Source organism: Sebastes fasciatus, chromosome 11 (genome assembly GCF_043250625.1).
Source record: "Sebastes fasciatus isolate fSebFas1 chromosome 11, fSebFas1.pri, whole genome shotgun sequence".
NCBI classification, from domain to species: domain Eukaryota; kingdom Metazoa; phylum Chordata; class Actinopteri; order Perciformes; family Sebastidae; genus Sebastes; species Sebastes fasciatus.
The window spans coordinates 22,496,730-22,779,489 of NC_133805.1; the positions used below are offsets into that span (position 1 = coordinate 22,496,730).

Here is a 282,760-nt window from a genome sequence, read left to right on the forward strand (position 1 = left end):
CTGTTTGCCTCGCTCAGAAGACATCCTTACCATAATAACACTACTTTAGGAGCAACGGAAGCCAGATGGTGGCTGGCGGTACCACGGTTTTGCACTCTGCGGCTTATGTTACCGTAAGCGTGTCAGTGAACGACGGCGGCCTTCAGGTAACGTAAAAACGTGAAAGGCTCTCTCTAGAGCCAGTGTTTGGTTTGTCCGTTCTGGGCTACTGTAGAAACATGGCAGAGCAACATGGCGGACTCCGTGAAGAGGACCCGCTCCCTATGTAGATATATACCGCTCATTCTAAGCTAACGTAAACACAACACTTATTAGTTTCAGGTGATTTTACACTAATGAAAACATAGTTCTGAATATTATATTCCATTTCTGCTAATCGATCCCCAGAAATGTTACACACTGGTCCTTTAAGTCACCATCTATCGCTGACTGAGGTAACACAATGATGACTGCGCCTATGGCCCACTGATGAAAGCCCCTTGCATTTGCAGTATTATGAACTGGGCTGGCGACATTCCTGGGAAAAATCACAAGCACCGATCTCTGGGAAATGAGATCCCAAAACACACCTGCAATTACTGCTTATCACCATTGGTGCCGCCAAACAGAAGGAAACAGAGATCTTCGAGATTGAAACTTATTACAGTACAAGTAGACGAGCTAGAAAGGTTACTGAAAACTAGCTAACTATTGCCTTCACATTTGCTCCAGCTTGTTTTCACCATGATCGTCTGACTGCTCGTGTTCGTTGCCCCTTTGGACCTACTTTAACAATGTTGCTGCATTCCAAGATATCCGCAAACACTTATAACTGATGGCCGGACCTACAGAAATAAATCCAGAGTTATAATAAACTGTAGTTTTCCTTTTAAAAACATCCCCAGTAGTATAGACTGTATGAAGTCTTATGTGAACTCTGTGACTGAGCACAACAACAGAGCTGCTTCCTCATGCTCCCCTGACCAGGCAGACCCTTTGGCTGAGGCGACCAATTAATTATAGACATGACTTTAAAACTTCCTGTTTTTCCCTCCTTAATTAAGCCAATCTGCCCCGCTGCTCTAAAGAGAGGAAATACCTCAAAATAGTTCCCAATTCCAGCACGTTCAATTATTCTGTGCCCAGCACAGATTACATCGGTCGTGTTAATGTACGGACCAACGATGTTTGATCACAGGGAAATTATGTCTGTCATTTCTTCCTGCTTCGCCCCCGAATAATGTGGGAATAGTGAGGAGAGTTGGTGCCCAACGTGGGCATGGATTACTAACTACGTGCCCTTAGTCAGGCCCATCCAACATCAATCTCTGCCTGAGATGTTTATTATTACACTCATGCGGTCACTTATTCTGAGGAAAGAGAAAAAAAATCCCTGATTTATGCCTCCACTGTTACCCTTTCCTGTCCTCATTTATGAAAACAAAATTCCAGTGAATTCCTGCCGTATTAACACTAAGCAGTTATGAGGTCAAGCTTTCACTTACACTGCACAATTCACAGTCCTCGCACAGATATTGTGCTGTTTGCTGCACCGTATGGCTTTGTTATTGTCACGTTAGCCGAGTAAAGGAACCTGAACAGAAACTTACAAACTGACCTTGACAGCAGACACACTTCATATCGCCCTCCGCCTTTTTTTTCTTCTTTCTTTCTTTCAGTTACACTAAATCTACAGCCAGTGTTCAAGAGCACCAAGTCAACTTGTGTTATCATAAATGCACCACACTTGTTGAACACCTGCCAGTGTTTTTCAGTGGCGCCCTTTTCAACTTTGAACTGAAACTCACCCACAGGCCTCACCCTCAGTGTGTTTTTCACTGCGAAACAGGAAAAAGGAGGAGAAAGTGAAGACGTACGTGGACGCAAAAGAATAGGGCTGGAGCATTTTAAAAGGGGGAATTTCTTTTGAAAAATCTGGAGTTTGGCCTAATTTAATAACAAAGCACAGTGGGAGGGGACAAATTATTTTGTTAGCCACATCGGGTGAATACCATTCATTGTTCTCTGCTGTGGTATTAGATCAGTGAGGTTGTAGATGAATCTACTGTGAGTGTGTACCATCAAAGAGTATTGTATATATACAGTTTATATATTATGAGAAGTATATTAGTATATGAGTATTTGATTTTATCTGTATTTATTTGGGATAAAGGCATCTCTGTGATGCTGATGTGTGTACAAAATGAGGGTGAGTGACAGAGAAGGTGCATTTCATTTTAAAGTTTTTCTCTTAAAGGACCAGTGTGTAACATTTAGGGGGATCTATTGGCAGAATTGGAATATAATATTAATAAGTATGTTTTCTTTAGTGTATAATCACCTGAAAATAAGAGTTGTTGTGTTTTCGTTACTTTACAATGAGCCGTTTATATCTACATAAGGAACGGGTCCTCTCTTCACGGAGCCGGCCGCCATGTTTCTACAGTAGCCCAAAACGGACAAACCACTGTTTTAACTTTTCCCGCTTGGCGTTACTCGCTCCCGAGTTAACCCCCGTCACTCCACTCAGCTGCCGGGGAACAAGTTAAGTTAAGTTAACAAGTAAACTAACTCTGTCTCTGCGATTCTCCAAATAACTTACACTACAACAACTGGCTCTAGAAAGGGCCATTCGTGTTTTCGCGCTTGGCACACAGGAGAAGTTTCAATCTGCAACCTCACCGCTAGATGCTGCTAAATCCTACACACTGTTCTTTTAACATTATTATGGTGTTGTGCCCTAATAAATGATGTACCAGTACACACTATAGTGCTATGACAATATCAGATTTTCACTACAAGATTATCGTGGCCTAAAGATTTCACGATAACGATATTATCGCGATATCTATAGAAAATTTGAGAAAAAAATAATAATGCTATCAGTGAAATTCATGTTTAACTTTGTTTATTGTGCGTTTTGTCTCTTTTTGGCAATTTAATTACACTCAAAATACGAGAGTAGGGAGGTGGAGAGAGAGTCTGTAACCATAACTGTATAATGATTTAAGAGGCTCTGGGTTATTTACAAGATATTATCACATGTGTAATATTAACATGATATCAATATTTCACTTTTAAATATCACAGTTATCATCAATACCGATATATAGCGACACTCATAGTACACACATACAAGTAAACTCCTTATAATTTTACATTTTGAATAAAAGTCTGTAAAATACAACACCATAATGGAAGTTGATCAAATGTGCATAATTGACAGTTTACAGCACTATTAACATGTATTTTTTTAGTGTTATAATATAAAATGTATTGAATGTGGCCTCCTTCTCCACATTATCAAGTGTTGGCTGAATCCAAACAACTTACCAGGTGTCTCTTCAGAACCATATAATTGAACTCTACTTGTATGAAATGAGTGAATCATTTGATTTTAATTATTAATTTCATTTATATATATCAACATGCTACTATGTTCTTGTCTATAAAATATGATTACAATATTATTTTCCCTTCTTTTTCAACGTGGACGGTCACAGATTTGGCTCTGTTATGGTTACATACGTAACTTAGCATAGCATTGTACTCATCAGCATCATTGTAGAAACATTCAACTGAAAAACATCTCCAGAGTCCAGTGAGGCCACAGAAAATATGAAAAAAAAGAACCTAACATAACCATCAAAAGTTATTTGGATGGGGACCAATAAAAGTTACATTACTCAAACATGTAATTTCAACCGTCTGTGGCAATGTATCATATTCATGCTCAGGTGATTTATTCACAATGGAACATGACCTGGCTTTCACATATTCGAGGTCAAGCAGATATTCTAAATTCAGCACACATTTTTGTTATTGTTTAAGGCTCCTGTTTTGTGACCTTACAGAGCTGCAGTGTAGAACTGCTTTCAGCTCTCTACAGTGATGGTGGTGGTGAGTGCATGTTACATGCTAACTTATCGACTAACTGACAAATACTATCAGATCCTGCTTCCAGAAAGCAGGTTAAACAAACCCCAAACCAGGCGGCAACCTCTGGGTCTGAAAAGTGAAGCCAATGCTGAAGTGCCTTAAACTTGCATTCTCTCTAACAGCCAGCAGGGGGCGACTCCTCTGGTTGCAAAAAGAAGTATGAGAAAATGAGCCTACTTCTCACTTGATTTATTACCTCAGTAAACATTGTAAACATGAGTTAATGGTCTCAATCGCTCGTTTCAAGTCTTCTTCAATACAGCATGATGTTCATTTAGTAAATTATGGACCCATTTAGAGTCAAATAGACGATAAAACAGGGTATGCATTACCTTTGACTGACAGGTCGCTACCACGGCTGGGGAGTTGTTCACATTTTCGTCTTACAACATTAACCCTTTCACAGTGTGTTTTCAGTTCATGAAAGTTAATTGTAACATTTTGGTCGCATTAAAAATGTTTTATTCAGCATTCGGTTGTACTTAGCTCCACCCTTTCGTGTCACTTATGGTTGCATAAAACCAAGATGGCGACGGTCAAAACATTGAATTCTAGACTTCAAAACAGCAGGTCACCGTGACTACGTCCACTTCCTAAATACAGCGTATCACCCAAACCCTTAACCTGAACTCTGTTGACTAACTCTATGATAGCAAACTCAGAGTTGTCACTAAATCTGCATTTTGGAGTAAAGTGGTGGGGTTTTGTTTTTGTTTGTTTGTTTTTTTATTACTGCCTTTTGATTATTCCAGAGAGCTCGTAGTAACATAACACGGACAAAAGATATCGCAGCTAACACTTGTGTTGGTTTCACATTGTTCCTAGAGTGGCTGAATTCCTGTCATTCTTCAGAGTCTGAGAAAGAAAATTTAAACACAGAGGAAACCGGCGTGCTGACTTATGACTTATTTGGCAAGATTAAGAGGATCCTGGCCTTGAATGCAGAATTAGTCAAGTGTTGAATTACAGTCATACTCCAGCGATTGTCACAATGTGTTTCTGCAGTACTCAGTTGCAATAGCTGACACCTAAGAATATTAATGTTTTTAACTTTACCATTACCATTGATGCTTTGTAAAAACCCTTAGATTGTGTCCCTTTGGAGGGCCACGCATTGATTTAGCACAATTCTGTCAAATTCTGAAGCAATGTTGGTTGTATAAGCACAGATAGAAAGAAATGGATGCCTGATTTGGTGGACTGGCGGTATGACATCATCAAAGAGGAAACCCAAGCGGGCCTACTAGCTGTCCTGCTGGAGGCCCCTCAATAAACAGGCTGGTTATCACATCACTAACATTTATTTAACCCTTCTGCAGAAGGTGTGCAGGGGAGGGAGCTGTTCCTGACTCTCTTTGGCTGACCCGTTACCAACCTTAGCCGATATCCTAAACACACACAAGCCCGTGCAGATTCATATACTAGTATCATGTAGAGACACACAGTTGCTGTCTTCTCTCTGCCATTAAGTGCTGCTCTCAAGAACATCCCCCCCAACTCCCTTGAACTCCACTACTCTCCGTCTCACTTCATCCAGTCCTCGAAGTTTGGCTGCTTCTGTGAGAGACAGAGGACTGAAAACACAACTTCAGCAGAGAGAAAGGTTGTAGGGTCAAGAAATGAAAGGATGAGAGGATGAAAGGATGAGGGGATCGCTCCTATCCCTTCATGCCTCACGCCCCAACTCCATTCCCTTCCCGTTTGCAGTGAGACAGTACATGCAGCTCTCTCCCACACATCTCCACATCCCCGCGCCAGGCTCTGTGTTTTCTTAATTCATTACTTAAAGGAAAGAAATGTAGCCCGTACAAAAATAAATACGGCTCTCTTGGATCAGACCATGTGTCATAGTGCGATAGCTCCTAGGAAAAGGCTGTTGTTTTAACCGGAGGAGGATGGAACTCTCTGGCTCTGCAGAGCGTCTGTCACTCTGCTCTCTGTCTCCGTCACACAGCACAGACCAGCAGCACCCTTATCGCATGATTTAGACCTAAATACATTACTTTAAAGTGGGTAACACTCAGCGGTGAAACCAGATTCACTGGGTGTCACTCCGAAGTTAATGACCTGAGACTGAGCTTTTGGTTTAAAGCAGTGATTTTTATATTCTTTACACAACTTTTTAGCAGCATAGTTCTAGGGAGGACAAGGTCGGTCAGTCCACCACTTTGTTCCAGACTCAAATATCTGAACAACTATTAATTGGATGGGTTGCCATGAAATTTTGCATAAACATTCATGGTACCCAGAGGATGAATCCTAATGACTTTGTTGACCCCCTGACTTTTCTTCTATTGCCACCATGAGGATGATATACGAGTTTCTTAGTGAAATGTCTCCAAAACTATTTGATACGTTGCTATGAAATCTGGACATTCTTGTTCCCCATTCGGGATAACTTTGGTGATCCTAACTTTTCATCTAGTGCCACCATTGTGTAAAAATTTGCATTTGTATCATATTATGTTATGCTGAAGTGTCTTAAACTTGCGTTCTTTCTAATAGCCAGCAGGGGGCGACTCCTCTGGTTGCAAAAAGAGGTCTGGTTGTATAGAAGTCTTTCAGAAAATGACCCTACTTCTCACTTGATTTGTTACCTCAGTAAACATTGAAAAGATGAGTTCATGGTCCCAATCGCTAGTTTCAAGTCTTCTTCAACACAGCATGATGTTCATTTAGTAAATTATGGTCCCATTTAGAGTCAAATAGACCATAAAGGTGTGGCTACCTTGTGATCGACAGGTTGCTACCACGGCGTTGTCCAAGTTGTCTGTGTTTTCGTCTTAGAACTTTAACTGTGTTTTTCAGTTCGTGAAAGTTAACAGTCTTAACATTTTGGTCACCTAAAAGTGTCTTAATCAACATTCAGTTGTACTCAGCTCCACCCTCCTGTGTCACTTCTGGTTGCAAAAAAACAAGATTGCAACAGCCAAAATGCCGAACTCGAAGCTTCCAAACGGCAGTCCACAAACCAATGGGTGACGTCACGGTGACTACGTCCACTTCTTATATACAGTCTGTGCCAAATATCTGCAAAACTATTGACATTCCCATCAACCTCAGCTACGTTGTGTTTAGCCAGCGCTAATTAGCAAATGTTAGCATGCTAACATGCTTAAACTAAGATGGTGAACTTGGTAAACTTAATAGGCTACCTGCTAAAAATCAGCATCTTAGCATTATCATTGTGAGCATGTTACATGGGATACTTCTATTTATATTTTCAAGCTTCAATTTGAGTATTAATATTTGGGATATTTGCATATTTAGGGATAGTTGTCCCTGGCATTTGAAAAACTTTATTCAATTTTAAAAAATATACTATTTTCTCATTAACCTGGTGTTATATGACACAACCGTGCTCTCATTCCCCAATGCCCTTAGTGTCGAGTGCATATAAATCCATAACGTTTGCTTTGAGTTTACTGAACACTGACAAAAATGGATCAAGATCGGGACATGGCCAATTATTTTTCTTCCAATTTACAGTTTCTCGCCATTCGTTTGAGAGAAACCCAAGCACTTGTCATTAAGAGTCCGTAGCTGTCTTCGTGGAGCGTTCACTTCGGGTGAGGTCTGTTAAATGGCCAATTGAACGCTCTGTCAAGCAGAACCTTCCTGTGACCCTAACGCACACACATGCACGCACGCACAAACATTTACTGCGCTGGCACAGTCCAGCACAATCCTTTGCTAGAACATCAATAGTTTGTTTATAATTAGCCCTGGCACCTCTTGACTACTTAGAGAGAGTGATTGTTTTTGAAAATGGCCCCTGGGGTCCTGTTGACTGATTGGCCTGCGGCGGTTTGGGGGGAATAAGGAGGGGGAGAATTGAGGGTCTGCAGTGTGCAGCAGTAGAGAGGGTCTGTTGCTGGCCCACAGTCGTAGGCTGCATTCCTCCCAAGCCGCTCTGGACCCTCGTCTGACAGCCACTCCGATAATATCCCAGTCAGATAGAGTCACAGGGGCGGCGTGTCTGAGCCCTGTTCTGAATCACTCAATTAGTGCAGCAGGAGGATGAGGAGGAGGAGGAGGAGGAGGAGGAGGAGGAGGAAGAGGGGTCTGAAATATCTTTGTTCTCCAAAAACCCACACTAGTAACACAGAGTAGCACACAACAGCATGAGCTCAATTAATAGCAGCGGTGTTTATGCAAAGAAATGCAGGGTGTAAATACAGTTTGTGTGGTCTTGTGGTGAACTCTCTGTTGGTGGGAAGAGGTGTGAGTGTGTGTGTGTGTTTGCGCTGACTCTGTTTATAGAGCGTAACATCACTTCACAACCTGACTCCACATGGGTGCCAACACCTGCTAAATAGAGCTATCACCCTACTATGAATTCAAAGATACCTGCATCTGAATGTGCTTGTTTAGGGGTGCATTTAGGGAATATATGCACTTTACGCTACCTTCAGTTTAAGGTATTATTTATTACATTAAAGTCACTAAAGGAGATGTATTAAATATTCATTACCATACCGTTGCATGAAATGTGCACTGTGTCAGGAAATTATGAGTTTTTTAGAGTTATAAGAATAATGATGCACAATAAGTTTACAAAATGCTTTAAAGCATACAGTATGTTTGGCAATAAGCAGGTTCACTTATTAGCTTTTTCTTCATCAGTAAATGGGGTTTGCTCTGTTGTCATGGAGAACAGTGAGTGTTTTAAAGATGGATGGTCTTCACTTCCTCCCACTGTACAGAAGTGAAGCCAAAATATCTTGCATACAGTAGTCCGCGCAGTAGTGATCGGGCGGTGGAGCCACAGTATCGAGGTCACCCACCTGAACCAATGGCGAGTCGAGCACGGCCGCAGCTCGTCAGCGAGAGAGACTCACGGTTGCAAATCATGACGTCTCAACCCCGATATTATAGCATCAAATAACTAATTAAAACCAAACTTATCAGAAAAATGAACACTTGAACATACATCAGCGTGATAAGAACTACCTAAAATGACAGAAACCCTCTTTAAGAAAATGTTATTTGATGTGTACTTTGACTTTTTAGTTTGGGCCATGTTCCATCCACTAACATGGAGGAGGCGGGCTACTAGGGGGTGATCTAGATGTTTTTTTGTTTTTTTTAGAAAAAGCTTTATTCATTTTTCAGGAGTTTACAAAATAATAAATTGGGGAGCTGTCCTGTCGTCCACCTATATATATATATATATATATATATATACAGTTGGTTTTAACACTGTGTGACACGACTAACGGGGTATCCAAAGTTTATAATTCTGTTTTATTACAACTGGGATCTTTTTTTTCACAGTATAAGCCATCTCCATCAGTTATCTTAATACTGCAAGCACCAAATGACTGCTGCATAAATTGGAGACTAAGTTTTTAATTTCCCCAGGAAACTTGAATTGTGATGTAGCAATTCTAGTATTTACAACATGCAGTGTCTCTCTGTATTTCTGTAGGGCATTTCTTATTTTGATATCAAATCGGTGAGTGGTTTCTAAATTTGCTTGTGTTTTGTCTTGCGGATGTTATATGAAGTTGCAGAACATTGAACTCTCTTGTCCACTGTAAAAATATAATGTAATAAACCACAATGATCCTTCACGTTCTAGATCTTGTAAACTGGATTTTTTAAAATTTTCACCAGAGATACATGTAAGCCGACGACACCACAACTAAGCAAAGACTAAGAAGTAAAACCATTTCTGGAATTGTGTGAAACATGCAGGAGAGTTATGGGAACAGAAACACGTGTTATAACTTAAATGTTTTGTGATTTTAATATCACAAGCAATTTATATTGATGTTGGATATGGTTTACATACTTTACATATAATGTGTATACTGTATTATGTTACTGACTTTTTTTTTCTCCGAAAGTTAGACTAATAATTTACAAGATCAACATCATTCAGACTCACAGATTACCAATCCTTTGATGAATATGTCTACTTTACCGCATTATGAGCAGCGTCAGTGTTTGTTGGCTCATTTTTCATCAGGCACGTTGGGACTATTTGGTTTTAAAGGGCCACGGTTTGATTTTTTCCGCTGAGGTGGAGGAGTGCTCTCACCCTGGTCTTCCTCTCAGCCAACCAGCCTTCTCCTTTGATTGTTTTCTTCATCCCCGCTCAGACTGGCTGCTCTGCCAGCCTGTGACCGACCCCTCACCTCCCGCTGACCCGTCACCTGCAGACACCCTGCGTGGCTGCCTTTGATGTGCTGTTTGCTCTTATGTACAGTAGGGGTTAATCACACACCTTGAGAGAGCGGCGTGGAATTCCATACAATGGGTCCGCTGGCCTGTGTTGTCTGAGGGTTAAGAGAGGGATTAGAGATTAAAGGGCAGCCAGTGTGTGAGGTAAACAGCAGAGGACAATATGTTACCTACTCCACGTTTAGTCAGCGGATGTTGTTGTCAGTCGACTTTCTTTCTACTTGATGTTTTTGACTGAAAGGCTGGTGGCTGCCAGGACTGTGTTTATTCTTTCCTTGTTTTCACTTTTCAGCTGGAATTTCCTGTAGTTGGATTTAAAATAAGTGGCAAGACAAAGGATATGTTACATTACTAACTGTCTTTAAAGGGCGGGTCCATTATTACCTCCGCCAAGGCCGAAGGCCTGGGAGGGAGGTTATGTTTTCACCGGCGGTGATTTGATGGTTTGTTGGTTTGTCCGTTTGGAGGATTACTCCAAAAGCCCGCGATGGATTTGAATGTTGTTTTTTGGAGGGGTGGGGTGTGGCACAATGAACAATCCATTAGATTTTGGTGGCGATCCGGATCATGATCCGGATTCAGGAATATTTTTAAGGAATCCCATTAGCCACAACATTAAGACCTCTGGGTATATCACATGCGCATTGTAACTGATGACGCGTTGATGACGCATGACCCCGCCTCTTTCCTTCAGAGAGAGAGACAGAGAGAGAGAGCGGGGGGGTGGGGGGACAACTGTAGATTTGGCGTTTTTTCACATTAAACTCTGTGAAATTACAGATGAGTTCGACCAAAGCACACTTGGTGATTGTTGGAAAGAGTAACGACGACGGTTTTTGGTGAGTTTTATTTTGTTTCTGTCCAGTTTGAATGAAGTGTTTTACGATGCTCCGCTACGTACAGCTGATCTCATCATAAACAAAAAATACACGTGGATGATGGCGCAAGCTGAACGGAGAGGGGAGCGGAGGTCTGCGCTCTCCGAGTGCCATTCTAGTTTTTTATTATTGTTATTATTTTTTAGCTTCTTATATCATTTATGTAGCTTCCAAGTGGTGTTCCTTATGTATTCAGTTCCAAACATTCAAATTTTAACCTTCAAAAAGGTTTTTCCCACTTGACCTGATGTAGGTTTCTGTATGATGACGCTGTACATATACTCTATATACATCCTTATAGCCAGTGTATTAACGCTACATACAGTCACATAGATGGCGGTCGGCTCACTCCCAGTTTGGAAAAGCAGACGGGAGTACCGGCACAGAAGTTAAGCAATGTACTGCTGTATGGACACCATGTTAGTTTGGATTCGAAGGTCACACAAAAGCACAATAAACTAACCGATTGATGCAGCGGTAGACCAGTAACTCCCGTGTTCTGCAAGGTAAAATGACTGTTTTTGTGAATGGAGTCTGGTCTGGTGGCTTTGAAGACAGCGATATAACGGCTTCAGTTCCCTGTCAGAAAGGTCTGTCTGATGGCGAGTTAAAGCAGTGAAAATATTCTAAATATAACGTATACTCAAACGGATATTGATTTTTTCAGGTGGCTAGAATAAGTTTTTCTGCTGCTCCCATCCACAGCCACTTTACCTCACCGTCAACCGGCCCTTTCCAACTGGGAACTGAAACTGTTTTATCGCTTTCTTCGAAGCCACCAGACTACATTCACAAAAATAATAATTTTGCCCCACAGAACGTGGAGGTATACATACAATCCCCACTAACCATTTCAGCTCTGTCCAAACTTCGCACAGCTAACTTTGACTCAGCTAGTGCTAGCGTTCGCATTATTGATAGCCTTATTGATTAGCTTCTGTTAGCGCCTGTTTGAAAAAAAGAAGAAAAAAAAAAAAAGAAAGCAGATGGACCCACCCTTTAATGGTGGTTGGCATCATTACAGCTGCAAGAATTGCCTCATATAAATGTACAGTAGCTGGCCTTAAAGGTGCATTCAAGGTGATTTTTGGCAGTTCTTATGTTTTTTGCATACACTATTTTCTCTGCTCCTTCTCTCTAACTTCCTTTTTCTCTTTTCTTCGACCTAAGCCATGAATTTTAAAGCATGTGTACTCATTTATACCGCGTTGTCTTTCCCAGGGGGTCAAATTCCGACGCTTTGTCACCCTATAGCAGTGGATGGGTCCAACAAACACAGGGCTTTCATCCAGGAGACTGCTGTTCGTGTTCCGTGCGTTAAGTTTCATTTTCACTTTACAATCAGCTGTTTGTTCGTGTCCCGTGTTCACAACGTCCAGTTACAAATTTGTAGTAATTTTAAGCCGAGTGGTAGTTAAGCATGAGTGTACTGCGACCAAAAACTGATGCCAAGGAATCTGTTGAGATAGCTGTTTCATATAGCTGCATTTCAGTAACGATTTTGCATTAATGATCAGATTTTTGAAATCATAAAAAAATGCAATAAAACCTATAAATCACACACAAAAACACATAAAAATAGTTACAATCACAAGCTCACAGCCTGAATGAAAGTAATACTTTATTCAATATTTCAAAACATACATGAGCTGTGGTTTGTGTCGAAGCTGCAAAGTTGTGGTGCCTCATAGTTTAACATGTTTTGATGTTATCAACCATTTATGGTAACCTTTTATCCAAACTAAACAAAGATGTCTTTCAGTGAAATAACCACCACAAATATGTCACATCTGTCACACTAATGTTCCTCTCTCAGTCTCGGAAGAGTTTGGGGGAAAAAACAAACTTCAACATCATTGATCTTCTAATCTGGGAAGTAACCCAACATGTTTATGATATTCATTCAATCTTTTAGCTTTGCTGCAGAAACTTGCTTGTGCTGACAGACGAGCTCGTAAGAACAGAAAACATATTCCCTGGATCGTTGAGCACCGTGCTCAGGAATGGTGTTGTTTAAACGTTAATTGTAACAAGACACTCCCTCAAGAACATGGTCATTCACACGTTAATTGAAAGTGAAGTACATGAGTTATGGCGTAACAATTTCTCATAAAAAGCGCCATTAATTTTTGTGACGGCAGAAAACAAACCAAACTAAAACAGTAGATATCATCTCTCGGGGCGATATCTGCAACACACAATGAATGGACAGTGAGTGTGTTTCCCCAGAATGGACTAAAGAAGATTCATAGCTAATCTGAGCTCTGCAGACCACCAGCAGTGGTAGAAGGACTCTGATCCTTAACTTAAGTAAAGCAACGCCTTAACGTGAAAACACTCCATTAAGTATAATTCTTGCATTCAGAATTAAATACATTTTATGTTGAAACAGCTTGAAGTGGAGCTAATTCAGATTTATATTAAAGAACGACACTCGTGTTTGTTTATTTTTGTCAGGTTTTAGCTCATGCCACATGTTAAAATGTTTGGTTTTAAAGCTTCAGTAGGCAGAAAGTTTTTGACATTATTGGGCAAAAATTCCATAATAACCTTTCAGCATATTGTAATTCAAGTGCTCTGAGAGAAAACTAGACTTTTGCACCTCCTCATGGCTCTGTTACCAGTCTTTAAAGAATCTAGCCCATGTCGGGAGACTTTGGCCAATCAGAGGTCATTTTTAGAGAGAGCGTTTCTATTGAGCGTTCCTATTGAGCGTTCCTATTGGCTGTGCTCCGGCTGGTGGGCGGTGCTTTGTATTTCCTCAGCTGTTCTCAACATGGCTGCCGGGTCACAAGCTTTCTCATTTTACATCTAAACAGTCCACTACAAGAGTTGAGGTGAGAAATAGACATAACAGTAACAGAATATTGATTCATATTTGATCAGCGCTGCCTAGTTTGACCGTTTCATCAGAGTTTGCGAGTGATAGACAGCCATAGACGGCTCAGATTACCAGTCTCATGCACTACTGTCAGGACTGTTTTATAAAAATAACTTATTTTGAATCATATTTGCTCCAACCTACTGCAGCTTTAATGCAATCCATTCATTTCTGTGTAGAGTAAAATTTTATCAGCAGACTCTTGACATTTACCACCTGAATTATGTTACATCAACTCTGCGTTAATAACAGTGACGGGAGATAAAAATGCGTCATGTGTCTTCATGATTCATGATTCAAAATTAAATGTGTTTCTGTTTGTCACTATCAAACAGGTCTGACATATTTAGGATGAAAAGTTTTACAAGAGTACAAAGATTAGTAAGCGTATATGCTTAATTGGTGTTACGATTATGAAAGGGTCCTTGGAAAATGTTCTCCCCTGTTTGAGAACCACTGATGTAACTAATATATGTGATGTACACTGTGATAGATTACACAAGTTAAGCAAGTTTCAAAAGTTGCTTATGGATTTCTGTCCTGAATCAATAGCTGCTTAGAGTGCTTTGGAAGGAATGTTATATTAACACACACATACTGGTGGTATGGTAATTTAATTAAATCTATAACGATGCATCATATTTCATAAGATAATCAGATGCTTTGCAGGTAAAATCTTTATCTGTAAAGTATGTATAGCCATCAGATAAATGTTGAGTAAAAAATAGAATATTTTCCCCTGAAAAGTATGTCAAAGTAAAAAGTAATAATACAAATGGAAATACTCAAGTAAAGTACAAACTTTATATTATACATGTCTTGACCCTGACATCAGACTGTAAATACTACATTCCCATAATGACATTAAGAAAAAAAAACACAACCTTCACACAGTGTTACTGTGACAGCAGCACGCTGACGATGAAGCCATCGTTTTTAGTCAAAATACCGCCAGTGCGCTTCATAATTTGAGGGTGAATCATGTTATGACAATGTTTACCTTGGACCACAGCCTCTCACAAGTTGTGCAATGCAACAGGAAATTCATACTGTTAGGGGACAGCAGGGAGTTTTTCCGCACACATTATGTCTGCCATTACATTATTCTTTTAGACCACAACACCTGATGAGCAGCGTCACTGAATTTTTCCCTCCCACAGTCCTCTTACAGTAATGTGCCTCCACGACCTTCAATAACTATTTCTCACTGACGTGCAGTGGGTGTGAGGGTGATGTTTTTTAAAGAAATGACTCGACAAAAATGTAACTTTTGCAAACTTGAGTCATATGTGTAGTCACTTTAAAAATGTTTATGTAAAATATAGTTTTCTTTCCAGTATGACATACTTCATGGGATAAAATAAACAACTGTGACGTCTGACCCTCATTTGTTCCCAACGCTCCACGTCTGTAGGTCGCGCCATTTTCAGACAGATTTTATGTCATCTGATCTTGGCATAACATGCAGCTATATTGACAAACTTCACTATATGTACACAGACTGTATATATAGATGAACGACGCATCTCCACTTCCTCCCACTGAACAAAAGTGAAGCCAAATATCCCGGATACAGGAGCTGCCATCTTGAGATTTTGACGTCATTTGGTGCCAGAGTCTGCGCAGTGGTGATCGGGGGGGCTGGAGCAGCGGTATCTAGGTCACGCCCACACACCCACCTGAGCCAATCACAAACCGAGCATGGCCGCAGCTTGTTAGCGTGAGCCACCTAGCTGCTACGTTAGCATCACAGTAGCCGTTTGGCCAGAAAGACACAACAACTAAACATAATATCTCTATAACTACATTTATGATCAAATTGACACGTTATATTACAAAGACTCGTGACGGTTATGGAAAGTTGAAGTTACATCTCCTCTCTCGTACAATTCCCGAGCCTCCGGCTCCACGACTACTTCACTCAGAGCAGCTGTCAATCATGACGTCTCAACCCCTTTTTATAGCATCAAATAACTAATTAAAACCAAACTTATCAGAAAAATGAACACTTGAACATACATCAGCGTGATAAGAACTACCTAAAATGACAGAAGCCATCTTTAGGAAAATTTTATTTGACGTGTACTTTGACTTTTTAGTTTGGCTAATGTCCCATCCGCTAACATGGAGGGGGCGGGATCTATGACCTGTACTGCAGCCAGCCACCAGGGGGGCGATCAAGATGTTTTGGCTTCACTATAGGGGAGCTGTCATGTCGCCCATCTTTATATGCAGTTTAAGGTTTTGACTGACACCAGAGTCAACAGTTAACTTTTTGGTTGGTGAGCTACTCCTTTAATCCCTTGCTTGTTGGATGTCATTTATCAGCTGGTGGTGGATAGGTGCATCTCTGAGTCTACACCTACAACCTACCTTTAGCTGTCTGGGAGCTTTTCTTGATGTCAGTGTGTTGCACAGATTTAAATGAATCCCATCTGGCTTGTGTAAACCATCTGTTTTGTTCTGTAACAATTCTCATTAATGTCTGGAAATGACGCAGTTTTTGAACTTTGTCATGTGTGAGCAAGAAGGGTCTGTTTTCTGTGCTTTGTGGGTGATGATGTTGTAATGTGAAATAGGTTGAACCACCTACCTTAAACTAGAATCAACTTTATTTTAAGTTTTGATATAAGACAGATGATGCTTTTGAGTTGCCACGCTGTAAATTTTTCTTGAAAAACTACGAGAGGAGTAAAAGTGTTGAGAGACATGAAGCCTCTAGTTTCAAAGGGAATTTCTGATGAGATTTCCGAGAAGAGGTGTCGGCAAGAGTCAGATCCTGCCTGTGAACGGGCCTGGCTGCTCTTTTCACAACGTCTTCATCCTTCCCTCCCACTGGAATCTGATGACAAACTAGGTTTAACCTCCCAGCTATGAGTAGCTGGGTTCAGCTTCTTATTGCTCTGTGTGGAGGAGTCGCTTGTCTGGTGAGAGATGAATTCTAGTGGTGGGTTATGATTCAGGACAGAAGGAGGTATGGATTTAGGGTTCCTTCCAGCATACAGGCGCCTTTAGTCACTGTAACAGACAGGGACATATGAACGCCTCTGCACATTTTAAATGTCAATAGAATGGGAAACAAATTGTGATTTCTCTTGTTTTCTGCATTATTACCAGTTGAATCAGAAAGTTGCAAACCTTAAAGGACCAGTGTGTAGCATTTAGAGGGATCCATGGCAGAAATGGAATATAATATTAACTAGAATACCTCGCCAAGGTGCGTGACGTTAAAAACAGATCACAGCTCACAGCTGGCAGTACCGTGAGGTGGCCGGCTTGTTATTAACACGGTGTGTTTCCATGTAACGTGTCGGCGGATGCCTCTCTCATTCAGCAGCCTTGTTATGTCTGTATAACGTTACACTACGTTGTCTCTCCTCCCATCATCTACTGCTTTTTTCTTTCTCACCGCGGACCGCCAGCAGCTCCCGCCGTACCTCGGATTCTCGCCACACATCCACACATGTATCTCTCTGCTCTCGGAAGGAGGAAGAAGGCGGGGTCATGCATCATCAGTTACACTGCGCATGTGTTATACCCTGTGGTCTTAATGCTCAGGCTGATCGGAATTCATATAAAATTCCTGAATCCGGATTCAGATCCGGATCGCCACCAAAATGTAATGGATTGTTCATTGTGCCACACCCCACCCCTACAAAAAATGTCATTCAAATCCACCGCGAACTTTTGGAGTAATCCTGCTAACAGACAGACAGACAGACAGACAGACAGACAGGCAGACAGACAGACAGACAAACAAACCAACGCCGGTGAAAAAAAACCTTCTTTCGAAGGCCCTTGGCCACCGTAGTTCTTCTATGCGCACACAGGAGAAGTTTCAGTTGGTTGCAATCTGCAACCTCCCTGCTAGATGCTGCCAAATCCTACACACTACACCTTTAAACATAAAGCCTCTTTTAAGTTAAACCTGCATTAGTTTATCATTTTTGGCCACTTGGGGGCAGCACATCAAGCTGTAAACACAACACTGACATATTCTCACCTTATAAAGTTGATATGCTGAACGTCTCACACATCCAGCACATATACGGAGCAACATTAGCATTTATTTTGAGTCGGGTTTCTGACACCTGATGAATGTAAGTCCTCTGTGAGGCTGTACTTGGGCATAGTGGTGCTTTGAGCTAAATGCTAACACATCTTAGTTTAGCGTCTTAGTATGTTAACACTTGTTAATTCAAACTAAACACTAACTACAGTAAGTTTTAGCTTCTAAACTACAAACTATGTATTCTTTACATTTATATTTACTATTTTCAAATGCATGATGTACAGTTTTTGTGTGTATTTTGTATTATAGTGCTATCAATTAGCAGACTCTTGCTTGATCATGTTGTGTAATCCATTATAGTGAACATCAAGTCTTTTGTTAATATCACTGCATGAGCTGTTTAAGCGCACATTGTTTTTGGGACATCTACATTGAAGTGCCTCTCAAGTACAGAAATAGAAAACAGTGAATATCTGCACTGGAGAAACAGTATATTATCATGATTGTTAGCAAAATGATTAGTTGTGATGTCAAGTGATTTGTGTTGGGTTGAAACATGCAGAGCTGGTATGGCCCTTTAAAGTATATACGTATACATGATCTGTGTTTACAGAGATCTGGCCACTGGTTTGCTGGTGAGATCTACATGACACTGGCCAGTGCACACTGGTTTAAATATAGTCTCAGGAGGAGATAAAAACAAGTGAATGCTCAATTATCTCTACTTCAAAGCAGCCAAATTGCCAATACTTCCCCATGACATTTCAAGTCGTGCCAGTTCTTTCATCTCAGCCCGTGGTCCTTCAGGGCCAGGCACTTAGACGGAGTCAGGAAGTCATTGGCACAGCTTGGCATACTGGGATGTCGGAGGCAAGGCACTGTATAGTATATAGAGACAACCGTCCTTGTTATTCAGCCTGTACTTTATGATCTAATGGTGTCTTTTTGTCAGGGTAACTTTCCTCTCAGCGCCACTGACTCTGAATTAACGACTCAAGACGAGAAGAAATCCTGTTGTATACTACCCCTGCTGGGAAAAAACCCTGACTATACAAAAACCTGAGCAGCTTTCTCTTATAGTCACCACTCGGTGCCACCAGCTACACTTTCACATGACAAATCATTCACGTTTCCAGCCTAGGTGTTTCCTCCAAAAAACATTTCACAGACAAAAGAAACCAAAAAGTGCTGATGTAGCATAAAGGATGGTGTTTTCGTAAGTGGTTCGGCGTCTCTGTCGCAAAGCCTGCCACGCACGACTATCCATTATCTTTTCGTGGGACAGGGAAAGTTATCTTGGGGACCTATTGTATGCTCGGTGGAGTTTTGACTGTGTGTTTGTGGCACCTCTACTGTGCATACAGGAGGTGTCGGGAGACCAGAGTCTGGGATCCCAGAGGAAAGTCTTGGCTCCAGGGGGCCTGTCCTCCCCTCTGGCCCTTAGTGGGCTGCTGGGGAAGCCAGGCATGGAGACAGTAGGATGGGGAGGGCGGAGGGGGGGAGGGGGCAGCGTAGAAGCAAATGAGCAGAAGAGGTGCGAGGCCGGCTCTTGCCCTCTCACTGACAGGATCTGGTCAATGTCCTGCCGCCAAGGGTCGCGGCCCAGCTTACGCACACAAACTTATCTCCAGTGCATCTGCCGGGCCGCCTGCGCAGTCAGGCTGTCTCCATAGCGGGCCACGAGCGTTTTCCTGCTGGGGGTGAGAGGAGTATGGTGGGAGGATAGAGGGAGGAAGGGAGAAGGGGTGGGGGGAGATGCAGGGGGGAGAGAGGAGCTAGAGGCAGGGAGGGACTGGAGGGGGCTCAATGTGAAACTGCCCCTGTAGAGGCCTGCCAAGTCGCTGAGCTATATGGAAAACACGAGCTGCCTCCAGGGTAACAGGACCACTTCTGAATTTCTACAAACAAAAATAGCTCCGATGTCTGGCTACGACCTCTCCGTTCTCTGGCCCTCGTCGTTCTCTGCGTGTCTGTCACATTCAAATTCCCACACGAAGACAAAGCTCATGTTCAAACCTAAACAGCCCTCGAGAACAACTTCATTTACTGTTGTGGAGGGGGAAAAAAGGGCACATAAATTTAATAATGTGTATGTGGAACTGAGCGTATTTATCATTCCTTCTCTTCTCTCGGACGGAGAAGATGACCTCTTGGTGACCAATCGTGTGGACCTCAATCGAGGTCCCTTTGGTGAGCCATTTCATCATTTAAACAGCACGCGATCCAATTCTCATGACCTAATGCGTTGTAGAATGCCTGAAATCTGCTGCTTGTGTTTTCTCTTCTCTCCCTCAACCCTTTCTCATCAACAGCAACAGGGATCCATAACAGGAAGCTGTTGGGACGAGGTGGTGAGCTCGCAGTGGAGACAGGACTTCAGATTGTGTACTTGGAAACACTTTTATAATGTCAGTAACACATCATTTGCTTTTTTGAATCGTTCTTTTCACATTTGTGTCTTTATTTGATAGTTTACAGGGGAAAGAGGGGTGTGACATGTAACAAGGTTCCCTCAGTAGAATCAAACCAGGGACGTTGCAGTTATATGTTATACGTCTTAACCACCAGGACACACCATCATTTACATTTTAAAGGTCCAGTGTGTAGGATCTGGCGGTATCTAGCGGGGAGGTGAGGAGATTGCAACCAACTGAAGGCTCTCCCGCGTGCCAAGCATGTTGGAGAGCGAAAACGCGAATGGCCCTCTCTAAAGCCAGTTGTTGTAAGAGTAGTCATTTGGAGCAGAGCCAGTGCTGAGTGTGTGTGTGTGTGTGTGTGTGTGTGTGTGTGTGTGTGTGTGTGTGTGTGTGTGTGTGTGTACACGGGAAGTGAGTGGTGAAGCGAGAGAGAGAGCAGCGGCGACGGGGGCATGTAACGTTAACAACTCCGACCCAAGCAGGAAAAGTTTACAGTGTTTGGTTTGTCCGTTCTGGGATACTGTAGAAACATGGTGGTGCATGCAACATACACTAAAGAAAACATACTTATTAATATTACATTCCATTTCTACCAATAGATTCCCCCTAGTTTTTATACATTGGTCCTTTAAAGGATAAAATTGAGGTTATTACACCTTTTTGTAATTTTGGCCCTCATATCTATTGGAATTGATAACATTGTACTCAACAAAATAATTACTGAGATCATGGGAACATGGTGACATTGCAACAACAAAGTCTGTCGTGGCATATAGGTACTACACAAACCAACAGATTAGTGAGATTACTTTATTTAGAGGGAAAACTGAAAATGAGCACACTCAAAATGTTGTGTAGTAATCTGTCCTTGCACAGGAAAACTATGTGCTTGCAAAACTACAGCAAGTATGTTAGGTCAAAGTTGAACGACAGAGTCTGTCTGTCTGTCTGTAAACTGTGATGGATGTTTACAATGGACAATTTGCATAATAATGTAACCTTTATTTTCTCCCCATGGGGTTTTGGTTTAAATCCCAATCGTATTGCCAGACAAGAACGGTGATATTAGACGATGCTGCCAAATAGAGCATTATATGCAACATCTGCATGGAAACTGGTTAAAGTTGGGGAAAGATGGTGGTGGTTACGGCACCGGATGCAAACTCTGGTCCCTTACATGAAAGTTAGACTTGCACTTGGCGCTGAACGTTGGACTTAAATTGTGAGCTCAGAACAATATATACGTAGTTGATCCTCTTAAAGGAACAGTTTATAGCATTTAGGGGGGATTTATTGGCAGAAAAGGAATATAATATTAATAAGTATGTTTTCTTTATTGTATAATCATCTGAAACTGTGTTTTCATTACCATAGAATGAGCCGTTTATATCTACATACAGAGCAGGTCCTCTTCACAGGGCATGTTATTCGCATTTTCACGTTTTCACATCTGCCACCATAGTTCTCCAACACGCTTCGCACACAGGAAAAGCTTCAGTTGGTTGCAATCTACAGCCTCACCATTAGATGGCGCTATATCCTACACACTGCACCTTTCAAAACCTGTATGCTCGTGTTCCTTTCCCAGTGTGGCTTCTTTTAACAATACCGGTGTTTCCGGATCTCAAAATTATTTTGTTAAGTTCAACGCTATTATTACCAATAGGAATGATGGTAATAGGAATAAAGGCCAAAACTACAGAGGTAAGACCCAAGTTGTGTAAACCAAAATTATCATTTAATGCAGCAACAACAGCTGAATAAATTACTTGAATAAACTTCTCAGAAATTTTTTTTTTGTGTGTATTTTACAGTTTAAATCATTAGTAGTGCCTAGATTTTAAAAAAACTAAAACGGTTTCTTCTGTGGTCTTTGGGTCAGTTAGCTTTAAGGGCAACGCTTCACATTTTGCCTGTAAAACAGAGCACTATTCCCCCCCCTCATACTAATTCTAAAGTCCCAGGCCCTGCAATAGATCCTCCAAGTCCTACATGACAGAACGCCCGACGCTGACACATGCACACCTATAAACCTTATATGCACACAACTCCCCTCATCTGCTACTCATTGGGTGCACTGTTAAAGCAGGACATTTAACACAAAGGTAAAACCGTGCGATGGGTGTTTACAAGGCAAAGTTTAGCCATGTGACCTCCAACGCTAAAACTGTCTGACAGTGACTGAAGGAGGAAGGGAGCAGCAGGGCGAGGGCCTGATTATGGCGTACTGCTCTTCAACCTTTAAACGCTCTTGATGTTAAGGCGTAAACATCACAGTAAAACGGAGCCGGTGGCGGCAAATTGTCTCTGATTTCACTGACAGAATTGTGAAACAAATAGGAAGTAACGTAAATGAGGAAGAGCTGAGTTTACCCTCCCATTTGCACCTCAGTTCTAGTTAGGATGGAGGTTGCAGGGAGAGAAAAAAGGAGAAGAGCGGAGGAGCGTCGACCTCCTTAATGTACATTCTGTTCTGCTTTGGCTGTGATTCCCAAGGTTGCCTGTCTAGCGTGTGTGTGTGTGTGTGTGTGTTTGTGTGTGAGTGTGAGTGTGTGGTGGTGCCAGGCACAGCGTTTCTTCTGGCTCACACAGTGTTGACCCTGCCCTGTACTCTCCTCCTACTATGGGCGAGGCTTGGTGGTGAGGCACGTAGCAACACTGTGCTTTATACTGATATGTGCATACACAGATAGGCCAACACACACACACACACACACACACACACCCACACACACACACACACACACACACACACCCACGCACACACACGCACACGCACACGCACACGCACACGCACACACACACACACACACACACACACACACACACACACACACACACACACACACACACACACACACACACAAACACTCAAAGGATAAAGATATTTGCTCATTGCATAAATGCATTTCAGAATTTGCAGAAATGAATTCAGTTTTGTATTGCTGTTTTTAGCGCATAGCAACAAACTCAACTGCAGTCTAGTTTCAGTGTGCTATCCGTGAACTAGACAATGGCCAGCAGGCTGCCAATCAAAACAGCGTAGTAGCTTTATTAATGAGGAGGTGTAAAAAAGTCAGCACGGGTCACATTTCTCTTCTACTTTATGGATTGACTGCTTTAGAAGAAGAGAAGACTTCAACTAAAAGTCTTTTCTTCCCTTCATCTCACCCCTCCATTAACATCACCCAACACTCTCCGCCACAGCTTTTATAAGTGAGACAAATATTCCCATGTGAAACGAGTTGCGAGGTATGTGAAGGTGCATTCCTGCAAATGTTTTTTACCCTGATTTAAGGCTTTCTTGCCCAAGTTCGAGCCCTGTTTAAAACCTCCATGTTCATGTGCGCGAGCCCACGTCGTCCGATCGTATCTCGCCGCCAGACAGTCCACTTTATGTCTCTCACCCACTCAATTCCAAATGAATATAAATGAGTGTTTTCATTGTGAGACAGAACGAAAACAGCAAAGTATGTTACCAAAAACACTGGCTAATACTCTTAAAAGGAGCAAAGTAGTCTAAAACAAAAACAAAAGAAGGAAATTCTTGCAAAAAAAAAAGAAAAAAAGAAGAAGTTGTGAACAAATTGTTTTTCATGTCTGCGTCTGCAAACTGCTGAAGAACAAAAGAAACATGAGGAAGCGCATTAACAGTAAAATAGTTAAACATTAATGTTCACATTGTACTCTATGAATTTATGTTTGTGTTTGGCATTTAGTTGCATCTTACAATAAGTGCACCAGTGAAACAGGCCTACATTCCTCGACTAAAACCATCACAAAGTGACTAATAGGGAGGAGTGCAAAGGTCAAAGCAACAGGAACAAGTCACTGGATGTGACATGAATTTGCACAAAAGCGGTTCAGATTTTCACGCACAAGACCAACTATAGATCCCGTTTTACTATTTAAAAGGAAATGTGAAAAAAAATAACTGACCTAATGTTCCCAAAAAGTGATTTCGTCACAACTGTGGAATCCTGAACGATGCCAGGAAAATGTCAGAAATATAAAGGAGGTTTTGAATAACTTTAACTCTGCCTGCCTCACGGTCGGACTGAAAGTGTGTGCTAATGTGTTTATAGCATCGGATGATACTGCTGATTACAATCTATACACATGGAGACATCTACAACAAAAATCATATGGATAATCTATCAATCATGATATCAGCTATAGCTAACTGCTGACTAAATTTACAAGCTGTCAGATTTAAGGCAGACGTCACAGAGCCTGCAATGTCTTCTTCTTGGTCTTACTATGATCTGAAGGTTGTCTCAGTGTAAATCTCCCAGTTCAGGACCTGGGCTGACCCTCAGAGTTAGCCTTTGTTTAGCAGACGCCTTGGCCCCCTTTAATCTTGTGAAGAGATAAATCCTTTGATGGACCTGGCCTGACTCAGTTGAAAGTGCTGCCCAGCCATCTCCATAGATCAACATAATACGGCATGTTTGATGTTGGGGGGCTGTGGCACGCGGGTGGGCTTTCTCTCCACGACCTATAACAGAGTCATCAATCCCAGGCCACAACCGCAGACCCCACCACCTCTCCACGCCTCCTGCACCCCCCCCACCCCTCCTCTAACTGTGGACCCGACCACAACCAGCCCTGCCCTCTTGACCACAGAGCACTAACACTCAACCAGGATAAGCATATCAGTGTGTGTCAGGCACAAACAGGCAGCCTCTGAGATGGCAAGCGTTTGACACACATTCCTTATTCAATATAACTGTCACATTTAAAGGAATAATTTGACATAATAATTAGACATTTTGTGAAATACGATTATTCGCTTTCTTGTAGAGAGTCAGAGTTAGTTGCCTGGCAACCTCCCCGACGACAAGACTCCGGGAAGTCAATGCTCCCGGCTAAAAAATAGTCCGTCACATAACCCCCTGTAAAACCATGGGCGGATTATGAGACAACGGGCCTGTGGGCACAGACATGCTAAAGGCCCCACCACGTCTCCTACATAGGAGCAAGACACATTTTGTTGTTGTCGTTTCTTGTCTCTTTGTGGGTTTTTTATGCCTCTTTGTAGTTGTTTTGCCCATGTTATAGTTATTTTATGTTTGTTTATGATCATTTTGTATCTCATTGTAGTCGTTTTGTGTCTCTTTGTGTTTTTTTTATGCCTTGTTGTAGTTGTTTTGCCCATGTTATAGTTATTTTATGTTTGTTTATGATCATTTTGTATCTCATTGTAGTCGTTTTGTGTCTCTTTCTGGTTATTTTGTGTCTTTTTGTAGTTGTTATGTGTGTCTTTGTAGTTGTTATGTGTGTCGTTGTAGTTATGTGTCTCTTTGTAGTCATTTTGTGTCTCTTTGTGGCCATTTGGTGTCTGTAGTTGATTTGTGTCTCTTCGTGGTCATTTTGTGTCTCTTTGTAGTTGTTTGGTGTCGCTTTGTGGTCTTTCTGTGTCTCTGTAGTTGTTATGTGTGTCTTTGTAGTTATGTGTCTCTTTGTAGTCATTTTGTGTCTCTTTGTGGCCATTTGGTGTCTGTAGTTGATTTGTGTGTCTTTGTAGTTATGTGTCTCTTTGTGGTCATTTTGTGTCTCTTTGTAGTTGTTTGGTGTCTCTTTGTGGTCTTTCTGTGTCTCTGTAGTTGTTTTGTGTCTCATGGTTGTCATTTTGTGTCTCTTTGTAGTTGTTTGGTGTCTCTTTGTGGTCTTTCTGTGTCTCTGTAGTTGTTTTGTGTCTCATGGTTGTCATTTTGTGTCTCTTTGTAGTTGTTTGGTGTCTCTTTGTGGTCTTTCTGTGTCTCTGTAGTTGTTTTGTGTCTCATGGTTGTCATTTTGTGTCTCTGTAGTTGTTATTATGTGTGTCTTTTGGGTCATTTTGTGTCTCTTGGTGGTCTTTTTGTGTCTCTTTGTAGTTGCTTAGCGTCTTTTTGTAGTGATCTTGTGTTTTTTTTGTGGCCATTTTGAGTCTCTTCCTGGTTGGTGTGTCACATGTCTCTTTAAGGGACATTTTGTAGGTGAAGGCCGGGGGGAGGGGGGGCCTGACACTTTGGGCCCCTGGAGACCCGTTCAGTAATCCATGTGTAAAACCACAACATGTTGTTTTTACCCTTTCGGATTAATCAAACAAGACATTATGTGTAAATCAGTGAGCTTTAGAGGTGCTGGTAGGTGTTTCCAGTCTTTGTGCTAAACTAAACTAACCTGCTCCTGACTCCAGCTACATATTCACACGAAAAGCGTCACTGATCTTTTCCTGTAACTCTCGACGGAAATGTGTATTTCCAAAAAAACAGTGCAGATTATTTCCTCATAATCTTCCTCCTGAGAGATTCGGTGAACTGTTGCCTCATCAACACTCCCTGGTCAGAAAAAACCCCACATTTTTCTACATCTTCATCATTTGTCACTGAACTTATTACCCACCATTTTCACTCTCATGAAAGTGAAAGATCCGTCTCACTGAGTACATCACTGGGCTTTATAAGTGTCGTCCCAAAAGCTTGCGATTAAACTGAGGTGAACTTCAGGGAGCTCTCTCGATTCCTCTGATAAGAGTCCGGTCCCATTAAGACGAGCTGTCCCCGTGTGAGAGCTCAGCGCCGGCCTCACACACTAGCTCTTATCTAAATCCCTCATCAACACACACCTAATCTGACCACGGCCGCTAATGTTGATAGATTTGATTCTCCACTGGGGAATATGGGAGAATTCAGTGTCACAAATCAAACAAACCATTTCATTTCCCCATTGTAGAGAGGGTCAGCTATTACGAACTGTATATTATGGCGCAGTTTTCTTGCTTGGGTGCAGTAGGCGCTAAAGGCACTCTATAGGTGATGCTGTCATCATGCTTTCCTGGCCCTGTATTTGTGTGTGTGTGTGACACATATGCATGCAAAGAGTGTGTTCCAGCGAGACCAACTAAGGCAAGCAGTGACATTAGCACCCCTGAAATAGCTTGGCAGGCATTTTAATTGCTTTACCCTGCAATGGCTCAAAATGTTATAAGTGCAAAAAAACAAGAGGGCGAAACCTTTCCCAGGCGTAGGAATACCCGAAACACTAATCGTACGTCACTGACAGGGACTTTCTGCCAGTGAGAGCTAAATTCCATGATTCCGTAATTTTAGTAACAATAAATACCTGAATGACTAAAATGTATTCCCTATTGTTGTCTCTGATCTTTGCCCTCTTCCTTCCACATTCTGTCCTCTCACCTTAATCCCATTTTTCTTTCAAGCTAATAATAACAATTAGTGCACGACTGTAAAAACGCTATAAGAGACTGCAGTATTGTGAGGGGAAATTTATGATGCATGTTGGCATGTTTGTCTTTAATCATTGTGAAAGTAATAGCAGAGTCATGTGCGCGAAGCCTCACAATGAGGTGCTGAAGTACTTCATGAGTAGGAAACTTCACACAAACACAGGAAGCTCAGAGTTTCTCATCGAGGGCAGGAGTCTTTGCTGCGGCGCTGCGAGGACTGATGGGCCGCTCAGATTAACTGGGGCCAAAGAACCTGCAGTTCCTACACATTATTGTTGCCCAGGCTGTCTGCAGATCTGCAGGGTATATGGTGCTGTTATAAGCAAAATGTTAAATGTAGATATATTGTATATATAGCATTCTATTTTGTTTAAATGTTGGCGACACTATCCTTGTACAAAAAGTAGTCAAGAATGAAAACATCTTTGGGTGTCTCTCTTTTGGGAACACAAGTGAAGTAATATTTAAAACAAAAAGTGACCCTAAAGATTAATCACCAATAGTGCTGTGTCTGTATATATAACATTACCATAACCTTAAGGATGAGTAACTAGAATAAATATCATCTGTGCCTCTAAACCTGTGTCAGTTACCGTATTTCAGCAATAACACACACTGCCAGGTGTTTTTGAATGTACGTATATACTGATATTATGATGTACATCCACCCAGGGGCTTTATAAACATCAGTTACTACATGCTCCTTTGTGTAATGCAGAAACATGCAGCAAAGTGCAGATTTGAGGTCCAACAGAGACCTCTAGTGCTAAATAAGTGCTGTGTTGTTGGCAGTGTCGGCTAAGCATGTTCATACAGTATACAAACAATGTCTATTTTCTTTTATTTTGTCTATTTTGTAAGCCCTATTCTGCAGATGAGGACATGGTGTTTGTGTTTTGGCTTGTAGGATAACCTCTATTACAAGCTATCTGTGTTTATCATTTCTCATTCTGCAAAGGTTTGGCAGCAAGTGTCCCATTATAGGAATTTAACATTTAATTTATTTATACACATATGATCAGATATGGTTACAGTGAAAATTTCCCAAATTTGATTTTGAGTGACTTATGATTAACTTTAGTTGTCACAACTATACTTGGTATTGATAGGCTCAGTAATAATTGCTGATATTGTCAGACGGTCAGTAACATATGAACTGACACAGCTGTTGAAAGTTTCCACTCTTCAGGTTTATAAATTAGAAGACGTGGTATTATTGAAAACGCAGACTCGATTGTGACAATTTGTCTTATATTGTCCTCAAATAATGAATATAAATATTAAACATTTCTGTAGCCTTCATACCTGTTAAAAACAATGTAATAAAACAAAATAATATCGGGACATTTGACAAAGCTCAGCTCACTTTACTTTACCAGAGTGTGCATCAGAGAGATTAAGCAGTTTTATTCTATTCCTGTGCTGATGTTACTGACTATCATGTGGACCATGGCTGTGAACTACTGAGTACCAATATGATTTCCCTTGTTAAAATCAGGAGTGTGATTGTGAATATGAACATATCAGTTTATCACAAGACAATTGGTTTTGAGGGCACAGAGAAGAGTATGCTCTCTGTGTAATGAGGTGGACATTGCTGAGAAACGTCTTCATGTCTATTTATGCAGTCTTGTGGCCCCATGTCAAGATCTAGTTTTAAGACTATTCATTTAGTTTATATTGTGCTCACATGGTGTGTAATCCTAAATAAAGTTGTTCAAATTAACACAAACTGACGCACAGAAAACCTAATAGAGTTTTTTGCAGTGGTTGTTTTCTGGGTTTAATGAAGAAGCTGCCATGTGTGTTCTGCTGCTTGCACTCAATCGCGCCTTAATACACAGGCTTACCGGGGCTTGTGTATAATTATAATAATGGTCCAAAATGATGTAAAATTGCATAGCTTTAGGTCAAAAACCCTTCAAATTTACTTGGGGTAGGACCCCAAGCCCCTACCGGTTCTTTGCCTGTGATGTTTGCCGGTTTTTAATTAAAAGACTGATCTTCTGGTGTTGCCGCTGTGCACACAACCCTCAATAACCTAGATTTGTCTTGATTTATAGTTGACGTATTGTCTTATAATGATGAGTTTCATGTTCTGTTTAATGAGGAGCAAGGCTCTCAGTTTAATATTTGTCACTTTCCATCGACGGGAGGGTTCTGAAAGTTGCAGTGGCATATTGTGAATGGTAAAGGACTTCAAAATATCTGTAGCCCCGGGGCCTCAAGTAACATCAAGGCGCCCCTGCTTACACTATACATTTTTTGTTCCGCCAGAGCCCCCTCACAGTTTGATCCGACCATGGCAGGGAGTATTTAACATCACTTTATTTGGAGAATGAGGCGAACAACACACACAAAAACAACTCAAACAAAGTTGTTATTAATTTGGGAAGTGTTGGGAACCTGATTATTTTTTTCTGTAAGTATGAACAAAATGGTCATTTTGTTTGGAATGATGATTGCAAAAAAAAGTGTGGAAAATGGACTCTGTACCTACATATGATTTGTGGTTGAGAGAAATGGCAAACCCATTATATCTGGGGAGATTTTATAATGAAGATAGAGGAGGTGTGTTGGGCAAGATCTCGGACCCTGTAGGCCTTCTGAAATTTGTTTCAAAGTGAGGACTAGTGTGTTGTGTCCAATGTAAAGCACTTTACTGTGTGTCTGTATTCCATTTTTGGTCATATACACGTTTATACTTTTCAAAGAAAACCTTTTATAAAAGCTTTGTATTTAATTTAATGATGACTGTGGTTATTGTTATTACCTAGGATGTGTGTCTGTTAGTGTTTTTCTTTTCATGTTTGTTTGTATTCCTACTATGCTCTCAAAAATCATAAACAGGAATGAGCAGTTTTCCCCACAAGGCTCTGAATTTCCCTTCTGGGATCAAAGTTTTATTTTATGTTATCTTAAATTTGAGAAAGTTTATACAATACATGAGTACATCCTCAATTAAAAAGCAAAAAGCCTGATTATCCCCCAACCCTTCATCAAAACGTATTGGCTATCCAACAACAGCATATATATTCCACTGCATAAGCTGCATGTGGTTGTCACCCAAAAAAACACTAGATGGCATATTTTAATGGGGTTATGCAAGAAAAGAAAAAAAACAGCACGCGCTGTGCATGTCAAGCAGACAGATGGCGCAATTGCTGCAGAGATGCTGACTTATACAGTTCAGAAAATGATCTATTTTCTCAAAAACAAGCAAGAGCCAGGCCCCATTCTGTCAGCACCCATTGATCAATGTGCACACACTGACTGCTCATTGGAAGCAGCAACAGCTATATTTCACCATGCTTGAGTGAAATCTGTAATGCAGAAAGCTGCAAATTGTACATTATGTTAAACATTTCTTATATAAAATGTGTTTTTCCAAATTGATGGGAAAAAATGAAAATGGATAATATTGTGCAGGTCAGACTATTTTAGAGACACTTTATTATAGGCTATGTCATTTTGGCTGTCAGAGAAGTGAGTGGAGGATTCAGCAGTCAGGAAAAAGGTAGAGAAAAAAAAAACACGTGTATTCCTGACTGCTCATTGGTCCATATGTTCCCTGTGCTGCCACAATACTGCACACACGTGACCTCCCTGTTTTCACCCCAGTTAAACGCATGTACTTAAATTAAAGTGAAATTAAAGCTTGAGTGAAATCTGTAATGCAGAAAGCTGCAAATTGTACATTATGTTAAAAATGTCTTATATTAGATGTGTTTTCCCAAATTGATGGAGAAAAAAAAAGAAAATGGATAATATTGTGCAGGTCAGACTATTTTAGAGACACTTTATTATAGGCTATGTCAGAGAGAAGCCAGTGGAGGCTTTCTGCAGTCAGGAAAAAGGTAGAGAAAAAAACACCACATGTATTCCTGACTGCTCATTGGAAGCAGCAACAGCTATTTCACCATGCTTGAGTGAAATCTGTAAAGCAGAAAGCTGCAAATTGTCATTATGTAAAAACAATCTTACATAAAATGTGTTTTCCCAAATTGATGGGAAAAAAAATAAATCTTGCTGATATTGTGCAGGTCAGACTATTTTAGAGACACTTTATTATAGGCTATGTCATTTTGGCTTCAGCAGTCAGGAAAAAGGTAGAGAAAAAAAAAAACACCACATGTATTCCTGACTGCTCATTGGTCCAAATTTTCCCTGTGCTGCCACAATACTGCACACACGTGACCTCCCTGTTTTCACCCCAGTTAAACGCATGTACTTAAAAAGACAGGCCACTACCATTCACCAACACAAGCACGATTAACACTATATATTTAATGTCAGCAAGGTAAGATCTCACTGCTGCTGCTGCTGCAGGAGGAGGAGGACTAGTTGGATCACTGGACGCTCCGGACCATGGCGGCTGCTACGAGCAGCAGCAACACATCCACAGCCACGCTGCAGATCAAGCACTCCAGCATCGAGCAGACGCGGAAACGCATCGACCCGAGGAGGAGGCAAGCAGCGCTGTCTTTTCTCAGCAACATTTCTCTGGATGGACGACCCGTGCAAGACGACGCGGACAATCAAACCGAGGAGGAGGAGGATGAGTCGTCGCTTGAGGCGGCTAGGACTAGACAGAGCCTGGTTTCTCCGGAGCGCACCGCGGCGGCTGCAGCAGCTTCTTCTGCGGCGGCGGCTGCTGCTGCTGCTGCTGCGTCGGCGGCTGCTGCCACCACGGCCGCCCAGGCGCTCGCTTTTGCAAACCAGGCTCTCCTTGCAAGCAGCAGTCGGGCTAGTTTCGGTACAGACACGGAGGGCGACGCTTTCATGCCCTCTCCGTTCTCCGCGGTGCCAGCAGCGACCAGAGGGAGGCTGCAGACCTACACTCAGGGAGTCCTACCTGCCTCTTACTCCAGACAACCCTCCCAGAACTACAGCCTGGTGGAGGGAGGACAGATAGCCAACTCTGCCATAGAGCTGCAGAGATCAAGGTAACTGTGTGGATGGATGTCTGGTGTTGTTTGGGGGACATGCAGTACAGTAGTGTGCAAGGTTGTCTGCAGAATCTGTCTGCACAGTCAGGCCATTAAAACTGTACATTGATGTCATCATAGCAAAGCAAATAAAAACGTACCCATCTTAGTTAGGAGACATAGGAGCAGTCAGTCCCCATGCATGTTTGGTTAACTCACTTATCAGTCTGCAGACAGCTGTCAGGATAGCATTTGTTTTCAAAAACCATGTTGCATATCCATTATGTTAAGCTAACATAGGATTTGTGTTGGTTTACATTCACCATCAGTCTACAGTAGCAGCCAATTTCATTTGTTACATTTAAGCTGGTTTCTGTGTGCATTTCACAATTTGGCACATGAATCGAATATCGCGATATTTTGTTATTGTTTATCTGTATTTCACCCTGCAGCTGGCAGCCTTTGTGGAGGGTGTATAGTGTTAAATAGCTGCAACATCTGATGATACAAGGGTACACTACTGATGATGCATCCTGTGCCCAATTGTCCTGAAATGTCACAACCCAGGCAACCCTCCAACTAACTCTGAGAACCCCCACCTGTCAAGTGTCAACCACTCTAAACAACAAGGGGGATTTCGTGGAAGTGCTCACCACATATTGGCACAGGGCCAGATTTTAACACCACGTCCTGTGTTTTTTTATTCTTTTGATTATTAATTAATAGTTTACATGCAAAGATGAACTCAGTCAATGCTTTATTTCATTCACAAAGAGATGCACTATCTCGGTGTATGTGTCCTCTCAATGTGATGTTGGATTTTACAGCGACTGTGATAAATGCAAATGCAGAACTGATTGCACTTTTTAACTCAGATTTTATGCATATGGTGGTGTGTTCTTTATACTATGACAGTTTTTCTAAAATTAGATTAAAAAAAAAACCCGCAATATATCGCCTTACTTACAGTATCGCGATATATTGAATCGTAACCCCTATATCATGATTACGTATCTTATTGCCAGATTCTTGCCAATACACATCCCTAATCAGTTAAATAAGTAAAGGCGTAAAACATAACAAACAGCTTTAATTTTGTACTTTAAATGCTTGTGTGTTGTTTCCCCACAACCTCATTAATCAGGGTCCTGAATGGATGGACTCTAGGAGCTGTTTCCTTGCAGTTTCCTTTTTGATGAAAGGTGCTTTCGGTTCTCAGTCTGAACACAGTCTGCCTGGATGCAACAATACACAGGAGCAGGAGGATAACGTTCAGCTGTTTGTTTATTTACTGCATGCAGGTGGTTGTAGCCTCGTGACTCACTGGTCTGCAGGGAGAGATACGTGCAGTATAGGAGCTGTAACCTAGTTTCCCCCAGAGAGGGAACTCAGCAGTTTCTTTTTTTACTTACTTGTGCACATACTCTCATGGTCATTGTCAAATTCACTAGACCTCAAATTATTTTTAGTGAATGTCAATCCAAAACCCTGTCCCTCACATGCTGTCTCCCTCTCCTCAGCGTGATGTACACATCCTGTAACTCTACACCCATGTTCAACTCCATAAACAACAGGGGCCGGCTTGCTGCTCCACGTGGATGGCTTTTATTCGCCCTCTCGGCCTACTTTGTCTTCACACTGGAGGAACAGGGAGAGTTTGGAGGGTCTAACCCTCGCCGCAGGACAGCTGTCAGTAGCAGTCGTCTCATGGTTCTCTGTGTCAGAACCTGCTGTCAAATCCTCTCCGCCCTGCTTTCCGTTCAGAGCCCCTCTCTCTTTTACCCGAATCCTCTCTTCTCTCTGCCGTCTTTGCCAGACTTCTCAGGAAGCTCTGGTTCATGGTGAAACACTCAATAAGCATTTAGTTCCCCTTCCTGACCTCATGGAAATTGCAACTATCAGCTTCCTAAAGTCTTAATCTGTACTCTTTTAATAGTGAAAGAAGTGCATTAGAGAAGTTAAACGAAACTCCAGATACCATTAATCACTTAAAAATGTGCTCTGTATTTCTGAGATAACACTTACACTTACTGGCGCTCAAAAAAGTACAAAACATCAGAAACACCTACAATGAAGCACGATCCATTACAACAGCATTACCTGCAGCTTCCAAAATGAAACAGTTGAAGCGAAACACAGAGGCTCCAAATAAAGTTAACGTTAGTTGACAAGCCAATCGCACCACAAAAGTTCATTTAGTAGCTGTTGGGGGAGTTTTCGATCATATCACACAATCTCCCTCAGCAGATGGTGTTTGCCCAGTTCTCGTGGAATAAAAGATGTTTAAATTTCCATTTTCCTGAGCACTGTAAGCACCTCCCGTTCGTGTTGGCATAAAAGTCCAGATTGAAAGTTCATTCTTGATCTTGGAAACTGCAGTCGACAGAGCAGTCTCACCACAAGGTCATTTATTAGCTGTTCTTTAAGCTTCAACTTTTGAGCCAACATGGACGAGAAGTCCTATAAGTGCTCAGAGAAATGGAAATTTGAAAATCTACAATTTCAAAGATTACGTGATACGATCGAAAGGTCTAGAACAAATACTGAATGGACCTTGTGGTGTTCTGTCAACTGCAGTTTTCAAGGTCAAGAATGAACTTTCAATCTTAAAGAGGACCTATCATGCTTATTTTCACGTGCATACTTGTATTTTGGTTTTCTACTAGAACATGTTTACATGCTTTAATGTTCAAAAAACACTTAATTTTTTTCATAGTTGCTGTGCTGCAGCACCTCTTTTCACCCTCTGTCTGAAATGCTCTGTTTGAGCTCCTGCACCCCCCACACCACTTCCCGAAAAGCCCCAGTCTGCTCTGATTAGTCAGCTGGTCCACTGTTGTGATTGGTCAAGCAAACCAAATTCTTCGAACTCTGCTCTATTCTGCTCAAACTAGCTTTGTTTGAGAGCGTGCCAAACTAGCCGTTATGCTAATGTGTTACTTGGTGAAATCACCATGTTGCGGAAGAAAAGGCGGGACTTTAAGCAAGCAGTTCAGGAGCAGTGTTTCTCTGGGGGAGAGTAACACCATTTGGCGTGAACCTTTTACATGCACAAAAACTATATGACACACTAAAGGAAAGGGAAAAAGCACAAACATAGGTCCTCTTTAAAGTGAAAATAATTTGGTTCAAATAGGTATACATTGTGGTAATGATAGTGTGAAGATGATAGTGAAAGCCGAACTTCTCAAATGTTAAACACAAGCAGCTGTGCAAGAACTTTCCCTGAGTGAAATACAGTCAAAAATTGGCCAAAACTATTATTTAAATCATAAACTGTGTGCTCAAAACATTCTCTGCCAACTTTTAGTTCTTGTCAGTTTTCAATGCTTTGTGCTACAGACGCATTTCGGTGAGTACCAGAAAAAGTATTTAGGGTCAACCCCCGGCCGTTAGCCAGAGTGTTGCATCTCATTTCTGTCGCTCAGTCGGTAAATCCAGTATGAAGTCGTTAAACCCCGACTGTACCCTGCTTTTGGAATGTGCTCCACACAAAATTAATTCTAATGTCGAGAAGTAAGCAACCTGTTGATGGAGCGCCGCCATATTCCACCGGCGAGCAGACAGACAAGCGTTCTGCACAGTGCCTGGTTTGTTTTCTGAGGGCAGCTGGTGGAAACGTGTCCAGAGCTCCCTGGCTGGGAGAGGCAGGATGCCCAGGCTTTCTGAGAAGCAGCCTGGCTCTCCGCTCTGTGTTTTCTGTCCTCCACTTCCTCTCCCAGAGGCATCAGAGACACACTCTCCCCTCAGACTTTTGGCCTTCAGTCCTGCTCCCATTCAGGAAGTCGCTGAGCCTCTGATGTGCTGCCAAAGTAGACTTTCTGATTCCAAAGCTGCTTTAGACCATATCCTCATCAGTATCTAATGCATGAAAATGATGGATGATTTCACATTCAGCTTTCCTTCCACTCCTCGGCCTTCATCCATCGTGAATCGGCACGCCAAGATCTGCAGCTTTAAATATAGCGAACCTATTACCATCTGGCCGTGTCTGCCTCAGGTGTAGAGCTATTTTCATTTCATCCTCTCCCCCATAAAACATATCCAGGTCTGTTCACGTCCTCTTTTTAAGTTCCCATCACCCATTACGTAGTGCAGAATGAGTCATGTACGTAACGGTATTTTAACAAGATTGTATTTAGCGTGAGGCAGCAGAGGCTGTGGCTGGAAAACAAGCAGCACAAGCCATTATAATGGTCCTGTGGAGTTTTGTGTGCGATCGGGTCACATACTTTTGGTTATGAGGTTGATTGTTGTACGCTGAGGTCATGGTTGGCATAATCACAGGATTATATAAGAATGCTTCATTTTCTGAGCTGTCAGCAAACACTCAGAAAAGCACATAAGATTTGACTGAGAAACCCACTTCCAGTATAAAACAGAGTAACAAGGGTCAGCATGTGTTTTTCTGTTCCTTTTCTTTTTTCCTTTTTTTTTTAAAAATCTGTTTTTTGAGTTTTCTTTAGACATGGCAAAGTCAGTACATCAAATGCAGAATATAGCAAGGCATCTGTGACAGAAAATAAAAACAGAATACAAACAACAAAAGACAAAGAACCACCCCATGCAGGTCTTAGTTACACAAAAACAATAATTAATTAAAGCCGCAAACAGCGATGTCCTTGCCGCTTGTGCACGTCCGGGTACTTGCTGGACGGCGGTTAATGCGGATGCCCATGTTGGTCTTAGGTGCACACAAAAAATAAGATAAATAATAATAATAATAACATATAAATATAATAATAAATAAAAAATACAAGAAAATGAAGTGAAATAAAGTATGTTAAGTGAAAATAAAACGGTAATGACAATAGAATTAGTTAAGTAGGTGAGCTGGGGAAAGGCGTACATTAGAGTAGGCCATAGGTAAAGAGGATCATAGGGAAGGAACGGTGAGGGTTCATCTCTCCCTCCCAACAAGCTCCGCTTAGAAAACACCAGCACGTGTTTTTCTTCATGCAGTTTCAAGTTGAACCCCGGAGTTAAATTTCCACATAATGACTTGTCCTTTTACTTACCCTGAAAAGCTAACATAACTATTTTTGTTCTGTTAGTTTCTGTTTCTTTAACTTCCTTTTTTCCCCCCCATTTATTTTTCAAATCTGCTGATACATCCCATTCTTACTCCCGGTGTGTTTGAGGCTGAACTGCTCTGACTGGATTTTTGTTTTTTGTTATCAGAGTAATCACATTTCCGTTTGGCCGGGCTGTATTTGTGTGAAGAAGCCCAGAACATTACATTTATTTCCCGCTCGGCGACTCTCCGACTATTTGTCCTGTGGCAAGCTGCCAACAGGGCGTACGTGTGAAACAGTTTAATCTCCACATCTAAATAGTCCACTTGAGTTTTACAGCGCCATTGCATGGCACTGCTGGGCGGGATTATCGATAGCTTTTTGCAACATTTTCATCGCAAGATATCTATGTATTTTGAAATATCTTAATGGTACATGGATTGCATTTATGAAGCAAGCTTAGATGATATCACTTGAGGCAACAAAAGCAGAGATTGTTTCAGAACAACTGAGGGACGCTTGTTGTTGCCCCTTTGCCGCTGATTTGTGCTGAGGCTTCTTTGAAGCTTCTGACCAGGCCTTGTTAATGTCAAACAGGGTAGAAACAGACTCTTCTAACCCTAGTTGGTAGGAGTTGTGTCTGAGACTCTGAGGTGAATGAATGGCCTGGCCAGTGTTTTTGTTTCCAGGATTTGTAGCGGCCTGGAAAACATATTTTGCATTAAAAACACATCCTGCTGCTGCTGTTCATCTACAGCGCCTGGATCAAAGTCCTCACAGATCAGCTGTGTCCTCACAGACTGGAAACATGCCCTTTGGCCAACTGGTGAATGATTTTTGAAGATCAGTGACAATTCACTGAGATTTAGACTGGAAAAATGTCACACAGAGTGGAGCCAGATGGCTACAATAAGCATTTATTTCTTCTTTGGGACCGATTAGGGATACAGTGTAACACTCTTTGCAGAGTCAAAGGACAGGTTTGGATTGTTTGGTCTGTCTTAATGCAATACACATGCCTGAGGGCTCTTGGTCGCTGTAATAATTTCTCCTGTCCATACTAGCTGTAAAGTGATCACGCCTTCACTGTAATAGATGTTACAAAATCTACTGTACAGTCCTCCTTTCCTGCAAAAATCCAGCATAGTATCGTGATATTTTGCGCTGCAGTATTGTATCAATACATGGACGTCAAGTATCGATCTTTTATTATATTAACTATTAACCCCTTAACAATCTGATGGCCTGACGGCGGGCCCGGCCGCTCTTCTGTTTTCCAGAGGTTGTAGCAGACTCAGTCTTAAAGCTAGAGTGAAGATACTGGTATCATATGAAACTAAAAAAGCCTAAGGAATCCATTGGTACCAACCATGTCATGTTAGCTTGGGGAGAACGCTAAAAACGCTCCAAAGTAACGCTAAATTTTGGCGAGGAAAAACTGCCACGGCCATTTTTTAAAGGGGCCTCTTGACCTCTGACCTCAAGATATGCGAATGAAAACTTTTGAGATGAACAAAGTGAAACGATGTCGACAAACTGCATAATTTGCAGTTGGAAAAAGGTACTAAATCGCAATATGTCGCAAAATAATTAATCGCAACACTGAGCATATCGCAAAAATCACAATAAGATCATATTGTGACTTAAGTATCATGATATTATCGTGTCGTGGGGCCTCTGGTGATTCCCACCTTTACTAGATGCTAACTTGGTTTCTGTTGTTTCATGCTAGGCTGCTGGCGCTCAGTGGGTCTGTCAGGGCTTTTGTGTTTTTTTGGGTTTTTTTTTAAACAGCTGCCTGCTGCATCCAGTGCACCAAAACAGTAAAGTTGCTGGCTGTAAAAACCAAAACAAAAGTAAATTGTAGAGCTAAGGAGAACTGCAGTGACGGGTGATAATTCTCTGTGGGTTCCATACTACAAGCGACATCCCTCACATTACACACCAGACATTTGTTCCATTATTCATCTAAAAATATTGATTAGTGCAGCTTTAGGTTAGGTCCTCAGTTAGAAACTCTTAATTGTATTCAGTTTTGGATTAAAGACTAAGATGAGGTGATTTTTAATTTCTCATTAGCTAAAGACAGTGCATTGTTTCACGCCAACGTCCCATTTCAGCTCTAGAGCTCTCTCGTTTCAGCTCTGTTTATCATCCTCCGTCAGAGGGATGATGCAAGCCTGACCATAAATCACATCATCCCACTCGTCTGACTTTCAGGCAGAGGTCACGCCCCTTTATTACAACCACGTCAGCTGCTGATTGTTCTACTCATTTGATGTAAAAATGTACTGTTCATGCTCTTTATCAGAGCTTTATGTCTCTCCTTCCAGTTTATGATCATTAGGGTCATAATATACAGTGCAGAAGGTTAGCCAGTATAATGGCTCTCGGTTTCTCGTCTGCTCCAGCGGTCTGGCTCCTCATGTAAACACTTATCTCACCCCGTCTCCTCCGGCGTACACCGCTCACTCAGCCTGTGTTGGTTTAAACCCTGGGAGATCCTCAAGGACGGAGTCATCTTTTGTTAATCTGTCCTCATGCTCTGTCGTTTATTAACCAGCCACTCGGCTTTACGCTCCGCTGTCTAACCCTTTGGCTGAAATGTTCAGTGAAGAGGGGACGGGAAGTGTCATCAGCTTGTCTTAATGCTGCAGGGTCTACAGCATTACAACACATGGTGAAAAGAATTGGATAGTCCGAGATGATAAATAGCATGCATGGTGCGAACAGACATTTGTTTTGCACTCTTTTATTTAGTACTTGATGACAGATGGACCCCTTGGGAGAATATGTCACATTTTTGTAATTTGACCACTAATGTGTTCATTTTCCACTACTTTTTAAATGCGCCCACTTTGTAAAGCTGATTGAGTTGGATTATGTTGCTATTGTGGTGCTTAACGTTCATTTACAACCTAATTTTGGAACAGCTCCGGCATACTTAGCCGTCACATGTGGGTTTGTTTCTTAAACTGGCAACCGATCACGTAAAAAGTAGTCCAGCAGAGTTAAGCCTGTTGAGTCGTGCAACAAAAGTGTGAAATAAAGGCCGTCTGTGACAAAATGTGTTACACAAAGTGCCTGGCGAGCCAGCTCGTTATCCTCTTAGCTGCTCTGATCCTGGAAAATTCTCTGTGATGTACGACGTAAGATTGAGGAGTGATGATTGACCACACAGGCACACAGTGGTGTTGATGGGTTGGCCATTACTCGACCGTCCAAGACTTGTTTTTGTAAATCAACCACAGAACAGAACGAGACGGGTGATAGTTTTACACCATTGTTTGACCTTTTGTTCCAATTGGCCTTCAGTGACCACATTCTTACTTTGTTCCAGGGCTTTGTATTAAACCTTAATGCTGTTTGAGTACGGACTGAAATTTGTCCGTAACATAGACTGTATATATAGATGGACGACACGTCTCCACTTCCTCCCACCGTACAAAAGTGAAGCCAAAATATCCCGTATACGAGAGCTAACATCTTGAGGTTTTGACGTCATTTGGAGCCAGAGTCTGCACAGTAGTGATCGGGGGGCTGGAGCCCCGGTATCGAGGTCCTACCCACACACCGGCCCGAGCCAATCACGAGCCGAGCACGGCCGCATGTTGATAGCGTGAGCTACCTAACTGCTACATTAGCATCACCGTAGCTGTTTGGCTAGAAAGGCACAACAACTAACAGTAATATCTCTATAACTACATTTATGGTTATATTGACATGTTCTGTTACACAGACTCGTGACGATCATGGAAAGTTAAAGTTGCATCTCCTCTCGTACAATTCCCGAGACTACAGTTGCGACTACTTGACAGCTGTCAATCATGACGTCTCACCCTCTTTTTATAGCATCAAATAACTAATTTAAACCAAACTTTTCAGAAAAATGAACACTTGAACATACATCAGCGTGATAAGAACTACCTGAAATGACAGAAACCATCTTTGGGGAAAAAAATATTTGACGTGTACTTTGACTCTTTAGTTTGGCCCATGTCTCATCCTCTAACATGAAGGGGGCGGGATTTATGAACTATACTGCAGCCAGCCACCAGGCGGTGATTGAGATGTTTTGACTTCACTTTTGGGGAGCTGTCATGTCGTCCATCTTAATATACAGTCTATGGTCCGTGACATTGAGTATCAAAGTGTATCAAAAGTATAGAAAGTTGTCATTGAATGCATAGTCAAATTCTTAGGTTTTACTTCCTTTGATCAGATCTTTGTCTAAACATCTTACATCTTTGTTTAATACTGATGCATAGATCAGTGTTACATATTTTTCAATTTAAAAAATGGATTAAATATGCAGTCTTCTAACTAAAGTATCGAGGAAAGAATTGTACCAAAAACTTGGGTATGGTAGCGGCACAAATGTTAAACATTTCCAAACAGTACCAACAAATAGTTTATCACTGGAAAATGAGTGATAAGTATCTCCCACGCTATCCAATTTCTCAGTAGTTGTATAAAAGTTCAGCGAGGTGGATAGCGGCTCTACCCACTTATTGACCCATTGCTTTACCCAAAGTAGGTAAATGGAGATTTGGGTTGAAATTCCCTGCACTGTCTGTGAATGCTGATACCTTGGGTGTTATTCTAAAACCTAGACTGACCTCAATTTGTGAGGAAAGTGGATTGATTTTCAGTGCCCACTTTGTTGTGCCATTTTAGTTATTGCTGTGCTGTGGAATTGACTTTGATGTAGTGTTGTGCCTTTTAATCAAATTGCTTTGCAGGGCCATGTATCCATGATCACGTTGAGGATTATTATCATTATTTTGCTAGAGTTAGTTCTTCTAAAAGCTGTTTTGCAGAAGGACAGTTGGTCCTGTGTTTGGTGTGATGATGTTTCTTCATAACTTGAACCTCCCACTCTGTCTGTCTTCGCAGACGAAGACTCATTTCTCAGCGCTCTTCACTTGAAACGCTAGAGGACATTGAGGAGAATGCTCCTCTACGCAGGTAGTAAACTGCACTTAAAAAAGCACTTTGAATTGCCCTGTTGTTGAAATGTGCTATACAAATAAAGCTGCCTTGCCTTGCCTTGCACAGAAATACCGTTCACATTGTCTGCGACTGTATTTGCAGTGCTCAGTGTAATGTATCCCACTGGGATTCTCTGTTTTTTGAGGTACTGATGTTTTGTGTTTGTTTTACATTTTAGATGCCGAACCCTATCGGGTTCACCCCGACCAAAGAGCTTCAAGAAGATCCACTTCATAAAGAACATGAGGCAACATGATATGCGCAATGGAAGGTATGAATGCAAACAACGCCATCCTTTAGTCAATACAAGTCCTCAGTGGATAATGGCAGGCTGCCCCAGTCAATGAACTGCAGTTTGGATGTTTCTCACATTACAAGCCACATCGTCGGCCAGCAGGCCCGGTCCATTCACTGCATGGCAGTCTGATTCATAAATGAAATGTAATCGATTGAGAATCCTGTTCATTCACACACACACACACACACACACACACACACACACACACACACACACACACACACACACACACACACACACACACACACACACACACACACAGATAGAGTATGATCTGATTTGATTTGATTTTAATCTTTATTTGATCACTGTTAAAACATTTTGGAAATCACACAATGAAATCACTACTAAAAGCTAAATCACATCGTGTCACAGCTTACATAAGCATGTAAACAGCACACAAATCCCAAATATATATTTACAAAAATGGCACAGTGGTGTTAATATTGACGTGTTACTGGCTGTGCAGAATGTAACCTAAGGAGAAGTTGTTGAATTTAGACCAGGAGACCCGGGAAGTGTTTACTGCTCTGATGATTTTCATCATCATCAATGTCACATTCTTGGGATTTGAAATGTAATAGAGTTAGATGTTTTTCATGGTGTTTGGTGACGCAGAGTCTAGTTCTGGTGCTTTCTCTGAGAAAATAGTTTTTCAGTTGAATTGTGTAGATGGTTAGTACAGAATCTCTTGCTTAGACAATCAGTGTATCATCTTGATAAGTTCCTCCTGTTAAATGAAGTTAAGTAAAGTTGTTTTTCCTCACATTCAGATCCTCATCTGATGTGGAATAACTTGTGAGCTGGATTTTCCACACTATTAAAGGGATAGTTCAGGTGTTTTGAAGCGGGGTTGTAAGGTACTTATCCATAATTTAGCACCTAAAAGAAAGGCCCACCTAAAAAAATCAATATCAGTCTAAGTGTACGCTATTAGAACTGAACTAAAAGTGAAATATATCTGTACTGTTTTTGTTAATGGAGTCTGGTGGCTTTGAAGAGAGCATAGAAAAGTTTCAGTTCAGTTCCCCGTCTGAAAGGGCTGTCTGACGGCAAGATAAAGCGGTGAAAATATTCTAAATATAGCGTACACTTAAACGGATATTGATGTTTTTTTAGGCGGGCCTTTCTTTTAGGTGGTTAAAATATGTTTTGCTGCCGGCCCCGTCCACAGCACTACATTGCTTTGCTCCCGTGTCTGTACTCCCGTGTCGGTTTCTCCAAACTCATAACTCATATAACCCCACTTCAAAACACCCAAACTATCCCTTTTAAGAACTACTTGTTGATTAACTGATGCTGAAATATGTTGTTGACTAGCGTGTTGTTTATATCCAGATGTTTATTTTGGTCCGAGTAGTAAGATTCATCATGTGTCTGCGAGTTGCAGCTATTTAAAAGCTTGAAGTTGTTGTAGTGTTACTTTAAAGTCTTCTGCCCTCTGTGCTCCTGACATCTGGGCACTGGGAAACATCTACTGTATGCATGTTTACACAAATATAAGGCCTTTTAGTTTAGAAATAGCATATGTTTCTATATCTTATATAGCAAAAATGCATCATTGTTGCCCCCAAACCACTGACTACACGTGTGCTACAATACAAAACAACACACACTCTCGTCTCACACAGTTTCAGCTCATTCTCTTCACTCTTATTTTTTACTGCACACTCTCTCCAACTTTAACCTGTGGAACGTGTCTCATAGATATTGATTAGCTTTTACCATTTTTTTTTTATAGGATAGTCCTTATCAGTGGCAGAAGATCCTTCTATAGTGTATTTTCTGTCCTGCCCTATCGAGATTGTAGCCAAGCAGGGTATGTATCCTACAGCATGCCGAACTTTGTAACCTCCTCCAGCCTGTGCTCCCTCTTTCCCTTTTGTTTTCTCATCGCTTTTTTTTTCCTGTGGATGTACTCTCCCCTGACTGGTGCATATACATCGCTATAAGGGTTGGTTTTGGTGGATGCATTTTTACCATAAAGGTTTGATAAATAAATAAACAGCGGGCTGGAATGGGCTTCAAAGGCTTTGTTTCATATATTGTTGCCCAGTGCTTGTTGCTTGTATTGCTTTTTCCCATAATGGCTCTGGTGTTTTTTAGCCACTCTTCCTTTTTTGTTCAAGTCAACCCATTTTTGTCTGTTGCAACTGTCGCTGGCTTTGCTGTTTAAGGCTCACTTTTCCCGGCGGGGTTCCTGTTCTTCTGACATTTAGTAAATTATTTTCATGTGTTGTTCCACTGGTTTAATTATCCACGATACTGGCCAACTGGAGTTTCCGCTGCGTGCCCTGCACACAGTCACGACAGTTTGTAATCAACCATTTTTGTTTAATCTTTGCCTCGGTGTAGAGTTTACATGTCTTGGTGCTAGAAAAGAAAACATCACTGGCTTTTCTGTAGATGATGCTTGTTTCATTTTTTAAAGTAACTCAGTATGTAATGGGAACCCACCTGACTTGCATAGGGATAGCTCTGGTACGGCCTTGGTTCGGACGCCCCCGAGTCACATGAAACGTGTGTGTTTTGGAGGAAGTGAAAGAGAAAAGGGGACAGATAAATGCCAGAGAACACAATGCACAGAAAGAAAAGCTTCACAACGGGGCTTAGCAAAGAGCGTAAAAGGCTCAATCCATTTGTGGAATTTCCCAAAGCCAGCCAATCAGTGCAAGGTCAAGGGTTAATAAACCCCCAGGGCTATCCAATACGCACGTTTGATTTCTCATTGCTGCTAATTGACAGTTTACACTTAGACTTTGGCTGGCTCAGTCAAGTGTTGTAACTGCAAAACAACATTTTATTAGACGACTGGGCCCTAACGGCTGATTGCATGTCGTTTGTTTTTTCTGTCTCTCTGTCTTTATGCCTACTATAACTACCGCCCCGTGAACAAAAATTGCCAAATTTTGCACTGCAGCCCGATAAGTTCCCAAAAAATGTTTTGGGGACATAACATGGAGACAAACCTCCTACAGTTACAACATTAAATAATTTAATTCATAGGATTAATTTGACATTTTGGAAAATACACTTATGTGCATTCTTTCCAAGAGTTTGATGAAAAGATGAAATGTCTCATATCTGTCTGTTAAATATGAAACTACAGCCAGGAGATGGCTAGCTTAGCTTAGAATAAAAGACTGGAAGCAGGGGAAAACAACTAGCCTGGTTTGTCCAAAGGTAAAAAAATGTAAAAAAAAATGACTACTATCACCTTTAAAGGCCTTTACTCACTGGGGGCATGACGAATTAACAACACAAATAACGCAAAATACGCACCTGTGAATATTATATATATATAGGGCTTTTATTGTGAAAGAACAGAAGGAGTGGATCTGGTATGCGCTACCTTTGTCAAAGTTGAAAGGAGTAATAAAGGTTGCCCTCCTGGTTCGGACAACAGAGCCTCTGTTGTTGTTGTTTCATAAATGCAGCCCCAACTCAACACATTCCGCACAACGTGATTGGTTGATGCCTTTATTTGCGATGTGAAAGCTCCGACATATCGACCTCGTTCCGAAAAAAAATCACTTTTTCGCTGCGTAATGTTTGCATTCTGTGTGAAAGTATTCATCACAAAAACAACAGTTAGAAAAAAATACATTGATGTGCGAATTAATCGCTTGAAAAAATCGCCCCTGGTGTGTAACAGCTTTCAAGCTGACAAAAATGACACCATTTGGTTTGGGCGTATGTGAGGGACTATTTCTTGGACGGATGCAGTCACTTCTCATGGTGACGACCAAGGCCTATGGAAAGGAGGCTGGGTCGCGGGCGGACATGGGTCTTGGGGTATGGGGTATAACACATGCGCAGTGTAACTGAAGCTGCGGTCGTGCGTTGCGATTGGCTCAATTTTGGTGAGTGCAGGCGAGATTTTACTGCGCCTGTGTTCTACCCCCAAAGATATGACTCGTGACCCAGCCTCCTTTCTATAGGCCTTGGTGACGACAAGGAAGTTACTGCTCTCGAGTGAAAAATAATCCCACACATTACCCTCTGTAAAACCACAACTTTTACACTTTGTTTTTTGTACGGAATAAATAAATAAAGAGATATAACGTGTTAGTGAGCTTTTTAAACCTTAGTTTGTCAGAGCCAGGCTAGCTGTTTCCCCCTGCTTCGAGCCTTCATCACTGATATGAGAGCGGTGAGTATTAACCATCTCATCTAACTGTTGCAAGAAAGCGAACAGGCGTCTTTTTCCGAGATGTCAAACTATTCCTTTTAGGGAACGAAAACATTAAACTTCACAGATTGTTTGATTGGGACATCTGTTTACGGGTCGTCACTGTCTCGTGACAGCTAGATGGTTCTGAGTTGAAAACCCCGCTGGGGTCGACTGGCTTTTCTTTGTGGACTTTGCATGTTCTCCCTGTCTTGGCATGGGTTTCCTCATATATTTCTCTGATCCTATAAGACATGCATGTTAGGTAATGCTCCTGGCGCTGGAGTGTAGTCGATGTTGGCCTCTGGGGTAAAAAGTTAGATGGGTCAAGTGCAGAGGGCAAATTTCCTCGCGGGGTATAATTTACCGATGTTCATAAATTTAGTATAATGGGTGAAGCTCGGGCAAGACTGCGGGGAATATTATTACAAGCCAGTCAAGCCAACTTTAAACTGTTTATGTGAGCTGTAAAGTATTTGGTAGTAAAGTCAGCAGGGGTCAAGATTCTTTTAGTCATTCATGATTTGTTCGCCTGCTGCTAGATTTAGAACCATTTGGCAGGGCATGATGAGCACTATGCATCGATCATAACACTACTAACATACAGATGTTTCAAGCCAGTGATTCCTATCCATGCATGTTACTAAGCAACGTCAGCTTTTTCTTATAATTTCCTCTCATTTCTCAGCAGACTGAAGCGCAACTATTTATTTTCTGGATTGCTTCTTAGAAAAGCTCTCTCCTTAGAAAGCTTTCCGTCTCTTATGTTTCCCCCCCTTTTTTATTTAATCTCCACTGTTCTGTGAGACGTCTACTGCCTGGGGATCTCCATGTCTATGATGCATCTGTCAACATTGTGTCCTGATGTGCCTGTCTGCCAAATAACACTGTTTTCATTATAACAGATTGAACCCACATGTCATCAAAACACTGTGAAAGTCATGTGAGGGCCCACTGTGTCATTTCTTCCATTTAACTGGGCATCATGTTAAACAGAAAGCGTGACAGAGCTTGGGAAGATAAGGGAGGAGTAGAAAAATAAGACTGTTGTGTTACCATTTAATGTCTGCTGGCCTTCTGAAATTTCACCACAATGTAAATATTGAGCTATAATAAGGCTGACGTTAACATTATACAAACACAGGTGGATATTTGGCTATATGTGTCTTCTTGCTTTGACATCAAAGCAAGCCCAAGAGAAATTCTCAGTTTTAATTTGGAAATACAAATGCCAATTCTGCCTTTTTTGTTTTGAGCATTTGTATTTTCCAACAATCTTTTAATCACAAATTTGAAATTGCTGGAAAGAATTTGACTTTGCTATCTATTATTCCGTATGTCAGAGTGTGAATAAAGTGGACTGCAGGCATGTAACCTTCTTTGTCAGTGCACACACACACACTCATTAGCCTCTACTGGCAGTGACCTAAAATCATCAAGTGAAGTTAAATCACAGCAGTAAACAATGTTTACTTTAATTAGTATATTTTACAATTTATTTTAATGCTATTATTGATATTGTGGTTTTATCCTCATAGCCAAAAATTCAAATGACATTTAGATATGACTTAATGGGCACACGGCAGCGGTGGAAGAAGTGCTCAGATCTTTTACTTCTGTAAAAGTAGTAATACCATAATGTAAAAATACCGTTACAAGTAAAAGACCTGTATACAACATTTTTTCTTAAGTAAAAGTACAAAAGTTTTAGCATCAAAATATACTTAAAGTACCAAAAGTATTAATTATACAGAATGTCCCATTTCAGAATCATATATATTATATCACTGAATTGTAATTATTGATGCATTAATGTGTTCATCACTAATGTTGCAGCTGGTAAAGGTGGAGCTACTACTTTATATACTGCTGGATAGCTTAACCTATAATAATACATCATAAATATTAGTTGATTCTATATGAATAATCTAAAAAGTAAAATATTGGTTTCCAAAATGTTGTGTAGTGGAAGTATAAAGTAGCATAAAATGGAAATACTCAAGTAAAGTACAAGTACCTCAAAATTGTAGGCTACTTAAGTACAGTACTTAAGTAAATGTACTTGTTACATTCCAACACTGGAACACAGTTTTTAATCTTGCATGTGATCGCCCCAGTTTACTGTACATTCTCGGCAGCAGTCATTAAATACAGAAATATTCATGCCAATACAAAATGTGTGCAGTCGAGGGCTCTCCCCTGTTTGCTCCACTGACACAGTTTACTCTCCAGCAGTTTTGTACTTGAGCAGAGCATTTGACCTTCTGCAAATCTCCCACAGCAGTATGGCATTTCAGGCATTGGTGTAGCAGCAGCTGAGTCTGAAGAGACCGGCCTGCTAAGAAAGAAACTGTACTCTCCCTCCATCCTTCCTCCCAAGGGGGCTCTTTATTTCTGATTGCCCTCAGATGCTCCCAAAGACACAGGCAATTACAGAAACTAGGCCAGCTGATGAGCGCAGATCGATGCAGGGCCTATCTGTGAGGTAGAGAGGTAGAGGTGAGCTAGAACAGGCCTTAGAGAGAAGGTTTAGGAAAGGGATAGGAGGTAAAAGAAGCTGTAGGAAGGTTTGTATGTACGGTGAAACTTCTAAAGGTCTTGTGCTCATTAGGGAAGTGAAGCTGGAAGGAGCTGGGCGTCAGCGGCACCCGTCAGGAGGCGTCAGTGCCAAGGAGATGGTGATCGGGCTGGAGGGAGTGGAGTTGGGAGCTGATGGAAAGGTGAGCTGTCAGCAGAAATATGCTGTGTGGAGGGGGAATAAGGGCTGTCACGACAGTATCATATTTTCACTACATGATTATTATGGCCAAAACAATTCACAAGAATGTTATTATTGCAATATATATATATATATAAAAATGGATTAAAAAAAATAAAAATAATGCAATCCGTCAAATTCATCTTTAAATTTGTTCATTGTGCGTTTTGGCAAATTAATTACACTCATTTGTGTGTGGGGCATTGGGGGAGGGAGACAACAAGCTAAAATTATTTAAAAGGCATTATTAACAAGAAAATATTTTATTTTTTAAATATCATGGTCAATACCGGTATATCGCGACACCCCTAGGGAGAATATAAGCATCTTATCATCATTGATAATCAGATGAATATAAGACAATATACTCACTGTAACTCTTAAAAAACAAAAAAAGACCTAGTTCACACAAAATAGAAAGTGCAAAACATATTGTAATGGGGTGTAATTTTCTCTGTGAAAATTACATGTTGTTCAGAGTATAATTAGTAGTATGTCTACATGAGTCTTGATTTACTCACATTCAGTGGTTTAAATGAAATTAACAAAGGTACCAATTACTCAACACATGAAAAAACAAAGTTACACAGAGCTACCACTGAGAGGAAATAGGAAAACTAAATGTCAGTTTAGGGGAATAAGAACATGTCAAGTATCTCAATATTATGTTGTATGATAGTGTATTGATTTTCAAAAACACTATTGATTTTTTTTTTTATAAATAGTTTACATGCAAAGATTAAGTCAGTCAATACTTTATTTTATTTGCAAAGGGATGCACCATCTCAGTGTATGAGCCCTCTCAAAGTAGTGTAAGATGTTGAATGTTACAGGGACTGTGATAAATGCAAATGCAGATCCCGCTGTTCTGACTGCATAAAAAAAGTTTAAAAAATGTACTCATATTTCATGCATATGGTGGTGTTTCTTTAAACTATGACATGAAAATTAGATTTGAAAAAAATCGCAATATATTGCCTATTTAACCCTTTATCATGATACCATATATATCATGATACAGGGTTATGATACATATTGTATCACCAGAATCTTGCCAATACACAACCCTAATTCAGTTATTGAAAGAAGGATTTATTGCACACACGGAAAACCCCCAAAATGACCAAGATAAAGTTTTTGAACACCAGTGCTCCTTCTCAACAGTTTGAAAAATAGATAATATATTAAATGTTTTTTTTCTCCCAGACTATCTTGAAGTTATTTAACCATGTAGCTTTTAATGTGCTGGACAAAAACATTTATGCTTTTGCTTCATAAAACTTCTAAAAGTGGTAGCTAGCGGTATAGTAGCTACATCCCAAACACATCCAGGGTTCAACGTGAATCTCTTTACATTTGTGGGTCAGAAATCTTCTTTTTTTTACTTGCCCCTATGCAAATAGTTTTATTTATTAGTGGTTATGAAATAACAACAAAGACTAAAGTTAATTGCTATGGTTAAGCTTTATGTTTATTTATCGAGAAGGAAACAAGATAATTCACTCCTTAGCTACTTCCATCATCAGCTCCGGAAAAAAACAATGTGTTTAATTCTTTTATATCGGGAAAGTGAGTTGCTAGATTTACTAGCCTGACGTGGCATTTGACTTGCCCCGGGCAAGGGCAATCCTTATTGTTAAGGCCTGCTTTCCCCTAAAATATTGCTAAATAATACTGAACAACTATTTTCCACAGTGTCCTCTCATTCATGAGTGTGTTAAATATGTGTCCAGTAAAGATTTGCTCATTCACAGCTCACCCATGCTTGAACTTTGAAGGGAAATTAGCTAGCTCATTAACTTGTTAGTTGCTAGCTACTACCGAGGCTAGAATGGTACAAAGCTAGCTAGTCCGCCAAATCATTTGTGTTTAAAATACTAAACTGTTTATCTTAAACGTTGCACTGGGTTTTTCATGAATCAAGAAGACGTGTATGTATTAAATCATCACAGTTTTTAGCATATTTGAACCAGGCAACGTTTTTTTTTTCTAAGAAGCATTTTGACATGTCATAGCAGGAAACCCCAGGTGTAATAATTACATTATTAATAACTATATTCCATTTAGGAAAGTCATTTTCAGGCTCCAGTTATTATGCATGCTGGCTCACTGGTGTAATATACTGGGGCACTTAATGAAACTGACACACCCTTAATGTTATAAAAACACCTGCTTTTCCTGCTTTGTGAAAGAGATGTATTATACCTGTTCAACCTGTTGGATTAATAAAAGGGCAGACTTTTTTTTAGGCTATTACGAAACCGACATTATAACTACACCTGTTTCTGCAGACTGTGTCCTACACCCAGCTCCTGTATCCCACCAACGCGCTGGGCGGTCGAAGAAACACCATCGACTCCACCTCGTCCTTCTCTCAGTCTCGTAACGCCAGCCATAGAAGCCTCAGTTTGGGCCGAGCCAACAGCAACCAGAGCAGCATAGACACAGGTCAGTCGACTTAGTCTTTAATGTTGTGTATTCCTCACCCTCAGTTGTACTTTTCCCCGTTATCCAGTGTATATTTATTGGAAAAGATAGCTTCCTGGCTTTACCCTCTGTTGTCGTGTTTGTGCCTGTTGCAGGGAATGATTTGGGGGACTTCCGCGAGTACGACCCCAATCTCCTGGATGACCCCCAGTGGCCTTGTGGAAAACACAAGAGAGTCCTCATCTTCCCCTCCTATATGGTGAGAAAGTACTCTAACTACGTCTAACACATCACCACCAACAACAACAATAACAAATTGCAGCCTTGGAGCAGGATGGGAAGGTTGAGGGCATAATTCGCTGAAACAGACCCACCTTTGTTTCGTCGTGATTTGTTGAAATGTCCTACGATATCTCACTGTTAATGCTTTTTTTCCCTCCAATGGTTATTTTCGTCATTATGGACCTTTTTGTGCTCAGTTTTCCCACCACCGCCAAGAACAATAACACAGCGGAAGGATATGTCTGCCTCGACAGTTTCTTTTCTTAAAAATCCTCCTGAATTTTATCAGCTGTTTTTGAAAAGCAGCCAGGAGGATGTTTCTGACGGTTTAAATCAGCGAGGTCGCTGGCCCAGATTCTCTCCCACCTTCTGGGACCTTGAATGAACACACATGCTTTATCCCAGTATGGTGAGAAGTAGCTGTTAAGCAGCCACTTCACCAGAGCAACAGTTAGTGGAGTGTTTGTATCTCAGCACTAATCACTCCCGTACTTTTCCGGAAAAGAACGGATGTTTTATTGTGGTTGGGGAAAGGGAAAAAAAAGTAGACTGACTAGACTCCCACCTCATGGGCTCTATGGGCTCTGTTTTTGTTACGGAGACTGGCAGAATACACAGCAAGGACTCACATAGTTGAACTGTTAAGTCAAGGCCAGGCCATGTGTTTTGTTTTGTTTTTTTCTTTCTCTTCCTCCACTTACAAAACCCAGCGTCTCATAACAATGACTATTGTGTTTACTACAGGAATGGAACCAGTAAATTCTCAGCATTTCACAGGTTGAACACCAAGAAGACATGACGCTCTATCTGAACTTTCAAGCTTTCAAGACATAATGACAGTTGAGGAACTCGTATGACCTATAATATGAATATGATGCAAAGAAAACCTTATCGTCATTTTAAATGCGGTTTAAAAAATGTTTAGTGGCTTGTTGATTTGTGTGACAGTATCTCTTTGTATGTGGTGACATGAGTTAGTGTGAGACATGGTCACAGGAGAGTCAATTTTCTGTCACGCAATGTCAGTACTGTTCTGTTTTATGTTCATTCCTCGGGGCTACGACCGATCGATGAGCATTCGTTCTCCTTCATGGTTCATGATGAGCAGCGTGGTGTTCAGGGTGGATGCCATTATTAACACTCCATGCGGTGGCTGCAATATTATACATGCATTTTGAGAGTTATCCTTATATTTTTAGCACCATTGCATAGCGTGTCATTGGGCAAAAATTCCATAATAACCTTTCAGCATATTGTAATTCAAGTGTTCTGAGAGATAACTAGACTTCAGCACCTCCTCATGGCTCTGTTTTCAGGCTTTAAGAAATCTAGCCCGTGATGGGAGACTTTGGCCAATCACAGGTCATTTCAGAGAGAGAGCGTTCCTATTGGCTGTGCTCCGGCTGTTGGGCGGTGCTTGGTGTTTCCTCAACTGATCTCAACATGGGTCACAAACTTTCTCATTTTACAGCTGAACAGTACACTACAAGATGTTTTTGAAAACATTTGAGGAGAGAAATAGGCATTATAGTAACAGAATATTGATTCATATTTGATCAGCGCTGCCTAGTTTGACCGTTTGTTCGGAGTTCGCGAGTGATTGACAGCTGCTCAGAGACGGCAGGCTCCAGCTCGGCTCTGATTGGTTGTTTTCCTCCGGTCTGTGAAATCTTGCAGATGCCATCAGGACTACCGGAGGACACAGAGGCACATGATTTTTTGTCTTTTTTGTCTGTCTCATGCACTACTGTCAGGATATAGTGACTGTTTAGAAAAAAAAAATATATCTTTTTTTTAATCATATTTGCTCCAATTCTACCCACTGCAGCTTTAATCGCTTTAACACAGTGGACACTTTGTTATGGATGGGATGGATTCCATTTTTACAATTTTTAATCTTATTGTTGTACATTTTGCATCATTTTAATCAGCTTGGAAATCACTGTATTCACCGTAGTAGAGGAGCACGATTTATTTTATTGTTGATTCATTTGCAGATTAGTTTCTCGATTATTCATTTCATCTATGAAACAAAACAAAAATGATATTAATTTACCACAGTTGAATTTAATCAAAGTAACACTCAATCAGTAGGTTTAGGGTTATGTTCTGAGTCGGTTGAAATGGGTGAGTCTGTGTGTGTACGTGTGAGGGTGAATAATTGAATACAACAAGCCAAATAAAGCGGTTTTGATAATCCGGTAATCAAGTGTTGGAGGTCAAACTGAAAGTGAATGCAGCCAAATTGTTGGTAATAATCCTGCATGCACAGCAGTTGAACCAAGAAGTTGGTATGTAAATTGTAATGGGTGTTTACAAAGTACACTTTAGGTTATTATTTTCATTATTTTTACCGTTATGGTAATACTGCTTGTGTTTCTTGCCATGTCTGACTTCTTTTTAACAATGTTGCCATGTTCCTAGATCTTGAATGCTGGTGACTTTTGTTATTACTAACAGGAATATTGGCCAAGTTGATAGAAATAAGACCCATGTTATAATATATCAGAATAATCCTGAACATTTAGCAGAAGAAGAATATTCCTTTTAGCCTCCAGGACATCTTAAATTGAAATTGTGGATTCAGCAAAGTGCTAGAAATGTACTTTGTTCTACAGGGGTCTTATACTAAGCCCAAACTCTCAGCCACTCTTTATACTGTCTTAATATGACTCACCCCTCCTGGTACTCAAAGCATGTTATAACAAGCACTTAAGGGTTGTTTAATAGAAGCCTGATGAAGGCATGGAAAGCTTGGTCAGCAATCAAGTATGTTTTGTGTCCTCGAGGTGTTTAGAGGAGCAGGCTGGCAATTATCTATCAATATTTTTATCCTAAACTAATCCTGTGAAAAGAGGAGGACTATTTTCAGCGGAGGATTGATACACTTTTGGTGTGGTAATGAGTATTTACAGCAGCAGGATGATGTACGTAGTATAGACTCAACATAAAGCACAATGCCCAGGTTCATTGAAGGTGAATAATAGTGTTTGGATAACAATGGCGCTCTATGGCACAGAGGATTTAAGATGTTCTGTGTCACGCTTTTGATCCTCACAGTGGGATTAGTGTGTTAGCGGGATCACTTCATTGTTGGTTCTGTTTTTTGTCATGGGATTTGTTGACAATAAGAAATATATAGAATATCATCAGACTTATTCTTTAAGTGACATGAGTAACAGCAGCTCTCGGTAAAGCCTCATTGTGAGAGCGTGGAATCCAACACTAGTGTGTGAGGATCCAGTCACCCTGCCCAGTGCTGAAAGTGTCTCTGGTTTTCTTTTTCAGACTACGGTCATTGAATACGTCAAACCCTCTGACCTCAAGAAGGACATGAACGAAACCTTCAAGGAGAAATTCCCCCACATAAGGCTCACACTCAGCAAGATCAGGAGGTAAAAACAGACACAAATGTTTAGAATGATTCACATTAAGCAAGTTTCTTGATAAACCTTACCGTGATTTGTTTTATTTCTTTTCTTTAACATCAACTTATTTATTTCTCCCATTATTTTCCTCAATCTCTGCATTTTTTTTTTTTGCCTCACTGCAGCTTGAAAAGGGAGATAAAAAAGTTGGCCCAGGATGAATGTGGTTACGAGGAACCGACAGTGGCCATGGCTTTTGTCTACTTTGAAAAACTCGTGCTTCAAGGCAAACTAAACAAGCAAAATCGTAAACTCTGCGCCGGAGCTTGTGTCCTTCTGGCGGCCAAGATCGGCGGTGATCTCAAGAAACACGAGGTCAAGTTCCTGATAGATGTAAGTTTCCTCACTCATCCTAACTTTGTTACTTGTTTGATGAAGATTTGTGTCCTCACGTCGCAACCAGATTAAAGGGTCCGATCACTTGAATCAAAGTCGACAAATCAAACACAAAACTGTCTGCAGGGAAGTCTGGATTATTCTGACTAACCAGGAATTATAAGTCAGTGCTGTGAGCACCACAAACAAAATTAGACTGGGTTTGGAGGCAGACGTCTCAACAAGCAGATAAATCAAAACATGAAAAGATAAAAACAAAACTATTTGCATGACTAGATACCACTAGGGGTGAATATTGATTTGGGTAAACTGACCCTTTTAAATGTCAGATCTGAACACTCAAATACAAGAGCAGAGAGAGTGTATACCATTTCAAACCATTCGCAGAGCTTGTAATACGTCATCATTTGTTATATAGAGCATCTTTGGTGGTACTCTTTTAAAAATAGATTTGTCAAAAATAATGCACCAGATGTTAAGATATGCTAATTTTTAGTTTCAAATAAGGGTCAAGCTCCCAAATCACGGGCTCCTATAATTCCTTGCACCCTCTCTCCTGGGTAAATGCCCATCTTTCAAACTCCAAGCCCCCAGTTTGTGTCATAGTCTCAAGCCAAACCTGAAATGGAAGACATTATACATTTTTATTTTTAGTTATCAAAGGCTGAGTAATACTTGATTAAACTGATTTGTATGTGTAAAATCAGTGGAGTGCTGCTTTTTAATGAAAGCTTTTAGAGTGGCAAACTCGCATCCTATTTAACTTAGTGATATGGTGACATTTCTGAAGAAGTTGCAAAATTTGTTTTGTCTTTTTGAAATCCTAACATTTCACATCTGCTCCCATTTCCTAGTTGGCTTGTAGAGTATGGTGATTGCATCAACAGTAGGCTTGTCAACCATCCAAACATGCATCTCCTCTTTTCCAAATCTTCTGTGCCAGTCCTCATGAAATGCTGGTTTAAAAATAAGCTGTTGTAGTGAGAAGTAGGGAGGAAGAGTAGTGAGTATATATTATTTAATCTTAACTTCTTTTTTTTTTGGCAGAAACTGGAAGAGAGATTCAGAGTGAATCGCAGAGAGCTGATAGCTTTCGAGTTCCCAGTCCTGGTGGCGTTGGAGTTCAACCTGCACCTGCCCGAAAATGAGATCATGCCCCACTACAGACGCCTGCTGCAAACCTCCTAGCATTAGTCACCCATCAGGAGGACGACCAGCAGGTCCTCCTTCTGATCCTCTGCTTCCCACCGTATCCATCCTCCAACCTCTCTCTCCTCGTCCCTGTCTGACAGCTCTAAGGTACCACTGGCTGTCACCCAGCTGCAGCCGACAGCACTCTTCTTCTTCGTCTCAGAGACCTGAAATCAGCCAAAGGGACACACATTACTTTAAACTTTCCTCCATTGTTTGACTTCCACATTCGTCATCACTACACGGACTTCTGAAGGAAAGGGTTCAACCGTCTGCAAAACTAATTGTTTTTCCAGTTTGCATGTTCTCACGTCTTCATCTCCACTTTGTATATTTTTTGGAGCTCTCTTGTTGATTAAGAGCTGTTTTTGTTTGAATCTGATGGTGAACTGTTTTTTTTTTCTTCTCAGTTAAAACAACCAATGATTGTAACATTTTTATCAACTCTTTTCATTAATCTCCTTCTTGTAAACTTTGGTATGATTGGTTGCCTCCTGACCTGCTTACAGTTTAAACAAAAAAGCCTTTTAAGCGGCTGGTTTTGGCTGGACTTCCTGAGAGTGACTCATCTTTTCGCAAGTCATCGTCTTAAAAGTGCACTTTTTTTTTAATATTGCGAGACATCTGGGGGAAATGGGACATTTTTCCAGAGTTTTAATGAGCTTGGGAACTAACCCTGAAAAATAAGCTGTGTTCATAAACACCACACACCATGTCATTTGAATGAACCTTTTGAATTGTTTTTCTCTTTTATGGTTTTATTCACGATTTTTTCTAGCCACAACTATCCGCATGATAAGTAATGATTGTTTGCATACCGGTACTTGCAGACAAGATGGGACTTCCTATTTTCACTGAAGTATTCCATTCATTTTCTACCAGTCAAATGCTTGCTACGGACTTACAGAGACCAGACCCACTTTTATCAGTGTCGAATTTCCTGTGCTCTATGTTAGAGTGTATTGCTAGCACATTTACGGTGCTATAACGGGGTCAGGAAGGTAGTTTTGAAGAGGTGTTCATGAGTGCAAAAATGCCATTAAACGGTGATCGGGATTTGCAGCAGATTGGCAGCAGGGTGCTCTAGTGTTGAGAGAAAATGTCCTTCACCTGGAGGACGTGGGTTTAGTCCCTGTCCCTTCAGGCTTCAGGGACACTTTATCTGATCTGACCTCTGACCTCTCAGAGGAGGAGAAAAATCTTAACGAGATCCCAAAAGGGATCAATGATGGATCAAACATTTGCATATAACTTGAATCAGCATTTGTTGATTTGAAATCTAAAATGTTAAAAAAAAAAAAAAAACTCTGAAAATTAACAAAAGTATTATTCCATTCATTTGGCATGTATCTCGACTTGATTTTTATTACCTTGAAATTGTCTCACAATACCACAGAGTATTGAGGGGAAAAAAAGGTATTTAATGCTGCTCCAAGTATTGATGGTATTTGAGTTGAAATGATCACAACATTAAACCAAATTGTAATGAGAAAAGCATGGATTCTGCAGATTTAAGGTGAAAAAAATAGAGCTTATTTCTGTTTGCAAGCCCAAAGATTTCGCTATAAGATGATGCACACTAAAGACTCATGGGCGACACTTATTATCTGTGTATGTTTGTAAATAAATTGCTTTGCTTGTTCAATCAAAACAAGACTCTGACATGTTTTTGCTTCACATCAATCTATCCAATCCAAAAATTATTTCAGTTGACCAAAGTGCTGTATAATCAAAATATAGCAAAAACCATAAAATCAACACAGTAAAAACACAAAAGACATGTTTAAAGACAAAGGACAAAAATATAGAAAGGAAACTCTCACAGTGAGTTAAAAGCCAGAGAATAAAACTGTGTTTTAAGAAGGGTTTAAAAAAAAGGCAGTCTAGGGGCCAGCCTAACATGCAGAGGCAACTCGGTCCAGAGTTTGGGGGCTGCAGCTGCAAAAGGCCTGATCTCCCCTGTGCTTCAACCTTCATCTATAGGGACAACAAGGAGCAGCTGGTTGGCTGACCTGAGTGACCTTGATGGGATGTATGGTTGTAAAAGCTCGGAGAGATAGGTTGGAGCTAGCACATGTAATGATTTGTAGTTAAACAATAAAATCTTAATCAATCCTAAAACGCATAGGGAGCCAGTGAAGGGAGGCCAGTACAGGGGAAATGTACTCTCGCCTGCTTGTTCCTGTTAAAGGGGTAGTTTGGGTGTTTTGAAGTGGGGTTATATGAGGCACTTATCCATAGTAGGTATGTTACTTACAGTAGATGACGGTGACCACGCCCCCAGCATCGAGAGACAGACAGTGTACCAACACGGGAGCAAAGCAATACAGTGGCTCACCTAAAAAAATCAATATCCGTTAAAATGTACATTATATTTAGAATATTTTCACCGCCTTATCTTGCCGTCAGACAGCCCTTTCCGACGGGGAACTGAACTGAAAGTGAAACTTATCTATGCTCTCTCCAAAGCCCGCAGACTCAGATGACAAAAACAGTATAGACATGTTTCACTTTCAGTTCCATTCGCCATCTGAACTGATATTGATTTTTAGATGAGCCTTTCTTTTAGATGGCTAAAATGCTTTTTTTCTGCCGTCCCCGTCTACAACACTGTATTGCTTTGCTCCGGTGACGGTACTCCTGTCTGTTTTTTCAAATTGGGGGCGTGCCGACCATCATAATAATGCACTGATGGATAAGTACCTCATACAACCCCACTTCAAAACACCGTACTATCCCATATCATTGTTGTAGGTCTATGGTACGACGGTACGACGGAGTATTAGGGCAACATTAAGGAAAAAAAAAAAAATCAGATTTAGAGAATAAAGTCATAATATTATAAAGTAGTGATTTTACATGTTATTTTCTTTTTTTCTCGTTAAGTTATGACTTACTTATTGTAATATTAAGATTTTTTTTTCTCGCAAAGTTATGACTTAATTCTCGTAATATTACGACTTTATTCTGGAAATCTCTGATTTGTTTTCCCTCAATGTGGCCCTAATACTCCGTAGTACATTTGCTCTTTGGCCCTCATTGCATTAGACTTATATACTATATACTTCGACTATAAGCTGTGTTACCTTCATCACAATGCTCAAATGTTTTGCGGCTCCAGACAGATTTTTTATTTTTATTTTTTGCCTAAGATGTCTCTTTTGATAGTAAAGGTTGCTGACCCCTGGTCTATGTGCATGGTGGAACCATCGTGTCAGGGACTGGGACCGAGGGAACATCAATCACTGACGGACCAGTCAACACTGAACTGAACCGATGGATTGGCATGTTGTGATGAGATGGGCAGGTAGGTATATGAGCATATAGACATATATATGTCGTGCAACCAGCTCTGTTCAGATGGAGACAGTCTGCACCGGAGAGATGACGTCGTTCCCAGGTGAGATTAAAACTGTCAATTAAGTGAAGGCCGTTGGTGTCGCGTGCAGACAGGCGAGGAGCCAGCCAGGTGTTGAGGATGAGCAATCAACGTCAGAGTCCACAGCAGAGAGAGAGGGGTTGTTAAGCCAGAGATGTTTTTAACAGGTCGGACCGTAGCTTTGGTCTCCAGGGCCGGAGTCTCTGCTCCTCTGCCTGCCTTCACTCACAGTTCGCTCCACCTCTAGACGTGAACGCGCGCACACTCCACACTGCAGAAGAGTTAGTTTAGCTCTGAGAATATCTAGTGAATGTACAGGGGACGTTTGTGCAGAAATAAATGCTGCAGCTCCTCCAGACCAACAGAGGTTTCCCGTCGCATGCCGTGGCGATATTCTTATGAAAGATTTAATCAAGCTCTGATTGGTGAATAGACATGTGACATCACACTTTTCCATCTGAGCCCCGCCCACTTCAAACCAGTAAGAAAAGCAAGGACTCGTGTAATAACCAAAACTGTTCTAATTTTGACAGAAAATGAATTGTGTGTTCATTCATGAACCCATCATAGTAAGTATCTGATTGAGAAAATAGGTTTCCAGGACATTTTAAACACACCGCAGTTGTAAGTCCCGGTAAGGTGTTTGACAAAGCAAACCAGTTAAGACATTTCTTAAGTTACTGTGGAAACGTATCCCCCAGACTAGCCTGATCCTGGTCAAGCTTTCAAGCATACTGTGGCTTCACTTGCGGCTGAACCAGGGTTACAATAAATCTGCCGGGCTGAAACAGTATTTTCTCCAAATTCCCTCCCCAGAGATTTCTCTAACTGCTGCACTGCGAACATGAGTCCATATTACAATGCATGTCAAAGTCAACTTGCAGACACGTTATATTTATCACATTTTATATAGGCTGTGCTTAGTGCATGTTTAAATAATGAGCTCATACCCTGTATCTGCACAATATTCCTCGTGCTATTCAAATGCACTGCAATTAAAATAAAGCTAATAATTAATTTCCACCCATGGCTGTAGCCCTGTAAGTATCATTTTCAACATTTGTTGTCTCTTGAAATGTCGTTTAAATAAGATTAGAGAAACAAACACCCAGAAATCTATCTATTAAGATAAGGAAGAACCAGCAATTCTTATAAATAAGTCTTGCTTTTCTGAGCCACATTAATGAATCACCCCTTAGTCTTGCAAATGCAAAACCCAAACTGTCATGACTCATTATTTTAATACAGTAAACCAGTTGTGACTCCCGAAGTTTTGACTGGAAATGGATTGCACCTGTGGCTCTGATGCAATCCCAGAGGTCAGTTTCTCATCGAGTGGGAACTCTCCTGCCTGACACATATCCAACGTAAACAAGGCCCGCAGTCACGCCAGTCTCGTGCTGCCATCAAAACAAACAGGCCAGGGCGCATGTGGACACATGGCATACGTGGCTTAGTCCTCTCCATTGACGGCCTAATTCCCCCCGCACCGCTTCATAAAGGGGTCTATTGACAGCCCTTCCTGAGCCCTGCTCACACACAAGTGACCCTCATTGTGAAAATATGTGTAGCATCGTTTGGGGCAAGCTGCGGTCTATTGCCCAACCCTTTAAAATAACAACATTTGGCTGAAATGGCATTTTTGCCCCTTTCCTGTCATGATATTGTGACTCAGGGCTTTTCCATCATTTACAGTAGTTTGTAAACAAGGAAGTCGTGAACACTGAGGATAGTAGCACATTAAATGCTAAAATAATCTGATGGGAACCTGTTTGATATCCTTAATCTTGGATCCTGTTCTGTAGCAATATCAGTTAGTAAGTTAATAAGTTTGACTGTATAAATCTTCATTACATTTATATAAAGTACAGTCATGTTTCTACTGTAAAAGGCAAGTCTATCTGTTAAAATCCACAAACTTCTTTTTTCCTTAACTGCAACGTTCCATGGGCAGGAGGGGAAAGCACTGCAGGTGGACCTGAAAATCTGATCCCCTCTTCGTGTTTGACAAGGCTACCTAATCCCTTTTGTTCCACCCCAAGAGTCTATTTCAGAGACAACTGAACCCACTGTAACTGAAAACCAGTGACGCAAAGCAGAACATTAAACGCTTCTTACACTTACTTATTGATGGATCGTTAAAAAACATGCAGATCAACTTTTTAAGTAGGTGTTGTGGAGGCCCCAATGTGAGTTCAAGGACAACTGTAGGAGGAAGCACAGGGAAGGGCTAATGGACATAAATAGGACTAGATTTGAACAGAGCACGCTCTATGTTCTTTTAACAAATTAGTTTCAGAAGCAGATGTCATAAAAAAAAATGCCTTTGTATAGTATGTGATAAAAACCTGCTATAGTATAGTATGGTAAAATAAGTGTTTTAAAAGCAGGTTCCTTGTTCGGTTCGTTAATCGGTCTGTCAGCCAGTAGGTCCACAACCTTGAAAATGAAATATCTCGACAACAATGGATGGATTGCCATGAAATTTGTACAATTTTGTTGTTGTATCCAGACAATGAATCCCAATGACTTTCGAAATCACCTGACTTTTCAAGATGATGTCATAAAAAAGGTCATAGTATAAATGTCACAGAAAAATCATAGTATATAGTATGTCATAGAAAGTCATAGTATAATATGTCAAATAAAATAAAAAAAGTCATAGTATTGTATGTAAAAAAAAAGTAATAGTATATGCTGACAAAATAAAAAAAAAAAATCATACTACAGTATATTGTTTAAAGTAAAAAAAAGTCATATTTTAGTTTGTCAAAAAAGCCATAGTATAGTAGGTGTAAGTCATTAAAAAGTCATATTAAAGTATATAAAAAAAAGTCATAGTATAGTACGTGGAAAAATGTGATTTAAAAAAAAGTGAGTGTGTAGCATGTTCAAAATTTTCATAAAAAGTCGTAGTATAGTATCGTTTGTCAAAATATTTCATAAAAAAATATCACAGTATCGTACGGCATGAAAAAGTCATATTATGGTATGACATTGAGAAAAAAAAACACCCCACAGTATAGAAGAATAAAATATACCGTTATTGTCCACCCGGGTGCAATATTGTCTTCATCTCACCAAACACAAGTAATGACAACATACAAAGTAGACAAAGCTTTATTCAATCAGTTAAGTCCCATTGAGATTACAAAATGTGTTGTCCATAGGAGCCCTGGCCAAGTCATATATATGTCGAAAAAAAAAAAAAAAAAAGTCAGAATATAGTATGTTGAAAATTTGAAAAAGTCATAGTATAGTATGTTGTAAAAAAAGTCAGAGAAATATGTCCAAACATTTTAAAATATCATAGAATAGTTTGTCGAAAAAAAGTCATAGCATATGTAAAAAAAAAAAAAGTCATAGTTTAGTATGTCGAAAAGAGTCAGAGTAGCATGTTGAAAAATTAAGTCATAGTATAGCATGTCGAAAAAGAGTCATGGTATAGTATGTTGAAAAAAGGTCAGAGTATATTATGTCGAAAAAGAGTCATACTATAGTACGTTGAAAAAATAAACAGTCATAGTATAGTATGTCGAAAATATTTTAAAAAGTCAGTGTGGTATGTCGAAAAAAAAAAAAAAAGTCATAATATAATTATGGAAAAGAAGTCATAGTATAGTATGTACTGTAGAAAAAAATAATAATAGTATATTATGTCGAAAAAAAGTCAGTATACTATGTCGAAAAAAAGTCATACTATAGTACGTTGAAAAAATAAACAGTCATAATATAGTATGTCGAAAAAGTCAGTTTGTCAAAATATTTTAAAAAGTCATAGTGTGGTATGTCGTTAAAGTCATAGTATAGTATGTCGAAATTTTTTTTAAAAAGTCATAATTATGTAAAAAAAGTCATACTATAGTACGTTGAAAAAATAAACAAAGTCATAGTATAGTATGTTGAAAAAAGTCACATGGTGGTCAGTCGGAAAAATGTCAACTGTGTGCATCTGCTGCAGTTATACTCACCTTAAAAGATATAACTACTCTAGGAGCAGAAAAACAACATCTGACTTAAGAGGAACTTTTATAGTGTCTTTTTTATGTTTACCTGGTACCTCATTCTAACTAATGTAATACATTATATTAAATTAACCGTGCATCTGTAAAAACAAACAAAAACATTCCTTTGGGAAATAAAAAGGAGAGTCAGACTCCAACACATACTTTTCTGTGAACTATTTAATGTGTGTTAAAATTGTTAAAAACTTTCTTTTTCCACAATCATATTCTTCAATGCCAGAGATGATTTGTCCACGTCAATGCACAGCACTGTTAACAAGCACAATATTCCTTTGTTATTCATGTTCCAACTTATTCAGTCGGTTGCTCATAAACATTTTTCACAATTTTTTCTTACATTACAAAAAAACACAAAAAAAAAACTGCATCGTGGAAAACAAATAGCGCCAAAAAAAACTAAAAACAAAGGATGGTACTGTTCCTTTTAAAAGGTGCTAAATGAGAGATTGGGAGCATTTCTATTGCTTCTGCACGGCTGGAACGACGTTATCAGCTGTAACCACCGTATGTGAGCTAGTCAGTGGGGTACGCTCACATGAATTAAAAGCACACACGGCTATGTCAATAAAGCACAGAGAAGCTCGGTTTACAACATGCAGAGAGAGTGACTTCATTCTCTGCTCAGGTAGATGTTACTCCTCTATATCTTTACATAGCAGACTGTTGTATGCTGCTATAATAATGTTCTAAATATTGTATAGAGCACCTTTAAGATCCATGCAGATTTTATTCGGGTATAAATGTTAACATCCTCTTCCGATTATGTTACAACCCTATTCAAATTAAACGATGCACCTCAACATGTCCGAGTGGGATGTTTTTGGTTTTCCTTGAAATAAAAGATAAAAAAAAAAAGGATTCCTTTACTTAACAAATTGTTAATAGTTAAAATAAAATAAAAATAACTTAAATGTGTTGGAATGGAAAAACTCAGGACTGTACCATTATAATCATTCTACAGTATTCTGTATCAACACATTCTAGATGATGAAGGAATACATCTAAATTAGTCCTGTGTAAGCTATTTACAGTTAAATGTAAAGCTTTTTCTCGTCACCTCTTAATGCAACAAATGCTCTGTTCAGTAACTGCAAAATGTCTCATTTAAACGTCAATGTAAAACCATTATTCGCCTTATAGCACCCTTTACACCTGGCATCAACATGTATCTTGACTGATGTCACAGTTTTTTTTTTTTGTAACAGTACCCGAGAGGGACCAACAATCTAGTCATGCGAACACTTCAGAAGGACACTTAAGATACATTAACTAGCTCTAAAATGAAATGTTGCACCGGATCATGTAAATAGCTTCCAATGTAGAAATAAAAAGACGAGGCAGGATGCAGGTTGGAGAGCAACATGCAACACGCAACACGCAACACCTAAGAGTGCTGTGTGCACAAAAACGTGGACTGTTTTTGTTTTGCCTCTATCAGTACTCTGATTTTGAAATGAAGCAATGACTTTGAGGTTTCAGTTTTGAGGCTGTTTACATCCACATCCATGTTGAGGTTGTAGGCTTTTGTTATGTACACTCCCAAAAGGTAAAAGGGGCAACATGACCTTCATGGATGTGAACACGCCTAAAAACCGTTTAAGCTGAAAACTCAAACTTCATTTCAAATCCAGTGTGCTGGAGTGAAAACATTGCTGTCCAAGTTCTTACAAGAGGCACAGGAAGCACATTATTGCTAGGTGAGAATGCTACAACAAGCTGGTCTGGTTTATAATACAGTATGTCGACACAGCCCCGGATATGATGTTAATGCCAGGTATTATGAGGGCCTATGATATCATTATTTTTATCTCTTAGCTCCATTGTGCGCCGTCTTCGGGTCAATAAATGATTCATAATATATCAAATAGTTCTACAAAAGTCCCACGTAAGTAAACGTTTCAAAATAATTTCCTATTATACGCATTGTCTTTCTGGTATATATTTAAAAAACATGAAAAAACTAACCAGTTTTACCCTTTTTAAGTTTTTTCCAAAATCAAAATAGCTCATAGCATATGGAACTGACTGAGAGTTTGTCTGTAAACTGATGTTGGGGGTGGTGTCTCTCCTACTTCCACAACATCAAAGTGGCGTTTGTTTTGTTCAGTGGTACGTCGCTCATGCCTCAAATGCTAAAGTCAGGCTTGTCCTGTAGTGTGAGGAGGAGGAACGGTGGGAGTCCAAAGTCTTCTGAGAAAAAAAATCAATAAGTCTGCAGTCCTCTGACACTCCTATTTCCAAGTATATTCCTGAGTTAATCCGTGCATAGTAGTGGCAACGATGAGTGTGTCAGTAATCATAGAAACGGCTTGCGCTCACACCCACACAGTCCTTCTCAGACAAATAGTTCATTGTTCACTGTCCCAAACAGCCTTGCTAGTAGTTGAGGAGGCGCTCCCTTTCTGTACCAGCATAGCGCTTGTTATCAGCGAACACCTTTGCTTTGTTCACTGAAGGACCTGTGGGGGAAAAAAAGTTACATATTAGATTTAATTTAAAATTAAAGGGTAGCTTTTGGTATTTTTCAACCTGGACCCCATTTTCCCATGTTTGTGTCTAAGTGACAACAATTTTTTAAAATTGGTCTAGAATTGAGGGATAATGCTGTAACCAGCAGTGGGAAACAAACAGCGAGATCATGCAAACAGCGTCAATGGAGCGTTACGTTCACTGAAAGTGCTTGTTTTTGCCACTGACGGGCTCCGATTGTTATTATAAATGTCTGACAACATTATGGAAAGGACCCAACAGAGAAAACGTTCTCCTTACCTTTCACCTGTTCCGATATGTTTGTTATTGTGTCCAAGTCCCGCTCAAGGAGAAGTCTCATGAAATCTGAATATCCGTATACACAAATCCGGGGAAGTAAACAAGTCGCCATAACTGCGGTGGCGTATCTCTATAATACATGCGCATATAAATGCAAGTTGTCCTAGGAAGTATACAATTTTCTACTTTTACCTTTTAATTTGTACGCAACAACGAAGTCTAGGAGTTCGGGAAGAACATGAGCAGTTCTCAGCTGCCTAACGTTAGCTTAACATGTTGAAACAAGTAACATCAGCTAAGTTAACACTGCTTATCTGGTGGAGTTCATGTCAGTGGACTGAGACTCTGTCTAAGAGCTGAGGTGGTCCCACAGAATAACTTAATTCAATCTACTAACTGCAGCGTTATTGTGAAATAAAACCTTAGTTGCTGTAACTAGGGAAAGCTAATGACCACAGAGTAAACATCATTCGGTCCCATCGCAAACAGAACACATACAAATTTGTTAACCGGTGAGTGTCAGCCGAATGCACCGTGGTTGCTCGTAGTGACAGCGGCTTAATCAATTTTAAACACTCCAACCATTTGTGCAAGTTACCACGAGCAACCACGGACGCATTTGTCTTAAAGTCAACAGTTAATACTGTTAGCAGAGAGTAGTCACTACGTCATGGCATTTGTCTATACTCTGAATTTGATGGCCGCCCGTATTTATTTGAACCAAAGACCTCATCCACATCGTCGAAATCATCTAAATATTCAGCCTTGACATTGGAAATCTTTCAGATAACACTAAGCTACGCGTTCTGTGCTCCAACACAACAAACTCTGCCCGGGTGACACTCGCGTTTCCACCATGGATGTATTCCACTATTTCACCGTTGTCTTCCAGCAACACGTCACCTCGCCAGATTTTAGAACGAGACCTCTCCTTGAGCGAGACTCTTTCCATAATGTCAGATATTTATAATAACAATCAGAGCCTGTCACGGCAAACACAAACACTTTAAGTGGACGTAAATGAAGGCGTCAGCTTGCCCCTATAGCACCATATTGCAGTCCGTGAGCAGCTGCCGTCTACAGCGCTCTCCCTCAATACTGGACCAGTTTCAGAAATTGTTGTTGCTATTAGTCAGTTACAGACAAAAAAACATGGGAAAACAGGGTCCAGGATGAAAAATACCAAAGTTACCCTTTAAATCAGTGCTTAAATCTTGTATACTGCATGTCTTGTCCTTTTTAAATGTGTGAGATTACTGACCGATATAACTGAGCAGTACAGGGAGGAAGATGAGGCCGTGCGTGGCTCCCAGCAACACTATGGCCAAGTACATCCTAAAGTAGAAGACCTGGAAGATCTGGGACTTGGAAAGCGCCAGGATTAGGATACCTCCAAACTTTGTTAATGTGATCCCACTGAATACCTGCGAAAAAGGAAACAGTACATTAATGTCATGTCATATGATGATGATGACCAACATTTTTATTAATGAACAGAGAATCAAAATTATTTCACAACTGATTTTATGTCAAAAATTGACCTTTGTCAGCTACAGCAAATACTGTATCATTCCTCAGAAAGCACTGCTTTATCCTGCCCTACAAGCTTCTTCACACTGATATCCACATTACAAGAAAAAAAATGTGAATTTGGTGAGAGGTAACACGAGACTTACAGAGCTGCCCATGTGAGCCAAGGCCTCCTCAGCCCGCTCCACTCGGTTCTTCTTCACACTGATGGAAAAAGCTCGCACAATATGACTGCAGAACTCCACCGAGATACCACAGCACTGCAACAGAGGACAGGAAACAGCTCAGCACCCAAACACGCCCAAATGTTGCAACATTTTGCTGCTCTTCAAATGGATGTTCGGCAACACTAATAACTGCACGCTATGGAGCATTATTCATCATTTATAAAGCATTGTTCCTACATTAGTACACATCACTATGTAATTCATAAACAGTAATAAATGTTTTAAATCTTGTTTAATGATTGTATTTTCATACTACATGAACGATGGATTCACCATTTCTGAATTAAGTATTATGTCAATTACAAACCAGTTATTTAGGAGTAGTCAATGGTTCATAAGATCATTAAGAAAGTGTAGGTAAATGATTAGATTATTGCATTTAGATAGAATGATTTAGACCATGCACTAATGGTTAGTGAGTGTGTTAATAGATGTTTTATAAACACTTAATACCGCAATTCATGATTAATTCAGGTCGTTACTAGTCAGACTCATTCGTAAAGTATTTTGTGTGACCTCGTTTAAAGTGAGGAACAGGTTTTCATAGTATGTCGAAAAAAGGTCATAGTATAATTTGTAAAATGTATTATTTCAGGTTTAATTCAGGTAGTCACTAGTCATTAGTTAAGTATTTTGTGTGACCTCATATAAAGCGAGGACCATCTATGCCTTGTGTGATTTCTTTATGACATCCTGCATTTCAATGACGTACTATACTATGACATTTTTTGACATACTATACTACAGTATGCACAGACACGATAAGCCGCTAACATAATTATTGTGGCAGGCCTTCAGAGAATTTGGTCAATAATGGTAACATTCACCTTTGTTTTCTTTTTCAAATAATTGGTTTTGGTACCATGCTAAGGTGTTTACTAATGCAATGCCATGACGGGATAGAAATAATGGCTAAAAAAAACAAAAAAATCATTCTGTGAAAGTAGCTCTAAAGTAATTCTTGCTTTACTTAAAACATATGTTGTTTGTTGTTGTGTTTGGGACATTATTCATGTATTCCACTCGCTGTAAGTGTGTTTCCTGTTGCTTCTTACCATGACCAGGTTGACAAGGGATACTGCGTTGAGGCTGATGCTCCACAGCCACATGACGCCGAACATGTTGACCAGGATCATGGCGATGGTGAGGCTGACGACCACGGCTGACCACAGCTCGAAGCCCAACAGCACCGTCGTCACCAGAAATATGGATGCCAGTGACGCGCTCAAGTTCAGAGCTGTGTCATACGCAATGGTGAGGTACTGCTCGTAAAACACATAGAAGACGCTGTGAAGGAGGAAAGTATATTTTAGTGAATACCCCTTAAGAAAACTAACTACTGCTGGTATTTTGAAATGGACAGAACAGGATGTGGCTAGTCTATGTATGTACAGTTTTTATAAGTAGATTAGTCATGTTCTTTCAATCTATTATCCTGTCATTGCACATCTTAATGCAAACATTTGTACATATTTCACATTTTTAATTTTAGTACTTATAATTTCTTTACATATATTTTGTTTGTATTGTAGCATTATGTACACATTTTAGAATTATGTACATAAATGACATGTTACATACTCCTTTATTTCTATTTTCTTACATTTGTTATGTTTGTAATGTGTTTATAAAAGAGCAACTGTAGCTGTCCCCCCAGGATTCAATAAAGTATTTCTGATTCTGATGAATTGCAATAGAGACTTATTAGTCAACTTATTTAAATTTTTGCTCAACCTCAGTATCTGAAGTTGTGATCTCCGTTAGTGGTGGCAATACAGGAAGATAACTTCAGGACTTAAGGTCAAACATCAGCTATATTGCCATTTACAATGTTTTCTTTGCTGTGTGCTTATCTATGACCTACTCAGCAGTCCCCCTCCAATACCTTTGAACATTGACTTCAAAACAAGCAAAACTTCAGCTACAAGAATTTCACCACAGAAACCTTAAACTGGAAAAAACCAAGCAGTGGGTGAAACTGAAAACACCTTATTACGGTCACAAAAAATATATAATAAGCGCTGTCAATCGAGTAAAATATTTAATCGCATGATTGTCCATAGTTAATTGTGATTAATCGCAAATTAATCGGATAAACATTTTGAACAATGTACCTTAAAGGGAGATTTGTCATTGTATAACACTCTTATCAACATGGGAGTGTTTTATGCAAACGTATGTATATATTTATTACTATAAATCAATCAACAACACAAAACAATAACATATTGTGCAGAAACCCTCACAGGTACTGCATTTAGCATAACAAAATATGCTCAAATCTTAACATGGAAAACTGCAGCCCAACAGACAACAAGAGCTGTCAGTGTGTCAGTGTGCTGACTTGACTATGACTTGCCCCAAACTGCATGTGATCATCATAAAGTGGGCATGTCTGTAAAGGGGAGACTCGTGGGGACCCATAGAACCCATTTTAGTCACATATCTTGAGGTCAGAGGTCAGCCTCCTTTGCAACAAGCTAGTATGACATGGTTAGAACTATTGGATTGGACTTAGGCTGTCTAGTTTCATATGTCAATATCTTCACTCTAGCTTTTAAACTGAGCCCGCTCCAACCTCCAAAAGATTGAATAGCGTTAATGCATTGAAGAAATTAGCGGCGTTAAAACGAATTTGCGTTAACGCATTATTATCGCTTTAACTTTGACAGCCTAATTATTATATGATTTATACTGTTAAATAAGCAAAGGTGAGAGCACTACATGCAGTATAACAGGACTTACCTGTAGGCAAAAACTGTGTGGTTCATGGATTGACTGATATTGTGGGCCAGCATTCGGGCCATTTTTAAACCATCTATGAAGTCTGGGGATTCTTTCATGATGGTGTGGAAGGTCATGAAGTAGGTGGCGCCGACCCCGGTGTTGTTGGGATAAAGGTCAACTGCTGTGGCGTAGGCTGCATGGCCGCTGGAGGAGCATTGGAGAGAGAGAGAGAGATAAAAGAGGGTGGAAATTACCAACCACAACGAAACTGGTCATACTGTGATGAGATTCACTTTAACTTTCTATGTGTTAAAGAGTAAGTATTCAATGACATGTAATGTGTTTTCAATAAAAAGTACCCAGAAAAAAAAAAATCAGCACAGCTATAAAATTACCCTTTTCCACACTTGATGTTTGGATTGTCTGACAGAAACATGGGTAGAAACTGCATGAAGTCCTCTCCTTCTGGCCTCTGCTTTCCACTGGGGGTCATGGGCCGACAGTGAACACAGGAGGAGTTTACCACTGGAAAACAATATCAGGAATTTATTCACCCATTTAACCAACAGGATTGGAGAAATATACATATTTGTTCTGCGACAAAGTCATGAACTGAAAACAAAATGACTAAACAAATGACCCCAAAGTTGTGCAATAAAGTTGTCACAAAAACAAAAAATAGACTTTTAAATAATAGAATAAAGAAGAACCACTTTGAGCACTATGAGCCTAAAAATCAACAGTATAGGTGTAAACAATGCTTGTTTTTATTATAGATGTCTTTATTAAATGCTGAAGCCCCATGACTGTATTCACATTTTGGTGATTCGCATATCCTCCCTGAAACTGCACGCAGCTGAATTGCCCAATACAATTTACAATATTGGCAAGGAATTTTACTTTTGTTTCCTCCTTTCTCTTTTTGTTTCTCTTCTCTTCCTCAAATACACTGACTCTTGATGACACTCAGGTGACTTTTAACTGTACACAAGTCATTTTAACTTAATAATAATTAAATACCTCAATTTGCAGCATTAATAATTACACCTTTTGAAAACTTGAATTAGTTTGTATAAGTCATTCATAAAGTTTTAATATCATAATACCTGAGTTTTAGTTCTGCAAAATAAAATGCATATTACTTTCACAATAATTACATTGTTTTATTTTGTATTGCCATGGATTATGTCCGTAAACATTATTCGTTTCACTTCATTTTGTGTATGAAAAACTGGCAAAAATGTTGAACTCGAGGCAGCCAGCAGCTTGTGACGCAAGAATCATGAGACAAGGGTTGAAGGTATGTTGACATTAGATAAAAATGTACCAGAGGCATTGCAGAAAGCTCCGCTGGCGTTGTAGTATCGACAGCAGGACGACTGCGGCTTCACCCAGTCAAAGTAGTCGTCAATCCAAGAGGACGGCGTGAAGGCAACGGTTGTGCTAGGAGTAAAAGTAAAAGTGAAATTGAATAAATCATTTAAATCATAGGTTGGATCAGACAGACTTTAGACTTTTCATGACATTCATCTAATCTGAACTCTCAAGTTTTCAGGTTGTGGTGCCTGATTGCTAAATGCATTCAAATGTATGTTGTATGTTAAATGTAATTAAAAATAAATCATTTTCAAACATGTTCTCAGACACTTCCTGTAACTCATTTTTGTTTTTATCTTCAATAGATTGGTGCAGTAATGAGTCCTAAATCCAAAATTTTCATTTTTGTACTTTCGGTTCCCTCGTCTGGAAGTCAACGGGTTTTTTTTAAATGGGCTTTTGGCTTAGATGCCTTAAATAAGTCTATGATTAACACAAGTTTAAGAGATTTTAAAGTTTTGTTCTAAGATATAAAATACGTCAGTAAATGTCCAACTTGTCAATTTTGAGGCTTTTACGTGTCTTAAAAAAAGGCGGTTGCTAACAAGTGGCTAAATGAGACTACTAAACGTCATGCAAGTATCATAAATGTTTGTTTGCCACAGAGCTTATTTTCGTCAATAATCCAAAACCCAATGGAAAAATCCCACTGGCTTTTTGTCGAGGGAACCCGTCATCCCTGCAGCGCTCTATATCACTTTTGTCTTGTGCAATTAAACCATCTGTGATGTTATTTGTTTATAGCTCAGACTCACTAGTTGCTGATGAGTGAGGCGCTGTAGACCTGCTGGACCAGAGAATCGTTGTTACAGCCGACTCCTCCACACACAGCGTTCTGGCCGTCTGGATTGCTGTAGTTGAGACCGTCCTCTACCACAAAGTACACTGGGGCTCCCGTGTTGAGATACATGCTCAGGTTCTTAAAGTAGTCCAGCACGTACGAGTCCTAGATGGAGAGGCAGATAGTCAGAATATACATCTACTAGTACAGGATTGCAAGGCAAGGCTATTACACATGTTTTGTATGGGGGAAGACTGTTGCAAAAATGTTGTGTTATGGAAATTCAAATAATTGATTTAGCTTCATGTTTGAATGACAGGAGCAGTCAAATCTGCCACAAAATAAAACTACATGACTACAAAAAGTATAACCATTCTATTTTGCCAACATCTACTAGCAATACTAGCAATCCATGAACACACAGTTATGATAGAAAATGCAAAAACATACATCAGGCATGGAGAGTTTCTGGTCCAGTCCAATCTCTACTTTATTCACTACAGCAATACTGAAGGAGAGCATTCCCACAAACACTGCCACCTAAACAAAGAGAGATGACAAAAAAAAATTCATAAGAAAAAACATAAATCATCATATAGTCAACAGCCACTTTGTTCTGCTCAATGAAAAATGATTTCAACTTAATCAATACGTTAGAATAATACTGGCATGACTGGAGGAATCAGTGTCACTGAGATACTTACTATGATCGGTCGCACCCACTCTTTGAGGATGAACGGGGCGAAGATTTTCTTGAAAAAACGGAAGAGCAAGCTGTCCGTCTTCGTTTCCTGACCGTCCGGCAGCTTCGCACAGCAAAAGATGTCGAGTCGATTCGCCTTTTAAACACAACAGACAACACAGCATTTTATAAGTGTGACTACTACTACAAACAGTCAACCAGAGAGGAGGAGTAATCATTTAAATTAGCTGGTGCAGAGATCGGTAGGATGAAAACTTAAGTCACATATTTGTACAATATTAAATTGGGAAGGTTAAATCTGTAGGAAAACCCTGTTCACATTAAGTTCCCAATCTGCCATCTGTAACCCCTCCAGTATCATTATCTATGTCACCACCATTTCCATCAGACTCACCTCCTGTCGTCTGGCATCCAAGCCGAGCAAGCTGACAAAGCAACTGATCTGCAACAGGAAATCAATAAAAACAGCCAAGCCAGCAAACAGGGAGAAAGTCCTCACTGCAGGCATGTTGGACAGAGCTCCTACAGAAGAACAAAGTCAACAGTTTAATCAGCATGTGACTCAATAGCAAACTATGGCACTTTTTGTAGCAACTGTGTCAATCCTGTCCACAAAATATATACATATATATATATATATATTTCTTTTCAATTTAAAGTGGCACATTATCATTTAGGATACATATAGTTTCATTTACATCGTCTGTGTACATGTAGGGTGTAGGTGATCTATTTTTTTACCCAGGAAGAAGGCCACTGTCTCTGAGAAGGAGGAGAGTAACAGGCTCGGGGCTACGTCTCCAAGAATACGACCAATCTGCTGGTGAAGTTCCTCCTGAGGCATCCGCTCATCTCTCTGTTCAGAAATACAAATCACTTTTTAACAGGTTTTATTGGCAGCAGGCAAAAACAAAAGTAAAATCTCTTTTTAAAAAGGGAGACCAGTTGACATGCCAAACATAACAAAATGTCACATTTCTAATGAATCAATGGGTAATGATAATGGCTGTCCAAGTTAATGCATTATCGCGTTAACGCAAATTTGTTTTAATGCCACTAATTTCTTTAACACATTCAATATTTGCGGAGGTTGAGGGCTCAGTTTTAAAGCTAGAGTGAAGATATTGGTGTCATATGAAACTAGAAAACCTAAGGAATCCATTGGTACCAACCAATGTCATACTAGCTTGTTGGGAACCTTGACCTCTGACCTCAAGAAATGTGAATGAAAATGGGTTCTATGGGTACCCACGTGTCTCCCCTTTGTGATAATCACATGCAGTTTGGGGCAAGCCATAGTCAAGTCAGCACACTGACACACTGACAGCTGTTGTTGCCTGTTGGGCTGCAGTTTGCCATGTTATGATTTGAGCATATTTGTATGCTAAATGCAGTACCTGTGAGGGTTTCTGGACAATATTTCTCATTGTTTTGAGTTGTTGATTGATTTCCAATAATAAATATATACATTAATTTGCATAAAGCAGCATATTTGCCCACTCATGTTGATAAGAGTATGAAATACTTGACAAACCTCCCTTTAAAAAGGTACATTTTGAACAGATACAAATTGTGCGATTAATCACGATTAACTATTTTAATCGATTGACAGCTCTAGTAATTATATTAACAGTTTAATGGATTAGGGTTGCGGAGGTTACCTGATATGTCTGTACTATAATAAAGATGTTGTCCACTCCAACAGCCAGCACCAGGAAAGGAATGACCTCGATCACAATGAGGGTGAGGGGGATGCCAAAATAGCTGAAGATCCCCAGTGAGGAGGACACAGAGCTGAGCACAATCAGGATACCCGCTATACCCAGAGAAATCTTAGAGTCCACCTGTACGGGCAAAAAAGATAAGAGGATCAGTCATGCCCTTCCCTTTAGCTGCTCCCTTATGCTTGAGTAGCAGGAAGTTGTCAAGCTTGTTCTATTAGTTCCAGTTAAATCAAGGCTCTTATGTCACAGACAGGAAAGAGGAGTTGCACTGTGTAATGTTGTAAAACTAGTTCAGATATGGATTATGGTAATGGACACATAAGAATGATGATGATAATGACTTTGTGCTTTGGCTCTTACCATCACTCTCCTGAAGCTCTGGATGTGACCCAGAGCCAGGGAGATGTAGATGAACATAATGGCATAGCTGACTACTATGGTGCTGATGTCACTGTTGCTCTCTCTGTTTATTTCATCTTCAATGCTCCTCTCAGCACTAAAGGCTATGGTCAGGTTAGGATTGTTGAAGTTCTTCATGAACTTGATGAATCTGAAATGCACAAATACAGTAAATGCAAAGACACCATTAACAGTGATTTAGTGCTAGCCAAAGGAGCTCTCTCTCTCTAATGGATTTTAGAAACAGATAGTTGTCTCACTCTTTCTCCCATGCCAGAGCTTTGCCCAGCCTGACAGGGTCCTTCAGGTAGTTGTTGAGTGGGAAGGTGATCACTAGAGCAGTGGCATTGTTGTAGTTGGTTTCTGTAATGTGGGGGAAAAAAAAGACATTCATTGTTCACCTTGGCACAGCAGCTGGATTCTTGAGATATGACGAGATCACGCAAGAAGATTTGCAGGATTACGAGATCGCACGGAAATCCAGTCAGGCTTCAAGTAATGCGCTTGAGTCTGAGTCAATCAGCATCCTGTGAGGAGCTACTGGCAGCTACGAGCGTGGTTTAGGCGTGTGTTGCGCGACGACACGGAGAGGCGACTGTTCGTTCAAAACAACAATAGCGACTCCTGAAGAGGTTAGCGTAGATGCTGCAGTGGCATCAGTTATATCAGAACTGGAGAGTAATTCTTCATTAAGAGAAGAATAAAAAAAAGTACGGCACTGAAGGCTTTTCTAGATGCAAAAGATGTTTTTCGTTCTGCTCCCGACTGGCTCCGGCAAGGGTTTGATTGACAGATGGTTCATCCAATCAACTGCCAAGTATTTTTTGAAAGTGCCTGCCCTTTGCCAAACAGTTTCCAAAGACGGCTTCTCAGATGGTTTTGCGTAACAAACCATCTGGACCGTCAGGTTAAATCACACCAGCCGCGACAGAAAATTAGGTGAGAGGCGTAAAGCACCACACCTATCTTCAAACTCAGTGGTAATTTGCGCTTCAGTAGGTGACCAGGACCACATTTTCCCATGATGACACACACACACACACACACACACACACACACACACACACACACAGAGACTCACAAGGTGAAAACAATTGTCACAAGCTGTCGGAGCTGGTAACAATTATTGAACTGGTAGTTATAAGCATTCCTTTTGGCGGGGAAACAATAACAACACATAAAATTCCTCCAAAAAATATGGCTGCCAGACATTCAAACTCATCAGGGGTGAAAAGGTGACAAAGATGCGAACCCCCTCTTCTTCTTTTTTTATTTTATTTTGCAATTTGGTGCATTCTGGACGTGATTTTTTTTATCTGTAGCAAAGGCACCAATTTATACATGAAAAGTATAAAATAAAAGATTTTTACCTTCAAAAAGTATGTTACTAGTGACGGAGTCCTATTTTGTAGACTACTTGTACTTATTATCATTAAAGGCAACCAGAATCGACACCGTTTCTTACTCCGACTGCACACTGACAATCTTTACTAATACCCCAGTAGAGCATTAAGTGTCAAATACAGACACAATCCTCCTGCTGGGGACTGAGGTAGCACTTTGACCACTAGCTACTTTAGTAAATTATTTTCAATATCAAAATAAGGAATATTTCAAACACTTCTGTATTACACTGTACAAACACTAAACAAATACTTTCCCGAAAAAGGCAAGGGGTCACTCACAATAGGCTATAAAACTAAAAAGCATCTATAATGCAATGAAACGGAAAATACAAATTCAATAAAATGAAAACAAATAAAACTGGTGCATTAGGAGGAGTGTTTCAATTAGTTCTACGCTGGCTATATGCCAATGTAAACGCCAATGTGTTCACTTGCATCCATAAACCCCCCCCCCCCATTTAAAAAACTCATCATCGGATCTGCATGAATCACTTGTGTGACCTATTTTGGATTCAAAGGTGACGTGTTTGCATGCGTCTTAGATAAGGGCTTGTGGTTGGCTGCTATGGAAGGTCATAATAAGAGGAAGAAGTGGACATTTTTTGCTTATTCTTGATTTTTTTTTCATTATCATGTCATAAGGCGCACTTGTAACCGTAACTGCTGCACAGAAGTGATTATATTGCGTATACCATATAGGGCTAAGTTCAGTGACCATATATATATATATATATATATATATATATATATATATATATATATATATATATATATATATATATATATATCATAGTCCAATATCTACAGAGGTTGGAAACAGATACGCAACTGCAGTAAATTATTCTCGGCCTTCTACAAATGTTAATCCAGCTCACCATCGTAACCCCCAAGGGCCAGCCAAGGGAAGACGGGGCCACCATAGGTGCCTAAACAGGGGTCGTGGAGGAGAGTGGTGTCGTTGAGGGATGCTGGTGCACTGTGGAAGAAAAGACCAACAGAGTTAAAGAGGCAATCTCGAAGATTTTCATTTAAATAAATGTCTGTTAAGTCACTATCTATATTATAACCAAATGAGGTAACACAACACAACACACTGATGAATGTATTGACATATCTGCAGTATTAAAACGTGGTGTCTGTGGTGACATTCCCGGAAAAAAAGCTGTTGTAATCACACGAAAATGGAACTAAAGCATATGGTCAAAGTGCGTGAGTCTTCACGTGTGAACTTTAGTCTGTTGTTGCCTGCCCTGTATAAACTTGCATAAGCGGCAGTTGAGGATTTCCCAACAGCCTTAAGATGGAACATTACATTTACATTACAGACATTTGTGATTTTATTTTTGTAATTTTTTTTTTCTTATTGACAATATGTCAGTATTTGAGATCAACCAGGACTGAAATCTTAAGGATTGCTACTTCAAAATCCTGACAAATAACAGTCATTATTAGATTAGTCATCAGTACAGGTTTTGCCATTACCTGACCTCATTGTAGTGCAGTGTAGGACCATAAGATAAAGAACCACTGTGTGACAACTAATGAGGAAGTCAGATTGTGCTATTTTGGGAAGACACACACAGCAGTTCTTAGAAAATGCAAATGCCTGGAGAAAATAGATGCATGTGAGCTGCAGGTCTTCAATTTTGGTTTGACCTTTTTACTATACCAATGTTTCCTAAACCTACAGCAGATTTCTGCTGGCAATTAAGACACGTTTAAGACTATATGAGTGCCAGTTTATTTTTTAACATCCGAAATTGAAAAGATTAACCACCAAAAAAAAAAAAAAAAAAATCACCTGACACAGTAGAGGAAGTGGCTGTGAAAGTCGGCATAGACGTAGAAGTCGTCTCCTATGCTGTGGTCCAGCACAGCATGGCTGTTCTGGTAGTAGTTGAGGACACTCAAGATGGTGCAGTTGTTATTGTACGGAGCCAGCGGAGCCAAGCAGATGTCCTGCAAGGTGACATTTTGGCCTTCATATGTGGCTACAATGCCTTCGACGTCAAGCTGCAGATCCAGCACCTGTGTTGGTTACGGTTGGAAAAAATAAGAGTAGAAAAAGAAAGGAGAACCAATAAACCACAGTTTCAGAGATGCAGCTGCGCTTATCTAGTTTGTATCTAATCTTGGTGACAGAAATCACACTTCTTTAAACAGAACGTGCAGCGGCTCTAACAAATTATTTCTAATGATCCATCTTCCAAATCGACCTCTCCCACTAGCCCACCTGGTGCAGGACGTCTTTGTGCAGGATGGCTCCAAATGGCACATCTGATCCTCCAAAGTACGGGGAGTAGGTAAACGAGTCATTGAGTGGAGTGGTTATGATGAGCTGCACAGTTCTGAAAAAGGGTCCGAAGTGGCTGTCAAAGTAATCCTTCTCTTTATGAGCCTGGCTAGAGGGAGAAGACCACAGCTCCACAGGGTCTGTGGTGATGCGCATGTAGACCAGGCCCCCAGAGGAAGCAACCACCAGTATCAGGCTGCCCAGTATGACCACAGAGGGATACCGCACACAGAAGGAACCCCAGGAGCTGAAGAGGGTCCGCAGAGTGTTCTCGAAGCGTTCACCCAATGTTTCACAGCATGATGCATTTACTAAGAGGAGAACAACACTGTGAGTTAGCTTACGTCATGCAGCGATGATACGACAGTGTTATTACATGTATTACAACTAAAGAGCAATGCAATTAGTGGATTACAGAATGAAGACAAACAATTGACCGTTCCTTAGTCCCACCCCTTTTCACTCTGTGATCCAATAACATGTTGAGCAAGCTTGGAACCTCGACTTTCACCTTTCCTGTTGGGTTATACTTAGATATACTACGTCTGTTCAAAGGTAACATCACTATGTAAGTCACATTACACTGGTGTCACAATCTTCACGGACACATTACATTGTATTTAGTCACAGTTACTACGAGGAACTTTCATTTTGTGTTGATTTTGGCGGTCCCTGTGGATAAAAGCGGTAGTGTTTCCGAGCGCCTTAAGAAAACCCTGGTAAATTTTATCATCATGAATTAGGGCTGGGCGATTTTAATTTTTAGGCTATATTGCGATATTTTCAAATCTCCTCTAAGCACTTCATAAATGCTCAATTTAATCCTTTTGATGCATACAATCACACCAATATGATGATTCTTGTAGTCACTGCAGCACACTGTATGTCTGCATTAAAACATTCTTGTTTATATTCATTAGTGGTTTCTTTTGGAACAATTTGTAATGTCGTGCTCTCTAGCAGTGGTGGACTGTAGGCTACTCAAGTACTGTACTGAAGTACGGAGCAGGGGAGCGCCCCTCCGAGCAGCGAAAGAAGGAACAGCGAGCCCTCACTCAACGGCCCCGCGGAGCCACGAGACACTTCCTCCTCCCCCCGGCCCCCGGGCCTTACTGAGCCGAACTAGAGCAGTGTGCAGACTGTCGCGGAGGAAATACTCCCGGTGAGGGCCAGACAGCACCACCCACTGGGAAGTGTAAAAGTATTTTCGGTTCATTATGAAACTGTTCATGGCACACATGTAAAGAGGCGGATGGAACGGCTTTCACAAACGCAGACTGCGGCTTGCAACGGCATTTATAAAACGCCAACTGGCGATATAAAACTACATTCAAACATGAAACGGGAGGGAAAAGGAGTTTTGTTTACTTTGTTTTTTTTTTGCTGTAGTGGCGAAAACGTTACCAGCGGTAACACTGCTGCTCCCGCTTTGCAGCGATCTGGCCGAAAACCAAAAGAGACGGCTTGTTTATTCCTCTTTGGCAGTTTTGGCAGCGGCTTTTCTGGTTCACTGTGCTGTTTGTTACAGCGCCAACACAACGGCGTATTGCCGCAAATGCAGTTACAATTGACAAAGATCCATCACGTGCAATGCTTGTTAGAAAATAGTGTTTTCCATGAAGACACCGTCAGAGTTTTTTCGCGAGCTGGAGGCGGGGCGAAATTTGACGGAGGCGGCCGCCTCGTAATTCTCTATGCAGGAAAAAACCCTACACACACACTCGCCCAGGAGAGATACATACATCGACTATATACGATGTATCGCCCACCCCTATCATGAATATATCCACAAACTGTAGACCTTGTGGTCGGCTTCTTGAAGTTATATTGCCTGGCGCCCATAACCTAATCTAATACACACAACCGGCATTGTCATGATTCTTTTTGTCAAGCTTGTCGGACCTAGCAACAGTAATCAAGGGGGGCAGGATTTAGGATTGGTCAATTTCACTTGTTTCATGCATTACAATACCTTGGTCAGGATTATCACTGTTGAGAGACAGTGGGTTGTTGCTGTCCAATATGGGGCCATACTCAGACATAACGGTCCTTTTCCTGTATGCACAAAGAACCACACAAGCCAATTCGATATTAACTTCTAAAGCAAGCATCAGTACCGACATGTTTGTTTCACAGCGGATGAGAGCTTGCAGGTATAAAAACATGAATCCTAGCAAAACACGCCACAAGCAAAAAACTCCCTTACCTGTAACACCAAGCTCCCAGTACAGCTCCAATAAAGATGAGCAGGAAGGCCATGTAAGAGATCCACATGATGACGTTCATGGCATCAATGCCAAAGATTGTCCAGGGAGGGGGGATAGGAGGAGGTACAGGTTTGGGTCCACAGGCATTTGCGCAGTCCTGACAGGAGCAGGGACCTGAACCGTCCTCCAGGCCCTCTGTACAGGCATATGTCTTGTTGTTCATGGGAGTGTAACCAGACACCGGGACATCTAGAGCAAAGAAAACAGCATAACAGCATGGTGAATTAATCACACAAACAGCAACAGGTAAACATCTGTTTAACTCGCATAAAGGAAGCAGGAGGGATATTTTCTGCAGCAGGATCATCAGAATCAGGTTGATTTTGCCAAGTAACTACATACATGGATTATGACTCCAGTTTTATGCAGCTCTCTCAATGTACTTACATGTACACAGAAATTAAATAACAGCAAGGAACAATAATGACCAACAATAAAATAAGAATACAAGAATAAAAAATAAAATATCTATATACAAGTCAAGTGTTCTGGAAGTTGTAAACGATACAAATAGTGCAAAGAAAGGAATACTTGATGGATATACATGGACTGGATGACTATATACAGTATGTAAATGTGAAGATATCTATATACTGTATGTACAGTGAGTAGGATTTATATTGACAGTGACAGATGATATGTACATATTATCAAAAAAGCCTGTATAGACTGTAAAGTAGAATCTAAAAATGTGCAATAAAGACTGTATAACATAATCTAAAAATGTGCATTAAAGACTGTATAACATAATCTAAAAATGGGCATGAAAGACTGTAAAATATAATCTAAAACAGCAGAAAAAAATACTGAACTACTAAATGATTTACCTGTGAATATGGGGATGATAGGAAAGGGACTCTGTCCGTTGTTAATATCAAACATATACTGGATCCAGTTGGTGGCATTGCAGTCCTTTGCATCCTTCCCACACAGCAGAGATAAGGCCTTCACGTTGCTGGATGGTGCCTGGACGTCCTTACAGGCATTGTACATGGCTGGAAAAAGTCAAATGTTGATTATTTTAGGGCAAAACTCGAGATTGTTATTAAATTAATTGCCCATTACCTATTTTATTGGACTAAAAATGCAACAGTTATGACTGTTAATCACCCACAGAATTACACAACCAAGAGCATGATTTCATGTTTAAGTAGGGAACTTTTTTTACTCAGATGTGACATGCCATTAAAAAATAATGAGGGGGAAGCTGTTTTTTCATATCTAAATCAACATCTGGCTGCAACCTCACCATTAGTAAATGTCTGTCCAATATAATACTGCACTTCCTCCACATTGCTCGAGTTGATCTTGGTGGCGTTCATGAACTGACTCTGGTGAGGGCTGCATGTCAGCTCACAGAAGAGGTTCATCAGGTTGAAGAAACAGGAGGGACATCTGCACAAAGACGTAGTGAGAAGCAGAATTTAAAGGAAAGAAAAGGGCTCATTGTATAACTTACAGAATAATAAAATCAGTTAAAGTTTAAGAGTGTATAACAGTTGCATGGAAAAAAAAAACAAGGCAATAACGAATGAGGTGAAGTAAATAAAACCTACGAAGATAAGAAAACAACCTCATCAAATCATAGTCATTTGGCCTGTGAGCAAGTCTGTCTCTAACCCGGAACATAGAAAGCCAAGGCTTGCATGTTTAAACAACACCACAACTGACAGATTCAAAAAGACAGATACTCCTTGTCTTTGTGTTCAGAAATCCAGAAAGGGAATGATAATGCCCTTCCAAGCATGTCATGTGCTTCATTAGCTAATGTTATAACCCCAGTGCATACCGAGACAGGAATTGAAGGGGCAGCTGGAGACTCCCTTTGAGAGTGTGCAACTGGTTCACATCACAGCAGAGGCTTCGGTCTCCATAGTCATATCCAGGACAAAGCTCCTGCAAGTAAACACAACGGTGGTGACGTCATTTTGATTCACTTTTAGTAGAATTTGTCCACAGTGCGAAATATAGCACCGCTGGAAAGCAGAAGTATGTTACAGGAGATTTGGTTTGAGCATCAAATGTCAGCAATAACAGGACAAAAAGCATCAAGATGCTATGTACCGTGAGAAGGTCATAACCCGTAGAGTCCAGCGGGCGGGGAGGACCAGTGTAGTTGCAGTTGTACTTTTTTCCGGGCACCTTTTCGGACTCCCCACACTCACCATACCACACACAGTGCTGGGCCTCAACCTGACAGAAACACAACAAAAACACAGTGATCATTTGTGCAGTGTAGAGCAAATTCATTTGTTTCAGTATGATGGTCTACATGCAGTATATTTCTTTTTTGAAGAGTCTGTTGAATCGTGTGTAGCTTCTAACTGATAGAACCCTACTTCAATTTTTATCTAGCGAGGACAAGGTCTTGCCAACAAATTAAATACATATAGCCCAAATACACTGAGAGTTCCTCTAAAGGAAAGCATGTGACTTCATTTGGACTTCCACTCCTTGAGGGGGCCAGCGCTCTCGGACGACTTTACTTTTTTCAGAGGCTGTAGCAGGCTGACTTTTAGAGCTAGAGTGAAGGTGCCGGTATCACATTAAACTAAAACCTAAGGAATCCATTGTTACCAACAATGTCATACTAGCTTGTTGGGAAGAACGCTAAATAACGCTACAAAGTTACACATGGCGATTTTCAAAGGGCTCCTTTGACCCCTGACCTCAAGATATCTGAATGATATAATGGTTGATATGGGTACCCCGCTTACAGACATACCCACTTTATTATAAATCACATGCAGTTTTTTGCATGCAGTACAAATGTGTTATTTTCGACTATACTAAAATGGTGTATTTGAATATTTCTGCATACTGGGTACCTTAAACAGTCTTGGAATTACATAAATTTGGATATACTGGAAAGCTGAGACTCTTGTGGAACCAATGAACCCAACTGTATCTCATACAGTTTTTTGAAACTTGGATAATCACAGCCTCATGAAACTTTACAACCACAAACTAAAGCCCTAGGGCATTCAGATGATGGGTAGCTTTCCTAGGTAGATTGACAATAAGAGGGTTTCTGAACAGTTTCCAGAACAGAAGTGCTCGCCATCCAATCGCTAAAAAAATATCAAACTCTTGTAGAAATCTCCAAATGTCAAACGTTTTTGAAACCAAATCACAGCATGTTTTTTTCTACAAGGTCTTGGTGTCTTAATGTTTTATTATGGAGGGATTATTCATCATTTCTCAAGTGGTAAAAATGTTTTAAATTCAGCACCAAATTGGTGTAATAAATGGTATTAACCCAAAAATTGATGCAACAACTTATGAGACATAAGGGAGCATGGGAATGGCCATCATATACTTCTATCATAATGCTCTAAAACCTTATACACTTTCATAATTTATTTCAATTAATTAATTATTTTTTATTTATGACTTATGACTAGAACAACTTGGCATATAGTGCATCTCATTAATCTTCAGGTTCCCAGCTTTCAGAGGATGTACACCACTTCTATGTGACATCTAAAGACCTCCAGTACACCTCTAAAAAAGACAAGAACTGGTCTATAAAAAAGAGGGGTGGAGTGGACAAGATTAAAGCTATACCTATTTACCTTGAGGTTTTAAAATGTTGTCAAGTTAAACCTCTGATCATGTCTCATATCCTGTGTTTCTAATATCTCGTGCTCTGTTATGTCTGAAAATAAAAATTTCACTTCTGCAAAAATGTTTCCGTGCATTTGAAGAGTAAGCCTTGTAATGCAGACGGAGTCATATTGACTAACACGACATTCAACGTCAAGAAAGAAGGCCAGAGTGAGGAGTAATGTGGTCAGATTTCCACGGCAACATAACAACACTCGGCCACTGTTGTTGTGGCTACAACCAAGCTCAATTCGAGCACATTTGTTTTAAGTCTGAAAATACAATAACATACTACTACGATTATAATTACATGTTTAATACATTTTACACAATGTATAGCTTCTGCCCTCAAAGTCCATTATCTGTCTATTCAGCATCAGCGCTCTCACGGGTTCTTTGTTGGGAGGGGAAGTTAATTCACTTACTCTACAAACTGTCTTATAGGTCAGCTAGTGGTACACCCTGTTCTAGTTGTGCCTTGTGGGGTTGAGTTCGAGGGCAGCATTCGTATGTCACTATTGCTTCAATTGGAGTTTCATGCAGCTACAGACAATCTGTCCAAAGTCAACTTGCAGGACTCAGAACTAGTTGTAAGATACTTGTTTATATTGAGTAAGAACCAGAACCCTGCAAGGTTTGCTTAAAGTAACAGAAACCTGGTGTGCGACCCCACAAAACCAACTGGCGCACACACACACACACCTTTCTGTAAATTCCTTTCTGCTTATCCACTGCAATCTCCAAAGAACCAGTATTTTTACTCATACCATATCTAGGGCTGTTCCGAATACCATTTTTTGGGCTTCAAAGCTACAGTGAGAAATATTCAAAGGTATTCGAAGCTTCGCAGAGCAGCACGGCGCGGCAGGCTGACATGTTCTTCTGTCTGTCTGTCTGTCTCCAGCTCAACCGTTTCGCTGCCGCACTAATGTACACACACACACACACACCTCTACACACACCTCTACACACAACAAACAGCAATATCAGTCTGAGAATAACTAATAATAATTAAATATGAATAATGTTGTGGGATTATGCCTTATTTCATGAGCTATTTTGGGGATTTATACATTATTATTACATAATTATACATAAAATAAATAAATCAATAAAAATGAAGCATTCAAATACTGATTTGGAGGTTTAATTCTTAGCAACGGTCGAAGATTCGAAGCATTCGGGTCTGTCCTAATTGTTACTCATACCACATCCTTGTTGTTTTTAATCGGGGTTGTTGATATCTTATCTTGAAACAGTAATGATTCACCAGATTCACATCGAACAGCATAGTTTCGAAGTAGCTCTATGCTTCACAGTGGACTGACCTGATTACTTCATGAATAGGTGTGCAAACAATGCAGTCAAAGCAGCAGAGACAGACTATTGATGACAAGCGAGTGAGTGAGTGATCATCTACATCTGATTAAATCAAATGGATGTCATGGATAAGGGACACATGTAACATAAGTTTTTGTCTGGCTTGTTTTGGAAATGACATCCCCACCCAGAAATACTCCCAATTTCCTATTAGATTGATATAATGTATGGTGTCTTTAGTATAAAGAAAGTATAAAAGTATCTATAAAACTACAACAGGACATATGGAAAAGGTGGATCTTGTATATTAAACCAAAAAGACCATCATTTGTTTAAAGTCAGTTTTTGTTTTTGTTTGTTATCATCAATATCGTCAAGTTACACCCATACGATTGTGTTGTCTTTTCGATTGTAATGTCTATATACTTACTTGTTTATGTATTATCTATATAAATAGATAATTCGTACGACATCTTCTCACACAAAAATATATCTTATACTGTATATACTGTATTTGTTCTTAATATGCCTATATATGTTTGTTAATATGCCCTTGTACAAAGTATTTACTTTCATAATTGTAATATAACTTATTATTTTAATTGAGCTTCCCAGCAAAAAGCATTTTACACGATTGTACCTGTAGAAACATCTTGAAATCTTGAAATCTTATTATTTATATCTTAGCTTAGACAGGCAAGACTACAATGTTTGGTCACAATGACTACATTATCTGTACACTTGGTAAATCCAAATACATTTCACACACAAAAAAAGACATTACATCAGTTTTTATGCACCAAATATCTGGAACAAGCTCCCAGAAACCTTCAGGACCAACTCCAACTCTGAGTTCTTTGAAATCAAAGCTTAAAAACTCTCCTGTTTGCTGCTGCCTTTTATTAAACCAGATAATGATCTTATACTGCACTAGAGCTTTTACTCTTGTGTGTTATATAGTCTGTTTAAGCTTCTATCCTATCTTTTATTTTTAGCTTGTTTTTATTTTCTAACATTTAATGTTTTTATAACTGTTTTAATTATGTCTTAATGTTCTTTTGCACTTTGTCACAATGTTCTTGAATGTTTTGAAAGCACTTTGAATTGCCCTGTTGCTGAAGTGTGCTCTACAAATAAAGCTGCCTTGCCTCACACAGAAATAATATATATAGGGACAAGGACAATAAAGCTGGACAAATAAAAGGTAAGGAATAGACAGGACTGTTATGTACACAAATAGTGCCAAAATATGTGTATATAAATATTATAAAATATATATAGGAAGCACCAATTATTAACAATAAAATTAGAATAAAATGTCAAGTGTTCTGGAAGTTGTGAACAATACAAATAAGTTGTAAGTACATTACAGTTAGTAGTTATCAGTAAAAAAAACACAATGTTCTAATCTTTAATATTATTATGTTTTTATAACTGTTTTAATTATGTCTTAATGTTCTTGAATGTTTATGTAAAGCACTTTGAATCACCCTGTTGCTGAAATGTGCTCTACAAATAAAGCTGCCTAGCATTGAAACAGTGATAGTGAGGTTACTTCAGCTAGCTACCTTACCCAGCCCTCTAACATCTGCTTGTTGAAAAACCTACTTTACTCATTAACTTTCTAACGTTGTGTCCATTTAAACATTAACATTTATAGGCTTAGTATATAATCCCAACATTGCCTGGGACACTTTAACCTAAACTTTACTGTAGTTGAAATAGGACGGTGTTTTCAATCTGTCAAGACATGACAGCAGGAAACTTCAGATCCAGGATACAACCTGTCCTCGTCTCTGTGGAAGCTAGCTAACATCTATGTTATGTCCATTTTACGAGGCTAGTTCAGTTTCCAATAAAGATTTATGTTTGTTATTATGTTTGAGGTAATACCTGTCTAACGCTGTTGTTGCCCTGGATACAAGATAAGTAGCCTAACTAGCTAAACTAAGCTTTCGTTTACTAGCCGCCTCAGATAATAACATCACACCACACTGGCACAGAGCTGAGTCATGTTTTAGTCACGAGAACACGCGCTTTAGTGAGTCAACAACTTACCCATCGATAATGTCCTTCTGACAGCAGTATAATGAAGAAGAGCACAGATAAAAGGCTTCTCCCCGGTAGGACTCCCATCCCTCTCAGTGAACCGGTCTGATCGAAGTGGCAGCTCGCATAAGAAGTTTCACATATCTTGTTGACGGCTTCTGCTTCCTCTTCTTCGTCGTTGTTTGGGGGCGGAGACAAACTGCTGGCTCAGTGCTGCCGCCAGACGGTGGTGAGGACGCACTACACCTAAACACCATTGTTTTGTAATCAGAATCAGAATCAGAATCAGAATCAGAATCAGAATTGTGTTTATTGCCAGGTGTAAGAGATTTACACTAGGAATTTGCTTTGGTTATGTTGGTGCAAGTCAAACAGTATAATAACAAAATAGATAAAAACGTTAGAATAAAATAGAATTAAATTTTTTAAAAATTTTAAGAATATACAATATACAAAATAAGCTTTAAACAAAAATAAATAACTACATTAGTATACTCTGTAATCCACATATAGGCTATGAAAACTTATAGATCAGATCCTGTTTTTTTGACAGCATTCTAATTTATTTATAAAACACAAATATTATTATTAAATTAATCAAATACATGCTTATCCTTATATTTCTCTTATTAGTAATGAATCTTATCATGTATTTCCATAAAGATTCTGCATAAAGACAATTCCATTATAGGTGTAACAAAACCAGAATTGTTCTAACTTTGTTGTTTAATAGTAAAACAGTTTAACATGGTGTAAAGGATTTAACATGGAGGTGCTCATAGCTAGTTTTCCCATTATTTCAAGAAGGTGGGGGAAGTTCACAGTCATAACGCCAGAGTCAGTGCAGCAAACTTAAATCATTAAAGATTCATACAATACGCTGACTATGGATACAAACCCACTTCAAAACACCGAAACTATCCCTTTAAATACAGTCAGGCAGTAGTGCATCATTGGGAAAAATCCCAGTGGTCTCCTATTTACCGTACTCATAAGCACACACTTTGCATTCTTGAGGCAATTTGCATTTCTACTTGGGAAATCTTCAATTTATTATTATATATATTCGAGTCATTTACATTCTTCAGGTTTTTACTCAAAGCTGAATCCCCTTTTTTTATAAAAAAATAACACTTGTCATTATATATATATATATATATGTATATTTGACGGATAGAACTGTAAAGTCCTGGATTTATTTCCATTGTCGTCCCTGGTGTTAACACACTCCATCAACCCTTTATAAAAAGTGTCTTCCAATTTATTTTTTGGGGGGGAGGAGGGATGTCCTTCCTACTTAGGTTTAAAAGAAAATCTTACAATTTAGACTTTTAAATTTTTTTTATTTTTAATTTTAGAATTTAGAAGATGCAATAAATTGACAAATTATGTCTGTAACCAAGCATACATGCAACTTGATTGAGAAACTAACAAATATATCATCCTGGATTCATGGTAACAAAATACTTTAAATTATATTTACAGTAAATGGGTAATTCCATGTAATGTAAAACCCATAATGCTTACATATTGCTATGTTTCATTGACATGTACTGTATCAGTGATCATTGAGGTTTGAAGATTTCCCAAGTAGAAATGCAAATTGCCTTAAGAATGCAAAGTGTGTGCTTATGAGTACGGTAAATAGGAGACCACTGGGATTTTCCCAATGATGCACTACTGCCTGACTGTATTTAAAGGGATAGTTTGGGTGTTTTGAAGTGAGTTTGTATGAGGTACTTATCCATAGCCAGCGTATTGTATGAATCTTTAATGATTTAAGTTTGCTGCACTGACTCTGGCGTTATGACTGTGAACTTCCCCCACCTTCTTGAAATAATGGAAAAACTATGAGCACCTCCATGTTAAATCCTTTACACCATGTTACACTGTTTTACTATTAAACACCAAAGTTAGAACAATTCTGGTTTTGTTACACCTATTGTGGAATTGTCTTTATGCAGAATCTTTATCGAAATACATGATACGATTCATTACTAATAAGAGAAATATAAGGATATGCATGTATTTGATTAATTTAATAATAATAATAGAAAAATACTGTATCCACAAGGTTCAAACAAGAAGGCTGTTAACGATTGATGTGTGCTCTTTTTCATGTGAACTCATCCTCCTGGTCTCTGTTATTGTTAATGATTTGTTTCTCGTTCAGGGAAATTGTCAATCTGATTAAAGCACCCAAACAGTCCTGATGAAGCAGATTAGCTGACAATTCTTTGTGTTAAATTGTCAGTAATGGTAACTTTTATTTTATTTTTTCCCCCTAACTTTGATTGTTGCTTATTTAGTAACAACTTGAGGTTTGAAACCAAGTTTTCAGGTGCGTTAGATCTAAATTTAGGAATATTTAACCTAAATGTTATAGTTTATAACCTTTCAGACTTTAACATGTATTTCCTAATGCTTAAATAGTTTGCAACCTAAACTCAAACGTCTCTAGAACCTGCAAACTAAATATGCCCATTTCTAACCCCATACCAAGTTTAATCATCTTTAACTCTAAAGTATTAAATTAGGGAAAATCTGTCAGTTCATTAAGCTTGTAGCTCGTTACAACTGGAGTGTTTAATCTAATAATTTCCCCTCAGGTCAACATTTTAATTACACTTAGGTTTTTTTTATGTCTTGAACACAGCATAAAGCACCATATTTTGCCCTGGTGTTTAAGAAAACCATTGTTCATTTAAATTAATTACTCAGTTTAGAACAGGGCCTTTAAATAGAAGTTAAACTCCTAAATTAGGTGTTCAACTATTAGCAATGTAAGGGCAGATGTAGGAGAATACATCTACAACAAATATCACCTTTGACCTATTAAAAATAAAAAGCCATTGTTTTAATGAAGTTCAGTCCCCTGTGCTCAATCAAGCTCCTTTTATCAGTGATGGTTTCAAGTCACATCAGTGCGGTTAAAGGCTCACACTGACGGGTGGATGCTGCTCTCGTTCAGCTGATTATCTGCTAAATGCATTTGATCAAAGTGTTACTTGAAGTTCTGCAGGCATCCAGATAAAATGACTGAGTAGATAAGTGAATCATTGGGCTCACAGTCCTCCTTCTTCCTTGTTAAAGCTGTAGGGGGAAGGGGGGGAACAAACAAACTGTATTTCCATAGAAAAAAAAGATTTATTCATGTTCACTTTTGAATGAAATAATCACAATTCAGGAATAAGTGCATATTCACGTATGATGTGACGAAACAGTGTACTGAGTATAAATTATAGGTGACTATTTTAGGGTATATTACAGTATAATCACGGTTTTCTGTACATGTACCTGTGTAAAATCTGCAAAAGTAGGCTTTCAGGTTGCTACAATAGAATATTCCTTTAAAACTAGGAATAATATTTGCAAAGTTTAATGCTCTTGCGAGACTACAAGACTTTAAAGCTCAGAGCAGATTCAACTGTCTACACTTTTGTAAAAAAAAAAAAAAAAATCAGACAAGGAAAGGTAATATTGAAGATACATTAGACCACGAACATCAGAAACATATTTTGTTTCTGACTTGAGCCATTCAAATAGTCTGTAAAACAACTTGTGTTTACAGGGAAACGCTACTTCTAATCTAAAAAGTTACTCACATGACCTAAGACAGTTCTACCAGCTTTTTTGTGTTTGAAATATATATATATATATATATATATATTTTTAGTTTGTCCTAGCTTGCAGGTTCTCCGGGTTTCCCCAAAGACATTCAGGTCAGGTTAATTGTTGACTCTAAATTGCCCGTAGGTGTGAATGTGAACATGAATGGTTGTCTGTCTATATGTGTCAGCCCTGTGTTAGTAGTGTATAGGATAAGCAGTTACGGATAATGGATGGAATGGATAGTTTGTCCTAGTTATGTTTTTGTATCAGTTAAAACTTGATAAGCTGCTACAAAAGATACTAGAACGGTGGGAAATAATCAGTAAAAGGGCCAGAAAATACTTCCTGGGTGCCCAAACTAGCTTAGAGTTTAGACAGCTTTGTGGGTCCACACAATATGCATCATGCTACAAGAGTGCTGCAGGTTTTCCACTGCAAACCTCAGAGTGTGAATATGACCGCAAGCACATCTGCTATATTTACCATTACATTCTCTACATAGCTAGTGTGATATCACACATCAGGGGACACGGGGAACTCTCTTGTTTCAATCTAAGAGAGACAGCAACCAGTTTACAATACATACAGATCTGTCTTAGAGCATAAAAGTAACATATTTAAACAATACATTTCACCAGTATTCCCCTTTACATTCTATACAATCGCAACATTTAGTGTCCTCGTTGACTCATCCTTCAGGATGAGTGTCGTCAGGCCTCCGAGGAGCTCAACAGTCGAGCCGGCATTTTACTCTTAAAAACTCCCTTTCATTGTCTTGACTTCCCCACGCCGAAATGTCCTAAGCCTTCAGCGTCAAGTGAGAGCACCACTGTGTGTCGTCAACCCTTTAAATTCCAACACACCGTTGACTGATTGTGTATCTAGCTTGTCATTCTACAACACATGTACCTTGAGTTGTGTTTTGGGTTGAGCTGCCGATTTCTGTGTTTTGCAGTAGAGCTTCTGCTTCCTAAAAAATTGAGGCAGTTTCATATTTCTTAATGGAGGTGTTTAGACCTTTTTCAGCAGTCCTCCACTGACACATCTGGATCACATACAGCATTTTGTCCACAACCTTTAGAGAGATTTTTAGCTTTCTGACAGGGGTTACAACGTATTGACGGAGCGCAGCTGGTCCAGCACCTCTCAGGTCAACTGAGTCACGCAGCTTTCGTCCAGCTTTCATAAAGAAAAAGTCATTTGGTGATAAAAAAAAAAAAAACTCTTTGGAATGAGAGGGATTTTTTGCGTGACAAGTCGGACTGCATGCAAACAACACGGAAAGCTTGCACAAAGTGTCACTTGACTCCGTAAGACATATATGATAATTGATGGTACCACTTAGCGATGCCTTCTCAGCCATCAAGACATCAATGCCCCTTCTTAATGGAACGGGAAACAGTCTCACATTTATTGTCTGTATCCATTAAGTCCTCAGTCTGGGCCCAGGTACTCTACGTTCTCCGCCGCTGGGATGTGTCCGTTGGCGTGGGTCTTGAAGGTGGGAGTGAAGTCCTGTTGGTAATCGGGGTTGTCCATGCTGTTCTGCGGCTGGTATTTCTGAATGCTGTGAACCGTGCCGTTGGAGGTGAGCGGGAGGACGGCGGGGGACGGGACCTCGTTGAGGTACTCGGGTCCGTTGGTCCCGTTTTTAAAACAGTTCAGGTACTCCGTCTCTGTGTCGTCTGAGGAGATGGTGGGCAGGATGGTGCGAGGCGGACCCGGTTGCTGGTAAATGGGATTCATCATGTCTGAGACTCCGTTCTGGTTCATGTAGTCTGTAAGAAAGACACTGACATTAGCGAGGAACCTAGATAGTTTCTCATTAAGTGTATACACAGCCTCAATAGAATCTCATTTATAAAACTGAACAGAACATAATGGTGTCAGGTTTCAGCCCATTAACTGCAAATCACTGCACTGCTGATCATCATCAAACCCCCGAGTTTGCAGATTGACTTCCAACCTTCCAGGCAGCCACTGTGTGGAGTTAAAGAGCCACTCCACTCATTTTCCACATAAAGATCCGTTTATTAATTGTACTACTCGGTCTGTCAAAACATTTATATAATGTATTCTGTGCTACAAACTGGGGGCATGGAGTTCGAAAGAAGTGGATGTTTACAAAGTCCTATCACGACACATTATGGGAAATGTAGGATCCAGTGTTTGTGGAGCTTCATCTTTACTAGGGCCTAAAATTCAGGACATCTTGGCCTCTTGGATGCATCGAATTTGAGCAATCTTTTATAAATCTGTCTCTCGTAAATCCCCAAACTTTATGGAAGGGCAATGCTAAAACAGTAGAGTATCAATTTAATGGCAGCAGGTGGTGAAAATCAACTTACAGACTTGAAACTTGCTTTAAACCAGAGTTTCCCAAACTTTTTTTCTGGGGATTCACTTTTTAAAAATGACAAACGATCGCGACCCAATTCACAATATGAGATGAGCGAATTTGTGCGTAGATAAACGTTCCTGACCATTTCTACTGCCATTTCTGCATCACCTTATATTATCTTGAAAAGATAAACCAGCCATTTCGAAGAGATATAAGTTTGATAAATCATAACTTTGCTTTATGCATGTGTTATTGAAAACATATACTTTATAAATGAGTTAACAGGCAGTTAGGTTCTTTTCATTTCTTCGTGACCCAGTTTTTGGGAATGACTGCTTTAGACAACCATCCCATCAAAGTGAGCATTTCATTTGCTTTACTTTTTTAAATCATTGTTACATTATCATCAAGTGGCAATACAGTTGTGAGGAGCGGCTGTTCTGTTAAAATCTTTCCCAATGGTGCATTCAAGGAAGTTATTTGTTGTCAATTATAAGCTATGTTTTTAAAGTATTAATATCAAATAATAAGTAAATTCTGATGTTGTGAAAAGGACAATGAGAATTTAGAAGTTTGTGTGAACTAAAAAGGTTGGTGCCAAGGGCCTTGCTCAAGGGCTCCCAGTGGTGGTAATTAGGGGAGGGGCAAGCGCTGCTTTTTTCATTTTCCCCACTCAGATTTATCCTGCCAGTTCGGGGGATTGAACCGACGACCTGTCACAAGCTCACTTCTCTAACCTTTAGGCCACAACTGCCCAAATGATGAAATAAATGGCATATGCTGTTCAGCTGTGGCAGCAGTGCAATAAGTACAGTCAGCAATACGCTTCTTGTCCACTAGATGCCCCTCTTTCTCACTGAATCAAACAGAGGGACAAGGGGAGAGCTCTACTGAGATTCACTTGAGTGACATAAAAAAGAGGGGTTTTGAAGGGTACTTGCCTGGAGACGGCAGGAAGGCCTCGTCTAAAAGTTTGTCCGTGGGGTCGGGAATATATCGGAGAACAATGCTTCCGTCTCTGCTCGGGAATCCATTCTGCAACAGAGGACAGAGGTTTTTTTAGAGCTGTGGCACATAATACATATAAATCAATAAAAAGAGGAAAGTAATTTTCTTCAAGTGCAATTTAAAGGATTGATTTTCTCTTACCAATAAGCCATTTCTGCCGTGGTACGTTCCAATGCTACTGTTGAGGCTCTGCAAAACAGACAATATAAACAAGAGTTAATGTCTCATGATGACACCACATCGAATGCAGAGCAGGAAATTGTGTTTTATAGATCAATAACACATCTGAATATCCCTCTGTTATCCATAAAGCAGACATAAAGAGAAGAATGGTTTAAAGTGTAACTGAATGGGCATATTCAGTGCAATGCAAGATGGTCTGCGGTGCTCAATTTATTTAGGCAAACCATTTATTTCTGTTGTCTTTTACTTTGGTGGTATTTGATTCTGACTTCCTTCTTTTATTTAGTTTTTTTTGAAGTGTGTGTTTCTTTCAGTCACTGTGGTTTATTTTAAAGCATCTCAGGGGAAAATAAGTTCCCTTTGAATAGCGATAGAACAGTAATGTGTTTTTATGGTACCCGAGGAACTATAGCTGTCGTCTCAGTACAAGCTGATGAGGATCGAAAAAAAAAAAAAGTCGAGCAAGCAGATTCATATTCATTCAGGCAATCTGACAAGCTTTGTTATGTCTGTCATATTCTCGAGTCAAAGGACTGTGAACGGTGTTAAAACCACGGAAACCGAGCGAATAAAGAGAGCAGAGTGACAGCTGTGGCAATGCAATTATTTTCAACAAGAAAAGGAAATTAAACACGCTGAAAAAAAACTCTGGTCCCATAGTGGGCCATGCCCCAAAAGTGATATTACAAAAGCAGGCTTATGCTGAGTTTTTATTGGACAAAGATCTTAAAAAGTTGCCTGCAAAGGTAATCATACTTTAAAGCTTGTATGGGCTAACCAGGCTGTCAGAGGCCGGCAATGTTCCCAGGTGCAAGAGCCAGACCTACGCATGGCCTTCACTGAACCTGAGGTAGAGGAGTTCTCATCAATCAAAGGGCACCTGGGAGGAAACGTGGGAGAGGGGATGATGATGAGGACGAGTGGGTAGGGGTCAGGAAGTGGAGAAATAGTCCCACTGGTGACAGTTAAACAGAATGAGGGCAGCTGGGGTAAGCAGGGTTCAGACCAGGTACGACCGGCCACTTAGATTAATAATAACTGGGGCTGTCATTCGATGATTAATCGCATGATTGTCGGAAATTAATCACATTTTTTATCTGTTCAAAATGTAACTTAAAGGGAGATTTATCAAGTATTTAATACTCTTATCAACATGGGAGTGGGAAAATATGCTTGCTTTATGCAAATGTATGTATATATTTATTATTGGAAATCAATTAACAACATAAAACAATGACAAATATTGTGCAGAAACCCTCACAGGTACTGCATTTAGCTTAAAAAACATGCTCAAATCATAACATGGCAAACTGCAGCCCAACAGGCAACAACAGCTGTCAGTGTGTCAGTGTGCTGACTTGACTATGACTTGCCCCAAACTGCATGTGATTATCATAAAGTGGGCATGTCTGTAAAGGGGAGACTCGTGGGTACCCATAGAACCCATTTTCATTCACATATCTTGAGGTCAGAGGTCAAGGGACCCCTTTGAAAATGGCCATGCAAGTTTGGAGCACTATTTAACCTCCTTCATGACAAGCTAGTATGACATGGTTCATACCAATGGATTCCTTAAGTTTTATAATTTCAAGGGAAGCCAGTGTAAAGAAAATAAGATGGGATGAGATTCAAGTCGAGACGATTAGTTCAACTGTCGGCGCTGTTCGATCAACCTGGATTCTGTTTAATCGCCAGCGTTCTGCTAAATTGCTTTCAACAAGCTGAAAAATGACTCTGCGTTTATTTCCACCCTGACTCACAGGGTAATGATTTATGCAGAAATCCCATTTCCCAAAACACAGTTGAAATAGCACAATTACACTTTCAAACAGTTGACTGCGTGTTGTTAAAGCGTGCGCCGCTGGTGCATGTGGTGCAGTTTCTTAAATCAATTAATGCTGCCGTTTCTGGGAAATTTTACCCTTCGTCCAAAGCAGCTGCTATTCCTCTCTCACTGTTTGGATAGAGAAGGCCAATGTGAGCGAGTCTGCCGTGTGTGTCTGTAGTAAAAGGTATCTGTGTCTCATTACATGTACAGATTCACCTTTTTTTTCAGTTGACTCTTTATTGGCTGAAAGTTCACTGCATAAAATATTGTGACAATATTCTGGCTCTGGATCTCAGATTTGTGTAAAACCTTTAAATGATTAGAAGTAAATGTGGTCAACAGCTGCTATAGTTTAAAAGCAAATGACTGCAGCCCAGTATTTTCCAACCTGTATAGTGAGTGTATAGTTCATAAATGGACCTTTCTCTGTCTACATTATCTAGCACTTTCTTTCATTGAACTTTTTTCTCTGTAGTTGTAGGTTTACTATAGGTGGACAATCAAAAGAACTACGCCACCTTGTGGAGGTTCTACATATACAGACAGAAAGTCAGTTTTCACCATGAGTTAATCAGAGGCCAGTTGTGTTAATAAGTAATTTTTCTGGTCAGTCGACTGTTTGCCTACAATAATTATATGACCAAAAAACTGTGCTTCATGCCTTGAACTTCCATCAAAATGGGAATAGTGGTTTGCCAGTTCTGGCTTTTTAAAGTTTGAAATGTTTTCTTTAAATTATAGCATTCGTTTTCTATTTTAAATGCCTCATGACCACAAAGCAGAAATGATTCACCCCTCAAAGTTTTTCTGAAATATCAGCAGTGGTATTGGATAAATCACATTTAAGTTATTTTTTGTGCCATGCAGGGTGTAACATTTTCTTAGCTTTTACCCAAATCCGAGCCGCAGTATGTCACACAAATGTCAACTGAGACAGATCATCGCAGAAAGACAAAAACTAAGGTTTATTGTTTTCCAACGTGTATTTTTTATATGAAACAGCCCGGCACACTGAACTGCAGGCTGCAGACTGTTTACCGCTGTGACCACCAGTAGCCCTCGTCCATGTCATGTTGCTTTTTCATACGTCAGCGGACTAATTTGCCTAATCTTCGCAGGTCTGCGGTGGAAATGCAGTGGGCTGAAGGAACCTTTTAGTTCATTGAAAAGTAGTTCCAGGGACTAAAGGTCCCAGAAACTTTGGTGGAAACCCAACCATCCAAAACCTTTGATTGTTTTTTTTTTATATATATGAAGCAGCTTACCGAGGAGTGAAGCAGTGGGGTGACGGAGGTGCTCGGACTGCTGAAGAAGCCATGTTGTGGCACCAGGTACTCGTCCGCGTCAACGGCGTCCTCCATGCCTTCCACGCTGATCAGGTTGCGGTACAATTTAGGGTCTTGTGGACTCGGCAGGTGCATGCGGTCATCGCCCTGGAATAGAAATAAAGTGTTCTTCTCATCAGCTCGGTGTGTCCAAAAGCTTACTACGATTCATCGTCAAATAAAGTGGAGATTTAAAGAGGACATATTATGCTTATTTTCAGGTTCATACTTGTATTTTTATTTCTACTAGAACATGTTTACATGCTTTTATGTTAAAAAAAATATATTTAATTTTTCTCATACCGTCAGCGTCTGCTGGCTCACTCTGTTGTGATTGGTCAACTTAAACAAACTCTTTGGACTACACTTCAGCTCCGCTCTAACTAGCTTTGGTTGAGGGCGTGCCAAACTAGCTGCTAGGCGGGTATTATGCAAATGTGTTACTTGGTGACATCACCACATTACAGAAGAAAAGGCGGGAGTTTAAGCAAGGTGTTTCAAGCAGTTCAGGAGCAGTGTTTCTGTGGGGGAGAGTAACTCCCTTTGGTGTGGACTTTGTAACTTCACAGACATTTTACATGCACAAAAAAACTATATAACAGATTAAAGGAAAGGAAAAAAGTACAAAAGCATAATAGGTCCCCTTTAAGATCTGAGGTACAAACATACCTGAATGACCAGATATCGAGGAGGATCCCGAGCCATTTTTGTAAACTCAGCTATTAATTCCCGGAAACGAGGTCGGCTATCTGCATCAATCATCCAGCCTGCACAGACACATCATCATGAGACAAGAAGATAAGATGAAACTTAAAATGCCTGTGGGGAAATGATCAGAACTCAGCTGCAACAGCTGATTCAAAAGGAAAAATGTATGTGAACACACTTCAGAAAAGCAGAATGTTTCAACCACGGCCCACCAAGCTTACATTTCACCATGATCATGTAGACATCTATGGTACAGATTGGTGGTTGAGGCAATCGCTCCCCTTTCTCCAGAACCCCGGCTATTTCACTGGCTGGAATCCCATCATACGGTTTGGTCCCGAATGTCATCAGCTCCCAAATGGTTACTCCTACAGAAAGGAGGACAGTTGGTATAATGTCAGTCTGCTGAGCTGTCATTCACTTTGTTTTGCCCCCCGATAAAAGACAGGAAATGAGAGTGACAGGATGTAAGCTTCCCAAGTATCACACAGTATCAAAATAGCTATGTTGACAAATTGGCTCAGCCTGCAGGAGTGGGAGTCAGCAGGATGCATCTCTGTGTTGGAGGAACTGAAGGAGGGAAAAGGAGGAAAGGAAGCCTGTCACTTCTGCCAGGGTCTGCTGATGCTTTTGCCATATTGAGCGGAAGGCATGATCAAAACCCTCGGGAAAAGAACGTTTGGAGCAGGCCCACACAACAAATGCTGTATGTGTGTACTGAACTGAACTGTTTATGTGGGTTGTGGCAACAATCTCTTCTGACGTGATATTGTCCATGCGAGACTGCTGGTGTGTAGGTGTGTGCTACCTGTGTCCTAAAAATCGCAGATGCAAGCAAGATGTTCTCTCTTCTCTTTTTGTGTCTTAAAAGATCCAAAAACAACATCCTATCTGAAGCTTCAAAACTGCCTTTCCTCTCTTCGCCCCACTCGCTGTTAAAACAATGAATCAATGACTGTCACCAAAACTCAGGAGTACAGAAGCCCAGCTGTTTTACATATCGGAAGTTACACAAGGATCCAAGCTCAGTCTGCATCGCAAGCAGGGTTCAAGCCTCGCTGGGTTAAAGGTATTCACAACATAAAGCACAAGACTTACCGTAACTCCATACGTCACTCTGGTGTGTGTACGTTCTGTTCAGGATAGATTCAAGAGCCATCCATTTTATTGGTACCTGCGGAACAAAAAGTAGTAATGTAATAATCTACAAATATTACAGTAATGTCCAAAAAGGCAATGTACCGGTAGATTTACACTTAATATGATACAAATGCACCACCATATTTTTCCTTTGAGTACATCTGGACAATAAGCTTGACTGGACCACTAACATAGAAGATATTTTCCTGCAAAAGCATGCAGTCTTTTAATGAATACAGCACAGATACTTTTTGCTGGCAAGATTATGCTGTACATGTCTGTGTTTGCAGGAGGGTGTTTTTTTTAAAGGTGGGTGAAGAGAATGTTAATGAGCTCATTGAGACTCAGTTGTACACTTGCCAATGGACTCTCAACAGCAATGTCTGTAATAGCCTATTAAAAGGAGAAATAACTTAATTTGTATCCTTATAACATCAAGTCAAATTTGGCTTCTTCACTCAAAGTACACTTTGTTAAATTGAAATCCATTATTCTGACTTTAACACATACAGTATATAATGTAACTGCACTGTCACCTAGTGGTGCAGAATTGCAATAGTCACACCTAAAAAAAAATCCATATTTTAGCACAAAGTTACTGAAAATGCTAACATTTAACATAGATTTCAATTGTATTAATGTCGTTTTTGTTACAGTTTGTGTCACAAAAAGCTTTTTAAAATATTTCTGGTATGGGTTCCTGCATAAGGAAGTCCCATACTAAATGAATTACTGTTACTGTAACAAAACGCTTCCCTGTCTGTTAAAGTTTAATTAACAACGCTTCTCAGAATAGCGAATAGCATCGAACTACAACAAATGAAGGAAATGCCAACAGTAGCAGGCGTGTATGTTTGAGCTCCAGTCCAGCTTTGACCAGATGAATTTCTAAGAACTGGACATCTGCTCCTCTGTTGAGGAAGAGCAATACAATGTCTGGAAAGAAACTGAACATTGTAGTACATGATGAGTCAAATGATTATATCATCAGTTTGGAAAAAAAATAATAAACCACAGATGTAATGAAGTCCTGATAACATAATAAGGTAATACACCAATATATAGGATATTCTACCATAGTATTGGAATTTAATACAAAGCTTTGGAAATTATCATTTTATGGGGAAATTGTTACATCATTGGGTACTACAGAAAGAAGTGTATAGGTCATCACTACACACACACATTTTCCTCAGAAAATAGTGCTTTCAGTTGCACAAAGAAACATTGATAAGAGAAAGAACTTATCTGATTTGTAATTTCTTTTCTCTCTGACATCTATTTATACTCACTTACATAAGATACAATCTAGAGCAAGTCATTAAAGGCTATAAATGTACAAATATTATTGCTCTTAGGCCTATTTGAGTACAACAATCAATGACTATAAAACTGAAAAAAAAGAAATCTAAGTTGTAGGGCAGAAAACTTTCTTTTAAATGTATTTTTATCTTTTTGAAATACTCGTGACAGACAGATGCTATATTTTAATCTCCAACCAACCTTTCCACCATCTGCGTGGTACTCTTTCTCGTCTGCGTTGAGGAGTTTGGCCAGACCAAAGTCGGTGATCTTGACATGTTGAGGAGTCTTCACCAGGACGTTTCTCGCTGCCAAGTCGCAGTGCACCAAGTGGCGCTCCTCCAGGTAGTTCATACCCTTTTGTCAAACAAACGATGAAGTGCAAGTCATTACATAAGCGCAGTGTTCTTTTTCACGAGCTGTCTGATGTGGCATGGAAACATTGCTTGATCAGACACGATCTAAAAGTGCTTTCATGATAGAGTTGTCATCATCACCTAATAAGTCCTATCATTCAACAGTTAAAGGCAGCATGTACTGTTCTTTTTAGCAGTTGTATCAACAAAACAACTTTACTTGCTCTGCAGAAATGCACGGGTGATTTTGTTTTTATCATTTGCCCTGTACGACTAAAAAAAAAAACATATAGGCATGAGATTAACTGTATTGTTAATGCAAGTAAAGCGCAGTCGCTATTGAACAGACCCTACCATGTAACTTGATGCCTTTGTGAGGTGTTTCCCTTACCTTGGCTATCTGCACACACCAGTTGAGCAGGTACTGGGAGCCGATATTGTCTTTGTTCTCTTTGACGTAGTCCAGCAGGCAGCCGTAGGGCATCAGCTGGGTGACGAGCTGCACAGTGGAGGTCAGGCAGATGCCAAGCAGTCGACACACATGAGGGTGTTCCACACTGGCCATCACATAAGCCTCCTGTAGGGCGCATGTAGACACACAACATTTTTTTTTCGTCATTCAATGTTTGATATTATTTGGGGGCAGTCATGTGATACAAACAACAAAACAACCCCCTTCACTAAAGACTAAAACAAACGTTCTCACCCTGGACTCATACACATTTTCACCCCCCTTTAAATGATCTGACCCATAACTGTATTAATTTCATTTAACATTTATTTTTGCACTACTTGCACTTCACCTCACAGCATTACACACATACTGTCTGTACAGTAAAGATCCTCTCATCTATTTAAACTATTGTTGACAATTATTGTATATTGCTAAATGTGTCTATTGCTAAGTTATTGTATTGAAGAGTATTGGTAATTTTGACTTTTTTGCTGCTGTAACGGTGAAATTTCCCCCTGGGACAAATAAAGTAAGTAAGTGAGTGAGTAAGTAATTAAGTGAGTGAGTGAGTAAGCGAGTAGGTAAGTAAGTAAGTGAGTGAGTGAGTAAGTAATTAAGTGAGTGAGTGAGTAAGCGAGTAGGTAAGTAAGTAAGTGAGTGAGTGAGTAAGTAATTAAGTGAGTGAGTGAGTAAGCGAGTAGGTAAGTAAGTAAGTGAGTGAGTGAGTAAGTAAGTAAGTAAGTAAATAAGTAAGTAAGTGAGAGAGTGAGTAATTAAGTGAGTGAGTAAGTGAATAAGTAAGTATGTAAGTGAGTGAGTAAGCGAGTAAGTAAGTAAGTGAGTGAGTAAGTAAGTGAGTGAGTAAGCGAGTAAGTAAGTAAGTAAGTAAGTAAGTAAGTAAGTGAGTGAGTGAGTGAGTAAGTAAGTAAGTAAGTAAGTAAGTAAGTAAGTGAGTGAGTGAGTGAGTAAGTAAGTAAGTAAGTAAGTAAGTGAGTTATTGTATTGATAAGTATTGGTATTTTTGTCTTTTTTGCTAAGCTGCTGTAACAGTGAAATTTCCTGCTGGGATTAATAAAGTAAGTAAATAAGCAAGTAAGTGAGTAAGTAAGTGAGTCAGTGAGTAAGTAAGTAAATGAGTAAGTAAGTGAGCAAGTAAGTAAGTAAGTAAGTACATGAGTAAGTAAGTGAGTAAGTAAGTGAGTAAATAATTAAGTAAGTAACTAAGTCAGTAACTGAGTAAGTAAGTGAGTAAATAAGTCTACCTTATCTTATCCAGTGCATGGGCAAAAGGAGATAATTGGCATTCACATTGATGGATTAAAGGTGCAAAGACAAAAAAATGTAATTCTGTCTGTTTGAGAAAAACGTCTCACAGCCCTTTCCATCTTCCACTGAACTAATATTGGTAGAAAGTCTATATTTAACCTGGAAGCTGATAGCTTAAGAAACATGACATTTGTGGAAATATCCAGTGTTTGGTGATAAGTTTCTTAGCAGCAGTCATACCCAGCGAAGCATATTGTATGTGGCTCAGCAGAGTGGAAACTCGTCATAACAGAAAAGCGAATTAAAGAAAAAACCATGGGGATAATCCACACCGGCCACCGACAGCAGGCCTCCTACAAGGAGACCCGTGCAAACAGCACTTCAAACTGAGCCTTATTTAGCAGATTTCCTGTCGTGAGTACATTAATTGTACCCCAAATATTCTCTGCATGACTACCACAGTATCAACGCCGTTCAGCAAATAACCACTTGATTGTTGCGAGCTCTGTAATTTTGACAGCCTGATGAGGAAGAAGAGGCTTCAAAGCACATTTAAAAACAAGCCTCTGCCCTTAAGTCATGAAGTTCAGAGGACGTGTATGTCCACCACAATTTCCAGATGTGCAGTGACTGAGCAACCGCAAAATCACAGGATCTAAAGATGCACACTCAGCTGTTTGCATAATGCGTTTTGAACAAGCTGCGTCCTCAGTGCGGCTACAGGACTGCATTCCTTTCCAGAACACCTCAGCCTTGGATTACAAACCAACGCCCACGCACAGCCCTCCAATGAATTAATCCCATTTCCTACAGAAGCATGACCCATTCTCCATTACAAGGAAAATAAGTAGTCATTAGTTTCAAATTAAGATGCATGTGCTATAAATTACAGGATACATTACAGTTAAGTTGACATCTGGGAAGCAATAATTGTCATTCACTTTGTGCAACACATTGAGGTACTTCTGACTTCCAGTCAAATGATAATAATGTGCATAGTTTTTCATTTTTATATGTCATTTCCCACCAGTAGCACACACTTTACTGAAGTAGTCCAGGAAATAACACTATAAATGAATGGCTTCTGTTAGTTCTGACTCAGTATTGCAGTAAACGTCAGTTAAAAAAATTTACCACATGAATCATGAAACTTACGTCCAAGATCTCTTTGTTTGCTTTTGGTGATGTGGCCTCTCTCAAAACCTTGATGGCCACAGGGATCTTCACATCCTCTCCCTCTGGAACCCACAGGCCCTGTAAGGACACGCGTTTGTTATTTCGCATGCTTTTAATTACACCTGAATCATCAAGTGAACACGAGTGCATACATGCAAATCCACAGTGCAATTAAATGCTGACGTTAATGTATTACCCCGCCCCCGAACACTTTGTACTCTACTACATTTGAGAGGACCCTTAGTCCCCACTAAACCTAGTGGTGGAACATAACAAAGTACATTTACTCAAGTACTGTGCTTAAGTATAATTTTGAGGCACTTGTACTTCCATTAATGTTACTGTCATTCTACATTTTCAGAGGGTAATATTATACTTTTTAATCCACTTCATGTAGTTGGCCGCTGTTTTTTCCATACAGAACATACATCAGCATCTGGTTTTGCTGAATATTTAGATGATTTCGACAATGTAGATAATGTTTTTGAATTCGATGGCCACCCGTATTTATTGGAGTATACGGATATTCAGATTTCACAACGAGACTTCTCCTTGATTGGGCTTGGACACAATAACAAACCAAATCAAGCGAAAGGTAAGAAAAAACGTTTTATTTCTCTGTAGGGTCCTTTTCATAATGTTGTCAGACACTTATAATAACAATTTGAGCCTGTCAGTGACAAAAAATAAGCACTTTTAGTGGACGTAACGTTACATTGACGCTGCTCGCTTGATCTTGCAGCTCGTTTTGTGGCTGCTGGTTACAGCATTATCCCTCAATACTGGAAGAATTTCAAAAATAGTTGTCCCCATTAGTCAGGTTGAAAAATACTGAAGTTACCCTTTAACCTTAACCCTCAAATAGCCCCACAATGAGATTGATACAAGTATACTGTATATACACACAGCACTGAAAGTGAAAGTGGAGTCACTCACGCATGATCTGGCAAGTTAAAAATGTGTCTTTTAATTGAAAAATTGACAACAGATGTAGATGTACGAAAACACTGACGGGCGTTGGTTATGTAAACTTGGCTCATGCCGTACTCCTGAGCTCCAGCTTCAATAAAGCTCAGCGCTCGAATGGAACTTTGACAGCAAGGTGTTCAGAGACACAAACCCGGAACATGTTATTACCTTGTAAACGGTACCAAAAGCTCCTGATCCCAGCACTTTGATTTTCTTAAACTCGGGTTCCTTCAGGATCCTCAGCAGAGCCTGGTTTGGTGCCTCTCCGCTTGGAGTCAGAGGTTCAACCAGCTGGAAAACAAGGACTGAATATCTCACATACTGTCATGCAAACAGCATCTTTTAAAATGAACAGTACAATACTGTAAACAGAATATGAAATTGATGCCTTCACTTTCCCTTTCAAGCAATAGATGACAAGTAAAATGGACTACCTCTGCATACAGCAGACTTGTATCTCTGTAAATAATCATCAACAGGCTCAAAGATACTCCTCTCAACATCTTGAATGTCTTGATGTCTTCCTACAAGCGAGGTGACTCAGTCCCCCTCATCTTACCTCTCTCTCCTGGAGAAGCCTGCGCATGGTTCTCTTCCTCTTGATGTGGCGTCGGCGTAGCAACACAAACACAGACAGGCCTGCAACGAGAACAGCCAGCAGCCCGCCGACTACACCAGCCGCAATCATGGAAAGACCAGAGTGGCTGAAAGACAGGTGGGAGCTCATTTAAGAACGCAGATAGAAAACAGAGCACATTTCCGAATTCAATAAACAAATGAGAGATGAAATTAGAAAGTCTAACTTAGGCAAAGTCAGTGTTTACTTCACTTATTGCATCAGCGATCAGTGTTGCTGGATTTACTCACCTTTTACTCTGGCAGCCTTTGAGACCAGGACCCATGCACCTGTAAAGAAGCCAATGCAAAGAATCGGATGTAAGCATACCATCACTTTGATTTCACGCTGCATATTCATTAATTCATTCAAGTCATCATAAGTCCATTGTTTCCATATGAAGCAACAACAATCAGGGAAAGGCTCTGCAATCAGTGCTCATCAAAAAAACAATCACTGCTGCCAAACTATGATGTTTCCTAACATTTTTCATTTCATCGCATGAGTGCAAAAATGATGAGACGCTAATTTCTTCCCTCAAAAGCATCCAAGTCCTCTGCAATTTGCTACAAGTCTACAAGACTAAATAATTTGAATGCATCAATCACCGGGGTCCATCGGGGTCTGTTTCGTTCTATGTCGTCCAATGATGTAGTTACCAAATACTAAACTAGTGAAAAATACGAGTTATGGAAATACTTCATCATATTTTACTTCATAAAAAGTTTTACAATAAGGTTACAAAAGCCCATCCACACAGGGATACAAACGGTTCAATGACATACAAACCATTGCACTGCTATTAAATACAGGCCTGCTAATCATTTGATGAGGTAGCAGAGACGTAGAAGAAGCAATTATCTGAACATAGGTGACCATTAAGTAGTATGCCTTATTTCATGTATAAAATAATATAATATAGAAATATAATGTATTATTATCAATCAATTACTATATCTTCAAACACATTGGAAATGGTTGTGCTTTTCTTCTCTCTAATGTGCAAAACAAACCGATCCAAAACCAAAACCGTGACCAAAAAAACACAATACAAACCGAACCGTGGGCCTGTTGAACCGTTGCACAACTAATCCACACAAGTGTGGTTTAAAGGACGTCCCTAAACCACAGTAACCATCAGTATACCAACCAGCCACCACTACGGCTGATAGTCCATCAATACAGCCCGTTTTCAAATACCGACACTTTGTCACGGCCGTCGGCGTTCAATACCGCTGAACAACGCAGCGGGCTTTTCGTTAACTACAATGTAAACCCATCCGTGGTAGACAGCCAGACAACAGTAGACGCACAGGGAAAGTGTTGTGGTGAAAAGAGAAACACAGGTGGATGAGTCCAACAAACACAAGGCTTTCATCCAGGAGACCGCTGTTTGTGTCCCATGCGTTACGTTTCACTTTCACGTTACAATCAGCTGATCGTTCATGCCCCGTGTTCACAACATCCAGACACATTTTCCCTGTACAAACATAGTAGTTTTAAGCCCAACCATGTTGTTTTTTCATAAACCTAACTAAGTGGTTTTGTTGCCTAAACCTAAGCAAATGTTTTTGTTTAATTTACAACATTAAGCATGTGTTTACTGCGACCGAAAAGTGACGCCAACGGCCGTGACAATGTCAGTATGTTACGAGGTGGGATGAGAACGTGTTGGCATTGCAGAACTCTCCTTTGGAAAACTAATATGAATGGAAACGCATTCAGAAACCTACAAAACGATGGTATGCTTTGAAGAGCAAACGTAATAAAAGTTTTAGTCAATGGGCAATTTACTATTTTAGTATAGTAGTTATTTTCGTTTAATCTTAGTCTTCAACATCCCTCCTAAATTGTCCGATTTCATCATTAATCTCAGCAAAGATTGCCTCATGTTGGAAGCCGACCTCTCTCTCCCCAATCTGTGCCAACAGAACCACAGCTGACCCCTCTGGCTCGGATTAAGTTACTGCCTCAACATTACGACAGAGAGACGCAGTGCCAGCTCCCAGGTCGGCTCAACAACGCTCTTACCCCCGAGTGCAGTTTTTGTGGCACAGCTTGCACACTTTCATCTTGTCTGCGTATTTCCACACCAGCGTGTCGTCCTCCGCTGGCACGCCTTGTGGACAGCGAGGCACACAGAACAGGCCGTCTTGGAAGTTGGCACACTTTGTACAGTTTTCAGAGCCCTGAAAGGAAAAGAAAAAAAAATCATGATGTTTACAACTCTCTCGAGAGAGGAGTAGTAAATATTGTGAAAACTGCCCTGTCTCATAATAATAAAGCAAGCTGCGTCCATCTTCCTCATAAAGATGCAAATGTTTGGAAATGAAAACCCACCCAGAAATGTTGGTGGTGTAGTTTAGGCCTGTACAACTCTGTTCTCTGAGACTTAATGCAATTAAGACACTCCAGGCAAAAACATTGTTTTTCATGCATTGGTCAATTTTGAGATTTGGGGCTATTTGGCTTCCATTACATGTCTTCTTTCAGACTAGTAACATCCAAAATACACATTTTGGTGTTTATTTTACTACATCTTGTCTATTTGCGTCTGTAGATTTCTCCTAAATTCACCAAAGTTAGCATTAGATAATGCCTCATTTACACATTCAAACATCAAATTAAAATAATAAATAATAGTACAACAAATATATGTCTTAATGTAAATAATCAACTGGGGAAGTTTCATGGTGATATCTATATGTTCTTTTTTTTTTTACTCTATTCACCTCTAGTGTTTTCAATCCATATCTTTAAAGGCCGTTTTCCCAAAATGTATTTTTTCTCAGACTCTGAGCCAGAAATCTTCACTTCAGTAGCTCTTACACCCACCAAACCTTCCAGTTTCATCCCTATCTATATTCTGAAGGTTTTTACAGAGGGGTTTGTTCATATATCATTCATAGCCTGATTTATAGAACATTTTATTCCAAAAAACATAGCGGAAATTGATTTTTTATGGCTGTTGACAGTAATTTCTGATTTATGGCATGATAAAAAGAGATATCCATAATTCCCTCTGTAGAAACATTTGACTCTAACATGTCAGCAAAATAAAACAAGAATTTTTTAACCTGGCTTTATCCAATGTACAGATTTCTGTTCTGGAAATGTATGGAAATTACCGCATATATAATAAGATAATGTCTTATTTGCATATTTAAATATGAAATTTCAGAAAACTTGTAATACAAAAAAAGAATTGCCTTAATGTAAGTAATCAACTGGGGAAGTTTCATGGTGATATCTATTAGTTAAAAATGTTACCCTATCCACCAGGGGTGTCTCCCCTCAAATGCTGCAATGTAATACTTTCTTTCAAACGGTCTACTTCTCTTGTCAATAACAATACTCTACATTCCCAGAGTTACTTTCAACAGCTCCAAAAAGGAGACTGGGACTTGTTGTTTTCAGTCAAAGACAAGATTAGGAGCATTTAAAAGTAGATTGTGTGCCAACTAGATCAAACAGCCACACCCCTCCTCCCAAACACAACATGTCTTGTGGCTACAGTGAATTATGGTCTATTTAATAAGGCTGCTGTTGATGGAGAAAATGGAAGTGCTGACTCTTCTGCAACAGATTTAATGCTTCATAATTGTTCATTTGTGGCGCTCTTTGATTCTGAGCGTGACTGACACAAAGACATGACGTTTATTGCTGACATTTTAGATTCATAAATGATGTTCACAAAGCTGTTCTAACATGTGTTTTCTAATTTGTATAATGTTTATGGCTGCAACTAACAATTTCTATTAAAAATCAGAGAGTTATGACCTTTTTTTTCTTAAAAAAAATACTCAAACTGCATAATGGATTATCAAAATAGTTGACAACTAATTCAATAGTTTACAACTAATCGATTAATCGTTGCAGCTCTAATGATGTTTGTAATAATAGTGTAGATGTGACACACATACAGGCGCATTGCAGGTTGCAGTCCCATTCATGTGTTTACACTCGGGGTGACACTTCTCGCAGATTTTATTCACGACGGTCTCCCGCGGTTCTCTGCAAAAACAAAACACAATAACAAAGTTGACAGACGCCTCATTTCAAACAGTTACATGTGAGGTGAAATTCTTGATCCCTTTTTTTGAGGGCACAAGTTAAATTGTAAGCATGTCGAGTTTTAATGTTTGACAGAGATCTGCAAAGATAAACAGATGTGAGAGAATGTGCCATTTCAGCTACAGTGTTTGGGTTATACCGACTGGAGGTTTAACTTCAGAATACCTCGGATCATATTCGGTCTTTGAATTGATTCAATAACAAATCCCCAACGTCTAATGTCTAGTCTGGAAATGCTCCTGGTATGAAAATAGACTTTGAAGGAGTTAACTGTAGAGCACACAGATCTGATGTTTAGACTTGTTTGTCTAAAACAAGGCACATTTCAGAGCTTAAAAAGGCATTAAAGTCCAGATTCCTCCCTTACCCCTCCAGGATGTTGCAAGAGTCAACACAGCTCCCATCACGTTTGTAGTCACGGCAGGAGAAGCACATGTCCGGGCCGGGACCCCAGCAGCTGTCCGTGGTACACTTCCTGTCACACTGGGCTGAAAACAAACATACCATAATCTCACAAAGAGATCTTTCCTGCATAATTATCCAATTTTGAAACTCATTAATTAAATCTGGCTTGTGCATTACGTAATCAGAAACTATAAAACAAAACAACAAAAAGCATCTGGCTGCATTCGTTGTGGGAAACCAAATTTACCACATGTGGCAGCTGCAGCATTTTCCTCTATTTTGGCACTTTGGCTTTCTGATTTGAAGAGGCCCTTCCAGTGGCTTTTGTTGGTGTAGCACAGGTTCCGGTTCTTAACGATGACCACGTCTCCGTCGCTGATTTCTTTGAGGGAGCGAAGGCCCAAGTATTCGATATCGAGCTGAGCCAGCATCAAACTTTGGCTACCACTGATTAAGAGAAAAAGGTGGAACAGGAAGTTTTTAAGACAGCCTTGAATACTCAACTCTTGAAAAACTAATTTCTTGTGATCCAGTGGTTGTGGATCCTTGGGGGGGGGGGGGGGGGGGGGGGTCTTTACAAGGAACATACCGTTTAGTTCGTCCTCGAACGATCTCCAGATTCTCAAAAGGTCTGAGTGAGGTAAGGTTTTCTGGCCACGTCTGAATCAACAAGTATCCTGAAGCAACAAATGGGTTGTTAATGGGGAGACTCTCTAATATGCATTTAATGTGTCATGCATTACTCACGTCTTATGTGCTCTTACCAGTAATTTCCTTCACTGTCTTAAACACATCAAGCTGGGCAGGCTCCATCTTTGGTGTTTTGGTAAATCGATCCCTACAAATAACAACAATGTCATTGGTAAAGGTGCCCCATAATCCATTGCAGTTGATATACACAGGCTATACATGAAGGCTGTAATGCTGCTAATGTCCTTGACTTACCCATAAATGGATGGGTGGATGATAGCAATGTTACCGTTGATTTTCGTGCAGTTTTTGAAGGAGTCAATGTTGGTGGCATTGATAGACAAGATGTGAGTCAGGTTTCCTGTTCCAAGTCCATTACACACTGTAAACAAATCAGTACAGAAACTGTTTAAAGCTCTGGACCGTACTCTTATTTTGGTATTAAGCATTATATTTCATGGTGAAGTGTAATGTTAGAGAGTAGAGACCGGCTAAAATCCTACTTTTTTAGTGTTCTAGGTAGTTTTTTATTAAGGTTTTATATGATGCATCTTCAAATTGCAATTAGGGCAAAGTGCTTGATAGTATAATGTATTATACAGATACTTTTCGTGCATATTTATGCATGTAATTTCATGGGGACAGAAAAGGCACCGATTCGGCGGAATGGCCCAGTAGACAATCACTTCCCTGCTGTGTCTATCTATCTATCTATCTATCTATCTATCTATCTATCTATCTATCTATCAGTGCATGATGTATTTGGTCAAAGTGGAGCGAATTTTAACAATTTTACATAACATTAAGTACATAAATTATAACAGTGTATCATATTTTGATACAATTTGTATGTAAAATATAAGACGGGAAAACAGTGAAAAACAGCTAACCTGTCCAAAGGGAACAAAAATCCACCTACCAGCACCTCTAAAGCTCACTAGTTAACACTGTATATCCCGTTTGTTTAATCCGTATAAAAACCAAAATGTAAAAATAATAAAGTTGTGGTTTAACGGGGAGTTATGTGCCAAGCTTACCGGCTGCAGGTTTTAACAGCTAACTTCATATTTACTGGACAGTGGTATCTAAGTGAATATTTCCCAAAATGTTAAAAAGTAAAAAGTGCAATATTGGCCTCTAAAATGTTGTGAAGCTGAAGTTCGAATAGTATAAAATGGAAGCACTCGAGTAACTCTGAACTGTAATAAAGCACAGTGCAAACTGCACAGTGTACATGAGTCAGAAATATGTCCCCAGGTTGCACAGTGATGGCTTTAACCCCCTACCTTTTGGACACAGTCCGTCACACTTGGCGCACTTCCTGATTCCTTCCTCGTCCACTTCGTATGTGTTCCCGCTGCACGTCCGCACACACGCTCCGTGATCAGTTACAACATAGTTATCTGGAATGATTCCAAAAGACAAGCGGTTTACTTCATAATCATGTAATATTCAACATTTACAGGTTGGTGACATAAAAAAAAACAATCTAAATGTGCCTTTAAGCATTAATAACCTGTATGGGTTATACGAAAAGTATGACTATAGGTACATAACAATGCTGCAGGCCTTACAGTATAGGCTGAGTAACACTGGGACAGACCTGTGTAAGTTAAACTGAGAAAGAACAGTTGTTGCATTAACACGCCCTGAAACTCAATCATTTTCTACAGTTTATAATTAAACTTGGACAAACTGTAACCTCTGAATGTGTAACAACCCTGAAGGACAACCTGGGCACTTGTTCAAGCATAGCACAATGTGAAAAAGCTCATAATCACTCGTGATGTGTTTCATATTGGCCAGTGAAGCCTACTAGTTGTTTTACTTTATTTATCTTCAGCTACAGTGCATGCCATAAATATATCGCTGTCTAGGAAGATGAACAATTTAGTGACAATGTTGGCTGAAAATACAAAACAAATTGAAGTTTATCCGTCCTTACGTGGGCAGCTCGTGACGCACTTGGCCCCGAAGTTGTACTTTCCGTGTGGATTGGGTACCAGCTGGTGCAGGTTGGGGTCATAGAGCATGAGGCCCGGGCACGCGTCCTTACACACCCCTTCGTCCTGGAAGTCCCGACAGGCCTGCAGGACAAACAACAGTCATCCAGTACACTGGGACCATAACAGAGCCCCACACTAATGATAACACTGCATTCCTCTCTGCAGCCTTAATCCTCAGAGCTGCACAGAGAGGGAGAGCAGACGCTGATACTCGAGGCACTGCCAAATGAAATATTTAATCTGCAGTTATATGTCTCATTCGTATCTAACCAATAACAATATTTCTGATCATAAAAACAGGTGCTGCTGAGGGACGGCTTTGTTTTGTTTTCTCATCCAGATTTAAGATCGAAACATTCAGTGTGTTTTGTTGTTTAAGCTCGTCTCCTCCCCAGCTCCTTTGTCATATCATGACTCTTGTCCCCCATGCGAAGGTGTCTCTCTCTCACCAGACAGTCGGTGGGCCGCGGTCCCGTGCAGCCGGCAGCACAATGCTCATTACAGCAGTCGCTGGGCGAAGGCCCTTTGCATCTCTTAGAGCACTGCTGTGCACAGTTCAGCTTCGTTACTGGAAATAAGAACAGGACAATGTCAGTGGAACGACCTGCAGCAGGTATTCTTCGTTCTATTAATTTTTTATTTTGAGGCCAAATTAAAGTGGTTCATTTTGCATGTTCAAATTTGTTTCACCTTGCTGTTGTTGGTACGCAGTGAAAACGAACAAGTAATATGAAAACATAAAGAGACTCATTGTTTCTCAATAGTAGAGTCTAACTGTTTTTAGTATTTTACCACACCATACATATGGATGGATATAATGTCAAAATATTACAGATTTCAGCTTTCTTTAACTTTTAACTTTTTTAACTCAGCAAAATCATATCATCTATTTCAGTTTTGCATAATTACATAATAAACCTAGAAATAAGCGAAACATAAATAGATTATACATGAAATAGAAAAATAAGTTAAAAGGACAGTGTGTAGGATTTGGTGGCATCTAGTGGTGTGGTTGCAGATTGCAACCAACTGAGTACCCCTCCCCTGGTCACTCCTCCCTTTCCAAGACTGCGGTAACGTGAGCCGCAGATCCCAAAGCTGTGGTAACGCCGTTCGCTTAGCTCAGAGGCCATCTATACCATAATAACACTACTTTAGAAGCAACGGAAGTCAGACAGCGGCTGGCACGATTTTGCACTCTGCGGCTCACGTTACCGCAGCTTCCTAAGTGTGTTGGAGAACTACGGCGGCCTTCAGGTAACGTAAAAACAGGAAAGGCTCTCTCTAGAGCCAGTGTTTGGTTTGTCTGTTCTGGGCTACTGTAGAAACATGGCGGAGCAACATGGCGGACTCTGAAGAGGACCTGCTCCCTATCTAGATATGAAGGGCTCATTCTAAGCTAACAAAAACTATTCTTATGTTCAGGTGATTATACACTAATGAAACGTAGTTATGAATAGCATATTCCATTTCTGCTAATAGATCCCATGAAATGTTACACACTGTTCCTTTAATACAGCATTGATTTTTTTGTTTATTTTTTCCTCATGATAAAATGAAACCACAGGATAACAACTCACAGGTCTGACAGTTTTGAGGACCGGGTGCCCAGCAGGAGCCGTTGAAGCAGCTTGAGTCACATTTTTTACCTGTAAAAGCAGACCACAGGAAATAAACAGGTTGAAATGTTTACATCACAACCTTGAAATTAAAATGTCTTTGTCTTCTGCTGTGAAATGTTACTTACAACGTGGATGGCTGATGGCCTGTGGGAGCACCATTTTGGGTTTGCTGTCAGCGTTGACGATATCGTTCCACTGTATCGTTTCCACATTGCACGGCTGGTTGGTCCCAAACTTTACACCTCCTTTAAGAATTTCTGCAAAAGAAAACTGCCACGTGAATTTGATAAAAATGCACAATTAATATGTTTACAGCTTTATAATAATACAGATATGTCACAGAGAAGTGAAGAAAAGCAGAGGTGGACTGACCTGTCAGGCTGGTCAGAAGAAGCTCATTGGTGCCCTGATTGGTATCTTTGTCATAATTGGTCAGCACAGCGAGGCCAAACATCCCCTCGTAGAGCGAATGACCTCGAATGATGCGCAGGTTCTGCAGAGGAATCCTGGACGCTGTGTTGAGGGCGATCAGCACGTAGCCGCCCACTTCTTCAATAGACTGTGGAAGAAAAACATGAGAAAGCAATGTTGTAAAATGAAGCAGCAAAGTCAGGGGTTCTCCAAGCAAAAAAAACAAGGTAAAATAGGATAAAAACTCGACCTATGTGAACGCTATTTCCTGCATTTATATACATTTATATCAACCTTATTTCACAATGTGAAGAAACTAGCTATCCATAATAATAGTGGTAAAACAAAATCATTTTAAAAGCATGTCAATTATTATTAATGTGCTAGCCCTACTTGACATTATATTTAGTTTCATTGATAGATGGTGTTGACTTTACTCTCAAACTTACAGTCAAACTTGTGATCAATTGGTGCAACAGGCTGCTGATACGTAATGATAGATAGTGTTGTTTTTTGCATTTTTACTGAAAAAAGCATCATCCTAGCACATAGCACACCGCCTAGTCTTTATTCAATTCTAGCATCTTTTTAGAATAAAAGAGCAAATAAATTATTTTTTTATTGTTTTGACAATATATATCATCATACTGCCCAGTCCTAGGTGCAACTTTATTTTTAACATCCTGACTATTCCCTGCAGGTCTTCCTCTCAGGCTGCCTCGACAACCTCCACCAATGAGATGGTTAGTGCAGTATGAATGTAGCCTGAGAGACACAAAAAAGTCCAAAAAGTACTCGCTATCACTTGTAGCGCTTATTGCCGTGAGCAGAGATGACACTGATGTGAGTATCAGCAATTTAATCAACTCAGAGCTTCTCTCTTTTTTTATGACCATAGACTGTCTATAAAAAGTGGATGTAGTCACTGTGACGTCACCCATTGGTTTGTGAACTGCCGTTTTGAAGCCTCCAGCTTGGCTTTTTGGCCATCACCATCTTGATTTTTTGTTTTAGTTTTTTGCAACCAGATGTGACACCAGAGGATGGAGATAAATACAACTGAACGCTGAACAAGACATTTTTAGGCGACCAAAATGTTCAAATTAACTTGCATGAACTGAAAACACGGTGAAAGGGTTAAAGTTATAAGATGAAACCACGGACAACTCCCAGACCACCAGACAACGCCATGGTAGCAAACTGTCAGTCACAAGGTAGCCACCGCTCTAAAGCATACCCTGCTTTATGGTCTATTTGATTCTAAATGGGACCATCATTTACTAAATGAACATCATGCTGTATTGAAGAAGACTTGAAACTAGTGATTGAGACCATAAACTTCTGTTTGCAATGTTTACTGAGGTAATAAATCAAGTAAGAAGTAGGGTCATTTTCTCATAGACTTCTATACAATCAGACTTCTTTTTTCAACCAGAGGAGTCGCCCCCTGCTGGTTATTAGAAAGAATGCAAGTTTAAGACACTTCCACATTGGCTTCACTGTACAGACCCGGAGGTTGCCGCCTGATTAAGACAGCTGGACAGTAAGGGGACATTATTTAGAGAGATTTTATCAAACTGAAAATGAGAAAGTGAGGGGGGACAAAAATAGGATTTTGAAAAGTGAGGCCCTGTTGGAACTACTGCATCGTATCTGCTGACTGTATGTTTTTCTGTGTTTGTGTGTGCAAGCTTGCATGTGAGTGCGTGTGTGGTCTCTCGTCACATCTGCCCAGTGTGTTCACAACCTTGTCGTTACAGCTGAGGTTCAAACAAAGAGCGTCATAAACACACTGAATCACTGAGTCACTATGGACTCACTCTCCTCTGATTTAATTATCTTTACTGAAGTGATAAGAGCAGTGAAGAGCCTGCAGAGATCCAGGAGAGCTTGTCTGGCAAACTGGATTCAGACCACCAAAGAGATGATAGGAAACTTCTCCCATCTGTTATGTGCACGTTAAGCCTTTCGCTGCTATAAAGGAGTAACAGTCTTTACCGTGAGGAAGGACAGGTCCCGGTGCTCCTCCATGTAGGTGACCTCCAGGTTCTCCAGGACCACGGTGCAGTTGATGTAGGTCTTCACCATGTTCTTGTAGTGGTCCTCTTTGGAACCCAGAAGGTTTAAACGGTTGGTAATGCCTTGGCATACTATAGAGAAAGACAAAAAATAAATAAATTGGGGAATATATTAGATTTATTCGAATTGAAACACATATCTCATCTGCAGTCACAAAAGCATCACTATCGAGGCCCACATTGTCAGAAAAATTCCCTGCTTATGTAACACCCTGGCTCAATTTATGACTGTCTGCCTGTCTTTGTCTCTGTTTGTGAATTCAGTCTGCGCAGTCATAACTTGGCCAACTTTCATGTGAAAATAACTGTTCTGGGTTGCATCTACAATAGGAATCAAATCTCAGCAACGAAACGAGTTCTGGCTCATGACTCAAAGTGAGCTGGCTGTATTTATACTGGCGAAGGCCTGAATCTTTCCACTGCTATGCGGGCTAGTTAAAACAACCACTGTGACCAGCGTCTCCAGGCCCATTGTGTCATTTCAGAAAAAAAAGATTTGGTGTGTCAGAGATTCCATGAGATCTGTGAGTATGTTTCTTTCGGGGAACTTTTGCTCTCTAAATCTCATAATTGATAACGATCTCAATAACTTCAGCCAAGTTTAAAAGAACAGTGTGGTACATTTCGGGGATTTATTAGCAGAAATGGAATATAATATTCATAAGTAATCGATTAAAATATTTAATCACAATTAATCTTATGATCGTCCATAGTATCGTGATTAATTACAAATAATTCTCATATTTTTTATCTGTTCAAAATTTACCTTGAAGGGAGGTTTGTCATGTATTTAATACTCTTATCAACATGGGAGTGGTCAAATATGCTTGCTTTATGCAAATGTATGTATATATTTATTATTATTATTGATTATTATCATAAAGTGGGCATGTCTGTAAAGGGGAGACTCGTGGGTACCCATAGAACCCATTTTCATTCACATATCTTGATGTCAGAGGTCAAGGGACCACTTTGAAAATGACCATGCCAGTTTATTCTCACCAAAAGTAACTAACTAAGTAACTTACATAGTTATACTAACGAGCTAGTATGACATGGTTGGCACCAATGGATGCGTTAAAGAAATAAGTGGCGTTAAAACAAATTTGCGTTATTATCGCGCTAACTTTGACAGCCCTAATTTTCATTAGTGTATAATCACCTGAAACTAAGAATCGTTGGCGTACTTCATATCTACATAGGGAGCAGGTCCTCAAACCAAACACTGGCTCTAGTGAGAGCCTTTCACATCATTACGTTACCTGAAGGCCACTGTAGTTCTCTGACACGCTTGTGAAACTGTGGTAACGTGAGCCGCAGAGTGCAAAACTGTGGTAGTGTTATTATGGTATGGATGGGCTCTGAACGAGGCAAACGGCGTTACCGCTGCTTTACACTCGGCAGCTCACGTTACCACCGTCTTGGAAAGGGAGGAGTGAGCGGAGGGATATTCAGTTGGTTGCAATCTGCAACCACTGCATCTAGATGCCGCCAAATCCTACACACTGTACCTTTAAGCATATCAGATTTTAGGGAAAGTTCTTGACGTGATTAAATAACAACTCACATCAAATGCATCAAATTGCACTTTCTCGAGTTTTCAGTGCCAATAACAACAAAGCCATTGAGAGAGGGATTCACAGGACTACAATTGTGGGCTGATAATGCAGCCTATCTGGCCTTATGCAATAAAGTGTTGGGATAAGGAAGGCAGTGTTGCTGATAAGCGCAGGACGCACGAGAGGCTTTTTTTCTTAATGCAGTTTTTAAAGCAAGAATGTGTGTTAAGAAAGCAGGTCGTCTTTCTCCCTTGAGCTGGTCAGACAGGTTCTGACTGCCACTGAAGAGAGAGTCAGCTGTGTTCAACACCCCTCCACTACACACACACACACACACACACACACATTCATGCACGCAAACACTCACATAATGAGCATATAATTGATAATGAAGTCGTAATTTATGGGTTAACTTGAGCAATAGGTTGAGTAAAAACAAAAACAAAAAATCCCTCCTGTTTATTAGAAATGATGGTGCTGCTGGTGTAATAATGTATCTTGGGTCACATTCCACAACGTGTCTGCTCTTGACTGCAAAGAAAGCCAAAACATGCGCTCCGAATCCTGAAACACACCTCACGACACTGCACATAACAGTTAACTTAATTGCACTGATTTGCCATATTGAAGAAAGAGACATAACATCATCTTTCAGCTCAGGCACACTAATATCTGACGCCAATATTTTTTTACTTTTCCTCTTCCATGTTTTGAATTCACGCAAACCAACAGCGACGGTGCGCCGAATCAGTGAGAATTAGGCACAAACAGCTGTCTCCCGCCCTCCCTCCTCATTAGTTTGTCCCTGAGGGATCTCCCTGACGTGAACCCTGCCGTCCGGCAGCCTAACGCCCAGGCAACAGAGGCAGACTAGCAAAGGCAAGCTGACCGTTTTAATTAGAGGAGCCATGTGAGATGTAATTAGCCTCCTAATTATTACCCAGACTGAGAAACCAAACTGTAATAAACAAAAAGGTTGTCATGAGTGTGCAGCTGTGAATATTAATCAACCTGATTTGGACATTCTGAATTGCTAATAGGGACACTGATTATGGTTAATTAGTGTTGTATTATTACCATATACAGAACATCTATGTATGGATATCCACCAGGCTGCTTCCTGTCTCAATGTTTGGTTCAGTTAATATTTATGATGAGCAGTAAAGGTGAGTAAAGGTTCATAAAACTTCCTCCACCAAAGGTTCAGACTTGTGTGGTGCACGATGAAGAAAAAAACAAACAGTTGATTGCTCAAGCAAGCAGCAGTATAGCCACAGTAAACATACTCCTCGGTCCACTTGTTGATTTCATCACTCAGGTTGCAGGTGGTAAATGACCTGATATTGCACGACCATAAACTGACTTCCTCATCAGCCCATGAGAAAAGAAACAAGGTCAGGCTGTAGCTACGTAGAAGTTATAACTAAAAGATTGCTTTTATTTTCTTCTAACAACACAGCCTTTTACTGTACAACTCTCGTAAACAGTGTCTGAGTTAGATGAGCTGGAAACTTTGAGTCACACCTTTCTGCAAGTAGAGACAGCTTGTGTGTAAAGGAATATGCAGATTGGAAATTACTGGGAACTCTGTTTTTCCATAACACCTGATTCAATTTTGACTCATGAAATACACTCAGCTTACTGTCTGCTTTAATGTACGGGTGGGGCCTGCAGTGACGTAACTGATACTGTGACAAAGACTAATTACAGATTGCTTCACTTCCTCCAGCTGTATTGTCGTCACAAAATGTCCAAGAGGTAGCTCTATGAGCAAGGAGTGGCAGGTCTGGTATAGTTCTTTATGCATGTATGTGCGTGTGTGTGGGTGGGTGTGTGTGCGGGCGTGTGTGAGTGTGCAACACTGTGAGGAGTACATAATATTCCCTGGATTGCGCCGTGCTGATCGGCACCCAGTCAGAGCAACACAAAAGACTCGGTAAACCCGATCATTAGTCATCTAAGCTTGTTGAAATGTGCGGTCGCATATCTCTCTTTTGATGTTTACTTGGGGACTAGTGTTGGGTGTGTGGGTAGATATTTGTTTCTTGAGGCTACAGGATCTGTGCGACTACAAAAAAAGAGACTGGCTAAGCTAATTATGTGTGATAATAAGTTCATTGTTCAAGTCCACACACTCAAATCCACACCAAAATTGAGAATGATAATGTTACAGAGAATGTAGGTCAAATCTGTGTTTCAACCACCTGTATTTCTCTCCAAGGGACGGAAATTGAGGAATAATTACTCAAATCTTGCCATATAATGCTTAAAAGTTTGTGTAATCTCTACTTTTAAAGAGTAAGATTTGCGTATTGAGTGCAAAATCACAGGAAAACCTTACAATATACGGTCATACAATACAAAAAAAAAAAAAAAAGAAATAGCTGACACTGGGAAATATGCTTATTTGCTTTATGGTGGAGAGTTAAATGAAAAGATTGATGCCACTCTCATGTCTGTATGGTCAATGTGAAGCTACTGCGAGCAGGAAGTTAGCTTAGCTTAGCATAAACATAGGGAACCAGGGGGAAACATCTTGAATCTGTCTGGTTTATAACCCCCTGTATGCAGTTTTTACATATTGGTTTTTGTGTGGATTAAACAAACTAGGTATAATGTGATACCTGATAATGGGCTTCCTCCGGGTCTGTACAGTGAAGCCAATGCTGAAGTGCCTTAAACTTGCATTCTTTCTAATAGCCAGCAGGGGGCGACTCCTCTGGTTGCAAAAAGAAGTCTAATTGTGTAGAAGTCTATGAGAAAACGACCCTACTTCTGACTTGATTTATTACCTCAGTAAACATTGTAAACATGAGTTTATGGTCTCAATCACTAGTTTCAACTCTTCTTCAATACAGCATGATGTTCATTTAGTAAATTATGGACCCATTTAGAGACAAATAGACCATAAAGCAGGGTTTGCTTTAGGGCGTGGCTACCTTGTGATTGTGACAGGTCTCTACCACAATGTTGTCCGATCTGGGACTCGTCCGTATTTTCGTCTTAGAACTTTAACCCTTTCACAGTGTGTTTTCAGTTCATGAAAGTTAATTATAACATTTTGGTCGCTTAAAAATGTCTTATTCAGAGTTTGGTTGTACTTAGCTCCACCCTCTGGTGTCACTTCTGGCTGGCACAACCCAAGATGGCAAAGGCCAAAATGTCAAGGCTTCAAAACTGTGGTTCATAAACCAATGGGTGACATCACGGTGGCTATGTCCACTTTTTATATACAGTCTATGGTTAGTGAGCCAGTCTAGCTGTTTCCCTCTGTTTCCAGTCTTTATGCAAAGTGGCTGTAGCTTTATATTTAACGGACAGATATGAGAGTGGTATTGCTCTTTTCATCTAACCCTCTGCAAGACAGTGAATTCCCAAAATTTCCAACTTTCCTTTAAAAGCTTTCAAAAGGTAGCATTTACTGAAGGGCTATTGAATTGCATATAAGCTACAGGTGTTTGTGTTATTATGTCCATCTCCTTTATTATGTAGGCTAAACAGTGCTGGCACCAAACTATATAATGTCAACCTTTTCTTTCAACTTTGAAGCTGAAAAACTTATTTGACAGAGAAAAAGGAGGAGCGAGTGAAGCAGGGTATAAAACCAAAGTCACGGCACACGAACGTTCCAGTAAATATTTGAGACACATTAACTAAACATGGTGAGATCAAATGTGCAATGTTAAGTACCAAAACCAACCAAAAGGGAAAAAAAGTCTGCCATAAATTCACATTTTGCGGTCTCATTTACATGTTTGGACGAAACTTTGTATTTTTCTGGCCATGAGAGGAAATACTAAATGTCCACAAATGCAAACTGAACTTCCCAGGGACACGGAAAAACCCTCTCTAACCCATCTAATGGTTTCCTTTGGTACACTGAGCCATCTACTATACATTTAATCATCATGCTTTCTACTACAGACAACAGAAATGGCCATGCCGCGTTCTCTTCCTCTCATTCACTACCTGCAATTCGATTACGCCGTGTCCAGAGTCTGATGATTACATTATCTGAAAACTTATACATAATTAAAGGGAAGTAACAATGCTTACTGACATGACTTGTTTATTTCTCTCCCCGAGACAACAGCATTACGGCAAAGTATCTTATGTAACTCAATCAGCAGTGTTCCTCCGCTGATAAAAAATCAATGCCAAGATGAATCCCCTTATTTAGAGGTGAATTATGGTTAACCCCCTCATACTGTATGTCTCTGCACGTATGGTAAGAGGATGTTGATAAGATGGGGGGAAAATACATGTGCTTTTATTGGCCTCAGTTTAGAGTTGGGGGTTGCATTGACTCCGATTTCCAGACCTCCAGATTCCAGGGAAGAATAAATCTCTCAAAGCCCACTATCAGTGAATGAAGGGGGAAAGATCCACTTCCTTGATTCTTTCAGTGCATTCAGCACTCATACTTCCTCCTCTTATATTCTCTGGCTTCAAATCAAGAGGAGATGAGGGATCAAGTGTCATATAAAGGCAAAACCAGCAGTACAAGTAGTCATATGTGCATTCTTTGGTGGTGTGTACTATATTTGTTTAAACACACTTTGTAGTCTGACATAAAAATCCCTGATATCCTGCTCTCTGTACAGGGGAAACACAATCTTCCTTTGCGTGGGAGATGCATCAGTCCCTTAGAGAAAACATCTTGGGGCCTCAGAAAAAGAAAAAGGGGCCAGTAAGGACGAGAGGATACCCCCCCACTTTCCCTCCATATCCCCAGTGAATCTAGCAACACAAGTCCCTTTGACATCACAGGAAGTTGATCTTTGCACAGGGTCAGATCCAGACGGCTACCCTGCGATGCCGAACCAGATGGTAGCCGATTGTCGTCTCCATAGGAGGAGGACAGTCTAAATCTATGGAGAAAGAGGACTGATGGAAAGGAAGTGAGGGAAAAAATAAAGGAGAGTCAGAACAGGAGTGGTTTGTGGTTGAGCTGAACGAAAGAGATGTGGGACGTAGCAGCCGGCTGTGGGTCAAACTGTGGGTGTTAAAGCTTCACACTTGATGTATGAACGTGGCTGACCTTTCCCTGGAGGCTAACAAAGGGGACAAAACAGCTGTAGAACACAAGCAGATGAAGCATCCCAGTGAATACGTCACATGTCCTCTAAACAAGTTCAACCGCTGTGACTTTGCTCACCGGCCCTGCCGGAGTTTGAGCGCAATCATTGAAGTCTAGTCTGTTAAAAGCTCAGCAAAGTGACCAAATAAAGACCAAAAAGGCTAGTGTTTACTCTCCGCTCCTGAAGAGCACTCTCTACCAGTCGGTGAGACACTCCAGATACCTGTGGCCGGGCCCATCATAATGTTTACTCTCCACCTCGGTGTGAGGAAACCGTGGATTTAGGTTCTGCACAAACACAGGAATACAGAATGTATACTCACACACTTCTGCACACTGTGATCAGCATTTCTAATAGAAATCAGTCAACTTTAATGCCTGATTTAAAAGCCAGAGGACCTTTAGAGCAATTTAGTTTTTTATTTAAATTATTAGGTTCAAATTAATATACTGCATATATATACTATAAGTCTACATGAGGTTAAAGGTCCACCCAAATAAAAAAAAATGCCACCCCAATACATTTAGTTTGTAGCCTACTGCTAACAACAATAAAAGATACAAATTATAAAATTCAACTGAAACATGTTGTTTTGGATACAATGTCCCTGTTAATCAACAACAATCGCTGTCAACAGTTTTCATGAAAACAAATTCGTTGTCAAAAAGTAGTTCCAATGAAAACTGTTCCCATTGAAGTCTGTGGTTTAGTCACAGTAACCGAGACATTGTTTCTGGAAAACAACACTGTTTTTCTTTCTTTCTTTTATTTTTTTTAAAGCTGCATAAATCAATATTTGTATATGAACAATGGGTCAGATGTGTGATGTGAAAGGAGGTATTTTTCCTGGATACACCAACATAGAAATACCACCCAACTCTGCAGTTCCCCTCAGTTCTAAAACATCTTTCAGCCTCGCAACTAGGTTTTAACGCAGTAGTCGGTGTTACTGGTGTTACATTGTGTTCAGGCATACATCGATTACATAACTTATCCACTGCTAAAATCCATTTAGTTCATATTTGGCACATCAGCGGCGTGTTATCAATACATGGTCGGACGACGGACGCTACAATCTGAAAGTGAAAGTGTCTGCTCCGTATGGAGTCTCAGCACAGAGTAGCAGGAGTCAGAATTGACACACGGGACGAGAGAGTTGACAGACAAGACGATGGCTGAGGATTTAGTGTCGGAGCAAAAAAGCAAAAGCAAGGCAAAGGCTATTTGGCAATATTTCGGATTTAAACTCAATGCTATAAGGGAACCATAAAGTTAATGAGGAAATCGCCGTGCGGAGGACGGAGCGGTCACAGCCAGTGTGCGCGGCGCAGTGGCGCCAGGTGGAAACCTGCAGCCCCGCAGCGAAAGCGCTATCAGAGAGACCAGACAAACAGCCATCCGATGTTGAAGATCAAAGTAAGCACTCTACATATATTGAGCGTCATCTTTTCTTGTAAAATGTCAGGTGTAATCGGTAGCACTGGTGTTGTCACAAGTTTATTAACCGGTGGGAAAATTTGAATTTCCTCACCATGACATTCCTTACTCGCAACTCTTCTGCTTTGGTTCACTCTCACTGCTCATCGGTATTGTTTCCAGCTGCAGTAGGCAGCTGTTTTCAGCAAAGAAGCTGTGATAAACCTACTCTACGCTACCTGCCAAACATCGTGGACAGAAAAAATGAAAGGAAACCAACACAGAGCTAAAAAGAGATTGAATATTACTGTTATATTTGGTAGCCTGAAATACGACATCAAATAAATGCATAAATAATATGTCAATGTTGTGTTTACAGCTTGTTTTGTTCAACGTTGTGAGCATAACAAACTAAAGTCCACTCACCTCCATTGTATTGGGGTGGAGGCAGAAATCTCAGAGACAAACATCTCAGAACCAGGTGAAATAAAAGCAAAACTGTTTGCACACCACCAGAGGTAAATAAGAAAATGTTTTTTTTTTTGTAATTTCAGTGAGCCAACTCTTTAATTTAGAAAAATATTAATTTATTATGTGGTTACTGACTTACAAGAGGAGCTTTCATAGCATCCATGCTGGTTATCGTTTGAGCTACTGCTGTGAATAATCAACACACTGCACATTTATCTCAATAGTCAATGATGCATTCATTACCCAATAGTGATATCCATGACCGAAGAGATAAATAACAATAAATGATAGAAGGATAAATTACTGGGCACCAAGTTGATTTATTGGTGTTGGTTAAACACAGCTGCACTCCTATTACTGTCCAGCTGTGACTGATATATGAGGGGCGCAACATGATGGACCAAATAATCAAGCAATGCATATCATTAGTCAGACAATTCCCCCACTTGCCCTGTTGGAAAGTCCATTAGTCCTCCATAAAGGCACCAAACAATCCCACTCCTGTTACCCAAAACTCACACAACCTCCAGCCCCATTTAAATTCCAATAATGCACCCACCATTCTCCTGAAATGTTCCAACATAAACCCACTTCCTCTTTAACGTCCAGGCATTCTCCCTATTGAAGGCCATTCTAGCCAAGACAACCCCCACATCCCCTCTCTTTTCTCTCTCTTTCTCCAACCCTGTTAAAACCATACTCCTCTTCAATCCCACAGGAAGCACGGGAGGAAGACTGGAGAGGGAGTGGGCGGTGAGCGCATTGCTGCTAACTCACTGTCTTTTTCTCTACCCCCCCGTCCGTCACTAAGCCATGCCTGGAAAAGAAGAGCGGAGGAAGAGAGAAAGAAAAACAACAACCACGAGCGAAGGAACCCACACATTTCACACATCATTCCAGCAGGAGAAAGCAGCTGTGATTTGGGAATCCCCTGTTGGTTTTAAGCATTCCCAGTGCAGAGCAGAGGGCCCATATTGGAGCAGATCAAGAGAGGACAGATAACTCTCACTCACTGGACTCCTCACTTCAACTAAACAAAGGAGATAGACGCTCCTTGAGGCAGCCTTTCTGCTTAAGGGTTTCTTATTTTTAGCGCCGATTGCTGACAGGCTCATTTGTGTGTAGGTCTAACCACTGTTTCGCAGCGCTGCCTGCCAACAACTCAATTACTGCCTTAGTCATGTCTCTAGCAACTCGGCCCTGCTGGAGTCTTCACAGAGAGAGACCCCATAAAAGGAATATTCTAGAAAAGCCCTGAGGTTTGCATTAGTAAGCTTTACTCTGTTGCTCAGCCCTTACTCACTATTCAAACTCTGGTTTACACATCAGCAGGCCCTTAAATCCACTGATGAGTAGTTTCTTCCTCATCCACACTGGCAGAGGGCAAGAGTCAGGGACAAACGGAGCTCAGGGGAATCAGATTGGACAGCAGTGGGGCTCTCATGATGTTCAACACTCTGAAAGGGGATTTTGTTACATGTTGCGTTGTACTCGGCCAAAAGCGTGACCAATTTAATTTGCCCAGGAAAAGCTCGTAAGAATTCAGCCACGTCTTCCTGATGACACATCAAACTGAAATGTTTGAAATGCGGCGGGTTGCCGCTGCCAGCCAAGTACTTGTGGCCCCAGAGTGCTCCGTTATAATCTTAGGAGTATTTTCAAAACAATTCTATCGCCGCTGAAATAGTGTGAACGGCAACGACTGACAGAAAATGGTGCTAGATTTTCATCAAACACCTCTCCCACAAGCCCACGGCTCAGATTTCATCCATTGTTAACGTGCGGGGCGTCATCCTGTTCCTGACACACACAAAAAAGAAGCACATCGCACATGGTTAACAAAGCTCTGGAACAATGCGTTAGCTTGTTTAAGATGATTATGACTGAGATGGGCGGTTGTTTCAAGGACGCCCCCTCACTACGGAGACACAGAGGGGCTTTTGCACAACCTAAGGTCTGGCTGCTTTGCATCAGTCATCAAAGGCATCAGACTTGGCAGGCTAGACCCTCGTCGCTATCAGCTACGCTGCTGAACACAAGGACCCTGGCTCAGAATCACTGTGTACTGTAGGAAACACACTACAAACTCTCAGGACTACTCCAGAGAGTGGACAATCAGTGTACGAGCCAGGATACAAAACCATTCCAGCATAATAGCTATCCAATGTCCAACCAAGGAAAAACAAAAGAGAAAAATCAGCCAGATACGAGTTGAATAGTAGACGTAAAATACAACCAACTTTACTACAATAAGTACCTTAAAGTCCAACTACTTTATTTTCTGGGGTTTTCAGATGGAAACGCCAACACAGCCGTTAGCAAAAAGCGGTGATGTAGGTTACCAAAGTAATCAATAAGGTTGTGATTAAGAATAATGTGAATGCTAGCACTAGCTGAGTCAACGTTTGGAAATAACTGAAAGGGTTAGTTTGGATTCTTTTGAAGTGTGGTTGTATCTAGGCTATTCTTCCGTGTTCTGCCAGGTAAAATTAAGTTTTTTTGTCAGTGGAGTCTGGTTGCTTTGAAGAGAGTGGTATATTGGCTTCAATTCCTCGAAAGGGCTGTCTGATGGTGAGGTAAAGTGGCTGCGGATTGGAGCAGCAGAAAAAAAACTTATTTTAGCCACCTAAAACAAAACAAAACAAAAACTATATCAATTTAAATTGTGCGCTGTATTTAGAATATTTTCAGTGGTTTACCTTGCCGCTGTAGACAGCCCTTTCAGGTGGGGAACTGGAGCCGTTATCTATGTTCTCTTCAAAGCCACCAGACTACATTCATAAAAACAGTAGTTTTACCTCGCAGAACACGGGAGTTGCTGGTCTACCGCTGCCTTGATCGGTTAGTTTGTTTGTGTTACTGTGTGACTTTCAGATCCGAACTATGGATTGTGGCGTCCTCACTAGTAGCCTACATTGCTTAATGATATAAAAACCTCAAAAATACATAAAATAATGGACTTTCCCTATAATATTGGGGAGACACATTTTGGTTAATATGACACATGTGCAACCATTATAAACATTTTAGGACTGGAAATTTATTTTTCACCTGGGAAAGAGTAACTTTTATGCCAAATGGAAGAGAAGTCCTGAGTGCTCAAACTGCAACTGGGCAAACTCCATCTCCTGAGGAAGATTGTGTGATACAATTGAAAGCTCCACAACGACAGCTAATAAATGGTCACAAATGAACCGTCAATCTCAACTCTAAAGCCAACAGACAAGAGGTCCTTAAAGTTCCCAGGAAAAGGGAAATGTAAACCTTTCCATGACAACTGGGCTAACTCTGGTTGCTGAGGAAGATTGTGTAAAATGATCAAAAGCTCCAGAACAGCTCCTAAATGGACCTTGTGGGATTTCTTTTTTTTTTTTATCAGTTACAAACAGCTCAACAGATGTAATGACGTTTCCAGCTTCAAATCCTGGATCTCATTTCGGATGTTTTTCAATCAACCAACAGGTGCAGAGCATTTATAGCCCAGAATAAATCTTCAGATGACTTTATTTCTGGGAAGCGTATGCACATAAAAAGTGCACAAAATGCTGATTTACTGAGCCAGAATAACACTAAGAACAAAAGCAAAACTCCCCTGCCAGGCTAACGTGAATATTTCAAATACCTTCTGCTTGACTGTTTAACGAAATCAAGTTCAGTAGGTTGTTTATGTGTCCTTTGACCCCAAAACCCAATTAGATTTAGAGTATTTCTAATCTCTTGGAAATCTTGTGGGTGCCTGATTATTTAAATAATACTCGGATAAAAACTAAACAAGGGCATTCATATTAAAAAATCTCAGACTGCCTTCTAATCAGCTCAGGAAGCGGTTGTTGTTATAGTGGATATACTGCAGGTCCAGAGGGCTAATCCTTACTGCCTGGCACTAGTCCAACTATGCACTCCAGGGTATTTCTACCAGGGAAGCCAATCTCCACCACGCTGAAGTGGTTTGTTATGAAAATGAAAATAGAGTAGCAGATATTGATCATTTATCAGCGATGCTTTAAATGTCATGGGGATGTAATATGATGCAGTGCATGGGAATATACTTATAATATATAGCCTTCACTAATGGTTTAGAGGGTAATCTTGCATTAAGAGGGTCAGTTCCACTGTTTTTATGGAGGGAAACATTGCAAGTGAAGCAAGCAGAATTCCTCCTCTTTTACAGGCCTCTGGCTTCAATTATGAAAACATGTGGTAATGAAGATGTTCCGCTCAAAGTCCCACCAGGAAATTAATTCTGAGCTCAACGAAGCATTAGTGTTGTTGAAACTTACTAGGCAATTAGAAAAGGTACTAGAGAGGGCGTGTTGTGTTTAGAGCACATTATGTTTTAGCGCTCCGGGGGTTAAACAAATCACAGATCGACTCTGTAGCCGAGCCGAGCCACCACTACAATATTATGAACAATGCTGTCATCTCGTCTATAAATGGCTTGGATGAAATACATTTTACGATGCTGATGAAATCCCTGGGAGGTGATGTTGGCTTGTAAAACGCTGGAACCATGGTAAGAGAAGGGCTGACATCTTCTTTTCCTTTTTCTAACACACCCCGCCGCGATACACTGCCAGCAGCTATCATCATTGTTGTCGTAATTCAGAAAGCTATGTCATGAGGAGGGCCGTCTGTTGTTTGCTTGCCTGAATTATACTTCACTGGTCGATGAGGAGATTGTAGTTCTTGTAGTTTTGAAGACAAAACTTTAGGCATATAAGAAAACACCTAATCAAGCATTCATAGAGCACTTTTTTACACACTAGCGGCATGGCTCTAGATGGCAATGTCACGGTCAGTTGGTTGGTCCAGCACTTTGGTCCACACTGAAATATCTCAACAACTATTGGATGTATTGCAACACAATTTGGTGCAGAGAAGATGAATCCCAATGATTTTGATGATCCAACAGTATTTCTTCAGTTTTTTCTTATATTGTACGTTGAAATATTTCAACATCTAATGGATGGATTGGAATAAAATTTTGCACCGACATTCATGGTAGGGATGTCATGAAATGTTGTATACGATAAGTTTCTTGCCAAAAACTACATTTTACAGGATTACATTTGAACATATCATCAGAACGTTATAGTTTACCTTTGCCTATATTTTTACTGAATAGAGCTTGAACTCATCATAATGAAACTCAATGCAGCCTCCGTTATCCATGAACATCCATGCCATTAACATTAGCGGTTAGCTCCATGGGACTGTGCTGCCCATTGGCTGCTAACAGCAAACGTCAACTAGCTTTTCTCCGGCCAATTTCAACACAAATTTGTTGTTCACCATGTAGTGTAGGATAAAATAGGGTGCCTCCCCTGGACGCGTCAATAGTGAGTTTACTTCGTCCTTTCGGATTTCAGACTCCGTGGTCTCGCCTCAGCTGTACTTTGTGTTTAGTGTTAATTAACAAATGTCAGCATGCTAACACGGTAAAGTAAGATGAACATGGTAAACATTATACCTGCTAGCATGTAGGGATGGGACGTTATAGGATTATATCCCGGATCGCAATAAAAAATACTCACAAAAGTTGATTGTGTTGTGAATTTCCATCATCAGGATAATCGTGAATATCGTCACGAGTGACTTGAAAAAAGCTGTCTTGATCGCAATCATGGTAAAGAAGTGAACAATAGAGCTTGATTTAAAAGGTATATATGCAGCCTTATCTGTTGGCTTTTGTAAACAAACCATTCAAAATTTCCCCTTCCTCCCCGGCTCAACAAGTGAGAGGGAGAGCGCAGCAGTGGTCGAGTGAGCCATAAAGAGAATGCAATAAAACATATTTGTATAAGTGATTGCAGTATTTTTTAGTGTCATTTTAAGGGTTTTAAGCATATTTTGATGATTATCAGGATAATACTGTGAATCTCAATTATCTTGGATAATGGTGAAATTAAATTTCCATATCGTCCCTTGTCTACCAGCATGTCAGCAGTGTCACGGAGAGCATTTTGGCGTTACGGCATTTAACTCAAAGAACTGCTGTCCCTAAGTGCAGCTTCACAGAGCCGCTAGCATGGCTGTAGACTTCTTAGTCTTGATACCATTTTCAAGGCCTGAATGTTTTTTCTCTATTGATATTTGTGTGTAGGATTAGACGCCTTGATCCAATACAAAGCTCCAAAAACAGCTAAATGGGTTCTCTTACCCTAGCAGCCTTCATAACTTGTAACATACAGGGATGCCTTTCTCCTCACTGTTGACACAAGTCTGTAAAGTCATGTCTACATGGCAAGTTAAGGTCAAGGAAGACAGATAAGCCTGTGTCAAAGAAGACAACAAAGCCCTGAATAAAGAACCTTTTGTCCAAAGACTTGGGGTTTCAGCGGGGAAGGAGACGTACATTCAAGTTTGGTCTGCACATGAGCCACAGGGGCTGAAAGAGAACTCATTTGTCTCATGCACTTTACTTTTTCTTTGTGTATGTTTTTCCAATCATGCATGTTGCCTCATTATCTTATTTTGGCCACCCACTCACTATGTACATTGGCTAAGTTTCAGCCTTATTATCATTTTCTGTTGGAGACACTCCTGTTAGGAAGCCAACCACAATAGGCACACTGTAAGCCGAGAATTCAAGCTTTGCATTCTGCAACTTGTCAATACCCAGCCCATTCAAAGATGTGACAGGGGGTCTAGACTGGAAGAAACCTGGAGGCAATACAGGTATCAGCTAACAAGTGGTTCTACATGTCTGTATTTGTTTTTGCATATGAGAAAGTTTTTTCTGTAAAGCTGTAAAGTTTCCTATTTCCCTACGCGCCTACGGTGCAAATCAAATCAGCGAGTTAATAAACCATTCTTCTTTTAATGCTGGCGTCCAAGTGCCGCTGAAAGCAAGACTAAAGGTTATAACATTACTGAAGTTATTTGTCTTTTCTTTGTAGAGGATACATTAGTATTTGGCAACAAGGCAAAACTCCTTCTGTTTCTTTTTGACTAGTTATTACTCGCCACTACTATCTTTTCAATACTGGAAAGTCACCTACTGTAGGACTTGATTGACACGCTACCACGCCCTTGCAATGAAGCATGTAATGCTAAGAACATTAGCAAAGAAAACACTCTTTTGTATAAGTAGTCGAGCGATGAAGACAAGCCTGATCAGGGTTACCTAAATAAATAAGAAATATAAATAAATAATTATGTATGCTATAAATGAACAGGATATAGTTTTTGATGTTAACATATTCCCCCGTAACCCTAACCATTCAATTCAAGTCAAGCAGAACAATTTTACGTCAATGTCAGTCACAGGTTTTCCATTGTTTACAGGTGTGAGCGTGGAAAAAGCTAAACCATTAAGCAACAGACTAGAGCAGAGCCAATACAAACTAATGGAAACTAGACTAATGCTTCAGGTTAAAGCTGTTAAAGAGCTCCTACATCCTTTTAATCAGGATGTGAGGCAGGAAGCCCCCCTCTCTTTGGGGTTACAAATTAAACATCCTGGATCTCCATCCCGATGGCTTTTCACAAATGCAGGGATTCATTTACAAAAATTGGATAAATTAACCAGAATGTGCCACAACAAGGTCCAAACCACCAACAGTGAGTCACAGCTTAGAATGCACCATTTAGTTTACTAGGCTAATGGACCACACAGGAAGAGGCTAAATGTTGTTAGGGAAGCACGTTTCAGAGATCAGCCGCCACCCTTCAACCGATTCTTTCTTCAGAAATGTTCTGAGATGGAGATTTGTTTGTGAAGCTATTGTTCCCCTCCCTGTAGGGGATTCCTCTTTTGGGCGAGCACATTGCTCCTCAGAATGACCCTCAGGTCATTAGAGAAGATGCCACACCTACAGGAGGTCTTTGGGATAATTGTGAGAGACTCTCATCTCCAATTTGAATGCCAAAGTGAAACAACAGCAACAAGAAAGAACAGACTGTGATTAAGGAAGGGCATGAATACAAAAGTCAAAGATCTCACCCCGTCCTTCTGATGTTTGTTTGTGTATCCCCGACTTTCCTGTTTTGCTCCCTTTGCTGCGAGCCTTCCTTTAATCTGTGCACCACCCCTGTCCATCCCATTGACATCTTTTACATTTGCATTGTGACACGAAGATCCATTGAGCTCACTACTGAATACAAAACCTCATTTATCTGCAAGGAAAGAAAAGGCCCCAGACTCCCAGACTATGCCTGTTCACTGGCCTTTCTAAACTGAACAGAGCTGCAAATTTCTTTTGAGCGGGTTAGAGCGATGGGTTTCATCCAAGCTGAAAGCCTCCAGGATGGAAACATGTTCGGTGCCCACTTTCCATTTTTACCTTCACTAGTAGAGCTGACTTCCTGTTTCAGCAGTTCCAGCCCGACAGGGCACATTCAGAAACTGCTTTGTCAAACACATGAAAAACAAGTAATTCATTCACAAAGGAAATTAATTGGTAAGAAATGTTTCAGTTGCTGCAACTGGAATGAATGTAAAGGGTGTGCATTGGCAAACGTCTACCAACCAGCCAACCAAAATTATTTCCTTTTTTTTAACCGCTACATTGAGCTGAAAGTAAGTCATGCATTTTGTTCCCACACTATTTTTCTGTGGTTAACAGTCCATTGTGAACTAAAATGAATACTGTAAACAGTTCTTTATAAAGAATAAAATGAGGGGATGCATCAATATGTTGGGGATGCTTAAAGGAACAGTGTGTAACAATTTTGGGGGATCCATTAGCAGAAATGGAATATAATATTCATAACTATGTTTTCATTAGTGTATAATCACCTGTAACTATGAATCATTGTGTTTTCTTTAGCTTAGAATGAGCCCTTCATATCTACATAGGGAGCAGGTCCTCTTCACGAAGTCCGCCATGTTGCTCCGCCATGTTTCTACAGTAGCCCAGAACGGACAAATCCAACACTGGCTCTAGAAAGAGCCTTTCAGGTTCTTACAAAAGGCCACCGTGGTCCAACACACTTTTGAAACTGTGGTAACGTGAGCTGCAGAGTGCAAAACCGTGGTACCGCCAGCCGCCGTCTGACTTCCGTTGCTCCTACAGTAGTGTTATCATGGTAAGGATGGCCTTTGAGCGAGGCGAACGGCGTTACCACAGCTTTGCACTCGGCAGCTCACGTTACCGCGGTCTTGAAAAGGAGGAGTGAGCGGAGGGGTACTCAGATAGTTGTAATCTGCAACCACGCCACTAGATGCCGCCAAATACACACTGCACCTTTAATATACTGTATACTTTTTTGTTCTGAAATAACTGTCAATTAATCTGCAGATTGTTTTCTTGACTAATAGTTTGGTCAATAAAATGTTTAAAAAAGGATAAATTCCTGTTGCCATTTTCTAAAGCTCACAGGGATGTCTTCAAGCAACTTGTTTTGCCTGACCAAGAGTCACAAACCTAAAGATATTCAATTTAGTATCACATAAAACAAAGAATAGTTTAATTATTGTTTGTGTTAATTCGGAGTGTAAGAAAATATTGAAAATATAGTATATATACAATATTATGTTTTGTGATACACTGTATTATTTCTCAAAAACATATAATAGTTTGCATGCAAAGATTAACTCCGTCAATATGTTATTTCTTTTGCAAAGATATGCACCCTGTAGTGTATGAGCCCTCTAAAAGAAGTGCTTAGTAGATGATATTGGATGATATAACAGGGACTGTGATAAATGCAGATCCAACTGTTCTCATTGCATAAAAAAGTAAACTTTTTTTTACTCAGATTTTATGCATATGGTGGTTTCATTATACTTTACAAACCTTTTCTCTCAATGTATCGCCTTGCTTACAGTATAGCAATAAATCGCCATATATTGAATTGTAACCACTGTATCATGATATGTACCGTATTGCCAGATTTACTATGTTATTCATACAAATGTTCATGTTGATTTTTCCTTTTTCTAATTTGACAGTTATATCTATCAATATATTGTGCATCCCAAACAATGATAATTACCAGTGAGTGTTGTTCTTCCAAAGATAACCTCTTTTTTCTTGCTAAAAACATTACCGCAAAAGACAAAAGAAAGAAATGATACAGAATTATAAGCACTCCTCAAAACCCCCTAACTTAGATATCCTGCAGGAGATAGACATACACAGACAGGCTCAATAACTCATTTGGAGCTGTGGCCTCTTTTCCCTTTTACCACGACGCTGCATCTGATGAGATGGTAAGATAGCAGAAGGCCTTTTTTTCCAACCTGAATTCCTGGGTCTCTTTCCACTGTGGAGACTCCGTGCACAGCCAGTGGATCATGGAAAGGCCATAAATGTAGCGGATCACTTTGTTACCATGTACAAACAAAGGACGCAAATCAGTTCAATGAGTAACCACATTCACTCACTTATTCCATGCTGGGCTCTCAGTGGATGTATACAAACTAGATTTCAGTAGCTGCAGTTGCAACACAATAAACACTGGTTTACTTTGAATGAGAGGCCAAAAGAAGAGCGTTCAGCTTATTAAATAGTCGTGGCAGACATGAGAACAATACATAAAACTTCATTGTTTGTGGTTTGTTTAAAGCAGTGGAAGCAGACACGTAATTGATGGTTAAGGAACTGAAGCAACTACTTGATTTTTAGGGCTACACAATAGATTTACTGTATTCAGATGCATATTTACGGTTAAAAGTTAAAAAGAAGAACAAAAGCTTGACTTCACTTCTGTGTTCCCTCTTGATGACATACACGTCTAGCCTTGGGTGCGTCTGCTGCACGGCACAGATCTCGGTAAAAAGTATCACGTCTGCCAGATAACCTGCCCTCTACAGAGGCACTATTGTCCTGGAGTGAAACCAGAATCCTACACCTCACTAGAAGCTCTCCAAAACCTCTACCACTCAGACACGGTGGAGTTTATCAAAGCTGGGAAGGCAAGAAATTATCCTCCAGCTCCCACGGCCATAACAAGCCATATTTCCAACAATGGCTGCAGCAGATGGAAGTCTGGGAAGGTCATCAGAGGACCAGCAGCATACTAGCACCAGGGCCACTCTGGACCCTAAAACGCAGACTAGAGATTCTCGGATTACACAGGATCATGAACCTATATTTCACTACACACATCCATCTAATCCCAGAGAGTGGGCTTTAATGAAAAGAAAAGGCACGGTTTTCTGAAAGTGATGGAAAAAAATAGATGACTGATGAGGAAAGCTGGCTCGTTAGATCCCAACACAACACAGAGGGAAAAGCACTTACTCAGGATGCTGAAATGCACTGCAGGAGTGAAATTTTGTCATGATTCAGCTCAACTTTTGCAGGTGTGCAAGCACATTTAAATGCAGAAATGATGGAGCTGGACTTCATCTATATATATATATAATCTTCCAATCTCATTCTGTCAAGAACCTGAATAACCCATCAACTCTGAAAAAGCATATTGATATTTAAGCGGTTTACCCTGTGCCCAAAGAGAGCCAGGGAGCCTTGCATAAAGGATTAAGGGTTTAGCCGTCGACATGCCCCTGAGATTAGTTTGATCTTTCACAGGTTAACTCAAAGCCCAGTTACAGGGCTCAACAATAAGGCTTGCCCGCTTGCCCAGGGCAAGTAAAATGCCATGTTGGGCTCGTAAATCTAGCAACTCACTTGCCAAAAAAGGAATTTAACGCATTGTTTTTTTCCGGAGCTGATGATGGAAGTAGCTAAGGAGTGAGCCATCTCGCTTCCTCTCATCTCTGTTGAGAGTTGCACATGCACAGTACCGATCCAACCTGGTCTCACGGGAAGGCATATGAATAGCACAACATTACAACGACATTCCACGTGAGGTCGCATTTTCGACTTTTCGCGTCTCATTCGTACACCAGGAAACAAAACTATGGTAACGTCTGCAGTTAGGTTTAGGCAACAAAACCACTTAGTTAAGTTTAGGAAAAACTTCATGGTTGGGCTTGAAATAAGTATGTAAACTAAGTAAAATATGTACGGTAACAACGTAACAAAAGTACGGAAACACACGCAAACGTCACTAATGTAACTTGCAAAACAAATACCGGTCTCCTGGTTGAAAGTCCTGTGTTTGTTGGACCCATCGACCTCCCACCCACCCATAAACAGTCTTTCTCACTTTTTATTCTAAGTCTCTAGCCCCGACTGTAGCATATTTACCCAGATGTGTTTACATTGCAGTCAGTATAGACTACATGGCGTACAAATGACATGCTAAACGCAAGACAGGCGTTCTTACGGCGCACTAAATGTCTTGTCAATTATCACGGTATTCATACGCCTTTTCCTGGAAACCGGCTGACCGGTCGGGCAATCGTGAGAAAATGGCAGCAAGTAAAGACAAAGTTTATGAGGTAGTGTCTAGAGGGGAACCCGCAAGTTGGTGAAACTTTCGCGAGATGGTTAAGGTTAGGATAGGTCGTCGGGCAGCAAGTCTCGCCAAAGTTTTTGCAGATCTCAGCTAAAATTTCGCGATTAGCGGGTTACCTTCTAGACACAACTAGTTTATGACGTGAAGCGCAAGCGGACATTTCAGTTATACTGGAAACAGGAGTTTAGTTGGGTGGTGTTACAGGATGTGGGCGAAACTTCAACTATGTATTGCGCAGTTTCCCGCAAGTTTGAGAGGGTAACACATGACAATTAACTTTAGTCTAACATGACAATTAACTTTAGTCTTTGTTGATAACCACTAATAAATAAAACAATTTGTATAGGAGCAAGCAAAAATTGATTTCGGGCAAGTAGACACGTTAACATTGAACCCTGAGTTAGAGAGGCTCTCAGGCAGGTTTACCTCATATCTGTATAGCAACATTCAGCATGGAGACTAGAAGAAGAAATATTTAAGCCTATAATAAAAAACTTAATCATCTCCTCTTCATTACAACTGCAGTCACAAACAGAAGGAGTCCGATTGATTCCGAGACCATTTAGCATTTCATCTGGGAAATAAATCACCACAGTTATTACTTGTGGCTGGCTGCTGGGTGAAGCTGTGGGCATTATTTACAACCTCCCCACAGATGATGACAGTTAATAAACTGAGCATGCCAGCGCGCGGGACGAGGAGCTTTTCTATTATTCAGCAAGTCCTGTCTGACTCCCACAGACGCCATCAGGCCCTGGCAGGTTGTCGCTGAGCGGAGGACTGTCAGGTGGGCTTCCTGCGGGACAGGCTGCTCGATGTCAGGTGCATTAGCAAATCTCAAAGTTATTTCCAAAAGGCCTCAATGTCCTCCACATAACAGGGCGGCAACTAGGGGCGGGCTAAATGACCATGTGGTAAATAATCTGTTAATGATTATCATGCAATGCGGCAAAAACACATTTGATGTCTGTTTTTGATACTTTGTTGACTGTTTTAAATTACTGCAAAAAAGTCCCCCTTTTTTTACTTTTGCTACAACTGTCAAGTTTTTCGGTCCATGCACACAGTTTACAGTGATAACGGCGACAGATTTACCACTCAAAATTCCCAAGAGAACTCCCAAACAGAGAACAATGTGCACCCAGGGTTTATTTTTCACTCATGCTCTCCATCAATTTTAGGTTTTTCTCAACTTGAAAATCTTTTGCCACTTCTTCTCAGTGTAAACAGCTGGCCAGATGTTCTCACTTGCTTCCCAGCAACACAAACACGTTCAGGTCAAACAGACACTACTAATATAGATCATCAAGAGGCAGCCATCCCTGAATACCATGTATCTCCCGGTTTGGTGATTTTAGAATAAGTCGAAGGATTACATGCTCCTTTGTGGGCTGAGTAAAATTATCCTTCTTCTTAAGGCTTATAAAACTCTTTCAAACCCCGTTGGATTAACTCAGAAATGCATTGTCACTGAGCTTAGAACAAGACTGTTTTTCTTTCTTTATGATTGGACATTTTGAAGATACTTTGTTTACACTGGAAGGTTAATGTACCATTTTAATTACTTTACAGTTTAAGAAAATCTTAGAAATCGTGTTTATTTTTTATTAATTTAGATGGATTTACAATTGAAACACAGAACAGGTTCAGTCAGCAGCAGTAATCCTTCATTATTCAACCAGACAGGAAAATAACACCTCAGATTTTCAAAATAAAAGTTGTCTCATGTCTGTTAGGGCAATACTTTCCAAATCCAGTCTTAGTTCTTTTTAGAGCTGCAACGATTATCGAATAGTTGTCAACTACTGTATTCAAATTGCCAACTCTTTTAATCGTCGATTAATTGGGTTGAGTTATTTTTTAAGGGAAAAAAAAGGTCTAAATTCTCTGATTCCAGCTTCTTAAATGTGAATATTTTCTGGTTTCTTTACTCCTCTATGACAGTAAACTGAATATCTTTGAGTTGTGGACAAAACAAGACATTTGAGGACGTCATCTTGGGCTTTGGGAAACACTGATCAACATTTTTCACCTTCTTCTTTGTGGAGAAACTCAGTTTTACAGATCTGTCGATTAAATCAACTAATTGATTAGTTGACAAAATCTTTAGTCAACTAAGAATTCCTTTGGTTGAAGACAGCCCTAGTAGTTATTAAAGAATTTATTTTGAGTTAATGGATAAGCCAACAGCAGACTGGATGGTACAACCCCATGAACACATTGTGGCACCCTCCAGCTACTACTTTAATCAATAACAGAAATGCATGCATGTGTTACTTGTGTTCATCAAGGTGTTTTGAAGAAGTTTTGATGCCGTTAACTGGAGTTTGACATCTTGTTCAAATCAAGTTTTGACTATTATGGACACTGCGTTCTAGGAAAACACGGCGTTCCACATAGAAACATCTGTCTTCGCCCCTGGCCAAAAAACAAAAAACAAAAAACAACAACAACAACTAAAAGTGTCAGACCATATGGTGAAGCTTGTGTTTCCCTGGAAATGGAAATGAACAGTAATTAAACCAAATTGTCCTGCATACCATAACTATCATTACAGCTGTTCATTTCTAATCTTATCTGGTCTTAATACAATCCTTATTTACTGTGGGAGACTCGCTGCAGCGTGAAATGTGCTGCTGTCCAGTTTGTTTAGAAGCCCAGAAATATTTAGGGACTCTGTCTTTTTGGCTCACAAACACTTTTGATTTGTTATGGTTCTCTGAAAACCGGCACTGGTTGTTACTTGTTGGAGCAGACGGGAAAGATGCAACTTGCACGTGCGCTGCTGCTGCTGCTGCCCGGCACCGAACACACTGTGCTTATCTGCTTATAAGGAGGAACCAGGGTGCAATGAGTGTGGACAATGATGATTCATGAGAATAGGAAGTTAAAGTCATTAGGGAGTAAAGTGATACTTCTGGTCACTTTCTCCCCCCCTCCCCGACATCTGGCCTTTATGAGGTTTGAGTCACTCCAAGTACATGTGGAATATATTTAAATATTTTTTTGAATCTTATGATAACATTTAATTTAACCACTGAGACGCGGGATGATTCCTGTGCTTATTTTCCGGCCAGTCATATATCGCCCTTGGCTGAAAGACTGAAATTACAGCTTATTAAAAGAAAAAGATAACATGAAAACATTGAAGTAACAGTCAAAACACTGCCATGTCATTAAAAGAAATAAGATTTCTGTGACCTTTACTTCAAGGCCAAAAGGACGCACTAACACAAGCAGAGCAAGAGAAACCAAGAAACCTGTTCCTGCTACTTCAGCACTTGTTTTCATACTTTTATCAGCCTCTCTCCATGCTGGACTCTCTCTCTCTGTCTGCTTTATATCATTTGTGCAAGTGCCATGAAGTGACTGTCTTCACAGTTTGGTCTAATTTCCTTTGAGGGCCAGATGCAAACTGGGAACAGTTTTTTAAGAGGATGCTCAATATATATATATATATATATATAAAAAGATAAATAAATGAATGTGAATAGCTGAGTGGCAACAGAGGGAAAGGTAAATGAGGGGGGGGAAAGGACAGGTTCTGTGTGAAAGAAATTGTTTGTGGATGCATCAAAGAGCTTTTTAGTGTGTTTCAAGGTGACAGCATCGCTCTGATTTTATTCTATTTTTGCCTACAAAATGGGTCAAACACGACATTAAGAGATATCCAAACCTCACTAAGACATGGCCAGCCCACCAGGAACATCATCATCTCATAGAGAGCCAAAGTGGTTAGTAGTTATTAGGGCTGCCCCCTCTTAATCGATTAGTCGACTAATTGGTCGTTTTGGTCTTAGTCAACAAAGATTTCTTTAGTCGATTAGTTGTTTTTTATGCTTTTTTTTCATGCTGAGTGACTTATTTCTACAAAACTTCTGAGCACATCTCTGGTAAACACAAGCTTTTGTGTGATTCTTTGTGCAGAAACTCAGTTTTACAGATATGTCGATTAACTAATTAACTAATTGATTAATTGATCAAATCGTCAGTCAACTAAGAATTTCTTTGGTTGAAGACAGCCCTAGTAGTTATTAAAGAATACATTTATTTTGAGTTAATGGATAAGCCAACAGCAGACTGGATTAAGACAAAAAAAAATGTCACACTGCTCAAAAAAAAGATCCAAAATATTACAAATAAAAGAAGAAGAAAAAAAAATGGACTAGAAAATAAAGTACGCCAGTAAATTGCACAATCACATCCCCTCCCTGCATCATCATCATCACTGTGGTGCAAATTTGCGCACTTAACTTGGGTCATATTTCACACGCTTTTAGATTTGCCAAAGATGCGTTATTACGCTTTTTTCTAATTGGCCAACAACTTTCCCAACAACACAAACTGCGACTGTATTCCTCCTCAATGACAATCACTGGACGCTAAACTTTTGTTAGAGCCACTGTGTGTAACTTTTTACCAGGTCAAACACAAGCTGAGCAGAAAGAGAGACGGTGAGAAACTTTTTCTCCCCACGCTGGATCAAGTTTCTCTGCGGCTGAAAAATGATTTATGGAAACAAAGCAAAGAGGAAAAGCGAAAGCCTGCTACAACCCAGCCACGTACATGTTGCAATAGCTCCCCCCTCGACATACCTTTCTTTTCCGCCAGCACAGAGCAGCCCAGGCAGAGCAGAGAGGTGAGACTGATCCACCAAACTAAACGGGTCGCCATCGTGTTTCTGGAGCTCCCGGTGAGAAAGGTGTCAGTCCATTCCAACAACACGAGATATAGATCCAGAAAGCTTTTTGGTTTCTTTCTCCTTTGAGTTAAAGACTTTTCCTTCTTCTGGGAAAGAAAGTCAAACTTTGACAGCTCCTCCTCCTCCTCGCAGATTATCTCCAGCAGTCCGAGCTCGAGCAGCAGTGCGAGGACAAACTACTGGCTGCTCTGACGTCAGCAGGAGGAAGGACAGATGCGCCTCTCAGACTGCTCAGGTAGATCCAGAGAGGGGATGGTTTCTAAAAAAAAACTAAATGTGCACACGGTTATGTTGTAATAGTGTTGTCGGGAAATAGTGTGCAGTATGGAAAAGTACACATGATTCGTATTAAAAGGGCTACAACGTGCAAAAAAAAAAGCACAGGTAATGATTTAATAATACTGTCATTCCCAAAGTTACACTCAGTAAGTGATTGAAAGCTGGATAAACTTTAGTGAGCAAAATTGGAAGTGAAGGAGGAGGTGGAAAAGGCAGGTTAGCTAGATAAAAATACTTTATTCTTCTTATTTTTTTTTGTAATTGATAGTTATTAAAAAAAAAAAGATAATATCAACCGATATTTTTTATTTTACATAGACTCAAACATTTTTGATAAGGATCCTTTAAAGCTGAAGTATAGGCGAGATTGGAGCAAATTATTAAACAAATATTTTATTATTTTATTATTTATTTTATTAGTAAAACAAATTGATTAAAAAAGTTATTTTTATAAAACGGTTGCTATATATCCTGACAGTAGTTCATGAGACAAGTAACCTGAAAAAAACAAATGGTTTTGCACTCTGCGGCTCATGTTACCGCAGTTTCACAAGCGTGTCGGGGAACTATGGTGACCTTCAGGTAAAAACGCTCTCTCTAGAGCCAGTGGTTTGTCCATTCTGGGCTACTGTAGAAACATGGCGGACTCCGTGAAGAGGACCCGCTCCCTATGTAGATATGAAGGCCTCATTCTAAGCTAACGAAAACACAGCGATTCTTAGTGTCAGGTGATTATACACTAATGAAAACATATATTATATTCCATTTCTTCTAATAGATCCCGAAAAATGTTTCACACTGTTCCTTTAAATTTGGTCATTATATTATTAAAGGAACAGTGTGTAACATTTAGGGGGATCTATTAGAAGAAATGGAATATAATATTTGTAACTATAAATGTTTTCATTAGTGTAAAATCACCTGAAAATAAGAATTGTTATGTTTTCGTTACTTTAGAAATGAGCCATTTATATTTACATACGGAGCAGGTCCTCATCACATGTCGCTCTGCCACGTTTCTACAGTAGCCCAGAACAGACAAACCAAACACTGGCTCTAGATTGAGCCTTTCGCGTTTTCACTTCACCTACACGCTTGGCACACGGGAGAAGTTTCAGTTGGTTGCAATATGCAACCTCACCGCTAGATGCTGCGAGATCCTACACACTGCACCTTTAGATTATGACACAGAGAAGGAGCGAGTTAAATAATAATTTTGCCTGATCTACCCAGTGGACAAACCATCTGCAGTTTCTTGTTATTTATCAGCTGATATTCAGTATATGCTGATACAGATATAAATGCAAAAAGCTGATATCGGCCGACATGTCTGTCCAGCTCTTTGACACTACTTGCCATGAGTTACTTAATGAACTCAAAAACATGAATATTAGCTGTAAAAACACAACTTTTTGTGCAGTTAGAAAAGTGGATTAAATGTGTTTCCTTCTCTTCCAGCTTTTAATGCTCAGTAGTTATATTTTAGAGTGAGACGGTGGCATTATTAAGTCGCCCTTGGCACAATCCTCTGATTATATTTCTATAGGGAGTAAGGCTTTTGATGTGACTTTACCCCTTTAGCATGTGTATGAAAAGGAAAACTAAATAATGAAAACATGTTTTGATTAATTTGCTAATTAACTAGGAATGCAATAGGCCTTTTTCGCAGCAGACATTTGACTTGTCGTTGCAGGAAAAGCACAAGCTAATAACATTTATGATGGCTCAGTTCCATTATGGCTACTGTAAGTGGGTAAGGGCAAATAATAGAGCAGCTAGAACAGTCTGGTAAGTTCGGAAAAGACAGCACTTGCCATTATATTACCATATTACACGATATCTAACAACTAAGATGATATCGATTCTCATATCATCCTATCGATGTAATATCAGTATATTGCCCAGTCCTATCAGGAGCCTGGAACAGGCAAATGCAGTGGAGTCATTTTTAATAGTATTAACTCCACCTGTGCTTTTACTGCTATGTCATGTTGAAATATCTGCTGTGAAAAAAAGATGTTTACTCAGACAATGATGCCCTGTGAGGACTGGTCAAGTCTAAGTACTGTCAGGCCTGAAGAAACAACACAAACAGCTGAGATCACCACAAATGATCAGAATTAGATTAAGCTCTACGAATGACACTGATGATGCTGAGCGTAATCAAAGACTTAGAGATGTAACTACAGGGTCACTTTTACAGACCAATATCTACTTTTTATTGGATTATTTTCACACTGGAGCTATTTGAGGTGAACACCTAGATATAGAAAGTTAAAAAAAAAAGGATGATGCTGACTCATCTGGGACGTCAAAGCTGACTGCTAGACGTTTCAATAAATTCAGCCCATAATAGCAAACCTCAACAGTATACGTTCTGGCATACTAAAACCATTCTTATTTATTTGTTGACGTGTATATGAAAGACAGCCTTCGGTATCAGTTTCAGGCAGGGGTTGAACAGACAAAACGTCTAGACCGTTGACAGAGTGTCCGTCTGATGGGAGCCGAGTCTAATTGTATGTCAAGCTGCTTAAATGTGTTTGTTGTTGTACACAGATCAGACTCTATGGGGACAGGAGTGATAGAAATCATTCCTCACACTGGTGTTTATTTCATTACCGCGGCCTAATGGCTCGGCAAATCGTCTTTGGTCGTACTGTTGGAGGAAGAGGTTATTGTGTTGGGTGAAATTATGACCGTTTTCCTCGAGGAGAAATTACCTAATGTGAGGCTAACGTTTCACAGGAGACGGCACAGTGAGCTATATTCAGTGTGCTGTGGATGTGATGGCTGTTCTGAGTACTGTCATTGGGAAACAGAAAAATAAATCCATAGCCTTTGTCATTTTGGTAACTCAGGGAGGGAAATGGTAGCTGAAGAAGTTATTCCCTTCACAGCACTTTTAAATTGTCCAAGTGTCAAAGAGGATCAAGAGAGGTCAAATAATGCAGTTTTACTTTTAGTGAAAATCAAATTTCAGCTTCTCTTCAGGGTCACACATTTGAATCTAACTCAGCGGTTGGTTCTAAATGTTTTGGAGCCAAGCTTTGTCACAAGGGAGGCTGGTTAAAAAAAAAAGAAAACTTAAGAAATCACCTTGGCTTCTCACCAGCGGTCGATTTCCACACCGCTGATCAACGTCTCAATTACGAAATGTTCCACAGTTAAGAAAGAAACACGTCCCGGTTGTTACAGCGTTTCACATCACCATCCATCCAGAGCCACACACCAGAGCTGTCTGTCTGTCAGCCAAGCAGAAACATTAAACAAACACAGAATAATGGCCAGACCACTGGGGATTCAAAAGAAGGAGAGAGTAAGAAAAAAAGAACCAGAGAGAGAAGAAGAAGAAAGGAGAGCTGACAGCTACTGGCTGGCAAAGTAAATACATGTCCCACCTTGCAATATTCTCACATTTTCCATCTCTTATGTTCAGGACGTACTGGTCTTCAGGGACATTTTGGATTAGCAGTATGTGTTAATTAATGCTGCTCATATTTGAGTTCTTTCAGGTACAGTAAAAGCCAAACAATATAGGATAATGTTGACACAAGGAATCTTAATTAAGTTGTTCAATGAGGCAGAAAGGTCATGTGATTGTGTTGTGAGGGGAGACGACTCGATGTCCTGGAGGTCTGAAGTCTGATCTGCATGACAGGGCCCAGATGGACCAGCAACATCTCACTACATTTAAAAAAAAAAAAAAAACGTGCACGGGTTAGTACCGACCCCCACTACACTAACAACATGACCATGGTAGAGATGAGCTGCAGATGCAGGAAAGAAGAGCAAAACATATGGGATCATATAGGATTCACTGTCACTCAAGGGCACAACATCTGCTGCAGCTGCATCCACCCAAACAGACATCACACTTAATTATGAGATATTCAAAATGAATATCATGAGAATAAGTAGGGCTCGGGTTATGTTATATCACAATAATAATTATTGTAGTGGCCATTTGACGCAAGAATCTAAATCAAACTTAAATCAAAGGGCCACTGATGCACCATGGGTATGTGGTTCACGCAGGCAGAAGAGTCCATTGTCCATGCAAAATGCACAGTTTTACCCAATTCATAAAGAAATGAAAACAAAATACAATAATACAAATTACGCCAAAAAAAACCTAAATATACTAAACAAGAAAATAATTAAAGTAAACAAATAACTAGCAAAAGAGAACACTATCAAAAACATATAATCTAAATAAAGTAAACATCTAAAATAATAAATCAAACAATATTAGTAAAACAACAACTAAATACTATCAACAAATAAATAGCTCCTACAATTATTATGAATTGTTTGCTAAGAAGAGAAGGTTTTGGGAGCTTTAATCCAATGTGTGGGTGCCTTTTTCTTCAACTAAACGTGTTTTCTGACACCTGAACTCAACTCAACACTATTTATGTAGCTCTCTACACACAACACAGTAGATCAAAAGTGCTTAGAGATAGATCGAACAAAAGAAAGGGCGAAAACCATCAGCTTATAACCAACTTTCTGTATCAAAATCATGCACGTTCTGATCCCAACTCGTCACAAACTGACGCTTTGTCAGACCCCTCGGCGTCACAGTAAACACGTGCTTAATGTTGTGAATTAAACAAAAACACTTGCTTATATTTAGGCTATATTTGATGCCCTGGGAATGAGAACAGGCTGAATTATCATTATTACTACCAACAACTTTGTGCCTTATAATTCAGAACTGTTATTTTGTCATGCAATTAATTAGAAAAGTAATTAAATTATTGCCCAGATGAACAAATAACACAAACAAATCACCTTTGTGCAGATACACTAACTATAGGTTATATTGAGTGATATTGCTTCCAAAGTAATCAAGTAAGGGATAATGTACAGCGAGCCGGTCATTGTTGTGAAATAAACCCCAACAGGGCGATGCGGCACCCCGACACAAAGGGATTTATTTCACAACAGTTACCCGCTGGCTGTACATTATCGGCTACTTACTTAAGAAATCAATAATTTAACACAAACAATCCGCCAGACTCCGACATCAGAACTGCACCCATAGCAACGGTCTGTTATACATAGCAACGGTCTGCTATAAAGAAATAACAGACCGTAGAACGCTGTGATTGACCAATCAGAATCGAGTATTCAAGTAAACCGTGTAATAAACAGCATTAAATGTTTAATTTCGGATGTCCTTGCTGTGAATCTCTGCACTATTTTAGGCAGTTGTCATGGCTGCCATATCGCTGACATGTGAGATAAGACGTGGATTAGATGTGACTGAATCCATAAAAGCTTTAATAATAGCTTTCTAAACCCTGTTTTCAGCGGTATGGCTGAAAAGCCTCAGGCGATCAGAACAAACTGTCAAGTACCAATTAATTAGGTTTAATTAGAGAAGCCAGTGAGATTACATTGTATCTCACCATCTGCCCCCCCCTTAAAGGAAACGCAGCTAAACTTAAATAGTGAAGGCAAATATTTGAATGTATGAATGGATTGTTGTTTTGTGTTAGTGAGTAAACACACACACACTTTGTTTTCTCTTCCTATAAGAGCGATCGAACATGTGCACATCTCCTTGCTCTGTTTCCTGAAGAGGCCCCCAGTCTTTGGCTCTGATCCATCTTCACTTGCCGGAGCATGTGGTCGCCATGGCAGCCCATTAGGTTACACAGTAAACACCTCAAAGTAAATGAATGAACCCGTTTTAATCCAATAGGAATCCCTTTCTCAACTTCTCAACCAGTCACATCCTGTTTCATAACATGGAACAACTTGTTCGCAGTTATGAGTAATGTGAATGATTTCCTCAAGGTTCTGTGTGTGCAGGTTTCAAAAGGTAATTTAGCAATTTTGGTTTCAATAAAACGTAATGTGAGTGGCATGCCTGCATGTAATAACAATAGTGATATTTATAAAGTGCTTCAAAATCAGCACGTTCTTTACAAAAGCCAAACATAAAGCAATAAAACAGTAGGAAGAATCAATAGGACATTGAAAATTGTAAGAAAAAATGGGGGGAAATAATACAATTACTAATACAATACAAATACACAGAGAGAAATTATAAATATACAGTAAATACTGCATGTCACATGTCATTAAAACTGTTATTTGGTAACTGTTATTTTAATTGTTATTAGAGATAAAATCTGATGATCATTAGTTGCAACCCTACATATTTATTTTAATATTACTATTATTTTTTATTATACTTTCTTGTATTTTATTTCATCTATTATTATTATTTTCCTAAATGCCTACTATTACCATCAGTATTATTATTTGTCTACTTACCTTTTCTGTGTGTTTGCATTTGATTTCTTTCTGTGATTTGCGTGACCCTTGACAAGAGGATGTGGGAGTGGGAGGGCACGGAGGAGGTGTTATATTTACATGTCAAGATGACTATATTTTGTATAATTAAAAAACATCAAAACATCAAAAAATATCTTTATGACTAGGCTGTTCGTTAAAAGGGCCAATATGGATTCTCATTCAGGTGTTCTGTACTGTGGGTGCTGCAACCTATTTGGTCATCTAGAGAAAATGTGGGTGTCAGTCAGTCAAAAATGTGTCTTGTTTGGTTTCTATGATGTTCTTGGCAGTGGCATAAAGTATAAGTACATTTACTGTACTGTTCTTAAGTATGTTTTTTAGATACTTGTACTATACTTGAATATTCCCATTTTATGCTTACATCTACTCCACTAACTCTGAGGAAAATGTTATACTTTTTACTCCACTACATTTATTTTACAGCTTCAGTTACTTTGCAGATTCAGATTATTAATACAAAATATAATTAACAAATGAATTACGATGTATTATTATAGATTAAGCACGGCAGTATAAACATTTGTTAAAAGTTGCCCCACTATCTCCAGCTGCAACTTTAAAGTGATGTTCACATTAATGCATCACTAATTGTAATCCACTTATATAACATATGTTATTCTGAAATGGGCCTGTCTGCATAATGAGAACTTTTGTTACTTAAAGTATATTTTGACGCTAATACTTTTGTACTTTTATTTAGGTAAAATTTTGAATGCATGACTTTTATTTGTAACAGAGTATTTCTACACTGTGGAATTAGTACTTTTTTACTGAAGTACTAATTCCACCACTAGTTCCTCGATAACAATCCAGCATCAAGGTCAGGAGAGTTTGATCTCATTAATGTGACATCTCTGATGTGTGAGGCCCTTATGGTTCATGGGGCTTTTGATTACCAGAGTGAAGTGGTTTGGTGCTTAACTGTGGCACAGTTTGGGGTGAGGCCGAGGGTCTGCATTCCCACAGCTGCTGCCATGATTTTCCAGTAAATGGTGGCCCAGTCCTTCAAATCCATTCAAATCACTTGTGAGAAAGTGTCCTTAACTACAGGAATCTCTGAGTCATTCACAAGTGTGAATAAAAGGGATATAAAGATGTCCGTTAGCGGACTGGCTTGCATTGAACCGCGGTTACAAAAAATACTGCCAAGCCACGAATGTGTCAGCTTGGCAGATGATATTCATTCCAACTCTACTCTCGTACAAGTGATTGATAGAACGAGATCATGAATGTAATCAGCTCAAATGTAAGATTTCTCTGCAGGTAGCTACACTCGTTCCAGCAGGACAACGTCAGAGTCAGGAGCCAGAAGAGACAGTTAAGATGCTGCTGGCTCCTTTTTTGAAGGAATGTAAAAACTTTTAGTGTGACAAAGATTTGTAAGCACCTCATGAGCTCCTTCTTCACTCCTTTCCCTACGCCCTTTTTGCTTGTCACATCAACTCAGTGTCAGATCAATTTCTCGGCTCATTAGTTCACGTGGGGTGGATTCAGGTTCCAGTGTGTCCTGTGAGCCCTCAGAGGGTTGCAAGCAAAACAGCTGATGGCCATAATTCCTCGATGAAACACCGCCATCTGCTGGCTCGGTGGCTGGAGGCAGGTTGTTGTAGCAGATCTGGGCTATAAAGAGCTGCAGGAGCTATAAATGTCTTGTGGAGGCTGACAGGTCGTCTGTTCTGGGTCTTCGGGGCCAGAGATCAACACAGGCAGGGCTAAACTGTGGGACACATATTTTAAAGTGTCAATCCTTCAGTCCTGCTTGATTTAGAATTTATATATTTGAGTGAAAACAGTGGAATTGTGCTCAGAGTTTAGCAGTCCTTTTGTTGATACGTGAGCATAGAAATAGAATAAAAATAAATCTATTTATATGTACATGAGCTTCAAGTTTTCATAATTGTGTACATAGTTCCATTTTGTGTGTATACAACAGCATTTTTTCCACGAATGTCACCACAGACATTTCATAATACTGCAAATATATAAATACTGCAATATTTTCATCAGTGAGCCATATAGGTTCAATCATTATTGTGTTACCTCATTTGGCTATAGAATAGATAGTGACTTAACAGACATTTATTTAAATGAATATCGAGATTGCCACTTTGGGATAAAGGGCATATAGGGCCGGTTTAAGGCATATAGGCGGTCGCCTAGGATGCCACATTCTGAGGGGAGCTGGTCGCCCTAAAAAAATAATAAATAATAATATATTTTTCAATGGGTAAAAAATTGAATTTAATGGGCACCCTTCCTCATTTTCTGCATTGAAACAATTGCAGCAAATGAAGAAAGAAAGAAAGAAAGAAAAAAGAAATACATTTTTCACCCCTGCAACTCTCTTTCTCACATTTTTTCATCTGCCCGGCCGCAATTATTTGTTAATAAAAGCGTAAATTGTAGTGAAACTGACTATTTATATTATAATAAAAAACGTTATTTGTGAAAATAAAAATCTTAATTTTTGTCTTAAAACTATTGTGTTAAACTGATGTGTGTTGCGGTTTACGGGGCCAGGGTTAGGGGCTCTGAGGGGGTTGGGGGTCCGAATCTGAATTTCACCTATAGGGTACCAAAAGGGCTAGAGCCGGCCCTGAGAGCATAATTACAACTAATGGCCAGCTTTTTGTCTTGATGTCTACCTGTGCATAAGCTAATCTTTCCTTTCTTTCTTTTATTCGGATCTCCATTAGCTGTGGCTGAAGCTCAGCTATTTATCCTGGAGTCCACTTAAATCACTTTGAACTGTTAGGCTTAATTTCAGTACATAATCACGTTACAATCTTTACCAACAATGACTACAATATCAAAAGCGACAGCAACAAAACACAACAATATTCAAGACACAACCCAACACACAACACAGGTCCTTGGTTCAAGTTAACACTATTCACAGAGTACAGAGGTAAATATGATTCATTAGTGGTTGGACCATAGCTTATTATGTCAAAATACAAAAACATACAAAAACAGAACAAGCAACAAATTATTTTACCATAAATATTAACAGGACTTTGTATTTATCCAACATTAAACCTTTTATGATTTGATGTTAGCTAAATATCAGCAGACACAGAGAGCTGTTCAGCTAGATGTTTTTTCAATAATATTTTAAATAGATTTTTGCTAATGATGACTAAGATCAGATAGTTGATTAATTCATCAATTATTGACAAAGTGCAGGATGTATTTTTTTTATTATTATAGTGTTACCAGGCAGTTTTGTGAGTGCACATAAAGGCATCATCAGCAGAGGAATGTATAGGCTATATAATCAGGCTTGGGGTTTACTATCAGGAATTTAAGATCAGACCATCTGACTGCACATGTGCATCAACCTGCACCAGATCCATGCATCTTTACGATGTAAAAAAAAAGGTGAAAGGTACACAGGCAGTCCTGAAGCATGGCATCGCATCTCTCTTCTCGTGCACTCAGCTCTCCTGAGCGGCGCTGCGCTCTGTGAGAGAAATCAAAGCGCAGGCGTGGAGTCGGGAGGGAGCCTGATATCTTTGCTGCAGACAGACTGTGGTGGCTGTTACTGTACTGTACATGGCCATTGATGCTGCTGGATAGATGTAGCCCCTCCTGATGTCAATAAGAATGGCGAGGCCAGCGGGTCTAACATGCCGCGTAATCTCTGCTTGACATCGGATCATTTTTGACGCCACCATCATCATCATCATCGGGATTTGATAGTGCAGAAGAAAAACGCGCGAGGGCCTTTTTTTTTTTTTTTTCCTCCTCCTCGTCTTCTTCATCTTTGCCTTTGACAGCTCGCCTGATGATGATTTCCATTTGACACAAGAGAGAGCAAAAGAAAAAGCAAGACGGGCGGCTTCTTCTAATAAACACTCGGGATAAAACAGGTCATTATGACCTTAGTATCCTCCAGTAAAAGAAAACCATCGGATTGCTTTTACGCGGCAGCTTTCTGCTTGCATTTTTTGCTTTGGGTTTCGTGTGCTGTGTCCGGAGAGGAGGATCATCAGTTCAGCGTTGAGGTAAGATAAACGGCCTTCATCCTCACTGCTTATCATAAAGGACCGAGCTCTCTCCTCCTCATCATCCTCATCATCAGCGTGAAAAAAACCCATATATATATGCATGCTTATCCGTGGGCACAATTACCATAATGCATAATAATAACATGGAGACATTGTAAGCCTATCAGGACAAGCTGCACGCACTGAAATATTCCCTCATTTGCAGTGTGAGAATAAAACAGAAGGATGCTCATTTTTATTACACTGCAGTCCACGAGCAGAGCTGATCCAGCTCCACTGATCCTAAAATGTGCAACCCAGATAAGAGAGAGGTCTATTTTAGCTGAGAGATGTCCTCCAGCATCATGCTTATATATATACTTGTGTGTGTGTGTGACAGGCCAACCAACATAAAGCCAGACATGCTTTGGCATGCACCACAGTGTTGGGAGGAGATTAAACATTTACAGACACAAGCTGCATAATAGGATTTTTTTTTTTTTTGGTACCTTATTAATTGATGTCATTTTCATCCTCCTCCCCTCCCACCACCACCACTCTGAAGAAATTAAATGCTGATGCTTACAGTCACACAAACACATCATTATTCAATTTTATGGCTCACTGGAATCTGCCTGGATATCTCTCTGAGATCTGTGTCTTTTTCAACACAAACACACTCACAGGAAAAACACGCCCACAGGAGAGATGGGAGGAAAAAAGAGAGGGATAAACAAGGCGTTTAGCTCAGCAGAAAGAGGGATGGAGGCAGAAGGGGGGGAGGGAGGGATGGATGGAGGAGAGAGTCAGATTAGCTAGCTGGAGCATATCTCATAGGCTGTGTGGTGATGGGGAGGCAGCTGGTTGGCGTGTGGACAGCTGTGGATAGCGTGGGCACCTCGTGGCCTCTCAAGCTTCAGGATTGAGTCTGGCAGTGATGATGCTTGGCCTCGCATCCCCATCCTCTGTTATCAAGCCGCACTCTGGCTTTGTAGGGCAAGAGGAGGCAGGGCCACAGTCCTGCACATGCACGCTGACCCGGCAGCCGCAAGACACAAACACTGACTAAGGTCACTAGGAGGGATTCAAATGCAAACAGCTGCACTGATGTGCCTCTGAGCAAACATACACAGACACATATAAACCGAAACCACTGCTGGATAAACAGCTTCTGCAAAACAATAGACTATTGACATGCAAATTCGGTGAACATTAAAGCTACTCAACATTTCATCCACACTGTAACAATATAGATATAACTACAGCAGCTCATTAGTTTGTTTTCTTGTGCTATTAAAAAAGTAGGGCTGTCAAAGTTAACGCGATAATAACACGTTAACGTAAATTTGTTTAAACGCGACTAATTTCTTTAATGCCGCTTGAAGCTTTTAGGTTGTAGCGGGCTCAGTTTGAAAGCTAGAGTGAAGATACAGGTATCATATGAAACTAGAAAGCCGAAGGAATCCATTGGTGCCATCCTGTCAGAATAGCTTGACGCGAAGCAGGCTAAATAACGCTATAAACTTTTGCCGAGGAAAAAACTGTCATGGCCATTTTCAAAGGGGTCCCTTGACCTCTGACCTGAAGATATGTGAATGAAAATTGGTTCTATGGGTACCCACGAATCTAATAGATAATAAGATAATCACATGCAGTTTTGGGGCAAGTCATAGTGAAGTCAGCACACTGACACACTGACAGCTGTTGTTCCCTGTTGGGCTGCAGTTTGCCATGTTATGATTTGAGCATATTTTTTATGCTAAATGCAGTACCTGTGAGGGTTTCTGGACAATATCTGTCATTGTTTTGTGTCGTTAACAGAGTTCCAATAATAACTATATACATATATTTGCATAAAGCAGCATATTTGCCCACTCCCATGTTGATAAGAGTATTCAATTTCATTAAATCACATATTAAATTTAATTTCAATCACTGTGCAATATCAATTTTCCACTTGTGCAATTGTGTTAATAGTCTGTTTGTTGGCAATACTGTATATATTGTTCCTGTTTTTAATATTTTCCCTTGTTTATATTGTTCCCATTTTTTATATTTACTTTTATTTAAATTGTTCATATTTTATATGTCTGTCTACTTTTGTTTTGCTTTTTTACTGTGTTGTATCTTGCTTTTTGTTTTTACTGATGCTTCTTGTTTTTGCACTATCCCCTTTGCTGCTGTACACTGCAAATTTCCCCACTGTGGGACTAATAAAGGAATATCTTCTCTTAAATACTTGACAAATCTCCCTTTAAGATATATTTTGAACAGATTAAAAATGGGTGATTAATTTGCAATTAATCACGATTAGCTATGAACAATCATGCGAGTAATCGTGATTAAGTACTTTAATCGATTGACAGCTCTATAACAAGATCTTACAGGAATGCTTAGTCAACTCACAGCCTTTTGTGAGATGCAGAATGAATAACCTGCAGCTATATTCGTGTTGATTTTTATTATGGGATTGGCCATTTAACTGGGAAAAACTGGGTAGGGTAACTAAACAAATAATACTTTGCCCTCATTAAACAGCTTCTGTTGTGCCTTTGAGCAAAGTAGCCCAACCACTGCAGTGGAGGAATGTCTGTGTTTGTACTAGACAGCCTCTCGGCATTAAGTGAAATATGAATGCTGAAATATATTGAACCAGTTACATGTGGGACCAAATCTAATCAAACACAAAATGAAGGAGATTCAAGTTCATAGCTGCAGCAAATGGGACTTTATAGCCTTTCACTTTTGACAGCTCAGGTTGATATATGTACATTGCAATAGATGATTAACTCATTTATTATCCGAACATTCTTGAAAAAATGCAAATGAACATCCTGGATGTGATTTCAGCTTACGGCCTTTTTGCGCACATCATCTCCTGCTCCATCTCCACGTCTTTCCTCCGGCTTTCTCTCTTCTGGGTTTTCTAATAAAAGGCAAAGAGTCTAAGAAAAGTCTTAAAGAGGACCTATTATGCTTTGGTGCTTTCCCCCCTTTACTTTAGTGTGTTATATAGTTTTTTGTGCATGTAAAAGGTCTGCAAAGTTACAAAGCCCAAAGTCCACGCCAAAGGGAGTTACTCTCCCCCATAGAAACACTGCTCGCCGTGATTGAAGCCCTGCCTTTTCTTCCGTAACGTGGTGATGTCACCATAGACTGTATATAAGAAGTGGATACAGTGACGTCACCAATTGGTTTGTGGACTGCTGTTTTGAAGCCTCAAGTTTGGCATTTTGGCCGTCGCATCTTGGTTATTTACAACCAGAAGTGACAATAGAGGGTGGAGCTAAGTACAACCAAACACTGAATAAGACGTTTTTTAGGCAACCAAAAATGTTATAATTAACTTTCATGAACTGAAAACACACTGTGAAAGGGTTAAAGTTGTAAGACGAAAACATGGACAACTTCCAGACTGGACAACGCCGTGGTAGCGACCTGTCAATCACAATGTAGCCACGCCCTAAAGCATACCCTGCTTTATCGTCTATTTGACTCTAAATGAGACCATAATTTACTAAATGAACATCATGTGTATTGAAGAAGACTTGAAACTAGCGATTGAGACCATAAACTCATGTTTACAATGTTTACTGAGGTAATAAATCAAGTGAGAAGTAGGGTCATTTTCTCATAGACTTCTATACAATCTGACTTCTTTTTGCAACCAGAGGAGTCGCCCCCTGCTGGATATTAGAAATAATGCAAGTTTAAGGCACTTCTGCATTGGCTTCAGTTTTCCCACTGGATGTCACCAGGTAATACATTTGCATAATACCTCACTAGCGGCTAGTTTGGCACGCCCTCAAACAAAGGTAATTGGAGCGGAGCTGGAGCGGAGTCCGAAGAGTTTGGTTCAGTTGATGAATCACAACTGAGTGGGCCAGCTGACCAATCAGAGCAGACTGGGCTTTTTGGGTGGGCAGGAGCTCAAACAGAGTGAAAAGAGGTGCTGCAGCACAGCAGAAAAATAAAGCGTTTTTTGAACATTGCAGCATTTAAACATGCTTAAGTAGAAATAGGTCCTCTTTAAAATCACAATATGAAGGCCTAAATCTTCTCCCTCTTCCCCCCTTGCAGGGATGGCTACAGAGGTATGGCTACCTTCCCCGCACAGAACCGGGAATGTCCGTCCTGCGCTCGGCCCAAACCATGCACTCAGCCATTGCTGCCATGCAGCGCGTCTATGGTCTCAATGTCACAGGGACACTGGATGAGAAAACCAAGGAGTGAGTATACACACAAGTACTAGTACAAACTACCAGCTGAGGTGCACATGTACTTTCACCATGCAGGCCATCAATGTCACATTAATGCAAATGCTCCGCTCATTCATTTAAAAAATGCAGAAGAAATGGCTATCAATATTTCAATGAATTAGCGAGGGACAGAAATAGAGATGTTCATTTCACCCCCCATCACCTCGTCTCTCTGAAACGACCTCAGGTGAAAGTTTTAACACTTTTCCTTCTTCTCATTTTGCATGATGATGCAGTGATATCACACTGAGGTGAGAATTTGCCTATTACAGTGTGTGTGTGTGTGTGTGTGTGTGTGTGTGTGTGTGTGTGTGTTCAGTACTTGTGATAATCTGATGTGGTATGAATGAGAAAACATGAAACTTGATTTCCACTCAACCCTCATTTAGAATTTAATCCCACACTTGAATCAATGACTGTAGTCTGGAGTAGTTTTAGTGCTATTTTGCTTCTTTATTTTGCTGCTGTCAGGAAGAGAACTGCTGAGTTCACTTCAGTGCTTTGTGTTGTCTTGCGATGGTGATTTTCCTCCCGACTTTTATTCAGCAAACTTGAGCTTCTCTTCTTCTTCTCTTCTTTAAAGTTGGATGCAAAAGCCTCGCTGTGGCGTTCCGGACAAATTCAAAAGTGCTGCGAGGTCACGGAAGCGGAGATACGCGCTGACAGGACAGAGGTGGCAGCGTGCACACATCACCTACAGGTGAGAGATAGTGGAGGCAGTTGTCATGGCGACCATTGAGCTTAGCGGCGCTTATTGTAGGTTTCAGATGTGCCAGTGTTCATTTTCTCAGCTCTCTGTCTCTCATCTCCTCCTCTTTTAACCACCTGGGATCACATGCTCCGTGTTGTCATAGAGACCGCGCAAATACGTCACATACGGGGGCAGACACGCACACAAATATCATCAACATCACACATTCAGATTCACACATAAATGCGCCCATGTGTGCTGTGAGTATGTTTACTTTCCAGGTTATAAATAGCTTGCTGGCAGAATGAAAAATGGGATCAGGCAGTTCTTAAATCCTCCTCGAATTTATTCTTTTCATAAAACAAAAACAATTTTAGCTGAGTAGCATGAAGATTGAAGGCTTTGCTCTCCCTCGTATAAAATCCTGAGTGTAAATTGTCCGTAATCTCAGCAGAAATATTCAAACTCTCATCTTATCTGGCCTGATTAAGCTCCAGCTTTTAATAGGTTCTGAGGAGGAACTGATAAACGGGTCTCTGGCACAACTGCAAATTGACAGGTTACAGCAGTAATAGACGATAACACTGTCAATTTATTCAAATCCTTCCTTTCCTCCACGAATTTGAATTGATGAGCCACCTCTCCTAATGGAATGTCAATCAGTGCTGAGCCAGTGCTGCTGCTGACTGCACTTTATTCACGAAAATGAGTGCAGAGAGAGGGAGAAGATTTCCCATTCCTCTCTGCCTGCTCGGGCCTGATAACGACTGCTGTGTTAAAAGTTCAGTAAAAGCTGCCGGGCTTGAAATAGTTGTGTCAGGTGCAACTTTTTTTTTAGTGTCTCCTCATTTTGAAAAGTAAAAAATGTTCACTCAAAATTAATGGGATAACGATGCACGGGGTTGCCTCGGTATATATTTTATTTCTGCTGCTGCTGAATGTTTTGTTCCCTGTAGTTTAAACTAATGTGTGACTGCTGCACCATCTGCATCCAAGGCTGCGTCCGTAGACGCATACTATGAACTACGTACTCAATATGTGTACTATCGTTCAACATACTTTTGTGTGAATAAACAGTAGTATGTATCTTTTCGGACGCACTGAACTGTAATAGAGTGCTCCAGTGATGATGTATTTTTGTTCCATTGGGTTTTGAATTATTGCAGAAAATAAGCTCTGTGGCAAACAAACGTTTCTGATACTTACACGTTTTGTTCCGTAAAATAATCTTCATAAATGAACACCACTTTTATGATTTTTGAAGCATGAATGCAATCGTCACAAGTAAAAAGCTAACGTTAGGCTATAAACGAACTACAGCATGGTCGATGAGGGCGAGTATACACAACGAGGCTGTAAAGGCAGACGAGTCGGCGTGATGACGTTTAGTAGTCTCATTTAGCCACTTGTTAGCAACCACCTTTTTAAAGACATATAAAGGCTTCAAAATACAAGAGTGGGATGTTTTACTGATGTATTTTATATCGTAGAACAAAACGTTAAAATCTCTAACACTTGTATTAACCACAGACCTTATTTCAGGCATCTAACTAAAAACCCATTGAAATAACCCATTGACTTCCAGACGAGGGAACCGGAAGTGCTAAAATGCTAACTCATTTCATATTTTAAAATTCATTCCTGCACCACTCTATTACCACGTCACTTCCTGAGAGCCTCCGTGGCGGATGGAGACGGGTAACCATGGTAACACGTGCCAACCTCATGTGACCAAACGATGATTTTTGAGAATCATAAAGTGTGAACGAATTTAAAAACTATATTCCACCTATAGCAAAGTGGCTGTCCGCCGTTGTCTGTTCTGAACGTTGTCATTACTGCCGCATTGCATTGTGGGATATTTATGCCGCCAAAGTGTACAGTGTTTGCATACTGTAATATTTCACGGTAAATAGTATGCAATTCGCGTACTATTGGTTTCGGACATACTAAAAAAATCTCACATACTGTTTTAGCGTATTAAATACCATGTTGGTATGGAATTTTTCACGACTATGAACACAAAGTGTAAACTACAACCTACAGGGCATTTTCTCAGCCTCTACCTCTCTGCAGCCTTTTCAAATCTGTTTGCTTTCTTTCCTCCCACAGCATAAAAAATGTCACACCAAAGGTGGGCGCCCGGGAGACTCACGATGCCATCCGGCGGGCGTTTGACGTGTGGCAGGGTGTGACTCCCCTACGCTTTGAGGCCGTTCCATACAGCGCGCTGGAGACTGGCAGGCGTGACGTGGACATCACCATCATCTTCGCTTCGGGTTTCCACGGTGACAGCTCACCCTTCGACGGGGAGGGGGGATTCCTAGCCCACGCCTATTTCCCGGGCCCAGGCATAGGAGGGGACACGCACTTTGACTCTGATGAGCCCTGGACCCTGGGGAACCCCAACCATGACGGTATGTGAAAGAAAACGTGGGTTTAAACCTAAATCTAGAGAGAGAGAGAATGAGGTGATGGTAAGAGGTAAGACAAGGCTACAAAGAGCCACAGATAAAGGAGTGAGGAAAGAAAAAGTAAGGAGAAGCTACAGCAGGAGAGAGGAAAGGATATTATAAAAAAAGAAGAGGTTAAGATTAGGGAAGAAAGTAGAGAAAGAAAAGTTGTTAAATGCAGAATGTTGGCAGGTAGGTAAACACGTAAAGGGGTGTGGAAGGAATGAGGAAAGATTTGAGAAACAGAAGAAAAGCGCAGTCATCAGGAGAGACAGATAAGGATGGATGGAAAGCAAAAACTGGAAATACAGATGGCTTGGCAGGAGGGCAATATAAGATGGTATCACAGGGCAGGGTATGAGGGATGCTTAACCAAAAACAAAGAACGCAGAGATGTCTTTTGATCGGGCTGTGTTCTGTAAAGACGCATCAACCCATCTGTCAGGATTTTGAGGGTGTTTTTTTCAGCATAATAAGCTCTTGAGATGATAGAACTCTCTGCTATTTTAAGACATTGGTTGCTGGCACATGATTATGGCTATTCTGTTTTTAGTGAATTTTGCTCAGTGGTTTGCTTCAAGAGAGGTGACAGAAGACAGAAAAGTGTATATCCATGCCATTACAAAATGTGAAAATAATGTGATATGATGTTATGTTATTGTAAGCACTTCCTTAGCACGCTATGGAGTGATATAAGCACAAGCGCTAGTGTGTAGGATTTGGCGGCATCTAGCGGTGAGGTTGCAGATTGCAACCAACTGAACCTTCTCCCGTGTTCCAAGCGTGTAGAAGACCTACGGTGGCTGACGAGAGCCAATGTTTGGTTTGTCCGTTCTGTGCTACTGTAGAAACATGGCTGTGTGAGGAGGAAGTGCTCCCTCTGTAGATATAAACGGCTCATTCTAAGCTAACGAAACAATGATTCTTAATTTTCAGGTGATTACACACTAAAGAAAACATACTTATTAATATTTTATTCTACTTCTGCCAATAGATCCCCCGAAATGCTACACCCTACCTTCAACCTAGGTACTTCTGAAGGAGGAGTAGAGGAATGAAAACATATGAACACCTGCTTAGATTACTCAGAACATACAACCGGCATTTATAAAACTGTTACACTAAACATAATATGGTTCCCTGTTCTTTTGGGATTTAAGCTGGGAAACTCACCATCTTTTCCTTGTCCCTTCAACCAGCTCAGGTTGAGGAGAAAAATAAACAAAACAAACAATTCAGAGTTCTGAAAAAATAACAAACCTAATGAAATAAAACCAATGTTCATCTACCTGGGTAGTGTGTTGTTTCCCTTTAAATGGAGAGTGGTGCGATCGCAGCACTTATCTGTATACGATGTGATGGAGATGGTGGAGAGAATCAGTCCTCTCGACTGGTGAGACGCTCCTCTGCACACCCGCTGTGCATCCTTGGCTCTTCTGTCGTATGTCCTCTGCTGGTCCGTAGTTTACCCAACGACCAGTCGCTTTCTCTCACAAATCATCAAGTGCAAAAAAAAAAACCCTGCATAAACAGGACAACATTTGGTTATTCTCTTCTAAATGAAAATATTACCAGATCTGGAACTAATATCACTCTAAAATCCAAATTAATGCTTTTGATTAAGTTTGGAAAAATAGCGTTGGGCTGTCATTGTATGGTATCAAAAATATAGATACAAAAATTCAGTAAACTTTGTTGTGTCCTCTCAGTCATATTATTGACTCATTTAATTTGAGAAATATTTGATTGACATGAATTGCATAGACCATTTCACAGTTGTAAACATAAACATTCCAAATGTGTCACAGCTTATTTCCTGTTGCAGTGTATGTGAATGACATTAGGTGACAGGAAGTAAACATGGACCCAAGCTGTTGCCTAGCGATGTAATTCCATTGAAACGATCTCTTCAATCATCATTAGGGATAGAGCCTACTTACCTTGGCGTCATCGTCATTGACATTGGCATGGGAATTTGTGTTTTTGGCTGTCTGACTGCACTCTTTGTGGGTTGTGATAGCCTGTTTATCTAACATTTTCTCTTTGGTTAGTTGATGCAGATATGAAGCTTTGTATGCTTATGATGTGTTTTCTATTGCACATGTAATGGTTTCATGCTTTTACAAGTGTTTCTCGAAGGGTTGTAATTTGGAATGGTTTTATTGAATTGGATGGATTTTTAAGTTGTGATCTGGCTGTAAAGTGTAAATCTGATCTGGCAACACTGTTCGAGATTACTATACATTCAATCCTCTTAGCTGCTGCACATGTAAACCCTGGTGCTAGCATACCACACAGCAACTTGACCAGCATTTTTCTAAATTCATTCTGACCTTAATTATATTTTAGCTTATTCATATATATAAATAGGAAAAGACTGGAAATAAACTCACCCTTATTATAGGCTATTTTGAGAGAGTTACATCATGTTATGTTATGTTATGTTATGTTATGTTATGTTATGTTATGTTATGTTATGTTTTGTTATGTTATGTTATGTTTTGTTATGTTATGTTATATTATGTTATGTTACATTACGTTCTATTACGTCACGTCACGTCACGTCACGTCACGTCACGTCACGTCACGTCACGTCACGTCACGTCACGTCACGTCACGTCACGTTACGTCATGTTACGTTATGTTATGTTATGTTATGTTATGTTATGTTATGTTACGTTACGTTACATTACGTTATGTTACGTTATGTTACGTTATGTTATGTTACGTTATTATAGGTATAGGCTATTAGGTTAAGTTAGGTTAGTTAGGATGGGTTACGTTACGTTACGTTACGTTACGTTACGTTACGTTACGTTACGTTACGTTACGTTACGTTACGTTACGTTACGTTACGTTACGTTACGTTACGTTACGTTACGTTACGTTACGTTACGTTACGTTACGTTACGTTACGTTACGTTACGTTACGTTACGTTACGTTACGTTACGTTGTTATGGGTATATTAAGTTAAGTTAGGTTAGTTAGTACAGGTTTAATTATATTATGTTATGATATATTATTATGGGTATATAAGTTTAGTTAGGTTAGTTAATATGGGTTTCATTATATTATGTTATGATATATTATCATGGGTATTAGTTTAAGCTCCGTTATTTACTGTGGGTTATATTATGTTCTGTTACATTATGTTATGTTACTTTATGTTCTGTTACGTTATGTTATGTTATTATGGGTATAGACTATTACGTTACGTTACGTTACGTTACGTTACGTTACGTTACGTTACGTTACGTTACGTTACGTTACGTTACGTTACATTACGTTAGGTTATTATGGGTATAATAGGTTAAGTTAGGTTAGTTAGTATGGGTTATATCATATTATGTTATGTTATGATATATTATTATGGGTTTATTAGGTTAAGTTTCGTTAGTTACTATGGGTTACATTATGTTATGTTATATTATCTTAAGTTATGTTAGTTAGTGTGGGTCATCTCATGTGATGTGATGTTATATTATGTTGTGGCGTGTTGTGTTATTTTGGATAATGTTATGATAGATCAAGTTACGTTACTGTGGATTATATTATAAAATATACTGTAACAGTGGCCCACATATCTTGTAATGTGGACCACCCTGCCAATGTGAATTCTAGCAGGGTGCGGCATCCCAGAGAGGGAGATGAGATGCCTTTCTTAGTCAAGCATCCACACAGACTTTAATTACCCTACCTACAGGGCGCCAGGCTTGTCAGAGCAGCACCAGGCTGCTCCGCTAATACCCATGTGCCATACGCTTACATTCTATCCTCCCATTAGTGGAAGAGGAGGGTAACGGCTCACATTGTGTTTGTTCTGGGAAACTGCTTGCCACCCATCAGCTCCCCTCCCTCTACCTCTCTCTTTTGTTCTCTTACTCCAATGGTAATTGTCTCAGACTCCCAAGTCAAATTCATGTTCACCCTTGCGCAGTGTCCCATGGTTATCCATGTGGAGTGCTGAGGCTGCTTCTGAAAAGCTCCTGTCTCTGCTTATGTGTCTGGGAAGCTGTGCAACCTTTAATGGGCTTTCACAGCGATGTAATTGTAAATGTTGCATGTTGACATGTGCGCTAATGGTAGCTCGGACCTGTCTCCTGGGAGTCTTTATGGGACATTTTTGGTTTGATGGAAGAGGCCGGTTGTGTTAGATAAATGGGGGAGGGGGAGGTGTAACCTTTTAGCTGCTGGCTGAGGGTCAGTGGTTGGTCTGCGCAGTGCTGCTGGCAGGAGTGGATATCATGTTTTAAAGGGCAACAATCTCCTGGGGACAGCTTCGGTCACAAGCTGTACATAAATGGTATACTTCTCTCTAAATCAGGTTGACACTATGAGCTGAGTGCTGACCATAGACACTGACTGTGCCATTTTTCTTGTTTTATTTGTCTGTGTGTGTTTGAATGTGATACGAACTAGACCCACAATGTTTCCTCTTGCTATGCCGACATTGGTATGTGTTCAGGTGCGTTATATGAATGTTTGTATTTTCACTGTTCTCTGGCGCCCTGGGCAGCAACGTGAGTGTGTGTCCCTCTGTGAGCTGTGACTCACATGGTGCGTATCTTCTCTTATGGAGTAAAAAAAAAAGGAAAAGTGCCCTTTCATTTACCTCCAATAATCTAAATAAAAGATTAAAAGTTGAGAGAGCTGAGAGCTGCAAGTAATGATTATTTGCATTGTTAATCAACCTGTTATTTGTCAATTATGTGTTTAGTGGTTTGTCTATAAAATGTCAAAGAATTGCTCAGTTGTGTCCAACCAACAGTCCAAAAGCCAATGGTAGTCAATTCACCAACCCGGTCTCACAGGAAGACGTATAAATGACACGACATTACACAGACATTTTGTGCGTCATGAGGACGCATGTTAGGCTTTTCGCATGTCGTGTTTGTATGCCACGCAACAAAACTACAGCAGTCAGGTTTAGGCAAAAAAACACTTAGTTAGGTTTAGGAAAAACACCATGATTGGGCTTAAAATAAGTACGTAAACAACGTAATATAAACGTAACATAAATACGGAAAACATGTCACAAATGTCACTAATGTAACTTAGAAAACAAAACAGCGGTCTCCTGGTTAAAAGGAGCGTTTACATTGCAGTCAGTACAGACTACATGGCGTACAAATTACACACCTTACGTAAGAAAGGCGTTCTTAGTACATGCTAAATGCCTTGCACATTATCGTCCCATTAATACGCCTTTTCGTGCTGCAATTTATAATGACATACCGTAAACCTGAGAAAGAAGCAAATTCTCATATGTAAGAGCCTGGAACAAACAAATATTTCACATTCTCTGCTTGATAAATGTCTTAAATGGTTAACTGATGATCAAACTTGTTGTTGGTTTATTTTCTGGTTGATTCTGACTAATAAAAGTAGTCACTACAAGACATGAGAGGAGCTTGAACTTATTGTGCCTACGCTACGTATGCTCCCACATGTCTCATCTTCCCATCTCTTGGAATGATTCCACATTTTAGCCAAGAGCTCAGCTTCAGTGGGAAAACAATAATTTATGAAATATACAGTTGGCTATATAAAGTAGATGCTCAGTAATTGTAAAAAAAACACGATGTCCATATTAACTTATTTCTTAGTGATGTGTTTGTTTATCACTGTCTCTTAACTGTGTTAATGAGTGTGCCTGTGCATGGGTGTGTTTTCTTCTTCTTCTTCATCACGGCACACATAGAGTCACATTCATTCTTATCCACCTCTTATTAAGTACTGTATGTACTGTACTGTATGCCATATAGATCTTTTCATTGCCACTCTGTTGCTAGGGCAACAGTTTTGGTCCAAGATTACTTCCTGTCAGCTACTGCATTAACAATGGGACATACAAAGGGGCCCATTTAAAATCTTTATGTTGTCAAGTTTGAAAAGGTCTATTCCACCCACACTGCCATCAGTTACAATGGATATTTGCACCTCCGCCTCCATAGAAACCAGTTGTTTGCAGCTTCAGCGACAAAAGGAAAAGACCCCACATGCCCATATGTATGTGTGAAAGAATATGATGGGAGGGTTTTTGCATTAACAATGCCGTCTTCCCCCACTCTCCAGGTAACGACCTGTTCTTGGTTGCGGTGCATGAGCTGGGCCACGCCCTCGGCCTGGAACACTCCAACGACCCCACCGCCATCATGGCTCCTTTCTACCAGTACATGGACACAGAGAACTTCAAACTACCTCACGATGACCTGCAGGGCATCCAGAAAATCTATGGTAACCCTCTGGTCTATGGTAACCCTTCCATACGTTAGTACCTCTAAACAAAGACACATAACTATGTTTTCTGTAAATTCTAGCAGCTAGAAAGTAATTATTTAGAGCAATGTTACATATGCATTATATTGTTCCAGCACTTTTTTGAAGCCATATTACAAAGTAATATTAATACTGAAACCCTGCAATGACTTAGTCACTATTGCTGCTGCACCATTCAGTCATATTGGGTTGATTGCCAGTAAGCAGCATTTGTCAGCTGTTAAAGAGCACAGCCAACAGCTAAGCAACATGAGTCATCTAACAACTCATCTGTGCCAATATTAAAAGGTGCATTGATCAGAAAACTTATTAAATGTCTCAATGTGGACAAAAATATAGTTCAATCTTACAAATACTGAATTTGTATTTTTAGGTCCACCAGATAGAGCACCGCAGCCTACCAGGCCCCCTCCCACGGTCCCTCCTCCTCGCTTCCACCCTCCCTCAGACCCCCGTAAGCATGACCGCCATGCCAGACCCCATCGCCCTCCGCAGGGGGCCAAGCCCTCCAACCCCAACTCCAAACCCAACATCTGCGATGGAGGCTTCAACACCCTGGCCATCCTCCGGCAGGAGCTTTTTGTGTTCAAGGTAGAGTAGATCATCAGCTTGAGTGAACACGGCTGCTGGGTTTAAAGCAGTTTGGGATGATGATGATGATTCTACCATATCTGTTTCTATAGGACCAGTGGTTTTGGAGGGTACGAGACAACTCAGTAGTCCCTGGCTACCCCATGCAGATCAACTACTTCTGGAAAGGCCTGCCTCCCAAAATTGATGCCGTGTATGAAAATAGCGAAGGGAAGTTCGTCTTTTTCAAAGGTAATAAAAGCAAAAGAATTTTCATTTTTTTCAGTTCTTTAATTTATTAAAGGTAGCCTGTGGAATATTTGGCCACCAGTGGTGCTATAGAGCAACGTTTTTACGAGTGGGTACCCGTTTTGTTAATATTCTGCAAATGCACTATGATGCACGACGTGATGCGCATTTCTGTCACTGGTTTCACACTATTTTGCTGCTTGTTAATTGGTGGTAACACACCAAGAAATGTAGCAATGCACCAACAAAGGAGAAAGAAGGAGACTGCCAGCTAGCAAACATGGATGTAAACATAACGCAGGATTTAAAATATTTGATACAAAACAGCTTTGCAAATGTTTTATGAGGAAGGAAATGCATTCAACATAATTTGTTAGACACACAATGCATTTTGGTGAAAACACTGAATGTAAACATAACTTTTGTGTGTTTACAAGAAAATTCTACATGGCACCTTTAATTTAAAAAAAATAAATAAAGGTACAGTGTGTAGGATTTGGCGACATCTAGTGTTGCAACTGAAGACCCCTCTGCTCACTCCACCTTTCCGAGTGTAAAACCGTGATAACGCCGTTCGCCTCGCTCATCCTTACCATAATAACACTACCTAAGAGCAACAGAAGTCAGACGGAGGCTGGCGGTACCACGGTTTTGCACTCTGCGGCTCACGTTACCACAGTTTCACGAGCCTGTCAGAGAACTACGGTGGCCTTCAGGTAAATAAATCAAGTCAATTCACAAAAATTTGAAAAAGTCTCTAACAAAATAAAAATAGATTTTTATACCACAATAATGTAAAAAATGACAAAAAATAACAATTTTGTTGCATACCACTACAAGTGAATGTGTCTATGTAACCGTAATCTTTTATCATATAGCGACTGAGCGGGTGACTCTGAGGTTGATTTGCGTTGTGTACGGTAACAGAACGGGTGCAGGTCCAGTACAGCCATCCGTCCATCAGGCAGATTAACATGACATCTGTCACCCAGTGGGATCAGAGTGCCTCATGCTTTATTTATTCATTCAAGGGGACTTAACTGCATGTTTGTGTGTGTGTATGTGAGCGTCTAGCTACTTACTGCAAGCACACCACCACAGCAGCTCTCCTCACTCTGCCTGAGGCACTTATGATCAAACTGAATTAAATGCAACAATAGCTTCAATAAAACTGAAAACAACAAGTCCCGGCGGAGTTGCCTTCAGAGCATCATCTTGCTGTTTATTGTATTATAGATAACACTGCATAGATTTTCTGCTGTGCAGATATTTTGTAAACGAGGTGATACATCTGACCTTTGAAATCATGTGAATAGAAATGAACAGACTCACTGGGAAAAAAAAACACACGCAGAAGTCTTGAATGAGCTGGCAGTGTTTTTGTCTGGTGCGATTTTTGAGGTCATCTTTATGATAATGTCTTTTTTGTCCCAGAGCCTCCTAACTTGGTGTGTGTATTTTAGGAAACCGTTTCTGGGTCTTCAAGGACACAACTCTCCAGCCTTCGTACCCTCAGGACATCTCGCTGTTCGGGAGCGGCATGCCCACTCAGAGTATCGAGACAGCTGTCTGGTGGGAGGATGTCGCCAAAACCTACTTCTTCAAAGGAGACAGGTCTGTGTGGAGCGATTACTAGCACTGTTATGAGGTTAAGTAGTTGGGTTGGAAACTTTCAGAGCAAACAAAGTACTATGAGGACCATCCATGGCTGAAATCTTTATTAAACCCTCATCCTACCAACGGGGGTCCCTGCAGACCCCAGAGATATACTCTGGAGATATACTTTTTGTCATATCTCACAAGTGCTTTATTCTATCATTCCAATTTTTAATGACTTTGTCAATCAATTTGTTCTTAATGACTTCATGCCTTTGTTTTCTGTATCTGTTTTAGTTAGTGCTTTTTAAAAAGACCAATGTATTTGGGTCCTAGGGGACCCTAGAGTCAAAAGCACCATATTGCAGCCTATGCAGTTAAAATATTTTAAATAGAATAGATACTGTAGATAAAATGTTTGCCGTGGGTCCTAATTTAAAGTGTCACACACCATCGGGGGGGTAGTGACACTCTGTCAGTCATTGCGAAGGAGAGACACACAGATGCAGCAGACACAGACTTCCTCATGTGCTCTGTCTATTTTTGTTTTACACAATATGCAAATTAACTGTAACTTTCGGAAAATAAAAATCATCTGTTGTTTTTTTCTTCAGATGACATTAATTACTAATAACTAATAATGTTTTGAGAAGAAATACGTTAACATTTTGCTGTGATGGTTGTGTAATACCATTGTGTTACCAAATGGTATACACAAGTATAATACAGTATGCTGAGGAGTGGATCCTACAAACAAAGGAAAAAAAATATGAAGTATTTGTCAGCTCCTTCCATTCTGTTCCTCTTTATCAGTGCAGTTTGTCTATGTTTGAAACATTTAATGATTTTTGGGATTGTTTCCTATGAAATATTTAATAATCTTGCAGGTTTATTGATCAGTGCATCTTCTATTTTGGCATAGATTAGCTGGCATCCCTGACGCTCTGTAAACTGTCACATGTTGCTGTGACAGCGCAGATTGCTTATGTAGATGTACAATGTGTAGGAGTTGGCGACATCTAGTGGTGTGGTTGCAGATTGCAACCAATTGCTCTGCTCACTCCTCCATTTCCAAGACTGTGGTAATGTGAACCGCCGAGTGCAAAACGGTGGTAACGCCATTCACCTCGCTCAGAGGCCATCCTAACCATACTGTAATAACACTACTTCAGGAGCAACGGAAGTCAGATGGCGGCTTACACCAAAGAAAACACAGTTATGAATATTATATTCCATTTCTGCTAATAGATCCTCCGAAATGTTACACACTGTTCCTTTAAGGACTGAAAAATGCTGCTTATAGACATTCAACCCATTATGACCCAGCGTTACAGCAACATTTGTGATTGTGATTACGTTACTTCAGGGTTTGAGTCTTTTTTCTGTAAAGTAGTTATATTATTTGGTTTACTGGAATGCATCTATTGATTTATTTGTGGTTGTAGTTAGTTACTTCAAGATGGAAGTGAACTGAAAACGGAGTTTTTCCAAAACAACCGAATCAGAGAATGTGTTGTTTATCTATGTCCGTTGCAAGGGTCTTAAAGTTTGAGAGTATGCCAGCGTGACTCACATGTTTGTTCAGCTGTCATGATAAATCATATCCTAAGAGGTCAGAGGACCCATGGTGAAAGTTGACAAAATGCTTTGTCATGATACTGTCATCCCTCAACCTGCTGCTGCACATCATGACAAACAGAGCGTTCTGTCCATCGTCTCAAACATGATTTCATCTCTCTCTCTCTGTCTCGGTGACAGGGTGGTGTTTGTTCTAATTCAAAGAAATGACGCTGTTGTGTAGCAAGATTTATGTGTGTGGGCGCCAGTGTATGAACAGCAGATCAATCACAACAACCGCTGAAACAAATTTTCCAGGCAGATAAACAGTATGGATGATGGATTGACCGCTTTCTCTGGTCATGTCTGGTCATCAAGTCAGTCGCAGATCTTTAAATGGTCAGATTGAGTTGTTTTTTTTTCTTTGAAGACTGGCTGCAGACTGTCACTGTAAACACAGTGTGTAGAAGACCAGCACTATGCCATGATACAACTTTGATAATGTATTCTTCCTGGTCTTAAAAGCTGCATTATAGTTATAGTATAGGCAACCCGGTCTCACAGGAAGGCGTAATATAGCATAACAAAAACGTGTATTTATCTTTGTGTTCAAAAACATTAAGGTTCACTTTCACTTTTTTTAAGACAAAACACAATCCTTTTCCCTAAACTAAAGTGTTTTTGTTGGCTAAACCTAAAGAAGCTGTTTTTGTTTGTGTTCAAAATGTAACATTTCATTCAGTTTTACAACATCTGTTAGATCGTGTTCCTTTTCAATTCAATTTATTTTTATATAGCATCAAATCATAACAGAAGTTTTCTCGAGACGCTTTTCATTTAGAGCAGGTCTAGACCGTCCTCTATAATTTAGAGACTCAACAAGAGATCCCCCATGAGCATGCACTCTTATGCGACAATGTCAGGGAAAAACTTCCCATTTAGCGGGTAGAAACCTTTGGCAGATCCGGCTCTGGGTGGCGGCCAACTGCCTCGACCTTTGCCTTTTAAGTTTTGCTTTCACCTTTACAACATAGTGGGTGTAGCAGGCCCCTACTGACCCACATTTATGATTCTTATAAAGACTGATAACGCACATTTAATGAGCTGATAACACGACGACCCAGATCAGCACACTGTTACTGCAGGGTCAGGTGTCACTGACTGACTGTATACTGTATTTCTGTCTGTCCTGTTGTAGGTACTGGAGGTACAATGAGGACATGAGGACCATGGATCCAGGTTACCCCAAACCCATCACCATCTGGAAGGGCATCCCTGACTCTCCTCAGGGGGCTTTTGTGGATAAGGCCAACGGTATGGCAGCTTTGAATAGTCAGTGAAGCTAAGTAGTTTTACACCATCACATAACCATTGTTTGTAAGACACAGTGATATTTATAAAAAATCAACCTTCACTTACTGTAGAGAGATCTCATTTGTTTGGTAAATGTGTTGCTATAGTTTTAGTCCTGACTGCAACAACATGACAGAGTGAAAACAGGAAGTTGATCGAACATTATCTGTTTTCTGGTTTCATATCCAGATTTTCTATGTAAATATTTAAACCAGTGTAAATTGTGTGTTTAAAACACTTATTAGAGGTCAGAGCATCTGCACACAATACGTCTTTATAGCAAGTGTAAAAGGAGAGTGATAAACAATGGAAGAAAGGAACACTGCGGTTGAAATACACTACGCTAGAGCTGCAGCACTTATTCATTGATCCAAAGCAAATGCATCGTTAACGATTTTGATAAACAGTTAATCGTTTGAGTCATTTTTTTCAAGCAAAAATTTCAAATATTTGCTGGTGGCGGTTTCTTAAATATGAGTATTTGCTGCTTGTTTCAATATATGATAGCAAATTCGATATTTTTTGATGTTTCATAGACTAAACGATTAATATGAATGAATGAAAATAATCATTAGTTGCAGCTCTACATGCCTTTTAAAGCAGTTCAGATCAGCAATACACAACATTTCTGCAAGAAGGATTTTGGAATAATTAGTTCTTCTTTTACTTTAAGGGACTCTGACGCATAATCAGAATTTAATTTGTGTTCTCTTCCTGTTTTTCTCTCAACTAAGATTTTCAGAGTTGTGCTTTTCTGTGAAATTCTGTAGAAAACCTGAAAGACTAGCCTTATTTCTAAGCAACCAAAAGCATACAGCAGGTTATGAATCGTTTTCTGTTGAGAGACTTTAACATATAGTCACTGATTTGGCCAGCAGTGTAACATAATTGTGACTGGCCCTGGTGCAAACCCAAACACAAGGGCACGCCTGTGCGCTCACACATGTACACACACAACCACTCCAGACAATTACAAAGCAGACAATTGCTATGCCACCATGGAGAGGCTCACCATGCAACTCCCATACTGCAAACCAGCCTCTAATCAGCACCACAGAGTGCCAAATTTATCAACGCTAAATCAACAGCCTGCCCTGGACCCAAATGTTATCACAGACACAGATTACAGTAGGTGCAACATATGAGATGCAACAATTACAGTGCTATAGATTTAAATCCCTGATCCCACCCCATAATAACAAAAACAAACCAGTACTCACCCATTAGAAGTTTATCCTACAGGTATTGTGCTATCCGTAAAGTCATTAACAACACTGCTTAAGAACCATGTCCTTTTTTTATTGGAATGTCCTGGCTGTGAGGGACGCAGCGCAATGTGGCACGCTGTTTTGAGCTGTAGCCTACTTTTGTCAGACGCCCAGCTGTTTCTATTTATTCCTGTCGCTCGCCTCGAAAAATCGCCTCAATGAACCAGGAGCGGCTGATTAGTGAAGTTGAAATGAGGAGTTATTTATACGATACCTCATCATTTCACTACAAAACTCTTAATAAGGTGGCAGCTGGCTGCAGGGCGATCGCAAGAGAGCTGATAGTTTCCTACTGCTCTTGGCTATATTGTATAATTTCCAGTAAATATCACAATATTAAACGTGTGTTTTCTGTTTAAAAAGAACAAACTAAATGGTTACGTCTCCAGTCAGAACTCGAGCTCACAGCTGATAGGTAGCCTACATGGTTTGCTTACATGATGTCACAGAAGTGCATTATATATCGAATTCAGTGTGGACACGGTGTTGGATGGTAATTTTTGGGTCCTGGCACAATGTATAGAAGTGACATTGTTGTGTCCCACAATACCTCTCTCCAGGTTTCACCTACTTTTACAAGGGAAAGGAGTACTGGAAGTTCAACAACCAGCTGCTTCGCGTGGAACCCGGCTACCCGAGGTCCATCCTGAGGGACTTCATGGGCTGCGACGGTCTACCTGCCGACCCCGACTGGGACTGGAACCCCCCGGCGGTGGAGGAACGCCACTACGACAACGGCGACGTGGACGTCGTCATCAAACTGGACAGCGCGGGGGGCACGGAGAAAGCGGTGGCCATCGCCATCCCCTGCGTCCTGGCGCTGTGCATGATGGTCCTCCTCTACACCGTTTTCCAGTTCAGGAGGAAGAGCACGCAGCGCCACATACTGTACTGCAAGCGCTCCATGCAGGAGTGGGTCTGAGGGACTGTTATCGCACTGTATAGGGAGGGGTGTGAAGCTCTGATAGACGTCTAGTTATTACTTGAAGCCCTAAGTACAGTAATTGGAAGCACTGTAAAGGGTGCAGTACATGAGGATTGCCATGTTGGCAGATTTTAAAACTGCTTGAACTTGTAACAAGCTGCAAGGAAGCGAAACGATCAGCAGAACTCAAGCGAAGACAGTGAGGGAGCCACATCTCCTGTGTCCAACTAATATGTATGTATCTGCTTTGACTTTTTTTCTGTATCTTGGAATGAACTCAATTAAGTGAGACAGAGTTAAGCTACTGTAAGTGGGACCTTTGTCTATCCTCGTCTCTGCACGCCGCTTAAAAAGCCCCTAGCACTAACTTCAGTGGACAAATTAGATATAGGCTCCTACTTTACTTTCATTTCTTAATTAAATCGCTCTGAGCTGTGCTTCTTTTTTCTTTTCTTTTTTTCATTTACGGTCCCTGTAAAAGATTATTCATTGTGTGGAGGACTGATACACAAACCAAATATGACCTTTTCTTCCAAAGAGGATTACTGCTCGATGTTGTTTTTTGATGGGATGTTTTTCCTCCATGGATCGAAACATTGTGTGGCATCATACTCACATTTTCTTTTCGCCATTGGTATTCACATCCACCCGTCTGCTCTGTAATCTGTGGGGATAGGAAGCAGCCGTTAGTAAGAGCTAGGAACTCAAGACTGTTGTGGCAGTGTATCTCCAAAACGGGGGCCAAAAACCTCTCTGCAATATTTATGAGACTGCCTTAATCACAGATTGCTTAAACTCCCTTCTCTTTCTCTCTGCTTCTCTGGTGTGGGAGCTGGATACTCGAGTGACACAGTAGGAATACAAACAGTGTATAAATGCATTCATTACTGCCCATAATGCAACTTCAGAAGCATGTAGTAGGACAGTTTGATCCACAATGGGTTCATTGCTCTTGAAAATGTGCTAAGCAGTGCTAAATACCTGATGGCAAGCAGGCTATCAGCTTTCATTTACTGCCTCACCGGAGGGTACGAGAGAGAAAGGGAAGGTTAGTTGTGTGCGCGTGTTTGTGAGCGTATGTGTGAGTGTGTGAAAGAGACAGTGATTAGCCACACGATATATGTACTGTACTGTATTGTCAACAGCTAACAAATCATGCTTCCCTTTTTTTCCTGCCAAGTTTGGACACTAATACTCCAAACAGTGTCAGTCAATGCATTTTAAAACAGCTTTTTTTTCAACTTTTGTACAAGGTTTGTAAGTTTACATAATATTTCACATAGCAAAAAGGACACAGAGAGGTAAAAACTACATGTACCCATTTTTAAAATGATACAGTATTTCTCATTAAAAGAAGTCATCATCACTGCATCTCTAGTCATCACAGGCCTTGTTTCAGTGGCTCCATCTTCTCGCTAAGTTATTGCAAATAGTTTTTTTGAGGAAATGCAAAGTGAAGCAACTGTTGTAAAGAAACTTATTGATGTCTGAATTCTGGATGTCAGGATAAAAAAAAGTTCAACCGATTTAACCTGTGTGTTCAATAATGGAACCAGGTAGTTTTATGCACTGTAATTGTACTTATTGAAAAACTATACTTATGTTATATTAACAAATTACTAATAAATGTTTATAAAACTAACATTGGAATTAACTAACAGGCATATCGGAAAAACCAAAACTTAATCTGATGACAAATATTCCACGTATATATCTTGATCTATGATGTCGTATATATTTATGACGTCATACGTGAACCATAATATGTTTCAAAGAGTTTAATCAGCTGACTATGAGACACAATTTAGTGATATAAAGCAAAACAAAACTCTCTCGGAGGTGAGATGGAGCTAAACTGAGCAGGAGCTTTTTTCTGTCCCTGTGTATTGTATTAAAAATGCAATACACAGCATATGAAATATATCGTCTCGCAATTGCCTTCGATTGCTGCCATACATGTAACAATGTGGTTGTGCGGTGTAGCGTTTCTCAGTTTGCCGGATGACCTGTCTGTGAGCATTCATGATGTGATTTCTTTTTCTTTTTTTTAAAATATATTTGTGCTCCTTGATTTTGTTACTCTTTTACTTGAAATGGTCATCAACATCAACTGTACAGGATACATAATCTTCCGTTAATATCAAGGTAATGCCATTTTATGCCATATCACAGAAGGAATTAAGTGATTTTAAAATGTCTATAATCTATGAATCATCTAAAGAAGGGTAAAAGTGGTTGGATCTCGGTTTAGATGGTGGTTTTATCTTATCATCATTCGTAAGGGATAAAAACCTACATATGTAAGGGCAATGCATGCCGTTGTTAAACTAAGATGTCATTCTTTCAAGGATCATTCGGACGCTCTTGTGCTTATTCAGTCTCTCCCATGATGGTTAAACGAAGTGACTGATCAGCATTGCAGGTTTCTGTTGGATGCCGTTGACAGATCCAAACTGTCATCTTTTATAAAACCGTGTGAAACTACTAGCTTCCAGCCGGTCCTCCCTGTTCCAATCTTCAGGCGATTGTCAAACTGATGAAAGAAAATGAACACGTTTTAAAGGCAGGAACATCTTTGCTGTCCTAAAGCAGTGTTGAATCGCAGCGGCCACTGTAATTTAAGGTGGAGGCAAAAACCTTTGGCTCAGTGTTGTGTGTGATGTCTTATCAGTTTGTGTGTTTGTGGCGAGGGTGTGACGGCTCCAGCGAGAGTGAATTAAAGACGGCCGGCGAGGCGAGTCGGTACTGTATTTATCGCCACATTTATTCCTCTGTGCTCAGCACCTCAAATCTTGCATTGCATTGTACTGAGGGCAAGAAGCTGTCAATAAAGTGGGTTTAAAATGCAATGTTTTTTTTTTCTATACAAATAATCCTCCTTCTTCTGTTACTGCCTCAACAACAAATAATTCATCTGGTGCGAATGCTTTTCCATCTCTCAGAGGTAAATCACTAACTTGAAAAGGTTACATATTTAAAATGCTCTTTTTAACACTTAAATCACTTGAAATACCTGACATTTTAGATGTGGACTAAGTGTAAGCGGGAAGTGTCAATTCTCTGACCTGTCCTTGTTTATCTCCAGACTCCTCAGAGCTTTTTTTTTTCGTCTGCCTTGACACACGCTGCTAAGCATTAGGGCTAATTTGGAGCGTCGTTAAAGGAAGTAGATGGGGCCGATTAGACAGCAGTCGATACACCAGAGAGGCGAGGGTGCGGAAGAGACGGGGAGCATTTTGCAATCATTGCAGTCAAGATCTTATACACAGATTCATGCAGTATATACTCCAAGGCATAGTGTATGAGAAGTAAACATATTGCATAATATGTACATAAAGACAAGAGTGTATATTGTCTGCTTGGGAGTATTTTGTTTTTAAGCCATTCATTCCATGGATAAAGAAAATGCTGTGTGTTGTAAATAAAACAAGTGCATAATGAGTGTCTCCTCGTATCATGCTCTCACACACACACATGTTTTATAGCTCATCACCGCCAGTAATCTTCTCCAGCAAAGTGGCAGCCTGAAGATGCACTACAATAAGCCAGTTAAGATGCAACTTTGAAGAAGTATTTATTCAGGAAACTTGGATGAAAGAGGACCTGTTATGCTTTTGTGTTTTTTCCCCTTTCCTTTAGTGTGTTATTTAGTTTTTTTGTGCATTTCAAAAGTCTGCAAAGTTACAAAGTCCAAAGTCCACGCCAAAAAGAGTTACTCTCCCCCACAGAAACACTGCTGCTGAACTGCCTGACATACTTGAAGTCCCGCCTTTTTCTTCCGTAGCATGGTGATGTCACCAAGTTACACATTTGCATAATACCTTCAAAGCGGCTAGTTTGGAACGCCCTCATACAAAGATAGCTAGAGATAGGTCCTCTTTAAAGTTCAGCACAAAAAAAATTAGAAGGAGGCTATATTTACCGTTATCAAGCAGCACAAACAATACAATTCAATCATTTTTCTGAAGGTCTTAATCTTAGAAAGACAGGAAATACAGTAAGGAAACTACAGATAGATCCTTGATATTGATATCTGCATAATGGACAGCTCAGTGTGAAGGACCCATTATTCGTTGCTGCATGTTGCTGGTTCCTTTGATGGGCATATTGCAGATCTCTCTGTAGCTTTTAGCCAGGGTCGTGTGTAGAGGGTAACACCTAAATTACGAAAACAACCTATCCTAACCTTAACCATTCAAGGTCAATGCCTATAACCTTAACGATCTTGAAAGAGTTTCGCAATTTGTGCTTTACCTTCTACACCTTAAGCCAATTTAGTCCACTTCCCTTTTGAGAGCAGTGACTGTGAAGATTCTTAGTCATTAAAGACATGGTATGGAAGTGCTACTAAATGTTGCTGACTGCTTTCATCCATACACATTTAAAACATGAATTATTGATCAAAAAAGAGAGATTTCTTAAACATAATTAAATAAATGAGCTCTGTCTCTGTTTGTGATATCGTGAAAGAGTAGAGGTACGAAACAATAAAACTTGACAACTAGAACAAGACCTGGCCCATGTTTTGTTCATTTTATTTTATTTGGTAACATAATCTGAGTTTCGGTGCACTGCTTTTAAACACTAGTCACGCTAACTTCAATGTGATGGCCCAGATCACCAGATATACCCTACTAATTTATTAACATACCGTACCTTTTTGTTCTGATGTTTCAAATTGTTTACCATGCTATATGTGCATGTGTTTGTCTGCATCTAGAGAGAGCAGATAAGCGCATATGGACACACATGAATAACAAATAATCTGCATGAAATCATTTAGATTTCTCATCACCATTGTAAAAGTGGTCATTCACAAATCAGTTGACCTTCGTTGAGCTGGATATGTGGATTGAAGAGAAGCAAACAGATAGTGGAGTATATTGCATAAGTGGTATATAAAAGCACAAAAAAAATCCTTCAATATACAGAAAATATGCACATTAGGCATTAACAGGCATTATTCTGGTAACAGGCTAAAGTACACACTTCCTATTCTACTAAAACTGGTCCATTAAATGAGCTAAATGCAACCCTGCCTGTCTTTACAGGGGTACGTTATCTAAAAGCCATTAAGCCATGCATATAATATTGGTTTTATTCTAATTTTAATTTGGCATTTATTTTTCACATTACATGTGTTTAGCTGATGCTTTTATCGAAGGAAAACCATTGATAAGTGCTTGGTCTTGATGAATAAGCAACACAATTCATGCGCTGCATGCTGCTGATCGCTTCGAGGGGCACATTGTCTCGTCGCAGATCTCTCTGTAGCCTTTTGCATGAGTCAGTCCACTTCATGTTTGTGCAAAGACAGAAAAGTGCACAAACACGCGTTAGGCGACACAACACCTTTCAGAGTATTATAATTATTTCTGAAACACTGCTATAAGTATGTATAAAAAATGAGTCTCATACCAGTGATTAGATTGTGGAGTAGGCAGTAGTCATTTGGCCTGGTGGCATTCTGAGTCATTGTTGCGGCACGGGCCTGTGCAAGCATAAACAAAAGCAATGTTAAGACATGTTAAATCTGAATGTAAGATACCCTATATAGTGGTGTTTGATTGTCAACAAAGCAAACCTACCCTCATTTTGCAGAAGGCGGGTGCTGCAGGAGGGATGAACTCAAAGAGAATTGCAGTAGTTTTGTTGGTGCTGCGGGATGTATGCCTGATCTCAAGGTATGCGGGGAGCTGCTTGATTATCTAACAGACAAAAACACTCAAACATGTTAAGCTAAATGTGCAAAAATGAGAAAAGACATTCATTACCATTTGTGAGGCGTTTGCTTGCATCTAAAACATCTAAAAAGTGAAGCTTCTAATACTTGACAAATAAAATTGTATGTAAAGACACAGATGTAATGGTACAATTCTCCTAGTACGCACAGTTTTAGCTGGTCACTAAAAAAATGCAAAGATGTTCAAATTACCTCATACATGCACTTCTCTTGGCTGCCATAACACTTCTGTGTGCTCCAAGCCTTCACCTGGGTCACCAGAGCACTGCGAGGTTCAGAGCAGGGCAACTGAAAAAGCCTGAAAGGAAGGAAGGAAGGAAGGAAATATTACAACAACATTCTCTTTCTTATTTTTGCATTTTGCTAAAAAACAACAACATTAAAAATCAAAATAATACTTTACCATACTGCTCTGCATGTTGACTGGTCAGCTGAGCCGGCTGCTAGCAGAAGCTGCGGGAGTAAAGCTGAGGTGATGATCAGAGCTCTGATACTCATCTTGGTAGTAGCTGGAGGTGGTGTCTTCTGCAGTGTTCAGACCTTCTGCTGTGAAGCCTTTTAAAGGGCTGCCTTTCCAATCATAACTATCAGATCCCCCACCCTGATGGACTAAGGGCTTGGGGTGAGGACCATGTAATCAAATCTTCCCCATTGGATTGTAGCTGTGGACCTTCGTTGCACAATATTCATCATCTCATCAATCCACCCATTATCTGTAACCTCTTATCCTATATTCAGGGTCGCGAGGGAGCTGGAGCCGATCCCGGCTGACGTTGGGCAAAGGCGGGGTACACCCTGGACAGGTCATCAGACTATCACAGGGCTGACACATAGAGACAGACAACCGTTCACGCTCACATTCACCCTACAGGCAATTTAGAGTCATTATTCCTCATCTCTCTCCTCTCATTTCCTGTGTGCTCTCTAAAGTTGCCCCTAAAAACACTTAATAAATGGTACAAATGATCATTATAATGCTATAATTTAAAGGTTCCATGGTACTTAGAGGTCAGCCGGAAGTGAAAACTAAAACGCTATTAGTTGTGGAGAGAAAGACTTGATTTGATTGGATGACAACAAAAATTGCTCGGCCATGTGGTGCTCATGGTGGATCCTCCAGCTGTGACTTCTGCATTCACTGAGGAACTTTTACTTTCAGTGAGGTGTGTGAGGACTTTCCCAGCAACGTAGTTGCGTGTGAGTGCTTCGCGGTGTGCAAAAACTGTGCAGTCTCTCCTTTGCTGTAATATGTGTGTTTATGGCCGCAGCCGCTGTGGAGTTTATATGGTTTACATGTCCACATTGTCTGCTTTGGCGATGTTTTATTCTACTTTTGATTCTAAAGTGCCGTGGCATCCAAAGCTTGTTTCATTTGTCTGAGTTTTGTGTCTTTTCTGGTTAATTATTGTAAAGCTACACTGAGGAAGGCAGTTGTATATATAATTGATAATCAGTTGCATGCCAAGACTGCAGAGTGACGTCTGTTGGTTTGGACAAAAGAGGTCTTGTTGCTGATGTTGTTCCACTTATCTAAGAAGTTTTTTTAATGCTTGAAGATGTTCATTAATTTAACAGTAGTATCATACATCATCATACCTCTCCCCTTTTTAAAAAATGTAATGCAGTAATGTTTACTCAGAGTACATTTTAACCTACCTACTTTTTACTTTTACTTAAGTACATTTTTACACAAGTACTTGAGTATAATGTCTTTAAAGTAACAGTACTTTTACTTGAGTACAATATTCCAGTACTCGTTCCACCTCTTTTAGTATGTTTGTACTTTGCTTTATTATCTAAACTTTAGAGACATCTTTTTTTTATGAAAACCAATGAGTATTAAGCATGAATGTGTGGAATGATCTAATTTCCACAAACAATGTAAAGTGGTCGTAGTAAACCGCATACTGTAGCTCCCTTTAAGTGCAATTTATTGGCACATCTTAGTGACGTTTCAAGCAGATGCTCTTCTTCAGACTTGCTAACTAAGATGTGCCAATAAATTGCACTTAAAGGGAGCTACAGTGTGCGGACCTTTTGCATTTTTCATGATCTAATTTCCATCCATTTGTGTTTGTCAATTAATATTTATATGGTAGCGAGCGGCCTCAACTCAGCACCAGGCTTCATGGAAATGACCAATGAATGGGCTTGCCTGGGCTTTGGACTCGCCACCTGTAAAGACTAACAAGCTTTAATATTGAAATATTTGGGAAGAAACAATAGAGTTTGGACAGGCGGTGTAACGCCCCTCTCTTCCTCTCTCCCCTGGCTTCCACTTCCTCGGTTTTGTTGATTTGCTCTAGGGGTAGGATTCTTGCTTCAAGTGCGAGAGGTTCAGGGCTTTTGTGCCAAGAACTGGTGATAAATCACACATGGCCAGGTTTGAGTTTGCCAAACAGTTCCAGTTTAATTCCCTCTTTGGGCTAGTAAAGTCAGCCAATTCAAGAATACCAATGATGTATATATACGTACATGTAGTCTAACATTCTCAAAATTTCAATAATACTCCTGACAGAAAGTTTACAAACTTAAATCTAATGTCCAGAGGCCTGTACTACGAAGCCTGTTCTACTTACCCAGGGTATCTTCTTGTTATCTGGCTTAACTAACCCTAACAAACGAGATCCCGCTATGCGGTCCCACGACGCTGGTTATCAACTCAGTATAAACCCAGGGTTTCTCCATCTAGCTTTGAGCACATTCACATGAACGGGGCGGTGTTTGCAGCACATGACCAATCACAGACATGGACAAGTCCACAGACTTGCAGACAGACAGGCAGAGCGGTACATTTTACAAAGGTAGAGCAAACTATATTAGACAAATACGAAGAAGTTAAACACACAATCCAGGCTAAAATTAACAGTTGAAGCTGACAAATGCAGGAAGCAGACAATTAATGACAAAAATCCCTCCGATGCACAAAACACAGGCCTTTCTCCATTTCCCTGGAGAGTGGAAAACACAGACCAACCAGTTTGTTGTCTTCCAAGACATTTTATACCCTGTCACCTAACCGGATCTCTGGAATTAATTCCACTTTAACCTCTGTGGCATCAATCTCCCCTCATTTGGAGCCGATTGGTTGTCAAATGTACTTTGACAAAAGTCAAAAGATATTAATCAAATGTACCCTCTCAAGAGGCATACGCAAAACGTAATAAATTGTTAGTGAAGTAGAGAAACAAGTAAACGTTCCCTTATTTGTAACTGACAAACATTACAGCAGGAAAAATAACCCACAAAGGTATTTTAAAGGGGAAGAGCACTCCTTCTTCAGGCAGGTCAGGGAATTAAAGTCCCACTACAGAAAACCTGTGTGAGCAGAGGGACTAAACACAAGTGAACAAGCATTTCTCAAACATCGCAAGTTCACGGCTCATATACTGTGATAAATGTTGAACAAATGTGCACCTTCCTCACAGCATACATACCAACATTGACTCAAAGAAATTATATATTGGGAGTGAAGAAAATAGGCTCGATAACAAGGTAATACTAATGAATTTGTACACAATATTTACGTACATATTTACCTAGATTTGCTCTGCTCGAAGATCCTTAAAAATACACACATGTATATGACATTTTAAAAAATGATACAATTATAATATAAATTGATCTGTAGTTGATGTGGGAGGTCAAAACAAGAAGTGGGAGCTATTTTTCATGGTGGTTTGTGGCATAAATTAAAATTATGCATTGCACAATCTGTATGTTTAATTACTTTTTAAATGTGTTATCAGCTGGTACTGGAGGTGGAATGATACCAATCAGATACAGTTGAGCTGGCATAGTGCTGAACATAAATGTATTGTATGCTGTTATTTATTGTGCAATGCATGAGTTTAATTTATGCCATTAACCACCCTGAAATATAGCTGGAACTGTTTGGCAAACTCATACCCGACCATGTGTGATTTATCAGCAGTTCTTGGCACAAAAGCCCTGAACCTCTCGCACTTGAAGCAAGAATCATACCCCTAGAGCAAATCGACAAAACCGAGCTGTTAGCTATTAGGAACAGTCCATTCAGACAAACCTGAGGCTTGGGAAAAAGACAGAAGAAAGTGATGGATGAAAGAAAAGGGACCTATGTGGATTAAACTAGAGTCTTGTCCAAAGGATGGATCCTCCTCCTCTCCATGCCCAGTTGCAAGATAGAAAAATACACATGCACACACAAACATGGAGAGCATAATGAAATTAGAAACTTTTTATTGTGTTTTCTCACTCTATAGGCAGGAGTTTATACAGAATATATCAAATATCAGTCAGATATACCTTGGCCTAAGGGGAAAACAACATTTTTTAATTGAAATATAACAAAATCATGAAGTAATTTCAATATTAAAGCTTGTTAGGCTTTACATTTGGAGAGTCCGTAGCCCAGGCAAGCCCATTCATTGGTCATCTCCATGAAGCCTGGTGCAGAGTTGAGGCCGCTCGCTACAATCAAAACATTCATTCACAAACACAAATGGATAAAAATTAGATCATTCCACATTCATGCTTAATATTCATTATCATTCATAAAACAAAGATATCTCTAAAGTTTAGATTATAATGAAGCAAAGTACAAGCGTACTAATATGTAATATGAAAATTGATCATCCAAAGTGGTGTCAGACTTTGATATTATAAAAGGAAAAGCATGGACCAGACAGTTCGTGTTGTGAAGTGATCCTGAACTCACCTGACAGCAGGTTGTAGAGGTTGCAGTAGTTGAGTCCACCATCAAGAAGGCTGGTGAATCCAAGAGAAGTGGACTGTGCCTGGTAAGTAAACAAGTAAATAAGTTTAATACATGCAAATTTATACTAAGATTTACGCACTGTTACTAATAACTTTATTAGTGGTTTTCCACACATTTACAACTCAATAACAATACTTTGCTGCCAGATTGTGAGCACATATCTACTTAAAGGTGCTACTTATAACATTTAGTCACTAAATGTCGTACTCTCCGTCCCCCGTTCCATTGCATTCACTTCATAACAAGTGGTTGCCAGTTTGTTGCCAACTCTGTCGCGTGATACCAACGTTGTTAGACTATTGTCTCACAAAAAGTGGGAACCAAACGTTGGACATCTTCCACAGAGATAAACAAAACATTCATTTTGGACCCGTCAACATTTTTTTAAATGATTAATTCACAATCATATTAATTTTTTTTTTAGGAAAAGCAATATTTTTATTCTGCACCTTTCTAAAAGCTTTGTTTAAATTATTTGTCTACATAAAAATGTTATCTATAAGAACTTTTAATGATTTCTTCTCTCAACCTATTTCTTTGTCTTTTACAGATATATCAGTAGCTCGTCTCTCATCATGCATGAACAAAAATAAAGTTGGGGCTGCTAAGTTTTGAGCCCAAAAGGCCATCAAGCCTGGAGTTATATTAAACATCAAAATACAGTAACAGTAAATATCTGACAGTAATTTCTATAACATATATGGTTATTGGCCAGAATAATGTGTCACCCTCTTCCAGACAGAAAGAAGGTACAATGACCGTTTTATTGAGAGAGAATACAGACCAACCAAAGTCATTAATTACTTTTGAAATAAAACAGTTTATCACAGATTCACTCTAATAATTTCTGATCATATCTTGTTGTAAAGCTATAACTACAACTTGTGTAATAGAAGAAGTCACTGTTAGAAAATGAGGCATCATTGATACTTACAGACACACGGCAGCCACCAGTCAGTAGAGTGGGGCTCATTGTGAAGGTGATGTTCTCACCTTCGGGGCTCTCCAGGGAAGTGTGGTTGGCATAGATAGTTGGAGGGACGGCTGACATGAGCTGGAACAGAAAACAATATATCATTACACTAAACATATTCATTTATTCTACAATGACATACATTTGTTGTATGTATACTTTATTGTGTAAGTACATATCATTGATACATTACATTACTTTCCTTTTTCTTATTTTGACACACATTTTTATAAATTATCTTTCACCTACAGATAAAACAAAAAAGGTTTAATTTGATGTTTTTTAGTAGATATTTCTACGGCTGCTATGACTATCTATTACAGTTTCATGCACAAAACATCTTCACAAAACAGGATTAATTTAATATTTCATATAATATGTTATTAGTCAATTGCCTTTACTTAATTTAAAGAAGGTCCATCTTTTTTCCAATAACTTTTCGTTCTTATTGATTTTATAAATTACCATTTCCATACTATATATGTCTTCTACCGTTTCCAGCCACTTGTTTAATTTTTGTTAATTTCTTTTTTGTTTTTTTTTGTTATGTGTTTGAATGCTGTAATTCTCAGGATCGGAAAAAGATATAATTCCTCCTTTTGTAGGGTTTTGGGACGTGTTCCTGGAGTATATTGTGTTTTTCTAGGTACCCTGCTTACAATTATATTAGATCTGATTTTTTGCTGTTTACTTTACCCATCTAAAACATTATTTACATTAACAGAAGAGCGGTTCTTACCGTATACTGAGGGGTAAAGGCTTGAATCTGTAGAACTACTTTGGTGCTGATTTCAGCACAAGGTGTTGCAAAGAGCCTAGAAAAAAACAAGTAACAGTTTGGAAACATTCATAAAACAAGCTTAAAACAAGAAAGAGCATCAACAATTCAAAGAAAAACGTGTCAAGCTTTCATTTGAAATCAGTAAATTCAACTTTCCTGACCAAAACAATCAGTGCTAACTCACCACAGTGTCCTGCAGAAGGCATGGTAAATAGGAACAGGGACAGGAACGGCAGCCAGAGAGCCAAACAGTCCTGCAAAGAGAGCAGAGGCCAGCAGCAGAGTCCTCATGGTTGAAATGGAGCAGGTTTCTTCCTTCTGTAGAGCGGTGGTGTCGATGAGAGAGTGTGCAGGCCGATTCTCTAACAAGCCAATTTATACAAAATATCAGGCAGGTCATGAGTGCCCAGTAAAGATCCTTGAAAATGAATTGGTCAAGGGTATGACTTACGGGTCTTGTGGTGATTGTCTGACTTCTTGTTCTTTACTGGACCTCATGACCAGCTTGATATTTTGTATTTATTGGTTTGCAGGGGAAGCATTCACTCCCTTTGGTTTACTTGAGATTTTTGGGCTTCAACTTTTGTGGGCTCACAACGTAGCAGCCCCAATTTTGTTCTTATTCCTGCATTATGAGAGATGAGCTACTGATCTATCTGAGAAAGACAAAGAAATAGGTTGACAGAAGAAATCATTTAAGTAGATATGTGCTCATAATCTGACAACAAAGTATTATTATTGAGCTGTAAATGTGTTGAAAACCACTAATAAAGTCAGTAGTAACAGCGTGTAAACCTTAATATAATGTGCATGTATTAGGCTTATTTACTTGTTTACGTACCAGGCAGAGTTTTTTCATGCATTATAAGAGATGAGCTACTGATCTGAAAAAGACAAAGACATAGGTTGACATAGGATTTACAGTAATAATCATAGTCCTAATAAGTCCTTTAAGTAGATATAGGCTCACAATCTGGCAACAAAGTATTATTATTGAGCTGTAAATGTGTTGAAAACCACTAATAAAGTCATTAGTAGTTTCTGTATCAATGATGCTCATTTTCTAACAATGACTTCTTACATTGTATAAACTGTGATACAGCAGTAAGTTGCTTTTTTAAAGTTGTAGTTATAGCTTTACATCGAGATATGATCAGAAATTATTAGAGAATCTGTGATAAACTGTTTTATTTAAAAAGTAAAGTAATTCCTTTAGTTGGTCATTGTACCTTCTTTCTGTCTAGAAGAGGGTGGCGCATTATTCTGGCTACTAACCATATATGTTACATAAATTACTGACAGATATTTACTGTTATTTTAATGTGTAATATATGGCCTTTTGGCTTCTTTTAGAATATGGGCTTCCACTTTTGTGGGCTGACAACTTAGCAGCCCCAACTTTCTTTTTATTCATGCATTATGAGAGATGAGCAACTGAACTATCTGAAAAAGACAAAGAATTAGGTTGAGAGAAGAAATAATTTAAAGAACTTATTGATAACATTTTTATATACGGATACTTAAAAAAACAAATACATCCACAGAGAAGGGACGGAGAGTACGACATCTAGTGACTAAATGTTTTAAGTAGCACCTTTAAGTAGATATGAGCTCACAATCTGGCAGCAAAGTATTGTTATTGAGTTGTAAATGTGTGGAGAACCACTAATAAATAACAGTGCGTAAATCTTAGTATAAATGTGCATGTATTAAGCTTCTTTACTTGTTTACTTACCAGGCACAGTCCACTTCTTGGATTCAACTACTGCGACCTCTACAACCCGCTGTCAGGTGAGCTCAGGATCACTTCACAACATGAACTGTCTCGTCCATGCTTTTCCTTTTATAACTTCAAAGTCTGACACCATTTTGGAAGACAAATTTTCATATTATATATTAGTACGCCTGTACTTTGCTTTATTAAAAATCTACACTTCAGAGACATCTTTGTTTTATGAATGCCAGTGAGTAAAAAGCTTTACCAATAAAGTAACTTCACCAAATCATGTGATGATTTTGTTACATTTGAATTAGAAACATAGTTTTTTCCCCTTAGGTCGACTAATGTAATGCATCCTTGAGAAAAATACCAAAAAGAAGTTGCAATTTTATTATGCTCTCTGCATGTGTGCATTTCAATATTTTTTGGACAGATCATTAAGACTGTTACGGCTGCATTAGTGTCCTCTTTTGATCCTGACAACATGTACTTTTAAAGGGACAGGAAATGATGATGTGGGTTTACTCAGTGGTGACATGACATCAAGGGAGACATGATAGAGCATCATGTCATCCAGTTAAAGCGAGACAATGCAGATGAGGCTCTGACAACTCCTCCCTCTCTGCAGTCTGATGACCACAGAGATGACACGCTGCAAGGTTTGATTGTGAGAAATGTAGCGGTCAGATGACAGACCTACTAACAATTTTTCATCCTTCGAGTTGTTTACAGGGCTGTCTTTTCCAGGTCAATGGCCTCTTAAGGAGACAAAACCAAACTGAATGACTAAGCAGTAAAATCCTAATGATAATAAAAGACACTTGTTTTGGTAACTAGGGAGGTAGTTAACCTTCTCTTGTCTTAAGTGGTGTCTTCTTACTGGGCAGGGCTCTGCTGGAAAAAGGTGGGTTGTTTTATTATATATTAATATATATATATTATTATTAATAGATAAATAAGGATATTTGTCTAACTTGAAAGGTGTTAAATGTGAGATCAACATGACGACAGCTGAGCCAGCGGCTCGCAACTAACAGTGAACAACAGTGAACAACACTACTGACAGAGCTAACAGTGTTCACCTGGGGGGGAACCAGAGGGTGGTTGTTATGGTACAGGTCCACAGGGGCGTTTTTAATCGCGAGGGATTGCCTCGCTTCCCAGCATTGGACCACCAGACACAAGGCACTAGGCCACTGATTGGACGAACGCTTTCCCTCGTGGACTGCTGCTCCCAGCTTTTAAACCGAAACTAACACGGCGGCTCGTTTGGAAATTTTCTTCTCTTATACCACGAACATAGTTCACGGAAATGTGTTTCTGAAAACATTTTATGAAATAAAGCCGTATAAATAAGCCATGCAGTTGCTGAATCTGTCTTTATTTTGGATCGACAAGGCTTAGTTTTCAAAGTCTTTCAGGAGTTTCCAGAGGCGGCGAGTCGCATTGGATGCCCGTGATTTGCATAAGGTTGCCTAGACCACAACTTAATGCAAATGTGACGCCCCATCTCTCAAATCGCGCCACCACGCTACCAGATTGCATTGCACAATGAATAGGAAGCGCGGAAAGGACGGAGGCGTACCATTACGCTTCTGCAACTCCGCCGTCGGTCGTGATGGCGTTATCAGCTGGAACTGCCATATTAGAGCTGTGCAGAGTGGCGGCCGTGAGCTAGCCAGTGGGGCGCGCTCACATGCACGAACATGCACTAAAAGCACACCTGTGTATGGAGAAACTCGCATTACACCACACACAGAGGCTGCTCAGGTAGACATTACTCCACTATATGTTTACATAGCAAATAGTTGTTTGCTGTTATTTAAAGCGCTAGATATCATATAGACAACCTTTAACTTTGCTTTTTGCTCTTTAAGCCACATGTGCTTAATATTTTTTTTTAGCCAATGGGATTCATTCCTGTAGCACTAATGTAAACATATACAAACAAACACATACACATAACTTGGCATGACTTATAATTGCTATGACTTAAGGCATAAGGGAGACTAATCGCCACATAGCTCATATCCTTGATCTCTTTTGATCAATTTCTATCTGCATTACTGGCCCTCGTGACAAGCCTTTTAGATCTCACTTTTCCTTAGTAATAAATCCACTTGTTCAGACACAAGCTCACATTTTTGCTGTGATAGTTCACTCTGGACAGCGAGCAACCTCTCACTTGCCACGTTGAAGAAACCCGCTTCATTGCAATCATGAGGCCTCTGCTGCTGCTGGCCTTCGTTCTCACCGCAGGACTGTTTTGCTCTTCAGCTGCCGACCCTGTACCTTTTCCCTACCACGCTTTCTGCAGAACAGTCTGGTAAGACTCACTAATCTGCCTCCATCACTGGTTTCTTTGTGTCTTTGCATTCAAGCTCTGAAAGAAATCCTGTCACCTAGCAATGCCAAACATTTAAAAGCCTCAGCCGGAAGCATATTGTTGCCGCTCTCTGTCATTTTGATAATAATGTGTACATACTGTAATAATCGCTCTCTTCCTCCAGGCTCTTCTCGATGCCTTGTGCTGACGTCGGCGCCAAACTGGTGCAACAGATTCATGCCTACAGTCCTGTGCATGGCTGCGAGAAATGTCACTACGTAGTAAGTTTTGTTGTTTTATTGCTTCTCAGGTGTTTAAACACACATGCGGGGATACAAATGTATTTTATACACTTTATACTTTACATGTAAATACGATGAAACATTCATTTTTCTGTTTCTCCGCTGATTCAAAATAGGAACCTTTCTTTGCAAATTCCATTGAATGAAACAAGCCTTTAACGATCAGACAACATTAAGTGAAGTCAGTTTTATTTACATAGTCCCAAATTACAGATCACAAATTTGCCTCAAATGGGCTTATACCACATATGACACCCTGTATCCTTAGACCCTTTATTCAAATAAGAATAACATCGAGTCACGTTTGGTCTTTATTTTCTATTTTTAAGAAAGCTGTTAAAGATGTTAGCTGTTTCTAACACTAATCATGCGATACTGTAAGGGACCAGTCTTTTAAAAAGGATGCCTATAAATCTTGATTGTAATTTAAGTAATTTGCTGTGATATTGCTTCTTCTAAAGAATGTGTTGTCCAGAGATTTTCCCCTGTATTATGTAAGTATGTTATAATAATGTATAAATCCCCAAATGGCCCATGAAATAAGGAATAATCCCACATTATTCATTATTCATATTCAACATGAATTATTATTGCACAACTTTGTTGAATACTCGACTCTGATTGGTCAATCACAGCGTTCTACAGTTTGTTTTTTTCTATGCTATGGGCGCAGTTCTGATGTCGGACTGTGGCGGATTGTTTTTGTGGAAAAATTATTGTTTTCTTAAGCAAATAGCCGTGTAATAAGCAGGATAATGTACAGCTAGCGGGTCATTGTTGTGAAATAAACCCCTTCAGGGCGATGCAAGACCCCTCCACTTCACATAGCCCTGTCGGGGTTTAAAGGAGCGGAGGCTGTAATAGCAGCATGTTAAATCCCATGGAATGACATGCAACGCATACTTCTGGTTAGGTATTTAATGCGGTGTCCTATATATGTTTGAGCTACATCCTATTTTTTGATATAGAGGCGCCTCTATTTAATTCTAGCCATATAGAAAGTATGACAGCCATGGGCTTGATGTAATTCTTATGAACTGTGAGGTACTTACTTATATTATTGATTGATAAATGTTTGTATATGCATTTTTGTATATATTGTTAATATACATGTAACATTACCTGTGATTATATGTGGGTCACTGGCAGTATCATGTGACTATCATGTAACCAGATCATTTAACTGTTAAGATGGCGTCTCTGTGCAGATTTATTAAGTGACTAACTACCAATAAATAGCACTTAAAGGGAGCTACAGTGTGCGGACCTTCTTCTACATTTTTCATATCCAGCACCGGCCTACTGTGGTTTACTACGACCACTTTACATTGTTTGTTTTAATGCGGTGTAAAAAGGATTCTGTAGATCATATATTACGTCATATATAAACACCTGAGTTGTCCTCTATTCCAGCTCGTTTCAACCACCAAAGAGTCTATCGAGGCCCACCACACTTCCGCAGACAGACTGCATGTTGAGAGCATCGAATTCACCCTACACAACAACCACCTGCCCGGCAGCTGCCATGTGTCTGTAAGTCTCACTAACATTCAATTCTGACTTGAATGACTCACCTAAAATCAAGAGAATAACACATATAGACTCATATCTTTTGCTTGTTTGCCACAGGCTCAGTCTGCTTCTCTTGCATTCAGCAGCCTTCTTGACGGCGGCCTCAACTACTGCAACCTCAACAACCTGCTGACAGGTGAGTGTCTGTTTCTAATGGAGATTAATTATCTTGTCATGCATGCTGCTATTCTGGGTAATGATTTATTTAGTCTTTGCTGTTGTGATTGTTTATTCTGTTAATGAATACGCTTTCTTTCCTCTTTATGGATGCATTATATATACTATACTATATAGTATACTATATAATATATATAAATGTGGAATTATTTTATTTCCATCTTTCTGTTTATGCAAATTCTTTTTTTTTATTTTAGCAAGTGGTCTCAACTTCGCACCGGGTTTCCTGGAGATGACCAGTGAATGGTCTTGCCTTGGATACGTCTTTGCCACCTGTAGAACCTTACAAGCTGGCAAGTAATACAATTATGGTTTGGTTATGTTGCCTTTTGCTTGAAAATGTATGCAAATGTTTCAGTCCATATAGGGCCTCTGCTCTGCACATCTGAGTCATGTTTTTGACATTAAAGTGACATAAAATAAAGTAAAAATTAAAATATTTACTCAAGCATTTGTGCATGTATAATGTTTAAGGTCTGTTGACATTGACTGTTCTGTTTTATGCTGTTTCTGTATAGACGAAAATGTCACCATCAGATAATAAATTCTGTGAAATTTTCCACCCGTTTTTATATTCTGTGAAATCACTACATTCTGCACGATGGTCATTCACGAGTCAGATGACTTTTCTTAGTTGCTGGACACACTCAGAGTGGAACATCACCGGATCAGGAGGCCTGACGGTCTCCTGAAGACAGCAGTGGAAGTCTACGTATATTATGAAAAAAAAGTAAAATGCTCCACAGCAAAAGAAAACTTGTGACTTGTAACATTAAATGATGTCCTTATTCTGCTTGAACCACATTGGAACCAGAGAATCACCAACAAGCATGAGGCTTGAGCAGCTGGACATATGGTGCATATCTATATGAATGCCCCCCTCTATGTGGTATTCAGTGGAAAGTTTCTGAAAGCTCAGAGTTGTGACGTGTTTGTTGACGTTGTCAGAAATGGCAGAGGCCATGGAAGTTAATTTTCTGGTGCATAATAAGTGAATATATTGTAATTTTAGTCGTATATTGTTTTTCTTCGTAATTTTATAATATGTCTGAAGAAAATGTTGATATTCCCAATGGTCTCATCTTTTTCCTCCGTCATTATGCTTTTGCATTTACTGCATTATGTTACCCGACTTCCCCTGTTGTAAACACAAGCTCACAAGTTTCATTTAAAGGCATCAATTATGGCTAAAAAAAGTATTTATATTTTAAACCTACCCAGTGTGGAACTAATAAAGCAACAATAGGTAAACTGGAAACATGTTCATCACTCCACGTCTGAGAAAAAAACATCAACTAACGTGTTGTCATGGTTGCTTAGCGACAGGGTCACAGGGAATTACTTCCACCAAAGGTTACAGATACAAAGGAACAAAGTTAACAGCTACAACCCGCTACACAATGGAAACAGTTAAGGTTAACTTCTATAGGAACTTTGAGCGGATTGACCAGTGCCTATCTCCCAAATGAAATCCACCTGATAAACAACATGCAGCGCTGCGTAAAGAAGAGGATGTGTGATATCACATAGTTGTAGTGGAAAGGAAAGCAAGAGTAGCTGAAGAAAAATGGTGGCAAGATAATGACAATTGACATTCAAAATCCCTTAAAATCACCCCCTTTAATCAAATAAACTCGGGAAATTAAAATATTGGTTAGGTTAAACATGTTGTATTACAGTATTTCCCCTTCCAATGCATGTGATGGTTGGACACAGTGATACCCTTTGACCTGAGATCTTTATTTTTCCATGTGATCCAGCTTGTGTAAGTCACACATACGGTTCTTAAACCCACACGAATTTCACTCCATTTCATTCGCCAATCACTGCTATACGCTGGCTTCGGCATACTATGCACTACATACACAATATGTGTGCTCTTGTTCAACATACTTGTGTGTGAATAAACACTAGTATGTATCTTTTTGGATGCACTGAGCAGTAATGTACATTGTCACTTCCTGAGAGCCTCCTTGCTGGTTGGACACGCGTAAAACCAATGCCAACCTCATGTGACCAAAACGATGATTTGTGAGAATCAAAGTCTGAATTAATTAAAAATATATTACGCCTAGCAAAGTGAAATCTTATACTTACAGTTAAATAGAAGCGATATTGATGTTAGAGAGCTGTCCGTCAACGTCTATTATGAATGTTGTCGTCACTACCACATTGCATTGTGGGATATTTATGCCGCTGTAGTGTCCAGTGTTAGCATACTGTAATATTTCACCGGAAATAGTATGCAATTCACGTACTATTGGTTTCATACTAAGGTTTCGGATACACTTAAACAAAACTCACATACTGTTTTAGCGTACTATATAGCATGTTAGTATGGAATTTCGGAGGCAACCAGTATGTCTGAAAGTCAAACTAAAGCAAAGATATGACATAATGTAATATGGATACTATTATTATGGACATTATTATTATGTCATTCTACACTCTGTGTTAATGAGTGATGACCTGCTGTAATACACCTGTGAGATGGATCAACTTTCCTCCAGATTCTGGGGCAGCCAGCAGGTTAAATGAGGCCTAAAGATGCCACCCAAAACCATGACAACAATGAAAATGGATAATTGCATGAATAACTGTTTTAGTGTTCAAGAGCCTTGTGGATAGTGTGACATCAGCAGAATGGTATGCATCATGCTTTTGTATGAATAATCACACCAGACTCCACCATTGAAATCATATATGCAGATGCAAAGACGTGTTTTTTTAAACTGATATAATGACATTTGTTTGATTAATTTATTAAATCAATGTGGTCTGTCTATTCTCTTGACAAAACAATACAAAACCCCATAAACCAAACTTTAATTTTTGTAACATAACCTAAACTTTACCCTAACTTGTGTGGCCTAACTAAGGTTTTAGTTGCATACATGTTTACCTTAAATTTAGTTTAACTTTTTAAAATATTGTGAATATATATGTGAAAATGTTGTGCCCATTTAGTGTTCTGATCACATTTTTCCTCACACATCTGGATTCATTTTTTTGTTTATAGTCTCTTGCACAATTTTCTGTGAAGTTCATGACATTTCCAGCAGGAACTTCAGACTCAGAAATGGGAACAATGAATGGTTTTGCGTTCAAAGTCCAACATTTAGTCAAACAGTAACGTTTCCTGTCTGCATGCTTTATAGTTTAACATGCTTTAAACTTAAATTATAACAGCCTGTGTGAGTCACTTCCTTGAGGAGCATGTCATAGCTGCTAAATATTAACAACTATGTTTTTATTGATTATGTTCATTTCCTTGTGTGGGGACAATTGAGTTATAATATCTGATTTTGCAATTTAGTTCACAAACAATATGCTGTAATTACACTTAATCAGGTCTCTATAGGTCAGTTCCTCATGTTCATATTATTAAATCCTTTGTGTACCACAAACAAACTGATCATTACAAAACAGAAATAATTGCATTGAATGGTGAGTTCCTGTGCTATAGCAAAAACACAACATTTTGTCTTCACAAATGTAGGTTTTATTTTGTAAATCTGACAGGACAGAAATTTCAACCATGACAAAAACACACATTTCAGATTTCACAATCATTTGCAGGCAGAAAGTCCAACTCCGAGGCAGAGCCACTCATTAGTGAACTCCACGAACCCTGGAGCTTTGGTGAGTCCACTTCCTGTACAGACAGGAAACAGGAAATATAACGATTAACAATTTACACACAGAAATGGTTCTCAATTTACTAATTTCAGGACTGGATTCTGACTTTGATTAAAAAAAATGTAAGAGTGAGAGTCTGACATTTTGACTAAAATTAAGTTTTATGAATTTCAAAATAAAGTCAACAATAATATCACTGATCAGTGTGTGAAAACCACCTACCTATCATTACGTTGTGGAGGTTACAGTAGTTGGTGCCATTGTCCAACAGGCTGAACCAGAATGCGGACATGGATGAACCCTGAAACAGCAACCAAATTAAACATGTTCATAACATAGACATCTATAAATTACATGTATTTATATTAATAAATAAATGAATTTCATTTTCAATGATGGTAATTAAGATTTCGTTTAAGTGTTGGATACAAAGGTATCTGTCTCACCTCTACATGGCAGCCCAGGCCCGTAGCTGTGGCGATCATGGTGAAGTTAACGCTCTCGATCTGGCCTACTGCAGAGGTGTGGTTGGCCTGAACTAAGGCTGGAGTTACTGGGCCAAGCTGGATTAGAACCACAAAAAGAGCATCGGTATTAACTACGGACATAGTACACTTACAAAATTTCTCCTCATGTTTCTCACCTTGTATGAGCCCATGGCTTTGATCTGAGTCACGATGGCCATGTTAACTTGATCACACGGTGCTCCAAGCAACCTGGGAACAGAACGAGTCAAATATTAGTATGTAGTGTCTACTTACTTATTTATTATATCTTGTATCTTACTGATGCCTCTTGTTGTTGCACTGTCCCCTTTGTGGCTGTAACACTGTTAAATTCCCTGCTGTGGGACTAATAAAGGATTATCTTATTTTATCTTAAATATAATAATAATAATAATAATACATTTTATTTATATAGCGCTTTTCTGGAAACTCAAAGACACTTTACACAGATAAAATGATCATAAAACAGTGCCATCATAAAAAAAATATAAAACACACAATATGAATCACACATTAAAACCAGTTCTAAAAGGTGAGTTTTGATTTGTGATTTGAATGTGGACAGGTTGGTGCAGTTTCGGATGTGTTTAGGGAGTGAGTTCCAGAGGGAGGGGGCGGCTATGGCAAATGCTCTGTCGCCCCAGGTCCGGTGCTTGGTTCTGAGTGGTGTGGACAGGAGGTTGGCATCAGAGGAGCGGAGGGAGCGGGAAGGAGTGTGATGGTGGAGCAGGTCTGTGAGGTAGGGTGGGGCCTGGTTATGGAGTGCTTTGTGAGTGAGGAGAAGGAGTTTGAGCTGGGGGACAGTGAGCTAGTGGAGGTTCTAGGGGATGGGGGCGATGTGATCACGGGACCGGGAATGGGTGAGCAGACGGACAGCAGAGTTCTGGATGTATTGGAGTTTATTGATTCCTTTGCACTTTCAGTATCACTCCACGTCTGCATGCTGGAGTGAAGCAATGGTTCGTTGGAGAAAAAGAGTCGCCTTTGAACATCACATTTGGGGCAGAACCATAGTCACAGGACTCCTGGAGCAGCATATATGGTCATATTGCCCAGCCCTGCTGGAGTGACGCAACTCGTCTGAATGTGTCATTTAAACGTCTCATTTGGGGCCGCAAAAACTCACAAAGTGACACAAACACGGTGCCGGGACTCCTGGAGCAGCACCGGGAATATGTCAATGCCTATCTATCTATTTATTTGTATTTATATGTTTATTATATTTTCATTTAGCTTTTTTCCCCATTATATCTTACATTATATCTTACTGTATATCCCCCCACTTTCACAACGCATGAACTATCGGCTGAGGGAACAAACTAACACTTAATCACAAACAGAAGAAGTCTTACCAGACAATCTTGCAGTAGGCGTGTGTCGTATCAGTTGGTCCGCCATTTATGACGATGCACATTCCCAACAAGAGAGTGCAGGCCACAGCCAAAGTCCTCACAGCCATGATGATGATGATGTCTGTTTCTTGTTCCAGAGGTCTCACAGGACTGTGTGGATGTTTCTGAGGTTAGGGTTTATATAGAAGACTGCGCGAAAAGGCACAACTCGAAGGCCATTGACTTGTCACGTGGACCCGTGGAAAAGTGATTTGCATGACACTTCACATGAATTGCACGGCTTCTTTCACACCAGCATGGTTGGATTCAAGAGTCTGAATTCAGCAGAGCTCCCTGGGAATTTAGAAAAGCTCTATTTAAGCCTGTACTTTGAGAAACATATACTGTACCATATACCAACAAAAAAAAATTATTAATTTGTTTGACTTGATGTTCCATGTGAAGTTAATCCTTTAAATAATTAATCTTTCTCATTCTTTAAACCAACTAGCCTCCTACTCAAAATAATAACAATCATTAAGTTATTGTTGTCACTGCTTTATTCTGGCCCAAATAAAATAGGCTTTTTAAGTTTTTCTGTTTTAGGGCTGCAACTAAGATTTATTAATCAATTGATTGTTTGGTTGATAAAATGTCAGAAAATGCTCATCACAATTACCCCAGAACCAAAGATGATGTGTTCAGATTGCACAGTCCAATATATTCAGATTACTTCTGTAGGCTAGAAGAATAAACCTGCAATTATTTATATTTGAGATGCTGAAACCAGAATTTGTAGAACTTGTATAAATTTCTTTATACAAGATCCTACAATATGTCCATCTTCCAACTTGTGTTGATGATCACATCTTTAAGTCAATCAAAAGACTGTTCCTTCAACCACGCCTTATGCAACAACTATGACTTTTTACAGACATTTTACAGAGTATTTACCCTCTGTCTGAAACGCTCCGTTTTAGTGCATTTCAACGGAATGGCAACAGAATTGCGTTGCTAGGAAACAGCTTGGGTCCATGTTTACAGCCTGTCATCTGATGTCATTCACATACACTGCAACAGGAAATAAACTGGGACACATTTAGTATGTTTACGTTTAAAACTGTGAAATGGTCTAAATATTGTAGATTTGTGACATCACAAATGGACAAAATTTTTTCCAACCGCACAATTTCTGAATACGGGCTGTGTGTATTTCTACGTATATTGAGCATTTTTATACTTTCACAGTATTTATATATCACTTAAACCTTTCTTTATATATAATATATATACCATATATATATTGGATATATACAATATGGGACCTTTAACAAACATTGCAACAGGAAATACAAAGGGGCCCATTTAAAAATAATTATGTTGTCATGTCTCAAAATGTCTATATGGCCGAAAGTGTGGACACCCCGGCCTTCTGTACATACTTTTATGTGCAGTGTTTTATGTAGCTACAATGATATTTTAGACCATATTGGGCTTCCAACGTTGTGGCAACAGTTTGCTGAGGGCCAAAATACCCCTGGCTAGTGCACGTGGTTAAGTTCCATAAAGAAATCAAGACAAGTATTGGTGTTGAAGAACTTGACCTTGCACTGAACTCTGACCTCAACCACAGCTAATACTTTCCAAATGAGTTGGAGCACAGACTGTGAGCATCTCTGTCATTCAACATCAGTGATGTTCTTGTGGTTGAATGAGAGAAACTCCCTATCTGGTGGAAAGTTTTCCCAGAAGAATGGAGGCTAGTATTGCAGTATATTAATGCCTATGGTTTTGGAATGAGATGGTCAACAATCATATATAATGAAGTGTATGTTAATTTGTTAGTTTTACTTAAAGTCAAGAGCTTCTGAAGCTTATTTTTCATCAACTATAACAAAACAGATTGCTTACCCTTCACTGTAGCTGATGTTTGATTGATATCTATTGTTTCTTTTATATATTTGTATACAGACCTCACAGGGAGTGTAAGTATACAGAGGAAGTTACAGTAGAGTTCTGTGAAATGCTCCCACACTCTTAACTGTATAAAACTGGAATTAAAGCGTATAATGTTAATCACATTTTCTTGTCTGTTTTCCTGTTCTTTGAAAACATGTGCCTCTGTTTTAACGCCAGTCATTAAGGGTGAGGTTTGCAATTCATCACGGTTTCATTGTTCTCATGATTCACTATCACACTGTTCTTTCTTTAAACAAACATGCCTATTGATTCATAATGCTTGAGGCTCTGGACAGCCTAACCAGTGTGAACATTAGATAAAAGACCAGGAACAACAAGCAGAACACCACAGTCAACCACCACTGTCTTTTATTGTCAGTCATGTCATTAAGATTGACTGAAAGCACCCCAGTCCCCCCTCAGGCAAGAGCAGTAGCCTACTATGTGCATGTTTCTGCTTATAAGTAGGCTACAATAATGGGCTACAGCAGTGGTGTAATGCAACTAAGTACAAATTTGAGGTACTGTACGTTTTACTCAAATATTTTCTTTACAAATTAAGGTTTTTGCGAATGATTAGTCAGTTAATTGACAGAAAATGAATTGTCACATGCAAAAATGCCAAACATTTCATGGTTCCAGCATCTCAAATGTGAGGATTTGCTACTTTTCCTTTTAATTAGTTCAATTTATTTTCAATAATGTGTACTATTGGTTGGACAAAAAAGCATTGTAAAGGTGTCACTTTGGGCTCTGGGTAATTGTGACGCCATTTCTCACTATTCTTTTTTTTTTTACAAACCAAATAATCAGGAAAATAATCAGCAGATTTATCCATAATGAAAATAATCATTACGTGCAGTCTTATACAAATATGTTAGAAATTACAACCAACTACAACAACAAAATCCTGCTGTTATGTTAATGCTTGAGAATAATAATCTAATGATATAACAGTCAGTGGCCACTTTTCTGAATTTTACTTTCAATACTTTGAGTAAATTTTAAGTAACATTTCCAATGTAGGACTTTTACTTGAAATAGAGTATTTTTACAGTGTGTATTAGTACTTTTACTTAAGGTCTGAATACTTCCTCCACCATTTGAAAAATCTGATGCTTTACTGCCATGTCAAATTACAAAATATATGCCTCATTTCTGTCTGCAGAGGGCACCAGACCACAACACTCGGACGAACCTTGAAATCCTGACAATCCTCTGGCACTCACAGTAATATCCAAACTCTTTCTCTTTAGGTTGCAAACACTGTCTTCCTTGATGAAGTATGGACTTGATGAAAATCTATATCACAGAAGAGTTTTCAAATATATAAATGCAGAGAGGAACAATAAAAATACTGTGATTAAAGAGAGTTCATCGGTGAGTTTAAGGCATATATGTCATGCTTTCAATACATATCTAAATCTGATGGCTTTTATTATAACAATAACAAACCTGTCAATAAGGTTAATGTCTGAGCTGAGTGTCTCTGTGGAGGAGGTCTGTCCACATGGGAGAGGTGGTTTTTAGTCATCCCTCTGCTTGGGAAGCTCCCTGTGGTCGTGTCCGTCTGAAACATGTCAGCCATACAGATGAATGGGACTGACAATCTTCTCTAGTCACTAATGAGGAACCCTGCAGTGGGATGGTACTCTGGGCTCATGAGTAACGGCACACCAAAAACCCATTTACCATAAAAAAGAAAACTTTGTATAACTCTTGTGTAAGTAAATTAATTTTGCATCCCCGTTCCCTTGTTTTTCATCCATTTGTTTCAGTCACAAAGGCTGACTGTATTGATTTTGTCTTCTGGCTTATTATCAGTGGTGTTGCTATCTGTTATCTGTTCAAAATGCACCTCAAAAGGAGATTTGTCTATTTGTCATGGACATGGGAGTGGGCAAATATGCTTGCTTTATGTATATATGTATATATATGTATACATTTATTATGGAAATCAATTAACAACCCAAAACAATGACAAATATTGTCCAGAAATCCTCACAGGTACTGCATTTAGCATAAAAAATATGCTCAAATCATAACATGGCAAACTGCAGCCCAACAGGCAACAACAGCTGTCAGTGTGTCAGTGTGCTGACTTGACTATGACTTGCCCCAAACTGCATGTGATCATCATAAAGTGGGCATGTCTGTAAAGGGGAGGCTCGTGGGTATCCATAGAAATCATTTTCATTCACACATCTTGAGGTCAGAGGTCAAGGGGACCCCTTTGAAAATGACCAAGCCAGTTTTTCCACCAAAATTAACTAAGTAACTTTTAGTTATACTAATGAGCTAGTGTGACCTGGTTGGTATCAATGGATTCCTCAGGTTTTCTAGTTTCATATGATGCCGGTATCTTCACTCTAGCTTTGAGCCCACTTCAACCTAAAAATTGCAAGTTGCGTTAATGCATTAAAGAAATTAGTGGCATTAAAACGAATTTGCGTTAACTCTTTATTATCGCTTTGATAGCTCCAAAAAGGGTTATTTCAAGTTTTAGCTTCAGTTTTAATTGTGTTTACATATTGTACTTATTCCTAAATTAATTTGTCTACAAACTATAAGTGATACACATAAACAAGATTATTTATAGTGCATTTAAACATCACAAAGTGCTTTACAATATAGGACAAAGGCAAGACATAAATTACAGACAATATAAGGGATATAAATGAAATAGGGATACAAATATATAAATAAAACTAAAGAAATGCTGGTGGGTTTTGAGCTGCTTTTTACTAAAGGTGTTCACAGTTTAGGAGCGACAACTTCAACAGCACCGTCTCCTTCAGTGGAGCGAGGAACAGCTAAAGAGATCTAAAAGGGAGCAGAATAATCTTGACTTGTGTTTTGAATTTGATGAGGAGACGAGGAGTAAAGAAATCAAGATCAGTCATTTTAGAGCACCTGGTCAAAAGTTTCTTGACCTCAAAGGATATGTTGCTAAATCATGTGAAAAGGGAGGAACGGTAATCTAGAAATAAATAACTCTTCTATAATCATCTACATCTCAGCTCGAGACAAAATAATAATAAAAGACAATTTATCCAGCCTTGAACACGAACATCACGGCTGCTGGTCTGATCTAGTAGTCATCTTGCCAACAAACGGATGGTCATAGGCTCCACAGTTTGTAAATGTTCATTATGCTCAGCCGTTTGCAGGGATGGTCAGCGCCATGGTGACTGTTCACGGGGCAGTTCCCTGCGACAGCAGAACAAATACTGCTGCAGAGACCATCTGCTGAGTGAGGAGCAGTCTGTCTCTCAAACCCTGCATCATCCTCACATGTTCTCCAAAACTATCCAATTTTGAAATGACAGCTGGTTACAGGGATATGTCATCTGTTTGCTTGTAGGCTAATTGAATTTGTGTAATAAGACTTGATTTGTGCCTATACAGGTCTGAAATGTGCAGTTTCTAATAAGTCACCCTTGATAACAGGGTGTATGTTGTAACATTTACCTTATAAATGGTAATCAAATAATTATATTAATGTTTTATAGACCAATTATAAGTCAATAATCATAATAATTTGGGGTTTACCAGGGTGTGGCCTGTGACAGACCTTTCGACCTCTGACCTGAAAACTTCCGCAGAGCATAAGAAACCAAAATCTATTTATTAACAACTAATTAACATTTAGAAGTGCAGACTTGATGGATTATTGTAACAACCATTTATTAATGACTTAGTGATTATATAATCACATATAAATATACAGATAACTTTTGCTGTTGTACCCAAATCGTTTAGTTCTTATCAATTACTTATAACTCATCTATACAGGCTATTAGTAGTGATCTATTATCACTAATAGCATGAAGTGGTACCCGCTATTTATCAGCTATTATTAACATTTGTTGTCATATGTTATTAATTAAACTTGTTAAAATAATAATGAAGTCTAAACTTTCCAACTCCGTAGGCTACCACTTAAATATATTTTTAAAAAATGACTTTTTTATTTACTATAAGAACTATACCATAAGAACCCACGGTGACATAGGTGTCACACGCCCTTTAAACGTTATGGAAAGTTCCTTATAAAGCTTTATCCTTGACTTTAACTCATGGAGTCCCTAAGTGACACATACTGAACATCCTGATGGGTCATGTGACAGGTCATGTGGTTTTGTGTTTCCACAGCAACATTTCCAAGATGTCTGTGTGCCAGGTTAACACATGTGACAGAACTAGCTAAATTGAAAAAGCTTATTTTTTGTTGCTAAAGGTAAGAATCAAGCCATTTAAGAATTGTAATACTTAAATAACATGTCCTTTATTACATTTAACCTGTTGTGATCACATTTCTTGAACAAATTGATATAAAACAAATCAGATGAATATCATTGAGACATATATGTATACATATATGTACGTATATATACATATATGTCACATCGGGCCTTTAACCTGAAAATTGTCACGGAAAACCTGATGTGACATTAATGTCACAATAAGAAAAAATATTATGATCTGCTCAGTTAATTTAGCTGATTCAATGATATTTAGTTAATATATTTTATATTGTTCAATTCAGGGCATATTAAAACAAATGTTAACAAAAAATCATGTTATATTAATTAAATTATTAATAAAATGTATAAGGAAACAATTTTCGCCTATCAGTAAATAAAATAAACAGACAAACAAGATTTTTCTACCCTATATCAGTTATATTTCAATGCCATTTTATTTTTTCTGTAGTATGGATAACAAGAAGCAATACAGTGTTCAGGATGCACTGGCAGTCATCCAGGGAGATGGCAGTGATTTTTGTGTTGTAAAACAAATCTGAAAAAAAGATTTTGTTGTTAAACCTAAGAAGTAAAGTTATAATTTTGTGGAAATGCAAATAAAAAGACAAGTTTTTGTTACCAAACACAAAAATACTGTCAGGCTGATTTATGTTCAAATGAGGAATACATTTACCATAAACGCCTAATGTGACGTATATGTAACTGTACAGGTCTTTGACACTAGGGGGTGGTATTTTGAAAAAAAATTCAGAAATGTGTTCTATGTGGTCTATTTAGTCTGTATTATATCCCCCATAATTTTCCTTGAAGGAGAAATGGGTCCGGGTTCTTATGGGTTAATACTAAACTTTACTTTTTATTTACTGACATTGCTCTTATTATTGTAACATTGTAACATTCTAGGTTCTGTTGACTTCCTTTCAGTTGAACTGTGGTCTCGTGATCTCTCGCGATATTTCACACTCGCATCTTCGTGGTCTGCTAATCTGTAAACGGGGCAGTTGCAGAGTCCAGCTGGGGGTTTTGGAGTGGACAGCTATAAGCAGAAAACAAGGTCAGCAAACTGTCTGTCAACACTTTAAATACAATTTTAGGAATCAAGTCGATGAAATGTAAGTGTCCGCCCGCCTCGGGCTGCAGCTCTGAGTTTATTGCACATTGTTTTTGGTTGATTTCAACGAGTACACTTTGTTTTAGCACTAAATGTTGTTCTTTGACGACTACCTTGTTGCATGTTTGCAAACCATGTTTGCATGTTGCATGTTTGCAAACCGAGCAAGTAGCTAGGAAGTGAAGAAATAAAGTGAACTACTAGACAGACCCTACAGTTAGTTCTAATAATAACCAGATCTTGCACTTTGTAGTCCAAAGGTTCCTCTTCTGCATGCACACTGAGGTCAGCCAATAGGGTCAGCCTGGTCAGTGATTGGTCAGAGTATATTATGGCAAACTCACTCTCCTGTCTGATCTGTAGCAATGTTACAAAATCTGATATTTGCTGCATTTCTGAATAAATGAATAATATGTGTCCTTTCAGGTTGTTGTAAACCCTGAATACCAGTCATGTCAGATTTGAGTGGGAAGGTCCAGACCGTCCTGGGTCTGGTGGATCCGGACCAGTTGGGCCGCACCATGACCCACGAGCACCTGACCATGAGCTTTGAGTGCTGTTACTTCCCTCCTCCCGCTGGCGACGAGGCGGTGGCGGAGAACCCGTTCCAGATGCAGCACATGCACTGGCTGAGGCAGAACCAATACAGCTGCCACGAGAACCTGCTGCTGCAGCAGGAGCTCGCCGCCGTGCGGGACGAGCTGCTGGCCTACAAGAAGGCCGGCGGGGGCACCATAGTGGAGAACACCACCATGGGAATCGAACGGGACCTGCCCGCCATCAAGCAGCTAGCCAAAGACACCGGGGTCCACGTCATCGCAGGAGCAGGGTACTATGTGGACTGCACCCACACTGACGCCACCAAGAGGATGAGTGTGGAGAAGGTGAGACCCGGTCTGAGGGTAGCATCAGCAGCCTGTCGGGCCATCTGGCATGCATGGATGGCACTGGTGCTGACATCTCAGTCATAAGACAGGAAGAACACCGAACTGACAATTTGATACATCACCCATTTTCTCAGCAATTCCTGTGTTTATGTTCAAGGATTTCTTTTGTATCTTCTGATTGATTTGAACGGGTTTCTGGCTGCTAAGTCTCGCCCTTTAGATGTCACGCACTGAACCTAACGTGCTCTGTTCATGTGCCTGTTAAAGGGACAGAACTAGTCAGAAAAGAGTTATTTTAATGCACTAATATTTCACTTTTCCTGCCCGTCAGCTCACAGACATCATCGTCAGCGAGGTGCTTCACGGCGCAGACGGCACAAACATCCGCTGCGGCGTGATCGGAGAGATCGGAACCGGCTGGCCCATCTCGGAGAGCGAGACGAAGGTGCTGAGGGCCACAGCCCACGCTCAGACCCAGCTCGGCTGCCCCGTCATCATCCATCCTGGCAGGAATGCCGCCGCTCCGGCTGAAGTCGTCCGGATTCTCCAGGAGGCCGGTGGTGACATCAGCAAAACTGTCATGTCACACCTGGACAGGTGAGAAGTTCCTGGAAACAGTTATGTTTTATGGGAATAAAGGGATTTTTGACTAATCAGGCTGTTAAATATCAACATTTTATTAGTTACAATCACAGCTATCCTATAAGACTTCCAGTCTCACATCCCTTCCCTGACATTTATGTTTCCCATTACTAAAAATAAATGCGTAAAAAATGATTATTCAAATGATTATTCATTCATTTCACTTTCTCCCACGTGAATATCTCTCTAGCTCTGTATATGCACTGGTGGAACTGGAAGAACAACAGTTCTCTTAGGTGTCATAAAACAATCCCTGGTGGCACACAGTGAGAAATGCAGTGTAGAGGCAGTTACAGGCCACATATATTTATTTTATTGTTGACTATAAGCATAATAAAAAATGTTCACTGTTATTGTGTTATAATGTATTCATGTTGACAAACTAATAGCTAAAATGAGGCTGATGTTTCCTGCATTTATTACATCCGTCATCACTGATGATACCACATCAAACTTCAATATGAAAATATGTGAAAACTGAAAACGATTACCCTTATTTCGGTCATTTTATGAGTTAAACATTTAAGCACGAAACACAACCGCAAATGTTTATTATATGTTCAATTTGAGAATGAAAAACAGTTCTTGCCTGTCAAACCTTTTGATTTATGTCGATTCACATGCTATTTTTACCCGTCTTCATTCAATACATTTAAAGGTGGCGTTACATAAGACAGCTTTATCATTCTACATTGGATCACAATATTTCTTAGATCTCGTTTTCACAACACGTTAGTTTAGTCAATGCTATATTGTTCGCTGGTATTCTCCATTCTTTGGAAAGTTACAGAAATTGCATTGAATTCCCCCCCACCCCCCTATATACATTACAACTTTCTCTTTTTCTGCATGTTTCACCTTCATTTCAACAACTTTCTGTTATCTTCCTGCAGGACTATATTTGATGATGGTGAGCTGCTTGAGTTTGCGAAGCTGGGGAGTTACCTGGAGTACGATCTGTTTGGAGTGGAGATGCTGGACTACCCGTATAACCTGGACGTGGACATGCCCAGTGACAGCCAGAGAGTGAGGACGTGAGTAACACTTCTCAGGGTTAAACTTGTCTTTTCAGTGCAAATTTCTTTTTTTTTAATCAGGTGTGAACACAAATGTGACCACGTTGATGTGGCAACACTTGACATTTAAATGTGACCTCAGTTTTTGTATTGTTTAGCTGTAAAATGAAAAAAGTTTGTGACCCGGCAGCCGTGTTGAGATCTGTTGAGGAAGTACCAAGCACCGCCCACCAGCCGGAGCAAACTTTCTCATTTTACAGCTAAACTGTACACTACAAGATGTTTCTGAACACATTTGAGAGGAGAAATAGGCATTACAGGAACAGAATATTGATTCATATTTGATCAGCGCTGCCTAGTTTGACCGGTTGATCAGAGTTTATGAGTGATTGACAGCTGCCTTTATTGAATGAACAGCCAATAGGAACGCTCTGGCTGAAATGACCTGTGATTGGCCAAAGTCTCCCGTCACGGGCTAGATTTTTTAAAGCCTGAAAACAGAGCCATGAGGAGGTGCAGAAGTCTAGTTTTCTCTCAGAACACTTGAATTACAATATGCTGAAAGGCTATTATGGAATTTTTGCCCAATGATGCCAACAACATTCTGCCTACTGCAGGTTTAATCAATTAATAGGTCGTTTGGGTCTTGGTCAACTAAGATTTCTTGAGTCAATTAGTTGTTTTTATGCTTTTTTTCATGCTGAATGACTTTTTTCCAAGAAACTTATGAGCACATCTCTGGTAAACACGAGATTTAAAGTGGTGCTTTTGTTTGATTATTTGTGGAGAAACTCAGTTGAGTATTAGTCAACTAAGAATTCCTTTGGTTGACGACAGCCCTGGTGTTGAGCCACGTCAGGTGTTTATCATTGAGAACAAAATGCAGCTTTTGTGTTTTACTCCATGTGGAGAGAAGAGTGTGTCCTACAGTTTTCTCACTGAAACTGTGAGACACTGATAATATTCCACTGCAGTGGAGGGCTGAGTGATGAATGACAGGCCACACGTTGGTCCGGTTAGTCAAGTTGAACAACACATCAAGGCAGACTAGAAATTACAGTGTGTTTTTTAACAAAAATTTGTCAGTTGTGTTATGTTTAATGCCCCTAGTTTACCACGGTTTTGTTTATTCACGCTCAGCTTGGCGTTCCTAGCGAAGGAGGGCTACGGCGACAAGATAGTGATCGCACACGACATCCACACCAAGAACCGTCTCACCAAGTACGGCGGCCACGGCTACTCTCACATCCTGAACAACATTGTGCCGAAGATGCTGAGGAGGGGCTTCTCGCAGCACCAGGTGGACAAGATCCTCATCGACAACCCCAAGCGCTGGCTGACCTTCAAATAAAAGCAAAAAAAAAAGAGAACCAAGGAAGGGGTTTCGATGTAGCGATTATTTTTATCTTGAGATGAGTGAACGCCCCGCAATAAATACTTTGAGATCTTTGCAATAATCACAGTCCAAACTTATTTGTAAATGTGCTTTTGGACGCTCAAACCGATGACATTACAGTGTTTGTGCATCTTTAATGACACTTTTCTCTTTGTCTTTCCAAATGTAAAATAATTACAGGCTGCTTTGAAAGAGTTTTTTTACAGCCGCCCTCATTAATTAAAACTTGATGTTATATTTGTGATTATACATTATTCACTTTGTAAGCAAATCATATGAAAAAAGCCTCGCAGGATCACAGTGCCTCTCATTAGCAGCCTTGTTTTGGCCCCACTTATGTCACAAACAACCTCTTACAGAAATGCAATCTAAACCAAATATTATTATCTACAGTGGTGCTCACAAATACTGTGCTAATTGATTTTTCAATGTCAATGTTGCTTTTTTTGTATTTGTAAAGTGACATCTCTGCAAACAGGTTTTTACGGGATGGGGAAATAATGAGCGTGGTAGTAATCAGTATGCCGCTCTGCTCTCGACACAATGCGGCTGTGTTAGATGAGTTGTCCTGTTGCCCCTCAGTGGGTGTCTGGGTGTCTATGGGAGGCTGACGGGATGAAGGACACGTTCTCCTCTCATCTGGGAACAGGTGGCCTCACAGGGTGACTTCGCCACATGATCAATGGCGCGATCACCGCGTGAAAAACTATAGAACTTTGATTAATCTTCCGAGAGGGTTTAAACAAAGAGGATTTAATCTTACATGATATGTTACACATGAGCTGACAGTCTTAACTGGAAGGGCTTTCACAATCAGAAGTGCGGATCGATGGAGGAAACATTTCTGTCAGTGCGACTGTCCAGTTCTGTGATGGTGACTAACCGCCAGACCACCCTGTTTGCCCTGACCAGCTGTCATATTGAGACAAGAAAAAACAATGATAATGTCGTGACAACGCTTCAATATGAACATCAGAATGGGCCCTTTACACAAGTGTTTCTATGCTGCACACAATTGAAATGTAATTTCTTTTTACAATCATGCATCACTTTTAACATTTTCACTCAAAATGCACAAATATTTTTTGGGAAAAAATAAAGCACATGTGGACCAACTACACTGAAGTGAACGGAGTGGTGATTATGTAGAGTATAATTTTAGCATCTATAATTAAGTGCTAAAAGGTCAAGACATTGAACTTTCAGTCTACACTCATTCAGCAGCATGTACAGTATGTTTGACTTAATTTGTAAAGCTAGAGACAGTTCATTCAGGGGTGCGATAGCGACACTAATCAATCTGACAAAGGGTACAATTCAACGCTGGACACTTTAACATTCATTATTCTGTAAATTACACTGTAAAGTACAGTTCTTTTCTGTTGTTTTGTTTTTTTTCTTTGCATGACATCCTCCACATCTCCCTGGACTCTTTTTTTGCAATATGGAAATGGTGAGCTCTGCCTCTAATAATCCAACTGACATTGAGTTGAGCATGAGCAGTGAAGCAAAGCTATATGCAGAGCAGAGATGTTGTTTCAATCAGCATACAGCATGAAGCCGGAGAAGGTGCTGTACTTGTTGTTGTTTCCACCGTGAGCCTTCCCACCGTCCAGCTTGATGTAGATCTCGTCTCCAGGCTCCAGGTGCAGGACGACGCTGTTGCTGGCGTAGTCGTAGTTCTGGTCGGCGTCTTGGGCGATGGCACTGGCTCTCACCTGTAAAGGCAAAAAAAAAAGAAGACATTTCAGCTGATTAAACGTGCTTTTATTTTGAAAATCAGCACCTTGGACAGCTCCACCAATGACATTTTCATGTCAAACTTCAAACAAACCATCAGATAGCGTCACTGTATATTTTAAAAATGTCCAGGAAAATGTATTCTGAGGAGTCTTTTTTCCAGGTACAGCCGTGCGTAAAAGTTGCGTAAAATGCATATAAAAGTAATCAAATTATGTCTTTTCACTCTGTATTATAAACAAAGGCAAGGCAAGGCAGATTTATTTTGTAGAGCACATTTCAGCAACAGGTCAATTCAAAGTGCTTTACATAAACATTCAAGAACATTGCGACAAAAGTGCAAAAGAACATTAAGACATAATTAAAACAGAAAATAAAAACAAGCTAAAAATAAAAGCTATAGGATAGAAGCTAAAATAGAGTATAACACACAAGAGTAAAAGCTCTAGTGCAGTATATAAGATCATTATCTGGTTTAATTAAAGGCAGGAGCAAACAGGAAAGTTGTACGCTTTGATTTAAAAGAACTCAGAGTTGGAGTTGGTCCTGCAGGTTTCTGGGAGCTTGTTCCAAATATTTAGTGCATAAAAACTGAACACTGCTTCTTCTTCTGCATGTTTAGTTCTGACTCTGGGGACACTAAGCAGACCTGATCCAGATGACCTGAGAGGTCTGGATGGTTCATAACATAGCAGAAGATCAGAAATATATTTTGGCCCTAAACCATTTACTGCTTTGTAAACCAGCAGCAGTATTTTGACAAAGACTAAAGAGAAAAATCTAAAAACAAATACAAAATATAATATATAATATATTATATACTACATTTATTTATTGTACATACTGTACACACCATGTTCACCCATTCACTCTGTATCTTTTATATCTCTATTATTGTTTTTATAATTTTTGTATACCTTTATACCTCTCCTGTGTTTCACTCTGTTTTGCTGATGTTGCTGCTTTGACACCTGAATTTCCCTCCGGGGATTAATAAAGGTTCATCTTATCTTATCTTATGAAGCGTCCTACCTGGTTGTTTTTACAGAGGTCAGCCCACATGCTGCGTCACTGTATATTTTAAAAATGTCTGGGAAATGTATTCTGATGAGTCTTTTTTCCAGGTACAGCCGTGCGTAAAACTTGTGCGTAAAATGCCAAAAAGTCATTAAATTATGTCTTTTTCACTCTGTATTACAAACAAAGACTAAAGAGAAAAGCTCAAACAAAATATTGTAATTCTATCATCTAATATGCACTATATCTGCAACCATCTTGGACTCTAACCACTGGTGCAATTTACACTATACATCCTATATACCACTTTATAGACTGCACATATGCACATATTACATTTATTTATTGTACATACTACATTTATTTATTGATGGACTGTACACAATATGTTCACCCATTCACTCTGTATTTTTTATATCTCTATTATTGTTTTTTGTTTTTTATAATTTTTGTATACCTGTACCTCTCCTGTGATTCACTCTGTTTGTGTGATGTTGCTGCTTTGACACCTGAATTTCCCTCCAGGGGATTAATAAAGGTTCATCTTATTTTATCTTATCTTGTCTTATCTAATCTTATCTCATCTCATCTTATTTCATCTTATATTATCTTATCATGATGAAGCATCCTCACCTGGTTGTTTTTACAGAGGTCAGCCCACATGCTGGTTCCATCTCCTCCTCTCATCAGCACATGGTAAATAAAGAAGTAAATCCCCGGTATGGAGCAGGTGAATTTCCCTGAAGCAGGATCATAGTGGTTGCCCAGATTTGTGACCACGTCGTCGAACTTCAACACCTCGTACCCTTCGTGCTGCTTCTTCAGTCCTGCGTAAAAGGCGATCTTGGGGATGGTGTTGTAAGTGGCCGCGCTGATGGCTCCGTTAGGCCCATTGAGTCCAGGTGTTCCCGGTGGTCCCGGTGCTCCCCTATCTCCAGGCGGACCAGCAGGACCAGGTGGCCCGGGCTCGCCCAGCGGACCCCTCGGACCCATCCTCCCGACTCGTCCCGGCTCTCCTTGAGGACCGTGGATGAACGTGGGAAGCGACTGGACCAGCCGGTTGTTGTCTTTGATCGGGCTGGTCGTCTTGGCTACAGCGGTGGCCGCGGTGCCATGGTGGGAGTCGCACACCATCTGACAGGAGCCGAGCATCTCGTAGCGGGCTGGGGTCCCGGCGGTATTCACCACGACCGGGATCAGGACCACCAGCACCAGGACCAGCGCGACACCACAGACACCAGTTGCGATCATCTGCGCTCTGCGGATCCGCGGCTGCGTTCTCCGGAGCGTATGATGGGCTTCCAGCCTGCTTGTGGGAGATGATGATTTTTGCAGAGGGAAGAATTTTTCACCTGCTCTTGTTTTCAACTTTTGAAGACAAAGTAGTCCTTTAAATGTTTATGCGTAAAAGTAAAGCATCCACAACTTTTACGCGCTGCTGCAGCATGTGTCCGACTGGTTCATCTCCACTTTCAAGATGAAAAAAACAACAACAACAGACTTTCTGAGAAAGGAAAAACACAATCTGCGTGGCTGCACAAGTTTCTGCGGTGCCACAGGAGAGAATGGACTCGAAATGAACCGTTATCCGCTCCTGTGTTTTTTGGAGAGTGAGGGGAGGGGTTATGGAGGTGATGGATGGGATAAAATCCATGCATTTCTTCAATCAAAAGAGAGAGAAAGGGAGAACATATACAAACACTGGTGCAACTTTGAAAGCTCTGAAACGTGACTGCTTTATTTTATGTATTTTTTTGTGGAGTCAGGGAGCTACTTTATGTAATTTCAAAAGGAATAACACATAACTTTTTCCATTGATTACATCCCCACAACATGTTATTAGAGCTCAACCCAAACAGCTCTAAAGGTCTTAAGCATAATTAGGCCCATTAAAGACAAAAAGCTATACTCCTCGAAATGAACCGTTACCACTCCTGTGTTTTTGGAGAGTGAGGGGAGGGGTTATGGAGGTGATGGATGGGATAATATCCATGCATTTCTTCAATCAAAAGAGAGAGAAAGGGAGAACATATACAAACACTGGTGCAACTTTGAAAGCTCTGAAACGTGACTGCTTTATTTTATGTATTTTTTTGTGGAGTCAGGGAGCTACTTTATATCATTTCAACAGGAATAACACATTACTTTTTCTATTGATTACATCCCCACAACATGTTATTAGAGCTCAACCCAAACAGCTCTAAAGGTCTTAAGCATAATTAGGCCCATTAAAGACAAAAAGCTATACTCCTCGAAATGAACCGTTGCCCGCTCCTGTGTTTTTGGAGAGTGAGGGGAGGGGTTATGGAGGTGATGGATGGGATAATATCCATGCATTTCTTCAATAAAAAAAAGAGAGAAAGGGAGAACATATACAAACACTGGTGCAACTTTGAAGCTCTGAAACGTGACTGCTTTATTGTATGTATTTGTTTGTGGAGTCAGGGAGCTATACTTTATATCATTTCAACAGATTACTTTTTCTATTGATTACATCCCCACAACATGTTATTAGAGCTGAACACAAACAGCTCTAAAGGTCTTCAGCATAATTAGGCCCATTAAAGACAAAAAGCTATACTCCTCGAAATGAACCGTTACCCGCTCCTGTGTTTTGGAGAGTGAGGGGAGGGGTTATGGAGGTGATGGATGGGATAAAATCCATGCATTTCTTCAATCAAAAAAAGAGAGAAAGGGAGACAATATACAAACACTGGTGCAACTTTGAAAGCTCTGAAACATGAGTGCTTTATTTTATGTATTTTTTTGTGGAGTCAGGGAGCTACTTTATATCATTTCAACAGGAATAACACATTACTTTTTCCATTGATTACATCCCCACAACATGTTAATAGAGCTGAACACAAACAGCTATAAAGGTCTTAAGCATAATTAGGCCCATTAAAGACAAAAAGCTATACTCCTCGAAATGAACCGTTACCCGCTCCTGTGTTTTGGAGAGTGAGGGGAGGGGTTATGGAGGTGATGGATGGGATAACATCCTTGCAATTCTTCAATCAAAAGAGAGAGAAAGGGAGAAAATATACAAACACTGGTGCAACTTTGAAAGCTCTGAAATGTGAGTGCTTTATTTTATGTATTTGTTTGTGGAGTCAGGGAGCTACTTTATATCATTTCAACAGGAATGACACATTACTTTTTCTATTGATTACATCCCCAAAACATGTTATTAGAGCTCAACCCAAACAGCTCTAAAGGTCTTAAGCATAATTAGGCCCATTAAAGACAAAAAGCTATACTCCTTTGGCACGTGGTCACACCTCAGTGGCTCCCCGTGTCCAATTTATCACTGGGAGAAAATCTATAGAGCCACTGAAAGGAAGGAGGGAGTCACTAGGAGCTGGCAGTGAAGGATGACTTTACACAAATATACTGATGAAATGACTGAACGCTGAGGCATTTAGGGTGAGATCACTTAATTAATTACCAATGGGAATTCACCAGTGAGTTAAACATCTAAGTTGTTAGTTGTAATATTGTAATATTAGCCTAAATAAGTCATAGTTTTATGTTCAATTATGTATAACATAATCCAAGTAGTCTATTGATTTCTAAAATTTAAAACAAAATGTCCTGTCCACATAAAACTTCAGCAGAGTGGCTTTTTTTTTTTAAAGGTTTGAGTGATGAAGGGCGAATTCTTGTTGAGGAGGGCAGATGATGATGTGCTCATGAATGCAGAGGCTGTCACTAAGTGTCGATGGCACCTCACTGCCAGGTGGAGAGATAGATGAACAGGAGGGGGAAACACAGATAGCCTTGTTTGTTTGGGAGGCGCGAAGCTTTGATTGCAGCCCGAATGAGATTCACAATGAGAGTCACAAATGCAACGGTGTGTTTGTTGAATCGTGATCTCAAAAAGTGCCCTACAGAGCCGTTTACACCGTTTAAAAGATAAAGTTGAATGGGCTGTAAATGAATAAATAATAATGAGTTGTATTAGCTACTTTGCAAATATTGAAGATGCTGTTCTGTTAGAAGACAAAATAAATTGTTTAATTGTCATCAGATGTATATAAATGCAACATGTAGATGTAAGAGAAAGAGAGAAAGTTGTACAATAACACAGCCTGTTCATGCATGCCAACGACAAATAACTAAGAAAACCATATTAAGAGAGAGCCAAAACTACACAAATATGGCAGTATACTGCAAATTATTTAAAAAGGAAAAAAACTGACAAAACCAAAGTACAAATAAAAGAAAAAGAAAGAAAGAAAAAGTGTATATGTTGTTGGCACTTAAAGGGATAGTTTGGGTGGTTTTGAAGTGGGGTTGTATGAGGTACTTATCCATAATAGATGTATTACTTACAGTAGATGATGGTTGGCGTGCCTCCAGCTTGGAGAAGCAGACAGGAGTACCGGCACCGGAGAAAAGCAATACACTGCTGCAACAGGGCTGGCAGAAAAACATATATTATCCACCTAAAAGAAAGTCTCACCTAAAAAAATGTGTATCAGTTTAATATTTAGAATGTTTTCTGACAGCGAACTGAAGCATGCTGGCTTTGGAGAAAGCATAGATAAGTTTCACTGTCAGTTCAGTTCCTCATTGGAAAGGAGAAGAAAAGGACTGACTGACAGCAAGATAAAGCAGTGAAAATATTCTTAATATAGCGTACACTTAACTGACATTGATTTTTTTTAGGTGGGCCTTTCTTTTAGGTGGTTAAAATAAATTTTTCTGCCGTCCACAGCACTGTATTGCTTTGCTTCGGTGCTGGTACTCCTTTCTGTTTCTCCAAGATGTGGGCGTGCTGACCGTCATCTACTGTTGGTTATACACCTACTATGGATAAGTACCTCATACAACCCCACATCAAAACATCCAAACTATCCCTTTCAGACAGAAAGAGGAGATATCTACTTAAGAAGAACATTGTCGTTTTTGAAGACACGTCATGGCCTCCTTGATCCATCGTACAAAAGATGGAGGACAGGCAGCCTTCCAAGCTAACAATGTTTTGTTCTGTTGAAGGTAGACCAAATGTTGCCGTGAAAGCTTAGATCTACTGTTTTGTTTTCATATGAGAACTTTTCCAGTATTGAGGTCTAGAAATGATTTGTGTTTTACCAGAACACGGTCCATTGCTTCTGGTGACTGCTGATATCAGAGATGGGATACTATTTTTCTCTATTAAAATTAAAGACTGTATATAAGAAATGGATGTAGTCACCGTGAAGCCACCCATTGGTTTTGAGTTTAGCATTTTTTCCGTCGCCATCTTGGTTTTTAGCCATCGCCATCAACTCCCAGACCGGACAACGCCGTGGTAGCAATCTGTCAATCACAAAGTAGCCACGCCCTAAAGCACACCCTGCTTTATGGTCTATTTGACTCTAAATGGGACCATAATTTACTAAATGAACATCAATCTGTATTGAACACTAGTGATTGACACCATAAACACATGTTTAAAATGTTTACTGAGTTAATAAATCAAGTGAGAAGTAGGCTCATTTCCTCATAGACTTCTATACAATCAGACTTCTTTTTGCAACCAGAAGAGTCGCCCCCTGCTGGCTGTTAGAAAGAATGCAAGTTTAAGGCACTTCAGCATTGGCTTCACTTTTCAGACCTGAAAGTAAAATAGGGCCAATGAGCCACTTTGACTCAAGTGGTGTTAGAGATATTCAAGTCAAGGCTTTGTTCTCATGCTTCTTTGGTATTTGTCTTTGTTGGAGAACAGAACAATTTGATCTTGAGATATGACCTTTAACTCTGCTATAATCATCATTTTATATTAAAGTGGCAATAGACAAGTTCTTTGCTTTAACTTATCTTTATAGAGTAAATGTTGATTGCACAATTTAATGGCTGCAGGCTATGGGCGGTGCTTGGTTTTTGCTTGACTATTTTCAACATGGCGGCCGGGTCACAAACATTCTTATTTTACAGCTAAACAGTACACAACAAGATGTTTCTGAAAACATTTGAGACGAGAAATAGGCTTTACAGTTACAGAATATTGATTCATATTGGATCAGCGCTGCCTAGTTTGACCGTTTGATTGGAGTTCGCGAGTTTCGCAAGCAGTGATTGACAGCTGGCCAAAGACTTCTCGGCTCTGATTGGTTGTTTTGGTTTGGGCTCGGTGAAATCTTGCAAATGCCATTAGGAGCACCGGAGGACACCGGAGGACACAGATGCACGTGATTTTTTTTTTACCAGATTATCTGTCTCATGCACTACTGTCAGTATTTAGTGACCGTTTTATAAAAATAACTTTTTTTTATCATATTTTCTCAAAGTTCCCGACAGCAGCTTTAAAATTGACTTCTTGTTTTTTTAGGTATGGAAAGTCAAGATATTAAAATTTTGAGAGAACAAGATCTCTGTTGAACTAGTCTTGCAACAATGGATGCCAATAATTGAGACAGGAAATTTCAGAGTAAAATTCCTCTTTCAATTTCCCCTACAGAAGAAAAAAAAAATAATACATCTTTATTGTTATGATTTTATTTTCCTCTCAGTATTTCCTGGTTTCATTTAGTTTTGTTTAATTCTTTGTTACAGCTAACAGGAGTTTGTGAGGACACTGCATGTGATCTAAAATACATTATCATTTCTAAAAGAGCACACATTTTCTGTGGGATTGGTGTAAAGTGAGAAATAGAATAGTATATAATAGAATAGTATATAAAGACACACATGCACACTCACACACAGTGGGACATACTGTGGCGGCTATGAGTCAGTGAACACTTGTTAGTGGTCAGGCTCTCTCCCTCCAGTTGGCACAAGCCTCCAGTGACTCAGGGAGACTTGTCGACCAGGAGCCAAAGTGAACAGCAGTGTCAAAATCCACCAAAAGCTGTGGGAAGAAGAAGACACACAACTTGTATCAGAAAGCTTTTCACAGTATCACACCAAATTAATCAGAGTGCACATTTTTTTTTTTTAATTCCTGTTTTAAAAATGTGTCCAAAGTTGACTTTCATCACTCTTTTTTCCAGCACAAGATCTCTTCGCTCACCTCGGCTGCCGTATTGAAGGATTCCTCTGGTGGTGGAGAGCCCTGACAGGTTGTTTTGAGTCTCCACTTCATTTACAACCAGTCAGGCAGGAGTCCTGGGGGAGCCTGATGATTTTTGACATCCGGACAAGCAGATGTTCAGAGGACATGAATAAAACATACACCCCATCTGACCACAGACCGAAGACTTTCAGAGTGTCTAATGAAATATGAGGCATGATTTCAATTCACAAAAAAGAAATAAAAGATTCCTCTGTCAGATAAGCGTGATGCTGCATGAAATATGTATGGCGTTTATGTAGCCTGACCTGCGTGGCTAAGCAGGGCTCAATTGTGTTTATGACAATCAAAGCTGAGACAGGTTTGTCAAAGGATGTATGTGGTGAATGGGAAAGGGAAACTGAATGGACCAGCCAGGAATATAAACAGAAATATTATGTGACCACTGACACCCGAGTGTTTATCAACTGATAAAACAGCATGTGTGCGGGCCAGCGATAAAGAAGCATGTCCTTCAGTACTTCTCACACCTTCTGCTCTTTCAGAATTTGAGTGTTTATTTTTATTTTTTGAACAGAAAAGCCAGTGAATAGGCCGGGCTCAATAGTTCAGCTCAGCAGGGGGGGGTAACAGAATGTGTTGCCACACCACCCACTCAAAGCTGGTCCTGTACTGTATTTAAGATGGAGAGGCAATCACAGTCATCCAGGGTGGGACTTTGGTTTCGTACCGGAGAGCAGGCCTTTCCATTCAAGTGAAAATCAGAGCGATTGTTTTGTTTGATTTCATTATTTGCTTCCAGTTGACAGACAAACAATTACCTTTATTTTGAGTTGTGTGCACGTCCTTGTGTCAGTGTGCTGCTGTTCTTTTCATTCTTCTCTTAACAGTGTGGGAGGGAGGGTTCTCCATGTGCTCCGTTCCTGTGTGGATTGCTGAAAGAATACACATAATTCTGATGTATAAAAATGAATAAAAGCAACGAGTAAGGTTTCAAAATACAGTTAGAGTTAATGCTTTCCACACGAGGGAAAAACAAAACCAGCAAATACAACAAATACAAGATTATTCAGAGCTTCAAGTACAGTTCAAGCCACTCGTAAAGGAACATTTATGGAGCTCCTAATTCAAAGATTGCACTTGATAATTTATAACACTATTATATAACACTATAATACTATATACCACTATTTTTTATACATTTTCTTTCACTGTCATCTGTTATGATGTATTGACTGTCTTATTTGTACAGTGTCCTTGGGTGGCTTGAAAGGCACTTATAAATAAAAATGTATTATTATTAATATCATCATCATCATCATTATTATTATTATTATTATTATTATTATTATTATTATTATTATTATTATTATTATTACCATTATTATTACCATCATTATTATCATTATTATTATTCATTTATTTTATTATTATTATAAGAGTAATACAGCCATATAAAATGGGAATACTTTTGGCTGTGGATCTTCTAGCGCCTCCTAGAGGTACTTTTATTAACTTCATTCAAACAGGCAATAAACTATTGCATTATTCCTTGTTTTCTTTTTGTTTCTTTTGCATGTTTTCATTCAATATATCCTTAATTCAACCAGGTCAAAATATCCTTGAGATCTAATGTCTTTTTCAAGAGAGACCTGTCAAGAGGAAAGCATAAACAACACTGCCACAAAAATACAAGCATAAACAGGCTAAGATAACAGGTAGACAATATTTAGTAACCCAATTTAGTATGATGAAGAAAAATGCCACAACATTTGTTCTGATTGGTCAAAAGTCTTGAAATCTGGTACAGACACACTTTGGGTAAGTATCTGACAGAACAACTTTGAAATTTTTAGATCACATGAAAAGTCACACTTTTGTTAATAGTTAAAGTCAGGATTTTTCTTTTTTTTGATTAGGAAAACATTAAAATTGTGTTTATTAAATGTTTTCCATATTATTATTTTTTCTTACACTGCATATGTGTACATTTCTTTGATTTTTAACTTGCAAATTTCCCCCCCGTGGGACTAATAAAGGAATATCTTATCTTATTTTATAAATACTAAATACTTGATTGTGCTCCTTGTAGTTTCTGAGATACAGACATTTTCTTATCATACTATATGTAGTATTTGGGCACATGGGACTACTGTTTCTTCCTATAATATAATGGAGGAAATATATAATATAAATAATATAATGCAATATAAACATGAATATAATATATTGCAAATACAGTAGTCCCATGTGCCCAAATACTAGATATATATATATATATAAGAAAAACTCACTTTTCAGTTCAACGATTGGACCGATTTTGAACATTTCTTAACATTTGAGCTTAGTCAAGCTGTTCAGAGAACACGTCCCACCAAAAGGAAATTTTAAAATTCAGTTGCGGGCACCAATGGGTTAAGATGCATTAACAGGTATGCTATTAACTGCTCTTATCGCACACACTGTAAAATGTTCTTCTATCAAGTCATTTTTGTCACCAAATTCAAATTTTCTTGAAGTTTTTCATGCAAATCACGTTTTGTTTTTCTCAATTCTGGTGGAGCGACCTGCTTATTTCTTTCAGCTTCCTCCAGAGATGCAACCACTTCAATTTGAACCATTAACCCTAAAAAAAATACTACAGTAAAAGAAAAACATTTAAAATTCTCTTATTTCTTATTACTGTCTTTATTTTTAAACAAGGTTGAACAATGCTGCTGTTTGCTATGGTTTACATGTTTGCATATTTAACCACAGCACTATTTTATGTTGCTAATACAATAACAATATCATGTTTTTCTGTCTGCAGCGTCCTCCAGCAGGAGCTCAAAGCCAAAGACGTCATCGCTCACATGCAGTCTGTGAATAAGAGGTTGAATCATGAGCTGCATCCTGTGACATTTCAATATAGAAAGAAATATGAGACACACATAGCCCTGACAATTAGAAATAAACTTCAATGAATGATGAATACATTGGATAACTTAAGGTTTACAATGGTGATTTTACATTGTCGTGCAGCTATTTTTTACTTAAGTAAAGGATCTTAATACTTCTTTCAGGCCAGATTCAGAGGACTGGAAGATAAACCATGACGTACTTAAAGGGTCAATGTCAACGGTTATATTACAAATTATAGAAATACATCAAAATAGCCTTTTGTTATGGCTTTATGTTTGTGAGAAACATATAAATGAAATAAGAAAATATTGTATGTGTTTGGCGGCGTGTGTAACTGTCTCTGAGGAAAAGCTTGCCCCTGAATTCAAGGAGTGTTTTGATTGCTCACAATAAAACTTTATGTATTGCAACCTGGAATACCGGATTACAACAAAGGATTATAACAAAACCAAATCCCCCGTTGCAACAAAAAAAATAAGTAGATTGATTTTCATCGAGATGTCAATCGATGCACCGTTTCGCTCACGGCGTCAGCAGGCGGAGTGTCACATTTTCTGCCGATGAGATTGAGCGGCAGCGAGGGGCTTAGTGGCAAATACAATCGAGGAGTGTAAACATACCGAGGGCCGCAAGAGGCCGATCAATGCCTCCAGTCTGGGATTGATTAATTACCCCAAGAAAGAGACTGAGGTGTGAGGGCACCAGAGAAACCTGATCAGAACAAGATTTATCACCCAATCTCTGTATCATCACTCCCTCCCTCTCACTCTTTTCTCTTTTCTTACTTCTTCTTTTTTTTTTTTTTAAAGCTGCCCTTCTCCATTGACTGGCTTGAGCGTGTCATGTGAAAGTGACTTCTTAACATGTCGTAGAGGTTAAAAAAAAAGAGCGGTAACCTACATTTTAAAGGGATGCTGCAAATATGACCCGTTGAATTATCCACTTGAATACCAATAAGGGCTATAAAACTCACAGAGATCAACAAAGTACCGGACGATAAACCGGCTATTGAATATGAACAACACATGATGAGGCCCTGTGATAATATCCAAGCAAGGGATTTATTTTGTTAGCCGAGAGATCTTTTGAAAATATGTGTCGTAAACTCCTTGAATAAGGAAATAAATATGAAATAGTGCATTAAATAAGTTACATAAAATTAATTTCAGATTTGACAAAAGAAAAAGAAATATATATATTTTAACAGTTTAACTATTAATTCCCAAACTTTTAAACAAATGTTCCAGTACCATGAGAGAGTTCATTTGTATGTTTGTTTTCATGGAATTACAGTTTACAAGGTCAAAAATGAACTTTGACATTTAATTTCTGATATGCAGCCTTCACATAGCCTACTAATCTTTATACATTGAATTAAAGTAATATTGGCTAGCCCCGGCCTGTGAACTCGTTGAACTCGGCCGTGAACGCAAACATTTATGACGTATCATTTCCGGAGCGCAAACAAGGCCTATGGAAAGGAGGCTGGGTCACGCGTCATATCTCCGGGGGTATAACACATGCGCAGTAAAATCTCGTTTGCACTCGCCGAAATTGAGCCACGACGCACGACCGCAGCTTCAGTTACACTGCGCATGTGTTATACCCCGTACCCCAAGACCCATGTCCACCCGTGACCAAGCCTCCGTTCCATAGGCCTTGAGCGCAGAGTGTCACCTTGGGGTAATATTTAAATATTACCTATTGTCTGGCTCCTATTTCCTCTTAATCTATAGTTTTGGGGTTTATGTTTGTGTTTCGTACAGAAAATACAGTTCCTCAATGTGATGAGGAAAGATTAACTCTTATATGGACACAAATCAGGCTCTCATTCAGAAACAACCACAACAACTAAACCATTGTGTTCAACATAGTGATTGCAACAACAGAGTTTAGCTCATAAAACCACACTTCATACCTTCCAGAAAACAATGCAGCTGATGATTGGAGACACTGGTGGTTCATCTGACTCCCTTACACTTCCCACAATGCACCAGATCCAATATTTTGCTGCATAATGATAACATAGAAACAGACCTGGGTAATTTAATATTTCTGCAGACTTCATTGTTGCTAAATCTGCAAAGTTGTCCTTCGAAGAAATTTTGGAAATCACAGACATATCTTACCCAACACTACTCTGTGTTAATCCGCCTGACATGATAAACACTCAGATTCATTCAAGCAAAAAAAAAAAAGAAATTAAACTAAACAAAAAATGCAAATCATGGTAAGAAAGACAAATCCTCTATAGCTTCCAGATTGACTGTACTGTCTTTCAGAGGCTCAGTTTTAGAGCTAGTGTGAAGGTACTGATATCACAAGAAACGGAGGCTAAATAACGCTCCAAAGTTAGGCTAACTTTTGGCGAGAAAAAACTGGCTTGGCCATTTTCAAAAGCGTCCCTTGACCTCTGACCTCAAGATATGTGAATGAAAATGGGTTCTATGGGTACCCACGAGTCTCCCCTTTACAGACATACCCACTTTATGATAATCACATGCAGTTCTTAGTTATTTTCACCTATTCTAAAAATTACATGTTTGAATATTTCTGCATACTGGGGTCCCTTAACAGTCTTGGACTTGCATAAATCAGGCATCACTGTAAAGCTGAGCCTCTTGTGGACCCAAACAGCCCAATTATAGTCATGTGTGATGATGTTAGTCCCCATAGTAGCCATTTCATTGTATTGAGACCATTTTTTAAAATGTACTGTATTAACATTACATTTAGTGTATAAAATGACCTGTGGTGACTAGGATAATCACAACCTCATGAAACGTTCCAACCACAAACTACAGACTGGCTTTCTTAGGTAGATTAACAATAAGGGGGTTTCTGCAGAAATCTCCAAATTTCAAAAGTTTTTGATACCAAATCACAGCATGACTTATTCTATGGTGTGTCTCAAAGTCTTGGTGACTTAAAGTGGTATTTTGGAGGGATTATTCATTATTTTTTTATCACCTTTTGAGTGGTGAAAATGGTTAAATTTTGCACCAAATCTGTGTAACAAATGGTATCAACCCCAAAATTGCTGCAACAACTTATGAGACATAAGAGCATGGGGACGGCCATCATATACTTCTATCGTAATGTTCTAAGCCCTTATACACAATTTATTTTAATTAATTATTACTATTATTTTCTGATTTATGACTAGAACAACTTGACACACAGTGCTGAGCTGCATCTTAAAACTAATCTTTGGGTTTATCAACTTTCAGATGACGTACACCACTTCTATGTGACATCTACTGTTGACCTGCTATCTCCCCCTAAATGTGCTCCCTAAAAATGACAAAAACTGGTCTATGAAAAAGAGGAGGGGAGTGGAAGAGGTTAACCCTCCACTTTTTAACCAGATATGTATTTAAAAGTAAAAAATAACCTGAACAGCCATTTTTCTGGGAATTGGAGGGGTGGTTGGTGTTTTATAAGCTGTTTTAATTATTTCCAGTATGTTATAATGTGATTACCTTTTTTATCCATTTTAATGATAAATTCCTGTTTAAGTTGACAGTGAAAGTTTGAGTGAAAATAAGAGTTAAGATATCGAATACCTTTGGTGTGAGTCTTTTGTGACATAGAATCACCTGTCATTTCCAGGCTAAATGCTAAATGCCAGCCAAAATTAAGACTTGAACTAACTCAAAGACTCTTATAGTCATAACTGTCCAAACAGACGTAATAATGAACACAATATAATTGTCAACTCATAAATGCTGCCCAGTCTCAATAAGCTGTTCGGGTCAGTTTTATGGATCTCGTCATAATAAGACTGTACCCAGTGAATAAAGACCAGAGTCTTTCTCATAACCAGGACAGCCGCATGACAGCGCTGCTGCCTCCTGATGCATGACTGTCTCTCTGTCGCCCTACATCCTCACCCGAACTAATGGTGACCTTTGATTCCCAAAAGATGTCAGGAGATGAGAGAGAAAGAAACGCAGACGCACCCAATTAATTTAGGGTGAAGAGGACTGGAACGTGTGAGCGCGTCATGCTGCCTGAGTGAATGGTGAGGAGCTCCAGGAAAGACAAGGCCCGGTATAATTAGGATTCAGGAGGCCCATTGTCAAAGATAATTAAAGCTGACAGCCACTGTGGAGTGGAGAGGAGGAGAGCAGAAAACATCTCCAGACTAAATGCTTCACTTTAACACTCTTTCTACATATTCTCTCAACCTCTATTCCTCACACACACACACACAACCTGCACTTACCATCCATCATCCCAGCTTGCTCGGAAACTGCATACTAGGCGATAAAATAGATGACAGATTAATAGAGACAATAAAGGCAGTAGAGTAGAGCATTCTGAGCCAGAAATCAAGCTGAACAACATTATCAGAGGTGACAGTTTCAGCAGACAGTTTGCCCATCTCACAGATGTGTGTGTGACATCTGAAGAGCAACCTCACTCTTTATTGCTAAAGTTCAACGTGTCTACTTAACTTAAGCTAATAAGGAGTTCAGCCTCTCCTAATGAGAATTAATCCATAAATTGGTTTATTGGCACACAATCTCTAACTGTTATACCCTTCTTATACAAACATTAATGGCTTGCTTGTTGAAATGTTATATATTTTTTACGTGTAAACCGGTTTAACTGCAGTAATGTTTATGCAGGATAATAGCACATCTACTTCTTCTTTGATTTCCATATTTTTTTTTGTCAGTTGCTTTAAAGCTGCACTAATCAATGTTTTTATATATAAACAATGGATCAAATGATTATGTGTTATGGGACTTTCTGAATTATCATAAAATGATGTGTTTTCCCTCAGCTCTACGGAGCTTTATAGCATAACTTGTTTACGTTTTACAGCTTGCAACTTTAATGTTTTGAAGCCTCGAGTTCTCTGTTTTGGCTGTTGCCATCTTGGTTTTTTGCAACCAGAAGTGACAACTAACAACTAACAACCGAACGCTGAATAAGACATTTCTAGGCGACCAGAATGTTACAATTAACTTTCATGTACTGGGGTGATTCTAGACCCTAATGAGAGCGTGACATGTACAGTTAAGGGCGTAGGATTCGTTTCAAAATTCGCGGGTCTCAGAGGTCTCAGAGGTCTCAGACCACGCTTTATCGTCTGTTTCACTCTAAATGGGACCATGAAAAAAATGAAAAATAAAATAAAGAAATCAGGTTTTGCAGCCCAAGTCAGTTGCCATAATGACATCATCATTAGGCGACCTCTATTGAGAGCAAGTGGAATGGGCGCAATGTTCATTTCTTGACTTTTGTAATAAAACCACTTAAAGTTAAACAGCAATATCAATCACAAGTTTGCTAAAAATCATACACAAGCTACTGGTCATACCAGACCAGGCAGGACTGTAGCAGCAAAATCGCTGAGTCAACAAGGGCGCGTTTAATTACTCATGAATTCAACTTTTCATTTGTTAGAGGACAAATTTGTATGTTTTCTTTCTGTCAAACATTACACATCGTCTCACTTTAATTTAAACCTACTGTTTTCTTAAATGAGTAACATTTTGTGAGTGAAATATTCTCCTTTGGCCTTAAACAGTGTGATGAATACAGAGATGATTAATCACCGTATGTTTATGTTGCACTGAAAACTGAGTTGTTTTTTCTCGAATATCGGACAAACTGTTATTGCCTAATCCCTCCCTTAATGAAAGTATGAAGATCTGAAGAAATACTGTTAATTAATGCATTTGTGACATAACACCTTGAATGTGGTATTAAATAGAACCAGTGCCATAAGAGTTTTCCATAAATTATCACATATAAACTCTAAACACATCTGACAGCTCTTTCCAAAATAACGAGACATAACATCGACTATTACATTTATTTTGATTCTACAAAATCATCTCTGAATCATCATGCGAATGGGGACTTTTCTGCACATTGTCCCCGTCAAGTACTGCCTGTGGGAATGTAATATTGTAACCAGTTGTACGCGTACTAAAAGGTTTTAAGCAGCATTATCTTTTCCTTCAATTGCACCTTTGTATTTTAGCTGTATTCACAAAGACAATCTATTTCTCATTTTCACAAATACACAGACCTACAGTACATAACATATCCTTCAAAGTTGAAACCAAACTTTACACACGTTTCTGAATTAATTTCTTCATTTCCAGTTTTGTTTTCTAACACAAAGCAGTGCCTTGTGTACCGTCTGTGAATGTCCCAAATGAGATAGCAGGAGAGGCTTAAGTGCATCGTCACAGAGACCACCAGAGCCGCCGTAGGAAAGGCACTTATCAGTGACAGATAAATTCTGATTGGCTGAGTTCGTTTGGTTGTGGTTGGGGGGGCTCCTCCCTCTGTAAATAGGAGGAAGATATGTGGCAAATTAAGAGTACTGCTGTGTGAATTTCTGGTGGAACTCCTTGACTTTGTTGAGCAGGATCGTCAGCTTGTCTGCCGGCGGCAAGATGGTCATTCTGGGACGGAGAAAAGAAAGACAAACATTAACTCTGCAACTGAGTGATGCAACGACAGCGGAGTTAATGATTAGAATGGATTTCCGCTTAAGAATCATCTCGGAAAGTAATTCAATTACTAGAGAGTGCAAAGGGTACATTTAGAAACGACAACCGTCTTCCTTAAAGCCCTTTTCAAACATGGAATACGTTACATTGATGCCGTTTTGAGACCTTATGTCAATGGCTGCATTTACATATGACAGGACATTTATGATAAGAGTCACAATGCTTAATAATTTATGTTTTCTTTTTTTAACCTGTCGTGACTTTTACATAAAAATGACTCATTCAAATATTCAACCAACATATTAAATTGCAGTCAGATTAACGTTAAGAGATTATGTCTGAAAGGGGCTTTAGTGCCAAATTCACATTTATTTCACGATAAAGGAATCAGCATAAGACATTTTGGCCAAAGCCTTTTTAGTGGGAAAAGAAACAAGTTGAAACAATTAGTTGATTAATCAATTAGACAACTGTCAGAATATTGATTTGAAATTGTTTTGATAATCAAGTATTCTTTTAAGTAATTTTTTAAGCAAATTCTACTGAATAACTGAATATCTTTGAGTTTTGGACTGTTTGTCAGACAAATAAAGAAATTTGAAGACATCAATTTGGGCACGAGGGAACTGTGATGGGCACTTTTCGCTATTTTCTGATGTTTTAAAGATCAAACAATGAATCGTTTAATTTGAAAATAAATGGGCAGATTGGTCAATAATGAAAATAAGTGCTGTCAATCAATTAAAATATTTAATCGCATGATTGTCCATAATTAATCGCGATTAATCGCACATTCTGTTCTAAATGTACCTTAAAGGCAGATTTGTCTAGTAGTTAATACTCTTATCAACATGGGAGTGGACAAATATGCTTGCTTTATGCAAATGTATGTAAATGTGTATTATTGGAAATCAATTAACACAAAACAATGACAGATATTGTCCAGAAACCCTCACAGGTACTGCATTTAGCATAAAGAATATGCTCAAATCATAACATGGCAAACTGCAGCCCAACAGGCAACAACAGCTGTCAGTGTGTCAGTGTGCTGACTTGACTATGACTTGCCCCAAATTGCATGTGATTATCATAAAGTGGGCATGTCTGTAAAGGGGAGACTCGTGGGGACCCATAGAACCCATTTTCATTCACATATCTTGAGGTCAGAGGTCAAGGGACCCCTTTGAAAATGGCCGTGCCAGTTTTTTCTCGCCAAAATGTAGCGTAAGTTTGGAGCGTTATTTAACGTCCTTCGTGACAAGCTAATATGACATGATTGGTACACATGGATTCCTTAGACTTTTCTAGTTTCATATGATGCTAGTATCTTCACTCCAGCTTTAAACCTGAGCCCGCTACAAGTGTTCTGTACCTGAAGTGGTAGGTTCCATCCTTCTGACCGAAGCCGCTTCCCGGTACGAGGCAGATCCCCGTCTCCTCCAGCAGCTTCATGCAGTAAAACATATCTGGCAGCTGACCTTTGTCCTAACAGAGAGGAAAAGAAATATTAATGTATGTAATGTAATGTTCTGTTGGCATGGGACTATTTCAACTAGCAAATGTTTGATCAGGAATTGAGCTACTTTTGTGTGTGCAGTTTAGCAGCGACTAAAACGGTGTAGCGCTGTAGCTATATATATAACGGAACACTGTGTGACTCACAGTATAGCCTTCATACTAAAAGTACTGCATGTGCTTTTTTGCAGCATTCCCACTTCCAGCTGCTTTCTTTCTTATTTTCTCCCACTACATTCTGTTTTTTCATTCATAACTTAAATGATGAATTATGAATGAATGTTAAGGATTTTCAATTTTTATAAAATCAAATCCATTTAAAGCAGAATCGGACTAAATGTAAGCAGAAACAGCTCAACTGAGGAGCTCATCAACAGTTCATTCCTCCTGTACTTCCATAATAATCCTATAATATCTTACAAAGAGTTGTTATTTTTTGTGTGTTTTCCTATGAATATCCAGCAAACTCGAGCGATGACTGCACCTACGCAGCAGCCCTGCGGTGTTTAGGCAACAAAACTATTTAGTTAGGTTTAGGAAAAGATCGTGGTTTGGGTTAAAATAACTACGGAAGTGGCATTACTTAAGTATGGAAGTTATGTGACAAATAAGTCAACGTTGACTTCCGAGCCCGACCTCCTCCCTACGCAGACTTTTTTGCTCTTCATATTGCGTCACCTGTCTGCTCACACAATTACGTGAATTACATACAATTTGATTACGTGGGTTAGATACAAATTATAGTGCATTACAGCCTGATCTTCAACATAAAAATAGATAATAATCACAATTAATTATGAAGTGTTTATATTTCTGGAAAAGGCTCCTCAACAGCTCTTCAACTTAATGTGTTTTTTACTGTTAATAATTGTGTTATACAGTTTCATGGCAACATTTTCCCCCTTTTGTTCATATGTTTCAGAATGATTTAGCACAGGTGCCCTTCAGAATTCAAAACATTTTCTTTGGCTGTAGGCTACAAAGATAACTGAAGGTTGGTGTAAAAAAAAAGAAAAAAAAAGAGGAGTACCAATTTGAGGTGAAATACATTTGAAGTGTCTTCCTCTGGATCAAAAGCTTTTATTAAACCTTTTTAAAGTGTTCCCAGCCTTAGAAGTAGCTGAGCATTGAAATCAAGAACAAGCTCAATGGGCCTCTCAGCAGCTCTATTTAAACTGCCAATAGAAATGTTGAATGTTGCTGAAGAAGCTCCGTCTTTTGTATTGTTTTTTAGGATAAGCAAAGCCAAAAACAAAGCACAGCTACAACTGTGTGATCCAGATGGTGAGCCGAGTCACTGGGATTGATCAGGCGTCAGCAGGTCAGCTGTACTCTGACCTTATCCTGTTAGGATAATCAGATCCTCAGTGGCTCGACTCATCGGCCCTCCCTGAAATTCCTACTGAGCAGTCGACCTGAGGACAGAACTGAAACGACAAGCTATTGGAAATCATTTGTTCCCTTTAGCAAACACGGAGGTGGATGCACCGTGTACTGAACCTGGTTAAAGAGTTATTTAATCAAGGCAGAGTGTAAAGTGTGAGATGTTGGTCTTATGCGCAGTTTCGCATATTTTCTGCACGTGTATTTAATGCCAGCGAGTGGAACACGAGTATTGGTGGATCGAGGGCTGTTGAGGCCATGGAGGAAAATAAGATTGATTGGATTATATTCACTACAAGTATAAAACATTACATGTCCCTTATAAATTAAAAAGAAAATACCACTAATGTGAGGGAAATGTCTTTATTCTTTGATTTTTGGGGTGCTGGAATTTTTTTTATAAATGATACCTGAAAATGAGTGATACATTTTTACTGTATAGATTTAGACTTTTACCAAACTAAAAGTCCCATAGAAGTGTATGATTCAACTTTTTCCCATGGTCTAGTGTTAAAAAAGTTAACAAAAGTCGCAATGAATTGTAATATTGCACCGCTTACTTAACTTAACTTAAAAATCGCATACATATCGTATCAGCACCCAAGTATCGTGATCGAATCGGGACATAAGTGTATCATATCAGCCCTAATAAGTAGTGGATTAGTGAGAGGGATGAGTAAAAATCTTGTATAACTATCTATTTGTTCCTCAACAATGCAATTCCTTGAAGCAACAACACAATCAAACTTGAATAACTTATGAGAGTATGTTTAGGACTGACCGTGGCCTCTTTGACGGCCTTTTCAGAGATGGCTATGCGAGGGAAGGAGTACATGGCGCCCTGCACAGGATTGCAGCTGATGCCTTGAACAGTGTTGAGAACCTGCTCTGTAAGCTTGGCCTTCTCTGCTAAGGCACTTAAGGTAGCTGTGCGCTCCTGGATGAGGGAGAGAGAATAGAGAATAAAGAATAGAGAGGAATGGGAGAAAAGAAAGTAAACCAAAGAGAAACGTTACCAGAATCAGAAAACACCTGCAACAATTTGTAATGCATGGGAGTGACTGTACCAGAATCATTTATCTCAGGTAGCAATCCCCTGTATTGTTAAGGAGGTCTGGAGAAAGTCTTAGCCACAAAAATGATCTTTGTAAATCCTAAAGCAGCGTTTTAGCAGCTAACGCCGTGATGCTAACACACACTAACTGCCATCAGTCACACCGGAAGAGCGGACGGGCCACGGCTCCAATGTTTTTAATTTGGACTGCAGTGCCCGATTTGAAATGCTTGCAGTCAGTACTAAATATTGTTCCTTTAATGGAAAACATCTTCCATGAAATGACAAACTTATTTTTCATAAAACAATAATATAATGGAATATAAGTATAAGGGATAATGATGCACAGAGAGCCGGTCATTGTTGTGAAATAAACCCTGACCCTGAAGTGGTTTATTTCACAACAATGACCCGCTGGCTGTATATTATCCCGCTTATTACACGGCTACTTACTTTAGAAAATCAATTATTTGACACAAAAATAGTCCGCCAGAGTCCAACATCAGAACTGCGCCCATGGCAACGGTCTGTTATACATAGCAACGGTCTGCTATGAAGAAATAACTGTCCATAGAACGCCGTGATTGACCAATCAGAATCGAGTATTCAACAAAGCTGTGTAATAACAGGATATAATGCATTTGCACTGTATTATAAAGTGATTTCAGTTTCACCAAGATTTTAGATAAAACTGTGTGTAAGTGCAAACAATGGCATGTAACAACATGTACATGTACCGGACATTATTCTATCAAAGTTAAGCAGCCATATACTATCAAAAGGATGAACTGTCTGACAGCAAAGGAAGGATACACTTTAAATATTATAGTATTTCAGATGTTTTCAGTGTTTTACAATTAGAGAAAACTCAAAATAGCCCACAGTCCACAGTACGGATAGCTTATTGCTAAGAGAATGCATAGTATATTGATACCAGTGTCAATGTATTGATAATGTACTGCAATCTCTCTATGCATGTTGCAGTATATTGGTGTATTGATTAATTCTTCTGCTTGTGGGATGTAGACTCTGTACCTTGATAAACTTGTCATATGAGGGTTCCCCAGGCTGAGGGGGGTTGACCACCAGATCCATTAGAGCCTGTCCAGGAACAGGAGGACACAGACGGACAGACACCAGCTTGGTCAGCTGGGCCTTCACCTCATCGTCCATGTTGATGATCTCCATGTAGCCTCCACGGAAGCCACACCTGAGAGGGGGTGAGAAAACATTAGGATGTGTGACACACAAATTATGTAAGAAAGAAGACAAAAAAAGACAGAAAGAGACAGAAAACACAAAGAAGTAGTCGGGTGTATCCCCAGCATGTAGTAGAGTAAAATGACTTACTCTCCCATGTAGCATTTGGAGGTGGAGTGGAAAGATGCCAGCTCCACTGTATCTGAGTACTCCGGCCCCAAGTCAAACAAAACCTTCTTAAAAGAGTGGAACTGGCAACCGTCAGCGTACACATTGTCCTGGTACACCTGGGAGATGGAGACACAATGACAGATGTCACAGGGCACAGAAAATAATAAAGAAGGCAGATGTTAAAAAGAGATGCAGGGAGACACTGAAATACCTCATCAGCCATGAGGAAGAGACGTTCCCTTGCTGCAAATCGGATTACGTCCTCGATGCACTCTCTGCTCTGAACCTGACCTGTGAACAAGAAGGAGGCTCATTAAGAAGAGAGGTTTGAAGTGTCTGGTTAGCCAGACGGTTATGTCCATTTGCTGCCATCTAGTGGCTCTTTTAGTAGTGCATGAAAAGTGTGGTTATTCAATCTAGTCACTTTGACCAAAAGAAAAAAGAATGAAGGAAACTTTACCGGTGGGGTTTCCAGGGTTGATGATGCACAGGGCTCGGGGGTTGCAGTGCTGCCGGGCTTCATCCAGGGCACGCTGCAGCTCACTGATGTCCATACTCCAGCACTTTTCCTCGTTAAGGTAATAGTTGATCTGCACGGCGCCCAATTCGGCCAGCGCAGCCGAGTACAGGGGATACTGAGGTATGGAGATCATGATGCCTGTACGGTCCGCGCCCTCGCCACACGTCAGCAGCTTCAGCATGGTCTAGAAGCGTAGGATAGGGAGGTCAAGAAAGATAGATATGTCAGCACAATAGTGTTACCTACACAAGTTTAGAATTACACACAGTAGCTTTGTCTGCATGATACTCTATAGGCTACATATTTGAGTAAAAAGGAAACTGGTGGACTTTTTTCCTGCACTGAATTTCAGTTTCGTGCTGTGTTTCCTGCATGAAACCGTCACTACAGCATACAGTCATAAAGAACACATCGTGCAGTAAGTTTGATGATGGTTGGGAGATATGGTCAACGAAATAGAAAAGAGAAAACATTACTGCTATATAAAATAGTGCTTATTTTTTCTGTCTTTTCTCAAATCTTTGCTTTTCTTCTCAGACAGTTGTGACTCATCAGGACTCTACAAACTTGAAATCAAACAGTATGAACAGGAAACAATCATTCTTATCTCATAGATAGATAGCTCATAGACAACCTCTGACAAAGCCATAGAAATAAATAGGAGTAGAAAGGTCACTGAACTATTTGCTATGGTAATTTAGTACAAAAGAAAATGGTGATTGTTGTTAGTTGTTATGGTGACAACAGAACCCACGTAAATGGGGCCGTAAAGTGTGGTTGCAGCTCCCGGAGACAGCTGGCTGGCTAGTTAGCCAGTTAGCTTGTCCCCAAGCGCAGGGACCGTTTAGACCCGGCACGAGGGGTTCACTCCAAAATTACATCTGTTTTGTCAGTTCAATGTTGTAAATAAATTCCCCGCAAAATGACCGTGACATCAGGTAACGTTTAAGTTACAAATTTACATGATTAAAAGTACAACGGACGCACAAAGTCACTTGAAAGGAGAAGTGTTTTGTACCATAATGCCATCGCTGGCCCCTGTTGTGAGGTAAATGTCGTCTGGGTCGCAAGGCACACCGCCATCTCTTCGCTCAATGTAGCGGGCCACATCCTGGCGCACAGAGTCTATGCCCTGACTGGCACTGTAGGAACCTACGGCAGATTTAAATGGAGACAATACAAGGTTGCTTGAACTTAGAGCTTTAACATAACAAAGCCAAACCACCAGAAAGCATCACGTATAAAGAGAAAGGTGATAATTAGCAACTGGGGTTATATAGAGTTTATTGTACTTGCGCAGAAACGTACCCATACTGTTGCCTCCGCAGGACTGAAGAATGCGGCGTGCTCTACTTTTAGCATCCTCTGGGAATGTGTTGTCATTCAGCAGCTCGGGGTAGGAGCACAGCGCCAAGACCTTGAAACCAAAGGGAGGTGGGGACATTATACAAAACCCTGCGCAGGTTACAGTATTGACACCAAGCAGGAAGAAATGTGTTTCATAGACACTGACAAGTCAGAAGGGAGGTGCTATATTTAGATGAGAGGCTGGAGGGGAAAGATTAGGAGCTGACCTGTCGGAAGAAAGTGATTGGCTGCTGGCCCATAGCATGCGCGTCGCCGATGTTGGCCTTTATGACCTCGACAAAAGGCTTCTTCATTCCCTGCGGAGCATAAACACAACATACAGGAGTTATTATACAGCTGAAGAATGGAAAAAGTGTGAACAAGAGCAATTCTTCACTTTGTACACAAGAAATTATATTTTCTGAAATGTCCACTAACAAACCTGACTAGATTTGTTAAAAGGGAATGGGGTTGGCTGCGAACACCCACTGCCCCTAAACAACGTTGACACTGTGCCCACACACAGGCCAAATGCTTACATACATTTTCCATAAACATTCATTCCACAAGAGGCTGAGAGGCCAGCAAATGCTGAACACACAGCGGGTTTGGTAACCACTTGGAGGGATGGATTAGATTGGCTGTTGGTTGGACTGAACCAGTGACTTTCCGGCACTGAGGTGTATAAAGAAATGGTGAAAATTAACAATATCAACCAAGCTCAAATGCTCAACTAACTATTAGCTTTGCCATCTCGTCTTTATCATGTCCCAAATGTTAGGCTTTCTGGTAGGGATGCACCGATACCGGATATCAGGACAATACTGACTCAAATAGCTGGATCGGATATCAGTGACAATGGGGCCGATCTATTCAATTCAATTCTGTGTTTATATAATATACAGTATACATTATATACTGAACTTTTAATTCCATAGTTTTGACCAATTTGTTGCTTCATTAAAAAGGTTTAAACTTGAATCTTATTCCTGTTTAATTTGAAGATTTTGTAGCAAGTTGCTGGTGTACGCTTTATTATTCTAATAATAAATAATAAATAACAATACAATAAATGTATACAGTCTCTATGTATTTATTTGTTACTTTTTGTTTTACAAAGTTAATAAAGTAATGTTTAAGTCAAGTGTGATGTTGCCTTACACATAAAAGAATGATCCCAGTCACTTCCACACAGCGAGGCATACAGCTTATTAATTAAACACTGGTATCGGATCGGTACTCGGTATCAGTATACCCAAAGCCCAGGTATTGCTATCAGGACTGGAAAAGTCAGAACGGTACATCCCTTTCTGGACTAACTTTTGGCAGAATACATTAAGTGGTACAACAGCCTCTTTGCTACTTCAGGACTACATGCAGGACAAAGTAGTACTACAAATGTTTACCTTTAGATTAGCACATACAGAACCTACACAGGCAAACAGCTGTGCAGGTATATTACAGCACATTTAAAATTCAAACTTTTAGATTTTTTAGGTAAATTCTCAATGTGATTTAGTCAGTCAGTAATACAAAAAAATTTAGTGGGTCTATTTTTTTTCAGTTTCAGAAAGAGAGCCCCATTTAAAAGGTACCCCTGTGGAGATTTTGACCACAATGGAGCACTGTTTTTAAGAGCAAGTCCCCGTTTGATTAGTGTTTCTGCATAAGGACGCAGATGCCTGCACGCATGCAGCAATGCACAAACAAAGTCAAGGAGGAAGAAGACTGCTTTTCTATTCCTTCAACGAACTTTGGTGCGTTTGCAACAACCTTGATGCAGATAGTAGGTGCAAACAAGAGAACAAAGTTTTGACCTGTGCAAACTACCTTATCGTACTGATACCATTAAACTTCTGTTCTGACACATAAACATACAGTACACAGAGGCTTTTAACCTCCTTAATGTAGACCGGGATCAGCAGGACGTACGACAGCAAAGCAGCAGTAAACAACGTCAAAAATAATTAGGATAATATAATATCAAAATAAAAGTATTAATTTACTGTCTTCCAGGCCAATAGTATAAGGTTTCTGAAAGATAATCTCTTGAGCAGCTGAGACCACTGACGGAGGACAAACAGGAATGCAGGCCGCCACGTGTACAAACACAAGCAAACACACATGCTGTTAACTCCAGATGTTTGGAACAGCGTGACACTGTAGAAAAGCCACAAGTGGAGCCTCACACTGACTCTCTGCGGAAATCAAAACAGCCTGTTTGTTTGATTTCTAGTTCCGATTTTAGGAGGCTCGAGTCTGCGGCTCTCTCATTGGCCACACGTTAGAGGCGTCTCTCAGTCTGGACCAATAGCATTATACCGAGTGAATAACACCCCTAGGTCAAAACTACCACCCATTCATGATGGGGATCTATTAGAAACACAACTGACCTCTGCTCATGAGAACCGACTCGAAAAGGCCAGAACTTTTTGCCCTCCATTGCTGATTAAACAGTCCAGCAAACAATACAGCAAAGAATTCTCTTTACTCCCACGGCTTTACAAAGGAAACGTTTCATTAATGATGTAAAACAATGAAAGTCCTGCTGTTAAATGTATCATAAACGAAGATTGGAAAATTCATATGCAAACTCTGCATGGATTCTACAATGGAAAGAGTTTTTAGAGGTTTGCATATCGCTTTTCTTTCTGGCAGAATAAGTGGAAAGACAAATACTAGGCTTGTTTGTCTATTGTCTTTCCCCATAGCGACTCTCTCAAAAAACGGTCCCCATTCATTATCAGCTAGCAGCTCATTAGGATAGACAAAGAGCACTATGTAATAACTGCATGTGAAACCTGTATTTGTGCACTGTTTGTTCTGGCAAATGTAACAACAAACACAGCTTTAGTATTTGGGAGAATAACAAGAACAACCGCCCATGTGAGATCTCCAAAAAACAAGGTGTGTGGGAAATTGGAGGAAGGTATCAAAGCATGCGATCATGCGTGTGTGATTAATTCATGGATGAAATCAAGAACACTGTGACCCGTTTCCCACAGAAAGGCAACACCATCCAAACCACAAGGGAGGAGTTTGTAAAATGAAGAGGAATGTGTTTTTGACAAAAGAACAGTCTTAAAAGATGGGAGGATTGTAGATGATTAGTTGGGCAACATTGTTGCCTTCTGGCTGGGTGCTGTACTATTGAAAAGACTGGCAGCGGGACGGGCAAAGACATCGCAGTGCTTCCCTTGCCCTAGATGGAAATGTGATGAATATAAAAATCCATTAGCAGTTGTAGTTGTTCATGCTATTTTTGAGGAAGCTGAATTGCAATATATGTATAGTAATGATTTAGAAGAAAGTAGTTGCTAGATCAAGCACAATTATGGCACTGAATCTTATGTTCTAGCAAACTTATCAAGGAGTCAAAGGTCTTTAGTTGCACAGTTAGGAGCAGGAATCCTTCCTCTGGCCCTTGAAATCAGTAGATTTACAAACATCCAGGAGGACAACGGGTTGTGCGAAGTATGCGAGTTAGGAGAAGTTGAAACTGAATCACATTTAGTTTTTGTATTGTCCACACTATGATGAGTTAAGAACTCCTATTTTTTAATGAAATGTCTGTTCAAAATCCAGAAATGTTTTGGTGCTCGGGTGATGACAAAATGGAAAGGCTATTTAATTTTAATGCTTATAAGTTTTTGTTTCTCAAGCTTGGAAAAAACGTCAGGATGGTTTATTTGTTTAGTATTATTTTTAATTTATATTCTGCTACTCTGGTTTCTGACTTTGTCTTTTCTTTATTTTCTAAGTAATGGTGTCTTGTAAGCCCGTTTGGGCTGGGCATATTATTGATGCATGACACAATAATAATCAAATCAAAACATATAGGAGGTATGGCAGTTGACTGTTTTTTTTACTAGCTGAATCCAACTGCAACTTCTTCTGCTTTTTGAACATCTAAATATCAATTTGATAACGCCTGATCAAATTCTTCAACAGTTGAGGAGAAAATAAATATCCCATGAAGAGAGAGGGGATCCGCTACGGATAAGCATCGGTCAAAGCAAACAGAACATAAAATCTTTGGTGCCAGTGAACCATCTGGTTAAAAATGTCACCGCTGTCATTACAGTCCCTGCTGGCCCTTTCACCTGTGCAATAAACCTGTTGGCAATACTCGTCCCTTCCTGAGCAAAGCACTCAAGAGAGGACAGTTTTCACACCAGACTGCACTCGGTACACTAACAGCTGGTTGCCACATCACCATGAACTGTGTGAGAAGAAGGGATCGGATATAACTCTTTAAAAAAAAGAGAAATGCACAAAAATAGTCTGTACTTATAATGCCAATAAGCTGGAAAAGACCTATAATATCTTGGATTAAAAAAAATAAGATGAATTCATACAATGGATTTAGAAGAGCTGGCTTAAAATGCTGGACACAAGAGCTGTGAAACTAATATGGATATTCCTACTGATTTGTAAACTTTAGAGAGGACCAATCACTACAAAGATAACAGTCCAAATTGGACATTTTGAACATTGAGCACTATCAGAGGTGAAGTGAGGCAACAGATATGTGCATCACTAGTAAGACAGACACAGATATAAACAGGACAACAAGTCTCTGGTTTAGACTCTGAACTTTCACCTCTCAACTGAGGATCTTTAAATAAGCAGCCGTAGTTTAGAGACGTGCCTCAAAAACAGGTTAGTCATTAACAGATTTTCTGACATGATCAGCCTCCTCAGGAGCAATGGTTTAGAAGACAGGGTGTAAAAACAGGTTAGGTTAGACATTAAAATCATACCAGCCTGCAGATCTTATGTCATGATCAGCCTCCTCAAGGACAATGCGTGAGTGTAAAAACAGGTTGAACATCATTAACATCATATCAGTGTACAGATCCTCTGGCATGATCAGCCTCCTCAGGACTTACTGACTAACTGATGGACTTTGATAAGAGGTTGTGTAAACAGCACAGCGGAGTGATAACAGTGATGAGTTTTCTTTTGGGATAATGTTTAAATGGTAATAGTGGGAACATAACCAGGAATGGAAACCTGCTGATCTGCAACTATGACATGTTCATACTTCAATCAACCCACCAATTAACATTAAAGTTCCAAGAGATTCAAATGAATATAAACTATGGCTGTCAAAGTATACGCGATAATAATAAAGCCCCAAATCCATTTTAACGCCACTAATTTCTTTAACGCATCAACGATTTTTTTGGTTGTAGCGGGTTCATTTAGAGTGAAGATACTGGCATGAAACTAGAAATCCGAAGGAATCTATTGGTACCAACCATGTCATACTAGCTTGTTGGAGAAGGAGCCGAAATAACGCTCCAAACTTACGCTAAATTTTGGTGAGGAAAAGCTGGCATGGTCATTTTCAAAGGGGTCCCTTGAACTCTGACCTCAACATATGTGGATGAAAATGGGTTCTATGGGTACCCACGAGTCTCCCCTTTACAGACATGCCCACTTTATGATAATCGCATGCAGTTTGGGGCAAGTCATAGTCAAGTCAGCATACTGACACACTGACAGCTGTTGTTGCCTGATGGACTTGAGTTTGCCATGTTATGATTTGAGCACATTATTTTATGCTAAATGCAGTACCTGTGAGGGTTTCTGGACAATATTTGTCATTGTTTTGTGTTGGTAATTGATTTCGAATAATAAATAAATTCATACATTTGCATAAAGTAATCATATTTGCCCACTCCCATGTTGATAAGAGTATTAAATACTTGACAAATCTCCCTGTAAAAGGTACATTTAGAACAGATAAAAAAAATGTGCAATTAATCACGATTATCTATGGACAATCATGCGATTAGTCGTGATTAAGCCCTAATATAAACAGATCATTATGGCAGGTCCTGAACAATTTTCCAGACTTTTGTTTGTTTCTAACAATGCAGCCTTGAAGCCAGTGAAGTTTGACACATTAGTGTAACAGTGACTTATCTCTTGAATGTAAAACAAAGCTCAAAGCAGTTCACTTTGGTACGCCATTTTCAATTGTTTCATATTTTCATCAGTATTAAATCCTTGCGCAATAGCTAGTAAAATGGCTTTTCAAACAGTTAGGTGGAGTACAACATTTCTTCTGATATAAAATATTCTGGGAACACTGGTTTACATAAAAGGTACACAGATGTTGCCACAGTCTGACCAATAGAAGGAGCATAACAGGTTGATGTAATGAAAGACAAACAAAGCAAAATGCATCTTTCAATGAAACACCAGACACAAAGTATATATAGGTGGTATAAACAAACAGTACCGACCTCAGAGAGCTCCCTCTCCAGCTCCACAGCCCGCTGCACGATGGGCCCCCGGACGGCGTACTCCACCTTCTTCACCGTGGGGTTCATGGTGTCGAGAGTCAACACCTTGGCCCGGGACGTCACTCCGTTCTCGGTCATCTTCTCCTGGGGGAGCCCTCGCCGCGTCGCACTCAGACTGGATAAAGCTCTGCCGGGAGGAGAGGAGGACGACAGAGAGGTGGTGAGTGAACGGAGCCTGGAGGAGCCGCCACCACCACCACCACCACCGGGCTGCTGAGCTCCACTGCTGCCGCCTAACAAGTCGCTTCGCCCGCGGCTCAAAAGCCGGACGTTTCTGGGTGACAGCAGCTGCATCCGCGCGGCTGACATGTTGTTTGGAAACTATTAATAATGACTCTGCGGTGCTACAGTCGACTCCCACCGCGGCGAGAGAGAAGTGAAATTAAAAGTTGTGCAACTGCGCTCCTTAAAAATGTCTCAGTGCTCAGACCTTTGGACCTTTCAGAGGTTAAAGTACAGATTACAAACTGTGTGATATAATCCCGGGATGTTTCTGAAACCCCCTGGCTGCATAACCGTCTCACTCTGAAGTTATTGGGGTTTTCTGCCTGCACACATGGCAACCCTACAACCAGAGAGAGAGGGTATCCCTCCCTCCCTCCTCTTTGTGTGGCTTCAACCGTTACATCCCTCCCCCTCCCCGTTATCTTTACGCACCGTGAGGCTAGAGCTGTCAATAAGGCTCGGTTCTCCGGTTACCGAGCTGCTGAAACTGAAGCTTTTTGGACAACTATAGATGTGGCTCGAACCGGGTGCAGCTTCAACACTTTGTCTCCTGACTGCACTGAGCCTCACTTTTTTGTTCTGGGTGCTCCATGCGGTTTTGGGTGGAGACTTTTGAAGGACTTGGTTAAACAACAAAAAAGGAGTCATGAATGCTCCTCCTATTTCGACTGCAAACCACTTTAAGTTTCCTGCATGTGCTGAAGTGGTGTAATGCAAATTTAAATCTGTATTAAAGGGACTGTTTGTAACTTTCAGAAATGCTTGTTAACAGCGACACCTGTGGCCGTTAAGTCAATGAACGGTTCGTGCTTGTGCTCGCTCTAAATAGACATGAACGAGCATCACTCAAAACAGTGAGGCGACACACGTCAGCTAAAACCACAATATCACTTTATATTTCACCTGCTTGGCAGTAATGTTAGCTGACCAGACGAAGGTCTCTCCATGAATCACTACTGATCCTAGTGTTGGCTTTTCCTGCTTCAGCCTTCGGGGCTGAAGCAGGAAGAGAAACGTTATTGCCTCCCGACTGCGCCCGCAGGGAGACACCGACACCCGGTCGGAGACGATAACGTTTCTCTCTGCGAAGCCCCGTCACTTCACAAGCGTGCAGGGTATCCCGACCTGGTAGATTTATACGTGTAAAAAGTTACAAACAGTCCCTTTAATTGTGCAATCAGAATAATTAGAACAAATGCTATAATGACACAGAAATGCACAAAAATTGAGCATTGGAGAGCAGAGCATGTGTGATTAGAAAACTACAAGTAAAGCTCTGTGGCTTCACAATGAAAAGTGTGACTGCAATAACTTTCTTGAAATCATCAATGCAGTTATAAACAACAAAAAAACACTGCAATTATGACATGACATGAAGTATTCGTTCAATAATGGTGTATGTGTGTTTTGTCAATAGTCACTGCCACTGTTATTATAGCATTATGTGGTGCGGAATACAGATCGTTAATTCACAGAAAGCAATGGTTTTGCATTTGTAATTATGAATTATAGCACAGACTTGAGCAGATGTAAAGTTGAATGCACGTATATACAGTACTCCATAGTGTCTCCTGTCTGTGCCTTATAGCGGTCAAGAAAATGTATGAGATATGAAAAAAAAAAACATTATAAAATGTTACTAGCGTTCATTGATGAGCAGATTAAATTCAAATACTAATATTCAAAGGCACAGTGTGTAGGAGTTGTGCGGCACCGAGTGGTGTGGTTGCAGATTGCAACCAGCTTAGTATCCCTCCCCTGCGGTAAAGTGAGCCGCAGAGTGCAAAACCGTGGTAACGCCGTTTGCCTCGCTCAGAGGCCATCCTTACCATAATAACACTACTTTAGGAGCAACAGAAGTCAGACGGCGGCTGGCGGTACCACGGTTTTGCACTCTGTGGCTCACGTTACCAGTTTCACAAGCGTGTTGGACAACTACGGTGGCCTTCAGGTAATGTAAAAACGCAAAAGCTCCCTCTAGAGCCAGTGTTTGGTTTGTCCGTTCTGGGCTACTGTAGAAACATGGTGGAGCAACATGGTGGACTCCGTGAAGAGGACCCGCTCCCTATGTAGACAAAGAACCTATATTGCTAAGAAGTGAAAGTCAATTGTTCGTTCCATTGCAACGCCAGTCCCCAGCAGCAGAGCTACGCTTCCACCATTTTGGACTGAAAGCAACTACCGGAAGCCAGTAAAACATCCGCCTACAAAGTGCGGTACAAAAGTAAAACTAAATTATTTCTATTCTATTGTCATATCGTCATATGTCATAGGCCTGTGTTGCACAATACAAATATTATAAATATGCATACTATTATAACTATTTACTTACTTACTTATTTCTTTATTAAACTATTTTGCTTCCCAGAGGAGCATAAAGTGAGCGATGGACATAAATGGAAGTTAGAAAAATCTCCAAAATAGATGTACAATAGACCACAGACCAGGGATGTATACGAGGTTGTGCCCTGTGCTTTTGCCCTGCGTGGTAGTAAATAGCTTACAACTACATTAAATTCTGTTTATGTCATTCTACTAGCACTATTAGCTACTGGACAATAGCCGGTTGTTTGGGAACAGAGACGTTACTACATCCACCACGGTACAGGCTTAGAGTATACAGCCCATGGGTGCATTATAAGATACTAAAAGTGATGAATTACAGCCAATATATCCATTATTACAACCTCGAAAAAAAAAAAGATCCTCTGATTTACAGACGTCTCTTTATGCATCCACGGCAATGGACTCATTAGCGTTTTCAGTCTAGCAGCCATTGTCAAAAAAGCACCGGAGTTTCACCTCTTTGCTTCTATACTCTTTGATGTACAGTATATATAAATGTCTCATTCTAAGCTAATGAAAAACAGTGATTCATAGTTTCAGGTGATTTATACACTAATGAAAACATAGCTATGAATATTATATTCAATTTCTGCTATTAGATCCCCCAAAATGCTACACACTGGTCCTTTACAACCATTAAACTCTCTGTTTCATTGCCTCTTTTTTGGCAAGTGGTTTATAGGTCTTATTTGCAGTTGCACCGTCGTCAAGTTTTGCCATGAAACATTCAACCAATGGAGGCCAAACATTCTCATTATCGCATTAGCAGAAGGAAAAATGTAATCAGATCACTCAGGACCACAAGACCCACAGCAATTAGCCAACTAGGATTAAAACTAGCTCAGACAAGTAAATAATTTCATTGTATTTGAAGCCAAATGATTCAAAAGAACAAACAGTAGGCACTTATTTATCCCAGTGTAGCATTTTCACATGATTCTCTTATACACTTTGAAATACAGTGCAACCCTAGTGATAATGTTAGTATTCAGTAAGTCTAACCATGCAGCTTTGAAGCCAGTGAAGTTAGACACAATAGTGCAACAGTGACGTATCTCTTGAATGCAAAACAAAGCTCAAAATAGTTCACTTTGGTATGCCATTTTCAATTGTTTTCATATTTTCATCAGTATTAAATCCTTGAGCAGTAGCTAGTAAAAAAAACCTGATTAACAGTGACATCCTTTTCTAATGTGCATCTCTTACCAGTGGTCCATTAATCATCATCATTGTTTTTACAAAATATGACAGATGGAAGCTGATTTTTATGCCTCTAGATCTGTTAGTCAACATGTAATTGTATATGGTTGTGATCATCAATAAAGGTATAGGAAAAATCTAAATAGCAGCAGCTAATTCACATTAGAATGAATAGCTTTTCACCTGTATGTTAATATATTATTAGGTAAAAGATGGTGGGATTTAGGGCTGGGCAATATATCGATATTATATCGATATTGTGATATGAGACTAGATATTGTCTTAGATCTTAGATAGCGTAAGATGGCATAACTGTTGTGTTTTCCTGGTTTTAAAGGCTGCATTACAAAGTGATGTAATTTACTGAATTTACCAGACTGTTCTAAATGTTCTATTATTCGCCTTTAACCACATAGTCATTGTATCCTTATTACTGATGATTATTTATCAAAAATGTCAGTGTAATTTCTTTGTGAAAGCACTGATGGTCAACCCTACACTATCGTCACAATATTGATATCGAGGTATTTGGTCAAAAAGATTGTGATATTTGATTTTCTCCATATCGCCCAGCCCTAGTGTGTTTACCAAAAATTAGGGCTGGCCCGAATTCTTTGTAGCTTTGACCGTTGCTATGGTAATCGACCTCCAAATCAGTATTTGAATGCTTAATTTTTTCAGATATTTAAGTATGTAATAATATTGTATAAATCCCAAAACATCCCATGAAATAAGAAATAATCCCAGAACATTATTCATTTTCCATATTCAACATGAATTATTATTAGTTATTCTCGGACGGATATCACTGTTTGTTAAGTGTAGAGGTGCGTGTGTATACAGTAGTGCGGCAGTGGCACTATCCCGAAGCTTCGAATACCTTCGAATATTTCTCACCGAAGCTTCGAAGCCCAAAAAATGTTATTCGGGACAGCACTACTGAGAATTAAGATTAAAATCCAGTGGCCGCAACTATATCAGAGAGAGTCTGTGTGGCCACCGTACGCAGTGCAAAGGTGGGCACTGACAGTGGGATGAGCAGGAAGAGCTGGTGCTGTGGTGTCTGCAGTCCAAAGCTTTTGCACTCTTCTGTAACTAGATAGCACTGTTGTGGCTGATGGGAGAATCCAAGGACAAAGTCTTCAGTGTTGCCTCTCTGAGCCCTCTCCTCTGGGGAGACACACAAAGTCTCCTCCTGGGCGAAGTAGCGCGTCGTGCTGAAGACGTAGAAGAGCTTCAGTAGCTCCCAGCAGCGGGTCTTAGAAGGTAAAGGAGGGTCACAGAGCGGTTGATTGGTGGATGTCCGAACACAGGAGAGTGAGCGACGTGTCTCGCGGTTGATGAGAAGAAGTGCCAGCACATCAGGGCGCAGGGATACAGATCCTGGTAAGCAGCGCTCTCCAACGGCCAGGCAGTCTCTCAGGGTCTCCACCAGGGGTGTCCAGAAACGACCCACCAGCTCACTCTCGGCTTTGTGCAAGGAAGGGGTTGGGCCGCACAGCACGCACACATCTGCGCCAGGGAGCAGCTGGAAGCGGAGCAGGCGGTGGGCCACGGTGGGGCTGCCCTGGGGAAGGAAAACTGGGTAATCACAGGAGGCTGATCCAGAGGCTGCCGAGAGGGACCGCATCAAAGCAGAGAGCAGCACAACTTCCTGCGGTGCGAGGCGCCACCACTTCTCTGTCGCCGCAGCTACCCGACCATGGACGATGAGGCAGCCAAATTCACTGTCTGTAGCCTGAGCAAAGCCATCCACTGCCTCTTGAAGCAGAGCTGGGTTTGGAGGCACCAGTGAATCAGCACAGTGCGTCAGGTTACCCAGGATGCCCTCTGGCCTCTCCTCCAATAGCTGATCAATGAGGCAGAAGCAGGACCTCAAGTCCCTCTTCAGCCTCTCCACATTCCTGACATTGGTCAGCTCATCCTGGCCCAACACCAGCACCATGCAGCTCCACACATTCTCCAGGAGGCGTTGTAAACAGACCTCCTCCTCCTCTTTGCTGCTGCTGCCTGCACCACCTTGTCCACCACCTGCACTCACAGCAATGAGCATCACACTGTCCTGGAAGACTCTCCACACCACTTTACCTCCACCTTCAGTCTCACAGCAGGACAACACCACTCCCTGACCGGCTCCAAACATATGGACACCGTTCAAGGAGCCGATGACAGAGAAGGGCAGCTGTTTGGAGGCTCCTCTTGTGAAAAGAGGAACCCCACTGCTGGCTGTGAGGCAGAGGAGCTGTGTGGAGCCATGCTGGAGCATCATCATCATGCTAGCTGTGGCTCTCTCTTGTATATTGTGTTTGTACTGCAGCAGAGGATTACTGAGCCAGTCGGTCTTCAACGAGCTTAGGGACAAAAACGGAACAATGATATGGTTGCTAGCGTTACGTCAGTGCGGATGAACACCGGCTACAAACAGCAGCAACACAACTACTACCAGTCAGCTGATGTCATCTATAAAGCCCGCCGCACCAATGACACATGTCGTCGGTTCACTCGCTTTTTGTTAGCTTACCGTATTTAACATGCTAGGTTAACAAAAGAAGTTACCGTCGTTTCCACAGTAACGCTGCCCCATGATTCATTCTTCACTCTGCTGGTTGGTGAGGCCGGTTTCATTCGGCTGGTCGAGCTGCAGTTGTGATATACGAGCGCTGATGTAACCGCTGAAGGAGCCGGACGAGAACACCGACCTGGGTTCAGTTCAGGGAAGCGTTGTCATGGAGCTCTGACATCCCGTTGGTTCACTTCTCGCGATAGTTGTTGGACCAATGGCTTTCAGATGATGATTTTTATTTTTTTTTATTTCAAAATTCAAGATTCAAGAGTTTTATTTGTCATTTGATCAATTAAGAAAAGCGTCTGAGAACAGTTTGTATATATATATATATTCTTTTTTCTTCATTTATTTTTTATTACTTGTTCCTTGATCAGTTTTACTTTATTTTTATTCACTTTGAATGATATCTTTGATATATGTTGTTGCCCATGCTCAACCTAAAGTTGTTTTTCTTACTGTTAGGATAATTGACAGTGCCTTGTGTTTATATTTTTGATAATGAATAATAAAAAAAAACTAGCTCCTGACGCTGCCACACTGTTTTGTTTTGTGATGATTACTAGTGAAAAATAATGATAATAAAAAAATATTTATTACTGGTATTTCTTTTTTTCATTCATTTTCACTCACATATCTTGAGGTCAGAGGTCAAGGGACCCCTTGGAAAATATATATATATATTTATATCAAAATGTCTTTTTTGATTAATGTCATTTTACAATAACATCATTCAAGTTAATTTATTCCATTTCACTTTTTATCTTGTAATGAAATATCATTTGACTGATATGTACTTTTAAGTAAAATTTAGAACAGACATTTTGACTTGTCATAATAGGAAAAGCACAGGTGTAAGTGTCCCAGTAAGCTATTCTAGTGATCCAGCATGCACAGTACCAGGACCTCTTTTAAGTGGAATGCAGCTATCATTAATGTTATTAAATACACCTGTGCTTTTTCTACTATGACATCAAAATGTCTGCTGTGAAAAACATCTATACCAGGACCCTGAAACCGAAGTAGCTATATGTAATTTAGTCATCGATAATTCTATTATTTACACCTTTTTTTCCCCCTACGGTGACGTGACAAAATGTCTGTGAAAAAAGGCCTGTAAAGTATATTTTACAAAGTATAAATACTTACTTCTTCACAATTTTTGTAATGTTTTTCTAACATTTTTAGAAACATCAGATGCTTCTATTATTATCATCTCAAAAATACATTAAAATACTTCTGACGGAATAATATGGACACTAACGTCTGTCATGCAATGCTGAGTAGCAAAAAACAAAAAATACCAATCAATAAAACATTGGAGTAGTAAAGAATGTTTTTTTATTCATTAAATACAAAAAAGTCCAGAACAGTGATGACTAAAATAGAACAATAGAAAAGGCACAATTATTTACTTAAAAATCACACTGTGCCATGAAAAATAAAACTGTCTCCTTTCTTCTACTGTGGCTGAAAATAGATGGTAATCTTCCTGACATGATTCCAATGTGTTCTACACTCGAGAGATTCCCGTGGCAGTATAATGGCTTGGCATGAGGAGCAGTGTTGAGGTCAACTTTTCCCTGTAGCATCAAAATGAAGGCCTGCAGGACGAGAAAGTAAAAGCAGAGGCACAAATAGAAAACACATTAGGCTGAGGATTTGATTTTAATGAACTGAACTGCTTGTGCTGATGTATGTACGTACAGTATGTACGAGCATGTGCCTGAATGTGTCAACAGGGTGGCGGACTCACCAATGAATGCAGTGGTTTCACAAGAAGGAGCAGACCTTCTGCGGCCTGAAAGGGTTGGTGCTGGAGGACACGCCGGTGAGCAGAGGGTCCTGTAAGGCATTCTGCATGCAAAACTGTTGAAGGTCTGCAGCTGCCTGGGAGACCTGGGGACACGAGAGGAACCAAAATGTAAACCATGACATGGGCTTATATGGGGGTCTCTAAAACAGGCTAAAGGGACACTCCCTCAATTTTACACCTGGACTCAGCCACTGAAAACTGTTGTATAATGTCTTCTGTGTCTCGGGAGGGAGCTTTTTTTTAATGTTGATTTGCTTTTGTGGAAGGGGTAAGAAAATAAGCCAAATACATTTTTATAGGAGAGGGAAAATTCTGAATCAATATCTTGGGAAATAAAAGTGTACATGTGTTGCCAAAGGGTGGGAGCTTTTCAAAGTCTGAAAATAACCCTGATGATATCATCAGGAGAGACTGTACTGATTTGCATTATGGAAATTGTAGTAAGTATTTTTTTAAGCCTGTCCCATACTAGAAATGAAAAGTCAGTATAGCTAGGGCTCTTGCTACTTCAATTTCACCTTTTTCTAATCCTTGTGAGTCCCCTAATTTTTATGAAAATAAAGTACTCCATTGCTGGGATACTTTAAAAAATGTCCGCCTTTTTTTTTGTGGAGAAAGTTATCATCCTCAAAACTGAGCAGAGATCACAAAAGATATTAAACGTTTACACGGACAATAAAATAATAAATAAATAAATACATTTTAAAAAAGCATGGCATAAATAAAACAAAGTTTTAAAAAAGGGGATCCTTAGTTATAGGGTCAGATAACTTTCAAGTAATATAAAGAGATCAGAGAGGCATATTTTTAATTCATTAATTTCATGGACTTAATATAGAGTTTCATTATAATAGCACATAAAGATGGGTGGGATCTTTAAGAATTTTGCCTTATGAATAAATAATTTGGCTAAAATTAGAAAAGCATTTATCATTAGGTCTTATAACTCTAATAATGTTGGACGACTCAAAACCAACCCATAATGAGATCCATAGTCTTGAGTAATTCACAATATTTCTGAGTTTAAATCGTATCACTTAGTTAATTTTTTTTAACCAACGCTAGTCAATGACTTCTCAAAGTTGTCTTGTTAAATTTGCTTTGAAACTTTGTTTTACAAAGTAAAACAATACAAGCATTATGTGGTGGAAATAATGATTATAATAGCACATAAAGATGGGTGGGATCTTTAAGAATTTTGCCCTCATGAATAAATAATTTGGCTAAGATTAGTAAAATATTTATCATTAGGTCAAATAATTCTATTATGATCAATAGTCAATAGTTACTAATTAATAGTAATCCTATCAATAGCAGGCATTGCTGTGGATTTGCTTCTTTACATTTTACAAGGAACTTGAACCACCACTTGCTTGGTACTTCCCAAATTTGCAGAAAGTAATGCTGAAACCAACCCATAATGAGACACAGTCTTGAGTAAATCACATTATTTCTGAGTTTAACCTTAGTTCATTTTATTTAACCAACGCTAGTCAATGAGTTCTCAAAGTTGTCTTGTTAAATTTGCTTTGAAACTTTGTTCTTACAAAGTAAAAACGACTGAAACACCAGCATGATCTGGTGGAAACACAGATTTTCTTTTTTTCTGGGAAAAAAAAATGGAGTCAAAGAGGGTTATTCATCAGGTTAATGTTCAAGTAGTTACAGATTTACATTTAGTTAGGTTACAACCTGGACAGATGTTTACGGTCACGAGCTAACTGTGCTGTCATGATCTCTTCTCTTGCCAGATGTTGAGTGATTGATCTGAACAGAGTTCCACACTTTAATACTTCCCTTCAGTCCAAAGCAACGCCCTGCTAGCGGCTAGCCTCGTTAGCATCAGCGGGTCGGTGGAAACGGTGGAGATTTTTCCTCCTCCGTTATTTGGCATAAAAACAATGAACACATAAATTACCTTCACTCTGTTTATGCTCGCCTCGAAGCGGAGCTGCTGTACGACTTTTTTCATGGCTACCAGATTAGAGGAACCCGACATTGTCGCTGTGTGTTTGCTGTGTAAAATGAAGGCTGGTCGGAGGGTGGGAGTCTGTTCTGGATGCTGAGAGACAAAAGCAAAGAGATGATCACATCCGGATTCCGGTTGTTGAAAACTTGTGACTGCAGCTCCTCTTTCAAAACACCAGGAGGCGACACATTAAAAAAGAGAATAAAAACAGAAAATGCCAATCAATAAAACATTATTGGTGTAAGTGTAGCAGTAAGCTATTCTAGTGATCCAGCATGCACAGTACCAGGATCTCTCTTTAAGTGGAATGCATCTATCATTAATGTTATTAAATACACCTGTGCATTTTCTACTGACATGTCAAAATGTCTGTGAAAAAAAGGCCTGTAAAGTATATTTTACAAAGTAGAAATACTTACTTCTTCCCAATTATATGTTTTTCTAACATTTTTAGAAACATCAGATGCTTCTATTATTATCATCCCAAAAATAAATTAAAATACTTCTGACGGCACTTATGTCTGTCATGCAATGCTGAGTAGCAAAAAACAGAAAATGCCAATCAATAAAACATTGGAGTAATAAAGAATGTTTTTTTTTATTCATTAAATACAAAAAAAGTCCAGAACAGTGATGACTAAAATAGAACAATAGGAAAAGGCACAATTATTTACTCAAAAATCACACTGTGCCATGAAAAATAAAATGTTTTCTACTGTGGCTGAAAATAGATGGTAATCTTCCTGACATGATTCCAAAGTGTTCTACACACGAGAGATTCCCGTGGCACTATAATGGCTTGGCATGAGGAGCAGTTTGGCTTTCACTGACGACATTCATGCTTTGCAAAACTCTGCTGGTACTCTGAGGTAAAAATATTATTAGTCCCCGTTTCCGTAATCAGATTATATTTTAGAGGACGAAGAGATTACCCTCTTGCTCAACCTCCATCCAGACATAGGCAAGCTTTCCAGCTTTCACAATACCCGCCTCAGAAAGATCATGAGGATATTCTGGCCTATAGGCAGATTACAAACCATGAACTACACAAAACGACAGGGTGCTTGGACATGGACACAATATTAATAAGAAGAAGATGGAGATGGCTTGGACATGTATTAAGGAAACCATCTGATGACATGACAAAAGTGGCATTGCGTTGGACACCAGAGGGAAAACGCAAAAGAGGAAGGCCGAAAACAACCTGGAGGCGAACCATCGAAGGAGAAATGAAGACGAGGGGATACAGCCGGAACAGCATTTAGAAGAAAGCAAACAACAGAGATGAGTGGAGATAGTCCTTGCCCTATGTGCCACCAGGCGCAACAAGGATTAATTAAAGTAATGAGGAGCAGTGTTGAGGTCAACTTTTCCCTGTAGCATCAAAACGAAGGCCTGCAGGACGAGAAAGTAAAAGCAGAGGCACAAATAGAAAACACATTAGGCTGAGGATTTGATTTTAATGAACTGAACTGCTTGTGCTGATGTATGTACGTACAGTATGTACGAGCATGTGCCTGAATGTGTCAACAGGGTGGCGGACTCACCAATGAATGCAGTGGTTTCACAAGAAGGAGCAGACCTTCTGCGGCCTGAAAGGGTTGGTGCTGGAGGACACGCCGGTAAGCAGAGGGTCCTGTAAGGCATTCTGCATGCAAAACTGTTGAAGGTCTGCAGCTGCCTGGGAGACCTGGGGACACGAGAGGAACCAAAATGTAAACCATGACATGGGCTAATATGGGGGTCTCTAAGACAGGTTAAAGGGACACTCCCTCAATTTGACACCTGGACTCAGCCACTGAAAACTATGAGAATCAAATATTTCATTAAAAATATCTTTATTGTGCACCAGCAGAGCAGATCATTATCAATCATATGTCAATATATGCTATTAAAACCATAACTTATACATCTAGAATATGTAAACATAAAGTTAATTTAAAACATTGAATATGATCCACATGTAAAAAGATGTCTTACTCTATGTTCAAATCACTACTTGGTAGATATACCCTCCTGTGAATATATAGCTTAAAATCTGAATAGTCAGTTTTGATTTGTTTGTAAAAAGAAATGAACAATGGCAGAACCATTAAAGTGCTTTCTTCTTTGATCAGCTTTGGTGAATGATTTGTGCGTGTGTCCATAACAAAGCAACATCATAAAAATGCTGCAAAAATAATGTAGGGGTTCATCAGTGGTGATGATGGAGTCCAGCCATGAATCGATGCTTAAGTCCATTTGCGAAATCACAAATTAAAAAAGGCACTGGACGTTCTTCAAGTGAGGCTGTTCTCATCTTCACCCAAAGAGAAGATACTCAGGTCTCCACATCGAACTCTGTTTTTTGATTTGACTCGAGTATCTCCATCTTCAATGGTGCTGGACTCTTGCCAGCATCCTCGATTTGAATGTCTGGAAGAACTGAAATGAAAAAAGATTAATAGGTATGACATGGCACCAACATCACCAAGCAACAGGGTCTGATCCTCGTAAAATACATTTGTGGTATTTACAAGGAACTTCAGATCTGCTGCTAAAAGGATAGTTTGGGTGTTTTGAAGTAGGGTTGTATGAGGTACTCATACATACCCCAGCTTGGAGAAGCAGACAGGAGTTACCGCATGGAACCCATGCAATGTACTGCTGTGGACGGGGACGGCAGTAAAATATATTTTAGCCACCTAAAAGAAAGGCTCACCTCTATGTCTATGTTTCCAACAGGGTACTGAAGCCGTTATATATGCTCTTGCCAAAGCAACCAGAGTCCATTGAAAAAAGCAGTAATTTTACCTCGCAGAACACAGGAGTTGCTGGTTTACCACTGCGTCGATCGGTTAGTTAGTTGTGTGACTTTGGTTAGTTTGGATTCACCAAAGTCACACAATAGCACACACAAACTAACCGGTCGAGGCAGCGGTAGACCAGCAACCCCTGAGGTAAAATTACAGTTTCTTTCAATGGTGTCTGGTGGCTTTGACGAGAGCATAGATGGATACATCGGCTTCAGTTCCCCATAAGAAAGGGCTGTCTGACTGCATGGTAAAGCGATGAAAATATTCCAAATATAGTGTACACTTAAACTGATATTGAATTTTTTTAGGTGGCTAAAATATGTTTTCCTGCTGCCGCCGTCCACAGCAGTGCATTGCTTTGCTCCCATGTCGGTATGCCTGTCTGTTTCTCCAAACTGGGAGCGTGCTGACCGTCATCTACTGTAGTAATACACTGACTATGGAAAAGTACCTCATACAAACCCACTTCAAAACACCCAAACTATCCCTTTAAGAGTTTGAAGGTCACATTTTCACATCCTACACTGGCTTGAAGCATTCCTAGTAAAATAAAACATATAATAGTAATGAAGTGAGTGAATGATACCTGCTGTCTGGTATCAGGCGGAGTGTCCGGTAAAGTTCGGTTGTGGATGGCACAGCAGCACTTTGTGAAGGTTTAGGAGTGGAGAACGTAGCGTACGTTGACGATTTGACCAGCTTAGCTTTCGTGGAAGACATCCGCATTTCTGGCTCACTTCCTGGAATACAACGGATATTCAAATAAAAAGTCAATGATAACAAATTTCTGTGAAGTCACTGGTGTTTACATGCAGTACATCACAACTGGCGCTCTTTATTCATCAGCAATTGATGAAATGCATCTATTATCTTAAAGAAGCACCAACTTACTGATTGATAAGGCACTTTGACCGTCAGATGAAGAACATCTTCTACGGTCTGTAAATGGAGTCATGTTCAAAAACTGATTCTTGAGCCAAGAAGCACGGTCCTCCTCAAAGGCCTTTTTCTGTGGAGCACAAGAAGATTAAAAACACAATATATTGAATAAAATTGTGGTACAACATCAAAGGACTTGAGTACCTCTCGCCCCAGGCGAATAGCAGCCTCTGTGAAGTTCTTTCTCTCCTTCTCAAAGTTCCTCTTCTGCTCCTCAAAGAGCCTCCACTCCTCTTTGAGACGCTCCTTCTCCTCCAGTGTGTAGCAGTCATTAAGAAGAACTGCCGTCTCATCGTCAAATGATGTGTTGAGTTGTTGCTGGATGGGCAGAAATGAACAGTCGCTTTAAACTTTTTAGACCAAATTATTATAAAGAATTTCCAAATAGTAATATGCACCAGACAAAGGCTCATTTATCTGCAATTTCATCTCATAATTTGCACTGACTGTAATGAGAACAGTGTTGATCTTGGCAGCTATTTTAGATTTAGTCTTAAAACGAAAATGCTTATTAGTTTAAGTCACATTTTAGTAATTTTTATCCTTCATAGTTTTAGTCGACAACAACTCAAAACGTAATTCAGTTTTAGTCACCAAACATCATTACATTTCAGTTAACTTTTAGTCAAAATGTTTTCGCTCTTAATTGTGTCAGCTATTTTTTTTATTTAGTCTTAGTAGTCAAACCAAGCCAAAACCAATGATTTTAGTCATTCATATTCCACATAACATTTTATGTTATCATTATCTGATGAAAAACACAAGTTGAATGGTTAAGAATGCAGCTTCGCAGTTACTCTGAGTCCTCCTCACTGTGCTCATTAGTGATGCGGGCCAGTCACACCCACCGGTCCGTTATGGGAGCCAATCAGCACACCCAACATGCAAAAATATAAGTCAATCCACCACCTGAACCCGATCCGCTAACTTTATGCATCATACTAGCACAATTGTCAGGTTTGAGGTGTGAGACAAGAAGGACAGAGACAGACTGAGCGGTGTCGCCGCAGCGCGATGTGTGCATGTGTGAAACTAAATTTTAGTCTCGTCTTTTCTCGTCAACGATATTGCATGTTTGATATCGTCACCTTTATTGTTTAATGATGTCGATGCCGTCTCATCATCGTCTCGTCTTAGTCATGGATAAAAAGGTCGTTGACGTCATAGTTTTTCGTTAACGAAATTAACACTGAATGAGAAGTCTCTTTTATTGGTATATTTGCTATTTTGCTCAGCAAATGTTTCACCTGAAGACCTACTGGCCTTGTCTGCTCTTATACAAACAAGTAGAAGCTGACCTGGAGGAGCTGTTGCTGTGCATGAATGAACTCTTTGCACTGCTGCACTTCACGCCTCATCCTCTCCATCTCATCCTCGTGGGTCTCCCTTGGTATCACCTCTTTATTGGACTCCAGCCGATTCTGCACTTGCAAGGCTTGGCAAACAAATACACCAACAGTTGATGATCTTAATTTCCTTCTAGGCATACTGTGTGTCTGTAACAGCTACACATTTTTTCCAGAATCCAACTTTTTAATAACCTCTCATTAAGTTGTTTGACAAACATTTAATCTAAAAAAAAAACTAACACCACAAGAACCCCAGTTACTTTAGCAGTAATTCAGGAAGTGACTGCGCTGCATTTACCTTGGTTGTCTAACTTCTCCATGTGGTTCCTCAGTTTCCTCCACTGCTGGCGGATGCTGTTGGTGAGCTGCTCCCTGGCGTGCTCACAGGATTGGTCCAGAGCTTCCCTGCTGGAGTCACCCGCCTTCTCCTCCCCGTCTGAATCAGCCTGAGCAAAACAGCAGAAACCAACGGTAACTTTTTAACATACAAGCATCTCGTCTCATTAAATCTGACACACATACTCGCAGGTAATTTATCAAGTTTCTTTTTTATGCATTGGTACAATGAGAAAAAAAAATACCTGCTCCTGACTGTCATCAGCAGTGGCTCCTCTGGTGGAGGACTGCCGTGGACTCAGGATGTGTATCATCTCCTTCTTCATCTGTTGGAGGACTTTCTTAAGCTCAGCGTTCTCCACCATCAAGGACCTCTGACTCGTCTCGTAGTCATTGAGCAACGACTTGTACATCTCACCCTCGTGGCTGCAGGGAGCAATTTACAAGTACAGTTATTCGATTGATGATAACACATTTTGCAAAACGACGAGACGGCTTTCATGATACCTGGCTGCCGCTTTTGCCGTCTTCCAGTGGCTCCTCTTTCCATCCGACCGTCCCAAACAATTCAGTGCGTCGATGGCTAGTTGGGAAAAGCAGGTGGAAAAATTGTATTAAATTGGTCTGAAATTCTAGGGATGCATTTTGCTGAAGACTTGCATATTTACCTAGTTTCTTATCCTTTCTGTCAACCAGCAGCTGGCCGAGGCGTTCCTTGAGCTTTGCAGTTTCTCTCTCTTTTCTCTTGGCATCGTGACTGTACTGAGAGGCCCGGCTGGCGATGATGTTCTGGAGCTTCTGAACCTGTTCAGGATGATTGAATCATGAGTTAGACAGACTCATGCAGAAAAACAAAAACAGAAACAGGAGTGTTGCTCATAAGATACAGTAAAATTATACCTCATCCTTTTCTGTTTTCAAGCAGCTCTGCAAGGTCTTAATTTTGAGTTGTAGCTGCCTCTCTGTCTCATGTAGACCAGATTTCTCCCTTATGGACAGTTCCAACTGATCCTGGAGAGAATTAAACATAACTTTTATTATGAGCACAGTGAGGTGGCAATGTTCTGCACAAGAAGTTAATTCAGGGTTAAGGGCCTGTGTCCATATAAAAAAAAAAATTCTGTCAGAAAAGCGCTAGGGAACGCTTCATCCCAGCGTTTCATCAAGCGCTTTTTCTAATGTTTCTATGACAACAACATCTTGACAACAAATCAACACTAACCGCTGTTGTGTATGATAGACTAGCATCGCCCCTTTGCTTTTTATTATCTATTTGGGCTACTATGTATTTCTTTGACATTGTTTTTTCACCATGAGCACCAACTGGTCTTATTTTTGGCATGTCAGTCATCTGTGAAGCACTTTGAGCTGCACTAACATGTATGAAAGCTGCTATACAAATAACGTTTGATTGATTGATAGCAAGCAAAGACAACTGTTGATATAAGGGAACATGACCATCATTGTGCTCTTCAAAATGATAGATAGTAGTTGTCGGAGAACAGTAGTTTTTAAGGTTTTTCCTCGTTTGGTTTCTTTACAGTAGTCATATTAATTTCTTTTTGGAATAATGGGAAGGGAGGAAATTTCCTGTGTACAGAATTGAACGTTTCTTTTCTGCTCTCTAGTGGTCAGCATCTACTATTGCACCTTACAGAGTCAGATTATAGTCTGTGGGTACACAGAGCTGGATCCAAAGAGGGATAAAACAAGTCTTGTATTAAAACTGGACTGAGACAGACCCTAAGAAACCCTGTTGTCATACATACCTTGAGTCTGGAATTGTTCATCTGTATGTGGTCCAAGGTGCTGGATTTCTTCAGCTGATCTTTCTCAAGCTCTTCTAAAGTGCACATATCGCGTCGGTGAATCTGCATGAGCTCATACATGGCATTCAGAGATGGTACCGTGCTCAGGCCGGCTTCCCCTGGTGAGCTGGCCTCAATACATGTGGAGGAGAGGCCCAGTGAGTCGAGCTCCTGGGAAAGAAAGAGGAATTATGTCGCCGTTGTAGTGAATGATCTCTACAGAAATTAAAAACGTCAAGTGCAAGTAATACATGGCAATAATAAGCATTTAGCAGGGTGTTTCTGTACCTGATTGATGTATGAAATGCACTGAGGACTATTATCCTCTGTGCAAAAGGCACTTATCACATTGTAGGAGCTTTTGGATAGGGGAAAAGCAGAGTACATTGACACGAGGTTGTTCTGTCTCGAGGGGGACATCGTCACATGTGATATGCTGGAGATGTCATAGTTTCCTAAAAACAAAGAACAGAGAGAGAGAAATTAGGTCAACTCACATAGCATCTAGTGTGCGTTCTCATACTGAGAGGCTTGAACAAGGTTGCTGCTCTAAAATGAGAACAAAAATATGGGTCACCTCTAGCAGATCCCAAAAAAAGCACAGTGGGTGGATGAGCCTTTCTATTCTTGACATATTCCACCAAATCATTAGCAGGGAAACTTACCCATAGATGTCCCTATTGGCACAGTTGTCCACCACTCTCCCATATCACCGACACATCAGGACACAGGGATGCAAGGTCATGAGTTACCAACCGGGAGGTGGATTATCAGTCAGGCGGGCAGATCAGAGGCTCCCACTGGAACTGAGCCCTGCAATGGAGCATCAAGTTATGAGATAGACCAGCAACAGATGAGCTGGGTTGCTTGCTTCACCCACACAGGATTAACTGTCCGATGTGTGCCAGTGGGGCTTAGATTGGGGTTTAAGAGGGCCCTCCTATTGGCCACTGGCAACTGAATTGCAGGGTGGTGAAATGATCCCTGCATATAGCCAACAGATTTAGATAAAAAAAATGAGGGATTCCATTGCAGATGGGCTAAATCTGAGAGTGCATGAGTATTTTTTTTTTTTTTTACTTTTGTGCCTTCAGGGCAATATTATGATCTTGACTGGTGAAACAAGCTGGACCAGCTATCTACCTCTCCCACAACTTTACTTGTGTACAATTGTGTTGATGAACAAAAGGGGAGTCATGTTAAGTAATGCAACTGAACTGAACATGTTGGTGAGGACATAAAAACTACTACCAGTTAATACAAGTGTCTCCTTAAACATGTCAATGTGCATCCCAGCAACCTTGTTATATCTAAACAAACCAGTAAACATGCTATAGAATATAATGAGTCAAAAGAAAGATTGATTTGGTCTGAGCCACATAAAATACACAAAGTAAAACCATTGATACAATCTATATATACTTCATATATCAATATAGTTACATACAGAAAAATGCAAAGTACAACAATACACTAAAAAAGGATGAAAAGCAACCACTTAACAACTTTACTGAACTGTTCCAGCTTGTGTACAATGTATTGATGAACAAAAAGGAGTCATGTTAAGTAATGCAACTGAACTGAACATGTTGGTGAGGACATAACAACAACCACCAGTCAATACAAGTGTCTCCTTAAACATGTCAATGTGCATCCCAGCAAAAACAAACCAGTAAACATGCACAACTCTTATCTAAAGTTAAACACCGACTGAAGCGAAGATATAAAGTCAAGTGTGTAACGTTATATGTTAGTTAAATGTGTCTTCATACATTAACAGTTGGCCTTACTGTTCAGTTAGCTTGGTGTGCTAACGTTGTGTTTTCACTACAAGGTTTATAGTTATAGTGAAATAGTTTAGCAACTTTAACGTTTAGTAGTTGACTAGTATAACTCAGCTAGGTAACTGAGCTTAAACGTCCTGGTTTGTAGCATGAATGTAATGTTATCGAAGACATTAAATCGTAATTTACAAACATTTTATTAGCTGCTATCGTTTGCTAACCTGGATGAGAGCTGTTTGCTAAACATGAACTGGATCAACTCAGTCAGACAGTTGTCAAAACTAACAACATATGGAAAACACCAGCTAGCTACTGCCACGCAGAGTTCAGTCTTCACCTTGTGAGCAGTAAAAACAAGCAACAATCTCACCTGTTTGACTCTGAACGCAGTGAAGCAGAGATGCCCCGACACAGCAGACAGACAGGTAGGTAGGTAGGTAGGTAGGTAGTGTTCAGGCTGCTGCTGCTGCTGCTGATATGATATGAAGTCTACTCCTCCTCCGCTCCCTTCTCACCAAACGTCACTGTTATTGGAGGGGGCGTTGTTAGGCAACCAGTATCTGAGACGTGATTGGATAATGAGCAAGCGCAGTGGACGATTATGCAAATACGAAATGCTGTCAGGTATCATAAAGGACAATATGTCACCCTTGTGTCAGCAAGAAATAAGATAAGATAAGATATACTCTTATTGTCCCCGAGGGGAAATTTTTCCTGGACTCCGTCCAACTGCAGTTACAAGCACTAAATTAAAACAGCATCAACAACAATAATAAACAATTCCACATCGGACAGGGAAACAGTTTCACAGAAACAGATGTATCAACACATACACAGTCCATGTACATAATGGCACATACTATCACACACACTATCACACACACCATGGCAGGTATTGCACCGGTAGTGCACTGCACCGTCTACCGTGTTGCCCGTATTGCACAGACAATAGTCCAATATTACACATATGCAACATATTGCACTGTCTCAATTTAACATATTGCACTGTTCCTATTTAACATATTGCACTGTTCCTATTTAACATATTGCACTGTTCCTATTTAACATATTGCACTGTTCCTATTTAACATATTGCACTGTTCCTATTTAACATATTGCACTGTTCCTATTTAACATATTGCACTGTCATTATGATAGCCTGATGTTACGAGTTGTTGAGGAGTTTAATAGACATCGGCAGGAATGAATGTTTTTAAGTGTTACCTATGGAGCCACAAGATCTCACCCCAATATATTATATAGGCTAGTCTTGCCTTTACAAATAATAATACAAATACATTTACTGGCATTATAGACCACTTACACACCAAAAAACTAACAATAACCTGATATTTTCAGGTGGCATTTCATTCATTCATTCATTCTCACTGTGCAATATCATTTTCCACTTGTGCAATTTTGTTAATAATCTGTTTATTGTCAATACTGTATATACTGCTCTTATTTTTATACTTCCTTCTATTTAAATGGTTCAAATTTTGTTACACTTTGTTTAGCTCTTTTTTTACTGTGTTAGCTGATGCATCTTGTTTTTTTGCACTATCCCCTTTGCTGCTGTACACTACAAATTTCCCCACTGCGGGACTAATAAAGGAATATCTTATCTTATAAACGACATGTTTTGACTGGTTATTGCCATGTATGTACTGGAGCAGGCTGTAGTATAATTTGTAGAGACTTTTGATACACTGTGGGATACATTTTATTGTCTTTTTTTCATATTGTCAGTGAAAATATTATGTTGAGCTAAAGACAAACATATTATATTAAAATAGAATATAGAATATGATGAGTCAGAGTCGACTTTGACAAAAAAAGATTGATTTGGTCTGAGCCACATAAAATACACAAAGTAAAACCATTGATACATTCTATATATATTTCATATATCCATATAGTTACATACAGAAAAATGCACAGTACAACAATATACTACAAAGGATGAAAAGCAACCATTTAACAATGAACTTTACTGTAATTGAGTAGCTTTGATCATCATATAGTACATTCAGGATGAGTTCGATTATAAAATCAGTAAATCTACTTTCACGTATTAATTTTAAATTAAGTAGTACATTCAAGACACACACAGCCTACAGTTATACTGTTATTGTGCAGTCAGGAGGAAATTCCTTATCAGAAATCTGTGCATATTCATATTGAAATTACTACCATCGGGTTATTACACTAGTGACCATATAACTAACTGGTCCTCTGAGCATTTTACATCAGTAGTGGGTCAGCAATTCAAGTAAAAAAACAAGTTAAATAAATTCTACTTGAGTAAGAGGATATTCTGGCATTCTCATCACGCATCAGTATAATCAAATTCTCCCTGCAGACAGTCGGGACTCTTTGCAGCCCTATCAGTCTCAAGATGTGCCAACTCTTTGTCCACACTTGGCACTGTTAAAGCCACCGTTTTCTCTCTTCATCCAAAGCAAGAGCACGGAGAGAGGCAGCAGGCAGCTGGCTCTTCATCAGTCTGGTATCTTCCAGACTCAGGCTGGTCCCTGCACTCTGCTATGAAGCACAGGAGCTGGGACACTGGCACCTTCTCCTGCTGGTGATGCTGGAAAAGTAACATTGAATAGTGTTAGATAACTGAAGTTCAAAGATGAATAAAAACTATGACGTCAAAAACGGCAAGATCAAAGAATATTTCTCAGTATGGTTGACTCAGACTGACCTTGATGGTCTCGTAGGTGTCAGTGATGAGAGCGATGAACAGGCTGAGCACCATGTAGATGAAGAGGGAGATGAAGGAGTAGAGGTAAAGTCTGCTGAAAAGCCACACCATGTAGCCCTCGTGTCTCAACCCCAGGAAGGTGGCGAACATGTCGTCCCCGTTGATGAGAGAGAAGAGGCACTCTGTCACCTTGTAGAGCGTTTGAAACTGGAAAAGAAAAGTTTATATTTCATTGTCACCAGAACAGAGCTCCACGGTGTGTGTGTGTGTGTGGGGGGGATTAATCAGGCCACGCTACACTTGAAAAAGATTGATTATGATTTTCATACTTTGTCATGGTAAGGCCCAAGGACGATCCAACCACAGAAACAGTACCCGAGGTAGATCATGGCCGCACAACAGCAGAATCGGATCACATTTGGGAACGCCGCCCTCAAGGTTAAGATTAATATCTAGAGGGAAGAAAGGTTGTCAGCTCCTCTGGATATGTGCATTTAAGGGGAGACACCACAGGTGAATAGGGGAGAAAAATACCCAATTGATTACTTATATTAAGACATGTGTTTTTTGTATTACAAGTTTTCTGAAAATGTATGTTTAAATATGCAAATGAGGCATTATCTTAATATGTGCTAATTAGCATACATTTCCAGAACAGAAATCTGAACGTTGGATAAAGCCAGGTTCAAAATTATTGTTTCATTTTGTTGACATATTGGAGTCAAAAGCTTTTACAGAGGGATGTGTATGTGTATGGACATCTCTTATTATCACTCCATAAATCAGAAAATACTGTCAGTCAACAGTCAAACATTACATAAAATCAATTTTCGCCATATTTTTAGAAATAAAATATATATAAATCAGGCTTTGAATGATTTATGAACAAATCCCCCAGTAAAATATATATCAGAATATAGATAGGAATGAAACTGGAAAGTCTGGTGGAAGTAAGAGCTACTGAAGTGGAGATTTCTGGCTCAGAGTCTGAGAAAAAATCAATTTGAGGAAACAGCCTTTAAAGACATGTATTGTAAAATTCCAGACATTTTGAAGACACTTTAGGTGAATAGGGTAAAAAAACAACAACAACTAATAGATATCACTATGAAACTTCCCCAGGTCATTACTGATATCAAAACAAATCTTTTTTGTATTACAAGTTTTCTAAAAATGTTATGTTTAAATAAGCAAATGAGGCATTATCTAATGCTAACTTTTGGTGAATTTAGGATAAATCTACAGATGCAAATAGACAAAGTAGTAAAATAAACACCTAAATGTGTATTTTAGATGTTACCATTCTGAAAGAAGACATGTTATGGAAGCAAAATAGCCCAAAATCTCAAAGTTGACCAGTGCATGAAAAACAATGTTTTTTCTGGTGTCTCCCATTAATGATGCATTATGCAAAAACAAAATGCATTAAAGTTCTCACATTGTATTTCTTGAAGAAACCAAGGTAACGAATCACTCCGACCCAGACGAGCATGGTGGCTGTACCGAGCAAGATACTGCAGATGTCATAGTTTGTCAGGTACTGCAAGAGGAAAGAAAGTACAAATAAACTAGATATCAAATAAGTTAAGGGCCCATACTCTCCACCATTTCCTTTACACTCAGTCCAACATGCATACATCTAATTAACAATATAGCAGATAAAGCTAAATGAAAAAACAAACCTTTGTTTGTATTCCAATTTTGAGCGCTGACCCAGCGATGGTCAGCGTGTCACTCACAATGATGAGGATGTACCAGCCATTCACAAACTCCATGCGGTCGGACCAAGACACTATTTTATTGTAGTAGGCGTGAAAGAATATTTTGAACTCCTGCATGAGAGAAAGTTCAGATACTGTCAAACAAATACACAACAAGCAAGGATTCAAACCTACACATGGCGGCTGGATTGCTCAATTTCCACATTAAATGATTATACTGTTTTACTGATGAGAGGTTTGTACTTTCAATTTGATGAGGAGGTGCTGAGCCTTATATCATCTGATCAGTATACGGCCCTGACCCGTCAATACTACAATTAGGGCTGCAACTAATAATTATTTTCATTGTCGATTATTTTCTCGATTAATTGATTAGTTGTTTGGTCTATAAATGTCAGAAAATGGTGAAAAATGTCGATCAGTGTTTCCCAAAGCCAAAGATGACGTCCTCAAATGTCTTGTTTTGTCCACAACTCAAACATATTCAGTTTACTGTCATAGAGGAGAAACTAGAAAATATTCACATTTAAGAAGCTGGAATCAGAGAATTGAGACCTTTTTTTTCTTAAAAGAAATTGTCCAACCGGTTAATCAATTATCAAAATAGTTGGTGATTAATTTAATAGTTGACAACTAAGGGATTAATAGTTGCAGCTCTAAATACAATACAGCACAACACAATGCAACCCTCTCAAAAAACGTATAATCAGACCAAATATTCTGTAATTTGTTTCTCAATATAAATGTCTGAATATACTCTGACAGGATTCAAATTCTGGCAGGGACAAACTGAAACCTTTATTTATTATGCATTTATGTCTATTTATGTCTCTTATTTAAATGTATTGATTCTGAAAACACTGGAATTAGTCTATAAAATACCCGCAATGTGTACATTTTTAAGTGTTTAATGAAAGCTCCCTCCAGGTTGTTAAGACCCACAAATTCCAAGAAAACACAGAGGACACGACCTCAGTGCCGTACACTGTAGCTACAGTCCTGCATCTGATGCTGGTTTGCATATTATGTGTTGTGCTGGTTAAATCAGTCATTTATTACTGAACGAATGACCTCTTGGCTTAAAGGTTATATAACATTATAACATTTTTATGTAGACAAATATACTTTAAGATATAATAAATCCACAGAGCTTTTAGAAAAGTGCAGAATAAAAGTAGGGCTTAAAATTTTTTATTAAGATTGTGAATTAATCATTTAAAAAAATGTTGGCGGGTCTAAAATGTATGTTTTGTTTATCTCTGTAGAAGATATCTAACATTTGGTTCCCACGTCTAACAAGGATTGTGAGCCAATAGGTAAAACAACGTTGGTATCACGTGGTATCTCTGGGTCATCGAACAGCTAAATGTCTGAGATTGTCGGTAAGCGCCTGGCAACTGCTTGTTGTGAAGTGAAAGCAATGGAATGGGGGAGGGAGAATGCGACATCTAGTGGCTGAATGTTATTAAAGTAACAAGTGACTTGTTCCTCATGACTTACAAACTGGAGTTGGATACCATTGATGACGGATCGCGTGCAGAGGATGAAAGAGATGAAGCAGGCGAGGATGACCACGGAGTCAAGCGACAGGAGGAGGTAATCATTCTTACCAGCTAGAAACAAGAAGCACACATTTTAGGTTACATTAACAGCTTCTTTTTGTTACCGCTGAACTCTACAAAGCTGAGACATGCAGTGGTGTTTTCTTGTAATAGTCATTCAGCAACCAGAATAATGTCACTGTGCTGACCTCTGCTGGCCTTTGAAGCAATAATCAGAATGAATATTTTTGTTTGGCTTGGTCATAGTACTGTATATATCAATGGTTGGGATGAAAATGGGTTTGGGTAAAACTTACATGTACCTTCCACGTTCCAGTCTCTGCATTCATAAATCCTCACATCATTTTCCACATCAACCTTTATCTTTCCACTGTGTGCACGGTTGTCAAACCTGATCTGTATATGAAACAAAGATTTAATTAATGAGTGGAAAGTTAAGGAGAACTTATTTATCAGCATATAAATGATCCTAAAGGCTCAGATGAGTGTGTCGCCATCACCAACCGTTATATGGAAGTCATAACAGTCTGGTAGCTCGTGGTGCCGCACAGTCTGCAGGTTGATTGTTTTCAGAGTGAGGTAGATGTTCACAGATAGCAGCCTGCATGGTGGACACACAAATATTAGCAGGAAGCTCTTTCACCCCCTGGCATGATCAGCATTTTCAGTTTGGTCACCTTTTGAAATCTAAAGAGAAGTTCACACGTGCGGCCAAACCGCCGCTGTCAAACGACTGCACAGGATATATGGAAACACACTCTGTGAGGAAGAAACACAGGCAATACAATCAAAAAAGCAGTTATTGGGGTGGTTCAACAGAGGTATTAGTCATTCCTCTGAAGACGCCTCTTCCTCTTTTCACAGTCACAACTAAATCCACAGTGTGATTAATTTCCATTCATGCCATGACTCAGCACCCATAAATACATCAAACAACATGGATACAACTCATGGTAGCTATTAGGCATACATACATACACAGGTTTCCACAGCTGTATTTATAAAGCAACGTTGTGCTTTTGTATTGTACCTTTATCAACATGTGGATCAATGTCAAAGGTCTCATTTCCAGGATCGATGCTGCTGTTTCTGTAAAACTCTTGACAGACAGACAGAGGAGTGTACTCGCCATCAACACTCTCGTATGCAAGGTTACCCATTGTCAGGTTTTGGAGATTGATGTACTGGTAAAAAATATGGAAAGAAGAGTGAAACACATTATTTCATACATGAAATCCCTGTATGATATAATGGTAAACTCTTGTCTAGGGCTGCAACTAATGATTATTTTCATTGTCGATTAATCTGTTGATTATTTTCTCAATTAATTGATTAGTTGTTTGGTCTATAAAATTTCAGAAAATGGTGAAAAATGTTAATCAGCGTTTCCCAAAGCCCAAGATGACGTCCTCAAATGTCTTGTTTTGTCCACAACTTAAAGATATTCAGTTTACTGTCATAGAGGAGTAAAGAAACCAGAAAAAAAATCACATTTAAGAAGCTGGAAAGGGAGAATTTAGATTTTTTTCTTCTTAAAAAATTACTCAAATTGATTAATCAATCATCAAAATAGTTGGCGATTAATTTAATAGTTGACAACTAATCGATTAATCGTTGCAGCTCTACTCTCGTCTTAGATCTAAAATCCCAGTACCCTGTTGATAATGTAGTAGATGTGATCATTCACATCTGCTTTCGTGTACAGCGCATAGCCTCCCATCCGGTGGTCCTTGTATCCTTTTAGAAACAGATGTTTGAACGTCACCAGATTTTCATCTTTGAAGTTGACCATCATTTCGTTGCTCAGGCCGAAAGAGACTAACTGAAGAGGGAAAAAACATACATTTGACACAAAAAAGAGATCACATTCATGCCTGAATCTGTGTACCTGTGTGTAATGTGTCGTACCTGGACTGTGATGATTGCAATTTTTAATATTTGTAACATCAGCTTCCACGGTTTGCGCCCCCTGGCTGTGTATTTCTCACAGGGGCTCATGAAGAAGTACTTTAGCCTCCGTCTGAAGTCCTCCACCACCTTCGTCTGCAGCGTCTGAGCGCTCCACCTGCACTGACCGTTGTCCAGCCTCCTCTCCTCTGACCTCGAGGCCAACAGCAGCTCAGAGTCCTCCATTATACTCAACTACAGAACAGAATTGGACTATTTTTTGGACTAGAGTTTTGGCCTGTTATGTATACGTCAGAAATATGTTGAAGATAAGGTGTAAGGGTTCAACCATTCCAGTCATTCTGATGTGTATCAAACAGGTTCTTCTGTATGTGCCCACTGCTGTCACTGTACTCTCTTTAAAATCTCAGTCTTGAGTGCACACTAATACATAATGCTCTACAAACACGCAAAGAAATGGGGTTTTTAGCATTATTTTTAGCTCAACCACCACTTATTGTAGCACACCCAAGCATGTAGCAGACAGCAAATGCAAACTTCAAATGCAGAAAATCACAACAGCAAACAGAAATGAATGAAAGTTAAACCCAGATGTTATTGTAGCGTAATTATACAATATTTTTTACAACCGCTTGCTGGGATCTATGTTTAGTACAGAGGGTAAAAGCACCACATTTTAAGACAAAATCAATAATAATAATAATAATAATAAATAAATAAATGAATTACCTGCTGTGCAAGCAGCGAGCCACAGAGCGACTAGTTTAACTCTCTCCGCTGTCTATGAATCTCAGACAGTGCAGCCACAACACCAGCCTTCACCACAATGACATGTCATGTCATTCCTCTGCGTCATGCTAAGCTTTTCCAGTTACTCCAAAACAGCTACAGGATCTATGCACACACGCAGAAACTGTTCCTGTTTGTAGGCTTCTGTAATGAATTAATATTGTATTGTAAGATACTATTTTACAGACCAAATTACTAGGTTAAAGATTTATTGTTTTGTTTTCTAAACCACCACACAGTCACCAATGAAGAAAGGAAACACAAGTTGAATTCATATAGAAAACCTTTAGTAGATTATTATACATGACCAGGGAATAAAGTAATAAGTGGGACATAGATTGTTAATAATCCACAATATGTTTCAAGACTTCTGTAGTGATGAAAATGTAAAGCACCTTCTTGTTGACTTAATGCTGCACAGAATGAGATCAGACTGGCTCATTATACACACACATGATATATCCTCAAGTTATCATTCCAGTGTATAAAACTTTCTCACTGCCCCTAAACTGTAGCTGCCGTGTCTTCACACTACACAGTTCATCAGGAAATCACACCTTTGGTTAAAGAAGAGGAGTAGAAAAGGTTAAGAGGGAGTGAGTGAGTGAGTCAGATTTTCTGAGCTCATAACACGAGAATCAAACCTCAGTGGGGACCACAATGTGTTTGAACATCGGAAACTATTAAGTACTGAAAGTTGGCATCGAATGCTTCCTCAAATTTATATTCTTCTTCATTTTTGGATCAGACCGTTTCACATTTAAATAATTTGCCAATTTAAACTATTTTATTTAGGCAAAGTTATTGTGCACTTGCTTATATTTAACTCCTAACATGTGCGAAGTGTGGTTTATTTTGTTTAATAAAAAAAGGGGGTTTGTAGCAAAACGTGCAGCCCATTTACATGAAAAGGCGTGGCATTTAGCATGCAATAAGAACGCCTTTCTTGCGTTTGGCATGTCATTTGTACGCCACATAGTCTGTACTGACTGCAATGTACAGTAAATTCTAAATATGCTACTTTCAGAGCTAGTGATGTAGAATAACAGTGTAACAGATTATGGCGGGCAGGCGGATGGGTCCAACAAACACACAACTTTTAACCAGGTGACCGGTGTTTTTTGTACGTTACATTAGTGATGTTTGTCACATGTTTTTTAGTGACGTTTGTGACGTGTTTTCCGTACTTATATTATGTTGTATTCGTATGCATTTGACTTAGTTTACGTACTTATTTTAAGCTCAACCATGATGTTTTTCCTGAACTTAACTAAGTGGTTTTGTTGCCTAAACCTACCCGTGGACGTTACCGTAGTTTTTTTTGCGTGGCGTACAAATGACATGTGAAACCCGTGAGACCGGGTTGATATTATTGAACCAACAGTATTATTTTGGCCTTGTATCAGAACTAAAGTAATGAATTGGCACTGATATCAAACAATACTCCAGCCCAAGTGACAAATTGTCCCTATTTTCTCTCGTACAAAGCTGATTGGTATAGCATTAGTATATCCCAGGCCTAATCGAAGGCAAGAGCACCACCAAAAAGAGTGTGAGACAACAATGAGAGAGCGTTTGAGTGGATTCTGCTGGTTCGTCCCTTTAACTGCATGAAAAGTGTCTTATTGAGATGTGAAATTAAAACATGTTCCTATGGGACGTTGGAGTGAGAGAACGTGACCGGAGGGGCTGGAAGTTTGGGTCCCCTCCGCCGCTGGTGCACCCCGGCGCTACGGCATCTATGTTGGAGGGTGACTGGACCATGATCTCTTCCGGGAGCGGAGGAGCACCCGGGTCTCCGGGCCTCGGTAGGCTGGAGGAGGTGGTGGAGGACACTACGCCGATGCTAGCACCGGTCACAGAGGGCAAGTCTCCACCTTTCTGTAATGACGGCAGGTTGAGCGAGCCGGCTACTTCTGAAGTGGAGGGGCTTCGTTCTCCGTCCGGGTGGAAGAGCAGGGTGGAGTTGCTTGAAAATGAGGGGCTGTCGCTGGTTGTGCTCGGGGTGCTGAAGCTGCTGTCAGAGGAGGAACTGGAAGCCTTTGCTGTGTGAGCGACAGATAAAGAAGGGAATAGTTGAATTAAAGTAGAACAATAGATTTGAAATACAATTTCATTGTGACTTCTTTCTTTGTCTATTCACCTCTGAGAGCCTCGATCTTCTCGTTTTTGGCCCTTTGCACCTCATCTGTGATTTTGGCGATGATGAAGTTTTGTGAGCGTAACTCCCTGATGGATTCGATCAAGGCGTCCAGGCCCCGGGGGTTCTCGGCCAGCGTGTCCAGCAACGTGGCCGTCCTCTTGGTCTGCGTGGTCCTGCAGCTGATTTCCTCCGCGTCGTCTCGTGTCAGGATCCTGCGGGAGCGCAGGTAGTCGAGGTGGCGCTCGGCTCTGATCTTGTCGCAGAGGTAGTGCCGCAGTCTGGTCAGCACCTGGATGGCATATGGAGGAGGAGAGAGAAAATGGGAACAAAGTGAGTGAGTGTTAGAGAGCCTGAGCAGAAGGGGTATTGGCTTCAAGTTCACTTTAGAATCAATTTTAAGCTCTTGATGTTTGTTTTTAAAGCCATTAACGGCCTCGCCCCACCTTATTTGTCTGAGATTTTAACTCTCCGCGAGCATAATAGGGCTTTGCGGTCATCGGGTGAACTTTTTTTAGAAGTCCCAAAGTCGAGGTATAAGCTGCGGGGTGATCGTGCTTTTGCTGTCGCTGCTCCTAAACTATAGAACAAGTTACCCCCTGATATACGCACTGTCACTGACCTAGCACTTTTTAAATCTAAACTCAAGACTTTTTTTTATTTAGATTGGCTTTTAATACCTAGTAGCGCTGTGACATTTTTCCTGTGATTTTAATGTACCTTTTTATGATTTTATGATGTGTTGTGTTTTTATTCCTGTTATTTCTTGATGTTAATGTAAAGCACTTTGGGTACCTTTTGGTTATTGTAAAGGGCTAAATAAACAAATACATGTTGATTGATTGATTTGATTGATTACAAAGGTATGGGAAGGCTGAGAATCTGCAGGTTTTCCCCTCAAACACCAACTCCAGGAGGCAATATTCAATTCAATTCAATTCAATTCAATTTGCTTTATTGATCATGACTGTCAGGTGAACAATATTGCCAAAGCGTCAATTCAATAATAAATTAAAATTAAAAAAAGAACAAAATAAAAACAAAAACACATATATATATATATATACATATATACAATTCATTAAGCAAATTACAATATATAGATATTTAAAAAGAACATGCATGTAAATGGAAGAAAACAATAAAGAAGTAATTCATGTTTGTTGTGTCAATAAAAAAACAAAACAAATAAAAAACAATTAATAACAATATATTGCAATATCAAAGGATAAATGTAAAAAACAACAAAAAAACAAACATGAAGTAGAGGAGTGTGTTGCATGTGGTGTGAAATCACATCTCTGACCTGGTCTGATTCTGCTCTACATTACACATAGACAAGTTGTCTTCTAGTAATGCTTTTAATAAGGCAGCAATCTGTATTTACAAAAAAGTGCCTCCAACCTGTGTGTTCAACAAGTTGTAATCAAATCCCACAGAGGGATTGTAGGTGTTGATGCAGGCAGAGTAGGTGTGGTGAGGTATTTCCTCCTTTTAACAGGCCTTTAACGCCAAACAAGGTACAAATAAAGTGTCAACAGAGCCTTTAATCTCTCTTTACTTTCCACATACCTCACTTTATCACAATGACGATTCATAAGGAAGCTAAGTTTGACTGAAACATGGTACTCACGTCTTTTTTAATCTCTGCCATCTCATCTTCAGTGAGTTGAGGAACATCCATCCCTCTCTGCGCTCACTCAGTGAAAAGTGAAAATCCAGGTGTTCCGGGTGACGAATGAGCGACTAAAACACGTTAATAAAGCAGTAATAACGACGTAAACTACATCGATACATTAATAGGAACCGTTAACTAATGTTGCTCTTCATTATCTGTCGTTTAAAGAGGTGGAGTATCGTCTGTCTGTCCATTCAACTTTTTATGTTTCGACAAAAATCCCCGGACTTCCTGATTCTGTCGAGATTACGTCGACGGACTCACACGAGAAGAAGAAGAAGCAGAAGAGTCGGTTTCACACTATAAGAGCTGTTTTATGTAGTTATGTACCTGTTTACAAGTCTAAACCTAACATAAAACGTGTCTTACAACAGCAGACTAAGCTACAGTGGTCCAACTTTCCTCCTGTTGTTCCGTGTTAATCGTTGTCAAGTGTTTCTGATACAGGTGATGTATACAGGTGCTGTCCACGTGGGGGCGCTGCTGGACCACACAGGTGTTTTTATACATAAACTACCTCATCATAGGTTTAGAAATATTCAAGTACTGTGCTTTAGTATAATTTAGAAGTACTTGTACGTACTGTAATATAAACCTTTTTCAAACTTGACAACATCAACATTATAAATGGGCCTGTTTGTGTTTCTTGTTGCTATGTTTGTTAATGCAGTAGCTGACAGGAAGTAAAGTTGGAACAAAGCTGTTGCCCTAGCAACAGAAGAGGTAGTTAGGAGATGATGATTTTACATACAAAACATAAAGATAGATAGAGATAGATAGATAGATATATAGATAGATAGACAGATAGATAGATAGATAGATAGATAGATAGATAGATAGATAGATGAATAGATGGATAGATAGATAGATGGATAGATAGATAGATGAATAGATGGATAGATAGATAGAGATAGATAGATAGATATATAGATAGATAGATAGATAGATACACAGATAGACAGATAGATAGATAGATAGATAGATAGATAGATAGATAGATAGATGAATAGATGGATAGATAGATAGATGGATAGATAGATAGATGAATAGATGGATAGATAGATAGAGATAGATAGATAGATAGATAGATAGATAGATAGATAGATACACAGATAGACAGATAGATAGATAGATAGATAGATAGATAGATAGATAGATAGATAGATAGATGAATAGATAGATAGATGGATAGATAGATAGATGAATAGATGGATAGATAGATAGAGATAGATAGATAGATATATAGATAGATAGATAGATAGATACACAGATAGACAGATAGATAGATAGATAGATAGATAGATAGATAGATGGATAGATAGATAGATAGATAAATAGATAGATAGATAGATAGATAGATAGATATATAGATAGATAGATAGATAGATAGATAGATAGATAGATAGTAACTTCATTGATCCCGAGGGAAATTCAAGTTTCCAGCATCACAGTTCCATAGTGCAAAACATGTTAGTAAAAAGGCAGTAAAAAAGTTAGTAGTGCAAAGTACAAAAAAATATACCAGATATAAAAATACAAGGAGATGAAGAAAACTGTTAAAAGTGAATATAGTGCAGGGTAACAGCTGTGATACACGACTATTAAAAAAGTGAATTTAGTGCAGAAGAGACTGTTAAAAATGAGTATAGTGCAGGGTAACTCCAGTAGCTTAGTCTATGAAAGTGCACTGTGTGCATTATGATCTGTCCTGCAGACTGTCCTCCTTTGTCCCCTCCCCCCCCCTCCCTAGAGAGGTGTTGTACAGTTTGATGACTCGAGAGGACTGTATATAAAAGGATTTCCTGAGTCTGTCTGTGGAGCACTTGGGGGGCAGCAGCCTTCCGCTAAACAAGCTCCTCTGTTTGGTGATGACGGCGTGCAGAGGATGGCTGGCGTTGTCCATTATGACCAGCAGTCTGTTGAGTGTTCTTTCCTCTGCCACCGTCACCAGAGAGTCGAGCTCCATGCCGACCACAGAGCCAGACCACAGAATACTAGAACATGTTTACATGCTGTAATGTTTAAAAAAACAACTTTATTTTCCTCATACTGTCTGCCTGAATAACCCTGTATTTACTCTCTGTCTGAAACGCTCTGTTTTTTAGCACATGCTGACATAATTGCAACAGAATTGCGTTGCTAGGCAACAGCTTAGGTCCATGTTTACTTCCTGTCAGCTGATGACATTCACATACACTGCAACCAGGAAATAAACTGGGACACATTTAGAATGTTTACATTTAAAATTGTGTCAAGGGTCTAAATATTGTTTATTCGTGACATCACGAATGGACAGAAATCCTGACAGCTTGTTTCAAATGCAGAGTTTCTGAATACGGGCTGTGTGTATTTCGCTGTTGATTGAGTGTTTCGATACTTTCACGGTATTTATATAGGATTTAAGCCTGCTTTATAATAAAAAAACATGAAAATCTCACTTTTTTATAATATGGGACCTTTAATGCAGTAGCTGACAGGAAGTAAACTTGGAACAAAGTTGTTGCCCTAGCAACAGAATAGGTAGTTTAGAGATGATGATTTTACATACAAAACATACAACATTATGATAGTATAGAATACGGTGCTGTTAAATATTAAACTGCCCAACAGTATACAATAAACAATAGTTGCCATATAGGCTACTGTATATTTTATCTAAGCCCTATTGTTTTTTGTTTTGTATTTTACAGAATGGTGAACCAACAAGAACACATAGGAACAGAGAGAAAACAAAAAAAGACAAAATAGTTCAAATGCTACTTAAACAAGAGTATGTATCAGCATTAATAATCTAACAATATGTATATAACTCTCACAGTTTGCCATTCTTCTTCATTGAGTATTTTGATTCTTTAAATATAGGACTTTTGCTTGTACTAAGGTTACAATTATGGCATTGTTATTTATACGGGATTTAAAGGATGTGAATACTTTCTCCACCACTGGAGATGTGTTTCAAAATTAAAGCAAGCATCTGCATATATAGATATGTTCTATTTCAAATATGTTATGGTTGGACAAAATCTAGGTTTAAAAGTTGTCCATAACACTGGGATTACATTTGAAATGTACATTGATTGATATAAATGGTGCGGACAAAATACTAGAAACACCTCTCAGTAACACAACCGCCTCCAAAACGACCATAAAGGTTAATAATCAACATCCCTCTTAAACAGTTCGAATGGAGTGACGGAGGAGGTACTCACATCCTTTACTTAAGTAAAAGTAATAATACCAAAATGTAAAAATAATGAGGTATTATCAGCAAAGGAACTTAGTATCAAGTAGGCTGAAACAATGCTGAATGCCCCCATTAATATGCTGATTATGACATTATTACTGATGAAGAGCTGGTGTTGAAGGAAGGATTTATTCCAGGATTGTTGTATCAGACTGCATTCATTTTTAGCCAGGTGTACCTAATAAACTGGCAACTAAGTGTACTTTTTATGAAGCGTTGGAAGAAATACTCATGTCTTTTGCTTAAAGGCCACAAACACTGGCACACCAACACAGGTGTTTCATTTATTTTGCTTTATTAGACCTCTTTTCAAAACTGTGTGGGCGTTTACAGACCATGCCTGACTAACAACTCCCTCACTCTCCTTGTTAAAGCAGGAATCTACACTTTTATTGTTGTTTATTTGTACTCTGCATTGAGTTTGGTGACCTTGTGTGATCCCCAGCACACAGTAGTCCCACCCACCTTCAACCTGAGGCGAGGTTCACTCAGCCTGAACGAGTGAAAACACCTGAGAGGGTATGCAAGGTCGTAGTCCTGTCTCACCTAAGTTAAAGTACAAATTTATGCAGTGTTCTATTATTATTTACTATGTATTATATTATTGAATTATAATTACTGATGCATTATCACAGGGGAAGTATTTTAATATTGCAGCTGATTTTAAATACTTTTTGTCATTTATTCAAGAACTCTGTATCATATTTCATAAACTGATCATATGTTTTGTTTGTAAAAAAAAGTAACTAGTAACTGTAACTACTACTACCTCAAACATGTACTAACTTATTTCCCGCCATTGTCTGAATGTCACCTATATTACACAAGTTTTAGATCACAGTTCAGCATATTTGAATGAGTCTATTTTACAGACTTATCACACATTGTTGATTTGTGTTGTATACTACTTTGTTCATCTAAGAGTAATGTTAAAATCTCATGGCATAAGATGGCATTAAAGGTACATGGGATTTGGCGATATCTAGCGGTGTGGTTGCAGATTGCAACCACCCGAGTACCCCTCCGCTCACTACTCTCTTTCTGAGACTGTGGTAACGTGAGTCGCCTAGTAGAAAACCGTGGTAACGCCGTTCAGCTCGCTCAGAGGCCATCCTTACCATAATAGCACTACTTTTGGAGCAACGGAAGTCAGAAGGTGGCTGGCGGTACCACGGTTTTGCACTCTGTTGCTCACGTTACTGCAGTTTCACAAGCGTGTCGAGAACTACAGTGGCCTTCAGGTAACATAAAAGCGTGAAAGGTTCTCTCTAGAGCCAGTGTTTGGTTTGTCTGTTCTGGGCTACTGTAGAAACATGGCGGAGCAACATGGCGGACTCAGTGAAGAGGACCCGCTCCGGAGAACGTATATTGCCAAGAAGTGAAAGTCAATTGTTCGTTCCATTGCAACATCAGCGCCCAGCAGTAACGCTACGATTCTGCCATTTTGGACTGAAAGCAACTACCGGACGCCAGTAAAGCGTCTGACGTACAAAAGTAAAACAAAATTATTTATATTCTATTGTCATACTCTTCCAAAATGGCCTGTGTTGAACAATAAAACATTATAAATATATGCCCACTCCCTATGTACACATGAAGGGCTCATTCTAAGCTAACGAAAACACAACAATTCTTAGTTTCAGGTGATAATACATTAAAGAAAACAAATATTATGTTCCATATCTGCTAATGTTGCGAGATGCTACACACTGTTCCTTTAAATATTAGAAAGATACCAACAGTTATACATGTAGTAGTAGCTGTAAACTGTTATAGGGGATTGACAGGGTAGATTTGAATCAAATCATAGACAACAAAGCGTCCTCATAATGGCACAGTGAACTGCAGTGCATGAGAAGACCCAGAGTAACACTCCAGTAAACATGAAATAAATTGCGAAATGGCAAAACAAGATTTCCACTTCCCTCTAATCATGATATGCCACAGAGTGTTTGAGGACAGGTGCTCCCTGAGGAGATTGTTGTCAGACTTGTTTTGTCATGTCCTGCAATTTAATATGTATCTGGAGAACACCAAGCAGTAAGCTATGCTAAGTGTAAATCAGGACACGACCTTCTGTTGCCTGCTCAGAGGTGTTTCTGTGTAATGATAATGATTTGAAATAGAGGGGAAATACTGGCTCCAATAATGGCTGCTGTTGCATTCAAGCAATTTCTGGAGGAGCAGAAAGATGCCCTTTAAATGTCAGGTGTTAAAAGGTCAAACTGTATGAGAATCAGCCTCTTGAGGAAAAGAAAAATCGTTAAATGGCAACAAAGCATTCCAAGAAACTGACAATACGTGCACACTTTATTTTTCCCGGAAAAGCTTCATGATGATTCACATCTTTTCTGTTAAACAGCAGAGAGCAGTACCCTGGAAATACTGTTGAATCAGCTGTGAGAGATTCAGACGAACCCAGTGTGCAGACTTGTGAGTGGCCTCTACAGTGAAAGAGACAAAGAAAACGGGAAATAGAAATGATGTAATGAACTGGATTTGCAATCAGATCTACACCACTCTTGCAGACATCCCCGTCTGTGTAGTACAGTGTATGACCCGCTCTCACATAACTGCCAAAATAAGCTTGTCTCACCATTGTGGTTTCATACTGAGTAGCACTGGGAAGGTATTTCTACCTTTCCACATCAATCCCATATTTGTCTTTTCTTGCATTTTGTATTTTAGCATGAAATTACTTTTTACAATTCTTTTCTCCAGCCTCTCATCATGTATCTGCATCCACCTTTCCCAAATGTCATCTTCAAGGACGCATAGGAACTAAAACTATGAAATGATTCAAATTCAGTAGGATGCTGCACAGTATCAAGTATCGTATAAAATCTTTGGATAAAAAAGATAAGAGTCTCAAATAGTATAATCTCCAGGTTTAGGGTTGCAGAACATTTCTTATAGCTAAATCCGGCTTTACAGTTGATATATATGGATGACCACCACAGGAATTTATTTGCAGCAAGATGAAAGAAAATACTCCAAATTTGGTTCATTTTATACAATATGTTAATTTCGTATGGCTGTTAGAGGAATAGTTTGACATTTCGGGAAATATGCTTATAAATTTATATTTGCTTTCTCAACAGTCAGCGTTAACTGTGTTAAAGCAGCAGTGTGAAGAATTGGAGCAAAAATTATTAAAAAAAGTTATTTTTATAAAACGGTCACTATATCCTGGAAGTATCTGAAAAAAAGAATGTTTCTCTGTGTCCTCTGGTGCTCCTAATGGCATCTGCAAGATTTCACAGACCGGAGGAAAACAAC

At 39.7% G+C, this 282,760-nt stretch overlaps 13 protein-coding genes and 1 long non-coding RNA gene across 24 annotated transcripts; 3 read left to right on the forward strand and 11 right to left on the reverse strand.

Annotated features, from left to right (window-relative positions):
* Positions 1-9,564: 9,564 nt before the first annotated feature.
* Positions 9,565-24,900, reverse strand: LOC141776275 (uncharacterized). The gene is made up of 3 exons (XR_012595723.1): positions 24,555-24,900; positions 10,282-10,409; positions 9,565-10,202 (listed from the first exon to the last, which is right to left on the reverse strand). It is a non-coding gene; the product is annotated as an uncharacterized LOC141776275 (long non-coding RNA).
* Positions 24,901-31,734: 6,834 nt separating this feature from the next.
* cables1 (Cdk5 and Abl enzyme substrate 1) lies at positions 31,735-59,003 on the forward strand. Of its 6 annotated transcripts, none has more exons than XM_074651614.1 (10): positions 31,749-32,472; positions 42,366-42,437; positions 42,640-42,732; positions 44,501-44,578; positions 49,542-49,650; positions 51,980-52,136; positions 52,271-52,374; positions 55,686-55,792; positions 55,951-56,158; positions 57,209-59,003. In XM_074651614.1, the coding sequence occupies exons 1-10, from the start codon at positions 31,895-31,897 to the stop codon at positions 57,347-57,349; spliced, it is 1,647 nt and encodes a 548-aa protein (XP_074507715.1). In that variant the 5' UTR covers positions 31,749-31,894; the 3' UTR covers positions 57,350-59,003. The 6 variants fall into 6 exon arrangements, with proteins under 6 accessions (XP_074507716.1, XP_074507715.1, XP_074507717.1 ...); XM_074651618.1 differs by lacking the exon at positions 31,749-32,472 and adding an exon at positions 41,923-42,002 and having other exon boundaries at positions 57,209-58,626; XM_074651619.1 differs by lacking the exon at positions 31,749-32,472 and adding an exon at positions 41,982-42,006 and having other exon boundaries at positions 57,209-58,626.
* A 5,894-nt stretch (positions 59,004-64,897) lies between these two features.
* Positions 64,898-90,123, reverse strand: npc1 (Niemann-Pick disease, type C1). Its single transcript, XM_074651601.1, has 25 exons — positions 89,944-90,123; positions 85,024-85,152; positions 84,749-84,855; positions 84,209-84,354; positions 83,787-83,954; positions 82,899-83,148; positions 82,665-82,747; positions 80,633-81,003; positions 80,201-80,427; positions 79,275-79,375; positions 77,254-77,356; positions 76,955-77,144; positions 76,532-76,714; positions 75,612-75,726; positions 75,265-75,392; positions 74,872-75,006; positions 74,618-74,707; positions 74,142-74,332; positions 73,337-73,452; positions 72,405-72,534; positions 72,028-72,213; positions 70,338-70,569; positions 69,202-69,315; positions 68,787-68,949; positions 64,898-67,215 (listed from the first exon to the last, which is right to left on the reverse strand). The coding sequence occupies exons 1-25, from the start codon at positions 90,019-90,021 to the stop codon at positions 67,133-67,135; spliced, it is 3,819 nt and encodes a 1,272-aa protein (XP_074507702.1). The 5' UTR covers positions 90,022-90,123; the 3' UTR covers positions 64,898-67,132.
* A 2,938-nt stretch (positions 90,124-93,061) lies between these two features.
* On the reverse strand, positions 93,062-145,235 carry egfra (epidermal growth factor receptor a (erythroblastic leukemia viral (v-erb-b) oncogene homolog, avian)). Its single transcript, XM_074651621.1, has 28 exons — positions 144,939-145,235; positions 119,425-119,576; positions 117,388-117,574; positions 117,141-117,272; positions 116,974-117,042; positions 115,843-115,961; positions 115,333-115,474; positions 114,674-114,790; positions 113,643-113,769; positions 113,462-113,535; positions 113,287-113,374; positions 112,945-113,144; positions 112,660-112,780; positions 112,142-112,232; positions 110,250-110,407; positions 108,470-108,508; positions 108,162-108,306; positions 107,771-107,893; positions 106,613-106,711; positions 104,129-104,314; positions 103,583-103,738; positions 102,038-102,113; positions 101,161-101,307; positions 100,901-100,998; positions 100,172-100,339; positions 97,037-97,084; positions 96,829-96,922; positions 93,062-95,324 (listed from the first exon to the last, which is right to left on the reverse strand). The coding sequence occupies exons 1-28, from the start codon at positions 145,015-145,017 to the stop codon at positions 94,981-94,983; spliced, it is 3,579 nt and encodes a 1,192-aa protein (XP_074507722.1). The 5' UTR covers positions 145,018-145,235; the 3' UTR covers positions 93,062-94,980.
* Positions 145,236-155,030: 9,795 nt separating this feature from the next.
* mmp16b (matrix metallopeptidase 16b (membrane-inserted)) lies at positions 155,031-180,288 on the forward strand. Of its 4 annotated transcripts, none has more exons than XM_074651622.1 (10): positions 155,031-155,664; positions 159,727-159,875; positions 160,489-160,605; positions 162,709-163,013; positions 169,126-169,305; positions 169,703-169,920; positions 170,013-170,151; positions 171,612-171,762; positions 174,500-174,633; positions 176,483-180,288. In XM_074651622.1, the coding sequence occupies exons 1-10, from the start codon at positions 155,536-155,538 to the stop codon at positions 176,842-176,844; spliced, it is 1,884 nt and encodes a 627-aa protein (XP_074507723.1). In that variant the 5' UTR covers positions 155,031-155,535; the 3' UTR covers positions 176,845-180,288. The 4 variants fall into 4 exon arrangements, with proteins under 4 accessions (XP_074507723.1, XP_074507724.1, XP_074507725.1 ...); XM_074651623.1 differs by having other exon boundaries at positions 155,040-155,664; positions 174,500-174,615; XM_074651624.1 differs by having other exon boundaries at positions 155,041-155,664; positions 169,126-169,287.
* A 27,538-nt stretch (positions 180,289-207,826) lies between these two features.
* On the forward strand, positions 207,827-213,073 carry pter (phosphotriesterase related). Its single transcript, XM_074651626.1, has 5 exons — positions 207,827-207,957; positions 208,441-208,898; positions 209,233-209,498; positions 210,437-210,577; positions 211,700-213,073. The coding sequence occupies exons 2-5, from the start codon at positions 208,467-208,469 to the stop codon at positions 211,908-211,910; spliced, it is 1,050 nt and encodes a 349-aa protein (XP_074507727.1). The 5' UTR covers positions 207,827-207,957; positions 208,441-208,466; the 3' UTR covers positions 211,911-213,073.
* Positions 213,074-213,493: 420 nt separating this feature from the next.
* c1ql3b (complement component 1, q subcomponent-like 3b) lies at positions 213,494-216,317 on the reverse strand. Its single transcript, XM_074651627.1, has 2 exons — positions 215,346-216,317; positions 213,494-213,673 (listed from the first exon to the last, which is right to left on the reverse strand). Exons 1-2 carry the CDS (start codon positions 215,961-215,963, stop codon positions 213,494-213,496), a joined length of 798 nt encoding a protein of 265 aa, XP_074507728.1. The 5' UTR covers positions 215,964-216,317.
* Positions 216,318-230,429: 14,112 nt separating this feature from the next.
* gpt (glutamic--pyruvic transaminase) lies at positions 230,430-251,088 on the reverse strand. Of its 2 annotated transcripts, XM_074651629.1 has the most exons (12): positions 250,927-251,088; positions 244,540-244,726; positions 238,510-238,599; positions 238,244-238,352; positions 237,954-238,087; positions 236,876-237,119; positions 236,627-236,706; positions 236,395-236,531; positions 236,080-236,254; positions 234,772-234,927; positions 232,465-232,577; positions 230,430-231,044 (listed from the first exon to the last, which is right to left on the reverse strand). In XM_074651629.1, the coding sequence occupies exons 1-12, from the start codon at positions 250,959-250,961 to the stop codon at positions 230,954-230,956; spliced, it is 1,551 nt and encodes a 516-aa protein (XP_074507730.1). In that variant the 5' UTR covers positions 250,962-251,088; the 3' UTR covers positions 230,430-230,953. The 2 variants fall into 2 exon arrangements, with proteins under 2 accessions (XP_074507730.1, XP_074507729.1); XM_074651628.1 differs by lacking the exon at positions 250,927-251,088 and having other exon boundaries at positions 244,540-245,161.
* On the reverse strand, positions 248,015-250,882 carry fuz (fuzzy planar cell polarity protein). The gene has a single exon (XM_074651630.1). The coding sequence runs from the start codon at positions 250,643-250,645 to the stop codon at positions 249,323-249,325; it is 1,323 nt and encodes a 440-aa protein (XP_074507731.1). The 5' UTR covers positions 250,646-250,882; the 3' UTR covers positions 248,015-249,322.
* Positions 251,089-252,251: 1,163 nt separating the features above from the next.
* On the reverse strand, positions 252,252-254,835 carry LOC141777408 (guanine nucleotide-binding protein G(I)/G(S)/G(O) subunit gamma-5-like). Its single transcript, XM_074651635.1, has 3 exons — positions 254,668-254,835; positions 252,690-252,832; positions 252,252-252,537 (listed from the first exon to the last, which is right to left on the reverse strand). The coding sequence occupies exons 1-2, from the start codon at positions 254,746-254,748 to the stop codon at positions 252,707-252,709; spliced, it is 207 nt and encodes a 68-aa protein (XP_074507736.1). The 5' UTR covers positions 254,749-254,835; the 3' UTR covers positions 252,252-252,537; positions 252,690-252,706.
* Positions 254,836-255,729: 894 nt separating this feature from the next.
* Positions 255,730-256,451, reverse strand: LOC141777409 (guanine nucleotide-binding protein G(I)/G(S)/G(O) subunit gamma-5B-like). Its single transcript, XM_074651636.1, has 2 exons — positions 256,266-256,451; positions 255,730-256,113 (listed from the first exon to the last, which is right to left on the reverse strand). The coding sequence occupies exon 1, from the start codon at positions 256,445-256,447 to the stop codon at positions 256,283-256,285; it is 165 nt and encodes a 54-aa protein (XP_074507737.1). The 5' UTR covers positions 256,448-256,451; the 3' UTR covers positions 255,730-256,113; positions 256,266-256,282.
* Positions 256,452-256,539: 88 nt separating this feature from the next.
* On the reverse strand, positions 256,540-264,241 carry ssx2ipa (synovial sarcoma, X breakpoint 2 interacting protein a). Of its 2 annotated transcripts, none has more exons than XM_074651631.1 (14): positions 264,100-264,241; positions 262,611-262,758; positions 262,234-262,400; positions 261,907-262,116; positions 261,038-261,148; positions 260,806-260,941; positions 260,645-260,720; positions 260,383-260,563; positions 260,100-260,247; positions 259,751-259,887; positions 258,597-258,770; positions 258,405-258,522; positions 258,100-258,253; positions 256,540-257,142 (listed from the first exon to the last, which is right to left on the reverse strand). In XM_074651631.1, the coding sequence occupies exons 2-14, from the start codon at positions 262,651-262,653 to the stop codon at positions 256,998-257,000; spliced, it is 1,800 nt and encodes a 599-aa protein (XP_074507732.1). In that variant the 5' UTR covers positions 262,654-262,758; positions 264,100-264,241; the 3' UTR covers positions 256,540-256,997. The 2 variants fall into 2 exon arrangements, with proteins under 2 accessions (XP_074507732.1, XP_074507733.1); XM_074651632.1 differs by lacking the exon at positions 264,100-264,241 and adding an exon at positions 263,951-264,076.
* A 1,205-nt stretch (positions 264,242-265,446) lies between these two features.
* Positions 265,447-272,551, reverse strand: mcoln3a (mucolipin TRP cation channel 3a). The gene is made up of 12 exons (XM_074651633.1): positions 271,631-272,551; positions 271,377-271,544; positions 270,753-270,906; positions 270,400-270,481; positions 270,227-270,323; positions 270,019-270,118; positions 269,661-269,773; positions 268,122-268,271; positions 267,878-267,979; positions 266,769-266,891; positions 266,440-266,646; positions 265,447-266,322 (listed from the first exon to the last, which is right to left on the reverse strand). Exons 1-12 carry the CDS (start codon positions 271,853-271,855, stop codon positions 266,182-266,184), a joined length of 1,662 nt encoding a protein of 553 aa, XP_074507734.1. The 5' UTR covers positions 271,856-272,551; the 3' UTR covers positions 265,447-266,181.
* Positions 272,552-272,684: 133 nt separating this feature from the next.
* Positions 272,685-276,697, reverse strand: bcl10 (BCL10 immune signaling adaptor). The gene is made up of 3 exons (XM_074651634.1): positions 276,193-276,697; positions 274,563-274,851; positions 272,685-274,464 (listed from the first exon to the last, which is right to left on the reverse strand). Exons 1-3 carry the CDS (start codon positions 276,241-276,243, stop codon positions 274,058-274,060), a joined length of 747 nt encoding a protein of 248 aa, XP_074507735.1. The 5' UTR covers positions 276,244-276,697; the 3' UTR covers positions 272,685-274,057.
* Between the last annotated feature and the right edge of the window lie 6,063 nt (positions 276,698-282,760).

Excerpts from the sequence above, each read along its gene's own strand:
- cables1 (XM_074651614.1), top strand. The coding sequence starts at position 31,895 with ATGGCGGCTGCTACGAGCAGCAGCAACACATCCACAGCCACGCTGCAG. Across the intron at positions 42,438-42,639 it reads GAGAATGCTCCTCTACGCAG|ATGCCGAACCCTATCGGGTT; the intron begins GTAGTAAACTGC and ends TTTACATTTTAG. Across the intron at positions 55,793-55,950 it reads ACACTCAGCAAGATCAGGAG|CTTGAAAAGGGAGATAAAAA; the intron begins GTAAAAACAGAC and ends GCCTCACTGCAG.
- npc1 (XM_074651601.1), bottom strand. The coding sequence starts at position 90,021 with ATGGGAGTCCTACCGGGGAGAAGCCTTTTATCTGTGCTCTTCTTCATT. Across the intron at positions 83,955-84,208 it reads TGGACAGACATTTACTAATG|CCATGTACAATGCCTGTAAG; the intron begins GTGAGGTTGCAG and ends GACTTTTTCCAG. Across the intron at positions 73,453-74,141 it reads GCCTCACTCATCAGCAACTA|CACAACCGTTGCCTTCACGC; the intron begins GTGAGTCTGAGC and ends TTTTACTCCTAG.
- egfra (XM_074651621.1), bottom strand. The coding sequence starts at position 145,017 with ATGGCGACCCGTTTAGTTTGGTGGATCAGTCTCACCTCTCTGCTCTGC. Across the intron at positions 108,307-108,469 it reads AAAGGCTGCCAGAGTAAAAG|CCACTCTGGTCTTTCCATGA; the intron begins GTGAGTAAATCC and ends CCTGTCTTTCAG. Across the intron at positions 95,325-96,828 it reads GGCCTTCCTGCCGTCTCCAG|ACTACATGAACCAGAACGGA; the intron begins GCAAGTACCCTT and ends TCTTTCTTACAG.
- mmp16b (XM_074651622.1), top strand. The coding sequence starts at position 155,536 with ATGACCTTAGTATCCTCCAGTAAAAGAAAACCATCGGATTGCTTTTAC. Across the intron at positions 155,665-159,726 it reads ATCATCAGTTCAGCGTTGAG|GGATGGCTACAGAGGTATGG; the intron begins GTAAGATAAACG and ends CCCCCCTTGCAG. Across the intron at positions 169,306-169,702 it reads TGGTAACCCTCTGGTCTATG|GTCCACCAGATAGAGCACCG; the intron begins GTAACCCTTCCA and ends TTGTATTTTTAG.
- pter (XM_074651626.1), top strand. The coding sequence starts at position 208,467 with ATGTCAGATTTGAGTGGGAAGGTCCAGACCGTCCTGGGTCTGGTGGAT. Across the intron at positions 209,499-210,436 it reads GTCATGTCACACCTGGACAG|GACTATATTTGATGATGGTG; the intron begins GTGAGAAGTTCC and ends ATCTTCCTGCAG. Across the intron at positions 210,578-211,699 it reads GACAGCCAGAGAGTGAGGAC|CTTGGCGTTCCTAGCGAAGG; the intron begins GTGAGTAACACT and ends ATTCACGCTCAG.
- c1ql3b (XM_074651627.1), bottom strand. The coding sequence starts at position 215,963 with ATGATCGCAACTGGTGTCTGTGGTGTCGCGCTGGTCCTGGTGCTGGTG. Across the intron at positions 213,674-215,345 it reads ACCTCTGTAAAAACAACCAG|GTGAGAGCCAGTGCCATCGC; the intron begins GTGAGGATGCTT and ends TTGCCTTTACAG.
- gpt (XM_074651628.1), bottom strand. The coding sequence starts at position 244,908 with ATGTCAGCCGCGCGGATGCAGCTGCTGTCACCCAGAAACGTCCGGCTT. Across the intron at positions 238,088-238,243 it reads CTGCGGAGGCAACAGTATGG|GTTCCTACAGTGCCAGTCAG; the intron begins GTACGTTTCTGC and ends AATCTGCCGTAG. Across the intron at positions 234,928-236,079 it reads CATATGACAAGTTTATCAAG|GAGCGCACAGCTACCTTAAG; the intron begins GTACAGAGTCTA and ends TCCCTCATCCAG.
- fuz (XM_074651630.1), bottom strand. The coding sequence starts at position 250,645 with ATGATGATGATGCTCCAGCATGGCTCCACACAGCTCCTCTGCCTCACA.
- LOC141777408 (XM_074651635.1), bottom strand. The coding sequence starts at position 254,748 with ATGTCGGGTTCCTCTAATCTGGTAGCCATGAAAAAAGTCGTACAGCAG. Across the intron at positions 252,833-254,667 it reads CGAGCATAAACAGAGTGAAG|GTCTCCCAGGCAGCTGCAGA; the intron begins GTAATTTATGTG and ends TCGTGTCCCCAG.
- LOC141777409 (XM_074651636.1), bottom strand. The coding sequence starts at position 256,447 with ATGTCATGGTTTACATTTTGGTTCCTCTCGTGTCCCCAGGTCTCCCAG.
- ssx2ipa (XM_074651631.1), bottom strand. The coding sequence starts at position 262,653 with ATGGGAGAGTGGTGGACAACTGTGCCAATAGGGACATCTATGG. Across the intron at positions 260,564-260,644 it reads ACGGCAAAAGCGGCAGCCAG|CCACGAGGGTGAGATGTACA; the intron begins GTATCATGAAAG and ends TGCTCCCTGCAG. Across the intron at positions 258,254-258,404 it reads TCAAAGTGCCTTATCAATCA|GAAGTGAGCCAGAAATGCGG; the intron begins GTAAGTTGGTGC and ends GTTGTATTCCAG.
- mcoln3a (XM_074651633.1), bottom strand. The coding sequence starts at position 271,855 with ATGGAGGACTCTGAGCTGCTGTTGGCCTCGAGGTCAGAGGAGAGGAGG. Across the intron at positions 271,545-271,630 it reads TTGCAATCATCACAGTCCAG|TTAGTCTCTTTCGGCCTGAG; the intron begins GTACGACACATT and ends TTCCCTCTTCAG. Across the intron at positions 266,647-266,768 it reads TTGGGCCTTACCATGACAAA|TTTCAAACGCTCTACAAGGT; the intron begins GTATGAAAATCA and ends TTTCTTTTCCAG.
- bcl10 (XM_074651634.1), bottom strand. The coding sequence starts at position 276,243 with ATGGATGTTCCTCAACTCACTGAAGATGAGATGGCAGAGATTAAAAAA. Across the intron at positions 274,852-276,192 it reads TGGCAGAGATTAAAAAAGAC|GTGCTGACCAGACTGCGGCA; the intron begins GTGAGTACCATG and ends TATGCCATCCAG. Across the intron at positions 274,465-274,562 it reads GAAGATCGAGGCTCTCAGAG|CAAAGGCTTCCAGTTCCTCC; the intron begins GTGAATAGACAA and ends TCGCTCACACAG.